Source organism: Maniola jurtina, chromosome 10 (genome assembly GCF_905333055.1).
Source record: "Maniola jurtina chromosome 10, ilManJurt1.1, whole genome shotgun sequence".
Lineage (NCBI taxonomy): Eukaryota > Metazoa > Arthropoda > Insecta > Lepidoptera > Nymphalidae > Maniola > Maniola jurtina.
This window is the reverse complement of record NC_060038.1, coordinates 1,628,770-1,909,611: the sequence shown is the minus strand read 5'-3', so window position 1 is coordinate 1,909,611 and position 280,842 is coordinate 1,628,770. Positions and strand designations below refer to the sequence as shown.

General features: G+C 36.7%; 6 protein-coding genes and 2 long non-coding RNA genes across 12 annotated transcripts; 5 read left to right on the top strand and 3 right to left on the bottom strand.

Moving 5' to 3' along the window:
• Positions 1–8,086: 8,086 nt before the first annotated feature.
• LOC123868697 (ras-related protein Rap1) lies at positions 8,087–10,359 on the bottom strand. Its single transcript, XM_045911250.1, has one exon. It carries the CDS (start codon positions 10,186–10,188, stop codon positions 9,631–9,633), a length of 558 nt encoding a protein of 185 aa, XP_045767206.1. The 5' UTR covers positions 10,189–10,359; the 3' UTR covers positions 8,087–9,630.
• A 13,797-nt stretch (positions 10,360–24,156) lies between these two features.
• LOC123868691 (putative cysteine proteinase CG12163) lies at positions 24,157–29,506 on the bottom strand. Its single transcript, XM_045911242.1, has 5 exons — positions 29,286–29,506; positions 28,308–28,431; positions 27,091–27,275; positions 26,674–26,790; positions 24,157–25,502 (listed from the first exon to the last, which is right to left on the bottom strand). Exons 1-5 carry the CDS (start codon positions 29,482–29,484, stop codon positions 25,357–25,359), a joined length of 771 nt encoding a protein of 256 aa, XP_045767198.1. The 5' UTR covers positions 29,485–29,506; the 3' UTR covers positions 24,157–25,356.
• A 49,930-nt stretch (positions 29,507–79,436) lies between these two features.
• On the top strand, positions 79,437–93,764 carry LOC123869133. Its single transcript, XR_006796817.1, has 3 exons — positions 79,437–79,446; positions 79,769–79,773; positions 93,682–93,764. It is a non-coding gene; the product is annotated as an uncharacterized LOC123869133 (long non-coding RNA).
• Positions 93,765–93,884: 120 nt separating this feature from the next.
• Positions 93,885–104,684, top strand: LOC123869125. Of its 2 annotated transcripts, XM_045911873.1 has the most exons (9): positions 93,885–94,136; positions 94,464–94,555; positions 94,743–94,856; positions 95,224–95,285; positions 95,589–95,691; positions 95,964–96,033; positions 96,603–96,818; positions 98,651–98,655; positions 104,577–104,684. In XM_045911873.1, the coding sequence occupies exons 1-8, from the start codon at positions 94,046–94,048 to the stop codon at positions 98,653–98,655; spliced, it is 753 nt and encodes a 250-aa protein (XP_045767829.1). In that variant the 5' UTR covers positions 93,885–94,045; the 3' UTR covers positions 104,577–104,684. The 2 variants fall into 2 exon arrangements, with proteins under 2 accessions (XP_045767829.1, XP_045767828.1); XM_045911872.1 differs by lacking the exons at positions 98,651–98,655; positions 104,577–104,684 and having other exon boundaries at positions 96,603–97,190.
• Positions 104,685–107,465: 2,781 nt separating this feature from the next.
• On the top strand, positions 107,466–227,038 carry LOC123869126. 2 transcript variants are annotated; one of them, XM_045911876.1, is made up of 6 exons: positions 107,466–107,490; positions 204,782–204,990; positions 207,133–207,268; positions 221,686–221,819; positions 225,080–225,281; positions 226,613–227,038. In XM_045911876.1, the coding sequence occupies exons 1-6, from the start codon at positions 107,487–107,489 to the stop codon at positions 226,798–226,800; spliced, it is 873 nt and encodes a 290-aa protein (XP_045767832.1). In that variant the 5' UTR covers positions 107,466–107,486; the 3' UTR covers positions 226,801–227,038. The 2 variants fall into 2 exon arrangements, with proteins under 2 accessions (XP_045767832.1, XP_045767831.1); XM_045911875.1 differs by lacking the exon at positions 107,466–107,490 and adding an exon at positions 125,126–125,517.
• An 11,738-nt stretch (positions 227,039–238,776) lies between these two features.
• LOC123869134 lies at positions 238,777–248,165 on the top strand. Its single transcript, XR_006796818.1, has 3 exons — positions 238,777–238,787; positions 239,205–239,366; positions 248,155–248,165. It is a non-coding gene; the product is annotated as an uncharacterized LOC123869134 (long non-coding RNA).
• Positions 240,406–243,491, top strand: LOC123869127 (boophilin-H2-like). Its single transcript, XM_045911877.1, has 5 exons — positions 240,406–240,600; positions 241,239–241,427; positions 242,118–242,272; positions 242,943–243,116; positions 243,375–243,491. The coding sequence occupies exons 1-5, from the start codon at positions 240,471–240,473 to the stop codon at positions 243,381–243,383; spliced, it is 657 nt and encodes a 218-aa protein (XP_045767833.1). The 5' UTR covers positions 240,406–240,470; the 3' UTR covers positions 243,384–243,491.
• LOC123869123 (transmembrane protein 135-like) lies at positions 244,813–278,428 on the bottom strand. Of its 3 annotated transcripts, none has more exons than XM_045911870.1 (10): positions 278,307–278,428; positions 252,037–252,217; positions 250,741–250,874; positions 250,210–250,336; positions 249,519–249,670; positions 248,825–248,915; positions 247,970–248,122; positions 247,122–247,262; positions 246,066–246,232; positions 244,813–244,881 (listed from the first exon to the last, which is right to left on the bottom strand). In XM_045911870.1, the coding sequence occupies exons 2-10, from the start codon at positions 252,193–252,195 to the stop codon at positions 244,830–244,832; spliced, it is 1,176 nt and encodes a 391-aa protein (XP_045767826.1). In that variant the 5' UTR covers positions 252,196–252,217; positions 278,307–278,428; the 3' UTR covers positions 244,813–244,829. The 3 variants fall into 3 exon arrangements, with proteins under 3 accessions (XP_045767826.1, XP_045767825.1, XP_045767824.1); XM_045911869.1 differs by lacking the exon at positions 278,307–278,428 and adding an exon at positions 276,336–276,415; XM_045911868.1 differs by lacking the exon at positions 278,307–278,428 and adding an exon at positions 276,332–276,414.
• Positions 278,429–280,842: the final 2,414 nt, after the last annotated feature.

Sequence of the window (280,842 nt, the reverse complement as noted above, 5' to 3'; positions counted from 1 at the left end):
CGATGACGTTTCAATCTCTTCTCTTGCTCGCACCCACGCGAAATGATCGTCCCTGAAAAAAGACAATGTCGAAAATCACTTTTTTTTTGATTAATTCCAGTGTTGCCAGTCTCCGGCGTCAAAAATACCCAAATGTCATTTGTACGAGCAAAACACGTAATCACTCATACTCGGATTTTGCTAAAAGTGCGTATTTCGATTTTTTACAATTTCCCGAAAATCTTGAAATTTCCCTAAAAATGGGGTAATTTTTTCCCACCGATCTATACCTCGAGCCTATACGTACAATCGCTTGATAGAAGCCGAATCGCTCCGATGTTGCCAACTTTGAGATATTTAACTTTTAAAATTGCGTTTTTTCATGCCTCTAACATAACGGCCGCCATGACAGCCGCCATCTTGAATTTTTAAAAATCACTCCCATTCTGTCAAAATACAGGATAATTGTGGGCGAAACACGAAAAAAATAATTATCCTCGACTACCCCGTCTCGGATCTGTGGCGCCGCGGTTTGGGGTCGAAAAATCAAAATTTTCAAAACGCTGCGGCTCGGCCGCCATCTTGTTTTTCCAATTTTTTCAACATTTTCTATTAACCGTTTACTACTTTCTTCAAAGTTTGCAAAATTCAACGAAATCGGTTGGAAAACAACGGAGGTGCAAAAATCACATCGGCCGCCATCTTGTTTTTCTGAAATGTCATAATTTTTCCCCAGAGGGTTCCCGAATCCAAACACAACTCCCCTACATCATTATATCATTTTCCGTCTCTTTCTAGGAGAACAATTATGTCAATGAGTCAGTCAGTGAGTGGTAATCGAGCTATATATAGTATAACTAGTGTTTTGCTCGGTGCGCGAGCTGCTAAAGCAGCTCGCGTGACGTGGTTAGGTTGATAAGTATTAAAACGAATTTATTTATTAAGATTCAAAATTCACCCCAAAAACACCATAAAACGACACCCATATCGATTTTTTTCTTAAAAAATGCATGACCGCCATCTTTGATTTCAAAATAAATGTCGTTATCAAAATCAGCACCCTGGGAAACTCTGAAAACGACATCCATATCATTTTTTATAAAAACGGGGTAGTTGAGGTTAATAAAGTAGGGTGCGTGGGTGCGCGGACCACTAAAGTGGTCCGCGAGCATGCAGAGTTTGTTCCATTGAGTAGACCTCCGGACCCTGATCATCTTTTGCGAAGAAACCACTCTTCCATCTTTTATAGCCTCCGAGATAGACAACGACGAAATTTGTACGGCGGCCATCTTGTTTATCCAAAATTTTCCACTTTTTTTATTAATCGTTTACTACTTTCTTCATAGGTTGCGAGTTTCAACGAAATCGGTTGGAAAACAAAAGAGTTGCAAAAATCACGTCGGTCGCCATCTTGTTTTTCTGAAATGTCATAATTTTTCCCTACTCGCCTCCCCCACCCGAACACATCTCCCCTACATTATCGTATCGTTTTCCGTCTCTTTCTAGGAGAATGAGACATTCAATATTCGCCATACAAAATGTATGGGAAAATAAATTCCGCCATTTTGAATTTTTTTCTATTCATCGAGTAGACCTTTGGATCCTGATCCTCTTTTGCCAAGAAACCACACCTCCATCTTTTATACCCTCCGAGCTGGACGCCGGCGAAATTTGTATGGCGGCCATCTTTTCTTCGCCATTTTGAATTTTTTTTCAGCTTTTTGGCAATTGGATGATGTCATGAATGACATTTGGTCGAGCACCCCCCACCTATCTTCAATACCTTGAGCGGACCCTTCACCCGTCTCCGACATCCTCGATCATCAGCTATTTCCAAATTTTTCCTCGATTTTTTTTTTGTTTTCTATACGAAACCATCAGTGAAAAAAAAAAATTTCATACAAAATTTTACAGGAGGAGTTTTTGGGGAAAATCTCGAAAATCTCCCCAAATGTGGCAACACTGTTTACATATTTCGATACTGCTGGTTGAGTCACACAATCGATTCATACATGTCGACTTTCCAAAATGTTGCCAACTGCCTCAAAAACGTGATCAAAATTTCGGAAAATTTGAAGAAAATACAAAATGGCCACCAACTCTTTTTGCAGAAGCAAATTAGATAATTTTACAACTTTCCTATTAACTACAGGATATACCGCTCCCGATGACGTTTCAATCTCTCCTCTCGCTCGCACCCACGCGAAATGATCGTCCCTGAAAAAAGACAATGTCGAAAATCACTTTTTTTTTGATAAATTCCAGTGTTGCCAGTCTCCGGCGACAAAAATACCCAAATGTCATTTGTACAATCAAAACACATAATCGCTCATACTCGGATTTTGCGAAAAGTCCGTATTTCGATTTTTTACAATTTCGCAAAAATCTTGAAATTTCCCGAAAAATGGGGTAATTTTTCCCCACCAATCTATACCTCAATTTTATACGTACAATCGCTTTATAGAAGCCGAATCGCTCCGATGTTGTCAACCTTGGGATATTTAACTTTTAAAATTGCGTTTTTTCGTACCTCTAACATAATGGCCGCCACGACAGCCGCCATCTTGAATTTTTAAAAACTACCCCCATTCCGTCAAAATTACGGATAATCGTAGACGAAACCAGAAAAAAATTATTAGTTTCATCTTCCCGTTTCGGATCTGCGGCGCCGCGGTTCGGGGTCGAAAAATGAAAAATTTGAAAACGCTACGACTCGGCCGCCATCTTGTTTTTCTAATTTTTTCTACATTTTCCATTAATCATTTACTATTTTCTTCAAAGATTGCAAAATTCAACGAAATCGGTTGAAAAACAACGGAGCTGCAAAAATCACGTCGGCCGCCATCTTGTTTTTCCGAAATGTCATAATTTTTCCCCAGAGGGTTCCCGAAACCGAACACAACTCCCCCACATCATTATATCATTTTCCGTCTCCTTCTAGGAGAACAATTATGTCAATGAGTCAGTGAGTCAGTCAGTGGTAATTGAGCTATACTTCGCCATTTTGAATTTTTTTTCAGCTTTTTGGCAATTGGATGACGTCATGAATGACATTTGCTCGAGCACCCCCCGCCTATCTTCAATACCTTAAGCGGGCCCTCCACCCGTCTCCGAAACCCTCAATCATCAGCTCTCTCCATAATTTTGGCTTACTAACTTTTTGTTTTCTATACGACACCATCAGTGAAAAAAAAAATTTTCATACAAAATTTTACAGGAGTTTCTTAGTTGAAAATCTCGAAAATCTCCCCAAAACTGGCAACACCGACTGCATATCTCTATACTGCCAGCCGAGATACACAATCGATTCATACATATTGACTTTCCAAAATGTTGCCAACTGCCTCAAAAACTTGATCAAAATTTCGAAAAGTTAAAAAAAATACAAAATGGCCGCCAGCTCGTTTCACAGAAAGATTTTACACGGTTTCATAATTTTCCTATTAACTACAGGATATGCCGCTCCCGATGACGTTTCAATCTTGCCTCTCGCTCGCACCCACGCGAAAGGGGATACCGTGAAAAAGACCGTGTCGAAAATCACTTTTACTTTGATAAATTCCAGTGTTGCCAGTCTCCGGTGACAAAAATACCCAAATGTCATTTGTACGAGCAAAACACGTAATCACTCATACTCGGATTTTGCTAAAAGTGCGTATTTCGATTTTTTACAATTTCCCGAAAATCTTGAAATTTCCCTAAAAATGGGGTAATTTTTTCCCACCGATCTATACCTCGAGCCTATACGTACAACCGCTTCATAGAAGCCGAATCGCTCCGATGTTGCCAACTTTGAGATATTTAACTTTTAAAATTGCGTTTTTTCGTACCTCGAACAAAACGGCCGCCATGACAGCCGCCATCTTGAATTTTTAAAAACCACTCCCGTTCTGTCAAAATACAGGATAATCGTGGGAGAAACCAAGAAAAATAATTATTCTCGATTACCCCGTTTCGGATCTGTGGCGCCGCGGTTCGGGGTCGAAAAATGAAAATTTTGAAAACGCTACGGCTCGGCCGCCATCTTGTTTTTCCAATTTTTTCCACATTTTCTGTTAATCATTTACTACTTTCTACAAAGTTTGCAAAATTCAACAAAATCGATTGGAAAACAACGGAGCTGCAAAAATCACATCGGCCGCCATCTTGTTTTTCTGAAATGTCATAATTTTTCCCCAGTCGAATCTCCCATCCGAACACAACTCCCCTTCATCACTATATCATTTTCCGTCTCTTTCTAGGAGAACAATTATGTCAATGAGTCAGTGAGTGAGTGGTAATTGAGCTATATATAGTATAATAAAAATCTTTACTTGAAAGGGTCCAGTTTAAGAAATTAGTTATATACGAGGAACCAAAAGCTTAATTTGCTATAATCCGCCAAACCAACGAAACATGTATGGTACGCAACTGCACCACTCGACGCGCGTTTCGCCCCGACACCGGAGCATCCTCAGGAGATGTAGACCTTACATTATAATTATAATTTGTATTTGTATTAATAATATTAGTATGGATAGTCCGTTGACAGACCATTGGCACCCTCGGGTACGGAACCCTAATAAAATCGTTGTCATTTAATTAAATTCCATTAAAATTCCCGAGTCAATTGTGCGAGTAGTTATGTCGTTTGACGGCAGGGCTTTGCGCCGTGCGGGCTGCGTGACTCATTGGCCATTGCGATGTACTTTGAACGTTGATACCTAGGTACACTTTTTATATTTAAATACAAGTTAACCCTTGACGGCAATCTCACCTGATGGTAAGTGATCATGCAGTCGGATAAAAGCAGCCTAAACTGGCACACCCCTTGGTGTGGCAGTTTTTATTAAACCCATACCCCTCTGGTTTCCACAAGCAATCGTACTGAAACGCTAGCCAGGACCGAAGCCGCCCACCAGACCAGATGAGAGAAAATTTAGAGATTCCAAATTTCCCCTGCCAGGAACCCGGCGCTTCCACTAAGTACAGTCGGACACAGATCACTATTTACCTATATACCTACCAATAAATGTGAAAGTGCGTTTGTTGGTTACTTTGTCCTTTAATCACGAAGCAACGGCGTTACAAATTTTTTGGACACTAAAAACCTGGAGTCATAGACTACATTTTACCCTGAAAAATCAAAGAATTCCCACGAGATTTTTTAAACTGAAATGGACGCAGTCGCGAGCATTAACTAGTAAAAACATGTTAAATACAAGGTCGTTCGGAAAGGGGCTCTTTTTACTCACCGTTATTAAACGAGTTTTATGCGATCAAAAAAAAAACTGGTTCATACAAATTGTCAATATCACTATAAAGTGCACATTATGGACTACAAAGTTTTTTTCACGATCTGACTCAATATTAATAAGTGGAAAGATTTGTTTATTTTTAATGGATAAGCTCTGTAACTATTGAACCGATTTTAATGTGTAAGTTATTCACTGGGAAGCTATTTTATCCGGAAGTAAGCTAATTATATGTATAATTATGTAAGTATAGTAAATAGGTATACCTCTCCGTCTGTATATACAACACCTATTCTGATTGACCTACTTATTAAAAAAAGTCAAGTTATTAAGATTTTGACAAGGTGCTAATTCAACTGTACACAAATCTCTAACAAAGACAGATCTTATAAGTAATATGAGACCTGAATATTATTTTTAAGTGGAAAAGGAAAAATCTATCAAAATACATTGTGGTTTGTGTACAACTTTGTCCTAGCGAGCAGGCTGGCTGGTTCTTGATGTAAACTGATTTCTGCCACCCATAAACACTTGTAGCACTTGTCATTTGCCTTTTGGATGACCATAGATACTTTACCCTATATTGTGAAATTAATATACTTAAGATTAAAAATTTCAAAAAATGGAAGACAATTTTTTATTTTTAATGTTTACTTTAAATTCCTATTCAAATATAAAAATGTCACTATCTCAAAAAAATTCATTAATTAATTCACTATAATTACAAAATTATTTTAACATCTGCAAACTCATATCAATAAAAAGAATAGCCTATAGGGCTATCCCTAAATAGTTAAATACCTATCTTGCTTATTCAAGAAAAAAATATTAAAAGTAAAGTTTTAAAATATTTGACATTATTAAACCAATATGTTTAAACACTGCTGATTCTGTTGTACACTGTCTCTAAAGTAAATTGACAGGTCTAAATCTAGTGCTATCCTTCTCCACAAGGAGCCTTATAAAAGGGATAGCAATACATTAAGGCTCAGATCTATAGAGCGCACTTTGACTTTGCTCAAACACTGTTAAAAACGAGAGTGTTATACCGCTGGCATAAATCTGATTGTTTTAACTGAAACTTAGGTCTAAGCAATAGATTAGATCTATGTATAGATTAGTTTAATTAAAATAAACTTGGTTGTATACAAGCTAAACTAAATTAACCGGTCTAGTGTAGTTTCAGCCTTTTCAAAATGTACCTGCTAGAAAAAGATAGCACTGTGTTTAGACCTGTAATTTTTTTAAAGGTTTGTTTTATGTACAACAGAAAAAATATAGGCACCAGTATTTCTCTGGCACGTTCCATGCTATACTGCATTATCACTTTCCAGTCAGGCATTTGGTCAAGCACTAGCAATCACATAAATAAAATATGAAAAATGTTATGCATTAGAGGCATATGATGATCATGACAGTTTTGCTGTCATAACATCAACTTAAAATTTTCAACTAACTTTGCATTCCACTAAAATCTGGTGCCAACTGTACTACACATACCATACAAGCAAGCAAAGAATACACAATCAAAGTGTCAATATTTAAAATTGGTTTTATTGATAAATTTGCAAAAAAGAGAAATTAAATTATTGTACATGTCGATTATTGATTGAAAAGATAAAAAATATACAAGTTCTCAATTTCCATGATAATAATATATAAAAATATAATTCAACTCAGATCATGTTATTTACCAATATCCTTGTGCAGTTAATCTTACATAATATTTTAATGAACAGAAATGACAAAATGGGGGAGAAACATCTAAACTGTAACAATATTTGAACACCTATTTATATAATTATTACTTCAACAAAGTTTTTTTTATAGTATAGCAACACAGACTGGTAATTCACATTCAATGAGCCGGTAATCATAAGGGGCTGGGCACACTTGTGGCTTGCCACCCCACCACTCCACTTCACATACATGTTGAGTCACCCTGAATCGTACTATCATGGCTAGAAACACATTATAAACACCCTACTCTATGTGTTTCTTGTATTTGCTATCATGAATCATCATTGTCATATTGTGAATCATCACTGTCAAATCATCTTCTTTGAATCATCAGAGAAATCATCTCTGAACTCTTCTCAGAATGAGAAGGGTTCAGTCTAAGTCTACCACACTGGCCAAGGGCAGATTGGCAGAAAAACATTATGATGAACACAAGTTTCCTCACAATGTTTTTAAAACAAGTGATATTTAATTAGTGGACATAACTCTATAACATAGGAAATACAACTTTTTAATTTTATTTGATAATTAATGAGCTTGCCTTTGCTGGTGTAAGTGATGATGCAGTCTTAGATGGAAGCAGCCTAACCTAAGAGTATGGCACTGTTTTCTTTTAAGCCCATACCCTTAATCAGTTTAAATGGCAATGGCATCATAAACACTCAATCATTTGACAGCAAGTTTTTGTTAGTAACTAGCCAAAGGCTCACTCCACAAGACTAGACCAAAGTCAATTCACTAATAAATCTATTTTCATATTGACTCTGCTTGGAATTAACACTAGGACCTCCTACTATTAAGACCATAAGTGTCCCTGGGAAGTCACAATTGTAAAACAATTTGATTTGACTCAACACATATGATAATATCGATTAGGGTGGGGTAGCATGTTGCTAGTGTGCTTCCAGCATTAAACTTTATCCCATTTATAATAACGATATTTTTAGACTTTTTAATTTTAAGGTTTCATATTAAGGATGTCTTTGCTATGTCCACTTGCACTGGACGCTGCATTGTTGGTACACTCACCAACGGCTCAATAAGATTCGCTCAAAAGTTATAAAGAGTCCCATACAGTGTTGCTTTCATCAACTTTCCCTTCCATACATCTGTATTATATAACAAGACAATAATATATCTGAAAAAATTTAATGTATTCTTAATTATTAAACATTATACACTGGTTAAGGCCTGCTGGCACATTCTCCACGGCTCCACGGAGCCCGCAATAACTCGCATTCTGCCCTATCAGAAGTTTTGTAAATCAAATTGTAATAAATGCTTTTCATAACATGTCTTTAGACCTATTCTCCATTACAGTGCCTGTATTATTTAGTCCTACACTATGAAAAGTACCAAACAGTTAAACCTGTGAGGTCAAATCAGATAGAACACATTTGGACTGCAAGTCAACTGCAAATTGCAGTTGGGAAGCAGTTTTATTGCAGTTGTGCACACCAACTGTAGATCACACGGAATGCTGTGCAACTAGCAGAACTGCACACAGACTGCACAATCTATCAACAGTTAAAATGCAGTTTAGTTAATGGCAATCTGACTGCATTCCAACTGCAATTTTGCAATCAGCTTGCAGTCCATCTGTCTAGACTCTAGACTAATTTGAAATTGATTGAAAACTAAGCTAGTTTAATTCGCAGTATGGCATATGTTATATTGGTGGTAGGTTCAAAGTCGTTTGTTGGACATATGATCACTGTGATACAGAATAAGTCTGCTCGGCTGCCCTCTCAGAAGTTTTAAATAAAATAGTAATAAATGCTATACATAACATGTTTGTTCAGTTTAGACAGTGGAACTATAAATGAGCATATAATATCTCTCACAGGAACATGCCCTTTCAACGCATATCAAATTTATGATAAAATGTTGATACATTCCTGTCTAAGATAACCCACAAACAATGTACCAACATCCACAATTTGTTTACACACTATAACACATATACTTTAAAAACAACCCAATATAACACCATTGTTATATCACTAACTAAACTTCAACTAAATCAAAATTGTGCATAACTTTTAAAGCTTCGAACCCCAGTCATTCCTACTTAGAATTAAACAAACAACTCGTTTAATCATTACTTATCCTGTTCATTATAATTACTCATTGTCTGAACTGAACAGCAAGAATTTTAACAATACTATTATACAATGTTATCTTTAGAACACGTTAATTCATTTTTGCTAAGTAAAAAAAGGGGCAAAGTCTCTAGGCAGTTATGTTTATACACTATTTATATCATTATAGTACTATGTAAAGTGGAATCACAAGGTCGTTAGGACAATAATGTTAGAAACTTCTGAATGGCATCACTCACACTATACAAAATGGAATATCGAGGGCCCAACACACACAGAATCTTCGAGGGCATCCTCAAATAAAACACTAATAAATACACAGACCGGGAGTAGTAAACTACTTTATACACAGGTCAGGGGACACCTACGACGCGAGATCTGTGATGCATTCTCCACTCGCATACAGCACTGGACCACGTTAACTCAACAAATGCACATTCGCAAGGTATTCAGTAACCGAGCACGCTCGCCCGACCTAGTAAACTTTTGGAACCATCAAGAGCCAAATCCGGGTACGAGAAGTCTTTCAAATTATTAAATATTTAATACCTAGGTGCGGTGGAAGCGCCGCTCTCTTACAGCAGTTGACATATGGACTTTTTGTTCTTCCGTATCTTCTCCTCCTTGGGGGACTTTTTGTTGATTTGTCGCACTAGGTCGTAGAACACTTCGTTGACGCTGATCTTAGCTTTGGCCGACGTTTCCATGAACACGCAGTTGAAGTGGTTCGCGAGGTTGGCTCCCTGTTGCTTGCCCACCACGCGCTCGGCCTCCAGGTCACACTTATTGCCCACCAGTACCATAGGTACGTCGTCCTTGTCTTTGACGCGCAGGATCTGCTCGCGGAGGTCCTGCAGGTCGTTGAACGTGGATTGTGCCGTAATAGAGTACACCAGCACAAAGCCCTGGCCGTTCTTCATATAGAGGTCGCGCATAGCCGTAAACTGCTCCGTACCCGCCGTGTCGAGGATCTCCAACATACACTGCTGCCCGTCCACCTCCACCTGCTTCCGGTAGCTGTCCTCGATCGTAGGGTCATATTTCTCCACGAAGATGCCTTGCACGAACTGCACTGTCAGGGCGGATTTTCCCACGCCTCCGCTACCTAGCACGACTATTTTGTATTCGCGCATTATTAACTATTTTGAATTAAGTGATTTTATACACTCAAATTAAAGATCACACTGCTAAAAAGCACATTAACTATGGTAAGTTATTGCAAAAAAACCTTCAACAAGTCAAACCGCCATGACACCGTTAACAGGGCGATGGCTCACTTTGACGGTGTTGCTATGGTTTTCTTTAATATGATGAATAATGAATACAGATAGAGATGGCACTTTTTACCGTGGAGTTTACACAACTCGTTCAATTTTTTCACAAATAAAATTTTGAGCTAGAAAACAGAAAGCACCATAGGAAAACACACTAAATATAAATTATGTTCATATCAAACTTAGATCACAAGAAATGTTGATGTTATTCCTTTATTATTTTTAACATTTTGTATCTGTACTAATAATAACAAATAACAGTCAAAATATAATAGGTATAAATTAAAGTAAAATTTGAAACTTAGGTACTAACACAAACACATTTTTGATAACTCTTATGTGCTAACCTTGTTTACAATACTTTAAACAAACCTTTGTGCACATTTGATAAATGACTAAAACCTAGCAACATTGCTGTAAGTTTCCTACTTAGTTTCTGTACGTGTGTTAAGATGGCGCTGTGATACATAGTTTTACAAAAAAAAAACTTTGAAACAAACCCTTTCTTCTGACCAATTATTTTTCTTTCAATTGATTTTTCAATTTATTAAAAAAATATACTTAATAATACTGTATTATATTACTGCTTTTGTACTTTAAAGCATAAAATGTAAAGGTTCTGAAAACACGTAGGTACCATACCTATCTAGATAGTCAACAAATTAATTAGCCCAACCCATTCTTTTGCAAATATTAACTTTCACCTTGAGGCGAGCTTTCTTCGAGTGCGAGGCATCCCTCAGAGTATACCTACCCACTTGATGCAGGTTGCATTTCAAACGTATTTTCAGATTCAGTAAAAATAAATAAAGGCAAAGTGGAATGAAGTCTTTAATTAAAAAGATAAGAGTCATGGCAAAATACATTGTACTTGTTACTACTTGTTTTTTTAAATATAATACTGTACCATGGATTTAGCAAATAATAATTCTTAGGTAAATACTTACTACAATGCCTCCTTATAAAAATATGATGCCTGCGACTTCGTTCGCATGGATTTAGGTTTTTTTTAGATTTCTTAAAAATCTCTTTAGAGCTCATTAATCTCGTCCGCGTGGTTCCGGAAAATTCCGGGATAAAAACTAAGCACCTACCAAGTCTATAATATATGTACCTACGCCTCCTGGATGGAAGCTCTTTCTTTTTAGTACCTAAATAAATAATGACCGAGACTTCGTCCATGTCGATTCAGGTTCTATCCTCTATGGGTTATTCAAACTATGCGCCCTGCCCATTGCCATTTCAGCTTCGCTTCGTTATATTATTATACTAATAGAATATTAGTACCTACCTATGGATTAATATAGCAAACGTGCAGTCGGGTCACCGGATGTTAAGTGATTACATTCGCCTACATAAGTAGGTGGTCCAGCCATGCACATTTGCAGCACCGGCAGATGAATTTACTGCCAATATGTTGTCGGCTTTTTATCCGACCGCGGCGAAATCCAAAGAAGGGTTTGTGTTTGACCTGTATGTGTATATGTAGATGTGTATGTTATTGGTTGACCCACCATTACCCATCATAGTAGTAGCTGGTATGTACCTACCTACAGACATAAAACTTTCAAGTTATAACCATGTACGCAAAACCTCTTTGCCCAATCAAAAAAATATTTTTATCGACAAAAACGTGGAATGAAATATTTCGTAGCGACACTCAACGGCCATTGCGTTTTATTGTAAATGATTTTCACCCTGTGTCGTGTATTGTATTGCGCTCAATCCGTGGATTTATTGTTATTTAAAAAAAAAACCTATGTAGAGGAGGCGCTACGGTTCTTTATCAATAAGTAAACCAGACCACTAGGTCAAAAAATATGACTAGCTGATGCCACTTCGTCCGCGTGGATTTAGGTTTTTAAAAAGCCTGTGGAAACTCTTTGATTTTCCGGGATAAAAGTAGCTTATGTCACTATCCAATATCCATGCATAAAATCACATTAATTTGTTGCGACGTAATTAAAGGATACAACAAGAAATAAACAAAACCAATAAACCAACAAACCATCAAACAAACGCTGTTTAGCACTTATATTATTACTAGCTGATGCCCGCAGCTTCGCCCGCGTGGATTGGTCAGATCCCCTGCAGCATCAGGATTGAGGAGTTGGACTCCAAATTTTTTATGAAACAATGTCGCAAAGTTCCTCATCGATTAAAAAAGAAATGACGCAAATCGGTTCAGAAATCTCGGAGATTTCGGTGTACATAGGTAGAAAAACACAACTCCCTTTTTAAAAGTCGGTTAAAAAAGTAGCCTATTTTACGCCCTGGTCAATCCTCTACTTGCCTGTGAAAGTCCCGTCAAAATCGGTTCAGCCGTTCCAAAGATTAGCCTTTTCAAACAGACAGACAGACAGACAGACAGACAGACAGACAGACAGACAGACAGACAAAAATTTTAAAAACGTGTGATTCAGTTATGGTATCGTTCAAATAACCATATGAGCTTAATATGAGGTAGTTATTTCGAAATTACAGACAGACACTCCAATTTTATTTATTAGTATAGATAGGCAACTTGATTTTTTGAAAGGGTGGGACCAAAGGTTTTTCCCAGAATGAAAAAACTAAAATTAAGTATTTACCAATACCGGGAGAGAGTGTTATATTATGTAGTCTTGCAGGCGAGTCGCTCGTTGGTTAAACCAAGCATAATTCACATTTTCACACTCTTTTAAATATTTTCTCTATTTTGTTTATTGATCTTATAGTTTTTATTTTATTGTGTTCAGAATTTTAAGCGACCATTTAAAGGTTAATCCCGATAAAACCGTTTGAGCTGTGTCAATCCACCTGCGTGCTGAAAATACTCAACCTGTTTAAACCTAGCGCAGACGATCGGTTTCTATCTAACAACTGATTTCTATCCAACAAGGGCTAAGTATACAATATGTTGAGAACGGCTATACATGGATGCTGAGCTTCAGCGTACGTCATTATTTTTATCCTAGTTTATAATAAAGTAATAACATTTATCAAACTCAAAAGTAAGAAAATACCCAATTAATATGGATGAATAAATTAAAAAAAAGCACGCTATCATCTGCATTAGATCTACTTAGTTACTCCAATTTTTTGGGACAGTGTTTTTCGGACGTCTGCGGTTCAAAATATTATTTTTAGTAGTTTAATAAAATTCTATTGGGCATCTGCATAAACGTACCTAAATGTTGAGTAGGTATTTCGAATTTTTGTGAACCTACTTAGGTACCTACTTATATTTTCACTTATTAAAATATCACGATTTTTTAGTATTATTTCGTAATGAAAGAAAGACATCGCGTGCAAGTATGTGCGAATAAAAGTCATAATAATTCATGAAGTAATACGTAACCTACTTTATAACAATTATTTTTTAGGTTTATGGTAAAATTTCACACCATAGTCAGAGATTTATTACGCCGTAACTTCATGTCCGTCGTACTTATTAAAAATATAATTTAATTAGTTCCCCACTCGTCCTGCAAACGCTACCTGGATTGTGCACGCGATGCAGAATATGGGTAGGTTAAGCGAATAAAAACTTTGATAAATTAATAAAGGACAGAACGCGAGTAAAAACTTAGCGTTATTATTATACTTACTACCTTAAACACAAATCCAATGCCAATGACCATTTGCCTTATCTAGTAGTTTTGACCCGAGTTTTACTAAATCACTATTTAGTAAAACTCGGGTCAATACCGCACCTACGACGCGGCATTGACTTCGAGTGACCTATTCCCGTTCGTTGACCTGTAGCGTTAGTCAGATGTTTTATTTGCAATATATTATTGGGCATAGCATGTTCATAGCAACTTCGCTTTACTAATTTTATTTTTGAGCTGTCACTTTTGTCCTAAGAATTTCCTCGTTCCGGATTTTCGTACGGTATCTATTTTATATTTATACAAATCTAATGTATCGTGGAGTGTGGTATAGAGTTTTAAGTCGCAAGTTGGTCGCGAGTCTTCAAAGTAAAACTTTTAATTACAAAGTTTGATTCAATTTGCCGTAGGGTGACCATAATATCAGCTCTATGAAAAACTGATGTTCTAGTCTATTTTCTTTTTATTTACTGCTTTCTCCAAGCTCTCGTTAAAGCCAAGTTTTGTATTCGTATCTGCTCATTGAATTGTATGCAATTGAATCTGGGAAGATTATTAATCTCATTGACAAAAGAGGTCTTTCAAAAAAGAGTTTGTTTTCTGGCCCTTTGTAAACATTTTGGATGCTTACTTCCTATCTATTCTGAAAAATGATTATGAAGTAAAGCTCTTAACTAAGCAAAAAGAAATATATTCAAATCTGGCGCTGAAATTTCCTTCGCAGACTGGGCAGCGCTTTGCTCTGAATATGAATCAGCAAGGGAGAATAAGAAGGAGAAGATTTTTATCTCACATTTGCTCATAATATTATGAGTGACCAGGACAGATTATGGCTAAGCTCTTTTGTCCGGTGTTCCACGACACTTCACAGCTTTTTTTCGGATAGAGAACCTAAAAAGCTCTTGATAATATCTTTTTGATCTAGTCTATTGGCCACCCTACTCGGAGAGCATATCTTTCGCTCGACACAATACACGCCGTGAATACTGGCAAGTTGCTCGGCAAGAAATAGAGTTAGCCTTTTAAATTTAATGGCGCTTGTTCGTGGAAGTAGGAAGTGGATTTTCTTTTAATGGAAAAATAATATTTCGCTCTCTCGAGATACGTACTGTGCGTTCGCAGTACGAAAATTGTCTAGAAAATTGCTGTTTTGTCAAAAGTAAACTACAATCTCTACTATTGTAAGGGTTTCATAGTAGTTTTAAATGTTTATTTTTCTTTGTGCCTAAAAAGTACTAAGTAGAGTTTGTCCGTCGTGTATGATCTGTAAACAGTCGATAAGACTATAAGCAGATTTATATTGACTGTAGGTATGACTTTTTGGGAGTCTTAGGTTCGGCGTCATGAGATCTGCACACTATTTGAGCACATTTGCCTGATCATAATCTATATACTAATAAATAAAATTGGAGTGTCTGTCTGTAATTTCGAAATAACTACCGCATATTAAGGTCATATGGTTATTTGAGCGATACTATAACTGAATCACACGTTTTTAAAATTTTTGTCTGTCTGTCTGTCTGTCTGTCTGTCTGTCTGTCTGTCTGTCTGTCTGTTTGAAAAGGCTAATCTTGGGAACGGCTGAACCGATTTTGACGGGATTTTCACAGACAAGTAGAGAATTGACCAGGGAGTAACATAGGCTACTTTTTTAACCGACTTTCAAAAAGGGAGTTGTGTTTTTCTACCTATGTACACTGAAATCTCCGAGATTTCTGAACCGATTTGCGTCATTTCTTTTTTAATCGATAGAGGAACTTTGCGACATTGTTTCATAAAAAATTTGGAGTCCAACTCCTCAATCCTGATGCTGCAGGGGATCTGACCAATCCACGCGGGCGAAGCTGCGGGCATCAGCTAGTCCATACTAATATTATAAATGCGAAAGTGTGTCTGTCTGTCTGTCTGTCTGCTACCTTTTCACGGCCCAACAGTTTAACCGATTTTGACGAAATTTGCTACAGAGTTAGCTTATATTCCGGGGATGGACATAGGCTACTTTTTATCCCGAAAAATCAAAGAGTTCCCACGGGATTCCTAAATACCCGTTTAACCGATTTGCGTGAAAGGAACCGAGGTAGCTTGCGTCCCTGCAATTGACGTAGACAATTTTTTATCCGGAAAATCGACGAAGTCGCGGGCATCCTCTAGTGATTAAATAAATAGATTGATCGAAAGGGATTTCGTCATCGGTAGTGACATGACCGTGGTCTAAATGGGCTAAAGGCGCCTAGCACTCCAAGGCCGTGATAGTCAGAAAGGTGCAGGTTCCGCAAAGTTTGATAGGTAAGTATTGTAGCGGTTGCCACATTCGCAAGAAGATGTCGCTTCTAAACTCAATCAATCAACAACGCTCGAAACACGAACCCCAGCCTGATAACTCACGACCTACGCCTAGATGGCAGCACGGGTAGCTTAATTGGCATACAAGGAGAAACACGCAACTTTCAATCGCATCGACAGAGCGTTTACCAAATTGGACTATATATAGAAGTTTCAACAAACTACCGTCGGCCCAGCTGGCGCCACCGAGCACAACACCGCTCGGTTGGGAAATTTCCCTATGGGTACGGTTGAGCACACAGCTACGCTCCCGTACAGTATGTATTATAATTTTACTTCACAATTTCTTCAAGTATAGTTACAACAAAATTATCCATACCTAATATTATAAATGCAAAAGTGTTCTTCTATCTGTCTGCTAGCTTTTCACGGTCCAACAGTTTAACCGATTTTGATGGGTACAGAGTTAGTTTACATCCCGGGGACGGACATAGGCTACTTTTATCCCGGAAAATCAAAGATTTCCCACCGGATTCTTAAAGGTCCATCCGTTTAACCGATTTACATAAATGAATCGGTTGAACGTGGAGAGTTAGTATAGTCAACTTTTTATCCTGGAAAATCAAAGAGTTCATACGGGATTTAAAAAACCTAAATCCACGCGGACGAAGTCGTGGGCTTCATCTAGTAAAAATATATTTATTATCGAAAGGAAATTTTCAGAAATATAAAGCATAACATAATAATAAAGTAGTGCTCCAACAATCGTGTATAAGACCCAAATTTTGCGATGTAGGATGTAGGTATTGTCTGGAATTGATATTGCCTTTTTACTTTCTCGCAATTATCTTTACGAAATATCAATACGAGAAAAAGAAAATCTTTTTCTTGAGTTGGATGACCTCCCTGGCGCGTGTGGAGCGGTAGCGCTGGGGTCTTATAAGTGGGAGGTCTCGGTTTTTTGGGTTCGATTTGGGAATTCATGAGGAGGTACCTAAATTCCAAATTAGCTCTGGTCTGGTTAGTTGGAACGACTCGGCCGCGGTTAATGACCACCCTACCAAAAAATCTGGACCGACTAACGATTTAGCGTTCTGTTCCGATGACACGTAGAAATCGAGTAATGGTAATTAATATATACTATGTATTTAAACTGAAAAAAAAAACTAAAAAATATTTTTTGACGAGTATGACTACGAACCCATATATTTCGTGACCTTAACGCTGAGTCTGACATGGCGTACTGGACCAGTAATTTTATTTGAATTACCGAATTTGCCAGGATAAGACCCTAGTGAAAATACTTTATTATTGAGGGCACCTGCTTACGTTAAATAAAAAAATCAAGTTTATAGACTCAGTGGCTTGAACTCTATGTTATGTATTATGTTAGTCAGCCAGTTTCTATTGAATAAATAGATTTATTTAGTCCAGATTTGTTGAGGTATCATAGGGAGGGTCCCTTTTGTTGGGCCCATGTAGCTACTGTTAAGGTAAAGGTAAATGTAAGTAGGCTACATTATGATCCAAATGAAAACAAGTTTATTTGCATTTAAAGGCACTGTGACCTTAGATAGGAATAGGGTTGTCTCATTGTGAGGAAATTCGAGAAAATTCCAAAACTACACGTGCGTGGAAAAATCTAGGCATTACTTACCACCCGTCACCATCCATACATACATGTCCATTAATCAGTTCGTACTTCGTAGCGGCTTCGTCTTTCGGAGAACACGCCATCACTCCCACTCACGGTCCTTCACCTTTCTCATTCACCCATTTCCCTCATCTTATTAAGATCGTCCCACATTGCGCTTACCTGTAGGTACCTAGGTACACGGTTTACACAACAGAACGCGTCTGACTCAACAGCCATCGGCATCGGTCCTATGACCTGCCCTCTGCCCTGCCCTCTACTGGGTTATGTCGGTTACTTTGTTTTTACTTATACTACAACTGGTTATCATTTTGAAAACATAGAAATGATGCTGTACAAAATAACTGGGCACTATTTTCTGTGACAAACTGTATTTAGTTTAATTTACTACTATTATAATTAATTAGAGTAAGAACAATTTTTTTTGTGACAACACCGTCGAAGGGAGTAAGTTAATTCCACAATTTTTCAACTACCTAGGTACGTGGGAGAAAAATGATCTGCCTCAACGGGTGGCTAAACAAATATTTTACTAAGCACTGAGGTGCTTGCAGGTACCTATTATTACGAGGCTTTGACAACCCTAGAGGTCTTAGATAACGGGCACATACGAGAAGGTAGAATTTTTAAGAGCCTCTTTTGCAAAGTAACGCTTTTCCGTTTGTTTAGGATGGGGCTGAGTGCCGGGAGCCGGGAGGGAAATCTACCAGATTTCTGATCTCACAAGAACCGATGTATGTAAAAATAGTCGTGATTGAATTTGAAAATCCGATTTTGGTTTCGAGTTATTGAATTTGAATTCGACGTTTTATTTAAAACTTTTGGGATGAAAATCTTTTCGGATAGAGACCGTAGGTCCGGTTTCCATTTTTTTATAATAAGAAATAGCGAACAAATGTGTAGGCGGGTCACGTGATGTTAAGTGATTACCGCAGCACCAGAGGTACCACCGACATGGTTGCCGGCTTTCCATCCCTTGCCAAAAAGTGAAACGAATGAACGCAATGACAGAATGCATCCATGCATTGGCTGGGTAGTGTATTGTTGATCATGAGTGCATGGGAAAGAAGATTTTAAAGATTTCACCGGTGGTACCTGCGACGCCATATTGTAAATATGAATCACAAGAAGCTGCATGGACACAAGCCGAAGCCTTTCGGTAGACAATGTACCTATTTCAGCGAGAAATAAAAATTCCGTACTTTCGCAACGAAGGAAATTTGTCATCACCATACCACACAGTTTCATCAAAAGAATAATAATTATACTATAATTAAATAATAATATTAAACAATACTATTTTTAAAAAGCTCTAAAAATTAAAATCATTTCTTATTTGCCCGGACAGAATAAACTTAAGGTATGACTTACGAGTAAAGTCAAAGAAATAACAGCATATCCAGTTATAACACACATGCACAATGTACAATATAAAGTCGTAAATTAGTTTTCATAGCAATTATTCAAGGAAACATAAACACACACTAGCGACATATATTATCAGAAGACAAAAAATTGCCACGTACCCCTTCACCCTATATTATATTAAAGTTTGAAAAACATACAGCAGCAACAATTTATGAACTACGCATCTCTTAAGCGCAACGCACACTGGCAAAGCTAAGGCGCGACTTCTTTCTTAAAAACGACTCAAAATAAGCTTCATTTAAGTACTTGTTAAACCGGCTCTACACTCGCGGCGCGAACAGCCGCGTAAGCCCGCGACAACTGCGAATCACGAGTGTAGATGTTGTTTCCTTTCCCCGACCAGTATCGGTTTTTGGTCCGCGACAAAGGGTTTGCGGCGCGAACGTGAACGCATCGTCAACGTCACGAACAAAACTTGCGAGTGTGGAGGGACACAGTTCACGCGTGGATCACGGCATACATTCACGGCGCGAAATAACGGTGCGAGTTCGCGCCGCGAGTGTAGAGACCACTTTAGAATAGCTTCCAAGTGAATGACAGCATGTATGTTGGGTTGTCCTTAATTATTATTAACGATACAACGGAGCAACGGAGAACTTTTTTTATATAGATATAGTTAAGATTCGGAAAGTGATGAAGGCTAGATTCGGGAAAATGAAAGTTTCACACGGGATTTTTAGAAACCTGAATCCCCGTGAATGAAGTCAAGAGTTATGATCTATGTTTAATAATTCGAATAACTTTATTATTTACGCTGATACCTGTTATGTTAACCTGACTGAGGAGCAACTGAACAAACTTGAGCGGCTTCAAAATCTGTGTATAAGGTTCATATTTGGGCTACGAAAGTATGACCACGTTTCCGAGTTCCGCCGAAAGCTCAAGTGGCTCCCGATACGACTTCGCAGGAATACTCACATTCTTCATCTTCTTTACTGTATACTCTTCTATCCTTCCACTCCTCTTTATCTTAAAGAACGATTTGAGTACCTATGTAACACACACTCCTTATCTCTCCGTTCTCAAAATAATCTACGGCTGAAAATACCTACACACTCCTCCTCCTATTATGCTAAATTTTTTACTGTTACCGCTATACTGCTCTGGAACTCTCTCCCCTTGGATATCAAACAGTCTAAATCATTGTCTATTTTCAAAACGAAACTGAAACTATTCTATTTATCCTCAATCTGATGTGTTTATTTATTTATTTCTACTTTTTATTCCTCGTATCTGTCGTCTATTCCTATCCTTATTCCGTTCTTATTTACTGTAATATCATTATTATTATTTACTTAATTATTTATTTTAAATTTTATATATACATTATGTTTATTTACTTTATTTTATTAGTACACCCCTTCCACTTTCTTTAATTTTTGTTATCTCCTCACCCTAAGGTTGCCTGGAAGAGATCGCTATTTTAGCGATAAGACCGCCTCTTGTACATAAATCTATATTGTTATTTATATATTACTGTCTTGTTGGTGTACAATAAAGAATATTTTACTTTTACTTTACTTACTCATCTGTTATACACATGATTGCCAGAGCAAGAAGCATCGGTCACTGCGGTTTGACGTCTTGTGAGAGTATTCTTGGTACAGAAAATAACTGTCTCAGTAAGTATTATCAAGTGTGTTCAGAAGGCGACTTGACAAAATGTCTTGCGACAAAAAATCGCTCATGTGTCCATATATTTACGCGGTTTCTAATTAAACTTGTGTCACAGTGTAGCGAATACGACTGCATCAAAGGGAATGAACATTTGAAATCTAGATTGCAATCGAATTCTATTCTGTGGTCAGCCTGTGATAGGATTTGTGGAATGGATTGATAAAATTGAAGTTTTTTCAGTTTTTAACCCCCGACCCAAAAAGAGGGGTGTTATAAGTTTGACGTGTGTATCTGTGTGTCTGTGTATCTGTGTATCTGTGTATCTGTGTGTCTGTGTATCTGTGTATCTGTCTGTGGCATCGTAGCGCCTAAACGAATGAACCGATTTTAATTTAGTTTTTTTTGTTTGAAAGGTGGCTTGATCGAGAGTGTTCTTAGCTATAATCCAAAAAAATTGGTTCAGCCGTTTAAAAGTTATCAGCTATTTTCTAGTTTTCTTGTAGAAAAGAAGGTTAGATAACCCTTAGGTTCATAATATTCAAGTGTCAATTGACAAATGTCATGCTGTCAAGATGGACGTTGCCTAGATATACATAATTATTTATTTGAAAATGATTTGTCGGGGGTGTTGAAAATTTTTAATTTACACTTGTTGAGTACCTTTACTATGAAGCTAAATATGGGTATATTTTGTATGGCGACTCAGTCGAAGGCGACTGTTAGAATTTATATGGAAGTCGCCGGGCGACTAGCCGTCCGTACGTAATGGATCTAAATGTAGGCGAAGTATGAAAAATAGTAAATGTATTTTTTTAGAAAAATAAAGCTGTATCTATCGTTTTTGATTTGCATATTAACAGTGGTTGGTGTTTGAAAGGGACTGATTGGATTCAGTCTGGCTATGAATATATTTCGTTGTTTATATTGGTTAGTTTTATAGATATTAAATACCAACAAGTGGACACAAGACTACGTTAGGGTCCCAAGGACTTGCACTTAAAGGTAGCCATTACTGTTGGTAGACCTCCCCCACATCAAACGAGTCGAAGGGAGCCGCTGGATTCAGGCGGCGCTAGACCGTGGCGTGGAAATCCTTACACGAGAACTGTGTTCAGCAGTGGAAGTCTATAGGTTGACGATGATGATCATGAGGTAGGTATAAGGCAAGGGACACACTTATCCAAAGTCGTACTGAAAATCTAAATGTTAGGAGAGCGCCATATCATACTCCAGCAGAGAAGAGATGCGCCATCTTTTTTGATTAGTTACAATGCCAACCATTACTACAAAACATTTCTTAACGCGATGTAACCAGGGCTTGCACATTTTTTGCGCAAAGATTCAGCCTGGCTGTCCAGCGTGGAAATGCAGCTAAAGTACTCTTGGCACCAATCCACACGTGCAATGATTTGTACAGTAATTGGATAAAAATGGGTCAAGTGCGAGTCTTACTCGCACACCAAGGGTTTCGTAGGTACCATCGTACAAGAAATAGCACTTTAAATTTTTTTTGTGATGCTACCATAAATTCACGGTTTCCGGATTTTTCCAACATTGTTCCCTGCCAAGTTTCACGACTCAAGGTCAACGGGAATTACGTACCCTATAGTTTTTGATTCGTTTTCTGGGTCTTGACAAGACATATAGACAACGAAGTGATCATGGGTTCCTTTTTCTCTGGACATCTTGAATAAAATAAAATAAATAAAATAAAAAGAATGGATAAAAAAAAAGGTTCGGAACCCTAAAAATGGAAATATCTACTGAGCAAAGTAAAGAAATAAAATAAGGGTATAACAATATAATGTAACCCACTTTAATCTAGTAAGCTGGCTACAATTGGAGCAGTTGAAAAGAGTGCAGATCTTCTAAGACCGGTTATTATAGGAGTCTCCTAACAATACTCGTACAAGTGTATTGTACGTAGTTATCTTCGGTTCCGGACGCAGTGTAAGGACATTTTGTGGCTAAGCTTTTCGTTCAGGAAGCTATAATAGTAGTTTTATTACTTCATAGTTCATAGACGGGACAATTTTCACTAGAAAATACTTAGGACTGACAACCATTTTGGTATAAGTAGATAAAACTGGATAAAAGTAGGCGTTACTTTGCGGAAGTCTTTATAATAATAGGAAATATACTGAGCAACGGATTGACGAGATTTTTTGCATATATATAGTTAAGAATTTGGAGAGTGACATAAGCTAGTTTATATCCTGGAAAATCAAAAAGTTATCATGGGATTCTAAAAATAGTAAATCTACGCGGATGAAGTTGTTGGCATTGGCTAGTTTTGGTATAGTGTTGAATAGAATGTTACTTTGCAGAAGTCCATGATAATTATAAAAGAAACTACAAGTTTAATTAGCTTTAATCTACTAGAATATGTTAACTGAGAAATAAATCCAAAATCATTTCGAAACCATCATTTATTATCCTTGGTATCATGTTGAATAGAAACAGGCGTTACGTTGCAGAAGTCCATGATATGAAATGAATTACAAGCTTTATTCGTTTAAGTTCACTAGAATAATATGTTAACTGAGAAATAAATGCAAAACCATTTCGAATCCATCATATCCAGACCAGATACAATTAAATTTAATTCGATTCGTTTCCAAAGATCATAAAAATAATAGATACACATAAACTGAGCTCAACTGGGTCCGCAATAAAAATTCCGCGTCAGCATCTCGTAGTTTGGGCATAAAATCCATAAACTTCCTCAAGAGAACTGGACCCTTCCTATGTATTATATTATACAGGTACCTACGCATTATACGCGGCAAGAAACACAATCTCTATAAAGGAGATCATACACAATATTATAGCCGCAAGATTTGCAGGAGACAAAGAGAGCCGCAAAAGACGCAAAATTCGTATTTTTCACTATAATATTAGGATAAATGTAGAAGAAAAGTGTGAGTTTGTCATCGTACCGATGGACAATGACCCATCATTGTGCATTATTCTAAAAGTAGACTTATTCGCATAGCGTTAAAATTTAATTTATTTTGTACTAGACCACCGCGATTTCACCCGCGTGGATATAGGTTTTTGAGAAGTCCTGTGGCAACTCTTTAATTTTCCGGGGTAAAAATAGCCTATGTATTAATTTAGGGTAGAAGCTATATTATCTGCAGTCCCTGCCAAATCGGTTGACTCATTGTTGCAGTACGTAAGTATAGGAGTAACAAACATCCAAACATTCACAATTATATAATAACATTATTAGGATGATACACATTATGTACTTTGGATACTACAAATAGGTTTAAATTGATTAGGCTTTTGAATTATTTTGTAAATTTTTGTATAAGTGAGTATTAAAGAAGCCATAAATTTTCTATTATCTTATTCAAAGTACCTTTTATATTACGCCGAAGTTTTGCACCAGACTAGACTAGAGATAATTTAGAAATAAGTAGTACTTAGTAAAATCTAAATTGCCCATTTTTATTTAAATACGAGTTAGCCCTGGATTGGAATCTCACCTAAAGGTAAGTGATGATGCCGTGTAAGATGGTAGTAGGCTAACCGGGAAGGGGTATGGCAGTTTTTATTAAACCCATACCATTATCAGGAATCGAACACGGTACTTCCTACTTATGGCCATAGCATTCACCATTGCGCCAGGGAAGTTGTCTTTTGCGGCTTTTGAGGTTCCTGCATGGGTCATCTCGATCGCCAATAAAATAAGCAATAAAAACCCATCAGATTCCGGTGTTTAGATTTACTATTTTATTACTTTCGGATAACTGTCATCTTGATATAAGCTGAATTGGTATTGAGTATTTCCTCAATACAATAAAAATAAAATGATAAAGCGCAATATATTTCTTCAGTTGGGATGATTTTCTCTTATTTTTAAAATTGTGGATAAAGTATGATAATTTACTATATACCTACTTTCGTTTTCAGTTTATTGGTCAAAATTAACTAAGAACTACCTAAGTTTGAGACTAGTTACTAAAAGAAAAACTGACTGATCGCTTTTTAAGCCAGCTTAAGAAACTTGAAATTTTGGATGTAGGTTGTAGGGTCTCACCACAACGTAGACACACTTAGACTATGCTTAGACCCTTACTAAGAAATGATTTAGCACGCAGGTTGGAGGTTCTCTCTATGACGTAGGCACACGTAGACCCCTACCAAGAGATACATTTGCACGTAGCTTTTAGGTTCTCTCTACGACGTAGACACACGTAGACCACCACTAAGAAATGATTTTGCATGTAGGTTGCAGGTTCTCTCTACGAACGTAGGCACACGTAAACTGCCACTAAAAAGTTTTTGATTTATCGTGCAAAATGTCGGAAAAAATACCCAAGTACAGAACCCTCGGTGCGCGAGTCTGACTCATACTTGGTCGGTTTTTTAATGTTCATGAGCTTAGTATTCACATAGTTTAGTTCGTGGTTAAACTTCGGCGTTTTGTTCGACATACTCGCTTCAGTTAACCGTGGCAAAAGACACGTCATTGGCGATACCGCAGGCGTTCCGGCCTCTGACCAAATAGTAGAACCCGTCAGACCCCCAGTCCACCCCCCAAGAGTTCTTGATAATCCAGTAGGGTACTCTTTTACCTGTTTTATCCACTGAAAAAGAAAATCCGAACATAATAATATTTATACGAAACTTTTATTCATACTAAATAATTTATCTATACCTACCCACTAGGTAGGTAGGTACCTAATAATTTTGATCCGAATAAAACAATGAGTTCCTATGGGAGAAAAAATTATTCTTTGAAGAGGACCAAGTTGTGGGCCTGAGAGTTTTCTTTAATATTTTCAAAGGTGTGTGGAGTCTGCCAATCCGCACTTGGCCAGCGTTGTGGACTATGACCTTTAACCTTTCCCATTACGAGAGACCTGTGCTCAAAAGTGGGATTATGATAATGATGATGAATATTGTTTCTCGCGATTGCGTTTCCATATCGTTATTTAATAGGACATTTTTCCGTGGTTAAAAGAAGTCTTTTTCCGTCCAGAATTTTTCATCATAAAAGGTAACAGACAGCTTGTTAAAGAGGGTTTAAGCTCATTATCAGAACTGGGCTAGAAAAATTGGGTGCAAGGAGATTTAAAACCACTATAGACGTGGTAAAGGAATGTGAGTTTACCGCGTCGCAGATCTGGAGAACTATCAGTGGTTGTTATTGTAAAAAAAAAACGTTGATGGACGTACTTTGGCCAAAACCCTTTTCATCATAACCGAAAATTGGCATTAGGGTAGCGCCAACCTAATTCTATATTGTTCTCATGGGAGTTTGAGCTTTCTCTCTTCTGATTGGAAGCTCATTATCAGAACTTGGCTAGAAATATTGGGAGCAAGATTTAAAATCACTATAAACGTGGTAAAGGAATGTGAGTTTACCGCAACGCAGATCTGTCGTTGTTATTGTAAAAAAAAAGATTCAAACGAATTGAGAACCTCCTCCTTTTTTGGAAGTCGGTTAAAAACAAACGTTGACGGCCAAAACCCTTTTCATCAAACCTATTCGAAAACCGACAATTGGCATTAGGGTAGCGGTAACCAAATTCTAGATTGTTCTCATAGGAGTTTGAGCTTTCTCTCTTCTGATTGGTCGGCGTATGTGTGTTTCTTTGGCCAAAATATTTTGTTCTCGGTTGGTGTATATTGTATTTCTTGCTGTGCTCAGGATTCTACTATAGAAACTTTCGCTTCGCTCTGAAGTCAAAATAATGCCCCCGAGAAACAAAAAATCACTTATCGACTGGGCATTTCCCTTTACGTTCTACTTACGGTAAACACTATAGCCAACGATTAGAATTGCGTGATTTAATTGCTCAGGAGAGCAAAATTCGTTGGTAGGTTCGTCAATCCCACCTTTGTACTTTGCCATTGAAGCCGAGTTGATTCCTGAAAAGAGATTTTTTTAAAGTTCAAAACATGAAGAACAAAGAAGAAGAATAGACTTTTTTTGTAAAACAAAAATGGGTACAATCAGGAACACACTGGAGACCGGATGTGTGGGAAGAAATCAGATTAGATTCGATTTTTCTGACAATCCGCCAATCCACACTGGCAGGGCAGATTCTGAAAGGAGAGTAGACCCATTCTCAGTAGTGGGCCGGCGATGGGTTTGGCCATGATGATGATGATGATTGGTTATTGAAAATTTAATGAAAAGACCAAAAGCAAACGTGGAATATTCCTCACCAGCTGAAAGTGGTCCGTATTTATAGACGGCTTTAGCCATATCTTCTTCATTAGATCGTACGCGTCGGAAACCAGTGACGGGTATGGGCTTCGGATGTCCGTCCCAGAAACAGGGCAGCTGCTTGTTCGAATAAGGTATGTAATCCGAATTCCGCAGCACCCCGCCGAGGTTTGCGACTATCCGCCTAAGAAAGAAAGGACGAAAAAAAAACGTTTATTCTTTGAAAGTTGTACCACACATCACCAGTTGTACCTACCGGCACAACTTTTACAGAGGCAGAACTTTTTTAACCCCCGACCCAAAAAGAGGGGCGTTATAAGTTTGACGTGTGTCTGTCTGTGGCATCGTAGCTCCTAAACTAATGAATCGATTTTAATTTAGTTTTTTTTTGTTTGAAAGGTGGCTTGATCGAGCGTTCTTAGCTATAATCCAAAAAAATCGGTTCAGCCGTTTGAAAGTTATCAGCTCTTTTCTAATTACTGTAACCTTCACTTGTCGGGGGTGTTATAAATTAATTTATACTTGTTACAGGGTTTGGTTATTCCGGCACTTGTAAATTAAAGCCAAAAGGCCTCAAGCAGAAGACGCGAAAGAATAAACTATATCATGTGTCAACCCGAAAAAAAAGGTCCCAACTCAGCATGATGGTGTACGCCTTGCACATAAACAAAAACATACAGCGCTGGTTTTCAGCTGGAAGCACGATTGGTGCCTAAGGGTGCAGACATGCTGAACACTCACTGCGATATCTTGCGGTAGAGGTTTAGCTTAATCTTCTCCATCAAAAAAATAAGGAGCAAGCACGAAAATGATAGCCTTCTTCTTCTTCCAGCCCTTATCCCATGCTACGTGGGGTCGGCATAACATGTCTTCCTCTTCCACTCTCTTCTGTCATCCATCAACTTATCATCTACCCCTTTTATACGCATATCCTTTTATAGGACGAAATAAAATTTTAAGCACAAAAAACTGAATGAAAGCTGCTGAAACTTTAGCCAATTGCGAGTATATTGTGTACCGAAGTCACAAGCTTTGTACTTAATCTTAGCACAGTTTTAAGCCGTTTTGCTTGGAAATGAGTTAATGTTTGTATTCAATGATAGAAATTATTTCAGTAAAGTTTTAAGCCGTCTATCTTCTTCTTCTAATTTCTTATATCAGGTACAAATGTTCAAATGACTTAACCACTAGGCTATCACGGCTCCTATAGACTTACGCAAAGGTCTTTAACACGCTCGCACTTCCACAGCCCGCACCGCCACCGTCACAGTCTATCAGAAACTGCTCAGACAACATTTCCTCTTGACCCAAGTATATCTTCAAGTGGCTTTCGATGTTCGCTTCAAGAAAGACAATAAATGTAAGTTTAAGAAAAAAAGAAAGAAAACTTTTTTATTTGATCACTACATCACATTGCAATACAATATATCTTAAAACTAATTGAATGAACATCTGCATAATAATATTATACTTATAAGTTAATATATATATACTAAAATTACAAGTGTAAATTAAAAATTTATAACACCCCCGACAAGTGAAGGTTACTGTAACTAGAAAAGAGCTGATAACTTTCAAACGGCTGAACCGATTTTCTTGGATTATAGCTAAGAACACTCTCGATCAAGCCACCTTTCAAACAAAAAAAAACTAAATTAAAATCGGTTCATTAGTTTAGGCGCTACGGTGCCACAGACAGATACACAGACACACAGATACACACGTCAAACTCATAACACCCCTCTTTTTGGGTCGGGGGTTAAAAATGTCACATGTGACCAAATATAGGTCTCCCACTCAGCATAATGCTACAGCAAGCTGCAGCGCCGGTTTTCAGTGGGAGCCTTAAAGAGTGTGGTCACGATTTTGAGGATTCCGTAACCAATGAGTAATAAAAAACCGGCCAAGTGCGAGTTGGGCTTCGGTCTTTTTGGGGTCTATAGGTACATACTTGTGAACATCATGTGTATGAAATATTTCTTTTCCGAAAAATCAATATATATTTCATCGCAATAAACCGTGAAAGAAAAACCCAAAAAATGTTCGTTTGTTTTGGTCACAGCTTACAAACCACTTTATAAATGGAAGATGTACCTATTGATGATATTGATTGATGTTTCAGTAGCTATTTGTTGTTCAAATGCAGTAGGTATATAGTACATAGCACACCGAAATTTAATTATTTTCTAATTACCAACAGCACTAAATGCCCAACAAGCATTGCATGTTTCTTGATTCTTTACTGGAGAAACCATCTTCAAAAGCCTCCAGTCCCAGCTTACAGGAATATTTCCACTATTTATAGGTTTCAATGCACTGAAATTACTTTGAATAGTGTAAAAGTTTAAACAGTTGATGCCCGAAAAAAAATAGAATAGAAGTAGATAGTACATAATGAACTACTAGACTACTAGAAGTTAGACCACACTTAACTTTTGCGTCGTTGAATTTCCGCGTTTAAAAATGAAAACTTTATAACCGTTTGGCATCCCAGCCATGTTGATGTTTTACGATCTTGTTTTTAGGGTCCCGTTACTCGAAAGGTGCCAATGGGACTCTGTTACAAAGCCTCCGCCGACCGTCTGTTCATCCATCTGTCCGTCTGTCTGTTCGTCCGTCTCTCCATCCGTCTCCTGTTCGTCAGTCTATCCGTCTGTCTGATAGGCCGTCTTTTCGTCCGTCTGTACATCCGTATGTTCATCCGTCTGTCAGCGGGCTGTACCTATCTAATAAACCGTTATAGGTAGAGAGTTGAAATTTTTACATATAGTACGCGACTGGTCGAGATGGCAATCGGAGCGGGGACGCCCCGCATATCCGCACAGCCCCCGCGCTAACCCGGTGCGGGATAACACGGGTTACGTACGGGTGTCCGGGAGGTCCCGTACATATTTAGTACGCTGGTACGGAATCCTTCGCGTGTAGTCCAACTCGAACTTGACCGGTTTTTTATTGGTATTTTTATTTAACTGCCGTTGTCGTGTTTGACATAGCTCCAGAATTTACGGAATTTTTGTAGTCTAAAGTAATTTATTGCTAAGGTTGAAAACGTTTATGTCGCATTATGCTTATTCTGATTATGGATTTGCGATAAATATAATAAATTGTTATCGCCATTTATAACATAAAAAAAATCGATCAATTGCTAGTCAGACTCGCATATACTAAAGGTTTCATATCATCATCATAAAAAAATAACACTTTATAGTTTTCATGGGGGTCATTTCAAAATTTTTATTATTTGTTATTATAGTGGCAATAGAAATACATATTCTGTGAAAAATTCAACTCTGTGACTATTACGGTTCTTGAGATACAGCCCGCTGACAGACTGATGGACAGACGGACAGCGAAGGCTTAATAATAGGGTACCGTTGGCAGCCTTTGGGCACGGAACTGTAGAAATGTTGGTGAGTACATACTTCAAGACTTCATCTGTATGGATTTAGATTTTCAATTATCTCATTGGAGTCTCAAAACCTTTATTTAGAAGTGGTCTAAGAAGAAAGGGAATCGTCCTTAGCTACAGCCGTGTATAACTAACATCGTCAAACGTATTACCTTAATTCAAGAACGTTTATAAGTTACACATAACACGTGGAAAGGGATGAGCATAACAATTAGTGCTGATTGTAACCTGTGAGAGTTTTAGTCTCCATGGCTATCTGGAACGTTAAGTTTTAATTGATCAATTTAAGCTCAACCGCACTATTTGCAGGGTTGCCGCGCACCGCAATCTTGCGGCTGTGCTATAATCGTCTTATTTATATGTTATTATAGGAACCAGTTTAGGTTTGCTTGCGTAGTTTCAATGAAGTCAGCTTACACCTAGTGTAGTGCGCGCAAAATAAATAGTTAAAACCAGGGACATGTACGAAGCGATTTACTTCCTCGTTTCTAATCCAGACTAGGATATGGAACGCCCTTCCAGCATCAGTTTTCTCCTCCACTTTTAACAGGTGTATCTTTAAGTCAAGAGTGAATAGGCATTTTCTACGTAAGCGCGCTCCAAAATACCTCAAGTAGTAAAAGAAACGCTGGAATAAACTGTGTCATATGTGGCACGACCCAAAAAAAGGTTACAACTCAGCATATATGCTGTATGCCTTGTGTTGCACAAACAAACAGTGCTGGCTGGCTGAAATTAAAACTAAAATACCTCAAGTTGTAGAAGAAACGCCGAAATAAACTGTGTCATGTGTGGCACAACCCAAAAAACGTCTCAGCTCAGCATAAATGCTGTATGCCTTGCCTTACACAAACATACAACGCTGGCTTGCTGAAATTTAAACTAAAATACCTCAAGTAGTAGAAGAAACGCCGGAATAAACTGTGCCATGTGTGGCACAACCCAAAAAAAACGTCTCAGCTCAGCATAAATGCTGTATGCCTTGCCTTACACAAACATATAACGCTTACTGGCTGAAGTCTTTTAACCACTTGCTGTTACCGGATAATAAACGTGGAATATTATAGATACTAAATAGTTAACAACCCTAACCAAGATCTTTTAACAGTTTAAACGTTCAAATACAACTCCTCGGGGATCCTCCGTTCCTGCGAAGTTAATATTTACAGCGATGTTCGCTCATTATCTGCTACGTGGTTCCAATGATTTCGCTCTCCGAGATAATACGATTTTAGTGCTATGTTATTATCCCTTATAAGTGTTTGACGTACAGTTTATTACATTAGCAAATGATTAGCAATGAAATTATTCTATGACTTCAACTTAACTGAGGTTCAACATATACCCACGGAGTGAAGTTGAACGAAGACTGCGTTTTTTTTTGAATTTTGATACAGAAAGAAAGACGTTATTGAGCCTTAAAACTAATTACATTAATACAGTGGACACCCGGTAATCCGACAAACGTTTTGCAGGACATTGTCGAACTATCGGATTTGTCGGATTATAGAGTACTGCCTAAGACCCCCTATAGTCCGGATTTTTTTACAAAAGAGTACCTTGTAATCCGACAAATTATAGATCCAATGATAAAATTCTATATGTTATACATACTCTGAAGTACAAATCATACTTCACTATGTAGGTCTTTAGTAAATTCAATAATTAGACATGTCGGATTACTGGAGGTGCCGGATTAGACAGGGGCCGGATTACCGGGAGTCTACTGTATATCCATAAGAGTAACAATATAATATTATGAATTATAAAAAGCTCATGTGTGACCACATATTGTATGTCTCCCACACAGCATCTTTCTGCAAAATAACAACTTTTAAGTAATTATTTATCTGCTATAACCTTGGATGAATTAACTACTAATTCATCCAAGGCTGTAACATATTGAAAATCGTATAATTCTAATTCAACACTCAGTAAGCTTATAAAATACGAACATGAGTGCGGTTCATTTTTAAGCGATTTCAAAAAACCAGGAGGTTCTCAATTGAGATGATCTTTTTTTTCTGAGGAGTTTCTTGCCAGTTCTACTTGGTAGAGTCTGCTTTCAGAACCGATGGTATTGACGTAGCGTGACCGGCTCGACTTCTTCCGTATGGATTTAGGATATTGGAAATCCTGTGCAAACTCTTTGATTTTCCGGGACAAAAAGTAACCTATGTTACTTTTCAGGTCTTTAACTATATCTATGCATAAAATCAAATCGATCGTTTGCATCGTTGCGTTCTGATTGCAGGACAAACCGACAAACCAATAAACCAATCAACAAACACAACATTCAAAATTCAAAATATTTTTATTCAATTAAACTTTTATAAGTTCTTTCGAATCATCGAGTGCATCGATGGTTCAGAGTGCTCTCCCCACCACACCGAGAAGAACTAGCAAGAAACTCGGCGGTTGCTCTCTCGTACACTTTCGCATCTATAACAAGGATAAATTAATTCTCTATTAGAGAAAATTCAACTTGAATTTGAAAAATATTATATTTTTACTACCTACTACCTACTTATAGATATCTACTTTATCATTGAGCGAACAATACATTTAGCGAAGGGAAATTATTCAACCGCAAGTGCACAATCGATAACGCGGCATGATGGATTCATCCCCGGCCTCACCTCGTCTGTTTAACTTATAATATACTCTATGAAAATGTCTTGGAAATTCTTGAGGGAAATATTTTTAAGGTTAGTAACGGTTGGTGATTAAAAGACGTTCATTTTCGTAGTAGTAACTGCATCGTGAAATAAATCACTCGTAAGTGTAGTTAAAGAATTTATTCTCCAAAATAAATAAATCTTTAGTCTATTCTAATATTATAAAGAGGTAAAGTTAGTAAGTTTGACTGTAGCGGGGATTTTGAAAATTCTTTCACCAGTAAAAAGCTGCATTATCCCTGAGTAACATAGGCCATATTTTGTATTCAAAAAAATTAGAGATCCCTGTGAAAATTGTAATGAGCTAACCGCGCATCCATTATATATGTTATAAATGGGAAAGTGTGTCTGTCTGTCTGTCTGTCTGCTACATATTCACGGCCCAACAGTTTAACCGATTCTGACGAAAGGTACAGAGTTAGCTTATGTCCCGAGGACTGACAGGAGTCCCGGCTTTTTATTCCGGAAAATCAAAAAGTTCCCACGGGATTCCTAAAGACCCATTTGCTTAATCAATTTGTTAGAAATTTGGTACCGAGGTAGCTTGCGTCGTTGTCATTGACATAGCAAATTTTGACCCAGAAAATCAAACAGTTCCCACGGGATCTTTAAAAACCTAAATCTACGCGGACGAATTTGCGGGCATCAGCTTCTACCGACTACGATCAGTAAAGTCACAGTGTAGCCGTGTGATATCACTCTAGATTAAAACTACATATTAAGTTATATTGATTGATTTGGCTGGAGGTCCGCAAAAGTACCTACTGAAAAATCACTGATATATTGTGTGAATTGAAATTACTGTGGTATCACTGATATAGAACTTTGAGTATATTATGTCGTTTACTCCAGTTCATTCTCAGTAAAAATTCGTGTGCTACTGTATATTTTGTGGACATAGCTATGTAAAATTTTAGATTGTCGCTTCTATTTGTTCCAGTTCCGTGTCAGTGATTCGATTCTAAGTAGGTAGTAATAAGGTACTCTAAACTGGCGATGTATTTCTTTATAATGCTAATGTAGTCCCTCTGAAATTACATCGGCGAAAGAAGCACTCAAACGGAATTATTCACCCGAGACTGAAATAATTACGCAGAAGGTGTGCAAAACATAATAAGTACCTATTACACGGAATAAAATTTGGTAATTTTCCATATAATTATAGGTACGGGTCTGTAAAGGGACCTTGTATTATATAAAAGAGCATTTTTTATTCAAACAAACTTTTACAACGTGCTTTTACTAAAAAACTTTTTATTAGAAAAGTGCTGCAATGACGTTAATCAATTTCTCAATGATTCCAATAGAAATAAATAAAAATATGGGTCTCCCTACTACGGTCTACTGCACAGACCAAATTGCGACACCCAAAACTGGGTATCCATCCATACTACCTTGTATAATCATAGTATTTACTCCGAATGTTATATTTAAGGAATGTATTTATGAAATATTGCAATTGAAAATTGAAATTGAATCGTTTAGTAAATATATCTCTAGTTTAACAGGGCTCTCTCCGTCACTCGTTTCATACAATCGTAGTTCCAATTTCATTTGAATATTAAGCAACCAAAGTCCATGAAATTTTGCAGAAATATTCTAGAAATTAATATCTATGTCTGTGGTGTTTTAGATTTTTCTAAAAATATGTAGTTTTAAAATTACAGGGGCTCAAAGATTTGTATGTAAATTTTTAAGACCGCGTAACTTTGAAACCGAATATTTTAACAGAAATCTGGAAAACCACAGACATAGATATTAGTTTCTAGAATATGTCTGCAAAATTTCATGGACTTTGGTTGCTTAATATTCAAATGAAATTGGAACTACGATTGTATGAAGCGAGTGACGGAGGGAGCCCTGTTAAATGAGAAGATGACGCGATGCAAAGAGGAGGAAAATAGCAAGTGATTCTAAACAGTATCTGGAAACAACGGGATGCAAAATAGCATGTACTTTACCATGACGTAGCCATGAATCTGCCTGTTACCCCATTTCTAGGATCGTACCATTTTTTCAAAGTTAAAGCTTGCAGCAACGCGTTTCACTCTTTACGTAGCCATTACGCTTTTACGACACCATTATGCAAAGTCGATGGTACACCTAACCCGAGGGCTACGGCTTTAGCGGGTGACCAAAGGCGCGGGGCGACTACTTACCTTAGTAAGTGCGCAGTGAGTTGTCGCTCAGGCTTATTCTACGGAACGGAGACGTCTTGTTCAACAGACCAATCAGATTATGGATAGATGAAGTGAAGAAATTCTTCATTCCCATGAAAACTTTGATTTTCTAGGATAAAAGTAGCTTATGCTTGCTCTGGGATGCAAGCTATCGTTGTATCATGGCTGTATCTTAGTCAGGTTAGCCCGCTTCCATCTTAGACTCTATCATCACTTACCACCAGATAGCTAACTACCAGAAGATAGCTAACTTGTATCTGAATAAAATAAAATAAATCTTTTTTAAATTACTTGAACAAATGTGTAGTGAAAAGGTAACCAACAAACAGACACACACTTTCGCTAAGAGGCCGTCGCAGTAGCGACAAAGTTATGGCCCTGGGGTTACGCGAAAAACTGACTACTAAGCACGAAAATGTTATAGTTTTACACGCAGCTTTCGTTCTACTGTTAATAGAATCGAGAACATAAAGAGAAGGTATATACCAAAGCTTTCATGCTAAGCTCTACGATGTTATGGACTAATATTGTTCAAACTTGAAACTGACCGAATTTTCATCACAACAGTTATTACGAAGGCTATTCTATTCAATTGATCAAAGTTCGAATACCCAAACTCGCAGCACAGTGATCTAGTAACACGACCCCCAGACTACCCCCAGACCACCAGACTACCCCTATGTAACGCAAGTATCTCAGTTATCACGTCGTGTCACGAACAGTGCTGTGTGGGTGGCGAAGTGAACATTACACAAACATGCTGACTGTCGTGTTGACGTGAAACATTACCATTGACTTCCTCTAGGGACTATCTCTATCTACCAAGTTTAAGCTATTCAATAATTTTGTAACGCAATGTTCAAAACGCGGCTATAGTCTATCAGGTTCAACAAATATAGCAGTTAACAGGGCTCTCTCCGTATTTTAGACATATTCTAGAAACTAATATCTATACCTGTAGTGTCTTAGATTTTTCTAAAAACATGCAGTTTTAAAATTATAGGGGCTCAAAGATTTGTATGTAAATTTTTAAGACCGTGTAACTGAAACCGAATATTTTAACAGAAATCTGGAAAACCACAGACATAGATATAATTAGTTTCTAGAATATGTCTGCAAAATTTCATGGACTTTGGTTGCTTAGTATTCAAATGAAATTGGAACAACGTTTCTATGGAGCGAGTGACGGAGAGACCCCTCCCGAACTATCGAAAACTAGTACTGAACTTGCGTCATTTGACTATATTTAGAATAATAAACAGTTTTTGTTTAATCTCTCGAACCAGAAGGAAAAAGAAACAAAAAATATCATTCTGAATACACTCAAAAGTAAATTACATACATCTCTGTAAATAAGTTTCAACTTTCAAGTCGGCAATAACCTCAAAATGTTCATCATGGTTTCACTTTTCACCGAAACAATTTAAGGAGATCTGTATGGAGGAGTGAAAAATTGAACGCAATAAGTTTCAGCTGACAAAGATATTAAAATAAAGTGGTGAGTCCGTGGCCACACATTTGTCTTCTGTCATAGTATTGTTAAGGATAGTATGCTTGTGTCATTTGCCAGTTAAATATTGTGTTTAGAACACAAACAGTTCTTGGTTCATAATTAACACCTCGAACCAGAAAAAAACTTACTATTATTCTGAAATCTCTTATAGGTACGGTCAAAGGCCTTAAGTCGTTTAGCACGAATTTAATGATCATATGCACATGCGAGGTGTGTGTGGCGTGTTTATAGAAAATGCGTGGTCATAAGTGGACAGGTTTTTGATTAAATGGTTTCGCGGAATTGCTACTCGAATTCTGAGACCGACCGTACATGATGTGTGACATCCCTGTAGAGTAAGCTTTTCAAGTCCGCAATAACCTCTGAATATTCATCATGGTTTCACTTTTCAAGGAGTGAAAAATCGAGCGCAATAAATTTCCTCTGACAAAGATATTAAGAGGGGTCTCTCCGTCACTGGCTCCATACAAACGTAATTCGTCTGTCATTGGAATACTAACCAATCATACTCAATGGAATTTTGTAGAAACGTTCCGGGAACTAATATCTATGCCTGTGGTTATCCAGATTTCCGTTAAAATATTCTGTTTCAAAGTTACGCGGTCTTAAAAATTCACATACAAATCTTTGAGCCCCTGTAATTTTAAAACTACATATTTTTAGAAAAATCTAAAGTACCACAGGCACAGATATTAGTTTCTAGAATATGTCTGCAAAATTTCATGGACTTTGGTTGCTTAATATTCAAATGAAATTGGGACTACGATTGTATGGAGTAAGTGATGGAGAGAGCCCTGTTAAATAAGGCGGTGAGCCGGTTGGTCACACATCATTCTCCTGCCACGGTATCATAGTACTGACGCGGTTAGTATGCGACGTTGAATCATCCCGAAGTTTTGCTGTTTCCATGCCCATGTAGAAAGTTTCGAACGAATAACTTTTACCATTTCTCTTATGTAAATTTAACTTTTTGTGAACATTGGTACTGATTCTGATCGTTACTAAATTTAGAGAGCTCGCAAGTTTTTCTTACACCTGTAATAAGAAAGTAACAGATAAACTTAATTGAATTTAAAACTGACAAACCTCGTGGCTTTAAATAACAGTTGAGTAGTGTTTAAATATGAGAGGGTCTATAATTGGAAATTCATTTTCTGTCCTTTTTTAGAAATATTAAAAAGTAAAAGATGCATATACCTATTATGTCTACTCTAAAAATTACTTTAGAGAAAACATTAGAATCGACGCCAGTCGCATTTATCACTAGGGAGTTCTAGTTACAATACAATAGCATGCATACCTAACAAAATTGATTCTTCATCGTACTACTTTCCACATTGTACCTACTCGAAAGATAATATAATGCGGTCTATGGTAAACAAGTTGTATAAAAGCTAACTTTGTCGCCAAAGGTAAAGTTTCTAGCAAACAATATTACGCGCATTGAAGACTTACTTCCGGAACCTTGTTTCTTAATCCGGTGCTCGATGAAGTAGTGAAAGAAAACCTATACGGCATTTTTTATAGCACATGGATTAGAGTAATGAAATAACCGTAGGCATAATAATGATCGTAGCACCCGCTACGCTCGTAGTACATGCTACGATAGAACGTCGATGACATAAAGGTGCGTGTCCACTGAAGTACAGACAGCGACAAAGCCGTCACAAGCCAGGCTTGTACATTTTGCAGTACAAAACACAACTTTGTTCTTTACCTTTGTCGAAACACTTTACATATCAAGCCACTATCAAACCTCAAACCAATGAAGCCTAGTGTTGCTAAATGCAGGGACTAAATATGCTCCAAGCTTTGTCGTGTGGATTAATACAGGCAATTGGCCGATGAAATTGGAGACTAGGAATTATTGCTCGATTTGCTTTGATTTGATAAAACAGAGCTTTTGAGTGTGGTTTGGTTGTGCTGCGCAAAATATGGAGGCGACTATTGGGAGTAGGTATGAATGACACTCTTACTAATATTAGGAATATTTTTTTTTAATATTAGGTAATATGCGTGACTTCGCCCGCGTATATTTCAGTTTTTTATAAATCCCGTAAAAACTCTTTGATTTTTCTGGATAAAAAGTAGCCTATAGTAGTCTTCTCGGTAGGAAAGACATTCCGAACCAGGGGTAGATGCTTTTGACGATTCAAAAGAACTTGTAAAAGTCTAATTGAATAAAAATATTTTGAATTTTCAATTTTATACTTATCCGTCTCTGGGATACAAGCTATCTCTATATATTTTTTCTTTGTCATTTGTACGGGATTATGTAACAGAGAGTCCTATACTAACTTATCTCCGTGGACTGGGTACAGTATACCTATTGGTATTAGGTATCTTGTTACGTAAGACCACTATATAATATAGGACCAGGGACGCATTCGAAAAGTTCAGGATTATATAATAATCAAACACATTTAATCAAAACAATAGTTTACAAGCTTCAAACTATATCGGCGACGTAGTCCAAGGGTCCTTTGTGCAAAGTTTGTTTGATATTAAACTGTAAGTAGCCCTCTGCAGACAAGTTCTGAAGGGTCGATGGCTAACAATCCACTATGGCTTTGTCTGAAGTGAGGGCTCACTCGTGTAGCTAATTAACAACAGATACCTACATAATAATATGATAATGTCCTACGGACCTAATTTCGGCTACGGCGGTCATTTTTAACTAGGCCAGGCTCTTTTGATCATGTGACCCGAGAAATATAGGTACATACAACGGCGCGGCGCTTATCTTTTATGAGAGCAAAGGAGAGAGAGAAAGAGAGCGAAGGAGAGAGAGAAAGATAGCGAAGGAGAGAGAGAAAACGAGAGAGACAGTGAGAAAGCGAGAGAGAGAGAGAGAAGAGTTTAATTAAATTTTAGGCCTAATTTTATTGCTGTTTTTTTAATAAATATTAATAATATTATTTAATATATTTTGTTCATTCATACTATTATAATACGTATAATAATATAACGCATTGGAAAGACGAAAGGGTAGGTACTTTAAAACACCACGATAAAAGATGGCAACTTCAAAACAGTGATTCTGTTTGGCGGAAATTTTAAAATGGACGGAAACAACGCGAATATTACATCCTCCCGGATGATCAGCTGAATTACACTCCGGTCACATACTAAATAAGTTCTCAAAAATACAATCGTAAAACTTTAGTGAGGAGCAATAAACAATACAGGAGCAAAACAAAGTTGAGAAACTCGTTTTTATTTCAGGTGTATTTCATATACAAGTAGTTCGCGAACGTAAAAAAACTAAGTTTTATTATATCTCATCAATGATTTGATAAACTTGGTTCAGGAAGCAAAATAAAACTATAAAACAACTTCCAAAGATATTCGCTCTTGGTTCCAATAGTGATGGGAAAAGTTATTGGTTTCGAGTTCGTTTTATAAGTTGAAGTTTTTGAACAATACAATACAAATACAAAAAATACAAAGATAATATTTATTTCGGTAAAACAATTTTACATAGAACTTATAAATTGGGACCATCCCAAGTAAGTGACTAGTATTACTACTAGTACTTGTGGCAGGTGGCCCTGCTCTTCCATAACATCTATTACAATTGAAATAAATAAGTAGTTTCTAGAATAGTAAAGTTTATAGCCAATAGTTAGGTTTCTTTTCAATTAGAATACTAATACTCATAAACATAGTCTCTATTTGCTGATTATAATAAGCCTTTTAAAAATAAAATATGGCTTATTCTGCTGTAGCTACACAATATTTGAACTTAACTAAATTGACGGAAAATCTGATGCTGCCCTTTTCAGCAGGGAGCATTATAAAAAGGCTAACAATACAATTAGATCAATCATATTAGTTTAGTTAATAAATTGTGTATAACAAAATTAGCCACAATTTGGTTTTTTATTCACATTCATAAGCATCAGCATATTTAGTTACAATAGTTTCAATACAAAAAGAATAGCAATTGACACTTGGAATTAATAAAGTGAGAAATAGATACAAAAAGGCAATACCTACCAACGGTAGAATTATCAGTATCAATTGTGTATAAAATTAATAAGATACCAATTGAAATTCTTAAGATTGCACTTCAATCTAATATCCTGAATTCGTTTTTTGATGTTCCGAAAGAAAACACTACGGGACCATGATGGACATTGAAAAGAAAATTCCCTAAAAACAAGGAATTATTTGTGACGTTATTTATATTATCGTAACAGGCACATCACTATTGTTGCCAACTCGGTGAGAACTGATAGAGGCGATAAACAACGGAAGTAGGCATCTCGAATGTCGAGTCATTCAATATTTTTATCGGGAAATGCTTACACCGACACTTTTAGCTTTTTCCTTATAGGTATGGTATATACACACTTTTTTAATATTATAATCACGAAAATGTGTCTGTCTGTCTGCTACTTTTTCACGGCCCTACAGTTTAATCGATTTTGATGGGTAGGTATAGAGTTAGCTTTGGTATATCCCGGGCACGACATAGGCTACTTTTTATCCTGGAAAATTAAAGAGTTCCCACGGGATTTAAAAAAAACCTAAATCCACGCGGACGAAGTCACGGGCATCTCGAATCCCCAAATTTTCGGGATAGAGTCAAAATCAAAAATCAAAAACAAAATATTTTTCAAAATCAAAATCTTAATTTTTTTTTCAATTAAAATTTTACAAATACTTTTGAATCGTCAAATGCATGTACTCCTCGTTCAGAATGCCTTTCCTACTGAGAAGAACCAGCAAGAAACTCGGCGGTTGCTCTTTTCAAAGATTTGATATACAATACTATGCCATAAGGCTATAACGACTAGATACTCACTTAAAATAAATAAATTTCAACCTAAAGTAAATGAACTATAGCTACCTACTGGATTCCCGAACAAAAAAGAAGAAAAAAAGTGCTCTAGATTAAAGATAAAATCCCCCGAAAAGGCGTGACAGTGAACGAGGCACGAGCTGGCACCGATATAGGCGCAAAAACTAGGGACTTGGACCACTTCCAAGTTAAGGTCAGATCTGAACCGTGTAAAAAGTTGGCATGTGTAATGGAACTGATAGACATTGTCTTTTAGAAAAGAAAGATAATAAGTAAATGGGAAAATCACTACCTACCCATGTTATAAATGGGAAAATGTGTTGTTTGTTGGTTTATTATCCCAACCTAAATCCACGTGGACGAAGTAGCGGCCATAATTATAAACAGATAGACATGACGAATCTATAAGGGTTCCATTTTTTGTTATTTGGCTACGAAACCCTAAAAAAGACTTGTTCTGACTGACTGATTCATGAGCGACGAACGTACAGTCTAGAAACGCTGGGGTTAGAAACTCGAAATTTTGACAGTAGGTTTATGATATAAGCGTTTGAGAAGCTGAAATAACAATGGGCAGGGTACATAGTTCGGAAAATCCATAGACGTTGAGGCCCGAAGGTGATAGAACGGCGATTTCTCACCGAAAAGAGCAGCGTTGAAAGACCCCCACTAGGTGAACAGACGATATCAAACGCAAGGAGCCGATAGATTCAGGCGGTGCAAGTGCATGGCGTGTGAAAGTCCCTACAAAAGACATATGTATGATCTGTCGGTTAATAATAATGATGATGATGATGTAAGCGCTCCCTAAGAAATATTTTTTAGATATTCTATCCCTGAGGTTGTTAAATAGGGAATTAAATCCTCTTAAATGCATTTCAGGTTCCAAGGGCTGATTGTAGATGAGTGAGTTAGGACTTTTTAACCGACTTTCAAAAAAGGAGGAGGTTCTTAATTCGTCGGAATCTTTTTTTTTTTAAAACAAAATTAGAAATCCAAGAGTGAAGCTCGCCCGACTTCATACCTAGGTACATTACAAGTGTAGCGAAACAAAAGTTATTTTTTACTTTTTAGTGTTTTGTGGGTTTTGAAGTCGGTATTTTTTTATTTTGATTTTTTTTTATTCATATACCTATAGTTAAAACTGTCACAATAATATTATTCCTTTCATAAATTTCCTTCAAACTACTGCAATGTCTTACCTAAGCTTATCATTAGAATATGTCACAGTCAAGTTCTAATTGTCTCCCGAAAAAAAAAGTTATAACTTATATTGATTTTGTGGTTGTAAGCTTCAGCTTTGGTGTGGAGCCAATTTACTCAGCGCAGCGGTGCGGGGCAATACCACACGAGAGCGGGCATTGGCTGTGCTTTCCGATAAAGGGACCCTGACTTAATACTGTATTGTTCCAGAACACAGTAACTAAAGAGCAAAGAAAAAAGTTTTTTTTATATAATGGGTAGGTACTAGGTAGGTTTGGTCTTTATAATTTATGGTCATTTTTAGGGTTCCGTACCTCAAAAGGAAAAACGGAACCCTTACAGGATCACTTTGTTGTCCGTCTGTCTGTCTTTCAAGAAACCTATAGGGTACTTCCCGTTGACCTAGAATCATGAAATTTGGCAGGTAGGTAGGTCTTATAGCACAAGTACAGGAATAAATCTGAAAACCCTGAATTTGTGGTTGAAAAAAAAAAATTAAAATGTGTTTTAACTTTTAATTTTCAAAGTAAGATAACTATACCAAGTGGGGTATCATATGAAAGGGCTTTACCTGTACATTTGGTCGGTTTTTTTATGATGGGTAGATAGACGTAGGTTAGGTCTTTACAATTTGTATAATTTTCGGAGAAGAATATTATTGTGTTTTCATAGTTTAGACAATTAATAATAGGTCTGGTAAAAAAAGGTTTAACGAGTTTAAATCTTTTATACCAGAGCTAAAACCACAGACCTCTACTAATTAAGTAGGTTACGCTGGACCTTCTATTGCCGAACTGTATTTGAAGCAACTAGATTTTTGCTGCTGATAGTAGCAGTAAGCATCATGTGCTATGCTATGTATAGTGCTCCATAGAGAAAATTTCGTTAGCGCGATTGAGGATCTATGCGGGTTGAAAAATAGTAAATCACTAAAACTACGAGATAAGACAAATGGTTATTGGCATTGGATTATGCTGAGGTAGTATAATAATAAAGCTGAGTTTTTGCTAGTATTATGGTTACATATTGTAACCTGTATTTACCATACAACATTTATAATGCCATTATTTTGCATAAATTTATTTAAGTAAGGAGTCTGTAATCTCGTCGTCTAGTTTCAGGGAATTCTCAGAGAATTATTTCCTTACTCCGTAGAAACGCAGCGCAAAGGCGAGGTGTTGATGAGAGAGAAATCAAGTTATAATTTGCCTTTGCCTTTGCTGCCTTCCTGCCTGCTTGAAAGCTTGTAAAATGCTTATCTCTTTAAAATGCAGAGTTAAAATACCCACAACTGTGTCTTTACCAAACAGAAAGTATAATTTTTAGGGTTCCGTAGTCCGTACCTCAAAAGAAAGAACGGAACCCTTATAGGATCACTTTGTTGTCTGTCCGTCTGCCTGTCTCTCCGTCTGTCCGTCTATCCGGTATAGTATAGTAGTTTCATAAAAAAGAGAATAGTGAAATCCACACAAAACTGATGAAATAATGTTTTTACATTATTGTGAATGTAAAAGTTTTTTTGGAAGATAAATACATTTTTATCTATACTTACTTAAATCCAATAAATTTTGAACGAACATTAGGCGTGCTCGTATTCTTGTTCAAATAATTTGATAAGAACTCTTCAAGTTTTTCTTCTTTTCTTAGAACCCGTCGTTTCCATCAGTAGCTCTGTATTATTTTCCTTTTCGAAACTTAATATTTTTCTTTGAACAAGTACCTACGCATTCAGTTCAACTGCTAATTTTCTGCAGTTAAAGGAATTGAATTATGTTTTTTTTTTATATTAAAATTTAATCATCTTTAAATCACACTTCACACAAATCACACTAATATTATAAAGGAGAAAGTTTGTATGTGTGTGTGTGTGTGTGTGTGTGTGTGTGTGTGTGTGTGTGTGTGTGTGTGTGTGTGTGTGTGTGTGTGTGTATGTTTGTTACTCCTTCACGCAAAAACTACTGGACGGATTGGGCTGAAATTTAGAATGGAGATAGTTTATACCCTGGATTAGCACATAGGCTACTTTTTATCCCGGAAAATCAAAGAGTTCCCACGGGAATTTATTAAAAAATCTACATCCACGCGAACGAAGTCGCGGGTATCAGCTAGTATTATATAAATGAAAGTTTGTGTGTATGTTTGTTACTCTTTCACGCAAAAACTACTCGATGGATTTGACTGAAATTCGGAATGGAGATAGAGTACACCATGGATTAACACATAGGCTACTTTCCATCCCGGAAAAACAAAGAGTTCCCACGGGATTTTATAAACCTTTATCCACGGGAACGAAGTCGTGGGCATCAGCTAGTCTATACTAATATTATAAAGAGGAAACCTTTGTATTTTTGTATGTTTGTATTGAATAGGCTCAAAAACTACTGGACCGATTTCAAAATTTCTTTTACCATTACTTAGAGGGATTCTTCCGAATCCGTATAGGCTATATTTTATCCCGGAAAATAGAAAAAATAAATGTCCACCCGTGCGAAGCCGGGGCGGGTCGCTAGAATTATATAAAAGGAAAAGGTGACTGACTGACTGGGCACAGCTCAAACTACTGGTCGGATCGGGCTGAAAGGCACGCAGATAGCTATTATGATGTAGCGGACGAAGTCAGGGCAATAAGCTAGTCTTGCAATAAAAAAAGGTAGTTGGTATATTTACAGGCACCAGGTGGAATACATGGTGCCTATAAATACTTACCATACGAGTTATATATACGGCTTATTTTCAAATAAGTTAATACGAAAAGGCAAGCTTAACCTACAAGTACCTTGATCACAGTTAATTTATATGTATTAATGCTACCTTGGGGGGTGTACAGCACCTTAACGGCCATAAAATGAGTCTGGTTAATGGAGCTGAGTAAAATAGATGCCTATTATACTAAGGCATATTCTATTAATGGAATTAGTTAAGAGCTTCTAGATAATACCGAACACTGTAATCTTATACGATCTCTTCGAGTTACTTCCTACGCACTCACGATGGCCTAGTATCGGTTCCATATTAAGCTCAATAATTTGGGTCCAAATAATACCTAATTTTGAGAGCTAGGGTACGTATAGTACTATTATATTATTCTGTGGCCTGTGGCCCTGTGAAACTTATACTTTTACAAATAAAGAAATATTACTTAGAACGTCAAAGAGAAAATGAAATGCAAAAAGGGCTTTTGTTTATAGGAGTTATTTTAGTTCACTGTAAAAAGTTTCTTTTTGTAAGAAACTCTGATTGTGCAAGATTAACTTGCTCTTCTCTGGTTTTTACTGAAAGCAAGACACCTAAATATTACTGTCCAAATAAAAACAGATGTTTTTCCGAGATAATTAGTGTGATAGAAACTTTTTCTTAACGCTGGGAAATGCGTTTACTCATTACCCCCCCCCCCCCCCCGGAAACGGTGAGGTATGTGGAACTCGCCGGTCCTGAGGCGTTCCTGTGCGTCGCTTGGCGACTAGATTACGGGAACACCGAAGCCATCAACCGCGACTCAGCCAGCGACGTCTACCGAGGCGGACCCTCCACCGGGGTCCCACTCGCAAGGTCTTGCGTAGTGCGCTTCCGACCCGGGAACCCAACGGGCGACAACTGCAGACCGACTGCCCGGAGCGGCGTTCCCGCGGCCCGTTGTCCGCGTCCCATCCTTCGCTTCGTCCACTGTGCCCTCTGCTAGTCAGAGGGACACGTGAAGAAACCTCCCTCCCTGCTTTTGGTCAGTAGCCATAGCTAACAACATCCCCGAAGAGAATTTATTGGCCATATTACCGGAGCATACCGGCCCGAATACTGCTCTTCCCCTCGGACGACTCCAAAAGGGACCAGCAGCACCCAGGCACAAATATGCCTGGGAGGTTACCTGGCTGGCACCCCAGTCTTATAAAAACTGGCGATTTCTTAAATTAATAATTTGCAGAAATAGAAGCTTTAAGTTCTCAGATTCCTTGGCTGATCGAAACTGGCGATTTCTTGAAACGGCGGAAATATTATAATAATTCGTTCCGTCGTGGAACTTTTTACATATTTTAGAGGTTTTCCACTAAGTTAGATCGGAAGGAGGTAAATCGGTACTGTGGGATTGTTCTTCTAAGAAGAAGTAAATGGTTTTTATATTATTCTTAAACTTCTGATATTGCAATATTGCTAATAAATTAAAGGTATTTTAAAATACTAAGGGAGTATTTTATGTTTTAGAAATTCGAGTTTGGTTCTATCCAACTTCTAACAGCTACTCTTACTGGCTCAGTAACCATTACATTAAACTTTAGAGTTTTCTTACCCGCCTGCGGAAGAGGATTATGTGTTTGACCTGTATGTATGTACGCCCGTTCCTATGTCTGCTCGTAGCTACTCAACGGCTTAACCAATTTTGATAAATGATACGTAATTTTTTTGATGGTGCGAGTTTCATGGGTAACGTACTTACTAACGCGATTTTTGTGCATATAGACTTTCAATCCTTTGAGAAAAACTTTTCTAAACAGAAACCATTCATATTCATTTTTTATGAAACAACACAATGTACAAAAGGCTTTGGTGGGTGATATAGAGCGGTATTCTCTGCGTAGTTTACAGCGGTAAAACCTTAATTGTGAATAAAATATGCTGGATTCAGACAAGTTGTTCTCCGTAAAGGTTATTACGACTTGAGGGGACTTATTCTGAGGTACAATTTTGCTAATTTGAAAGTGCTAAGTTTCTATACACACGACAATATTGCATTTAGTGCCTTTCTACACGTTAAAAAATACCGTCACACTGCAGAGTACAGATAAACAGAGGCAAAGATTGGGCGCGGTCACTGCATCGCCGTTCTACGTACTCACACTCTATTTCCTTTATATTTCCTTGTCTAACATAAGAAGCCACCTTGGACATAATATAAATCCGTCTAATATAATCTAATATAGTCTAATATAAGTCCGTCGCGCTGGTAAAGGTAGCGTAGAAAAAAAGTTTCACTATCATCCTTTAGAAATCTGAATAAGCCAGCACAATTAATATTTTTTTTTAATTTTTTTTAATCAGATTACTGTGAAGAGGGGACAAGTTAGCGCCGAGATTGCTCCACGGAGCTAAACTTACAAAGTGCAGAATAAATGAGCGAATTAGGACCAATTCGGAGATGTAAATTACAATTCTTTGCGTGATTAACTCTGTATAACTATAATTAACGTTATCTTTTTAAAGTAACGTAACAATGAATTTTTTTGGTAGTTTTAAAGTTAAAAATGTCAATAAACAGTCATCGTCTCTGTTCAGAATAAGACGGCGCAATTAAACCGAATTAGCGCGAAGTGGGGACAAGGTAGCGCCGAGATTACTCCGCGGGCCCAAACTTACAAAGTGCGGAATAAATGAGCGAATTAGTACCAACTCGGAGATGTAAATCACAATTCTTTGCGTTATTAACACCAGACCGCGGGAACCAAGAAACTTATTTTATAAGTCGTGGCGTGAGGGAGCCCTGATTTATGCACTCCCTTTGGGAAATGAGACGTTTTGTTTTTGGTTCTCTCTTAAATGATTAAGAAAGTTTCTTTAAATGGATTTAGTTACTCTGGGAGAAGTGTTTAAAGTAATAAGTATCGCACCGCAATATGCTTTTTCCAGTAATTAAAAATGTTATAGACTAAGAGCCAGCGAGTGCCAGACTTTTGTTATTTCATAAAAGCTGAAAGTTTCTCTGCGTATTGTTCCCACCACAGGGAGGGACGGATCATGGTGGCTTTGGGAGATAACAGCTAATAAAGACGTAAAAAATATATTAAGTGTAATTTAAAAATATATTTTCTTCAGAATAGTATTAGAAATCACGAATACATCGAAAGTTTCATTGATGTTGATTGACCAGTATTCGATTGTGAGCCAACTAACTGCCTTTAGTTTGCGTTCAACAGGCTTAATTTAGGCAACAGACGTTCACTAATTTTCATGGGAAGCTGGTAAGTACATTTTGTTTAAAAGAAATATAAAAAACTTGGAAGGAAATCCATTTGATTAGAAAATGCCGTTTCCCATAAAATGGACAGTAAAAGTCGCCTTTTGAATTTTATTATTGGCATTAACGAGCATACCGACGACGGAGCAATAACTAAATTGAAATGATTCAGTGTTTAACCGCTGTAGATTTTGTTTTACACACGTTGTGCCCCCCATTGTGTGTTGTTGATAACGATGATAATCACACTTTACACTTCACACTAATATTATAAAGGCGAAAGTGTTTGTATGTGTGTGTGTGTGTGTGCGTGTGTGAATGTTTGTTACTCCTTCACGCAAAAACTACTGGACGGATTTGGCTGAAATTTGGAATAGAGATAGATAATATCCAGGATTAGCACATAGGCTACTTTTTATCCCGGAAAATCAAAGAGTTCCCACGTGATTTGAAAAAACCTAAATCCACGCGGACGAAGTCGCGGGCATCATATAATGGCTGATAAAGATGATGAGGTAGTGGAGCAAAAAAATGCTGTTTTAGTTTAAAAGTTTTTGCTCTTGATTTTCTCGTTTTACTATGAACTTCCAAAGGGGCCAAGTTGGTGTGGGGGTTACAGGCCTTATGACACCTTTATTAGTTTTAAGGACCATAGACGATCAATTAAAAAAAGTTTTCTTTCTTCAGTAATTTTTTTCCAAATCTTTAAAAAAAACTGTTGTAAGTACTAGTTTCCTGTTTATTTTAGCGACAATAATGTTTCTATTTGATTTCCTACAACACTACTTTTACTCTATTGCTTACCACATAAAACCACTATATACCTACATTTATTTTTTAAGAAAATGGCGGTACTGAGCATACGTATGTTATTATTGTTTGAAAATCAATTTTATTCCTACAGATTTCAATTCTTTTGAAATAAGCGCCATGGTTCTTTCGACATTTCTCTGTCACTAATATTATGAGTCCATTTGAATGATTGCTCCCAAAAAAACAAAGACCCTTTATTCATAACAATATACTAGCTGTACTATTTTAATTAATTAGTATTGAAAATACTAAACATTAGCACATGCAACGAATTTGTATGGTTTTGTTAACACCAAAACAATCAGATTTAAACACGGCTGGATATGGATACTCGTATATAATGTGGTATGAGCTTTGAATCTCAATCAGATTTGTAATGGAACTATATTCCACGATCCAATATTCATAGGAACTACATCGCTGTAATACAGCGAGGGTGCTAATTGACCCGCGTAATTGTAATTAATGCGCACTATCTCCGGTGCTCACGATCTGTAATTATGTAGGTACACGTGGAGATATTTAGGCTTTACATTAGCGACAGACGGGATAAACGTTACTTAGTTCCTCGTTTCTCACACTTGTCAGTAATGTTTGTCACAATATTTTTTTTAGCTGACTACGACAAAGTCAAAACGAAATGATGAGCAGTCTATGTATGTATGCTTTACATTAGCGACAAACGGGACCAAGGTTCCTTTTTTCCTCTTTCCTTGCACTTGTTTGCCTCACAACAATTTTTTTTGCATACTTATACTATTTTTTGTTAGACTAAAATTATGTCCTAACAGTCCGTAGCCGAAATGCCGGCACATTGTGATTGGCCTAGGCAATCTTCAAAAATGCCCAGAGCCTTCAATTACTATATCTACTCATGTACTTCAATAAAAAGTTCGGTTTTTGCCTTAAGTGTGAGTTTTCAGGCCAGTCTCCCATTCGTCGTCCCCAGGTTTCAAAAATACAAAAAAAAAAACTAAAAAATTTACAATAATAATACTTATTTAAGATCTCTTTCTCACTCATGTATCTCTTTTCTCTTTTATTTTGTCTCTTTTATCCCTGTCCCTTTCTCTCTCTCGTAAGAGATAAGTAGTAGGTACGGTGCAATAGCCGCTCTTCTCGTGTAAATCTCTTTGATGCCGCATTGATCAGTTCGTTTACGTATCAGGGTTTAAGATTATCTTGTTTAAGATCTGCGGGTACATATTATTCTAGAGCATCTCAAAGTAAACACAGAATAGGTTTGGTTCATATTATTTGTAGATTATTTTAAGAGGGTCTTAAATAACGAAGACGCACTCCCTTTCTATGAGGATCTCTCTTCGACTCTTTCACAATCGAAGATTATGTAAATGACAAAAGAGCGTGGATTTGACCTGCAGCTCGCTCAAGCAATACCACCAGAAAGAGCAATTTGCTGGTTCTTCTCGGTAAGCAAGGCATTCCGAACCAGCAATGGTAGATGCATTTGACAATTCAAAAGTACCCTGGCCCTCCCTGAAGAAGTTTCTATAGGTTACCTTGCTTTAGAACTATCCTCATAAACACAGTACTATAACAAAAACTACTACCTTAGTTTAGAGTTTTTTTGTTTTCCTAATAAACTAAAATGTTGTGTTAGGAGAACGAAAACATAACAACAAGTTCGATATTTATATTAGTTCTGTACATAAATATTTATGTTATATTTTATTTATGAAGCGATTCATGCAAAATGGCCTACTTTCTTCCATTAAACTTCCCAACTTCATTATGACCATGGCATTATATTCCTCGGTGTCCTATTTCTATGCTCTCAAGTACTCCTTTCGAGGCACAGGGCCTGTGCGGGTGTATGGGGCGTCGTCCGATTGCCATCTCGGCCTGTCGCGTATTATAGATATGTTTTAGGAACTATTATTATGTTTATGGTTTGACAGATTACCGTTAAAATATTTAGTTTAAAAGTTACGCGGGCTCAAAGGCTTACATTACTTTAAACTTTTACGTGTGCCTACCTGATTTTTTGATGTTTGTATGGAAATCTGGAAAAAAACGTATCTTATCTTAGTTTGTAGAACATTTTTACACAGTTTTGTTGGGTAGTTTTTCCTAGTTTTAATTCTGTATACCTTCCACATTATTATTTCTGTACTTTTTTGTAGCGAAACTTATTATCAGCACAATATATTCCTAGCGTTCCGGGTGAGTTCACTTCTCTGTATAATACACACACGGTCAATTGCTTTTCTTGTTATTTTGCTACTGTTTCAAACCTACTTTTATTTTAATAAAATGGTATTTTTTCTCGTTTAGTTTTGAAATACTGATGCAAAATTCATAACTTTCAAACGGCTGAACCGATTTTCTTGGATTATAGCTAAGAACACTCTCGATCAAGCCACCTTTCAAATTAAAAAAAAAACTAAATTAAAATCGGATAATTAGTTAAGGAGCTACGATGCTACAGACAGATACACAGATACATACGTCAAACTTATAACACCCCTCTTTTTCGGTCGGGGGTTAAAAAAATTCGTCAAAATGATTCACGTGAAAAGTTGACAGACAGGCATACTTTCGCATTATAATATTTGTATGATTTGGCGTGATTTGATTAAATTTGTTTATTGTAATCATATAATTTCAACAATGTCTTTCTTCGTGAGCAGTAATTTAATTATTATTTTAGAACTACCAATAGCTAGGACGTACGATATCTATGACTGTGTTACCGATTCGATGAATGCGGTAGAGATAATTAAAGCTCATAACTAGCTCATAAATAATACGCAGAGATGGCATGCATTATTGAGGAGCACAATTACATTGAACAATTAGCATGCGAGTGTAATATGTAAGTAGCTATGAATATTTGATCTTTAACCTCGATTGAATTGTTTATAATATGAGTGTACAGTGTACACATTTAAGCATAGGTATGCAATGAAGAGGTAGGTACTCGTATGTGAGTGACGATGCAGGTTAATTTTGCCCCTACTTTGTAGACGAACGATCAAAAGTGAAATGCTGAGATTGGCTAAACCCAAGCAGCGCAAGTATTATTTACGTCAACTTAATACTACAAGTGTAAATTAAAACTTTATAACACCCCCGACAAGTGAAGGTTACAGTAACTAGAAAAGAGCTGATAACTTTCAAACGGCTGAACCAATTTTCTCGGATTATAGCTAAGAACACTCTCGATCAAACCACCTTTCAAACAAAAAACTAAATTAAAATCGGTTCATTAGTTTAGGAGCTACGATGCCACAGACAGATACACAGATACACAGATACACAGATACACAGATACACAGATACGCAGATACACAGATACACAGGTCAAACTTATAACACCCCTCTTTGTGGGTCGGGGGTTAAAAACTATGAAGGTTCCAAACGCACCGTCGACGAAATCCACGTTAAACTCAGTCGGGTATTCTGTGGTGTACCTGTATCTTCAAATTAGAATTTTACGTGACCTTTATTTAAAGAATTTCCCTAGCAAAAGAGTTTAATTTAGAATAACAGTACGAACTAATCAACGTTTCTAAAACGGATCCCTATACCAGAAAATAGTTTGTTTTGAAACAATCAGTGCGATACATTGTGAGAATTTCCAGTTCACTTCATTTTCTCCCGTGCACAGTCAATTGCTTCCAGTTCTTGTGCTACTTTTCCGATATCAACTGATATTGTTTGTTTTAGTTGAGTTGAGTATGTACCGTACCCTACTTAGCTGTGGAACTGTTATTTATTGCTCTTTGAAAATTCTCATGGAAATTAAATTATTATTTGAATTTCACTGCACTTTGAAACGGACTAGTGGTTAAGACGTAAGCCTCCTTACTGGGGGGGGGGGGGGGGGGGGGGAAGAGAGGGGGGGGGGGGAGAGGGAGGGAGAGGGGGAGGGGGGGAGGGGGGTGTTCAATCCCGGGCACGCATCTCTATGCGTATGAGGAATAATGACGCAAGACGTTTCGTGCGTGTAGATGGAATGTCGACGACATAAGGATGGAAACTCGCCCGACTATAAGTAGTAGAATAGTATATTAAATGAAGCCTTTAGTAGGTCTAATATACATAAGCCTTTTGACATACTCTCGGCTAATTGACCAGTGTATGTGTTCCTAATTAATGCATGCATCTTCCCGTAATATTCATAAGCTATCTGTGGTGAATTGATCGAATCATATTTTATGGACTAGAAGATAATAATGGATTAATTGGTTTAACGTTTGATTAGTGTACTGAACTGCCCCGTTGGTCTAGTGGTTAGCATGCTCGACTGTAAGTGTCAAAATGCTGGGTTTGATTCCCGGGTCTAGTCAAAAAAAATTGTTAGGTACTCATTATTAAACCTGGAGTTAGGAAGTAGGCGGTGTTTCACACCCATCCTTCGGAGAGCGCGTAAAGCCGTCGCTCGGTTCTGCACTTGATCGCTCTCCGGTCGTGTCGGATTTCTGTCCCATTGGGCTATGAGAGTGAGGGAATAGAGAGTGCAGTTGTGTTTGCGCATGCACTTGTCCACTATAATATTTCCGCACAGTTGGTTAATTTTCATGGAGATTGGATGGAACTAGATCGTGTGGGACCGAACACCTAACCTCCCGAATCGGATCCGGCCGTCTTAACCACTTTCACGGCTCAGCAAAGTTAATAACTTCGTCAAAAGTATAAGCCGTTTTACAAACTGGAATTAGAGTTACAGTTTAAATACAGCTGTTGCCCTTAATTTAATTTTTCCGTTACTTAATTACGGAAAGGACGCTTTACATTTATTTTGTTTGTAGGTTTAGAGGACTCCGTACCCGAAAAATTACTATTACTAAGCCTTCGCTGTCCGTCCGTCTGCTCGTCCATCTGTCTGTCAGCGGGCTGTATCTTATGAACCGTAATAGTTAGAGAGAAGAGAAATTTTCACGAAATTTGTAGTACTGTTGTTAAGTTTAAAAATGGCTGCCATGAAATTTTCAAAAAATTTAAAAAGTGTTATTTCTTATTTAGTGTTAACTAAATTAACTTCGTTTGCGAGTCCAACTTGTGAGTTGGACGCACACTGGACGAATTTTTTTCGTATGTTCCGACTTAGCGGTCCGATACAATATTTCCGTTTCCGCTTTTGATTAAATATGGCGTCGCGACTCGCTACTACTCACCAACTGTTTCTAGTTTTTAGCTCTATCAGCACAAGCATATTCTTTGGACATTTACAGAGAGGAGACAATTCTAATTCTCAAGGTTAGTGTTGTAAGGGAGAATTGCAGGCAAAAGAGCTCAAGGTCGCCAAAGACGCAAATGGTTGGACGATATAAGGGGGTAGACAGGGCTGTTATACCCGAAGTTAAAAGAGGCGGCTTTAAATAGAAAAGCCTTTTGGAAGATGATCGCCAAACTTCGCTTCGAAGAAGACGCGATGATGATGATGATCAGCACTAGTGCCTTTACTATGTTTGAACATAGAGTGATTTACATGATACACGATAGCAAGTAAATCAAGCGAGCTCTCTGGACATCGACAATTAGTGATTTGATCAGACCCATAATTACACCTCATGAATAGGTACAGCCGACCGAGGTGGTATGCATCAAAAGCCCTATTACACCAGTTAATTAACACGAAAGTTACTATACTAAGCGGCGATAGTCTAATGAGAAGAATATCTCGTTTTGGGACTTCGAGCTAAGCAAAAATTCAAATTCAAATTCGAAATATTTTTAATCAATTAGTTTTATTTTTATTCAAAATGACTTTGGTTGCTTATAATTCAAATGAAATTGGAACTACGTTTGTATGAAGCGAGTGACGAAGAGACCCCTCTTAAGTTTGCCTGAGTTCTCCATAATGACGTTCTGAAAGCTGTGTGAAGTGTGCCAATCCGCACTTGGCCAGCCTTCTATGCGTAGTTCATCTCTAATCTTTATTTAACTCCCTTAGAGGTGGAATTTCCAATAATAGGAAAATATGTATTTCTTTACTTTAACTGCTAGCCTAAATACCAATTTTTATGGATGGATTATTTTAACATGACAAATGACTTTCATACAAATTTTCATCCCCTATTTAACCCACTTAGGACTGGAATATATAACAATATAAAATTATATAAATATATATAAAACAAAACCTTCAAATTTCTAACCCCAACAACGGTGTAAAATTTACCACAGACTATACACTCGGTGTCACAAAAATCGTGCCTGTCTGAAAATGAGGGTTTGACAGCTTTACGTTGATAGTCAGTCAGTCAAGACAAGTATTTTATATGGACCTCCTACCTATAGATGAAACAAGAAAAAATATATAAAGCAATTGTAAATCGTGAACTAAAGTTAAATGAAATAGCGAAAATTGATAATAAACCACTTCGTTCAAGTTTCCTCGGTTTTCAGAGCCCAGTTGAAAGTTTGCGTTCCCAAGAAGATGGTAACAAATTAATGGACGTTTGCGCGTACCGGTATTAAGTTTGAAAGTAACTCAACAAAGAGTGAGTGAGTGGCAAAGAGTTTTGAGAATTGCTAAAATGAGTGACAAGAATTTTATTTCTCGTCTTAGTAAAATTAAATTATTTAAATTCAAAACTGCGACCAAAATACGCCATTGCGTTAGCTTAGAATTGCAGGGGAATGGTTGTAGCCGCTCGAGTCTTATCACCTTTTCTACTAAAATGACAAGGACCTGTTGTTCATCATGATCAATCCATCCCGACTTACTACGGAGCGCAAGTCTCAAACTTATTAACTCAACGAAAATATTTATTCTACAAGTGTAAATTAAAAATTTATAACACCCCTGACAAGTGAAGGTTACAGTAACTAGAAAAGAGCTGGTAACTTTCAAACGGCTGAACCGATTTTCTTGGATTATAGCTAAGAACACTCTCGATCAAACAACCTTTCAAGAAAAAACAAACTAAATTAAAATCGGTTCATTAGTTTAGGAGCTACGATGCCACAGACAGATACACAGATACACACGTCAAACTTATAACAATCCTCTTTTTGGGTCGGGGTTTAAAAATAACATTAATACCCAAGCAATAAGTCTACAAGTGTAAATTAAAAATTTATAACACCCCCGACGATCCAAAGTATTTGAGTTTTCCAAAACATCATTTTCAAATAAATAATTATGTATTTAGGCAACGTCCATCTTGACAGCTTGACATTTGTCAAATGACATAATATTATGAACCTAACGATTATCTAACCTTCTTTTCTACAAGAAAACTAGAAAAGAGCTGATAACTCTTAAACGGCTGAACCATTTTTTTTAGATTATAGCTAAGAACACTCTCGATCAAGCCACCTTTCAAACAAAAAAAACTAAATTAAAATCGGTTCATTCGTTTAGGCGCTACGATGCCACAGACAGATACACAGATACACAGACACACAGATACACAGATACACACGTCAAACTTATAACACCCCTCTTTTTGGGTCGGGGGTTAAAAATGACAAGGAAACATTGAGATTGAGACATTGTCTCCATTTCTTTCAACATTTGAAGCAGTTATTTCAAATCTTGTAGATACTCAAATCGCTGACAAAAACGGTCCTCGTATTCGTCGTCGGCCTACACTCAAAATTGATTGTAAAATGGCGCCCGAACTCGGACTGTAAATGTCTACCATTTTTGTGTATTGTTGTAACCGACGCCCATTATCTCCTTTCTGCTGAATAATGTATGGACTTCGAATAAAAGCAGCCGATAATTTCTCTTGTCAAGAGTGACTTATTGTTCGAAGCATTTTCATTTCTGATCATTGGTATATGAATTCCAAGATATCTACATTATTAAGTCTAGTATTGTGTAAAAACTCATTCGTAAAAATAATAATTATAGATTATAAAAATTACTTTAAATTTTAATAATAAATAATCACTTGTCACTACCCATTTAATATAATAATGGGAAAGTGTATATTTAGTTTTTTATGATTATGATAATATTTTTACCTACACTTCAAGGAAATTTCTAAATATTTTTAACCGACTTCCAAAAAAGGAGGAGGTTCTCAATTTGTCGAATCTTTAAAAAAAAATACAAATGAAAAATTATTTGTCTCTCATCACGTCGCAACAGAGGCACGAGATTATGTGATTTTTGGCATGGTTTTAGTTTAAGACCTGGAAAGGGTCATGGGTTACCAGTTTTCACCCCAGAAAATCATAGAATTTCCACGGGATTTTTTCGGGCATCGGCTAGTTAAAAATATAACAAGATTATTTAAACTAAGTCCAGTTAAAATAAATAAACATGTTAAAAATAATAATATATTTAAGTGCCGTATGCACATCGAATACAACATAATTGCAATCTTCTCAAACACATTCAACATAATTATTAATTTATGTTTCACTCCGACATCGGAGCATTCTCAGGAGCCTAGTCACCTCACAATATGAAGTATAGAGAATAATGGAACTTGTATACTCTTTTTAATGTAAATGACACTATTATGAATAATATTTCCAAGGAATTATTATACACTTTATCCGTACCACCACGTCCTCGGCAACCTGGGCGGTCTACTTGGCTTCTGGAGCGAGCTTGGATGGCTGGAGTGAAGACTTCGGCGGGGAGGGGCAACACACGCACAACAGACGGAAACGTTTAAGTGCGGAAACCAGCCCAGAGAGAGAAGAAGAAGAAGAAGATCCGTACCACCACAAGAAGAAAAATAACTATAAATAAAAGTACAGAAAACACAGACATAAACTAGGATACAAAAGGCGGCCCCATCGCTTATTAGCGATCTCTACCAGGCAACCTTAGGTAAGGAATTATTGTGTATCTTTGGTATTTATAATATCCCTCTTTCTGGTACGAGCAAAAGTCTACATTTTTTTCATTTAAAACGTCGCTCGTCCGAACTCAAAATGAATTATTTTCGCATTACAAGCGATTAACTCATGTAATTAATTTACGAAATGAAACAAAATGATATTTAAAATATTCAAGCGTTATTGTTGATCTGTTTTCATTAATAAGTAAATTTTGTATGTTCATTTCCACTATATTATAATTATTTATTATTTATTAAATTACGTTGAAAACGAATACATTAATGATTTAAAATGACACTGTTATTTGATATTGTTTTGTTTAATTGTAACTTTGCTCTTTTATCTTATTTATTATTATGAAAATTTTAATGTAGGTAATCCGCCACCATAAGCTTTAAAAACGCCAAATCGATTTTATTAATCAAAGTATTATTTACAACTAGCCGATGCCCGCGACTTCGCCCGCGTGGATTTAGGTTTTTCGAAATCCCGTGGGAACTCTTTGATTTTCCGGGATAAAAAGTAGCCTATGTGCTAATCCAGGATATTATCTATCTCCATTCTAAATTTCAGCCAAATCCGTCCAGTAGTTTTTGCGTGAAGGAGTAACAAACATACACACACACACACACACACACACACACACACACACACACATACAAACTTTCGCCTTTATAATATTAGTGTGACTAGACGATGCCCGCGACTTCGTATGCGTATGTACTTATTGGTTTCTAAAAATCCCGTGGAGTTAGTTCCCTTTGATTCTCCGGGGCAAAAGTAATCTATGTTCTTGGCTGCAAGCTACTTCTGAACCGAAATTCGTTGAAACGGAGGCCTCACCAAAATCTAACAGACAGAGAGACAGACACTCTTTCAGTCACTTGAAGTCTCCATCACTCTGGGCCAGTATCATTATCATATCAGCATTCGAACGTCTATAGGTGATAGGCCTTTCCTAGTGAGCGCCATCACACCCTGTCCTCAGCCTTCCTCACGCAGCCTTCATCCAGCAGCTTGCTTTGGTTGGTTTGGTTGGCTTGGTTAGTTTTTTTTTGGCATTTTTTTTTAAAGAGTATTAGTAGTGCTGCTAATCATGACTAATATTCCCCTTTCCTCTCCAATTAAGCGAAAAGCTTGTGCTAGGAGTGGGTACGACAATAGTGCAACGGGTGGGGTTTGAACCGCCGATCTTTCGGAATTCAGTCCGCTCCTCAACCGAGGAGCTATCGAGGCTAATTACGGGAACATCTCCCAATTGAGTAGCAGCAACGAAGATCCTGAAGGAGAAAATCCGCAAAAGAACAGCTAAATTCATCCCTAATTCTATCGACCAAAGATAATAATGTATGCTCTTATAGCATACGTTCTAGAAATCTCTACTTCCAATTCAATTAGCTTCGGTCAGTAAAAAGGAGCCTTTGTGTAGAATGACAAATAAAAGTGCTAAAATATAGATATATGCAAGCGTAGAGCGCGACAATTTAACATAGGAAAATTTTATTTTTCATACACCTATGTCCACAACATGTGAATTCGTCCAGTCGTTCGCTACTCGACATGTGTCCGACAAAGGAAAGTTTAACAATTTGTGAAAAATATGAATAGGTTTTCTGCAAGGTTCGCGTTTGACTACACTAAAACAGTACTTAAAGGATGGTAGCTCGTTCGAGGCCCCTGAAATATAAATCTAATATATAAAATTCTCGCATCGCGATGTTTGTTACCAAACTCCTTCGAAACGGCTGGACCGATTTGTATGAAATTTTGTGTGCATATCGGGTAGGTCTGAGAATCGGCCAATATGACCCCCTAAATGATAAGGATGGACCCACCCCTAAATATATTTTTTTTTGGCTATGTTTGGCATATGGCAAAACAACGTTTGCCAGGTCATCTTGTATCATAATAATTTATCTCGGCATCTTAGCCACACTAATGGCGTGGGATTTTCAGCAAATCTTCTCGACCGCCACACTCTACTGGTGCCGTATTCCCGCTACATAAATAAAGCTAAACCAGTGATACCCATTGTTCTTATAACTGCTGACCTGGTTTATATTGTTAAACGTGTACAATTATTTTAATAGCACCGAGATAATTAGAATGTTAGACTCTCCTGAGGCAATGGTAAGCAATGAAGTCTTATACATAGGTTCCGGAATTGATATTTTGCTATATAAAAAAGATTCCGATGAAATGAGAACCTTCTCCTTTTTCGAAGTCGGTTAAAAATAGCGAACTAACGCTACAGCTACTAGCGAGCAGGTGGGTACGTGATATTTGGTGATATGCGCCGCCCAATGAACATTTACAACACCAGATGAACTGCCAATGCGTTGCCGGCTTTCAAGAATTTGTGGATCCGCCCCTTGAATATAGTATAATAAAGTTACACAGTTGATTTAATGGAAAAATGAACTTTCCTAAAACCTTGTGACAAAAATGTTATCTGGATCTTGTACTGCAATAAAATAACTCAGAAAATACAGGACTCAAAATGAGGAGAAAAACCAATTAAAAAAGTGTTACTATTTAAACAAAATATTTGAAATGTGGTAGTCACTTTAAATAAAACTGGTCGAGGCCCGGTACTATGAGCCAGATGATAGTGAAGAAAAAATGTTTATAAAGTTGTTTGATTAAGTTATTCGCCTTGCTCAAAAATAAATCCCTATTATACTATAATGGACCTCAAAAATAGCATAATTAAATTAGTATCATATTAGTATCACAATATTTTGTGTCCATAAAATGAAGTAGGTATTAATAGTAGGTACCCACTTAGAAAGAACTTTACAATCTCTGTCTAAGAATCTCTTTCAATACAGCTCTTTATAGAACAGGTCTTCGGAGAATTCTTGGAAAGTTCGTTCCAAAGTTAGTTTCTTACACCATAATGCCATTAGGGGTCAGACTAGCTCGACTTAGTTTTAATAGTGTTAGGTACATGTATCTATCTGTTTAAAAAAAAAGAATAACTGGTCAAGTGCGAGATGGACTCGAACACGATGGGTTCCGCACCATCGCACAAGAAATACCATTTTTTTTACGGCGGCTATTTTGAAAATTTTATTATTCGTTCTTTTAAGTTGTGTACTGGTAAATCACTTTAGTACTCTTTGAGTTTGCGCTTTCCAATATGCTTCTTTATGCTTTTGAAAACATTAATCGTTATTCTTTATTGGCATTAATTTGGTAAATTAATAATTAACTTTGTTTTTCGGTTCACCTGTTAGGCCTTTAAAAAAGGGTAGCAGACAGATAGATAGAAACACCTTCGTGTTTGTATGTATTAATATAAGCATGGATATGGACCCGTCTTATAAATTTTATTTACTGACTATCTCTCCAAGTTACTAGTTCACTTCCATCACCAAATACTGGAATGGTTAATGTAGATAACTCAACCTGCATGCAGCGAGCCGGGTATCACGCATCTTGCATATGCATGAGGCATTGTCACGTGCACGGGTTAATTGCTCGGATGTATTGCTATGATCCGACTATGAACAGCCTTTGAGCAACGCTTTGTTGACTACGTACTAATTTCGAGTGGAACTATAAATTCGGAAGATTCAGTCTCTACCCACTATTCATTGTGTTGATTGAAGAGAGCATCACTAACTTGTTATGGTGTTTTAAAATGTAAAATCTATCATCATCATTATCACAATAAACACATAATCAACTCACTACTGAGCACGGGTCTCCTTTTAAATGGGTTTAGCCATAGCTCACAAGCAAGCAAGTATAGGTATTCTGAGTATTATTCAACTGGTATTTGACGCCTATTTCAATACTAGCTGATACCCGCGACTTCGTTCGCGTGGATGTAGGTTTTTTAAATTCCCGTGGAAACTCTTTGATTTTCCGGGATAAAAAGTAGCCTATGTGCTATTCCAGGGTATAATCTATCTCCATTCTAAATTTCATCCCAATCCGTCCAGTAGTTTTTGCGTGAAGGAGTAACAAACATACACACACACACACACACACACACACATACAAACTTTCTCCTTTATAATATTAGTGTGATTAGGATGAATCAACTTGATTTGTAATCTCTTGAGAGTTAATAGGAACATTGTGAGCTTGATAGTTGGTAGATCGTACGCGTGTAACTCTGCAAGTGTCCGACTATCTTGAGCGCCAAGTTTTAATTGATCAATTTAACTTCAAGCACCGCGTTTGCAGCGGCAGGGCTACCGCAGCGGTTGTGGTTATACAATGTACGAGTATATCTTTGTCTTATGATATTGGTGATTATGTTGCAACCCTAAAATTGGTGACGTATAAACTTTACCGCGGTTTTGGTAGTTCGCTGGTGGATCATCGCAAAACTACGGTTTTGTGAGCCGACAGCCAGACATCAGCATTGTTTCTGGTTAGGTATATTCTAAAGAACATTCTTGACATTGAGTTTTATACGGGTTTTTAGTTTTGTAAGCTATCTAGTCTTTGGAATTTGGCTAAATTCAAAAGACCGTCATCGAAATGCAAGCCCAGCCGTAGTTTTATTGGGCACTTTGGCTTTTAGTGGCACTCGGAATGATGTTAGGACTCTAACGATCACACTAATATTATAAAGGCGAAAGTTTGTATGTGTGTGTGTGTGTGTGTGTGTGTGTGTGTGTGTGTGTGTGTGTGTGTGTGTGTGTATGTTTGTTACTCCTTCACGCAAAAACTACTGGACGGATTGGGCTGAAATTTAGAATGGAGATAGATTATACCCTGGATTAGCACATAGGCTACTTTTTATCCCGGAAAATTAAAGAGTTCCCACGGGAATTTTAAAAAACCTACATCCACGCGAACGAAGTCGCGGGTATCAGCTAGTCTGTTCTGAAAAGAAGTTATGGTGGAAAAAAAAACTCACGTACACACACCTTGAAAATATTACACTCCTTTTATGGGCCATGTAATAACTTCAAAGGCAATTAGAATCACAGACTTCATGACTAGTTTGAAGTTGATTAACAAAAATAGTAGCTGTACCAACAACGAATCAAGTGGTACTACAATTGGAACATAAGTTTTCCGTTCCGAAAAATCGCGTTCAGAAGCGAAAATTTTGCAGTTTACAACCTTTTTGGCAGAAGAGCTGTGTGGATATTTTACGATTTTTGTCCAGCTATTTTTATTACAGCTGCATTCGAACTTCGAAGTAGGTACTTGTACAGTCCGCTCAGTGCATAGATATAATAAAAATACTATAAACGGATAGGGGATTTAAAAAAATTGATTTGGATAGTGAGAAATGATAAGAGAATTATTGAAGATATTTTTATAAAAACGGTGTTTGACTCATTCAATGTCATTCGATTTGTTGCCCTAGTTGAGTGCTAGTTACGCAAAAACACGAATTTATATACATCGCTGTAGTTACGTAGGTAAATAGGTCACACGTAGTCGCTTCATAGACGGGGCATTGACCCGAGTTTTGCACGTTATACATTGCGGGTTTGAAAAATACTAAATCACTATAACTACAAGATAAAGCAAATGGTTATTGGCATTGGATTATGTTAAGATAGTATAATAATAACGCTTTTATTTATGCTAGCGTTCTGGTTACATAGTCAGCTAGATATGGTGTGCGCTGTCATTTAGTATGCCACACTTTCTCCAGCATACTTGTAATAATGTGCATTTCAGTGCTCTGAATGTACTATACGTGTAGCTTTTAAATCTGAGTGTAATTTTTTTGAAGTTCAAAGTCATTTATAACGATATTTATGAGTGCTGGTTTCTGTTATGGATGTGACACCAATAAATATTTGCTGTTGTATCGATTTATTACTCGAAAAACATAACGTATTGCGATGTAGATCCGATAAAAGTTTATCCTTTTATGATGGTTTATGAAATATATTTTAAGCATATTTTACAAACAAGAATTAAGTTCTCCTCGGTAGGAAGGCATTCCGAACCAGTGGTAGATACTTTTGACGATTCAAAAGAACTTGTAAAAGTCTAATTGAATAAAAATATTTTGAATTTGAATTTGAGAAAACCTGCATGCCTGAGAGTTTTTTATGAACATAATTATGTTTGCAAAGGTATATTTGTAGGCGTCACATAGTGCGGAATGATTTTTAACCGCCTTAAAAAAAAAAGGCTCTCAATTCGACTGTAAATATGTTTTTTTATATATTGGTTACGCGATTACTCCGCCAAATATGAACCGATTTTGAAATTTTTTTTTTGTTTGGTAGATCATACTTCAGAGATGGCCCCATTTTTGTTTGGTGAAGATTTGATAAATATCTTTGGAGATGGAGACCAGAACTCTTCAACGGATACGAGTAAATTGCGAACGTTTTTCTTACTAAATATCTATCTTAAAGATATTGGTATAAAATGTTAGTCTGAAACTCCTTTAAGCGTCACATAGTGTAGATTGTAGAGTGATTTTCCAGTAATGTATTTCTAGGAGTGGACGAAACCACCGTGTGTCGGACAGCGACTGTGACGGGAGACCATCTCATTACGCGCGACAGCGCACTGCCGGGCTAATGCGGAATACGTGAGGAACGGTTTAATGTTAGAACATTTTGATACTATGATACTTAAACTAAATGTATCTATCATTTAAAATTGTATAGACATAAAAATGTCTATACGCGCACACCAAACAGTAAGTGATGATCACTTATTGTTTGGTGTGATTCCAGCTAAGCGCAGGCCTATATACTTTAAAAGAAATTGTCCTGAATAATTGCCTGGCATGAGATGAACTGAATAACATAGGTGCTTCTTTAGGGAACCTTTCAGAAGACGTATCATATTCAACCTTAATGCATTGTATAGAGTACTATAGAGGTGGCTTGACTATGATTTCCAGTGGTAAGAGGGCTCCCTCCGTCACTCGTTTCATACAATCGTAGTTCCAATTTCATTTGAATATTAAGCAACCAAAGTCCATGAAATGCAGACAAATTCTAGAAACTAATATCTATGTCTGTGGTTTTCCAGATTTCTGTTAAAATATTCGGTTTCAAAGTTACGCGGTCTTAAAAATTTTCATACAAATCTTTGAGCCCCTGTAATTTTAAAACTACATATTTTTAGAAAAATCTAAAACACCACAGACACAGCTATTAGTTTCTAGAATATGTCTGTAAAATTTCATGGACTTTGGTTGCTTAATATTCAAATGAAATTGGAACTACAATTGTATGAAGCGACTGACGGAGAGAGCCCTGTTAATAACAGCATCATAAACTAGTGTAAATACCCATTATAAATATAAATTTAAATTCGAGATTTTGATTTATTTATTTAGGATAGCAAACAAACAGAATAGTACCTATAACTTATATTTATTTTCATATATTATTATTTCATTTTGTTTTACTGAAAAACTTTAGCCTATTTTCAGGTCTTATTTAGAGCTGTCTTCAATGAAAATTCGGATATCGTGGATAATATCGTAGAAATGGTAGAGGGAACGGTATATAAATCGATTTGTACGTAACATCTACCTACTCGTAATTAGAACCTTACATGAGAGCAATGTTAATTAAACCGTCAATTAATTATCATACTAATGAAGTGGCGGTGGCGACTGAGTATATCAAATGATTGCGCTGATTAAACGACGTGAAATTGGGTTATGCTAAGGTTTACTTTGCGCATACTTACACCTCGCATAGTCGAATAAGATCTGCTTTCAAAACCATGGTAAAATTGTATCAAAACTGGCACTTGAAATCAGAGTTCGTGAAAATACGAATATAAAAACCTATAATAACCTAATATTGTATCTAGCATTATCAGGTTGTTTCTCTAGGCACAAACAACCTGATAATGCTAGACACAATCCGATCTCTGATCCAAATCCTAAGCTACTCAGTGGACATCTTTGACATATCTACGTCATATATCCGATTTGAATCCGAGGCACATCCGAGATATTCTCTCACGGATGACGCGGACGGAGAGAACTCGGATAACGGAAGTCGGATTTAGTGCGTAAGCTGCCATACAAATAGTTCTTAGACTACTTGGGAACATATTTTCACGGATTCGGATCGGACACCATGATTGGATGATTTTACCACCGAACCGCAAGACGTCGGGCGAGTTTCCATCCTTATGTCGTCGACATTCCATCTACACGCACGAAACGTTTTGCGTCTTCATTCCTCATACGCATGGCTAAGGTTTGGAATACTCTTCCGCGATCAGTGTTTCCTACCAATTACAATCCGGGTATCTTTAAAACAAGAGTGAATAGGCACCTTCTAGGTAAACGCGTCCCATCTTAGACCACATCATCACTTTCCATCAGGTGTGATTGTGGTCAAGCGCTTACCTATAGTGAATAAAAAAAAATGCAGTGCGTAATCGCCCTTAGCGTGGGGGCATCTCGACCTGTCGCGTACTGTAGATGTAATATATAGAGTTTTACAACTTCGGTACATCGGTGATTAGGAGTTGGGAGTAGGACATATCCTAACTTCTCCTATGTTAGCTGTAGAACAATGCAATCTCTAACAAGTAGTATGCCCGGGTGCAAACGGCAGCTCAGCGCAGTTGAGCTGATATTACCCGATACTGTTTAGTGATGTGATGCGCTGCACTTTGAATTGGACTGTACTGATAACACTTTTGATGGTTTTATAAAATGTTTTAATGTAATCAATTATAAATCGAATACAAATAATATTAACGCTGGTAATTTGGAGGCGGTCGCGCCGCGAATGCATCGTGCCGCGCGCCGGCGCCGCACCGCGAGACCCCCGCTCCCGCAGGCGGCCGCCGCGCACGCCTTGTTTAGTGCTATAGCACTAGACAGATACTTTACGCTGTAAGAACAGAAACGAGACTGCTCTCCCGTCTCTGTAGCGTGCACTATGTTAAAAGCATTAGCAATAAAGATTTTTAAGTTTACGGTCTTATAAAAAAAACAAGTGTAAATTAAGAAATAACACCCCCGACAAGTAAAGGTTACAGTAATAACTTGAAAAGAGCTGATAACTTTCAAACGGCTGAACCGATTTTCTTGGATTATAGCTAAGAACACTCTCGATCAAGCAACCTTTCAAACAAAAAAAAAAAACTTTTAAATCGGTTCATTAGTTTAGGAGCCACAGACAGATACACAGATAAAACACAGATACACACGTCAAACTCTTTTTGGGTCGGGGGTTAAAAATATATTCAAGCGATAAACTAAATGCTCATTTTAGACGTGGGAGTTTTCTCATTCAAAAACTACCAATTTAATTCCTATCAGTAGTTTAATTTTTTGAGATGAGGCTATAATGTGTCCAAGCATCCAATAAGTTTAGCACCACAGCACTGTGACGATCACAATCAACTTTGATTCACTGACACTGTAGAATGCAAAGCTGCAGCAAGAACAGCACAATCCCAGCTTACAATAATTGCAATTGTCGCAATGTGACAATTAATACAATTTCCGTTGTATAGCTTCCTAATATTGATGGACCTGATTGTTACTTGAATAGATTTAGAGCCTCGATAGCTCAACGGTTGAGGAGCGGACTGAATTCCGAAAGGTCGGGGGTTCATACCCCACCCGTTGCACTATTGTCGTACCACTCCTGGCACAAGCTTAACGCTTAATTGGAGGAAGGGTAAGGGGAGTATTAGTCATGATTAGCATGGCTCATATTCTTTGTAAAAAAAAAAGATATCACATATTGGGAAATGTAGAAAAGCAAGTCAATTATCCTGTGGTTTTACAAATATGAGTTAGTATAGTGTACTAAAGTCAGTTTGGACATTTATTATTTCTAAATTGGCATAATTGTGATCTGGTGGAAAGCTTTGGTCGTGACTTTTTACCACGCTCATTTTATGTAGCACTAGACTTAGAGGATGCCCGCGACTAGGTCCGCGTGGATTTAGGTTTTTAGAGATCCCGTGGGAACTGTTTGATTATCCGGGATAAAAAGTTTAAAATTTTAAAATTACAGGGACGCAAGCTACCTCGGTACCAAACATACAAATCGCTTAAGCGGATGGGTTTTTGGGAATCCCGTGAGAACTCTTCGATTTTCCGGGATAAAAAGTAGCCTATGTCCATCCCCGAGATATAAGCTAACTCTGCACCAAACGTCAAAATCGGTTAAACTGCTGGGCCGTGAATAGGTAGCAGACAGACAGACACACTTTCGCATTTATAATATTAGTATGGAAGTATGGATTTAGAAGCTGCCTACGCAGATATGAAAGGACAAACTACTTACCGCTTCCTTTTATAACATAGACCGCGAGGGAAAGTTCCACGCTACGCCGCCCAGGTGTGGCAGCGGCATCGTATCATCAGGATGGTGCTATGTTATTTTATATATTATAAGCTTTGATAATATTAGTTATTATTGATTAACTTATATGTTAAAGGTGCTGTTCAACAGCTGCGATAGTCTAGTAGCTACATTATTTTGGCTGCGGCTCATGAAACCTTTGGTTGGAATCTTGAGGACTAAAAATATTGGGTTTGAATTTCAACGGTGGAAGAGTCGCAGAGTAACAACAAATTTACATTTACAGTCCGTACAAAATGATTTCTCACAGGCCATTTTAATATCAGGTCAAATATTATGTCAAAAATATGGTTCACCTTTAAAAAATATAATACTACAACGTCTACCAATCACAGCAATTGAGATTGTACCAATGATTGATGTAGCTTTTCCGTAATCGACCTGTTGGTGTATAGCGGCCCTTAGTTCTGTCATAAGGTGTAAAATAAAAATTTATAACCCCCGACAAGTGAAGGTTACAGTAACTAGAAAAGAGCTGATAACTTTCAAACGGCTGAACCGATTTTCATGGATTATAGCTAATAACACTCTCGATCAAGCCACCTTTCAAACAAAAAAAAAATACTAAATTAAAATCGGTTCATTAGTTTAGGAGCTACGATGCCACAGACAGATACACAGATACACACGTGAAACTTATAACACCCCTCTTTTTGGGTCGGGGGTTAAAAAGAGTGGATTTCTTCAAGAAATGCACAAAATAAACAAAACAAGTCGAAATGATTGAATGGGTACCATTGAGTGCAGGAGTCGGTGTTACTAAACTTTGCAACATTGCGCGATAAGAAGGAAGTAACTTTGAAACATGGCGGTGCGTTTAAAACCTTGAGTTAGTAGCGGAATTACATAAAGATAAGATTGTATGAAGCTTTTACTACTTCCTTCTCGTACTACTTTTTAACCCCCGACCCAAAAAGAGGGGTGTTATAAGTTTGACGTGTGTATCTGTGTATCTGTGTGTCTGTGTATCTGTGTATCTGTGTATCTGTGTATCTGTCTGTGGCATCGTAGCGCCTAAACGAATGAACCGATTTTAATTTAGTTTTTTTTGTTTGAAAGGTGGCTTGATTGAGAGTGTTCTTAGCTATAATCTAAAAAAATTGGTTCAGCCGTTTAAGAGTTATCAGCTCTTTTCTAGTTTTCTTGTAGAAAAGAAGGTTAGATAACCGTAAGGTTCATAATATCAATAGACAAATGTCAAGCTGTCAAGATGGACGTTGCCTAAATACATAATTATTTATTTGAAAATGATGTTTTGGAAAACTCAGATACTTTGGATCGTCGGGGGTGTTATAAATTTTTAATTTACACTTGTATAACAAGAGTTGAAGCATGAACGTAATTTAAAATACTACTTAGGTACTGCATGTCTAATTTATACTGGAATTATATCTAAGGTTTTATGATTTGGATAATTTTTTAAATATTTTGGAGTAATATTAATCTCGCTCAAAACTTTTTTTTAAATTTTAAATAAAAATAAGTTTTAGAGGTAGGCGTTTATAAATACCTGAGTACTTTAGAAATGGAAATATCAATTGAAAGGTTTCCATTCAAATGAAGTTGTACAAGACTTTTGAATCGTTTAGAGAACCTACCTCTAGTTTGCCATTCCTCTCGAGAAAAACTAGCAAGAAACTCAGCGATTGCTTTTTTCAAATATTCTTATTAACTAATAATCGGTAGAGTGCTAGGGATGACTTCAGCTGCTGCAGTTGAAGCTTGTGGCAGTGAGCGATCACCTTTATGCCTTATGAATAAAAAAATTCAACTCTAATTCCAGATCCGGGGATCAAACGAGCAAAGTCCAATCAAACACCAATTTCTCAAAAGAAAGAAGAACAAAGGTATTTCATTGCTCAAATTAATTTTGAAATTTTACCGTCCCTACACTAATGCCTTTAATAAGGCAAAATGGAAATACGGGCGAATATTTTGTCGAGCTATAGGTGCATAATAATAATTTTTATCTTTTCAGTAGATCCGATGCATAATGGAACTCAGGCGCGTCTTTTTTTGAGAACATCATAATATCAGCTTTATTTTTCAACATAATGTGTATAATGAAAACAAAACAGGAGAGACTCAAATCTGAGTACTTTTTAAGAGATAGCTGATTTTAGCTGAAAAATAATGATATTTATTTATTCAATGATATTTTGTGAAAAAAGTTACATATTATAATATGTTACTTTTCTCACAAAATATAGCTAAAAATAAAGCTATAAATAAGCTATCATAGGAAACGCATTTTTTAGGTATGCTATGAAATATAAACTTAATATGGTATAATAACGCACAACAAACAGAAACATAATCAGCCCAGAGTGAAGAAAGAAAGATGGTATAATATCATTGGTTCAGCTGATTTAGGCCAACCAGTTGCATATTATCTGGTTTATCAGGAGAATCATTGGACTCTTGAAAGCTATGCAGTGATGAATGTTTTGTTTGGCGTTTTTAGTAAGTCTGTATGTTTCCAAGCCGGTAAACTGAGCTTCAAATTGTGAATTCCGGAATTTAGGCCGTAACACGCCATCGGCTATTAAACTGTGCTTAGGCTGAAGCCAGGCGAGATTACGGCGTACGGCAACAATTCCAGATTGAATACTGAATCACATTGAAAGGTAACGAAGGTGAATTTTTGCTCGGCGTATTTAGTGAGTGTATGTTTCCAAACCGGTAAACCGAGCTTTAACAGGACTCTCTCCGTCACTTACTCCATACAATCGTAGTTCCCATTTCATTTGAATATTAAGCAACCAAAGTCCATGAAATTTTGCAGACATAGTCTAGAAACTAATATCTGTGTCTGTGGTGTTTTAGATTTTTCTAATAATATGTAGTTTTAAAATTACAGGGGCTCAAAGATTTGTATTTTTCTTTAAAAAAAGGCCCAACTTTGTGCTCGTTTTTCTAGACAATGGAGCAATTTAATGAAATTTGGAAAAACCACAGACCTAGAAAATTTAATGAATATTATGTAGTAAAAAAATTATCGTTGTATATTTTATATTGTTATAATTGTGTGGGAACTACGAAAACCAGAAATTACACCCAGAAATCTTGAAAATTTCGTGCTGTCTCGATTTGTGCAAGCGGGGTGGTGAAGTGCGGGGGACGACACGTGAAACTGACAGAAACTGACAGTCTAAACACACGGGCCACATTTAGACTGCACCCAACTCCAAACTTGTCGATAGGTCTAACTAAATACACTGGTACATTTCAACTTGCGTTAGACGTATGCGTTACCTACTCAGACGTTGCCTGTAGATAAAAATATGTCTCATGTTTGCTGGCAATAGCGCATGCATCAAACCCTGCAAGTTGCAACTCTCTTGCAACCTATTCCTCACGCAATACGCACAGCTTTAATATTATAATTTTTGACAATGTATACTATATGTAATGCCATATCACAGGTCACTCTCTGATTTATTGCTAACAATTTACTTCCAAATGCAAAGAAATCTAAGTGTGTTGAATTCACACTGCCCAATACCAGGACCTTAAATGACATAAGTTCATTGATAAATAATCATATGTTGAAAATAAAGGAGAACCCCGTGTTTCTCGGTATAATGTTAGATGCAAAGCTTCTATGGAACACCCACATATCAACACTTGATGGTAAACTCAGCTCTGCTGCTTACACTGTTAGAAAAATTCGACAGGTACTGACGTGGAAACTGCAAAAAATGTATATTTTGCCTATTTTCACTGTATTATGTCTTACGGACTCTTGCTATGAGATAAAGCGGTAGATATTGAAAAAAAAATGTATTACAGAAAAGGACAGGACGTGCAATTTATAATTTAAAACCGCGCGCTGCCATACAATAAAAATATAAGGAAATAAGTACCTTATCTATTATCTTATAGTAGCTTTTAAATATATTTACAACTAGCTAATGCCCACAGCTTCGCTCGCGTGGATTTAGGTTTTTAAAAATCCCGATCCTTTCATTTCCCAGAACAAAAGTTGCCTCTCCGTAATAGCCCGTCCCCGGGATGCAACTTGTTTCTGTATCACGTAAGAATATTTAAACGGATGATCCTTTTCAAATCCCGAGGGATCACCAGGATTTAGGAATGCAATTTCTTACAGCATCCTATACCTTCAATATCAATTAATAATCGACACTTTTTAAATCCCATTAGCTTTAGTAGTCAGGTCCCCTGCAACATCAGGATTGAGGAGTTGGAATCCAAATTTTTTATTGAACAATGTCGCAAACTTTCTTTATCGATTAAAAAAACTACCCAAAATTACGCAGTTAGGTTACCTGCCAAATTTCATGGTTTTGAGTCAACGGGTACCCTAGAGGTTTTCTTGACACACACGACAGACAGACAGATAGACAACAAAGTGATCCTATAAGAGTTCCGTTTTTCATTTTGAGGTACGAAACCCTAGAAAACGTAGGAACGGCATTCCGAACCAGTGGTAAATTTGTCTGACCATCCAAAAACACTTTGAAGTTTACCTAAAAGTTTACAGGAATAAAAATTTATCATTGTATTCCATTCCATTTCATTCTATTCCATTCTGTTCAAAGATAAATAGATAATAAAAATATTTGTCACCGAAACAATAATTTACGATACATCAACCAATATCAATTTTACTGATGACAATCTGACTATTACCAAAGTGAACGACTACTATAATATCTATTATATACGACTAACATAATATGTATTGTAAATTGTGTGCCGTTTGCATTCTCACTAGGTTCTCATTAAGTTTGTTTTATTTGGTTAAACTTTCTGGCATTTATATTGTTATGACGTTTAATTGGCAAACAGTCTGTTTATTGGCTCAAACTCAAAAATTCAGCCAATCACAACAAAGAAAATATTGTAATAATGATTGATGCAGCTTTCTGTAATTGAAAACAAAATATTTGACATTAACTTGAATGTGACAGTGTTTTCCGAATAGGGTTGCCAGAGGCCCCGTATTTTACTGGTTACCCCGTATTTCGGGATACAGAAACCTGGCTGGCGAAATCAAACACTGACGTTATGTCCAGTAGAAAGAATATTTTCCTTTTGCGGCAATGCGTAGCCGAAACCCACTCGATATTGATCATGGTCGTAGCCAAGGCGGCGGGGCTTGGTTTGAGGATGTAAGCCTTTTTTTATACAAGTTAGCCCGTGACTTTAATCTTTTCTAGTGGTAAGTGATGATGCAGTCTAATTTCTTGGCCGTTAGGGCCATACTAACCATATAACTAGCCATGACCGAAGCCTCCCACCAGACCAGAAATGTTGAAATGGCGACTGCGCCTGGGAAGCCGTCAAAAACCTAAGCCTAAAATAATACTTACACTATTTCTTGCATTTGCTTACCAATTTTTTTTGGAAATATATCAAACATTTCGCGCTCACTTCACTCGCGCTTTGAATTTGTATTACTTGGTGTAAACTCCGCAATTTCGTTTGCATGAATTTAGATTTTTAAAAATTCCGTGGGGGATTTTCCGGGCTAAAAAGCCGCCTAAAAAAAAATGTCTGGGATGCAAGTTACCTCTGAATAGTAAGTACCAAAATTTTGGTAAAGAAGATGGGCCGTGAAAGGGTAGATAGGCAAATAGATATACTGTCGTATTCGTAATATTAGTATGGATAGGAAGCTTTAAAAATATAATCTTGCTATGGCTAAACTCGTTTCCCTTTCACTTTAATTTTTTCTGTATTGAACCAAAAACACTTACGCTCACTGCGCTCGCGCTTTTTTATTGTTGTATTTTATCTCACTGACAAATTGAAAGGCGAAATTCCACTAACCAGGTAATTAGCCCATAAAGTTGAGCGAATGTTTTTTTCCTCATGACAGGATTCAGTTCCGGCCCTGATAAAACCTCTCCCGCAATCGATTCCTGGCTACGGCCATAGTATTGATACTGTGAAGGTGGAATTACAAATTAAATGTAATTTTAAGTTAAAATGAAAAGATTGTATGCATGAAATGTATAACATTTTGCTTTACAAAACTTAAGAGTTTTTAAAAGCTATTTAAATAAATAAATCTTTTATTTAAAACCACATTGCAAACACAGTTCACCAATCAAGACACGGCAACATACGGAGAAAAAATACAAAACTTACAAATAAACTAAAATATCTAAATAGGCTTTCCATGCATTTCAGAGAGAACCACCGCCTATTTCTTTAAGTACTTCAAATTTTCAAATTTCTTCAAATCTAAACCCCGTATTTTTGATGGTGGTAGCCTGTAAATCAAAAAGAGGCAGGTGGCAACCCTACTACTTCCTAGACAGAATTAAAAAATTGTTTTCATTACTCGGTATGCCTACTGCCATAGTGTGACAGAAAGTGTGACGGTAGTTGTGACCTCTGATTGGCCGACTCTCTTTCACTATTTGCTAAAATTGATGATTGCAACAACAATTTTTTCTTTTTTGTAATCGAAAACAGAACACGGACGTCAAACAGGTTGACTAATTGCAATCATTTCTGACCGGCTAACATTGTTCCGCTAGTGGCTCAAACTCACTGTCGCAGCAAGAACATTGTAAATTCAGCCAATCACAGCAATTTCAATTGGTTATCACAAATGTACCGATCTAGGAACCGAGAATGCACGAACCAGGGCAGATAGAGATAAGAACAATAATATCATACGTAGGAAATCGACGGGGGATCGTTGACAACGATAGCCTTAAGTTGTGAAATCCGGAATTTCGGCCGTAACACGCCGTCGGCTATTAAACTGTGTTTAGGCTGAAGACAGGTGGAATTACGGCGAACGGCAACAACTCCGGATTGAAAGCTGAAACGAATTGAAAGGTAACGATCGCAAATGAAATTTTCGTTTCTCGTTATCGCCGTTACATTGCGGAATTTACATTGCAATGCATTGCCAGACACTTTAAAAGTTTTAAAGTTTAAGGGTGTCTGACAGGGGGTTGCCACGATACTAAGTGTGTGGTGATGCATGACGTGATTTCTAATACTATTCCGAAGACAATATAAATAACTCGAAATTTAAAGAACCCCCGACTCAAAAACCTCTATAAGAAAACTAGAAAAGAGCTGATAACTTTCCAACGGCTGAACCGATGTTCTTCGATTATAGCTAAAAACACTCTCGATCAAGCCACCTTTCAAACAAAAAAAAAAAATTAAATTGAAACTGGTTCATTCGTTTAGGAGCTACGATGCCACAGACAGATACACAGATACACATGTCAAACTTATAACACCCCTCTTTTTGGGTCGGGGGTTAAAAATTACATTTTATACTTGGACGTAATTTTTTTACACCTATTTTACCTGTTATCTCTCAAAGCCACTATCATCCAAACTTCATAGTTACTGATTGTTCTTCTCTGCATTGGGCACAATAAGCAGAGAAACTTTCAGCTTTTACAAAATAACGAAGGTCTGGCACGCGCTAGCTCTTTGTCCATAATAATGGGAAAAATCGAATCGCCAATCCATTTCATTTAAAAGTGCTTGTACGATGTAATTATAAAACAGCTGTGTCTTATTAATTAATTATTATTATTACTAAATGATGCCCTCGACTTTGTTCGTGTGGATTTAAGTTTTACAAATCCCATGGGCACACTTTGATTTTCCGGGATGAAAATTTACCTATGTCCGTCTCTGCGATCACCAACCCACTACGTACCTAAGTGTACAAAACCAAGTATACCAAACTTCAAAATGGTTAAACGGATGCGCCTGTCTATAACATGCTTATTCACTCTTCTTTGGAAGGCACCAATATTGTAGCTGGCGGGAAAACCGGAAGCCAAGATTATTTGTTCAATAATTCCGCTCTCTCAGCAATACAATTTTCTCTTTCACATTCCACGCAAAACTTAAAGTTCTTCGACTTAAGTTAGTCTCGAAGTTGACCCTTACAACGTTTTGCCATTAGAAGGTTGTGAAGTTTGCTCCAAATTACTTCTAAAGGTTTACAGTACCAGTATCTCTACTAATATTATAAATGCGAAAGTGTATTGGATTGTTCTTTAATCACGTGGCAACGGAGTAACGGATAGCCACGTAATTTTTTGCACTGATATACATAGTAGTTAAAAACCTGGAGAATGACATAGAATACTTTTTATTTCGGGAAACAGGATCTGCAGGATAGCACGAAATGTTTCAAAGAATGAAAGAAAGAGAAAACGTTTATTTTTTACCCCCGACCCAAAAAGAGGAGTGTTATAAGTTTGACGTGTGTATCTGTGTATCGGTGTATCTGTCTGTGGCATCGTAGCTCCTAAACTAATGAACCGTTTTGAATTTAGTTTTTTTTTGTTTGAAAGTTGGCTTGATCGAGAGTGTTCTTAGCTAATCCAAGAAAATCGGTTCGGCCGTTTGAAAGTTATCAGCTCTTTTCTAGTGACTGTAACCTTCACTTGTCGGGGGTGTTATAAATTTTTAATTTACACTTGTTGAAAGCTGTGCCACACATTACCAGTTATATCTACGGGTTAGGTTATCCCGGTGCCTCTAATACTTAAGCATTAAAGTCAAAAGACCTCAAGCAGAAGAAGCGCCGGAATAAACTGTGACATGTATGGCACAACCCGAAAAAAAAAACTCCAACTCAGCATACATGCTGTATGCCTTGCCCATACTCAAATACATACAGCTTTTTTCACGACTTCCTTATATCACTCAACCACAGATCACTGATCTACCTGATTTTTTGCGCAACGGATCAGCCTGGCTGTCCAGCGCGGAAATGCAGCCAGTATTCTTGGCACCATTCCACGCGGGCATGATTTGTATAGTAATTAGATAAGGCTAGCTTTAAGTTTTATTGTAATATTTTTTTTGCATGGTTTAAGACCTGGAGAGGCTACTTTTATCCGTGACGTCATAATTGACTAAATTGTCTGGAATTGCGGAATTTCATTTGCCCGTGTAAGCCTACCTTTAGCGTACCTTTAGACGCATTAGAAGTTGCGAAATAAATTGCCCTATTTATTACCAACAATTTATTCGAGCAATCAAACGATGTCTGCAGCAAGTTTGAACAGGGATTTCTATTTTCATATTCTTTGAACAGGGATTTACATTTTCCTTCCTTTCCTTACTGAAATATAACAATGCAACTGAATTTGAACTATGTCAGTACCGTAGAGGAATAGGTATTCAAAACAGGAGGAAGTCTTGAGCTCTATATCAAGTTATTGAATAAATATTGATAGCCTGAGATATTTTGATGCTGCTTTTCTATAATAATAATAAATAATAAATACACTTTATTTGCACAACCACAAGAAGGATTACATTAAAGAATAAAAAACACAGACAGAGGGAAGATACAAAAGGCGGCCTTATCGCAAATTAGCGATCTCTACCAGGCAACCTTAAAGATTGGAAAGTATAAGGAAAATTAAACTGCAGGTGGTGTGTAATATACTAATAAACATACATTCAAATACCTGATACATACTAATATATAAACCACTACATGTATTAAATAATATGTATAATCCCAATATACTAAATACAAGTGTAAATTAAAAATTTATAACACCCCCGACGATCCAAAGTATCTGAGTTTTCCAAAACATCATTTTCAAATAAATAATTATGTATTTAGGCAACGTCCATCTTGACAGCTTGACATTTGTCTATTGACATACCTAATTTATTATGAACCTAACGGTTATCTAACCTTCTTTTCTACAAGAAAACTAGAAAAGAGCTGATAACTCTTAAACGGCTGAACCAATTTTTTTAGATTATAGCTAAGAACACTCTCGATCAAGCCACCTTTCAAACAAAAAAAACTAAATTAAAATCGGTTCATTCGTTTAGGCGCTACGATGCCACAGACAGATACACAGATACACAGATACACAGACACACAGATACACAGATACACACGTCAAACTTATAACACCCCTCTTTTTGGGTCGGGGGTTAAAAATAGACTAATATATACTCTATAATTGATGATTAAACGAACTTACCTGAAGTGAAGTTCTATCCCAATTATACGAGTTGCTTCGTCCGAAGAGATTAGGTATACATTGTAGTAATACGTCTAAGTATTGCCTTTCTAACCACTTATTTGAAAGCAGAAAATCTGCAGTTCTATTTTTTGTATTTTTTGTTGGTATCACTGGAGCGTTCCCATCTCATTTAGTTGAAAGCCTGCCTGGAACATTAATATTTCACTTATCAGGGGTCCTAGGGCTGGGAGGGACCTAATCTCTTCGGACGAAGCAACTCGTATAATTGGGATAGAACTTCACTTCAGGTAAGTTCGTTTAATCATCAATTATACCTCATTGCTTCGTCCTTTGAGATTAGGTATACATTGTAGATTTTGAAAGATAGTGAAATATTAAAACACTTCTAGGTGTAATAATATTGTATTTATATTATCAATTTTGACAAGCAAAATAAAGCCAAAAATAAATAAAAGATATTATCATAATTACGGTTACTTCATCCGTATTTAAGTAGATACTTAGTGATTTTTATAATCACTGTATTATAAGTAAAAATAAAATACTTTTAAAGCTGCTGATTCAAATTTATTTTACTTAAAATAAATTTTAATCAGCTGCTCAGTGTTCCAGATTGATTTATGAATAATAAATAATAATAAATAATAGGAGTGATAGAGCAATCTGATTAGATTGATCACATTGAATACCTCTACGATAAACTCTGGCACACAGCATAGAGTTGCCCACGCTAAGGCCGCTGTATTTCGTATTAGGTATATCAATATTGATACCTTTACTGTGAGCTGCGGAGGTAGCTGCATGCCTGACGGAATAAGCGAAAAAAAAATATATAGAAGTATTATATTTTTATCCACTGACTGATACTGTTCGTAGATACCGATTTATGCGGACTCTTAAATCTTACTATTGTAATGGGGCATTTTTTTTTTTTTTTTTTTTTATTTCGTAGGGGTTACATTCTATCGATGTATTCTAACAATTTTTTTGCTGGATAAAGTTATCTTCGGTGAATGTTTATTAGAAAGGAACATTTAGGCAAGGTTGAGCTGAATCTGGGTATGACGATCTTGTTAGGTCATGTATTTCGACTGATGTTTGTTAAATTAATATTATTATTAACAATTACACTACGTATCTAAATTAATTTTCAAAATATGGTTTGCACCTTATGTGTAATTATACCAGCATGAGTAATGTGACGTTAATCAAATATTCTAAATTCAAATTGTTATTTGGATTCCAATTAACAAAAATTCTAAAACTATGGACAGATCTCATGGTGTAACAACATCAAATCTTGGGACTGGAGGACGATGAAAAAACAGACGTTACTCTCGAACCTAGGATCAACGATAGAGCTGAGCCATGGCTGTGTTTTATGAACCCATCAAGCTTATAGCCTGACCGGCTAATTCAGATAGACATTTTCATCGGAGTTGACGCTTCATAATATACAATATACCTTTATTTCAGGACACAGAGTTCGTTCTGTCGTGTGCGCCTATTTTTTTTTTTTTTTTTTACAAAAAACTAACCCAACACCATCTTGCGAAGTTGATCATAATATATACAAAGATGACGGTGCTACGCTCCTCTCTACCTAGTAGTACCGTCTTGATAACTTCCATGCAACCAACATAATATGCAATCAACAGGGTGGCTGAAACAGATAATGCATTATCATTATGTCTAAATTGAATTTAGAACCGAACAGAGAAGGCTCTGAAATGGTGGAAACCAGGGGTTTTTTTTTTTTTTTTTTTATGCAAAAAAAAAAACCAACATGTGGTTGCCCTAAGGCTGGTACTATTTATTTAAATACATGTTCTTCTAGTTCCCGTTTCCCGTTGTTTTTTAAACTAATGTATGAAGCGAACACAAATCTCCTGTGAGCTTCACAGCATAATTATAGATTTTGATATTCTCGTAAGAAGTGGACATCTAACTCCATCTATATAGTTAAATAGGAAAGAGAGCACTTTATTGTCGTACGCAATAAAATGCCTTTTTTTTTTTTTTATAGATTCCATTTTCTGAAAACCTGAAAGTCCAAAAAAAACAGTCAGTAATTTTAGCTACTTCATATGTTTGACAGATTCAAAACTAAACTCAGAATCCACTGGCCATCGGTGGTCTTCTCACAGCGTGTCGCCCCTACCCTATATCGTTAGGATCCGAAAAAAAATAAAATAATTCTAGACAGTCTATTTTGTCAAATAGGATTGACTGTCACTTCGATAGATTTTTACCATTATGTAAATAATCCTGCAAAGACTGTGCTGAATGCTGATGTGTCAATGCTGAGCTATCTTAGTGATTTGCATTACACAACAAGATATTTAAAACATCTTTCTGTCCGTTTTTGTAGGTGTACCGTATCTACTTACTAAATCGCGGGCAAGTCGCAGTAAGTCATTAACAACGAGTTTTGTATGTAAATTTAGCTCTTGATTGATTAAATATCATTTTTCTTCAGACGGGTCAACGTTTTTTTTTTTTTTTTTAATCAGGTAATTGCAATATTTGCGCACAGTAGGTACTCGGGCTGTACAGCTCTTTTTTACATTGATGATAAATCTTAAGAACTCTAAAGTATTTATTGTTTGTAAAATAATTTTAGATAACCCTGATAAATTTTAAAAATCAACTATATCTTGTAAATATATGTTATGTATATACCTAGTTGACAAGTAACCCAAAAATCTGAGTAAATACATAAATCACCGGCTTTAGTACTCGTAGTTTTGTAAAGACGAGAGGCGGAAAGTATATTCAGACCAAAATAGTAAACCATTAAATTGGAATAATTCTCGTTCATTTTAAATCGTAGATACTTTCTATAGATAGGTAGTAAAATCTTTTATAACTCCTAAGAAATAAATCTAACGTGGCCATCCAACTATTCATTGATGTAGTTGTAATTGACCTTAATGTTGTTATGTAAGCACCCACTCGTTTAAGAATTTTAGACTTATTATAAGTCTGTTATTTCCATTGGATTTATAATAAAAAATGAAAAGAAGGAAACGATCCTTCACACGAATCACATTGTGATAAGTATAACTTCACTAAACATAAAGTCTATGATATTATATTCAGATGATAGGAGGCATGCTGGGTCGTGAGATTAAGATACTGGTTTTAGAAATGGAATCCCGTATCCTCTTACCCACAATAGTATGACTGGGTCATTAATTAATTGCCATTAGTCCTAAAAGTAGAATGAACGTTCCTGCGGAACGTACCGGGTGCAGCGACGAGGGTCCCCGGTGACACTGCCAGCGGCGACTGTCACAGCTGCCGTGAGCGCGGTGACTTCATGGGTTCGTACTTCGTATATAATCGTTGCTCTCGCTTGTTGTATTGCCGGGAGCGGATGCTCCTGGTTTAAAGTCTGGATAGGAGCCGGTGTCGGCTTCTGCGTTGCAGGAGGTTTTCTTGCGGGTGGGATTATTCATATCTTGGCACCGGATCATAATATTACAAGCCCGAATGTATCGGCTAGCTTCACGCTGTATAAGACACAGTCTATTTCTGTATGAGCTGATCTTTAATATTTTTCTTTATTAAAAAAGAATATGAAGTTTTTTCTTGTCATAGATTCGTTGTGCTGGGTATCGCACATCAGTCTGGCTGGATCTTTAATAATAATTAATTTACGGACTGATCACTTTATTCTAAAGAGAAAAAATGAGTGAGAGCTTCCTCATGAGCATATCCGATAAAGCGAAGCGAAGACTAGTTTTTTCTTGACGATGGCTTAATTTTATGGTTGACGTGCTTGGCTGCGTTTCGACAACAATCATTGGCACTAACTCGGGTTCGAGTTGTAATCCGTCTGTACAATGGTATTATAATAATTTATAAACAAAAAAGTGTAGGTATTTTAAACCATCTACCCTTAACTTTTCTATCAGTAGCGAAAGGGTACATCCTTATTAGAAGACCGCAACATAAATGTATAAACTATATGAAGGTATGAAGAAGGTATTTAATATGCGTAAATCTCAAATGATCTCATTTTTACTCGATAATAGCACTTGATATCTCATGATTCATGTAGACACATTTCATTCACAAATAATAATCAAAGTAAAGGTAATAATATTCCTTTTTAAATGTATTCCATCACGATAATATTTTCAAAGCTTTCGGAATTCCAAATGATGTGAAGGTAACATCCCCATGAGATGTACACAACACCGATTGGAAATTGATATCATTCCATTAGTCTGATAGGTAACGTTTTACTGTAAATACCTTCGTGGTCTGGGCTTCCAAATGACGTGAAGGTTACATCCCCATGAGATGTACACAGCACTATTGGAAAGTGATGTCATATCATCACCAGTGTGATACGGAAATAGTTCTAGCAACTATTCACAATATCAGCATTTCACTGTTAAATACCTTCATGTTCCGGGATTCCAATTAACGTGAAGGTCACATCCCCACAAGATGTACACAACACAATAGGAAAGTGATGTCATATTCTCAGTGTGATACGGAAATAGTCCTTGCAACTATTCACAATATCCCAAGAAATAAATAACATTTCACTGTAAACACCTTCATGTTCCGGGATTCTAATTGATGTGAAGGTCACATCCCCACAAGATGTACACAACACAATAGGAAAGTAATGTCGTATTTTATTAGTGTGATATGGAAATAATCCTAGCAAATTTTCACAATATCCTTAGAAGTAGGCAACATTTCACTGTAAATACCTTTTTATTTCGGGATTCCAAGTGACGTATCATATATATCATATCACTAGTTTGATTCGTAAACAGTCCCAGAAGCTATTCATAATATGTTTAGAATTAGGTAACACGTCTTCACTGAAATACCTTATGGTCCGGAATTCCAAATCACGTGAAAGTAACATCGCCATGTTGTCATATGTCAAGGTAACATCGCAATGTACAAAACATTAATTGCATAGTGATATCATATCACCAGACACTATTATAATAAAACCTTATAACATAAAAATATGTAACAAATAAATAAATAAATAAATCACTATCGTTTTGGTGACTACGCTTTTGTAACGTTTTTTAAAACTTGAATAACGTGGTGATCGGCGAGGCACTAAAACGCGAATGGGATGGGAACGCTCCAGTGATACCAACAAAAAATACAAAAAATAGAACTGCAGATTTTCTGCTTTCAAATAAGTGGTTAGAAAGGCAATACTTAGACGTATTACTACAATGTATACCTAATCTCAAAGGACGAAGCAATGAGGTATAATCGTACTTATGGAGAAACTTCTATAACTGTAAGGGCGGTTACGCACTCATCCAATCCGGATCCGTGAACTATTTGTTTGGTAACTTGTAGTCTTGCAAATAAAAGTGTTACATCTTGTACTTACAATGGTACGGAACCGTTCGTGTGCGAGTTCGACTTGCACTTGGCTGATTTTTTCCGTGATTATTCCCTATATTTAACCCCCGACCCAAAAAAAACCCAAACAAACCCCGACCCAAAAAAGAGGGGTGTTATAAGGTTGACGTGTGTATCTGTGTATCTATCTGTGGCATCGTAGCTCCTAAACTAATGAACCAATTTTAATTTAGTTTTTTTTGTTTCAAAGGTGGTTTGATCGAGAGTGTTCTTAGCTATAATCCAAGAAAATCGGTTCAGTCGTTTGAAAGTTATCAGCTCTTTTCTAGTTACTGTAACCTTCACTTGTCGGGGGTGTTATAAATTTTTAATTTACACTTGTAATAGTTATTCTGCTATTCGGGGCGGGGACGAATCCAACAAAAAAGAGATTATTAAAGTCAGTGCCTACAGCCGTACTTGAGTTATAAATGGTGTAGATTACTGGTGTAACTAACCGACTATGTTATTACTCGAATAAGTTATTATCAAGTTATAAACCCCATTGTGTTCGTATTAGTTCAAGCCGTGTAGTGTAAATTGAATTTCCTGTAAAATCCATATAACCAGGTCACATATTACGCGCTATTATAAATTTCAAAGCTGCATTCGATGTTTATCAAAACGACGAACGTTTGTTATTGGCCATAAATGTGGCCTCTGGCGGCATTTCACGTGGTTTTGGCAATTTTGGCAAAGCTGGCAATGTTGGCAAAGTTATATCGACTCGATGCAAGTTATGTTTGGCGGCGCGAGTTATTTTAGACCGCATCAAAGGCCTTTTTGAATCGCCCAAAAAGCCCTTCGTATTTACTGGATTTTCCGATATTTTTGAGAGCATTAATTGTTGTGGTGAATAAGTAATAGGTACATTAGTGACCGCGAAATTGGCACTGGTATAGTATAATACAAAAGTTATTAATATTTTGAGGTCTTTCCTGCACACTGAGATAACATAGTGAATCGCTACGAGGCATCATTATAGAGAACTAAATGTCCATCATGTCCTCATTCGCGTAAGTTTTAGTTTTTTTAAACTCAAAAATTAATTATTTTAATTTTTTTCTTTTGGGGTGCGGAGCCCTAAAACACACCTTTATTTATATCCAAATATAATTGATTTATTTTAACATTGGTATAAGATACTGATTAATATATTTGAAGATTTTAATAAATGCCTGCTGTCTTTAAAAAATAACTAGGTAGGTACCTAATCCGATCCTTCTCGGAGGCGGAGACATCAGGGCGGCGCTGATCAACGCCCTGATCGTTCCATTCAGTAGTCCCAGGCGCCGGGACCGGGCCGCTAGTAGCTGGAGCGGAGCTCTGGCTGGCGACCCTGGAAGGACGACCGCTTGCTGTGGCGCAAGCTGTCGTGCCTACATGCAAAGTGCACGAGGCCAGGGGAGTGCATCTTTCAGGATGAGCCCACTGGGCGTCGCACAGGGGAGGCACCGGCGCACGTTCGTAAGAGTTCCCGGAGCCTCTTAATATGCGCTGAGGATGGCCATCGAGGGGGTTTTAGTGGGTACAAATCCCACATAACCCGATCTCTCCTCAAAGAGGTAGGGTATCTTGTGAAGATTTCCCCCCCGTCAACAAAAAAAAAAAAAAGGTAGGTACCTAATAAGTAGTTCATAAAATGTTTAATCTTGTTTAAGCAGTGTTTGAATTTTCCCCATAAAATATTGATACAGGAGTGCCAGCATACCAAACTGCTAAGTTTGCTAAACCCAGGTAGATAATATTTTATTCGGTGTTGGGACACATTTATGAGCAATAACATTGGCGGTGCGCTAAGCATCGATTATGATATTGAAATTTATAATACCGCATAACATTTTGCTTAGCGGTTGCTTACACTAATATTATTATAAGTTTGTAAGTTTTGGATGTAGGACGTAATCTCCGAAACTTCACATCCGATTTCAAAAATTCTTTCACTGTTAGACGACTACATTTTTTTTTACAAATAGTTACTAGCATTCGGAGTTATGTGCGTTGTAAGTACTTACCTAATTAAATATCACTTGCTATAACGGCGAAGGGAAACATAGTGAGGAAATCTGCATACCTGAGAGTTCTCCATAATGGTCTCAAAGGTGTGTAAAGTCCGCCAATCCGTACGTTGCCAGCGTGGTAGACTATGGCCCAAACCCTTCTCATTTTGAGAGCAGGCCTGTGCGCAGAAGTGGATCGGTGGGAGATTGAGAAATGAGATTATTTTGCTTAGTGAGTGAGTTAAATGACAATCACATCTATACTAATATTATAAAGAGGAAACCTTTGTATTTTTGTATGTTTGTATTGAATAGGCTCAAAAACTACTGGACCGATTTCAAAATTTCTTTTACCATTACTTAGAGGGATTCTTCCGAATCCGTATAGGCTATATTTTATCCCGGAAAATAGAAAAAATAAATGTCCACCCGTGCGAAGCCGGGGCGGGTCGCTAGTAATATTATAATGTATGTGGGTATATTTATTACTCCTTCACGCAAAAAACTACTGGACCGATTTGGCGGACATTTGGAGTGGAGATAGATAATTCCCTGGATTAGTACATAGGCTACCTTTTATCCCGGAAACTCAATGAGCTACCACGGGATTCTTTAAAAACCTATAACCACGCGAACGAAGTCGCGAGCATCAGCTAGTGTATAATAACTGCACCCATTTACCGGCGGTCTCTGAAAAGCTATATTTTATTGATCAAATCAGCGAATCGGCCAGATAATCGTTGATCAATTCCAAATTGGGTTACAAATTACAGTACGGATGTGTCGTCATTCCAAAAATAGACTGATTACTTTCAGTAATTTAATATCAAAATCATTTGGTTTTTTTTAAAGAATATTAGTCATTTTAATCATGACTAACATTCCCCTTTCCCCTCCAACTAAGCGTTAAGCTTGTGCTAGGAGTGGGTACGACAATAGTGCAACGGGTGGGGTTTGAACCGCCGACCTTTCGCATTTCAGTCCGCTCCTATAACCGTTGAGCTATTGAGGCTTAAATAGTTTAATCCATCATCATTATGAACCATTCGCCAACTACTGAGCAAAATTCTTCTATCAGACTAAAAACCACCACGCTGATCGACTGGCATAAAAACAGTCGGAGAATTATTCCACCTAGCCATGGAGAAATTTAAATAACTGACTGTTGACCTTCAGTAAGGGAGAGCCACATAAAGAAGCCGCGTATAAGCTAAGTACGTAGTGTGGGACGCCCTCAAGCACGATGGACTGACGATATAAAGCGGCTGGGAAGGGTTGAGGATGGCTGAGGACCGGGTGTAGTAGCGCTCTTCAAGGAAGGCCTATGCCCAACAGTGGACGTCCACAGGCTGGTGATGATTAGGATGATTGATGATAAAGAGGAGGCCACCACGCTAGCTAAGCGTGGATTAGCAGACTTCACCACCTTTGAGAACATTATGGAGAACTCTCAGGCATGTATGACATGGTTAGATACTCCAGGCTTCCAGGCCGTGTAAAGGTAAGGATTCGCATTAATAATAATTAATTAGTATGGATGTTTACTATGTAGAAAATATTATAATATGTAATAAATGAGCGTACTTTAATATATATTTTTTATTGTAAGAGATAATACAATACCCTCACGTATTTTAGGTATAATATCAGTTTTCCTGTTCTGATGTGTGCGGGGCTATAGAAAAAGAGATTTAAGACAGTATATTTGTCGTTTAAAACATCCTAATTTATTGTAGAAGAGCTTTAAGTTTACAGTCACATGATATCTAGTATGCATACCTATATTATTATTAGTCATGAGTGGATTTAGATTTTCAAAAATCCCGTTGGAACTCTTTGATCATCCGGAATAAATAGTAACCTGTGTCACTCTCCAGACCTTTGAATAAGTTGTTAAAGTTGTGAAAAATTTGCTTTTCGCAATAAAGAAGATTGAATTGAATTGAACTGAACTATACCCATGAAAAATTACGTTCATCCGATGCTGTGTTCCCGTGAAGTGATTGAAGAACAAACCAACAAGAAACACACTTTCGCATTTATACATAATATGGGCAGTTATGGCGACCTCGTACCGGAAAAGCACAGCATTTGAAGACCCCCACTAGGTGGACAGATGACATCAAAGAGTCGCAGGGGGCCGCTGGATTCAGGCGGCGCTAGTCCGTGTGGAAGTCCCTACAAGAGACCTACGATATACCATCCAGCAGTAGACGTCTATCGGTTGATAATGATGATGATAATGAGTGATGGGAATAGTGATGAAATATTACTTACCAACATTGCTTCCACTTTTGCAAGGGTTTTAACACTTTAAAACAAAGCCCCGGATGACTGTTAGTATAATAATTCACAAGCCTTTAATTTAAGCAGAGGCGTGATTGTAATTAAAAGATTTTAATGAAAAAACCAAAAACGCTTTCTTTTTTGACAAGATCTGTGTCAAATTATCAAGCCTCAGGAAGTCGGTTCATTTTCGTTGAATTATTTTCTTTGAGTTTCCTACAAAGATGACCTAGAAACGTTTTCCGCTGGAATGTGCTTTTAATAACTTATTGTCCTCAAGTTTAAAAGTAGAAGTAAAGAGCTTTTATTGGTTTTGAAAGGGTAAAATTTTTATCTCTCTCAGATATACCAGATACCTACTAGAGTAGTTGCCGTTTCCGAATGATATACTCATGTTTTTAACGCTACTTGCTATTGTATAACGAGACGGTAAGGTAAGGCATTGGCGCTGCCTTTGGTGCTGCAAATGTGCATCTTTATTTCTAACGCTATGCTCTAGAGTCTAGACAGAGGGATTGTGCACATAACTGTAGTGTTGGGGGCACTTAGGTGTGTGGTCTGGTGGGAGGCTTCGGCCGTGGCTAGTTACCACCCTACCGGCAAAACCGGCAAGCGATTTATCGTTCCGGTACGATGCTGTGTAGAAACCAAAGGAGTATGGGTTTAATGAAAGCTGCTATACTTCCTTAGCTTTATTAGTTACTGAAATAATCGACAGTCACAGACGGACGGACGGAGAAAGTCGCACCATAAGAGTTCTATTTTTTCATTTTGGTACAGAACCCTAAACGATACGCTGTGTTAGTGGGCAAACACTTAGCTGGAGCGAGTTGTAACCTTACACGACGGGTAGGCTGCCACGTCTGCATTAATTTTCACTACACCCGCTTACGTTGTCTATGGCACGATCTCTACAAGGGGAGATCGTTATAAGATACGATAGAGATTTACTGAATGTACAGAGAGGATATTGTAAACGATATTTTTCTTTTTATACCGTGCTTTTTTTGTCAGATACAAGTTTGCCCTTGACTGCAATCTCACCTTGTGTTAAGTGGTGATGCAGTTTAAGATGGAAGCGGGCTAACCTGGAAGGGGTATGGCAGTTTTCATTACACCGTACTCCTTTGGTTTCTACACGGCATCGTACCGGAACGCTAAATTGAACGAACGAATAATTTGAGAATTCTCCACAATGTTTTCAAAGACGTGTGAAGCCCGCCAATCTACTTGTTAGCGTTGTGGACTGTGGCCTAAGCCCTTCTCATTCTGAGAGGAGACCCAAGTTTAGTAGGTACTGGACTTGGCCAGCGTGGTAGGCTATGACCAAATCCTTCTCATTCTCAGAATGGACCCGTACTCAGTAGTGAGCCGGCAATGGATTGAAATTTTAATGACAGTGATAAATAATGCCGCTGAGTTTCTTGCTGCTTCTATTGGAAAGAAGAGCATTCAGAACGAATAGTGATTTATTTGACCATTTGCAATTACATTGTGACAGTTTATTCCAATGAGAATCGTTGTTATTTTATTGACAAAAGACGAGCAAATAAAAGCTAATAATTGTGTCCTCTCTATTTGCTTACGATTTTTAATTGATATCTTTGCTATAAGGGGGCAGTTACAGAGTTGACTCACTATGTACGAGTGTCGGCAGATCTGTGAGTTTGAGTTTTCAGATAGCTTAGGTGTTAGTTTCGAGTATGTTTGAGGTCAAGCTAACAGCAGACTATTGTTAGCATATTCTCTCGGTTAGTAAACTGTAATCAAAGTCTTCAAATTAGGATGTTTTATTTGACTGGATGGACTGAGCTAGCGGAGTTTCTCTACGTGACCAAATCAGAAATGAGGAGATCCGTAGAAGAATCAAACTGACCTGCATAGCCCAACAGGTTGCGAAAGCACGTAGTGGACGATTGCGGGGCACATAGATAGATAGATAGAACACTTTATTGCACACAAAAAATACATGTAGGATCAAAACACAGAAAGAAGAAAACAGAAGAAATAAATGTGTGCAAAGGCGGCCTTATTGCTTGGAGCAATCTCTACCAGGCAACCTTTGCTGAAAGGAGGAGCTAGTGTTGGATAGTACCAAGTCGCAAGGAATTTTTAAAAGACTTATATATACCTATATTTAATATTATATTAATAAACATCACATCACACTTCACACTAATATTATAAAGGAGAAAGTTTGTATGTGTGTGTGTGTGTGTGTGTGTGTGTGTGTGTGTGTGTGTGTGTGTGTGTGTGTGTGTGTGTGTGTGTATGTGTGTGTGTGTGTGTGTGTGTGTGTGTGTGTTTGTTACTCCTTCACGTAAAAACTACTAGACGGATTGGGCTGAAATTTAGAATGGAGATAGATTATACCCTGGATTAGCACATAGGCTACTTTTTATCCCGGAAAATCAAAGAGTTCCCACGGGAATTTTAAAAAACCTACATCCACGCGAACGAAGTCGCGGGTATCAGCTAGTAGTAAATATACCTATATACAATAAAGATAAATAAAATTCGTTCTTAAATAGTTAGATAGTTAGGGTTCTAAGGTAGAATAGCGACCTTGTAATGGAAAGCGCAGCGTCACCAGATCCTCGATTAGTGGGCAGTTGACATCAAACGCGTCGCAGGCAGCACTAGATCATGGTGTATGGAAGTCTCTACAAGATACCTACTAAGTATGTCCAACAGTGGACATAGTAGATCTCTTCTATTAGTTTACGATGACGCCAAAGACGTGTTGACTTCTACTACCTACGTATTTCCGGGTTCCCTTTCTCAGATTTTCACCCTTCGCCACTGCTGTCTAGTAAAAGTTTAGTAGGTACCTACTATGCGTTTCAAATGTAAAGACCATCGCCAATTAGGTAGGTAATTACTTCATAGATTTTGTACTTAAATATATTTTTTTTCGCCTGTTTTCATTTTTAAACAAAACCTACAAAAATGTAAAAATTAAGTAACTTCTTTAAAACGGACAATAAAGGAATCTCAATAATTGTACTGACTTGAACAGGTTTTAAATATATTCGTATAGATTTAGAAATCCACCCTGTGATTTCTATTAAGCCAGGTATTGGAAACCATGAACGCGTAGCTATCAATATCACTCTTAATTGAAATACAGCGCGGCGACAGGGGTAACAAACATTTCAACGCGGATTGATTTGCAAACTGTTGTATATCTCTCCGACTATAAATTATTCGAATTTCAGAATTTGGTCGGATATCAACTAGATGCCAGTTTGAAAGGACATCCAAAATGATATTATAATACTTCTAGTGAATTTTGGCTGTAGCTTTAACATCCTGTTGTGAAATTTCTGTCATGGCAAACTACTGTCGCGCATTTACAGTCTGTAATTCATTGATACAACGAGCAGGCGGGTCACCTGATTATAAGCAATTACCGTCACCCATGAACAGTTGCAGACCAGAGGAACCGCCAAAGCGTTGCCGGTTTTTCAGGAATTTGTTGGTCTGCCCCTTGAATAACCGCAGCACCATTTAATTGGAGCACCGCAGAAGGGAATTGATTCCACAGTTTGCATGTGCGTGGAAAAAAGGATCTGGAACAACGATACTCGTAGGTCAAAGTGCACCAGGCACCCAGGTGGTGAGGGTGAAATTGCTTGCGGTGGCGTGCGGTGCGGCTATAGAAAAAGGAGGGTGGAATGAGGTCAAACAGCTCTTCACAGCATTCCCCATTATAAAGGTGCATACGATATACTTATAGAACACGGCAAGAGAACTTACGTCTCTGCGGTGCTCTAGGCTTTCCACTGAGCCGGTTAGTTTGGAATCGTCCGGAAGTCGAGCCCGAGCCAGAACAGAGCCCGCCTTTGGATCCAATCAAATGGAAGGAGTTGGTAATGGGGTGCTCCGGCCCATAGTGAGAGCAGTACTCCATATGTGGCAACTATCTTCACTATACTCTTTGAAAGTTCGACAACAAGAACCTCAGATTTAGAAATCCGAGACATGTAAAAATTCCTTTCAAAAATAGAAATCCAATATCCCGTCTTTTCCATATATCAGGTGTTCGAAACCATGAACGCGTAGCTATCAATATCACTCTTAATTGAAATACAGCGCGGCGACAGGGGTAACAAACATTTCAACGCGGATTGATTTGCAAACTGTAGTTTATCTCTTTGTCTAAATTTGAATGCAGTATACAGTAAGGATATTGGAAATGTTTGTATTGTGAATTCGGCTCTAGTTTCGGTGCCAGGTATTCTTGTTTCAACTGGTAGGTAGACGTCTCTTGAAGGTCTCTTGAATGATGAATATGGAGGTCTCTTGAAGGGATTTCCATACTTCACGGTCTTACATCGTTTTTGACCAGCTCTTTTCATATTATGGTTAGCGTCCACCAGGCGGGCCGGGTCAAACGCAAAAATCCGCCTCCTACCTATACGTTTTACGTGAACCTGCGTCAACTAGAGGCATGTCGGGACGGATACCTAATACTTACCTACCTACATACACACGCAATGCTCACCGCAAACATACAAAACACACAAACACACTGTGGTTGCGTTATGGTCCCAATAAAACAATATTTATTTATTGCTGGGTGCTATCTGGACTAAATTACTTTTTATTGCGTTATATTCGTTGCGTTAGAGTCGCTATTTATTTAGACGTATTTGAGGAGTGATGTCTTTGTACTTAGAAGGGACTATTAACGCTTAACGATTAAAAGTATGCAGTGCTTTAGTAGAGGGAATTTACCATGGAACTAGGAATCAGTGTTGCCAACACTTTTCACCCTCTGCATCATTAAAAACAGTTCTTAACAATGCTCAATTGAATAAGTAAGCCCACACATGTCAAGCCTCACCCAATAGTAGGCTAGTATAATATAATAAGCAAATGATAAAAAATTCGTAATGGCTGCCATAAAAAATAAGAAAAAATAACAAGTGTTATTTCTCTTGCAATGGTACAGAACCCTACGTGTGTGCATCCGACTCGTGCTTGACCGTTAAAAAAATAGCCAGCCAGTTACATACCCCCTCGCGGCCGGTGCAATGTGAAATTCTGTACGAAGCCAGATAACGTGTACCCAATCAAAGTTCATTGTATCCGTAATGGTTATGCGACTATGCGACTACATGGCAAGATACTGTTATAATAATATACAGTTCTGAACATTTATTTAATGAAATTTATATTGATTTCTAATAATATTCTGAAGGAAATATAAAAAATTAGCCTTTACACTTTGACGCAAGATTTTTTACATATTTATTACCTGTTACCTCCCAAAGCCACCATGATCCAAACTTCATAGTCCAGCGTTCCTCCCTGTGCTAGGGATAAAACACAGAGAAACTTTCAGCTTTTATAAAATAACGAAGTCTGGCACGCGCTGGCTCTCTCTCTAGTATATTTTTTTTATACTACGGCCTACGAGTACTACGATGACCATAGTTCCTTAATCTATAAGACGATGACAAATTAATGACAAACGTCTAAAATTACAGTCTTAACGTATTAACATATATATCGTGTATTAATTATCGTGTAGCGTGTAATTGATAATGGTTTCTACTTTGTAAGCACGCAGTACTTTCATTTTCTTTATTAAAAGCACAACAAACAAGTGCAAGCTGTTCGCGATCGAGAACTTATAATATTAGTATTATAAAAATCCATCGCAATGTCTCATTCACCACGGAAGTTTATTTCTCATTTAACAGCTAACAGAGGAGTCGAAGCTCGAGAATTTCAAACCGAAAATCCTCGCTTAGGTTTGTACAGTATCGTATTACATTTAACCAAGCATTTAACTTGATTGTTCAACAAGTGTAAATTAATAATTTATAACACCCCCGACAAGTGAAGGTTATTACAATAACTAGAAAAGAACTGATAACTTTCAAACGGTTGAACCGATTTTCTTGGATTGTATCTAAGAACACTCTCGATCAAGCTACCTTTCAAACTAAATTAAAATCGGTTCATTAGTTTAGGAGCTACGATGCCACAGACAGATACACAGTACACACCTCTCTTTTTGGGTCGGGGGTTAAAAAAGGAGTGCAATGTTTTTAGGATTCACACATGTATCCTTCCAGAGGCTGATATATCTAGCGGCGACAGCGAGCGCCGCGCGTACGCCGCGGGGGACGCGCGCGCCGCGAGCGACAACTCTGCATCATTCGTTCAGGTCAGTTAGTCAGTTGCGATTCACCTGTGATGCAGTGCACATATAAATCGGCCAAGTGCGAGTTAGACTCGTGCACCAAGGGTTCCGTACTCGGGTTTTTTCCATCATTTTGCGAGATAAGTTAAAAAGTTTTCTTCCTTTTAAAGTTAAAAAGTTCCTTGTATACCATATATAGTATTTTATGCAGGTGGTGGTACACAAGCAGCGCCTGGCCGCAGCGTCGAGCCCCTCAGCAGCGCCTCAGCGCGCGCGCACCACGCACAAGCCGAACCCCCCACAAACACCACCCACCCCTCTTACGGTATCACGTTCATTCTCAAATACCTAGGTATTGGGTTTACTGTCAAGAAATTCTCAGTAATAGCCTAGATAGTACAAATGTATAATTTTTAATAACTGCAATAATAAGTCATGTTCGTTTGCATTTTTTGTGCGCACGTACACACACACACTTTCACAACCACTCACTTTTTTTTCACATGCACAACTGCACATGCATGAATCGCGCACATGCGCACAAACAGCAAACGAATACGTCTATTGAACAATAAGTCCATTGTGCAAGCGCACAACGAACTTACTGTTCAAACAATGAAGTATTGTTGTCATGTTTGTTGCGCGAAAGATCATTGATAATAATTGATGATATTGATCATTGATTGTGACAGGTGGGCGGCGACGCAGCGGCTGCGCTGCTCGCGCCTGCGCTCGCTGCGCTGCAGCGTCAACTGTGAGTGCACACAGCTTATCAAACCCGCAATGTATAACGTGTAAAACACGGGTCAATGTCCAACCTACGACACGGCATTGACTTCGAGTGGCCTATTTACGGATAGTTCGTTGACCTCTAGCGTCAATCAAATTTTTTATTTGTGATCTATTTTTTGAATGTGAACTTTTAAAATGACAGGATTTTTTTCGTAGTTTTGTTATGGTATCATATCATTAATCATCAGCACTTGTCTTCGTTTTTGCTAGCGTTCTGGTGACACCCTGTATATTGTATTAACATTACATGACGTACTGGTTTTAGATGGGATAAAGTCCAGTCACTTAATAATGCGCCTGCGCAAGCGGCGGGGCTCTACACGGCAGCGATGCCAGATGTTAATGACAAGGGCTACACTGGCAGCCAGGTGATCGCTTCTTACCAGCTTCTTACCAATTCACACGTCCAGTTTAACTTTTAGAGGCATGCAATATAGCGTGTGGATATATCTATTTATTTATTTAATAAGTTCTTAGACTATTTTAGCACGAATACTTTAGAAACATTATTTTTATAATATTTTAGTAATTTATTATTTGTCAATTGGTGTTCCCTTAACAGTATAAAATATTACTAGTTAACACTACATTTCAGTGGGTTGACTTCTTACTTATAATACGTTTTTATTTTTGCTTATAGAAAACCATGAAAAATACTATATGGAATAAAGTCAGCCGATTAAAAGCGCAAGATTTGGATTCTGGAAAAGGTGCGTGAACAATATATGTACCCACGTTCCAATGCCCTGAGGTGCCAAAAGTGTAATAGCCATCTTATGAATATATTGACTGACTAAGAATAAGAGAATATTGAAAGACTGGTTGGCTGTCATATTATACCTATTGAAGCATAGGTACAGCGTTAAAGCTAGGTTTACACCCGCCAGTATAAGCGACTGTAGACGGGTGGATTGCTTTCTAACTGACCCTACGTGTTCGTAGCCCGTAGATATACTTAGGTGTGTGTCATTTTACCCCAAGATGCGTAAACATCGCGCCAGTATCCATGTAGTCTGTACAGTTACAGAATTACGTGTCAAAAATACAAGTGTACAGTTAACCCGAGAGGAAATATTGCACATCGACCTTTAGAAAGAGACAGCGGTTTCGTAGAGCAACGTCTCTATCGTTGAGATCGACAAAACGTCACATAGGTATGAGTGACAGAGACAACGCTCTACGAAGCCAAAATCCCTTTCTAACGGTCGATTTACAATATTTACTCCGCTATACGTGATTTTGTCTTCACTTATTAAAATTTGTAATTTCTTTGATGCAGACATGGCCCGCATAGAGGTGTATCAGTTCGAACGCGGCGCGGCACTGGTGTGCACACGGCGCGATGTGCGCGTGTCGCACGTGGAGCGCGTGGCGCGACGACTGGGACAACCCGGCGCCGTGCTGCTGCGTGAACTGCTGGGCGCGATACGCGTGCTGATTGCTGCACCATTGCACGTGGCCCTGCAGCTAGTACACTGCACAGCAGACAGCGCGCGTGATTTTCTAGGCGGCGTGTCCGATGCGTTACTCAAGCCCCTGTTGGTACTGGCCTTCAACGCGTTGTTGCGTCCACCACTGCTGCTGGTGGGTGCAACGTGCACAGCGCTGCGTGAGGCGGTGCATCCCGCCGTGTTACTGCTGGGTGACGCGCTGGAAGCTGCAGCACGCCCGATTGCTGCGTTACGCCTCGTGCATGTGGAGCGTGGCTGTGCGTGCGCTTGCCGTGCCGCTCAGCACGTTTAGCGCCACTCAGCGCGTCTATCGCTGCCATGATGAATATCGTCCCGTTTCACCTTGTTTTATTTAAGGTGCATAAGACGGGTCTGCCCGCGAAATTCAAATTTAATTTGGTTTTTCGCAATTTATAAACTAATACGACAAAGCAGGCTCATGGCACTTTAATTGCGCCAATGGCAGTATCCTAACAGGTTTATATAAAAATCTTTACTTGAAAGTGTCCAGTTTAAGAAATTATTTTGATATAGGTAATGATGGTAAGTTTATTTTCATAAATTTCTTAAACTGAACACTTTCAAGTAAAGATTTTTATGTAATCCTGTGAAAGATGATACTGCCATTGTTGGTATTAGAATACCATAAGCCTACTTTGTCTTATTAATTTACAAATTGCGTAAAACCAAATTAAATTTGTATTTCGTGGGCAGACCCGTCTCATGCACCTTAAGAAACGTTAATAGTTTGATTTACTCGTGTAAAAATTAAACCTTACAATATTATCTACTTTGTTTTATTTACTCAATTTAATTAGGACAGTCAATAAGTTACAATAATTATGATTTTCAATTAAAATTAAAAGCTTAAAATTATTATAGGTAGTATTCTGCACAACAATAATAAAATTGTAGACCCACTTAGAGCTTGTCCAGAAGGAGCGTATTCGCCGCGATTCTCTCGTGCGTATCACGCGCGACCGTTTTACCCAGAAAGAGCGTACCTACGCGCGAGCATTTGGGGACGGATTACCCTGGATACGTGCATTCGCTCTGGAGTCTGGAGTTCGCGCGTTAACTGGGCGCAACAAGGCGTCCCTAGTATCTCGACTCGCGCGCATTACGCGCGAATCACGCGAAAGTCGAGAGTCTGGCGTAGTACGAGCGTATTTTGAATTCGCGCGTTGCTTGTTGGCGCGATGTATTGGCGCTTAGTATCTCGGTAACGCGCGTAAGAATTCGCGCGAAACGTTTCGCAGCGAATTCGCTCCTTCTGGACAAGGTCTTACAGATTGCCAAAGCTTGCGATAAAATAAAATAAATGTAAACGAGACAAAAAAAATGCGAAAAACTGGTCAAGCGTGAAGCGGTCTCACATTCATAGAATTCGAAATTCGAGATGGACATAGACTAAGTAGTACCTACTTCTATCCCGGACAACCAACGAGTTCCCACGAAATTAAAAAAAAACCACTCGACCGTAGCCGCGGGCATTATCTAGTTAATACTATGTAGTTAACGGAAGTGGCAAAATGTTTGCTAATGAAATAATAATATTATAAGCAAGTTACATCCAAGTCACACAATTAGATTACTAACTCGATCTTAACTCCTGACAGTCCCCGGAATCAACTTAGCGCGCTCCCGGGGAACTTTTCCTTTATTGTAAGGACATTTTTATTCAAAGAAAAGTGCATATTGTAGGGTATTTCATTCGCTTCCTTGCAAGGAATAAATAATTTTGTGCAGTTTGTTAGTAGGTACCTACATAATATCTAACCAGCTTAGAAAATTTTGACCAGTACTTAATATCTGGTCATGGAAAGCGGTATGAAAAGTGCATATCGTAGGGTATTTCATTCGCTTCCATGCAAAGAATAGGTAAGTAAATAATTTTGTGATGTTTTAAAGTAGGAAACAGCTTGGTACAATGTAACCAGAAATATCTAGGTATGGAAAGTGATAGTGGTATGGTATACCGACTATTATTTAGTTTTGATAATTTGTCTGTTTATTTAGTTTTTATCCTAGCATTGTTTGATAAACCGATAGAGTCACATTGAAATCCCAAGTGCTAATGTCCGCCTCAAACCGGAACCTTCTACTAGGTGGGCAGATCACATCAAATGAATCGTAGGGAGCCGCTGGATTTAGGCGGCGCAAGACCATGGAGTGTAAATACCCTAAGAGACCTATGCCCTACAGTGGATGTCTATAGGTCGAGAATGATGACGATGACAATATTAAATGTATAGTATACCTAAATGTGAAGTGTGTATATGTCTTACAGGGATAGCTTGCATCCCGGGGACGGACATAGGTTATTTTTTGTCGCGGAAAAATCAAACAGTTCCCACGGGATTCTTAAAGGACCATCCGTTTAACCTATTTGTATGAAATTTAGTATAGAGGTATCTTGCAGTTGCATCCTAGAAATTAACATTGGCAACTCTTTATCCCAAAAATCAAAGTTCCCACGGGATTTAAAAAAAAGCCTGAATCCACGCGGATGAAGACCGGGCATCATCTAGTAAATCATAAAAATAATAATCTGTTTTAATGTATCGATAAAATAAAGTTTTATAACTAGCGAGCAAAGTATCCGGGTCACAATAGTTTTTGTTTCAATAACCGACCCAGTTGCTGAGCCCAGTTTTTGATCGCGAGTTTATTACGTTTATCGGTACGAACTTTAGATTTAAGTCATATTGGAGCTTTTGTAAGCCCTTGAAAGTTAGAACACATAAAAACGATACGTGTTTCATACAAGTTCTTGTAAAGCCCGCTCTTCACACGCCAGAAGTCAGCGCGACAAAAATTGAAGAGCTGACGAGCACAAAATGGAGGAGGAAGAGCAGAAAACTGAATGAAAGAAAGGTGTTGACCCTTTACTGCGTTTGTGTTGAACTTTGGGCTCAATTTTAGCATAGTTTTAGGTCTTTTTGCTTGGAAGTGAGTTTAGATTTGTACTCAGTGGGCCAAAACGTCCAGTTCAAGAAAAAAGGAATGATGTAGATCAGAAGTGACTAATTATAGTATAGGTTGTTACGGCTATACTCACGTATTTAGTTGATGTAAGCAAGACTAGTTTCGAGCCCATCCGGGCTTCTATTTTCATAGGAACTCGCTGCGCGTCGCGGTTGAGTGAAGAGCAGGCTTAACACGGTGGCAAAGGAGATAACTTTACGAGTAGGTATAATATGGAGCTCCAAGACTTTGACAAAACTTTAACGGTGTTATTTGAACAAAAATAAAACCGACTTTAATGAAAATGCTAATCAGGAGCTCTTGAAATTTGTGTTTTCGGTTCGGGACTGCTGTACTTACTTGTGAACTGGCTCAATGTAGTTAAAATGTGAGTTTCAGTTAGCTTGCATAAGTGACTTTTGCCAATCTATACTCTCTCTGCGGAAACAAGATAGTGTAACTTCACAATATAATATTATAAAGGAGAAAGTGTGTATGTATGTGTGTGTGTGTGTGTGTATGTGTGTGTGTGTGTGTATGTTTGTTACTCCTTCACGCAAAAACTACTGGACGGATTGGGCTGAAATTTAGAATGGAGATAGATTATACCCTGGATTAGCACATAGGCTACTTTTTATCCCGGAAAATCAAATAGTTCCCACGGGAATTTTAAAAAACCTACATTCACGCGAACGAAGTCGCGGGTATCAGCTAGTAATACATACAAATTATAGAGACAAAATTCTCAGTAGGTGTTAACTATTTTAAGTCAGCAACTAATACGGGTTTAACTATCAAAAATACTGTAAACGTATCAGAACCATTTATTTATTATCCTTCAAACCTTTCAGTACGTTACCACCACAGATTCGTCCGACATCAATGGTTTCCACTTAATTTAAACTCTGTGACTGACCCATTTTAGTTTAACATTTAGTTAGCACATAGTGCACTTAGGTGTACGAAATACATCAGCTGAACCAGTAACCCTGCTTTATGAGATATATCCGACATGATATACAGCAGGACTGGGGGGGAGAGGGGGTGTAATGTGCTAGTATATTATTCATGGAATGAAAACTTCGCACATTATCCTTCGCGCCGCGTGGATAAATTAAGATAGGACCACATAATATTTAATAGTACCTTCCAGATAGGATGGTGGAGTTACCCTGAAAGCCATTTTACTGGAAGTCTAACAAGTGATTTCTGAATTAAGATCTATCCTTATAACTTTTTGAAGGAAGCGAGGAAAATTATTCAGGCTCTGTCGTACACGGGGTAGGTAAATCAGTAGGTATTTTGTTTTGTGCTTGGATTGCATTGCGTGAATTAGTTATATTACGCTACATATACCATGGAAAAGTACTCTAATTGGCAGATCCCTCATTTGGTGGACAGACGACAACAAACGAGTCACAGGGAGCCGCTGAATTCAGGCGGCGCAAGACTGTGGCGTGTGGAAGTCTCTTCAATAGTCTAATACTATGTCTATATCCTGTAGTAAAGACTATATACTAAACTACATTATTTAAATAGGTAGATTAAAAAAACATATAGTATGTGTATGGTCTAAGATAAATCCACACTAAGCCTATCCACGTGTGAAGATTAAAAACAAAAAAAAATTGGTTGTCTGTAAAGTCGGTTTACTGACGATAGTTGAACGTGACAACAAAGGCCGATTGTGCTTCTTTTTCGCTCGTTCCGCGCTTTCGCTTGCACTTCAAGCCTTACATGGAACGCCAGCGAGGTAACGCCGCGCATGAGTCATGTTTTTTCGTGCGTGCAGCCGGCTCTATCGAATTATTAGACGTTGTCACGTCAAAAACGGAACGGATGTACAGCGCAGGCTTATGCTTTACATAATTAACTATATGACGCGAAAAAATCGCATACAAAATAATAAAATACACGGAAACCTAATGAGATTATGTGCAAAAACTTTCTATCAGAACCACTGCAGTGAACCGCAATACGCCAGCCAGCACTCAAATTATAAACAAATTATTTAATACCATAAATTACTTACTGAGCGCATGCTACAAGTACGCGAAGTACCAGAATTAGATTATACCGAGCCCATTCTAACAGCCGTCAACTCGCTGAATTAGGTTACCGAGCGCAGGGTCGGCGGATTTTTCCCGTTTTGGGACATTATTGAGCCTACGAGGCGAGAACGAGACGATTTTGGAAATGAAACCTCTTCGTCAGTTTTGACAGAACGAAAAATGGCATTTGACATCAAAAATGGTTAGTAAAACGCAAACACGAAATGAAAATGATGTCATAACGCTTTTTGGTTTGCGAAGGAATTGTTCGAAGAAACTTTTCTCAGATTGACTGGGCTTTGAATCCGTTAGTGTGACCATAAAGGCTTGCAGGGTGACATCATTTCACAAAAGTGAACCAGTTAATGTTTAACCGAATAAAGTTTAATTGACGAGCCCTTATTAAAATGTGCTTAACTGAATATCAAATTGTTTATTATATATTATCAAACAGTATGCTTTTATAGAAAAACAGTCGAATCTCTGAATTAGGTTGGCTAGGCAGGCCGATTTGTTTTTGAAGCAATTTAATTTTCGCCACTTTAACGCTACAATTAACTAATCCTATATTTGACTTTTTTACTGTATCCCTCCATCAAGACTATACACTTCTATCATTTACAACTCAAGGCTTGACATAATATAAGTGGCACAAGCTCTACTACGCGAAGAAAAAAAATCGGGTCGTTGTCGTATCGTTATAAAGGAAGCATCAGTGATTATTATTTCCGCGCGCCTGTCGCATTACACCCTTCTATCTTGATTTACGTTAAACGTGGCGCACGCACGTTACACGATTTCAATTAAACCCTTTCAATGTAAAAAGGTTTTTTTTCGGAATCTGTCGAAGCAACAATTTGTGTGGTAAATTGATTATTTTGAAAATATTAGGTTAATATCGTTAGGTATTTAGGCTCTTTTCCTACTCCTTGCAGTAGAATCTGCTATTCAATTGTATGTATGCTATAACAGTGGCGTGTAAAAGATTTGATTTCAGGGTCAGCATTATTTACCCCGAGAAAGTGTTTTCTCCATAGTGTTTTCAAAGCTGTGTGAAGTCTGCCAATCTGCACTTAGCCAGTGTGGTGGACAGTGGTCAAAACCTTTCTCCCCTCTGGAAGGTAGTTCTGTACCAAATAGATGATGCCCGAGACTTCATTGGCGTGGATTTAGATTTTTGAAAATCCTGTGGGAACTCTAACTGGTATGAAAAGAAGCCTTTTTACTTCTCCAGGATGCAAGATATCTCTGTACTAGATCATCATCATCATCGTATGCCTTCTTCGAAACAAAGTTTGGCGATCATCATCCGAAAAGCTTCTCTATTTAAAGCCGCCTCTTTCAACTACGGGTAACTAAACCCTGTCCACCCCCTTATATCGTCCAACCATTTGCGTCTTTGGCAACCTTGAGCTCTTTTGCCTGCAATTCTCCCTTCCGACACTAATCTCGGGAATGACAATTGTCCTCCTCTCTGTAAATGCCCAAAGAAAGCGAGCTTCCTTCGCATGATAGTGGACATGAGTTCTCTCTCTTTTTGGACCAATTCCAGTACCTCCACATCCACCTGTACCACATCAAAAACGATTAAATAGATGGGCCGTGAAAAACTAGCGGACAGACAGACACACTATCGCATTTTTAATATTAGTGTGGATGAGCACCACTCACGATAGTTTAAACGCTAAAATAAATCGCAGTTCAAAAAAGTCGTGGAAATACGTAACTCATAATGTAGGTCATGATATAGGGCAATTATATGAAAAGTTTCGGAGAATCCCGCCAGCCCCGGGGTATAAAAACGATACGTGATCCCCGGAACTTGGGCCGAGCTCGCACAATGGTGGAAACTTTTATAGATTGCACTCGATTAAAGTGTATTACTTTCGCCCGTTTATTTGCTTTTTTATATTTTATTCGATATTGATAGCTCGCCGCTTAATGATCAGGCCTGATGGATAGCGGGAGTTCAAAATTGGACCCATCTAAGTTCAGAATATCTGCTAAAACGCATGTTGGTTTAGTTGGGGTTAGGTGTTGAAGTTGAAAGAAAGAAAGAAAAACCGTTTATTTTTTGAAAGCTGTGCCACACATCGCCAGTTATCGGGTTAGGTTATTCCATACGCTGTTACGTAATAATTCCATATAAATGACAAAGACAAAATATAAGTAGGCGTTAACAATTTTGTGTGATCAAGCAATCACAAACGAGCCTATCTTTTCCATACTCTTTCCATGGAAAGAAGTAGGTAAGTAAAAGTAGGAAAAAGTAGCCTAATGTCACACTCCAGGGTTTTAACTATATGACATAATATCACGCCGATCCGTTGGTCTGTCGCAGCGTGATTGAAAGACAAATCAACAAACCAATAAACAGACAAGCTAACAAACAAACACACTTTCACATTTATAAAATGGGTAACTTATAAAGTGATGGTATAGAAAACGGCTCCCCTTGCGATGCTGGGGCCGGTCAATAGTTGGATTAATATAGTCAGTTGCAAACTCGCTATTCAAAACTCGCTTCAAGGTTCAAGTATTTCAAAACACGTTACACCGTATTCCTGTTTATCCTTCACACATGGGAACATGTTCTAAAACGAACAAGTTTCAGACACCTACGCTACACTCTTCCGCTCCGTTACTCTTTATAATATAGCGTCTTATGAATTTCAATACAGTTCGTGTATTGTAAAAGACTGTCATCTGTACTAGTACCTATAACATTTTTTTTTTGACGATAATAATTGAAGACAAGCCTCCTGTTCAGGAGGTCAGGGGTAGGGCTTCCAAATACCGGTTTTTTTCAATACCGGTATTAATACCGGATTTTTTTTTTCAATACCGGGATCCCGGGGTTGGTTTGTAAAGAAAAATTGGTTTTTGAAGAAATGTTTCAATTAAATTTCACTAGCTATAATGGAAAAAATTACAAAAGAAAAATAAAACCGACTTCAAAAACCACAAACACTAAAAAGTAAAAAATAACTTTTGTTTAGCTACACGTGTAATTTACCTAGGTATGAAGTCGAGCGAGCATATTAAAACAAAATTAGAAGTCCAGGAGTGAAGCGCGCCCGACTTCATACCTAGGTACATTACACGTGTAGCTAAACAAAAGTTTTTTTTAGTGTTTGTGGTTTTTGAAGTCGGTTTTATTTTTCTTTTGAAAATTTTTTATTTCACACTTTTTAGTGGCCCCACTGTACTATAATATGCTATGCCCAGTTAAAACCCTACTGTTAACTAAGATATTACACTGATCGCGAGCAATTTGCTCTTATCCATTGAGGAGTTCTGTTCTCCATCTCCGAAGATATTCATCAGATCTTCACCAAATTTATATGAGACTACCTGCACAGTATACCCTTTCAAACAAAAAAAAAATCCAAATCGGTCCAGGGGTCTTTGAGTAATCGGGGAACATACATAAAAAATAAAAAAAAAAAAATAAAAAGATTCCGACGAATTGAGAACCTCCTCCTTTTTTGGAAGTCGGTTAAAAAGAGGTTTCATCTGTACTAGACATTTTTTATTTGACGATAATATAATTGAAGACATAAGCCTCCTGTTCAGGAGGTCCTTAGGTAGGGCTTCCAAATACCGGTTTTTTTCAATACCGGTATTAATACTGGTTTTTTTTTCAATACCTGGATAGCGGGATTGCAAAGGAAGCGGGATAGCTGGGTTTGTAAAGAAATTGAAATTTGAAAAAAATGGTTTTTGAAGAAATGTTTTCACTTGCTATAATGGAAAAGAAAAAATTGAAAGGAAACCTGCACGCGTGAGAGTTCTCCATAATGTTTTCAAAGATGTGTGAAGTCTGCCAATCCACACTAATTCACCAGCGTGGTGGACTATGACTAAACCCTTCTGATTTAGGAGAAACTCAGTGAAACATGGTGCTCAGTAGTGAGCCGGTTATGGGTTGATCATGATGATGATAACTGGATCATCCAGCAGGGGATGTTGTTTCTACAAAACAATGTCCTTGCAACTGTGTAATAATTATAAAGTCATCAACATCACCTTTTATTCTGGTTTAACACTAAAATTATTTAACTTAAAATGAAACCATAGCTAGATTAAAATAATTGTAGTAAACATAGCAATAGTGTTTTCAATATAGCATCATGACATAATATTATTTAATGTGATGTTGCCAGTTGCCACACCCAGTTACCAAGAAAATTATTTTATTTTTGCAACAGTACAAGTTAGTAGCGTAAATCGATTGCAGTATTTGGTACCAAGAAAAGTTACGTACCTTTATTATTACCCATGTTATAAATGCAAAAGTATGTATACTCGTTGGTTTGTTCGTCAATCACGCTGAAACGTAGCAACGGATTGACCTGATATTTTTGTACAAAAATAGTCAAACACTTAGAGAAAAACATTCAGTTTTTTTTATAAATATACTACTTCATCTCACATCTGATAAATAAAATTATTTAAAGTTTTTATTTTTATATTTTTATTCTTAAGTCATAGAAGAGCCAAGTGGCATAATATTACGTAAAGAAAGTAAAATAAATAATTGAAAACAAAAATTGTTCCTCAGGAAATAAGTAAGGTCTGGAGATACTGGAATCTTGGACCATATGCACTTAATTTATCGACAGATGGCACATATTCCTGCTCCCAGTACTTTTCAGAAGTATAGTCCGTACAAAATGACTTCTCACGCGCCATTCTAACTCTGTGGGTCACTGTCATGTCAAACGTTCGGTTCACCTTTAAAATAAGGATTGAATCGTCCTTTTGGCATGAACACATGAAGTTAAAATGGCACGTTAGATCTCATTTCTTACGCATTATGCATTGAGATATTTTTGCATTTTTAAATCAGTTGTTAGTTATTATTAAAAACGCTTAAGTCGCACACTTGGACCAAGTGTTGGCATTATAGCGTTTATCTAATTAAAAACATAAATTAGCGGGTAGCCATAAAATATTTTGAATTTGATTTTTAATTTTTACCTACTTCACATAATAGAGTAAGGAAGGTGACTATCGCCCTCGGAATATTAAGCTTTTTCTATCACAACGAGATTCTTGTTTTCTTATGACTACAATATTATGTACTTTACCGTATAATAGGTCTATGTTTACCCAAAGACTTATAATATAATCTATTTATTTCTCCAAGACTACCTACTATGTTCTTTAGAAAGTCTTTCATAAAAAAACCATTCAAAGGTGTGTCAGACTCGTGCACCGAGGGTTCCGTACTTGGAAAAAGATTTTTAACCCCCGACACAAAAAGAGGGGTGCTATAAATTTGCCGTGTGTATCTGTGTATCTGTCTGTGGCATCGTAGCTCCTAAACTAATAACCGATTTTAATTTAGTTTTTTTGTTTGAAAGGTGGCTTGATTGAAAGTGTTCTTAGCTATATTCAAGAAAATCGATTCAGCCGTTTGAAAGTTATCAGCTCTTTTCTAGTTACTGTAACCTTCACTTGTCGGGGGTGTTATAAATTTTTAATATACACTTGTTTATCAACATATTTTTTACTCAAAATGAACACTTTTGTAATCATTCAGTGTCCCGAACACATCAACATCGTAATTGTAACCTACTGGGACGCTTACCACATTCGATTACGCCCCACCCGGTTTTAATTACTCGATTTGTCCATTACCAAGTACAGTATCGGTCGAGTCCTGGACAGTGGACTGACGCTCCTATAATGGGTAAGTACAACTTCATATGGTTACACCGTCCAAATCAAATTAAGCACTTTAAATTGAAACGTAGAATTTTTATTTCTTTTTTATCTGAATTCAAAGAGGTTTTACATTTCGAATACAGGAATACCTGGAATGCCTGCAGGTAAGTGCATGTATTTAATTTTCACGCATTTTTACTGTATTTAATTTAATTTATCATAATAATATGTACCTATTGTGTGATCAACATATACGACATAAACTCTAGAGACAAAAAAGGGTAGGTATTCAGTAGACACAAGGGTACGAAAATCAGTGTTTTTCTTGGTCTTCTACAGGTTATTACCATACTTAGTAATAGAATTTCTTAGAACAAATAACAAAATAAAAAAATCAGTTATAATATATACCATCATCTAGAATCTACGTGATGGCATTGCTCACCGATTGTAAAGGCAAAAGTTTGTGTGTGTGTATGTTTGTTACTCTTTTACGCAAAAAGTACTGAACGGATTGGGCTGAAATTCGGAATGAAGATAGATTATACCCTGGATTAATACATAGACCGTGGGAACTCTTGATTTTCCGGGATAAAAAGTAGCTAATCCAGGATGCTATTCTATCTCCATTTCAAATTTAAGCCAAATCCGTCAAGTTAGTTTTTGCGTGATGGATTTACAAACATACACACATACACACACCTTTATAATATTAGTGTGATGAGTCACGACAGCAACTACAACTCAATTATAATAAAAGTGAGTCAAAAGGTTTTTTTTAATCTACATAAACTCATACGGATATACCGGTATAATCAACAGAATTGGACGGCGAAGTAATTTGGTTGCATGATACGCGCTTATGAATGGCGGTTCACGTGATTTTCGTATGAAAATAAATCTAGAAACGCCACCAACGGGTGCGGTTGAGGTGTGTACCACGGTATGTTATGATGTAATTATGCTTCAGCTACACTGGTTAAATGAAAAAATCTGACTTGACTACTTACTATTTTTTATTTTTTCAGATACAAGTTAGCCTGCAATCTTACCTGGTGGTAAGTGAGGATGCAGTCTAAGTTTTTTTTTTTTTTTTTAGATAAGGAATTGGAAGCGGGCTTACTTGGAAGAGTTATGGCAGTTTTAATAATTAAACCCATGTGGACTATGGCCTAAACCCTGTGCTCATTAGGTTAATCTGGGTTTAAGGTACGATAGGACTGATATATTATACACATTGTATAAAAGTTCTAAAAAATAAATAAAGTTTTAAACAAAAACCACTAAACTAGCAACTATCAACTATCAACTCGTATGTGACCCAACCTTTACTATACGCATGTTGTTGTTTATAAACTACTGGCTATTATTTTGCAGTCTTTCATAAATTTAATGAATGCAGAGATTACGCGTGAAGCTAAATCGTGTACCTACATCGTCGCTACTAGGGCACGCGGTGTCGGTTTCATTTGACACTCCCCTTTCAACCGCTCACATGTGGGTGAAGCTTTATGTCACGCATTTCGTATAATATTATGATAAGCTTTATAAACGGACTTACGTGGGCGGTCCCAAAATGAATTGGCCTGATATAGTTCTAAGCAACATATCGATACATGTTATGTTATATCGGACAGTACGTTTATCGTGTTACTTTATATACTAACATGCATCGGCATGAAAAGCGTAGTCTCAGCTCAGCAGTGGTTTGAACATCAAGATTCGCGTGATTTTTGGAAATGTCGAAAACCGAATATCGAAACGTCACAAGTTTCTGTTTAAAGAAGACTTATCTCCCGCCCAAATAAAAAAACGATTAGATGATGTGTACAAGGAGTCTTTCCCCTCGTATAGCACAGTAAGAAACTGGGTGAAAGAGTTTCGCTTCGGGAGAGAAACGGCCGAAGACTTCGGCCATGACGGTCGACCGGTGGAAGTGCTCTCTCCTGAAACTATTGCTGTAATCGAAGAGGAGGTTTTGAGTGACCGACGTTTGAAGATTAGAGTAATTGCAGCTAGACTTAGGCTCTCTAAAAGTACCATCCATCGTACAATCCATGACCATCTTCGTATGAAAAAAGTTAGTGCAAGATGAGTTCCGAAACTTCTTTCAGCTGTCCAAAGACAGGAGCGAGTGCGCTGTGCAACCGAGTTTTTAGGTCTTTGGGACGAAAACCCAAAGAATGTAATCGAGCGGCTACTTACTGGTGATGAAACTATGGTCTTATATCATGATCCAAAAAGCAAGCGCGAGTCAATGGAATGGTGTTACAAGGGTGAAAAGCCATCTAGAAAGGCAAAGGTGCAAAAATCCAACAAAAATGTCTTGTGTACAATCTATTGGGATTCTCAAGGGATTTTGATGATAGAATTTAAAAAACGTAATATAATCGTAAACGGCGAATATTGTGCTTTATTACTATATAAACTGCGAGACACGATTAAGGAGAAGCCCAGAGGCAAGTTGTCTTAAAGCGTCCTGTTGCTCCACGACAACGCACCCGTTCACACTGCCGGTGTTCCGAAGGCTGCAGTTTGTGAATGCGGATTCACGGAACTGGAACATCCACCGTATAGTCCAGGCCTGGCCCCGTCAGACTATTATTTGTTCCCAAATTTAAAGCGGGGCTTAAGAGGAAGGAAATTTTCAAACGATGAAGAGTTGCAGGCGGCCGTCTTTAGTCATTTTGAAGACAAAGATTGAAGTCACTTTTATGAAGGTTTAGAGATGTTAGTTCTCAGATGTCAAAAGTGTGTTTATATTAGTGGAGATTACATAGAAAAATAAAATTGGTTTCATCTCATTTAGTTGACTATTTCATAGCTAGGCCAATTCATTATGGGACCGCCTAGGTATTACATCTTTTTTTTGTACGAAACACTTAAAAACTTAAACATTGAAAAGACATCTACTTCTTACTACTTATACAGGGACAAGCTATCTGACTGACATATTAACGCTTTAGAATCGAATAGTTCGTTCACACAGGCTGCGTAAGCGTAGACGTAGCGCGTACCATTGCGTTGTAATGTATGAAACTGTATGAGACATGGCATACCGTTTGCGTGGCGTGGCGTGAACGTTCGCGTAGACGTAAGGCGTGCAGTTATTTCACGCGCGTCACAAGCAAGTGTCACGTGTACGTGCTTGGTGTGAACCGGCCTTTAGTAAGCTCTTCTATAACATAAGCCCTGACTAAGTAAGGATTTTCAGAATTTCCTCCCATACAAACTATTGTTATAACTCTATAGGTACTGTCTACGGCTGGATTAATTTAAATAATAAATTCAGGTCTATATCGCCTATGAGCGAGGTGTTTGAACGCATGATATATTCAGATTTGAGACCTCAAGTCAAACACTACGGTATCTAAGACGCTATAAATTTGTCCCCGAGGGGACGTCGATGTTTACCTATGTTGTTATTTCGTCACAACTCACAGCCTGTGGGCAGGTTTGGCCTAGATTACCTCCATCAATATTCTATATCATCCTGTTTTGGATATTGTATGATATACCTCAATTACAAAGGCTCTAGTGTTTGTACTTAGATGCAATGCACACCTGTCGAGTGGAAAGGACTGAAACGGAGTATATTTAAAAAAATAGAATGTACAGATAAAGCACATTCATATTATATGATACCCCACTACGATACAATACGGGAGTTTAAACATTACAAAAAAGTTACCCTCTTTTTAACCCCCGACCCAAAAAGAGGGGTGTTATAAGTTTGACGTGTGTATCTGTGTGTCTGTGTATCTGTGTATCTGTGTATCTGTCTGTGGCATCGTAGCGCCTAAACGAATGAACCGATTTTAATTTAGTTTTTTTTGTTTGAAAGGTGGCTTGATCGAGAGTGTTCTTAGCTATAATCCAAAAAAATTGGTTCTGCCTTTTAAAAGTTATCAGCTATTTTCTAGTTTTCTTGTAGAAAAGAAGGTTAGATAACCCTTAGGTTCATAATATTCAAGTGTCAATTGACAAATGTCAAGCTGTCAAGATGGACGTTGCCTAGATATACATAATTATTTATTTGAAAATGATTTGTCGGGGGTGTTGAAAATTTTTAATTTACACTTGTCAACTGGTACAGTTGGGTAAAAAGTTCTGAGTTATCGTATTTAAAGTTACGCCAACTCCGATTGTGTCCTTAAAAACTTACACTACATTTTATTAAGAAACTAGGTGATGCCCGAGACTTCGCCCGCGTGGATTTAGATCACACTTATTAAGTTTGTGTGTATGTTTGTTACTCCTTCACGCAAAAACTACTGAACGGATTGGGCTGAAATTTAGAATAGAGATAGATTATACCCTGGATTAGCACTAGGCTACTTTTTATCCCGGAAAATTAAAGAGTTCTTCAAAGAGTCCTTTCAACTGTCTCTATGCCAAAAATCAAGTCGATTGGTTGCTTGGCTAACCAAGCCAAGGTGAAAGAAGGACAAAAAAACAAACAAAAACACTTTACCATTCATATTAGCATAGATGTGAATTCGTACTAAGTATATCCTATAATCCTTTGGTTTGGAATTATGCAATAATAAATTGTCAAAACGCTCTATGAGTGACTACAATAATCTAATTATCATGTCAAGAAACGCACTCGACTCTCACCACATCAGGTACTTTGTTATAAGTCTCCTTTCAAATACTATTTGATTCACTCAAGTATCATCCCTCGACTGATCTTCATACCGCGTTGTATTCTACATAAAACCCTTCAACATTTTGCTATTCATACAAAGAGCTAGGTTCCACAACGAAGAAATTTAATGGGCGTTCGTTACAAAGCGAAATACACTCTATTGTTATAGTTTTAAAGTAAAATTTTGGTAGTCTTTGTGATTATAGAAGTCTGGGAAACGTTCGCTTGCTCTCCATGACAATGACGTGTCGTGCAGATTTTATCGCTAAAGGTTTGCAGTCATTAGTGACGACTGTGACGTTTAGTGATGTGATAACATCGAGCTACTAAAGTATCGATACATTATTAAATCATCACATACAGATTGGTAAATAAAGATCTAAGGCTGCCTTTGCATACAATTGTCTTTAGTTTTTTTTTCTTTTTCTTCCTTTTGTGTTGATTATTTCATGCTTAGTGTGCAAAAGTTTTTATCTATCTTTTCTTTTAGGGTACCTCCGGAACGTGAGAGTCGATAAAAAGTTTTGGTTTACCCCTTCGAGTGTTAACTAGATAAATAGGTAGGAAAAAAGAAAGGTTAAAATTATTATTAGGTTTCTATACGGATATTGAAAAATTGATCATTTAATGCCTCGTCAGGACACTAGTTAAACACTTAACTCATCATTGCTTAAAATATGTAATAGACATTTCTCGATACGTACCTACCTTTATATGAAAGGTCATTCGTTTACAGGTCGCCTACGAACTAAAAAAGGGAATCTACGTTAAAGACAGTTTTTTATACTTGAGGTAAAATAAACTGGTGCTAAACGCAATCAAATTGGATGTGACAAACCACCGAAAATGTGTTTCGACAGTGTACTGTAGTGCACTTTTATGAACCAGCTTAATTTGCTCCTTGGTTCAAGTTTTTTACATGTTTCGTAGAATATTTGGTTTATTCGAAATCAAAAATTATTTTAATCACTCCTTGCATCTACGAACCTGTAAAAATTTCTTCGAAATCAATAAACGTTTCATTGATTAGCTAGAGACCAGAACTCTAGATTTCTGACAGTAAGGTTTACATTCTAAAGGTAGAACTCAAAATACTTTTTCAGCTAAAAATATCGTTAAGTTTGTTTCACTTCACTAAAATATTCCTATTTTTAAATTACTAAGCCTTTGAATTTTTAGCTTTGTCGGTGGAAGTGTGAGTACGAAAGCTTTTATTTCGTGAGCAAAATGGTTTTAATTTTGTGCTCAAACAAAGTACCAATGGTGCCTCAGTCTGCTGTGAGTTGCCATCGTACTGGGCGTATAATTGTTTCAACTTTGAGGTCTATCCACTGCCCACTGATGTCTCTCGGCGCTGTATATTCATCAATGCTGATAATCAGAAGCCCAGTTAATCACACTAATATTATAAAGGGGAAAGCTTGTGTGTATGTGTGTATGTGTGTGTGTATGTTTGTTACTCCTTCACGCAAAAAGTACTGGACAGATTTGACTGAAAGGCATGGAGATAGATTATACCCTGGATTAACACATAGGCTACTTTTTATCCCGGAAAATCAAATAGTTCCCGCGGGATTTTGAAAAACGTAAATCCACGCGGAGTTGCAGGCATCAGCTAGTCAATAATAAGAATTATTTTCGGATAATAATGTGGTTGATAGGTTAAAGTATTAGAAAGCTGAAATGGCAGTGTCTGTCGCAGAACCAACAGCCAATAGGGCAGACGTGTTCTGGAGTGAAGACCGGTAAGTGAAGTGTAGGACGACCTCAAACCCGCTGGACCTGAAATAATCTGAAAAAGGTGGCGGGGAGCGGGTGGATGAAGAAGGCGGAGGATTATGTTTAGTACCCAGGATCGAACACTTAACCTCCGAACAGAAGGCTGACATCTCAACAGCTAGGCCACCGTGTAGAGTAGATAGGTAAATTTATTGCTCTACTTATGCTCCACTTGGTTATTTGTACCGTTTCTCTCAAAATCATAACCGAAATAATAATTTATTACTTTGAAAACAACGTCATAACAAGGGGCAATTCCGATCGAAGCATCAAAATAACAAATATAAGCGAGAAAAGAACGATGTTGTTTATTTAGGTTTAGCAAACAAACTAGCTTGATGGAAGGGGTCGCAAACGGGCGTTTGTTTAAGAGGATACTTGTCAACGAGCCCCCGTCGATTTCCTACGTATGATATTATTGTTCTTATCTCTATTTGCCCTGGTTCGTGCATTCTCGGTTCCTAGATCGGTACATTTGTGATAACCAATTCAAATTGCTGTGATTGACTGAATTTACCATGTTCTTGCTGCGACAGTGAGTTTGAGCCACTAGCGGAACAATGTTAGCCGGTCAGAAATGATTGCAATTAGTCAACCTGTTTGACGTCCGTGTTCTGTTTTCGATTACAAAAAAGCAAAAATTGTTGTTGCAATCATCAATTTTAGCAAATAGTGAAAGAGAGTCGGCCAATCAGAGGTCACAACTACCGCCACACTTTCTGTCAAACTTTGGCAGTAGGCCTGCCGAGTAATGAAAACAAATTTTTCATTCTGTCTAGGTGTAGGGTAGGTGTAGGGTTGCCACCTGCCTCTTTTAGATTTACAGGCTACCACCATCAAAAATACGGGGTTTAGATTTGTTTACGGGAGACATTGTTTCTTATATATTGTTGTATTATTGTATTGTTTATTATTGTATTTGAAGAAATAGGCGGTGGTTCTCTCTGAAAGCTTATTTAGGTATTTCAGTTTATTTGTATGTTTTGTATTTTTTCTCTGTATGTTGCCGGGTCTTGATCGATGAACTGTGTTTGCAATGTGGTTTTAAATAAAAGATTATTTATTTATTTCAATAGTTTTTAAAAACTCTTCATTTTGTAAAATAAAATGTTATACATTTCATGCATACAATCTTTGCATGTTAACTTAAAATTACATTTAACTTGTAATTCCACCTTCAAAGTATCAATACCATGGCCGTAGCCAGGAATTGATTTCGGGAGAGGTTTTATCAGGGCCGGAACTGAATCCTGTCATGAGGAAAAATACGTTCGCTCAACTTTATGGGCTAATTACCTGGTTAGTTGAATTTCGCCTTTCAATTTGATAGTGGAATAAAATACAACAATGAAAAAGCGCAGCGCAGTGAGCGTAAGTGTTTTTGGTTCAATACAGAAAAAAATAAGTGAAAGGGAAACGAGTTTAGCCATAGCAAGATACTTCTTTACCAAAATTTTGATACTTACTATTCAGAGGTAACTTGCACCCCAGAAACGAACATAAGCTTTTTATCCCGGAAAATCCCCCACGGAATTTTTTAAAACCTAAATTCATGCAGACGAAATTGCGGGGCATACACCAAGTAATACAAATTCAAAACGCGAGTGAAGCGAGCGCGAAATGTTTGATATATTTCCAAAAAAAATTGGTAAGCAAATGCAAGAAATAGTGTAAGTATTATTTTAGGTTTAGGTTTTTGACGGTCTCCCAGACGCAGTGGCCATTTCTAAATTTCTGGTCTGGTGGGAGGCTTGGGTCATGGCTAGTTATATGGTTAGTATGGCCCTACCGGCCAAGAAATTAGACTGCACTATTACCACTAGGAGAGATTAAAGTCAAGGGCTAACTTGTATAAAAAAAGGCTTAGATCCTAAAACCAACCTCCGCCTCTTTGGCTACGGCCATGATCAAAATCGAGTGGGTTTCGGCTACGCAGGTATTATTCTACGCATTGTCGCACAAGGAAAATATGTATTCTTTCTACTGGACATAACGTCAGCGTTTGGTTTCGCAAGCCAGCCCGGCTGAATTTGTAAAAAACCGGCCAAGTGCGAGTTAGACTCACGCACCGAGGGTTCCGTATTCGGGTATTTTTTTTCGACATTTTACACAAGAAATCAAAACTGTTATGCATTAAAAAAAATATGCATAAAAATAAATAAAAATCTGTCTTAGAATGTACTGGTAAAGTCCTTTCATATAATAACCCACTTGATTTAATATTTAGTTACTTTGAAAATTGAAAATACTAATATTTGTTCATGAACACATGACAGACGAAGAGACGGACAGACGGACAGATGGACAGACAGACAGACGGACAGACGGAAAGACAGACAGACGGACAGACAGACAGACAGCGAATTGATCCTATTTCCTTTTTGCTTTTGAGGTACGGAACCCTAAAAATATTTAGTTTTATTTGCCCCATATTTTATTTTCATAATTACGGGTTTCTGTATCCTGAAATACCAACCAGTAACCAGTAAAATACGGGGCCTCTGGCAACCCTACTCGGAAATCACTGTCACATTCAAGTTAATGTCAAATATTTTGTTTTCGATTACAGAAAGCTGCATCAATCATTATTAAAATATTTTATTTGTTGTGATTGGCTGAATTTTTGAGTTTCAGCCAATAAACAGACTGTTTGCCAATTAAACGTCATAACAATATAAATGCCAGAAAGTTTAACCAAATAAAACAAACTTAATGAGAACTTAGTGAGAATGCAAACGGCACACAATTTATAATACATATTATGTTAGTCGTATATAATAGATATTATAGTAGTCGTTCACTTTGGTAATAGTCAGATTGTCATCAGTAAAATTGATATTGGTTGATGTATCGTAAATTATTGTTTCGGTGACAAATATTTTTATAATCTATTTATCTTTGAACAGAATGGAATAGAATGAAATGGAATGGAGTACAATGATAAATTTTTATTCCTGTAAACTTTTAGGTAAACTTCAAAGTGTTTTTTGGTCAGAAAAATTTACCACTGGTTCGGAATGCCGTTCCTACGTTTCTAGGGTTTCGTACCTCAAAACGAAAAACAGAACTCTTATAGGATCACTTTGTTGTCTATCTCTCTGTCTGTCGAGTGTGTCAAGAAAACCTCTAGGGTACTTCCCGTTGACTCAAAACCATGAAATTTGGCAGGTAACCTAACTGCGTAATTTTGGCTAGTTTTTTTAATCGATAAAGAAAGTTTGCGACATTGTTCAATAAAAAATTTGGATTCCAACTCCTCAATCCTGATGTTGCAGGGGACCTGACTACTAAAGCTAATGGGATTTAAAAAGTGTCGATTATTAATTGATATTGAAGGTATCTATACCAAGTAAATACTTTGTCGTTGACCTCAACCCTGATGCTGTAAGAAATTGCATTCCTAAATCCTGGTGATCCCTCGGAATTTGAAAAGGATCATCCGTTTAAATGTTCTTACGTGATACAGAAACAAGTTGCATCCCGGGGACGGGCTATTACGGAGAGGCAACTTTTGTTCTGGGAAATGAAAGGATCGGGATTTTCAAAAACCTAAATCCACGCAAGCAAAGCTGTGGGCATTAGCTAGTTGTAAATATATTTAAAAGCTACTATAAGATAATAAATAAGGTACTTATTTCCTTATATTTTTATTGTATGGCAGCGCGCGGTTTTAAATTATAAATTGCACGTCCTGTCCTTTTCTGTAATACATTTTTTTCTCAATATCTATCGCTTTATCTCATAGCAAGAGTCCGTAAGACATAATACAGTGAATATAGGCAAAATATACATTTTTTGCAGTTTCCACGTCAGTACCTGTCAAATTTTTCTAACAGTGTAAGCAGCAGAGTTGAGTTTACCATCAAGTGTTGATATGTGGGTGTTCCATAGAAGCTTTGCATCTAACGTTATACCGAGAAACACGGGGTTCTCCTTTATTTTCAACATATGATTATTAATCAATGAATTTATGTCATTTAAGGTCCTGGTATTGGGCAGTGTGAATTGAACACACTTAGATTTCTTTGCATTTGGAATTGATTTGGAAGTAAATTGTTAGCAATAAATCAGAGAGTGACCTGTGATATGGCATTACATATAGTATACATTGTCAAAAATTATAATATTAAAGCTGTGCGTATTGCGTGAGGAATTGCGTATTGCGTGAGGAATAGGTGCAACTTGCAGGGTTTGATGCATGCGCTATTGCCAGCAAACATGAGACATATTTTTATCTACAGGCAACGTCTGAGTAGGTAACGCATACGTCTAACGCAAGTTGAAATGTACCAGTGTATTTAGTTAGACCTATCGACAAGTTTAGAGTCGGGTGTAGTTTAAATGTGGCCCGTGTGCTTAGACCAGTTTAGACTGTCAGTTTCCGCCCCCCGTCACCGTCGGGGGTTGGTCGTCCCCCGCACCTCACCACCCCTCTTGCAGAAATCGAGACAGCACGAAATTTTCAAGATTTCTGGGTGTAATTTCTGGTTTTCGTAGTTCCAACATAATTATAACAATATAAAATATATAACGATAATTTTTTTACTGCATGATATTCATTAAATTTTCTAGGTCTGTGGTTTTTCCAAATTTCATTAAATTGCTTCGTTGTCTAGAAAAACGAGCACAAAGTTGGGCCTTTTTTTAAAGAAAAATGCAAATCTTTGAACCCCTGTAATTTTAAAACTACATATTTTTAGAAAAATCTAAAACATCACAGACACAGATATTAGTTTCTAGACTATGTCTGCAAAATTTCATGGACTTTGGTTGCTTAATATTCAAATGAAATGGGAACTACGATTGTATGGAGTAAGTGACGGAGAGAGCTCTGTTAAGACCTATCTTAACGATTGCGACAGTAAATAATTTTGTCAAACTTCCAAAGACACGAACAGGGTTAACAAATTAATTGGTTACAGATTACAGAATCACGATATACCAATACTCTATCCGCGGAAAGAAGTTAGAATAGCGCTCTCTTTGTTACGTAATCCCTTATAAATGACTAGCTGATGCCCGGGACTTCGTACGCGTGGATTTAGGTTTTTCGAAATCCCGTGGGAACTCTTTGGTTTGGATAAAAAGCAGCCTATGTGCTAATCCAGGATATTATCTATCTCCATTCCGAATTTCAGCCAAATCCGGCAAGTGGTTTTTGCGTGAAGGAGTAACAAACATACACACACATACACACAATGTGATAGAGCCTAAAATCTCTGTAGGCGTTAACCATTTTGTGTCACCAACCAATCACAGACATGTTTTCAAAAAACATTCGAAATTCAATTCGATTTTTTTTCAAAATCCATTCGAACACATACACGTGGTTTCGTTGGTAATTATTGGTTCGTGCTTCAAAATGATTAGCGCCTACTGAGATTTTGCCTCTATCATTTTGTATGGGATAACCACTCATTTTAAGTTTGCTTTTACTTTGTGCACAAGATGAATAAATTAGTTTTATTTCTTTCTTCTTTCTTTCTTTCCGCGGATATAGTATGTAGCTACATTTAAAAAAAAATTATTAAATGTTCTGAGTTATAAGCAACTAGCCGATGCCCGCGACTTCGCCCGCGTAGATTTAGGTTTTTGAAATCCCGTGGGAACTCTTTGATTTTCCGGGATAAAAAGTAGCCTATGTGCTAATCCAGGATATTATCTATCTTCATTCCAAATTTCAGCCAAATCCGTCCAGTAGTTTTAGCGTGAAGGAGTAACAAACATACACACACACACACACACACACACATACAAACTTTCGCCTTTATAATATTAGTGTGATTAAAATATGGGGAGTCCTATCTGAAAATTTATGCATTATACATACATAGCATAATATATCTACGTCAATGACAGTAAATCATTATTATGACACTAAAAAGTAAAGAAGAAAATATACCTAATAACCTTGTTACTACAACTAGCTTATCAAAGTAACAAATAATAAATCTTAGTTCAATATTACCGGCTATTTTTAAAAACTAAATTGCATACACCACCGCTAGCAACCATTCATCCATTTAAAATAAAACAAAAAAAACTCGTTGCACGTTGGAAGTTACACATTTTGTGCTCTTTTTGCGTTGTTCACGTAGTGATTGTTGTCTCTCTCGTTGAACTCTTGTCTATGACACAAGAATAAAATTGTACAGGAAATTCACCTACAATCTATAAATTATTACGTTTTATTTATCAAGCAAAACATTTATTAATTAATATTCTTAATTATTACAGTATAGGTTAATTATTACACCAATAGTGATTCAATAGCACTTTGCGAAAGATTCTTATGACAAAAAATATTTTTTGTACTAGCTACTAGAACTACTAGGTATATGTATAATATTAAAGTAAAGTAGTAGTACGGGCATAGTACGGGAGTTTTAAAGGTACCATTCCATGGGATATCTTTTTCCAGGTCTTTATCTATATCCATGCAAAAAATTAAGTTGATCCGTCGCTAAGTTGAGGCGTGATTGAAAGACAAACAAACCAAGCCACTTTTAGTACGATTGTGGCCCAACTTGCCTTTTGTTTCTTGTATTTGTAGAGGACAATAAATTATATGATACGGGATATTGAAGATTATTGAGAACTAGCTGATGCCCGCAGCTTCGCCCGCGTGGGTTGGTCAGATCCTCTGCAGCATTAGGATTGAGGAGTTGGAATCCAATTTTTTTATGAAAAAATGTCACAAAGTTCCTCTATCGATTAAAAAAGAAATGACGCAAATCGGTTCAGAAATCTCGGAGATTTCGGTGTACATAGGTAGAAAAACACAATTCCCTTTTTGAAAGTCGGTTAAAAAAGTAGCCTATGTTACTCCCTGGCCAATTCTCTACTTGTCTGTGAAAATCCCGTCAAAATCGGTTCAGCCATTCCGAAGATTAGCCTTTTCAAACAGACAGACAGACAGACAAAAATTTTAAAAACGTGTGATTCAGTGTTGGTATCGTTCATATAACCATATGAGCTTAATATGAGGTAGTTATTTCGAAATTACAGACAGACACTCCAATTTTATTTATTAGTATAGATTCTACGCAGACTGTGAGCTACCCTGGGCTACCCTTCGTCGTCTTTCGTCTTTACCATTCTGCGAACTTCGCTCGTCGCATCCATACAATCTGAAGTATTCAATATAGCAAGTTTGAAGGCGGACAGAAATGGCGGTCAATAACGAAGTTTCACGTTAGGAACTTCCATGAATATTGTTAGAAGTTTTATTTCACGCGCTACTTAACTTCTTGAGCGTAACTTGATGAGTTTCTCTCTTTTCTAACATATTCGATATTATATTATTAAGCAAATGTTATCCATACTTCCATACTAATATTATAAATGCGAAAGTGTGTCTGTCTGTCTATCTGTCTGTCTGTCTGTCTGCTACCGTTTCACGGCCCAACGTTTAACCAATTCGGACGAAAGGTAAAGAGTTAGCTTATATCCCGGGGATGGACATAGGCTACTATTTATCCCGGAAAATCAAAGAGTTCTAATTCCTAAAGAACCATCCATTTAACCGATTTGTATGTTTGATACCTTACCTAGGTATCAAATTTCATACAAATCGGTTTCGTTCGATCGGCTTGCGTTTCTGTAATTATAACATAGACAACTTTTATCCCAAAAAATCAAGCAGTTCTCACGGGATCTTTCCTCACTCTCTTCTCTTTATCCTCTAGTAATATAATATTCAACAATGTGATTCTTTCTTTATGTGAAAAGGTCTTGACAGACAGGCAGACATACAGACAGGCGGAGAACAAAGTGATCTTATAAGGTTTTTTTTTTTCTGTTGGGGTACGGAACCCTATAAACATCAAATATCAGAATAGCTGATACTCTAAATTATAAATGGTTTTGTACCGAAACAAACAAGTGTGATGTTATCGATATGGCACACTTCCAATCGTCATTTACTATCCCTAGGTAATAAATAACCTTTTTATCTTTTTATTGCTGCCTACCAGTTATATCGGCTTTTTAACCCTCGAAGAAAAATGTAGCTGTAAAAATAAATTAATCCTTGTAAAGTTATTTGAGCATAATACAAAAAAAAACCCCAAAGTAGTTTAAAATTACATAAATGCGAAAAATGTGTCTCTTTGTCAGTTTGTCAGCTAAAAATTGACGAAAGAGATAGATAACTTGCAGCCCGGAAATGGGGAAGAACAGACAGATTATAGATATTTGATATTTGGTCATAGTTAGATCATAGATAGATAGATATTTGGTCTAGATTTTTAAAAATCTAGACCGAAGAAGTAACAGGGATCATCTATTAAGTACAAAGACGAGAGAGTGTTCAGGCGCAGGACCGAGGCTTTAATGCACGACGCTGCAATGCCGCCAACTTTTCAACTCCAACCTAGTATTGACAATTTTTCTACAGAAAAATCAAATATTTGGTTCAACCTTGTAGTAAGTAATTAAATAGCACTAGCTTTAAATAGCGGTGAAGGAAAACATCGTGAGGAAACCTGCATGCCTGAGAGTTCTCCATAACGTTTTTAAAAGTGTGTGAAATCTGCCAATTCACATATGGACCGCGTCGTGGACTATGCAATAACGTGGGCATAAACCCTTTGTATGCTGAGAGGAAACCGGTGCTCAGTAGTAAGCCAGCGATGAGTGGATATAAAAGCAAAAAGGCAGTTACGCGATATGCGTAGGTATTTTTCAAGTGGAATGATTGGTTTGTTTTCATAATATAAATATTATTTTCCCACATTTTTCAATTCCATACACAATGTTTATTGTTTTCCCAAGTGCTATTCAAACCCACATTTCATTATAATGGTCACGAAAAATGAAGAAAAATGTTTTATTTTATTTAATTAGACAAAATTGGAAACACTACTACCTATAAATAAATAATTTTCAGTCCATGATTCATCCATCAACCGCATGCTTGATGTAACAAGTATAAATTAAAAATTTATAACAACCTGCAACAAACAGATGAACCGATTTTTTTGGATTATAGCTAAGAACACTATCGATCATCTGTAACTGTGGCATGGTAGTTCTAAACTAATGAACCGATTTTAATTTAGTTTTATTTATTTATTTGAAAGGTGGCTGGCTTGATCGAGAGTGTTCTTTGCTATAATCCTAGAAAATTGGTTCAGCCGTTTCAAAGTCATCAGCTCTTTTCTACTTACTTTGACCTTCACTTGACGGGGGTGTTATGAATTTTTAATTTACACTTGTGTTCAAAATAAACTCCAACTTGATTCAAATATCAAGCGTCAGAACCTGACGGCAAAAGCTAGCTAATTTTGAAGTCTTTTCATCAACTACGGAACAATCACATTTTTGTCTTTGTAGAAGCTAATATTAATACTACAAAGTTGCTTAAAAAGTAGAAAAAACAAGCGCCTTTCAGCGTTGCACTCCCAAACAAAAGCTTCTTTCTTGGTAATGAGAAGCTATGTTACAGTACAGTAACTGTGTACCGAGAAGTTGTCTGGTAGAAATGATTATGTTTTTACAAAATATAACTTCTTACTTTGTGGATGCATGGGATAACATAGTTTTGTGATAACACTTATCGAGATATAGAGAGAGAGCGTGGGCTAGACCTTTGTCATTTTATAAAAGCTAAAAGTTTTTCTGCATATTGCCCCCAACACAGGGAGGAACGATCAGCAACTATAAAGTTCGGATCGTGATGGCTTTGAGAGATAGCAGGTAAAAAAGGTGTACAAAATCTAATGTCAAAGGATAAAGTGTAATTTTTTTGTATTTTCTTCGGTATATTATTAGAAATCACGTCATGCTAGAGTCGTGGCAACCCCTTGCGTTCAAAAGTTTAAAGGTGCCTGGCAGGCAAAAATGTACTTGGACGAAGTCGCGGGCAACCACTAGTATTATTTTAAATGAAAAAAAATGGACCTTTGGATGTTTATTCTCCTTCACGCCATTATGACTAAATCGATTTGGAATTATCTATAAGTTTTGTGCTCTGTGAGCACTGAGCACTAATTTTTGAAAATTCATCCCCTAAGGCGGTTGGTTAAGGGGGTGAAAGTTTGCGCGGAAGTTCTTCATTAGGTCTAGTAGGTATAATCTAATAGAATTTAATTAAGTAGGTCTCTATCAATTTCAATTATTTTTTATTGAACTACGAAATCCACTGCTACCTTACTTCGAAACGGTTAAACCCGGAAGAGATATAGGACAAGCCATAACTCTTTAGATAGCACTACAAAAGCTTAAAAAAAGCTGCTTCTACTAGCAAATCTACTTCCGAATTCGGATTACCGAACGACTCGACGTTCTTTGTTCTTATAACTTTTTTTTAATATTTTTTAAATATTTACTTTGTCCTTACTTACTTTCAAACTTATTTACTTTATACTGGCTCAGTGACCCAAACATATTTAAGCTCATATGCCATCAAAAGCTGTCAGTCGTGCTTGGTTCGCCCTCCCCGTAAGCCCTGGCCTCCAAGAGGACCTGGGGATGATGGTCCGTCACTCTCAATATGGTCCTCGCTCCTCGAGTTAACCTCTAACAGTGTTCAGGGGAACATAGTGTCCCAGTGGTGGTTTTGGTAGATACCCGTTGGTGAAGTAACGAGGAGTTGACGATCCCTTGTGCTCTGTCGTCAGCGGTGAGATGGAACTTCGTCAGGTTTTTAGTCGGTAGGAGTCCGGCGTAACCACTGTGCTCCCCCATGACCGGTGGTATCCATGATGGATTTTCCTTATGAAAAAAGTTTAACGTGCAACGCACTATACAAAAGTTATTTTTTGTATGGCATGTCCTTACAATTTTAATTAGGTTCAAATAAATATTATGTCACACAACTGAATATAAGAATTTATAAAAATGAATTTGTATTCATTTTTAAAATGTTAAATTCTTATCATCATGATCAACCCATTTCCGCCCCACTACTGAGTACGGGTCTCCTCTCAGAATGAGAAGGGTTTAGGCCATAGTCTGCCACGCTGGCCCAATGCGGATTGGCAGACTTCACACACCTTTGAGAACATGGAGAACTCTCAGGCATGCAGGTTTCCTCGCGATGTTTTCCTTCACCGTTAAAGCAAGTGATATTTAATTGCTTAAAACGCACGTATAAATTCTTATAATACGTACTAAATTGCGAATTCAGTTCACCAGGGACGCAAACATTTATGCTTATCTATTTACTAGGACATGGCTGCATTTAAATGTACACAATCAGTGCTAGAGGCTATTTAAACGGTTTCAAACGATCCGTCCCGAATGGAACAAAATGCCACAGCCAATAAAAATTACCATTACCCAGTATTGGAATTAGGCAGTATTCCTGTTATTGCTATTGTAGCCGGATTGCCGGTAAAATTTGACACTAGCGAAATCCTTCAGGCTTCAGGCCTCAGGCTGTTCAGTGCTCTATCACCCATCGTAGAGGAAGGACGTGTATGTGAAATACGAACTTGGTTCCCGTAACACGCGATCTTACGATGTTTTGAATGCACTGTTGATTGTTTAATTTTTTCAATACATTGGACATTTTTATTTTAAACGTATTTTTTTTAATTAGTGTTGTGCTGTGTGGTGGCAAAATGGTGTTCAATGGAATTATAACGTTTTCATCCGTATTTTTGTTCCTGTTCCAAGGTAAGTGGGAGAAAAATGGTGCCAGCAATTTCACACTACGTTCTCGGAATATGGAATTATTATTATTTGTGGCGATTAATTTTATTCCAAGTACGTGTTAAATAGACTATATTGGGAATGATTTAAAAGGTTATTCTGAGCGTTTATCTATGCTTTTACATTTATTCTAATTGAAATAAAAAATGTGGGCACAGCTAATTTATTAATTATTACATACAAGAACAAAACGTTCCTGTATGTAATAATTAATTAAGGGTGTATGTTGGTTTAGGTCTATATTCTTTTTATGTTTTAATTAATACCGAAAAAAAATCTAAGCAAGATTTGAATCTTTCTCTCTTTGGCAACAGATGCGATCTGCTTTGGCCGCGATAGCGTAGGGATATAGGTTCAAATTCCACCTAGATTAAATTTTTGGGCCGTTTACTTAATTAATATAGCGTAGATAATTATTCAATATCTGAATTAATATTCTTCCCTAAACGGATACAAGGTTTAATCAAAATTTATCCGGAAATATTCTAAGGAAAAATGAATACAGCTCCGATAAATTTTCTTATTTTCCGTAGAACAGTGGAATTTCTCCAGAGAGCAATTATGAGTCTGTTAACTATTATATTTTGTTCGTATTTTTATAAGCTTTTTAATTGATTATCTATATCTACCTTGTTTTACCAATGAATTAACTTATTATCACCGCAACGCCGCCGAGTCGTGGTGATGACCTAGTGGCTCCTAATCGGGAGGTCCCCGGTTCGATCCCGGGCACACACCTCTAACTTTTCGGAGTTATGTGCGTTTCAACCAATTAAATATCATTTGCTGTAACGTTGAAGGAAAACATCGTGAGGAAACCTGCATGCTTGAGAGTTCTTCATCATGTTCTCAAAAGGTGGGAAGGCTGCCTATACGCCAGCGTGGTAGGTTATGACCAAATACCTACCTCAATCTGAGAGGAGACCTAATACTCAGTAGTGATTCTTATCACACTATCACACTAGTATTATAAAGGAGAAAGTTTGTATGTGTGTGTGTCTCTGTGTGTGTGTCTCTGTGTGTGTGTGTGTGTGTGTGTGTGTGTGTGTGTGTGTGTGTGTGCGTGTGTGTGTGCGTGTGCGTGTGTGTGTGTGTGTGTGTGTGTGTGTGTGTGTGTGTGTGTGTGTGTGTGTGTGTGTGTGTGTGTGTGTGTGTGTGTGTGTGTGTGTGTGTGTGTGTGTGTGTGTGTGTGTGTGTGTGTGTGTGTGTGTGTGTGTGTGTGTGTGTGTGTGTGTGTGTGTGTGTGTGTGTGTGTGTGTGTGTGTGTGTGTGTGTGTGTGTGTGTGTGTGTGTGTGTGTGTGTGTGTGTGTGTGTGTGTGTGTGTGTATGTTTGTGACTCCTTCACGCAAAAACTACTGGACGGCTTTAGCTGAAATTTGGAATGGAGATAGATAATATCTCGTATTAGCATATAGGCCACTTTTCATCCCGGAAAATCAAAGAGTTTCCACGGGATTTCGATAAACCTAACTCCAAGCGGGCGAAGTCGCGGGCGTCAGCTAGTAATAACTAAAAGGGTGATAGGTTGATCATAACAATGATGATGCTGGCTTCATAGGAAATATTACAAATATTCACATTAAGTATAAGTATAGATTGTTACGGCTTCACGTATTTAGTCTAATGGAAATCACTCACGATATTTTAACATCTTCGATTTCGCAAGCACATAGGTACGTCAATTTTTAACCCCCGACCCAAAAAAAGGGGTGTTATAAGTTTGACGTGTGTATCTGTGTATCCGTGTGTCTGTGTATCTGTGTATCTGTGTATCTGTCTGTGGCATCGTAGCGCCTAAACGAATGAACCGATTTTAATTTAGTTTTTTTTTGTTTGAAAGGTGGCTTGATCGAGAGTGTTCTTAGCTATAATTTAAAAAAATTGGTTCAGCCGTTTAAGAGTTATCAGCTCTTGTCTAGTTTTCTTGTAGAAAAAAAGGTTAGATAACCGTTAGGTTCATAATATTATGTCAATAGACAAATGTCAAGCTGTCAAGATGGACGTTGCCTAAATACATAATTATTTATTTGAAAATGATGTTTTGGAAAACTCAAATACTTTGGATCGTCGGGGGTGTTATAAATTTTTAATTTACACTTGTTGTTTCTTTATTATTTGCAGTTTCGTAGTTCACGGATTGAAATTCTGTCAGCTTATAAGAGGCATTGTATATTAGCACGCCATACCGGAAAGGGGCGTTTATTAGAGGAAAATGTAAAGCAAATTCGCGAACCTTGTATGAAGGTTTTTACACAGTACGACTAAAAAGCGAAGCATACTACCACGACCTAGACCAATCAATGGCCATCATGATCAACCCATTGCCGGCCCACTATTGAGCACGGGTCTCTTCTCAGACTGAGAAGGGTTTAGGCCATAGTCTGCCACGCTGGCCCAATGCGGATTGGCAGACTTCACACACCTTTGAGAACATGGAGAGCTCTCAGGCATGCAGGTTTCCTCACGATGTTTTCCTTCACCGTTAAAGCAAGTGATATTTAATTGCTTAAAACGCACATAACTGAAAAGTTAGTGGTGCGTGCCCGGGATCGAACCCCCGACCTCCGATTAGGAGGCGGACGTTCTAACCACTAGGCTATCACAGCTTACAATGGCCATATTGCAGGGAAAATGAAGAAAAAAAAAGAAGAAAATACGACTCTCTAGGATCGAAGTTGGCTTCCGATTTCTCTAATTTAAGAACTTATAAGCAAAGCGTTCCCAAAAATGTATGATAAATTCATACGTTCTATATTCTCTGAACATTATGAAAATAAACAAAAAGTTTTTAGGGATTAGCTTTAGATAACTGTGTTACATACTCGAATTTTTGTACCATGGTTGATATACTTTTTTGCGAAGATAAATATCATTATAACTTATGCATTTTTCTTTTTAAATTTTACCAATCCTCAATTTTTAATTTTGTAGCCCTTTAGAAACTCAAACATCAGTTGTTTGAAGCCAACTCAACTATCAAGTATTTAAAATATGGAGTTTTTAGATGATAATGGAAAACAAAAACATAAAAATCACTCATTAAAAAATTTCGAAGATGAAGCAAACCCAAAATTCATAACCCGCTGTCTACAAATACGCTCAAATCCTTTGAGGCATAGACGCCTACGATTGTCTACGCCTCAACGGCTTTGAGCATAATATCCGTAGCAGTCCGACACGACTTTCAACTTATGCTAATCTTATCGTAGTCGTGTAGTCTAAACACGATTTATTCCGTGCATGCCTTTGGCGTTTATATGAAATAGTGGACCAACTAAGGAGATTTCAAAATTCTCTCTCTATGCTCCCTTTATTTTTCGAAGCTATCCCCAGTTTTATGTGCAACCCGGGATTTTAAAAGAAAAAAGTAAAAGACTTAGTTTGGCGTGCGCTCCTAGCCTGCTCTTCAATTAATACTAAAGAGGATTTTTTGGAAATTATCGGACTTTAATGCTTAATGCTTGGTTAGTGGCTTTTATTTTGTTTAATTGCCGATAGTTTGGCGTTCAGTTCGAGTTCGATTACGAATTTTACGATTTCAATTATTTATTGTAAAGCCTAAGGTATATAAAACGCGTGTCGGCAATATGATGCATTTGCAACTACATATATGGTAGGTTGTAACACTAAACATGCACGAACAGTTTGAGAACATCAAACGGTACCTAACGCATGCTCGTTTTACAGTTTGAATGCTATCATTTCCTTGTCTTATTATACTTAGTCTTTCATTTGTATCTCAATTCTCAAAGTCAAGAGTGGCTGGAGTGGGGGCACCAGTTGGTCCATCTCGTATACAATCTTAGGAAGATGGGCTAACTTTCTTACAAGAAGCCATACCTTATAGCGGAGCATGTAGTTAGAGGACAATTTACTCCAGGACGAGCTAAGCGGGCGTCGCTCAAAACAGACCCCGATGCGTTTTTAAGAGATCTTGAAGAAGATTAGAAACCTCTTAATCTACACTGAAAGTGAACATCGAGGGGGGTTTGAGGTCGTAAGATTCTTACATAACCCGATTTCTTCCCCTGAAATTCAAATATTTTGAAGAGAACTACCACATAAACAAAAAATCGTCCAAGTGCGAGTCAGACTCGCGCACTGAGGGTTCCGTACTCGGGTATTTTTCCCGATAAATCAAAAACTATTATACATGAAAATAAATAAAAATCTGTTTTAGAATGTACAGGTAAAGCCCTTTCATATGATACCCCACTTGGTATAGTTATCTTACTTTGAAAATTGAAACACATTTTAATTTTTTTTTACTGATGTTATCACAAATTCGTGGTTTTCAGATTTATTCCTGTATTTGTGCTATAAGACCTACCTACCTGCTAAATTTCATGATTCTAGGTCAACGGGGAGTACCCTATAGGTTTTCTTGACAGACACGACGGACGGACGGACGGACGGACGGACGGACGGATGGACGGACAGACAGACAGACAGACAGACAGACAGAAAACATAGTGATCCTATAAGGGTCCGTTTTTCCTTTTGAGGTACGGAACCCTAAAAAAGGAGATGCATGGAGCACGTTGCAGTTTCACCGCGATCTGTTTATTTCAATCTTAAAACCGGGAAGCTATGAAGGCTTGAATTAAAAAGTAATTAACTCATTACACGGCCAGGCATTATCATTCGGCGCTCTTTAATGGAAATCTCGACAATGGGACGCAATTAGAAGACTCAATTATCGCGTCCGGTATAAAGCGGAATGTTCTGCTATGAAAACCTACATTGCAGCTGGTTACTGGTTAACTTATTATTTTAACTATGTCTATTAATTAAACTACAAAGGTTAAAAGTAATGTAACTATGAGTGTTAAATATATCCAAACGTTGAGCACAGCTTTCCTGTATCATAAATCAATGAGGGAGTCAAAGATATATAGCTGGGACAAATTCTATTACAATGCAGGTTAGGGAGTTGCATATTCTAGAATCTATTCCGATAGGTACATAAAAGTTACCTGGCTATATATTACTTCAACATAAAACATGTCACATGTAACTGAATTGAAATCATGATACTTAATATGAAGTGTTCACAAATAAACAAAGAATTGACTGACTGCAATGCAATAAAGAAAACCGTTGTTGCTAATTCTTGAATTACGATTATTTATTAAACACTCAGCCATCACAGACTTTCTATTTTGAGTAGCGAAATTTAAAAGTAATTAACTCACTACACGGCCAGGCATTATCATTCGGCGCTCTTTAATGGAAATCTCGACAATAGCACGCAATTAGAAGACTCAATTATCGCGTCCGGTATAAAGCGGAATGTTCTGCAATGGAAACGTACCTACATTGCGGCTGGTTACTGGTTAACTCATTACTTTACTAATGTTATCTATTAATTAAACTATGGTGGTTAAGGGTTAACTATAGTCTAAATGTTTGCCTTTTACATATTTCGATAACATCAAAATGTTGACCCTGTATTTCAGATAGAGCCAACGATGTAGAACTAAGAAACATTGTACTTTATTAAAAGTCTTATCCAGGCGGACGAAGTCGCGGCCATCAGCTAGTTATACCTACCCACCTAGTGATAGTTATAACTTAGAGGGCAAATGTTTAAAATTACTTAATTATTTAAAAATACAGAGATACTTGGTCCAGAAATTTTTTGAATTACGATTATTTACTGAACACTTCACAGAATTCGTATTTAAAGTTCCTAAATTAAAAACAAATGAACTCATTTCCTGTGGAAACTCTTTGATTTTCCGGGATGAAAAATTGTCTGTACCTATCCGTCTCGCATTGTACGCTATCTATGTACCTAATTTCGTCAAAATTAGCTAATTGGATGGGCCGTAAAAAAGTGACTCGATTTAAAATAATTTTTAACTAGTGGTTCACCCCGAACTAATTAATAATGCAAGAAGTTAACTTCACTATTATTTATCGTGAAGTTTTGTTAAAAATACTGATGCCCATTAAAAATGAAATGATTTCGTTTCTTTATAATGTTTATCAAATTTTAGTATTTATTGTTCAATTGTGGGTTATTACTGCAATTAATTATACACAAGTTTCAGTTTCTAATATAAAGTCATTTTTGATATAATATAGTGTCGACTTCAATTATTTATTTATTTATTTATATAATTTAAAAGAAAAGTGAGGTCTATTTTTAACCCCCGACCCAAAAAGAGGGATGTTATAAGTTTGACGTGTATCTGTGTATCTGTCTGTGGCATCGTAGCTCCTGAACTAATGAACCGATTTTAATTTAGTTTTTTTTTGTTTGAAGGGTGGCTTCATCGAGAGTGTTCTTAGCTGTAATCCAAGAAAATCGGTTCAACCGTTTGAAAGTTATCAGCTCTTTTCTAGTTACTGTAACCTTCACTTGTCGGGGGTGTTATAAATTTTTAATTTACTGGTTTTCAGTTACACTATCTGTTGTGGAAGAGAGAAATTATTTTATTTAAGTAATTCCTACCACAGCGCCGTGTTTAAATATGTATTTTTTCCACGTACGCACAACATTGTGCACAAATTGTACGTATTATTTTCATTATTCAAATTTTTCAACGGCATAATTTGAGCGCTTCTATATTTAGAACAATAATAAATTCGCTGAGTACATAAACATTTTTTCTACAGAAAAACTTTTTTTATTGTTACACCGAGAATTTGCATGATTTTCTCCTTTCAGTAGCGTTTTTTAAAAGAGAGATCTTTTGCTTTATCGATCGCTTATTAAATCAGAAAACTGCAAAATTCCAACTGAAATCGGAAAAGGAAGAGTTTTTCCTTCTGAAAAAAGAAAATTTCGGAAGGAGAAAATCAGAAGGAAATTTAGGTTTATGTCAGTATTTGAGAAAAATTCCACATACACACAACACAACCATTTAAGAGAAGTTTCCTTGCGCGCCCCGCAGAGCTATCCATACAAACGTAGTTTTGCTCTCATTAGAATATTAATATATCAAATTCTATGAAATTCTGTAAACACGTTCTAGAAACAAATATTTGTACAGTCGCATCCATGTTTTTCCAGGTTTCTGTAAAAGCGTGTGTTCTGGTCTCAAAGATTTAAATATTTAGCCAAATGAGAATCAAACTACGTTTATATCGAGCGCGCTACGAATAAACTCCTCTTAAAGTTAGTTAAAAAATAAGTTGTATTTAATTAATAAAACTAAAAACATGACTGCTCTACCAGAAACGAACTAAAAATACCACCATATTGTTTTTTTTTTAATTACTTATAGCCGTTATGGGAGCCGGGATGATGTAAGGATTTTAACAACATACCTACCATACCTACATACAAATCAGTAAAAATTTGACGCGTTGAGGTGGAATAAAGAAACTCACATACATAAATAAACATTACATTCTTTTCGTGTGCAGTCGTTATAATTACGACAGTAACTCAGCTTTTAGGGTTTCGTGTCCGAAGGGTGCCAACGGGACACTTTTACTAAGTCTCCGCTGTCAGTGTCCGTCCGTCTGTCCGTCTGTCAACGGGCTGTATCATAATAACCGTAATAGGTAGAGTAGAAATTTTCACTAAGTGCGTGGTTATTACAACAAATAGTAAAAATTTCAAAATGGCAAATGGAAGATATAAAATAATTAAAATACCGGCCAAGTGCGAGTCGGACTCGCGCATCGAGGGTTTCGTACTCGGGTATTTTTTCGACATTTTGCACGATAAATCAAAAACGATTATGCATAAAAATAAATAAAAATCTGTTATAATATAATGTACAGGTTAAGCCCTTTCATATGATACGTATTTATCTTAATTTGAAAATTGAAACACATTTTAATTTTTTTTAATGATGTCACCACAAATTCACGGTTTTCGGATTTATTCCTTTTTTGTGCTATAAGACCTACCTACCTGCCAAATTTCATGATTCTGGGTCAACGGGAAGTACTCTATAGGTTTCTTGACAGACACGACGGACGGACAGACAACAAAGTGACCCTATAAAGGTTCCGTTTTTACTTTTGAGGTACGGAACCCTTTATGTGTGAGTCCGATTCGCACTTGACTGGTTTTTTTTTAAATTATGAATGTCCTGTTTTTGCTTTGAATCGCGTACTTAGGAAGTGGTTTTGGATTTACGGCAGCGTACTTATCCCTATTTAATGAAGCCAGCGAGCACGCTAGGTATATTAATTAATTCTCACACTAGGTAAGTACCTTAATTAATTCCAATACCAAAATAACTTGATTACCTACGTGTCCTTAATTACTAACATAATACCTTTGAAATATTCCGCGACGTATATTTACACAAGACTTTACTTTGCATCAAAGGAGCCTTTTTATAAGTGCCTCGTGTACGACTCTTGCGTAAGAAACTTGAGTGTATGTAGAAATGGAATAGAAATACAAATAAATTAGTTATTTGTATTGCCATACCATTTCTATCTATGTCGAAACTTATCTGATTTGAATTTTAATATTTACTATTTACTTTTAAATGTGCTTAGGTACCTTTATTTTGAAGCATATCACTTGACAGTAAGTTTATATAAGTAGTATAGAAGCAGGCGTTATTTTGCGGAAGTCCATGATATACAAGGAACCAAAAGTTTAACTTGCCATAATCCGCTACACCAAAGAAATCCGTATGATGCATCATGCAGCATGCGACGTGCACGCCCGCCCTCCCACTGATAAACATGCAGGAAAAGCCAGCCACCAAGCAAGCCACACGCAGCACCACCACGCAGCACCACACACGTTTCGCCCCGACACCGGAGCATCCTGAGGAGATGTAGACCTTACAATGCCTAATTGCAATTAGGTATTGTAAGGTAATTGTTTATACAAGTACTTATTTGTAAATAAAATGATGCAGCTTTTTCACTATTATTACCTTATATTAAGTACCTAAAGTGTATGGATTATGAAATCTTTTAATGTATCTATGTTTTCTCTTCTCTCAAATCGACACTTAGCTACTTTAGGATAAGTTCTTTATAATATCAAATATTCATATTCAATTTATTTTCATTGATCACTAATTCCTGACCTCACTGACCGTTCGCTCTTATTTTGCTCTGACTTAAGTCATTTAAAACGAGACAGCATTATACCGCTGGCATAAATCTGTCTCATTTTATTTTTAACTTAACAGGGCTGTCTCCGTCACTTACTCCATCATACAATCGTAGTCCCAATTTCATTTGAATATTAAGCAACCAAAGTCCATGAAATTTTGCAGACATATTCTAGAAACTAATAGCTGTGCCTGTGGTGTTTCAGATTTTTCTAAAAATAAGTAGTTTTAAAATTACAGGGGTTTAAAGGTTTGTATGTGAATTTTTAAAACCGCGTAACTTTGAAACTGAACATTTTAACGGAAATCTGGAAAACCACAGGCATAGATATTAGTTCCCGGAACTCACAACTGTTTCTACAAAATTCCACTGAGTAAGATTGGTTAGTATTCCAATGAGAGACGAACTACGTTTGTATGGAGCGAGTAACGGAGAGACCCCTCTTAAGTCTAAGCAAAGTCAAAGTGCGCTCTATAGATTTAAACCTTAGAATATCGCAACCCCCGCGCTAACCTGGTGCGGGGTAGCACGTGTGCTTTCGAGTGTGCAGGGCACCTCCCTGCCTCATACCCCGATTGCCATCTTGACCTGTCGCGTACTATCAATATCTTTCTAAATAGAAATATTATCTAGTATTGTTGGCAAAAAGTGTTCAAAGAAGATGTCAGCGATTATTTTCCAACAAAAGCTTTTCTTTTTTTTACGAAAATGTTCACCTTTCAGAAGTAGGGTCTTCCTTTTAGCACATTTCACCTCTTTTTTGCTTACGTTTGAGTGAAGGAGATACCTACTTATTAAGAGATAATAATATCTTTTTCATAATATTTCTACCTACTTGATTACTAGGTTATCTGAGGTTATCAATGTGACGCGTTTAGTTAGTTGGATTTTTTTGATTTTGTAATCGGAAACGGTATTTAATTTTTCTGTAGTTTTTTATGAAGTGGACAAAAACAACTCCCAAAAAATCTTTATTACCATTTCTTTCTCGGTACATTACAATGAATAAATCTATCCTTCTCATATTTTTGGCTTGGTTCTGACTTCTGCCCTCTATAAAACATTGTTACTTACCTATTAGTTTCGTTTAGAAAAACATTTTCTTTCCTTGTCAGTTGTCAGTAAATATTAAATTCAGTACCTATACAACATTAAATCATCCAGTAATAATATCAAATACAAAATAATGATGTTGGCGTAAATTAATATCGTTGAGACGAAAGCGCTACTCGGAATTGTATTATTTATTTATGAGAGTGAACGATGGTATTATTTTTAGACAAAGGGATTCAGATTTTTAATCTCTAAGACAGTTTTCAATTAACAAAGTATAGTAAAATAGCCAAATATTTCAAAAGGTAGGCAGCGCCTTGGTGTCTACATGGAGTGCACTATACAGTGAGCGAGCTTCGATTTTATTTGCCTGTACTCTCAATAATGTGTTTCGAGTAGCGAGGGTCTCTTTTATGCAGTGAGTACTGATACTACCTATCATTGAGTTGTAGAATAATAGAGTAGCAGACCTCATACATTAACTGACTGAAAGGGCCCTAATAATTACAAAGTCTGGTAGAAATAAACATTTTTAAAACTTATTGCCCTCTAGTGATAAAACTAGCAGAAGTCAGCTATCATTGCCATTATGTCAGTCTAAATGTTTTAAAATTAACAATCTTTGTACCAACCAAAACTTGCAAAAATCTACTTGCTGCTAATTTAAATGACTTATCAGACTGACTTCGGCAAGTTTTAATGTAGCTGGTGAGCCATTGTTTTGGGAAACGTAATATTTTAACACTAGCTGACGCCCGCGATGTTGTCCGCGTGAATTTAGGTTTTTGGGAACTCTTTGATTTTCCAGATAAAAAGTAGCCTATGTGCTAATTTAGGATATTATCTATCTCCATTCCGAATTTCAGCTAAATCCATCCAGTGGTTTTTGCGTGAAGGAGTAACAAACATACACACACTCAAACTTTCGTCTTTATAATATTATAGTGTGAAGTGTGATTGTTATAATATTGTCATAGGGATTGCGTCATACCATTGATGCTGGAAGAGCCAGCCTTACGGTCATATGATAAAGTAGAGATATTACTGAAAGGCAGAGAAGAAGATACAAGGTCAATTTACTGATTGATGAAAGTCTAGTTTTCTTGAAATGTTGACCACACTGGCAATCGAGGACGTAGCTATTCGACATATTAGCGTTATTCAAAGACCACTTCACAGTAATTCTTAAGGCGTTGACCAGCGTAATTCGGTGAATCTTCATAATAATGCATACTTACATAACCAACCAGTTATCACCGATAAAATCATCGTAAGAAGCAAGTCAGTCTAAAATACGACTAGTCTAATTGTTTATGGATCGGCGAGGCCGTTTTGTGGAACATCACTGCCTCTAGAATACGCGATATCTCTCAGCTACCTATGTCAAGTCATTATTTTGTACATACTTTAAGCTCACTGAAATATCTGTTGACCTAAAAACTTGCTGACACATAATCGCTTTATGTTTTTTCGAAGACTCCTACATTAAAAGGTGAACGCATTATTGAATATGTATATCTCATCTCTCCTTAGTAGTTTTCGATCGATTTTTAGGGATCCGTACCTCAAAAGGAAAAACGGAACCCGTCTGTCTGTCTGTCTGTCTGTCTGTTCGTCCGCCCGTCCGTCCGTCCGTCCGTCCGTCGTGTCTATCAAGAAACCTATAGGGTACTTCCCGTTGACCTAGAATCATGAAATTTGGTAGGTAGATAGGTCTTATAGCACAAGTGCAGGAATAAATCTGAAAACTGCGAATTTTTGGTTACATCATTTAAAAAATAAATTAAAATATGTTTCAATTTTCAAAATAAGATAACTATACCAAGTGGGGTATTATATGAAAGGGCTTTACCTGTATATCCTAAAACAGATTTTTATTTATTTTTTGTATACTTAATAGTTTTTGATTTATCGTGCAAAATATTGGAAAAAATACCCGAGTACGGAACCCTTAGTGCGCGAGTCTGACTCGTACTTGGCCGGTTTTTTACTGGTACGGAATCCTAAGAATATCACTATGACCAATTTACGTTACGCAAAACAGTTTACGTAGGTACGACTTTCATACAATTTTCCAACCCTCATTCTACCCTCTTAGGAGTGAGACTTTTGAGATGAATAAGCTCTAGAAGTAATCTACCTTCTAAATATTCTAAACTTCTAAATAGTTTATAATCACGAGGTGAAGCACGCTTGCTTTATGCCTAGTAGACCTATAATAGAAGATGCCTATTAACTATTGACTTGAAGATACGGTATATAAAAGTGGAGGGAAAAATTTAAGCCTTTCTTTATATCCTGCCAGGACTGTCGTAGTTGAAAATAGATAAAAAATTACAAAATTCCTACCCAGCATTATCATTTAGCGGTTTTAATGCAAAATTCCACAATGGAATGCAATTAGAAAATCCAATTATCCAGTAAAACTTAACGCAGTGCCATGAAAATGCACATTGTGGTCGGTTAAAATGTAATAAAATTCTAGAAAAGCCATTATTTATATAGGCTCATTTAACTATGATTTCAACAGTCAGTAAATAATGATCGTTTATATTACATATTATAAATGTAAAAGTGTTCTTTGTTCCTTCAATTACGCCACAATGGACCAACAACGGATTGTTGATTTTTTGCACGAAGGAGCTAAAGACCTGAAGGGTGATAGGGGTTACTTTTTACAGATATTTTCTGTTAGGTGCCTACTGCTTGCTTACTTATTTTACTAACCCAAAAAGAGGGGTGTTATAAATTTTACGTGTGTATCTGTGTATCTGTTTGTGGCATCGTAGCTCCTAAACAAATGAACCGATTTTAATTAAGTTTTTTTTGTTTGAAAGGTGGCTTGATTGAGAGTGTTCTTAAATACAATCCAAGAAAATCGGTTTAGCCGTTTGAAAGTTATCAGCTCTTTTCTAGTTACTGTAACCTTCACTTGTCGGGGGTGTTACAAATTTTAAATTTACACTTGCTTAGAGTGCTGTTATGCTCATCTGAAAACTCTGTAATTGGATGGGTTATCAACTTGGACGAATTAACCACTCGTCCCAGGTTATCAATCTTTAATGGTCGAAAATTAGAATTTACCTTTTTTCGTTTCGAACCCGTCCGAGGTTCTTTTACAAAGGTCTTTTCGATAGTTGAAACGCTAAAACGTTTCAAGTCGTCTGTTCCGTCATTGCTACTAACTTGATATGAAATTACGTCAACCCTAGGGCTAAAAAAAATATGCTCGTAGATTTTAATTCAAAGATTAAAAAAAGAAAATATGAAATTCCTACATCTCTTTAATAACACATAATATCATATTTTATTTAGTGCAGTGCCTTATTAGTGGTTTCAGTAATTTCACGTTTCTATTAACACATTTAATGAGCTCTTACTCATCAAATTTTTTATCTTATTCCACGTGTTTTTTTTTTATAATAATGGGGTTTTGTGTTGAAAATAATGTGGAGCATTTTTTTAGTAGTAATATTATAAGGTAATAGACGTTACTGCGTGATTAATGGACGAACCAACAAACAAAATTTTGCAATGTTATGTTATTTGATTTGCATTCTATTTAATTATAACAGTGATTTTTTTATAAAAATGTAATTAATATAGCTAATATTTATTTTTTTAAAGAGATTTCATTTACAAGTTATGTTTTTCATATATTTTATATTTTTTAACCCCCGACCCAAAAAGAGGGGTGTTATAAGTTTGACGTGTGTATCTGTGTATCTGCCTGTGGCATCGTAGCTCCTAAACTAATGAACCGATTTTAATTTAGTTTTTTTTTTTGTTTTAAAGGTAGCTCGATCGGGATGTTCTTAGCTATAATCCAAGAAAATCGGTTCAGCCGTTTGAAAGTTATCAGCTCTTTTCTAGTTACTGTAACCTTTACTTGTAAGGGGTGTTATAAATTTTTAATTTACACTTGTTTATGTATAGATCCTAAAGGATTCCTTTTTGGCTGCAGATTCGATATCCTAAAAAGTAAGTAGCGATCGTTTGTAAAATAGAGTAGGTTAAATCTGGACAATTATAAGTAGGTACTAGAACAATTATTTGAACCACATTTTATTAGAACCTATTTTAGAGCTCTGAAGAAAGTAAATACTCTATTTTCATGAGATATTTCTGGGCTGAGTATGAAAGTAGTATGAAATTCTTTTCAATGTTTTATATTTCATATTATATACTGGCCAGGGTTGTGTTGTTCCCACGGGATTAGAATTGAAAATGACGTGTAATAGCGTCCTTAGTTTTATTTCAGTCCATTCTTTGTATTGTGTGGTAACATAACCAAATAGGTTTGTATGACAACGGTAAAAGTCTAGTGGTTATTCGGAGCTTCTCGGTCACAAGTGATTTGTCATCAGGATGCAATGTTGGTTAAATCCAATTTGAACGAAACATAGCCAGAAAGGATGCCATGTAATCAGTTTTGAGGCCAAAAAATACTGCAAGGCTACATAATATACAATGCTGAAACCACGATAGCCAAACGGTTAGGATGTCCGCCTCCTATTCTGGAGGTCGGGGGTTCGATCCTGGGTACATTAACTTTTTACCCGACTACGGCAAAGCCAAAAGGAAGGGTTATGATTTTAGCAGTCTATGTATGTATGTTTGTATCCAGATTCTGTGAGTTCCACCATAGTGCCTAAGCTACTGGGCGGATTTTTATGAATGAGATGTCAATTGATTCGTTGTAAAGGTCCGGGTGACATAGGCTATATTTTATACGAAGAAATTGACCTAACGGATGTTACAACAAAAAACCAAGGAGGTCTCCAAAAATTTTTTTTGGTTTTTGTGTCGAGTGGGATGTCAAATAAAAGAGGAAAAAATTCTGAGCTTATGAATATAAATGTAAACCAACATTAGAATATACCAAGCGAAAGAAAAACAATTTTACTCTAATATTTCAGCGTTTATTAAGACGATCGCAGTCGGGTTTTAGTATTCAACTTTTTTTATTTTATCAGAGTTATATGTGTTTCAGGCAAATAAAATATCACTTGCTTCAACGGCCAAAACTTTCTCATTCTGAGAGGAGACCAGTGCCCACAAGTGAATCGGCGATGGATTAATGTCCTGTCTATGCCTAGCCTATGTCCTTCCCCGGGATGTAAGCTAACTCTGTACCAATTTTCATCCAAATTGGTTAGGTACACTGTTGGGTCGTGAATAGCTGGTAGACATACAGACAGACACACTTTCGCATTTATAATATTAGTATGGATAAAGACCGATAGGATGATAATTTATAAAATAGGATAGCTGTTTGAAGGTATTTCAATCAGAGTAGATTTATACACGACAATGCTACGTTTCTATTAAAACAGCAATTTAGTCATACCTACTGGTACAAACGGAAACTCTGATTCCATTAAATATGTTAGCAGGAACGCGAAATACCGAAGCGACTATGTTGTTTCTATCTCCTCTAAGCAAATATGTGCTAACTGGGACTATAATATCATAGATGTTACTTCCGTATGTAAGATTAGACATCACTTTGGTTGAATTACCTACTTTTTATTTATTAGTCTGATTAATCCATCACTATAATTATTATAACTGCAACTCATATCTTTTGAAAGGCTTTCGAGGTCGACTGCAGCTGTACGTATAGTACGCGACAGGTTCAATCGGGGTGGGGACACAGAGGTGTGGACCCCTCCCCCCCCGATCACCCGCACAGCCCTCGTGCCAACCCGGTGCGGGATAGCGAAGTGACGTGCGGGTGTGCGGAGCGTCGCCCCGGCTTATGCCGCGATTGCCATCTCGACCTGTCGCGAACTGAACCTACTATAATAATAATTTCCGCCTTATTGCGTCGTCATAGCTGAAATAATAGGTACCTACATTTGTATTCTGCGTACCTTTTTTCTATAGATTTTGTAGACTTAGTTTAGACGGTGAAGGAAAATATCGTGAGGTAACATGCGTTTCGGAGAGTTCTTAAGGGTGTGTGAAGTCTCCCAATCCACACTTGGCCAGCGTGGTCGACTTCACATTGTGATAGGATTTTTCAATAAACTTATTTCACTCAGAAGAGAGCCGGCAAGAAACTCAGCAATAATTACTCCTGAATTTAATTTTCTTACAACGAAATCTCCAAAACCCAGTCGTATAATAAAAAGCTCAATAACGCAGGAACTTTGAAAGTGTTTTGTTTAAACTTTGTAACGGGGTTCCTAACTTTGAACACATTTAAACATGACATTAAGAGACTTGGTAAACAGTACTAAACATCCAAGTCGGGTTGTATTCGTACTTTCAGAGGGTTCTTACGTTCTTACGCACTGCATACACTGACCTCTACTAATACAAGTATGCTCGCTGGAGCTGCTGGTCCTGATGAAGTGATGACTGACAATCTTGATGATGTTATTAATGTATGTACCTATACCGCGTAATTTATCCACTGTGCCCTCTTAACCCGACTGACTCTATGGTTAATGCTAACCGTGAACAATGTTCCGAACTGCAGCTATCCCGGCTTCGGAAAATGAAATTCGTATCTAGTTCAAAGCCCTCGTACAAATAACTCAATGGCTATTCGAATCGAGAATTCTCGGATTCGGATCGAATGCAGTGCGTAAAGATCCTTAAGTACATTTGAATTCTTTGTACTGTTATTTTCAAACTTAAATCAGCTTGAGTTGTCTCTAATAAAAGCTAAAAGTTTTGTCATTAGAAAGTTTTAATAAAACATAATGTATTCAAAGATTTCTAAGTTTTGAGCTATTAAAATTGTTTACAAATGCAGAAATATTTACAAATTATGGATTTCCAAAATTCCGGGAATTGAACCCGCGATCTCACATAATTTGAGACCACACCACAGTACTTACATCTGCGCTAGGGAAGTCTTCAAAACTTGAGTAGCTATAACTATAGTTAGATACACACAATTTGAATTCATACGGAGTTGTAATAGCGCGTATTTACTTAGCAAAGAGCATAATGACGCTCCAGCAATTTCACGTTCCTACTGACACAGTTAATGGACGAGGTAGGTACTGAGATTACAACACTTTCTAATAAAAATAATAAGGGTTCCGTTTTTTGCCATTTGGCTACGGAATCCTAATAAAAATGGGACTTTTTCATATATATACCTTATTACTCCCTTTTTCAAAGTAACTAAAACTAGATAATAATGCGTGTACAGTAAATATTTCTACAAAAAAAAAATAGATATTTCATTTATTTACAAAATTTATTTCATTAATAACCACCCATAGAGATATTATATAAACAATAGAGGTAGTCATAGGTTGTTGCCGCTCTTGTACATCCATTTGTCAACTAGATATTGTTATCTCGGTCTATTTCAGGGAACCTCCGTTCGGGTAAAAGCGATAGATCATATAAGTCTGGCAACAACGCACTGTATGTGTAACTGGTGACAGTAGTTGTCAGCATTTGGAGACAAAACATTGGGATTTGATGCAGCGTTTTTATAAAATTTTAAAAATCACAAAATTCTGGGTTAAAATTAAGATAAAAACTAAAAACCAAATGTGTGACGCTGTGTTTTGTGCCTCCAGATATAAGAAAGAAGGCGTCCAAGTTCCTGAATTGCCTTTTCATAGGTAAGTCTTTAATAACTATTTCATCGATACCAACCGCGACTTTTATTCCGAAAATCGCTAAAAATTAAAGATTTACATGTTATAAGTGTAATTATCTCGTGTAATACTGACAGGAATCACGTTTTACAGCGCAATTTAATTTTAATTTATGAATTATTTTAGGCATCATTTGTAGTGATTTGTACACACTTTATCGATAAAATCAAATTTGTCTTTTATCGTATAAATAACATTTGCTTACTTTTGTAGATTTCCAAATTGTCCTGAAATTAGAACTGCGTGGATTTGGACAATAAAACGAAAATCTGGAAGTGAAAGGTATATTCTCGTCTATGCTCCAAACATTTGGAAGAGTCTTGTTATGTTTCTGGTTTAAAAATAAATAAATTGAAATCAGATGCAATACCAACTATATTTGAAAGATATCCTCAATAGTCAATACCATCAACCAGTAAGCACTAAGCTCTTTCAAATTGTATGGAGGTACTTATCTACAAATAAATATGTAGTAATGTTACACTTTTCTTTATTTGACAATAGTTAAACAAAAAAGACACCAACAATTAATTAATTTATTAATTTTTTTATTTGTACAAGTATATTTGTACAAAGTGGACAGGGAAGCACTTATCTCTATAAGAGATCTCTACCAGTGACCCTTGGCAGTGCGAGAGGTTGTAAAGGGAGTAGAATAGGTACAGCAAAGAGAGAAGTAATTATTATGGAAAAAAAAACTTAGTAGATATTATGTTATAATATATACTTAATTTTAAGGTTTGAGGTACAAGTGAGTTTAAATAATTTCTAAAATTAAAAATTACCTAATTGTTTTACTGATATTTATTTAAATTTTATTATCATCATAAAGAATTATGCATTTTTGACTAGGTAACAAACAGCAAGTCATACATTAATTCATTTAATTTCAGGTTATAAAGGACGCGAACGAAACAAACTTCGAGAGCTGGCTAATAATGAAACAAAAACGAAGGTTTTGAGCATTTTCCTCAGTCAGTTTTCTACCTCCAGCTCTCTATAATTTTGTTGACCTAGAATTCTTGACTTTTACTTGGCTTTTTATTTTATAATAGAGCAAGATCCCGAAAGCGCCAGACTGTATTTATGTACTTATTTTCTGAGAAACGGCCAATTTATAAGTATCAGCTGCTGCCTGCTAAAGGTACATATGTATAACATTACTCACTTTTCTTAAAGTCTGAGTGTAGATATAATATAAGTAAGTATGTTTTACAGAAGATTGTGAATAATTAATATTCAATACTGTCAGAAACTTTCCGCCACAAAAAGCAACATAATATAAAATATGCCTTTTATTGCCTACGTTATTAATTATAGTAATAATACTAATAAATTGATTTGAACTATTTGAAAAGTGTTTCATTTTACTCTTGTTTTTACTGAATATATAATAACCGTCCGCAGGAATTTATAGGTTTTTAAAAATCCCATGGGAAATCTTTAATTTTCTGGGGTAAAAAGTTGCTTACGTCAATTTCCAGGACGTAAGCTACCTATGTATCAAATTTCATATAAATCGGTATAACGGATGGGCCTTAAGAATCCCATGGGAACTCTTTGATTTTTCGGCGATAAAAGTAGCCTATGTCCGCTTCCAAGGTAACTCTGTACCTTTCATTAAAATCGGTTAAGCTGCTGGGCCGTGAAAAGCTAACAGACAGACTGAGATACACTTTCGTATTTATAATATTAGTATGGATAAGTATATATTGCACGTAGTCCGTCGTAGTAACATAGAAAATTAATTTTGATGTGGTATCGATATACCCAAATTCGCCGTCCCAGCCCTAGATGGTGCACACAGTGACAAAATGACTTACGCACACAAAAATAATTGACACGCATTTTCAGTTTATTATCGGTCCATAGTTATAATACGTCCATGTAACCACCAGATATTATGATGTAGTTCAAACCACAGTGAAGTTTTATGAAAGCCTTATAAATTACTTGTTCCCTTTTTAAGTAAGGAACCCTCAATTAATGACCTATTTATTACTTGGGTACATAGTGATTTAAGCAGTGCAGTTATTTTTACAACCAGAATTTTTTTACCCATGCTAATCATGACTAATACTCCCCTTTCTCCTCCGATTAGGCGTAAAGCTTGTGCCAGGAGTGGGTACGACAATAGTGCAACGGGTGGGATTTGAACCGCCGACCTTTCGGAATTCAGTCCGCTCCTCAACCGTTGAGCTATCGAGGCTTCAAATTGCTTTCATCTATAGGATAGGGTAACATAGCAACAGCAACAGTTCAAATTAAAACCATATGTGATTTCAACGTGGCTACTTCACAAAAATATATTATTGAACGAAAAAAAAAAAAAACTCTTTTTTTTAAACCAAACCTATTGCGTCCTATCGAGTGTGAAGTTCATTGCAAATACAATTTCACGCGGAACTTTACCGGAATAATTGAACCTTCAAATTTATTTACTAGCTAGCTTTTGCACGCGGATTTACAAACATCAATCTAGTTGAATATATTTCCATAAATATTTGTTGAATGTTCAGGATTATTTCAAAAGCAGACACATCAATTAATTATATTATGGAATCAATAATCAATTTTACATAATACTGGATTGGTTTCCGTTTCCATCATTGCGTAAGGTGAAACTCGCGACGTTGTTCCTTCGTTCTTGATCCTTCTGGATTTGGGTTTCTGAATATCCAGTGGGAACTCTTGGATTTTCCATTGGAAAATAATTTCATATTTTTGTCTTTTGGGGTGAAAACCGTGCTTTCACGGCGGGCGGGGAGGCTTAGAGATCCTTTTTCAAGGACCTGTTATCCCGTCATTTTCCAGGATAAAAATTAGCCTATGTCCGTCCCCAGGATATGTAAGCTAACTCCATACCAAATTTCCTTGGAATCGGTTAAACTGTCGTGCCGTGAAAAGCTAGCAGACAGACAGACAGACACACTTGGGCATTTATTTATAACTAGACGATGCCCGCGACTTCGTCCGCGTGGATTTCGGTTTTTAAAGATCCCATGGGAACTATTTGATTTTCCGAGATAAAAAGTTGCCTTCGTCAATTGCAGGGACGCGAGCTACCTCGGTTCCTTTCATGCAAATCAGTTAAGCGGATGGGTGTTTAGGAATCCCGTGGGAATTCGTTGATTTTCTGGGTTAAAATATGTCCATCCCCGGGATATAGGCTAACTCTGTACCAAATTATGTCAAAATCGGTTAAACTTTTGGGCCGTGAAAAGGTAGCAGACAGACATACAGACAGACTGACAGACAGATACACTTTCGCATTTATAATATTAGTATGGACATTAGTATGGATAGTATGGATGGATAGTGATTTAGTTCATGTAAAAAATTTAATGAAATAAATACTTTAGGATATTTGTAATTCGTACCCACCAATTTTCTCAAATAATTCGGAAATACATCATTTCTGTGGGGAGTTTAATGGATTATGGTTTCACGTCAACGAAACGGGAGTCGGACAAAGGACGCGACTTGTCGTGAATACAAACTGCCGTATTCCACTTTGTGGAATTAAATCCTGCAATTATTGTAATGACAGCGTTTATGTTACGGTCATTTTGTTTATTGAAACTACGCACGCTATTACAAACTTCTAATCCAAACTAATATTATAAACGCGGAAGTGTGTCTGTCTGTTTGCTAGCCTGCCACGACCCATCTGTTTGATCGATTTTTACATAAGGATAGCTTACATCCCGGTGACGGATATAAGCTACTTTTTATCCCGGAACCAAGTATCAAGTAGATGATGATACGCACAACTTTGTCCATGTGGATTTAGGTTTTTAAAACCCCATGGAAATTGGAAACTGATTTCACGAGATCATTATAAATGCGAAAGTGTGTCTGTCTGTTTGTCAGCTTGTCACGATCCGTCTGTTTGATCGATTTTGATGAAATATAGCACATAGATAGCTTATATCCCGGAGAGGGATATAGGCTACGTTTTATCCCGAAAAATAACTTATCTGTATTCCAAGTAGATGATATCACAACTTCGGCCATGTGGATTTAGGTTTTTAAAACCTAGTGGAAACTGATTTTATGGGATCAAAGTGTAGTAAGTAGCCTGTGTCCTTCCCCGGGATACAACCTATAAGTATATACTAACTGTCGAAGAATAGAAGGATTTAATAGACAATATAATGAAATTTATCAAATATGACTATGTTTGATATTTACGACATAATAATATTATTATAGCATCGATACGCAACAGTAAAACATTGATAACAGTCCAATGTTTGAACTATTCCGTGGTTGGTAATCATTAAAATTTACGACTAATTTAATTGAATTAATTACTGTACCGATTTATTATTATCATTGGAAATTAGCAAATGACGTCATGCACGTAAAATAAGATTATTAATTTAACTAGAAATTTCGTTATGAGCATTTCTGATGAAAAGATGAGCTTAATTAAATTTTCTTCTTTTTCTTGTGTTGATCACAATCATGCAGACTACAATAACTAGTTATTCTAATTATATGTAGAAAAACTAAACGTGAAGTGTCTTTGCTTATTAGTTTAGGTTGTTCTTCAATCACACCGCAACGGCGCAATGGATTGACTTGATTTTTTCATAGATAAGGTAAAGACCTGGAAAGTGACATAGGCTACTTTTTAACCCGGAAAATCAAACCGTCCGCACGGATTTTCAAAACCGATGTCGCGGGAATCAGCTAGTAAGCAATACATAAATTCTATAATCAAAAGTATAAGTTCTATATAAAAAAAAAATTCACCAATTACTCGGGAACTCAATATAATTTGGCAATTTCTAATTACGTAAAGACTGTCAGTCAAGCGTAAAAAGGTAGCTAACGAACCAACAACTTATTACTCTTGGAAAGAACTCCGACTCAAAGGATTCTGAGACGTGATTTAAAGAAAACGACCTAATTAAAATGTAACTTTCAACGTCCGTTGTCCAATTACCCGGATAAGGAATCATTGATTTTGCTGTTTGCAAGTTTTTCTTTTGGTGCAAACGTCTTCAAGACTTAAAACAAACGGATCAGCGTTTTTCTTTTTATGTCATTACAACTTTAGATATATTAATCATCATGATGAAACCATCGCCGGCCCACTACTGAGAACGGGTATCATCCAAAAATGAGAGGGATTTGGCCTTACGCTACACGCTAGCCAATTACAGATTGGCAGACTCACCTTTGAGAACATTATGGAGAGCTCTCAGGCATGTAGGTTTCCTTGTGGGCTCCTTTCCTTCCTGTGTTTTCCTTCACCGTTGACACTTGGCCAGCATATTGGACTATGACCAAACCTTGCTCATTTTGAGAAAAGACAAGTGCTCAGTAGTTAGCTGACGATGGGTTTACATAAATAAGTAAATAGGTATTTCAAAGTTTATAGAAACATTTAATAAAATAGTGTTACCCTCAGATATCCTCCACACTCCAGGAATGTAATTATTCAGTGAGAAAAGAGAACACTAATATTATGCACTGAGCGAAGCAAGCAAAAATGGGTTATTAAATTCCTCGCGTAGCTCAGAAGCGGAAAATAAAATGTTTCTAAATATTGCACTGCGATAGTGACTGATCTATTCAGATTTTTAAAAAGATATAAAAGGCATCTCTAGTATTATAAAATTGAAAGAAGTGAAGAAGAAGAGAAGGTCTTTTTTTTCTTTATTTATTTAGGGGCTTTTATATATTATTACTAGTGACCCGACCTGGCTTCGCACGGGTAGCTTATCACAATTTCGGTAGGGATCTCTAATTTTTTGAAAATAAAATATATAGCCTTATCCATATCGTAGCTCCGCGTTCGCCGCTGTTCATCACACTAATATTATAAAGGCGAAAGTTTGTATGTGTGTGTGTGTGTGTGTGTGTGTATGTTTGTTACTCCTTCACGCAAAAACTACTCGACGGATTTGGCTGAAATTTAGAATGGAGATAGATAATATCCTGGATTAGCACATAGGCTACTTTTTATCCCGGAAAATCAAAGAGTTCCCACGGGATTTTGAAAAACCTAAATCCACGCGGGCGAAGTCGCGGGCATCGGCTAGTCTAAAATATGCTTTAATGTGGTCCGCGAAGCCTTAGGTGCTTGTGCCCATCTGTACTCTCCTGCAGATCAAAGTTAGTGCATTAGTGTATGAGCCCTTTAAATCCTTCACCTGCGGAAAAACAAAAATGAACATAAAATGTACCTTCTCATAATTATCACCACAAACGATTGAACAACATATTAAACTTTCAATTTGTACCTGATAAAATTGACGGGAAAATAAATGCATGTCAAAGTCAGATTGCTATTTTCGCCACACGGTGAAAAATAGGAATCTCGACTTCGATCAACGGCAGAGCGGCGGGATATTTTTTATTGATGATTAAAGAGGGTAAGGTTATGCGACAATGAGTGTGTGTGTGTGTGTTGTGTGTGTATGTGTATGTGTGTGTGTGTCTAAGTGTGTGTGTGTGTGTGTGTGTGTGAAAGAGAGAAAGAGAGAGAGAATAACACTAACGTCGCCTTTTTCTTTCTATTCTTTTGGCTATCCAACAATTGTTTAGGAGAATGCTCGACTATTTCGGTCAAATCGCTAGGAATAACGGGAGTAGCATAGAGGAACTGTTGATCACTGGCAATATTGGAGGAAAGAGACTCCGTGGACAAAGCTAGAGATATCGTTCCAACCAGATAAGAGGAGCGGTCGACACACCCTTCTGCAATGCCTTGCTCCAACAGGGAAAAATAGCGCAACATCGTGAAGAAGGTAATGTTTCGAGGAAGCTACAAGATCGGCGCGAGAAGAAGACATTAGTGATTAAACTTTCGCGAGTGATATGTGTCCATGATACCGGCCGTGTACTCATGTAGTTAGTTATTCGAAGTAAGCTCAGTTTGGAACTCATCCAGGGTCCTTTTTCACAGGGACTCTGCTCGCAACACGCCGCGGTTGAGACTGCGTGAAAAACGACCCGAATGGGTTCGAAATTACTCGGCTTACTTCGAATAACCACGTGAATACAGCAAGTATCCGCTATATTTATCATAGCGACTCGCCCCGGCTTCGCACGGGTGTTCTATGGAAAAGTGGTTATAATGGCTAAAATATAAATGTTTGGTTTATACTATCGCGGACTTTTTTGTAGGCATTATTGAGTTCTACAACTTTTCTATAGAAGTCAACCATACATCTCTAACCATTTAGGCAGCGTTCGCGAGAATCGTTAACGTACGGCAGTTTTTTCGGCGCCTTACTCCACAATTTTCACTACCACGAAAAATCCTATCTATTTTCCGGGATAAAATATAGCCTATACGGATTCGGAAGAATCCCTCTAAGTAATGGTAAAAGAAATTTTGAAATCGGTCCAGTAGTTTTTGAGCCTATTCAATACAAACATACAAAAATACAAAAATACAAAGGTTTCCTCTTTATAATATTAGTATAGACTAGCGGATACCTGGCGTGTGCTACTACGCTAAATTAAAAATGTGCCTAATGCATTATTTTAGTGCTCTAAACAATCTTCGAATTGTTGCCTTTCTAATAAAACCGGTTTGAATAACATCAGTTGGATGGTCTCAAAGTCTATAACAGACATAGGCAGTTTTTTTTTTGTTTTACATTAAGAGATAGAGATTTTGGTCTGTTTTGAAACAGCTTTAATGCTACACAGTAAGTATATGGTGTAACCTTTATTTAACCACAGCAGCATCAGTGCTGTTTTAAATGGTTCGCTGATGAGTGATTGGTATAACGTGTTTTGTAAACAAAGTGTTTTGTGCTGACGTTAACGTCAACTGACGGCCGCCATTATGCGGTCACTGCTATTTGATCTCTGATTTTGAAATCAAATTTAGATAAAAGCATTTAAATAACTTTATTTTAGTGGAAAGTTGGGATGTAATAAAGTTCTTAAACTGAAACGTGACTATAATAACTTGATCGTAACTTACATATAGCCTTAAATGACTACGATCAGACGAGAAGTTTAAATCTACAAAGTATTATGACATAGTACATTTTAATAATATTTTCGGAATATTATTTTAATCATAACCATTCATTTTGGCTTTGCTGTTACAGTCGGGTAAAAATGGACACTAAACTTCAAACATTGATATTTTTTTCTTTATGCATTTTGAATTTATCATGAGACGTTGTTATAGCTAACCATTAACCAATCTATCTCTTTATTCATACTAATGTCATAAATGTGAATCTGTCTGTCTATTACCTTTTCACAGCCCATCCTCTAATTTTCACCTTTTGGTACAGAAATAGCTTGCGTCCCGGAGAAGGTCATAGGCTACTTTTTATGCCGGACAATCAAGAATTCGTACGAGATTTTCAAACAATCTAAATCGACGAGGTCGAATTTTTGATAAAAAAAATAACGATGTATGGATGAACGCTGTATAACTACTTATTTAATTTTTAGGGTCCCGTACCTCAAAAGGAAAAACGGAAACCCTATTATAGGATCACTTAGTTGTTTGTCTGTCCTATAGGGTAAAACCTACAGGGTAGGTACCTACTTCCCGTTGACCTAGAATCACGAAATTGGACAGTTAGGGTAGGTCTTATAGCACAAGTAAAGGAAAAAATTACTTCTTTGTAATACGGAACTCTTAGAGCGCGAGTTCGACTCGCTTTTGGCCGTTTTATTTTTATTTTTTGTATAGATTTTGTGTAGGTATCGTACATTGTTACTCAACTACAGCATTTTCCACAGGATCCCTCCATCCCTATGAAAAATGAACATTCGGCTTAGTACGAAAAGACAAAGAAAACCTATTATCCCTAAGGCTAGCTTTTCTCATAAACTCTCCGCAGAAACCGATGTTATTGGATTATGTTATTGTAACGTTTTCTGTGTTATTATTGCTTTACAAATAGGTACTTATACTTACATAGTTTGATCCTAAAAAGAGAAACATAATTGTATAGAATTTCTCTTTATTCGTTACATCTATAATCCACACTAATCCATATTAATATTAAAAATGCAAAAGTGTGTCTGTTAGCTAGTTTTTACGGCCCATGCGTTGAACCGATTTTAATGAAATCCTATATCGCATTTATCGGCTTGATTATCAGGGACCGCTGCTGTTGGTCCCGCAAAATCAGAAAGTTTCCACGGGTTTTACCAAATCTTTTATTTGCAGGCTTTAATATTTCTGTATGTAACCCTCATCGAACCCAATTCTATATTTACAATTCTATCTTACCTTACAAACTTATCCTATCATACCACAACAATGTTACTTAGGTAGGTACTCTGTAACAATCTGAGCAGATTGCAAGCTCTGTCAGAATTTGGATTAGCTAATAAGCTATTAAAGACACCAGCTTGCAATCGGTCTCTCCCTGATTGGAATGGGACACGTTCCACCAACAAATGAAGAGTAGGTACATCATCTGACGGGATTTTTAAAAACCTAAATCCACATAGACCAATTTGCGGGCATCATCTCCTACTTATTAAACACAATTTCAGCGAAAGTTGTGACATAAAGCTTCATCTACACCAGAGCAACAACATGGCTGTGACGGCTCTAAGAGTCTAGTGTTTTACGCCGAAATAACATTGTGCTTTAGAACTGGAATTTGGAATATTTCTATACTATATAAATTAATTATTTTGAAAAAATATGCTTTATTTTAGGTCTAAATCACATACCTATATACCTATATACCTTGAACACACATGAGAGACACACAATATGTCAGAGAACAATTTTCTACATGTACACACACCTTTTAAAAATACTATCTCTATGTTTTAAAACCAAACAAAATGACATCAAAACGAAAATTGAAAACGGTCTATATATAATAAGTACCTACTTACCCACTTTGAATAAATGATTTTGATTTTAAATTTTGATTTATACCTATTTATCGAAGAAATAGACCCTAATAAAGCTAGGTTTAATGTAAAATTAAAAGAAATTGAGAGTCGGCGACTTATTGATTTTATATAAAGCAGTTCATATTATTATTAAAAGATCTTATTAAAATACTCAGATTGAAATGAGAATTTTTCTAGATTGTATGCCTTATTAAAAGTATGTCACTTCTTCGGAAATAGCTATTCACAGAATTTTCATGGAAATGTCTATGAATTATTTATGGCAGGTATACGAATTATTACGAATCCTATCCGTGCGCCTCTACCTCGTCTGAAAAAATATTAATTTAGTATATTTATATACGAAATGCGTTTAAGCGTATACTTCAGTAGAACTACAATATAGCCGTACAACATTAATTCATAAATAATTTCCAGCTTTAAACGAGAAACATCTGATTATACACTATTACCTTTTATTATTTGCATAGCGGCCATTTTAAAATTCCTCAACTTTCGAAAAAAAGATCCGTCCGCTGACGAAAGGACGGTATGACAGACGGACAGTGGAAGCTTAGTAATAATTATGGCCCGTTGGCACTTTCTCTTAAGGAACCCTAAAAAAGGGAGGAATATTAGTCATGTTGTCGGGGAAAACTTTTCTCTCCCATAGGTGTGGTTACACAACCACATAATTTCTCTAGAGATATTAGTAGGTGAATTTTGAAATTCTGATCCTTTCGTCATGAGCTACGTTTCTTCAACCGAAAACCGTACGATGAATAGTAAAATGTTGTGAATTCGCACGTTACGGAACCCCTAAACTTATTCCAACCTTACATCAAATATTTTTAACGCCCGACCCAAAAAGAGGGGTGTTATAAGTTTGACGTGTGTACCTGTGTGTCTGTGTATCTGTGTATCTGTGTATCTGTTTATCTGTGTATCTGTGTATCTGTCTGTGGCATTGGTTCATCCGTTTAGGAGCTACACTCCTAAACGGATGAACCTTTGCTTTCCATCTCATATTACCAAATTACTGGACTATAACTGAGACGTTTATTACACAAATCTCAGGTATAACTTATGATTTTTTTAATTTAAATAATTTATTCAGAACTTTATTCGAGCAATTTAGCCATATCATAAATTGGAGCTGGGAATGAAATTGAAACACCACCTGGCCTTAGAAGTTAGAACGGTGACAATAAATGAAAAGCATATTAAATCTTGGTGCCTAAATCAAATAAGACACCTTTTATTTGATCATGCGTCGTGAATGTGGTTCATATTTCGTTTGATTTACTTAACTTACTTATAGGAAACGTCGTGAGTGAACCTGTATATCTGAGAGATATTTTTTTTAAGATTTATGTAGTCTGCCAATTCGAATTTCGTCAGCGTGGTGGACAGTGGCCAAAACCCTTCTCATTTTAGGAAGATATCCGTGCTTAGTAATGGGTTAGTGATGGGTTGATGATGATGGTAACTTAGCTTACCATAAGGCAGAATTCACAGTTTTTGTAGAGTTATTTTCTTGTAGAAATCAGGTTTTTGAGGCGTCAAGAAATAACATAATAACAATATTGTAACAAGTGTAAATTAAAAATTTATAACACCCGCGACAAGTGAAGGTATACTATATAACTTTCAAACGGCTGAACCGATTTTCTTGGATTATAGCTAAGAACACTCTCGATCAAGCCACCTTTCAAAAAAAGACTAAATTAAAATCGGTTCATTAGCTTAGGAGCTACGATGCCACAGACAGATACACAGATACACACGTCAAACTTATAACACCCCTCTTTTTGGGTCGGGGGTTAAAAAGAACAAACACACTTGCGGATTTACTTATTCATTTATTGAAAATTTTACAGTAAAACTTAAAGCTAACCTTACATAAATACTAAATAAATCATGCCCGCAGGGAATGGTGGCAAGAATATTATTAACTAGCTGATACCCGTGACTTCGTTCGCGTGGATGTAGGTTTTTTAAAATTCCCGCGGGAACTCTTTGATTTTCCGGGATAAAAAGTAGCCTATGTGCTAATCCAGAGTACAATCTATCTACATTTTAAATTTCAGCCCAATCCGTCCAGTAGTTTTTGCGTGAAGGAGTAACAAACATACACACACACACACACACACACACACACACACACACACACACACACACACACACACACACACATACAAACTTTCTCCTTTATAATATTAGTGTGATTAATTAATTAATTAATTAATTTTATACCAATTAAACACAAACACTGAAAGCACATACCCAAGGATAAACAATACTTAAACACAAACATTCAAAGGACATACCGTAGGATAAATTTTTACTAATCACCTCTACCAGAAGCCGTAGTATGTGAGAACAAAAAACTTAGAAAAAGTAGAGTAGGTATAGGAAAGTGGATAGGTAGTTTATATTGTGCTAGAATAATGTGTATGAACTATGAATATCAGGTTCCGTTTTCTCTCTTCAAGCACGAAACTCTAAAAATACAAAGTAAAACAAAATAAGGCATCTTTCTCGGTAGTTTATCGATAACGAAGGAAACTTCTTGAGGCTTTTCGGTAACGATTTCGTTACGTATGCCACAGGTACGACTACAGCATAATAATGCTCATCAGCCTCCTAATACATCTATTGTGGAAACAATGTGGTTTGTTAGGTATAGGGGAACGAAACACGTAATTTGTCTTAAACTCTATTATCTCAAAAGAAAAGAAGAAAGAAAGAAATGCTTAATGATCTCCCTGGCACAGTGGTGAACGCTTATAAGTGGGAGGTCTGGTATTCGATTCCTAGCCGGTTTAATTTGGAAAATTATAATTTCCTAATTTAAATCGATAAGGTTAGTTTTTATTCTGGAAATAAAGGAGTTCCCTTGGGATTAAAAAAATCTAAACCCACGAGGACGAAATATCAACGTTGGTGCGAAGTAAATTCTTATACTGAGGGTACAGTTCTGAATGCACATTGTCGTTGCCTAATTTTCGTAGGACATTTCGGAGCCAACTACGAAATTGAGGTTTTTTAACCCCCGACCCAAAGAGAGCGGTGTTATAAGTTTGACGTGTGTATCTGTGTATCTGTCTGTGGCATCGTAGCTCCTAAACTAAAGAACCGATTTTAATTTAGCTTTTTTTTTTTTGTTTGAATGGTGGCTTGATCAAGAGCTATAATCCAAGAAAATCGGCTCAGCCGTTTGAAAGTTATCAGCTCTTTTGTAGTTACGGTAAACTTCACTTGTCACAAGCGCTTCAACCAAATTTTAATAAATTCATTGATGATTTAAGTTTGGTTACTATCCAAACTTAATTTCAATAATATGAGTATCCGTTATAATATTATCCATCTGTCTGCCCGCCCACACTTCTTTGGATATTGTTTATGTATAACTCCAGTCTATTGCTTATCATAATAATACCCGGGAACTTCATCTGCGTGGGTGTCGGTTTTTGAATTCCGTAGGAAGACTAGGAATAGGACTAATAATTAATTATAATTTCGTCTTGTTCGTCCTTATTTCCGTGTGTCTATCCATCCGTCTAAAACCCAATCATTAGATCCTTACGGCTCTTTTCTGGAGACGCGGTGCTTTGCGCGTCGTTCGGTGTGTTGTGTTGCGTGGTGCGTCGCGTCGTGTGGTACGTTGCGTCGCGTGGTGCGATAATTATGGCCAAGTGTGAGAGCGTTTATGCATTTGTTGCTTCATATGGTGTATTACGCCTCATAATTTACCGCCCACGTGTCCCCCGTCTCCAGAAAAGAGCCCTTAGGCCGACCGCACGGATGCATTTTCGTACGAATTTGACACGTGCGAATCATTGCGAACACGTACGAACACACACGAACAATCCCAACTAGTTTAAAGAAAGATTATGTAGAGCAGAATAAGCATCGCAATTTGCTTAGCTTAGCTAGATTTGTTGGATAGAGCTAACCTCGTACGGTTCAGTAAGCTCGCATATTTTAGTCAATCCTTGACTGCAATCTCACCTGGTGGTAAGTGATGACGGAGTCTAACATAAAGCGAGCTAACCTGGAAGGGGTTTGGCAGTTTTTATTAAATCCACACCACTTTGGTTTCTACACTTCTTTCTTTCTTCCGGAGTCCGGAACGCTAAATTGCTTGGTGGCACGGTTTTGCCGGTAGGGTAGTAACTAGGCACGGCCGAAGCCTCCCACCAGACCAGACCAGAAATTTAGAAATTATAAAATTCTAAACCCGTGCCGGGAATCGAACCCGAGATCCCCCACTAATAAGACCACAGCGCTTACCACTGCGCCAGGGAGGTCTTAGCCTAGCTTTGTAATTGTCACACTTCACACTAATATTATAAAGGCGAAAGTTTGTATGTGTGTGTGTGTGTGTGTGTGTGTGTGTGTGTGTGTGTGTGTATGTTTGTTACTCCTTCACGCAATAACCACTGGACGGATTTGGTTGAAATTCGGAATGGAGATAGATAGTATCCTGGATTAGCACATAGGCTACTTTTTATCCCGGAAAATCAAAGAGTTCCCACGGGATTTCGAAAAACCTAAATCCACGCGGACAAAGTCGCGGGCATCATCTAATTGGAATATAAAAATATGTGTTAGCTTAGCTTACGGTATGTCTTGTGCTTTATATCTGTTCAGGCCATTAACCTTTTAATATAAGCTCTCGGAACAAGGCCACATCATCCTAATTCACTCGAGTCCATCGTCACGAAATTCTCGAACAAAAATGTCTATAACGTCCTAATATTATGTGAGGAAATTGAATCTCTAACGTTCTCTTCGTGATCTTGTGCCATTTTTCTCAATGTTTCGATATTATAACAGATTTTATGGTGGCTATACTGTATATCATTGTATTCTATAGCCGCATTAGGTTGAGTTTATGTAATCGAGCCAGGATAGCTTAGTGGTTAACGCGTCCGCCTCCTCCCGGGAGGTCGGAGGTTCAACTCCGGGCACGACCTCTAACTTTTATTTATTAAACTCCGACCCAAAAAGAGGGGTGTTATAAGTTTGACGTGTGTATATGTGTATCTGTTTGTGGCATCGTAGCTACTAAACTAATGAACCGATTTTAATTTTGTTTTTTTTTTGTTTGAAAGCTGACTTGATCGAGAGTGTTAAAAAATCGGTTCAGCCGTTTGAAAGTTATCAGCTCTTTTCTAGTTACTGTAACCTTCACTTGTCGGGGGTGTTATAAATTTTTAATTTACAATTGTCGTTTCACAAACGGTCGTTTTATCGATACATAGACAGACAGATAAAACCTTGTTCACACGGCATTATCACTGCACGTCTTTTAAAAGATAAATCTTATCGAATACCTGCTATGTAGTGCCGTATATACTATTGCGACAAAAAAAACGTGCAGTGTAATGTCATGTGCACTGACTACCTGAGTCAGGGTTCCCTGTTTTACTACGGAACCTTAAAAATAAACAAGATGGACCAAATAGCTAACGCAGAAAAGGTTTGAACTGAAGACGTATACAAGATAGTGTAGTAAAAACAGAATTGTTTGCGGACCTCGTTCCGAGCTCGAGAGTCGTTGGGATACATAATAAACATCCAACGGGATCCTTTATCTTTCGCGTGTCTTGGTGTCAAATAGCTCCGGATGTTTACTTGAGTACGTGAAGGGTTATTTCATGTCTTCATGAGTGATGAAAAGGAATGTTTTATGAATTTGTGTTGTTGTGAAGTATTATTTTCTGAGGTCTCATGGACCTCCCTAGCGCAACGTTGAGCGTTGTGCTCGACACACTAACTAGAACTGCTAGACTTTGAAACTAGAAAATAGTAAGTATATCTATCTATTAAGTAGGTATAGATACCTATTCTACTAACAAATTACGGCAACTCCCTTCTAGCTCGTTCACACAGGCTGCGTAAGCGTTGCGTTAACGTAGACGTAGCGCGTACCGTTGCGTTGTAATATATGGAACTGTATGAAACATGGCACACCGCTTGCGTAAAGCGTGGACGTATGCGTAACCCGGTGTGTTAGTGGTTTACGCGCGTCACTCCGCACGTCTCACGTATAAGTAATTGGTGTAAATCTGCCTTTGGCGGCCGTGCCGGTATGATACGTTTAGTTCGCGACAGGTCAACATGGCAATCGGGATAGGTGACGCCCCGCACGCTACATAGTGTATATGTACCAAATGTAGCAAATTTCGCCAAATTTTGATAAACATATGAAAAGGTAACAGACAGACAGGTAAAAAATATCACATAGTTTTACAAAGCAGAGCGCCCTAAAAATGCACAATAAAAAAAGTAGCGATGCCAAAAGTAGCAGTAGTAACGAATTAAGCGGTTAGAACTTTACTCGGAATTCGGGCAATCGGAGTGTAATACAAAAAAGTCTTAATTTCCTCGTTGGCTTCCAACGGACCATGAATATTCGGCCGCAATCCAGAAACTAAAAGAATGTAGACATTTTAAAGCGGCCAGAATATTTAACTAGAGATACCTTGTCCCATAGACTTCGTACACCCGACGCGATCCTTCTATTGAAAAGAGCAACCGCCGAGTTTCTTGCTGGTTCTTCTCGGTAGGAATGGCATTCCGAACCAGTGGTAAAATATTTGACGATTCAAAAGCACTTGTAAAAGTCTATTTGAATAAAAATCTATTCTATTATATTCTATTCTAGTGGTCTGTGGTCTAGTCTATGACCGCTTACTGTGACGATTTTATCATGATTTGAAAAGAGCAACTGTTGAGTTTCTTGCCAGCTCTTCTCATTATTAGAGATTGCATTCCGAACCGGGCAGTACTAGTCACAAACATAGGATTAGAGACACTAGCTGTTGGCTTACTTGAAATTAAAAAATGTTTTCATCCATATCCATTCCAATATTATAAATGCGAAAGTGTGTCTGTCCGTCTGTCTGCCTGCTACGTTTTCACGGTCCAACCGCTGAACCTATTTTAGGTACAGACTTGGGATATATCCCGGGGAAGGACATAGGCTACTCCCGGAAAATCAACGAGTTCCTGCGGGATTTTAAAAAACCGAAATCCATGCGGGCGAAACCGCGGGCATCCTCTAGTTCTGAATAATGTGCACCGGCCATAAAGAAACTCGAAGGGATTTAAATAAGTTTCCATCCAAACTTCGAGGGTAACCTAAGATTTATTTCTTTGCTAACTTTAAATAGGCTCAGGAAGGTTTTGACATTGGGATCCGAATTTATTTGCAGATTTTAATTACCTAATCTCAACTAACAGATGCTCACGTTGATATTGATTAAGTATTACATTTTCTCTTCTTTTTCTTTTGATACTAAATCTACACCAACTCTTGTATAAAGTAAAGTTATACTCTGTAATAAAGTAAATTATTATTTTATTAGTGAATTTTGTACACCTATTTTCATGTCTTGTCCATATTCTATAACCATTGGATGCTCAGCTTTTGCCTGAGTAGCAAGACGTTCTAGAAAGTAGACCTAACCTAATTAATTATACCTTCTTTAAGACCGGTTGTATCCTACCTTTCCACACTTTCCTTTGTTATGTAATATTTTTTTTTTAAGTTGTCTACTTGTATATTTCTTCACTAGCTGTGCCCGCAACTTCGTTCGCGTGGAATATAGTGACTTTTCGCGCTTTATATAGCCACGGACGCTCAGGCGCGAGGCGCCGTGATTCTTTAAATTGACATAACTTTTTTATTTATGAACCGATTGACATGAAATAAACACTAAATGCTAAGTGAAGCTTACTACAATATATTAGTGAAAACCGTATTTAAATCGAATAAGCCGTTTCTAATATTAGCGTGCACAAACACACAGACAAACAGACAAACAGACAAAAAAAAAAATTACAATTTCGGGTTCGGCAGCGATATAATAACAACCCCTGCTACTTTTTTTATATATTTCCATTGTACAGACATCACTTTTCTACAATTTTATTATATGTATAGATTAGTTATTTTTTTTTTTTTTTATTTTTTTTTTTTATAATTTTTATTTCAGGCAATATAAGTCACAAGACAACCCATAACAAACAAAAAGAAAAAGAAAAAACACAAAATAATATACAGCTTAATGTAGATATACATAGTGTAAACTAATCTAAATAAAGCTGTTGTTGTCGCACCGATGCAGGTTTGACCAATTTTTAGAAAAAGGATTACTCAGATCTTCGTTAACAGCACACAAGATGGAGTTAGTACTGTGTCTTAGTCTTTCCCAGAAGGAAGCCGTCCTTGCTCTAAGTATGGCGAAGAAGTCAGGGACCCTCGCTGCAGCAAACATGGCTTTAGCACTGCAGAAACGCGGATGCTTCATTAGGATGCGGAAGGCGTTGTTATATTGTATCCTAAGCGCATTATAGCTGCGCTTGGTAAACTTTGTCCACAGTTGACATGTGTAAAAACATTGACAAAAAGCTTTAAATAACGTCACCTTCACGTCATCGGAGCAACGCGCGAATCTGCGCGCTATCATGTTAGCCCGCACCGAGAGAGCCCTGCGCTCGTTATGGATTAGTTAGTATTTTACTAATGTTAGTTTGCATGATTTAGCAATAAATAATCAACGTATGCACAACAGTGTTACGTAAATAATGAACCTTTAAATTGATTTTCAACAATAAAAACAGGTAGCTTGGACCAGATTCGGTAGAATTGTTATTTTTTTATAATTGTTGTTATCTATTCGCTAAATCTACAATACTGTTGCTGCAAATGCGAAAAATGAGGCAATTTTTTTTTTAATACGGAACAAGATCATGTTTAAAAAAATAAAAACATTACTGCACTGCCAACAAAACAAAATTTAAACAAAATTATAGCCAGAGTCATTCGGGATGATACAAGTATTCTATAGATACCCTATACATCCAAATCTGTTCAGGCATTTAGAAGTTATAGTGGAATGCAGAAACTCACATACATACATAATCCCTGAAAATATCGCACTCCTTTTTTGCACACTCGTGTAAAAAATAAGCTCAAGGAATTATGTGTGTAGCTGAAGTGGCAATGGACAGGGCATGTAGTTCGAACAAATATTATGACCCCAAAGTGCTACAGCTGTGGCCACCTCGTACGCAAAAAAGGTAATTTGGGGAGACCCTAAGGGGCAATTGGGGCACAGACATCAAACAGGTCACATGGAGCTGGATTCAGGAGGCGCAATACCGTGGCTTGTGGAAGTCTCTACATGAGATCTATCTATGTCCAGCAGTTTGCGTCTAGGTGTCTATCGTTTGACAATGATGAGGAAGGTAGGTAGCTACGTATTTTCGTGCTATTGTAGACTAGCTGACGCCCGCGACTTCGTCCGCGTGGATTTAGGTTTTTCGAAATCCCGTGGGAACTCTTTGGTTTTCCGGGATAAAAAGTAGCCTATGTGCTAATCCAGAATATTATCTATCTCCATTCTGAATTTCAGCCAAATCCGTCCAGTAGTTTTTGCGTGAAGGAGTAACAAACACACACACACACACACATACAAACTTTCGCCTTTATAATATTAGTGTGAAGTGTGATGACATAATTAATTATTGTGACATGACGAGCTTGCGGGCGTGACAAACATGGCCATTGTGCTTAGTTCATTGAATGAATGGCTCAAAGTCAAACAACCGTGAAACTCTACAGACATCGCGGTGTAGTGCCAAGTTACTTATTTCCGTTGTTGGTAATACTTGTGTTCTAAGTACCCTTAGTATAAGATTTCACTTCTTACCAACGTTGATAGTATTTGAAAGTCGAAACACTTTATCGTTAAAGTAAAATGACCCTTAACTACGTTGTTTGAATGCTCAAGTTTGAATATATATTTACGGGCAGCGCTTCAAGTGGGTGAATTTATAATTAATGGTACTGAATTTCTTACTTTAAACCGCGCATCTTTAGGTTCATTTTACTTTGACGTAATTTTGTTTCAATTCTCGAATACATTTAAAATTGGTGAGAAGTAAAATCTCATACTAAGGGTATAGTATTGTTTGAAAACTTTCTGAAAGCTTCTTTTCTTGATATTGTGATACTTATTATGAAGTTGATGAATGATTCGTTGCGCTGTATTCTTTTTAAGAGAAATAGCTACCCTAGCGCGTGCCCCAGTGCTTTCCACATAGAAGTAGTTTGTTTAGTTTGTTTTAGAGGAGTCTCTCCGTCATTCGCTCCATACAAACGTAGTTCCAATTTCATTTGAATATTTAGCAACCAAAGTCCATGAAATTTTTCAGACATATTCTAGAAACTAATGTCCATGCCTGTGGTTTTCCAGGTTTCTGTTAAAATATTTGGTTTCAAAGTTACGCGGTCTTAAAAATTCACATACAAATATGTCCCTGTAATTTTAAAACTACATATTTTTAGAAAATTCTAAAACACCACTGGCACAGATATTAGTTTCTAGAATATGTCTGCAAAATTTCATGGATTTTGGTGGCTTAATTTTCAAATGAAATTGGAACTACGATTGCATGGAGTAAGTGACGGAGAGAGCCCTGTTAAAGTTACGCGGGTTCAACGAGTAGGTATATTGCGTGTAATTCCTTGAGCCCGTGTTACTTTGAAACCAAATATTTTAATGGAATCTAGCAATCTACAGATACAGATTTCCTCGAACGTATCTACAAAATTTGATTGACTTTGATTGGTCAATATTTAAATGAAAACCAAACTACGTTTGTATGAAAAGCGCTGGCGGGCGCGATAGAGTTACTTGCTTCTATTAAATATTTGAATAACCATGAGCTTTTGGCAGGAGTTGGCATCCTTATTATACTTACTATAAAAACACGTTTCTGTTCACTTTTAATTTGTTGTGGTAAAGTTGTTTGATCATTAAATTAATGAAATTAGGAATAACTTAAATTAATTTTGTTTAATTAACTTGATTATCCTGTCATTCGCATACGTATAATTTGTTTACCGACTTTGTTCAGTAGGGTCTAAATTACCCCATCACTTCCCCACTTCCCGGCGACGCGACATTACAAAGGTCTTTGTTTACGAACAAATTCCAGCATCCATCTTTAATCTCATTAATCAGTGCGGCTGGCGCTGACACTTTAGTCGATCCAGTGCGTAAAAGTTACACGGGTTTAAAGATTTGTATGAAAATCCTTGAGCCCGTGTTACTTTGAAACTAAGTAATATTTCAACGAATAAATTTTATTCTATTTTATTCTATTCTATTTTTACGGAAATTTGGCAAACTACAGATACAGTTCCTAGAACGTATCTACAGAATATAATTTTATGAGAATACAACTACTTTAGTTAGAAGCGCTCTACGATAACTTATAACACTTACCTATTTATTGAAAAAAAAAAATTAAAATATTTTGACGTTGTTAATGAAATGAAAATGGGGTAATTACATACCTTTCTCATACGTATTTGTTAACCGCTTTTGTTCAACAGGGTCTAAGTTACCCCATCACTTCCCCACTTCCCGGCGAGGGCGACATTACAAAGGTCTTTGTTTACGAACAAATTCCAGCATCCATCTTTAATCTCATTAATCAGTGCGGCTGGCGCTGACACTTTAGTCGATCCAGTGCGTAAAAGTTACACGGGTTTAAAGATTTGTATGAAAATCCTTGAGCCCGTGTTACTTTGAAACTAAGTAATATTTCAACGAATAAATTTTATTCTATTCTATTCTATTCTATTTTTACGGAAATTTGGCAAACTACAGATACAGTTCCTAGAACGTATCTACAGAATATAATTTTATGAGAATACAACTACTTTAGTTAGAAGCGCTCTACGATAACTTATAACACTTACCTATTTATTGAAAAAAAAAATTTAAAATATTTTGACGTTGTTAATGAAATGAAAATGGGGTAATTACATACCTTTCTCATACGTATTTGTTAACCGCTTTTGTTCAACAGGGTCTAAGTTACCCCATCACTTCCCCACTTCCCGGCGAGGGCGACATTACAAAGGTCTTTGTTTACGAACAAATTCCAGCATCCATCTTTAATCTCATTAATCAGTGCGGCTGGCGCTGACAGCTTAGTCGATCTGGTACGTAAAACATCTTAAAAAGTTTTTGTGGTACATAAACTTTAGGGTGAGGCCGACCCAAATATATTTTTTTTTGTTAAAGGTAAAAACTGATGTTAAAGTTTTTTACTTTGCTTAATGGAAAACAAAATTAGGTGTTTGTTTTATGTAACGGTGATAGTTTGGTGGTTAAAACGTCAGCCTCCTTTTCTTTGGGCTCTAAATCAATAAAAACCAGCCAAGTGCGAGTCAGACTCGCGCACCGAGGGTTCCTTGCGTGACAGGCAACGAAGTAATCTTATGACGGTTACTTTTTCCTTTTGAGGTACGGAACCCTAAAAATCACGTCGATACGTTGCTAAGTTGTGACGTGATTGAAGGTCAAACAAACAAACTTTCGAATTTATAATATGCGTAGTGACAAAATATGAATAAACAGTATTCACAAAGGAATTAAAAATTCAAGGACGACCAAAACCAAAGCTTTTTTATAAACACGAAAAGTACAAAAGTGTCAAAAATACTAAAGGAAAATGAAGGTTATTTAGTATTAAGAAACGTCCTTGTCACGAAATAAACAATAAGTTTTCGGAGGCTGAGGGAAGATCTCTTTATCTCTGAATTCTCTGACACGTCACCTTGGTGTCAAATTGTACCACGTTTCGCTGAAAGGGTTAAGGTCGTAGCTGACTTACACGACTCCGTTCCCACCCAATCAAAGCATGAGCATTCAAATATGGACTTATCATCGTGCTCTGAGAATGCACTTTACGGTAAAGCGGAATTCACATTATGCAATTACTTTCATGCATGTTGAGATTAATGTCACACCACTTATTTCAATACGCACGAAAGTAGTTTCGCATGAAATTAAGTTTCGCGCAACCTTCAGTTCACTGAGATCATGGCCCCATGAGCATCAAAGCTTTTTAATGCAATGCACAATGTTGTCGTATGGATGGTAACATAATGTTATGTCACTGGCTATCTGTATATTCTGGTATTTCATAGAATACCTAGGCATTCTATAGAATTCTTAACACATTCAGGCAATGTATAAAATATTTTTTATTTCATACTTTGCCGTTCTATATAACTCCTAAACAGCTATAGGAAATGTATAAAATTCGGGATAAAAATGTCTCTAAGTATAAATATCCGTATACAATGTTTGTCTTGTCTGTTATTTAATCATACATAAGGGTCAAATGTGGCCCAGAACGAAATCTGAGCACCTTGCTTTCACGCAGTCTTTCTGTCTTACCCCTAGAGAGTTTTTATAAAGCGTAAAGCCAGAAGCTTCCAAACGAGGTCCTGAATAAAGCGAAGCTGAATGAAGGAGCGACGAAGCGAGTCTTCTGGAGTAGCCCATTTGAAAACCCTGATCTGAACCTGTCACTAAATCATCATCACCATAGATAGAGCTAGAAAATGTCCGGCTTTCGTATTTTAACAGGGCTCTCTCCGTCACTCGTTTCATACAATCGTAGTTCCAATTTCATTTGAATATTAAGCAACCAAAGTCCATGAAATTTTGCAGACATATTCTAGAAACTAATATCTGTGTCTGTGGTGTTTTAGATTTTTATAAAAATATGTAGTTTTAAAATTACAGGGGTTCAAAGATTTGTATGAAATTTTTTAAGACCGCGTAACTTTGAAACCGAATATTTTAACAGAAATCTGGAAAACCACAGACATAAATATTAGTTTCTAGAATATGTCTGCAAAATTTCATGGACTTTGGTGGCTTAATATTCAAATGAAATTGGAACTACGATTGTATGAAACGAGTGACGAATAGAGCCCTCTTAAAGCCTGGAATCTGTACTACAAGAAGATCTCTTTATCTCCGACATGTCAACTTCATCTGGCAGTGTCAAATTATACCACACGTTTTGCTGAAAGTAAAGGATTATTGTGAAGTAGGTAACAAGGCCGGGTAATTGTATCCTTTATTATATAATTGAAGATGATGTGTTTAGTTTTGACGAAAATTGTAATTACTTTGTTATTAGATATTATTTTCTTGAGGTTTCTGTCTGAGAATTTCAGAACTAATTAGCTACTACTTAATAGAGGAAAATTCGCGTTTAGTAATTATTAAATTGATAGGTCCTATTGTAGTAGACCAGAGAGCCCAAATGTTGGTAGGTTTAGTATAATGAAGAAAGGAAAATTTTGATTGAAATTAAGTTTTAAAAACCAAGTTTCCTATCGGTAAAAACCAACAAAAAACTCTGTGGTTTTGTAAATTTTTGTAGTAGTATGTGTGTGTCAAAATCACACTAATAATATAAAGGCGAAAATTTGTATTTGTGTCTGTGTGTGTGTGTGTATGTTTATTACTCTTTCACGCAAAAAATATTGAACGGATTGGGCTAAAAGGAATGCAGATATTATATTTTTACCCTGGATAAACCTCAATAGTCTAACGGTTATAGGAGCGGACTGAAATCCGAAAGGTTGGCGGTTCAAACTCCACCCGTTGCACTAATTGTCGTACCCACTCCTAGCACCAGCTTAAGGCTTAGTTGGAGGGGAAAGGGGAATGTTAGTCATGATTAAAATGACTAACATTATTTTTTCAAAAAAACACATAGGTAGCCTGTTTTTATTCCCGGAAAACCAACGAAAGAAAAAAACGTTTATTTTTGAAAGCTGTGTCACACATTACCAGTTATACCTACGGGTTAGGTTATATCCACATGAACGGAGTCGCTGGCATCAGCTAGTCTGCCAATATATCTTACTTGTAAGATAAAGTAATTAATTGACGGTAGAGAAATTCCAGCCTTAAGGCAGTAATAAAAACCAGAGGGAGGTATGAAAATACATTTTCGCTTAAACGCTCGCAATTCAATAAATCGATCAAGTCACCTCAAAAAGTTAGTTTAATACAAGGGATTTTCTTCCTTATTAAAAAAAGTTGGCCACATCCTATAACTTCCGTCGGGGATAACTTTTTAAATTAATTTTGCATTTATTGGAAATTCTTAAAGCCCTACAACATTACGGCTGAGCTCCCGAAGGCCAGCATATTAAATATTTATGAAGTATGTAATTGAACCAATTTTCAAAATCAATCAGGTCGCAGATTCAATTTCCTTTTTTTGATGTATTAAAATTTACCTACAAATCCCCAGCCACCGTAATGAGACAGATTTAGGATATAATAATACTAGCGACCCGCCCCGGCTTCGCACGGGTGGACATTTATTTTTTATATTTTCCGGGATAAAATATAGCCTATACGGATTCGGAAGAATCCCTCTAAGTAATGGTAAAAGAAATTTTGAAATCGGTCCAGTAGTTTTTGAGCCTATTCAATACAAACATACAAAAATACAAAAATACAAAGGTTTCCTCTTTATAATATTAGTATAGATGTATATCGTTTGTTAAATCAATCTATACCTACCATAGTCCTGGACCGAAACAGTGATTTTGTTTACGAGCGTGGGACTCTTGTTGTTTTTTTTATAGGGGTTACCCATCAAAAATCAGATTTATTACGTTAAATACAGACCTACGTTTGGAATGACTTTCAGCCTGCTGGACTTCTGACCTTATGGAAAATTTTGGGATGATTAAAAACACCTAATTTAAAAACTATAAATACAATAGTTTCATACTAGAATGTGCTTTTTGGGTCTTTAATCTCATTGAAAAACGATTGAATACTATAATTTCTTTGATAGAAAAAAATTCGGAAACGGCTCCAAATATCCCAATTTTTTAAGTTTTGATCAGAAACTGTAATTAATTTTTCTGAGATTTTTTCTATTATAGTAGATAAGTAAGTTATTATATTTCTAAATTATTTCTTAGAATGTATTCAAATAATTGTGTGCTTATTAACGTAATCATTATTATTTATTTTTAAAAGAGATCTAAATGAATCTATAGATTTAAAATTGAGAGGGAATATTCCTTGAGTTCCTGTAGACATAACCCAAGAAGGAATTTTTGAAAATACAAAGAGATGTTTAAAAAATATGATGTCCCGGAAAAAAGGTACTGTTAAGGTATGAAATGTATTGCCTGGTGATCTCCTGGAATATTGAGAAAACCCGTGTTCTGTAGTTGAGATGCTGATGGGTTGTTGAGGAGTAGGAGGATTTAATATAAATGCCTCTCTTGCTCACATAACATTGAATAATTAATCTCAAATGTAACAGACACCTCAAAGCTTTTACATAAAATGTTAAGTAAACCATCATGCATAGGCTTTGTCGGTATAATATACAAATAGTCCAAAAGCTTGCGGAAAATTTGGAGAAGGTACTTGACAGAAGCCAACAGTTTCAATATAGAATTCCTACCTAACCTGATTATAATAGCAGGCCAGACTCACTTGGTCATGTGACTCGAGAAATATACCTACCTACGGTGATGTGCCCTCTCGATTTTATTAACAACTCTTTTCGTCTCTGCTGATAGAGAAATAAAGAAAGAGAGAGTAAGAGAGACAGAAAAAAGAGAGAGAGAGAGAGAGAGTGAGAGATACAACGATAAGAGACAAAGTCATGTGGTTGACAGGAAGGCGTTTATTAAAATGTAGGTGCTGCGCTATGCGAAGTGATGCTGTGAATCACCTACTGCTATTACTTTACTGATAAACTGATAAGCTGTATTGTTGTAATTATTATTAATTACTTCTAACTAATCTGTAATCAAAGTCAAAGTCAAGTCAAAGTCAAATATTTTGTATGTAATCCTGTATTGTAATCCCATTAGGGCATATTTTTGTAGTCTCAATGTAATATCGGTCTAACTAGAGCTGTTGATTACAAATAAATGAATAAAATAAACTTACCTCCTAAAAATTTCGACCAGCTCTTGAAATAATTACTATTCAGTAGTAGGTGCGTATATTATGGCTTCTGTTTTCGCACAATATTCACGCCTTTGTAAGCGCAAACGCTCGGCTTTAAAGCGCTAGATCGCTTAAATGCGTACATAAGACTAAAACCGCGGCGTGATATTATTAATTCATCTGAAGAAACGGTGTCAGGTGTTGATGCTTTTCTTACGTACGACCACAAAATCACATCACACTAATATTATAAAGGTGAAAGTTTGTATGAGTGTGTGTGTGTATGTGTGTGTGTGTGTGTATGTTTGTTATTCCATCACGCAAAAACTACCTGACGGATTGGGCTGAAATTTAGAATGGAGATAGATTATACCCTGGATTAGCACAAAGGCTACTTTTTATCCCGGAAAATCAAAGAGTTCCCACGGGATTTTAAAAAAACCTAAATCCACGCGGACAAAGTCGCGGGCATTTTTTTTTTTTTTTTTAATTTATTTAATCAAAAAAAAATTCACAAGAAACTATAATATTATCGCTCGCCAAACTGGTGTGCCAGTTTGTTGGCGAGGTGGCGCTCTTATTTTAACTTATATAACTAACTTACACATTACATTACACCTTAATCTATACTTATAATAAACTATACTACGACTAAATATTTATTTAAACCTACCTACTCCGGCATCATCTAGTCTAAAATAATGCTATTATATACTATTCCATTTTTTATGACTTTCCATTTTTAACTATATTATATCATCATCAACGTCAACCGATAGTCGTCCACTGCGTGCGATAGGTCTCTTGTAAGGACTTTCACACCCTACGGTTTTTACCACCTGAATCCAGCGGTTTCCTGCGACTCGTTTGATGTCGTCCGTCCACCTGTTCGGCCTTCCAACGCTGCGCTTTCCGGTTCGCCATTCTAGCACCTTGGCAATATAATCTTAATAGTTATTATATATCAGATTCTATTAATCTAGAGATTTTCACGTTGCCAGAAAATCTGTCAAGGTCTGCCCTTTTATACATCATAAGCTAAAATATCCTTAAACATTTTAAAAATATAATTAAGTTATCACTTAAAAGGTGAACCTTATACTTAAACTTTTCCTCCTCTCACTCAGTCATCGCCCACGGTAATTTTCTATTGAATTTTCCATTCCTCAACACTACTAATAAAAGTTTTGCTTCTTTGTCATCACTCTTACGTTCACGTTTAAATAGGTACTAAAAATAGTTAAAAAAATATTCCAAGCAGCTAGGGCTCAATTTGTTAGTAGACAGACTCACTTAAAAACTAATGTTAGTACCTACTAAACTAATGTTAGTAAAGTACGTATATCGTATCTATTACATATTATTTTTTACGTCTTTCCGTTACCACTAATCGTGTCGTGTGGTTTGAAAAAGGCTTGAGGTCTACTCTCAAACAATGTCGTATGTTGACTTTTCGGCTTAGGCAAGGCTTGAATTATTTTGTGTCAAGACAATATTGGTTTGGCGAAAAAATATTTAATGCCTGCTTTATTCAAGGAGGCCAACAATTTATTGTGTGTGTCGTCCCATCACACTATAAAGGCGAAAGTTTGTGTGTATGTGTGAATGTTTGTTACTCTTTTACGCAAAAACTACTAAAAGGATTCGGCTGAAATTGGCTCGATTAACACATATTAGGTTACTTTTCTCCCGGAAAAACTACGGGATTTTGAAAAACCTTAATCCGCGCGGACGAAGTCGCGGGCGTCAGCTAGTTATGTATATGACAAGTACTTTCAAAAGAAAAAGAACCATCATCAACCACTGCCGACACTACTGAGTACTGATCTCCTCTGAGAAGAGAAGGGTTTAGGCCATAGTCCACCACGGTGCATGGCCAAGTGCAGACTGGCAGACTTCACACACCTTCGAGAACATCACGGAAAACTCTCTGGCATGCCGGTTTCCCCAATCTCCACGGGTGAAGAAAAAGAATAGTAAAATAGAACGTTTGAAACACTTTCATATGCTAACATAGCGTTCCCTAAGTAATTTAATATCACTGCACCCTTTGTGAGACCACTCAACGTATTTTTTTCACATTTTTAAAAAGAAAGTAAACAATGCGGACCGGCATTCAGCAAGCGCGAGCCCGTGACAATCACTCGTTTTAGGTTCCTCTGGACAATGGCAGTCCGTGGAAATAATACAGCCTGATGTACACCTCCTTGCAAATAAAAATTAAACTCTGTTTCATAAAAATACCTCGGAAAAACTTTGTTGGTTCTTAACGCGGCGGTCTCTCGATCACTCGCTCCATAAAAACGTAGTTTAGTTCTTATTTCAATACTAACCGATCAAACTCAATGTGATTTTGCAGATGCGTTCTAGAAACTAAATATCTGTGTCTGTGGTTTGCCAGATTTCCTTAAAAATAACTAGTTTTAAAGTTACACGGGCTTAAAGATTTGTATGTGTATACTTGAGACCGTCTAACTTTGAGCCTGATTATTTTAAGGGGCCTCTAGAAAATTCACCACCACCGCAGACATGGATATTAGTTCTTAGAACGTGTCTGCAAAATTTCATTAAGTTTGATTGGTTAGTATTCAAATGAGAGCGAAACTACGTTTGTAAGGAACGAGTGACTCGTAAGGTGTGGTTTTTGTTAACAGAGATGATTTATTCTATGCCGTTATTTATTTATTATTAATACTATAGGAGTAGAATATACAAGACTGGTCACGGTCATCACAAAGTTCACCTCACGAGCATACACCACTTCTACGCATATAAATCCGTACCTTCCTACTGTAAATACGTAGGTACGTGCATCATACAATACCAAAGATTCTTATTATTTAAAAAAAACCTCTGGGTAGATATAGATGTAAAAAAAAAGGAATTTACAATAACAATACAATACCTTTATAAAGTTAAACAATTTCACAAAACTCCTAAGTAAATTTACTCAATTTCAATACGAAGTGTAGATTAGGTACGCACTTTTCGTGGCCTCAATTGTACAGTATGATGAGGTGTCGAGTTCCCTTTGTGCGAAACATTTGTACTGTAACTTTGTAGTTTCCATTATATTTTTACACAAAAGACTACTATAAAGTGTACACAGTCAGAATACAATGGCAGCGCAGACGAAATGTATTAAAACAACTAGCTGAGGCCGATGACTTGTCCTGTGTACCAAAAAGATCGCATAATTAAACCCCCAGAGATGTAGATTGTGACAAAGGGCTTGTTCTACCAATTTAAAGTTGCTCAGCGAGCTACGGAGGGGGTTTTGTAAGGAGTTTCTTAGAAAGATGAGATTTGGAATGAAGAAATTCGGTTTGAGCACTCCCTGGCACAGTGGTTACCTCTGTGGCCTTATTAGTGGGAGGCCCAGGGTTTGATTCCCGGCAGAGGTTTGGAATTTCATAATTTCTTAATGGATCTGGTCTGGTGGGAGGTCTTAGGTCGTGGCTAGTTACCACCCTACCGACAAAGCCGTGCCGCCAAGTGATTTAGCGTTCCGGTACGATGCCGTGTACAAACCAGAGGAGTATGGGTTTAATGAAAATTGCCACACCCCTTCCAGGTTAGCCCGCTTCATCTTAGACTGCATTGTCACTTACCACCAGGTGGGATTGCAGTCAAGGACTTACGTTGTGTCAAATTTAAAAAAAAGGTAGAAAGTTGAAATTTTTAGAGTGTGTAGGTATTTCTAATGCCGCTATAACAACAAAAAATAAAAAAACCAAACAAATTTTAAAGGCTAATAAAATTAGCATGTTAGTGACGCGACCTTGAAGTTTTTAGTTTTTTACCCATCTCAGAATTGCCCAATGCGCCTAACAATTAAGTTTTGACTGCAATAAATAATTTTATTCTGTAAAACGACTTGGTACTTCTTAGATAGGTGGGTATAAATTAAAAAAAAAATGTTTTAGTCGTCCTTAAGGTATAATTAAATTATATGTCACTTCATTTTAATCTTAAAATCAGAGCAAGTGAATTATTATTAAATATCTGGGTACTTATTAAACGTTAAGTAAAAAATATTTATATCCACCCTAATGACGGCGTTTTTTCGGGACAGATCAAAGGAATTCCGTCCCGATCAAAGAAATGGAGAAATGTCTCGAATGAATTGAAAGATGTTTTGATATTTCATCGAAAAATGTCGAAGAAAATTGTGAGTATTTTTAAAACAAGTTCTACAAAAATGAAGTGGCGTGAAAATTCTATGATGCGCAATCTAAAATAGGGATCTAATATTGACCATCGAAAGGACATTCCTCTTTGTATTTAGGGACAATATTAAATGAGAAAAAAGCTGTGATAGCCTAGTGGTTAAGACGTCCGCTTCCTAATCCGAGGTCGGGGGTTCGATCCCAGGCACGCACCACTAACGTTTCGTAATGTGTGTTTTAAGTCGTTGAATATCACTTGCTTTACTCTGAGAGGAGTCCGTACTCTGTAGTGAGCCGGCGATGAATTGATCATGATTTTAAATGCGAAAGTGTGTATGTTTGTTGGAGTTGTCGATAAGTTAGTTAGCAATGTCGTTAATTTGCCAAAACTTTGTATGTTTATGCTATTATTGACAAATAGCTTATCAATACTTATATTGATTTATTAATTCTGTTGTTGTTGTTGTTGTAATGTCACATTGAAGAAGTTTTGGCCTTTGATGAAAATCCAAGCACTTTAACTACGAAGCCATCACATTTCTTTTAACGCGCCATAACTTTCAAAAAAGACATGGTAAGCAAAAGAGCTTACAAACACAAGCAAAGAATTTTATTCCACCAGCTACAAGAAATACGAGAAACTCGGAAAAGTCGTAAAGAAAATCTCGAGTAAAATGTTTATTGAAAACACGTTATCATGCTGGCAAGTTTAATTTCCTAGCAAGATAACATCGCATTGGCACACAAACTCTTGAAATGTATGAAAAGTAAACATAAAGCTGGGTATCCACTATCTTTAAGAATGCAGCGCGATATCTCTGCACTTTCTCGCGACTTTTGCAACGCGTAATCGATTTTTAGGGTTCCGTACCTCAAAAGGAAAAACGAAACCCTTATAGGATCAATTTGTTGTCTGTCTGTCTGTCCGTCGTATCTGTCAAGAAACTTATAGGGTACTTCCCGTTGACCTAGAATCATGTGGCAGGTAGGTAGGTCTTATATCACAAGTACAGGAATAAATCTGAAAACCGCGAATTTGTGGTTACATTATTAAAAAAAAATTAATTAAAATGTGTTTCAATTTTCAAAGTAAGATAACTATACCAAGTGCGGTATCATATGAAGGGCTTTACGTATACCTACATTCTAAAACAGATTTTTTTTATGCTTAATAAGTAGTTTTTGATTTATCGTGCAAAATGTTGGAAAAATACCCGAGTACAGAACCCTCAGTGCGCGATTCTGACTCGCACTTGGCCGGTTTTTTTAATGCTATTGCAAGTTAGCCCTTGGCTACGATCTCACCTGGTGATAAATCTTAATTCCGTCTAAGATGGTAGCGGGCTAATTTGAAGGGGTATGTCAGTTTAATTACACCCATATCCCTTATCAGTTTCTACACTGCATCGCATTGTAACCCTAAATCGCTTGGCGGTACGGCTTTACTTCTAGGGTGGTAACTAGCCACGGCCGTAGCCTCCCACCGAACCAGACCAGAAAGATTCTAGATAAAAGAGACAAAGCGATATTAAACTTTTTGTGCTCGGACTTTTGTAGCATTTGATCCTGCGTAGTGTGAATTATAAATCTCACCAAACTCTGTTACTTACATAGATATAAAAGACTAGTATTATTTGGATTTCTGTGGTTACTTACTATTCAAGCATAAAATACAATAATATTAGAAGAAAATGGTTCCAAAGTTCATTGACCAAAGATTTTAAGAACATGAATGTAAAAAGGGAAAGTGTCTTGGTAGACACTTCTTTTCATACTCATGCGATTGCTAATCATCGACTAATATCAAAGAAAATAATATTAGCTAACCGAAACCCTCAGTGTGAACATACTTGTTACAATGAACTATCGCGTACGCTATAGATTTTCAAAACGCGAATGTATACTTGATAGATATTCGGCTTTATATGTACCTCTCATCGGAGATAATATTATATCGCTGTTTCAGCTGTTTTATGAGCTCTTAGAAAGTTTTCCTTTTGGTCTGATAAAATACTTTCTACTGCTTCTCCGTGCATCGTCACCCTCAATGGCGATGGAGCCGTGATCATCATCGTCAGGGAACAACTTCTTCACAATGTTACGCCATCTTTTTCCACAAAATTTGTTCCTCCGACTTGGTGATCGGATCGGACTGATTCATCCTTTCCCAGCTCAAATCCTTGGACTCAAAAGATGAAAAAAAACTAAAAGGACTTAGAAAAATGAAAAATTACACAGAGGTTCCCTTTGTAACGTAGGCATGGAATAAGGCCAGATTTTACGAAATTCCCTCTGATGCCACGGGTTGTCGCCTTAACTTTCGCCTTGGGTCGTTAGTTACAAGTATATTACAAGCAGCTATACCTCGCGCCTATTGCCACTTCAACTACGCAAAGACTAGATGTAGGTACACACCAGCATTTACAATTTAATCTCATAAGAACGCGCTAAGAGTTCATTAAGGAAAACTTCTGAATTCTGAGTGTAGATTGAATTATTAAAGTGGGGCGTGAAGAGCACCAGTTTAGGAACGCTGAAATGTTAAACGTTTCAACAAGAAGTTAGTGCTACAATTTGGATACTTTTGGTAAAGTTAGTAATGGAGAAATACGTATTAAGAGGGGTCTCTCCGTCACTCGCTCCATACAAACGTAGTTCGTCTCTCATTGGAATACTAACCAATCATACTCAATGGAATTTTGTAGAAATGTTCCGGGAACTAATAAAGTGCCTGTAGTTTTCCAAATTTCCGTTAAAATATTCGGTTTCAAAGTTACGCGGTCTTAAAAATTCACATGCAAATCTTTGAGCCCCTGTAATTTTAAAACTACATATTTTTAGAAAAATCTAAAACACCACAGGCACAGTTTCTAGAATAAAAGAAGAAATTTTTTACTTTTTAGTTTATTATTTGGCATTTGTTTTTTAACGTCTTCCAGTTATATTATATTTATAATTTGCGAAGGAATTTAGACAATAATTACCTACTCATTGCATCTAAAAAGGAAGTTGGTCCTTCTTGGATTGAAGTAACTGCATCATCACTATCACCAGGTGAGATCTTGTTTACGAAAAAAATCACGCAAAATATATATTTTTTACCGATCCGCAAAATTTCAATGGGATTTCAGGGCTAGTATTAATCAATATACGGGATCCCCATTTGTATAAGGGTTTTTATTTATTGCCCCAATTTTGGGCGTCCATATAAAATATGCGGTAGGTATTCCTCGATTGAAGAATTTCCCACAGAAATCAGAATAAGTATAAAAATGTTAAAGCTGCCTGATCTATTATTGCGCGTTCGTGTAAAAGCAACTTATTTGCACAATGCTAAAGTTCAGTTCAATGGTACATGTGGCCTAGTTGTTATTACAATAATGCATCTCAATCGATCGTGATTGTTGAACAACTTGGACCAGTAAAAGTTGAAGTCAGTAAATGGATGGGTGACCGACTTTGGAGGTCCGATTCTGGCCTTTCCGTTTGCTCGATGAGTACGGCAAGCCCGGTTATTATTACTAACATCTAAATATATAAAAGGAAAAGCTGGCTGACTGACTGACTGATCTATCAATGCGCAGCTTAAACTACCGGACGGATTGGAACGAAATTCAGCATGCAGATAACCTATTATAATGTGGACGTCCGCTAGGAAAGGATTTTTGAAAATTCAACCCCTAAAGAGTTAAAATAGGGGCAAAGTGTAGTCCACACGGACGAAGTCGCGGGCTTAAACTAGTATCTAGTATAATATAATAACTGACCTAAGAGTTGAATTCTTGTTCTCTTAGACGAATTAAGTTGTATGCGAAAGAATCTGGAAAATCACTTCATTTATCATTCCAAGGAAACATTTATACTCGTACCATTACAGATTAATAGAAAAGGGACCCTCATCAGCGAGAAATGCAATGTACAATGTAGAGAGAGAAATAGTTTAATTTACGATTCTTTGGATGCTAAAAATATGATGTTCTTTTGAATTATTTCAGTGTATTATTTGTATGAGTGAGTAGCTCAAAATTGCCGACACGTGCCTTACACGTGGTAATATTGCTGACACGTGCCGTATAGTATTAATTACAAAAGATACCATTTCTATTACTTTATGTATAGTTCTGTGACTGACCCTGGCACACTTGTTGGGAAAATAACATTTTTTTATTTTTATTATAATTAATTAGAATATTCAAGTGGATAATATTATAGACACGGAAATGAGGTTTTTAACCCAATTCAGAAGATTTTAAGTAGTTCATGTGGAGTTATTTTTTTCAAAGTATTTTTTTTTTGGATACATGAGAAAATAATTAAGTAGAGTTGTTAAATAGCAATTGCTTTAACGGCGAAGAAAAATATCTTGAGGATACCTGTGATTCTTCAACGGATATCCTCATCTCTGAGGGAAACTCCAAGCACTCAAGCTCTCTCTTCATTGCTGGCTGAGTGATTCTGAGATTTCTTGTGGAAGATAATAAGAAAAAGCAATCCCGGATATGCGATTGCTCATAACAAGTTCTGAGGAAGCAATATTACTCGTATATTAATAAGTCATGCGAACTAGGGTTTCCACGCTTTGACATAAAAATGCAGGATATGATAAAATGATAATCTTTAAAAACTTAACTTTTAAAGAATGAAACGGGACTTCGTCTGTGTTGGTGTTGGCTGGCGGGCGTGCTCTGCCTTTTTGGTGTGTTTTTTTTGTTAAAACTGACTGGAAAGTTCTCTAAGGGGGTGCCGTGCGTGTGTCGGCGAGCACCGGCACAGACGGGGTCCATACTTGATACTTGTATAGTTTAATTCACTTGTTACAAATTACTACAAACTTGACATTGGCTAATCTTTGTAAAGCCAGACGAGAGAGAAAAAAAAGAATGAAACGAATGCACAGTATCAAATGTAGGATAGTAATTATTTTAGGGTTTATATATTTTGACTATAATATTGTTACCTATGGAGCCTCCAACACTGATCTGATTTCGTGGCCCAGGGCAGACCTTTCCCTCGCTCTACCTTTATTCCACCACAGGTCAGTTTCCTCTTTATATATCTACACGTATGAAGGACTTTAAAACTACCGACTCAATTCCAACCTTACTATTTTAGCGTACACCTAACCTATGCCCGCAACTTCATCCGCGTAGACTACACAAGTTTGAAGCCCCTATTTTACCCCTCTATGGGTTGATTTTTTTAAAATCCTTTCTTAGGAGTTGTTTACGTTATGATAGCTATCTGCATGCTGAATTTCATTCCAATCTGTCCAGTAGTTTGAGCTGTGCGTTGGTAGATCATTCAGTCATCTTTTCCTTTTATGAATTTCAATAACCACGCTAAAAAAATTCGCAAAACATGTCTTTATGGTAACTCTACACTAACAGACTTCCGAAGCAATAACGCACTCTCTTGATGTCACTCACAGGGGTCGTGTTTCAATAAGAAGCGTGTACCCAAGGCATTAACACACTAGGAGTGTAAACAGGCTCGCGAATTCTACGATCCACCTCGAGAAAGCCAGTAAGCAATTTGTGGGACTCACTCCCACGTAAAACGCAAAAATAAAGAATAAAGAATAATATGTTATAACAGAATTCCTAAGTCAAAATGTATAAAAAGTAAAAGCTCCAAAAACATACTATATAATCTAAGATTATGTGAACGATGAAAAAGCGTAGACTTAAGAAATATAAACCTGCAGAGTGTCATAGGCGTTTATCTCGGAAAATCAAAGAATTTCCACGGGATTTTAAAAATTTATATCTACGCAGATTAAGTTGCGGGCATTTACTATTGAAAATGACATTTTGAAATTGGATTAATTAAATCTATACTAATATTATAAAGAGGAAACCTTTGTATTTTTGTATGTTTGTATTTAATAGGCTCAAAAACTACGGGACCGATTTCAAAATTTCTTTTACCATTACTTAGAGGGATTCTTCCGAATCCGTATAGGCTATATTTTATCCCGGAAAATAGAAAAAATAATTGTCCACCCGTGCGAAGCCGGGGCGGGTCGCTAGTTATTATTAAAGTAATATGGTGGTATGATGTGGCAGTACCTTAACCGAATAACATTATTAGTCCTTTCATTTACTTCCCTAGTGTTGTTATGATGTCATCTCATTTCATAAATGAAGCACATTAGACCTCGTAATTCTTAGCATTGTTTGCTTATATGTCCCTTTATGACGTAAGTTTGGGCACCTTAGCGACATGTTACACGACTAAATGTCGCTTTGCCTTTGAATAGAAAAAGTAGAAAAAGTCTTTTCTTCTGTATTGTATTCTCATTGCCAAGGGTCGTACCTTTTAAAATGGTAGGGGTTTCATTGGGATAGTAATGTGGTGGCCTCTCAGAACTTTACGCACTGAAGCACGCAACTCAACTTAGAATACATTTCTGTTTTTGACATAAAGTAAAAAAACTCACAAATTAAGAAATCAAATATGCAAAGTATGTCTTGTCTTGGTTATTCTAGGTAAGAAAGGAATTACGAACCAGTTGTTTCACTTTTTTTTTTTTTTTAAGAATATTAGGCATGCTAGTTATGAGTAATACTCCCTTTTCCTCTCCAATTAAAGCTTGTGCCAGGAGTGGGTACGACAAATAGTGCAATGGGTGCGGTTTGAACCGCCGACCTTTCGGAATTCAGTCCGCTCCTCAACCGTTGAGCTATCGAGGCTAACTTGACGATTCAAAAGCATTTGTACAAATTGTTTGTATAAAAAAATGCATTTTTCAAAAAGTGTAGTGTGCTCATACGCTCTGATATTGTAATAAACTTCTGATGTAAAAATATGTACGCTACTCTACTTCAGTAGGCTAGGAGTACCCATTATGTGACACGTAGACGAAAGCTCTCATAATCTGTAGACGTTTAATGTACAGGAAATGTAATTTCGTAGGTACGTAATATATAAGTAAGTATATTTTTAACCCCCGACCCAAAAAGAGGGGTGTTATAAGTTTGACGTGTGTATCTGTGTGTCTGTGTATCTGTCTGTGGCATCGTAGCGCCGAAACGAATGAACCGATTTTAATTTAGTTTTTTTTGTTTGAAAGGTGGCTTGATCGAGAGTGTTCTTAGCTATAATCCAAAAAAATTGGTTCAGCCGTTTAAGAGTTATCAGCTCTTTTCTAGTTTTCTTGTAGAAAAGAAGGTTAGATAACCGTTAGGTTCTTAATATTATGTCAATTGACAAATGTCAAGCTGTCAAGATGGACGTTGCCTAGATATATTATTTATTTGAAAATGATGTTTTGGAAAACTCAGATACTTTGGATCCAAGTCCAAGTTAGTTAGTCCAAGAAAATCGGTTCAGCCGTTTGAAAGTTATCAGCTCTTTTCTAGTTACTGTAACCTTCACTGGTCGGGGGTGTTGAAAATTTTTAATTTACACTTGTATTACTAGCTGTGCCCGCGACTTTGTTCGCGTGGAATCAGCGCGCTTTATATAGCCACGGACGCTCAGGCGCGAGGCGTGATAGTACGTACCTACTCTGTATGTTAAAAATGTTCGCCGTGATTCTTTAAATTGACATAACTTTTTTATTTATGAACCGATTGACATGAAATAAACATTAAATGTTAAGTGAAGCTTATTACAATATATTAGTGATAACCGTATCTAAATCGAATAAGCCGTTTCTGATATTAGCGTGCACAAACACACAGACAAACAGACAAAAAAAAATTAATTACAATTTCGGGTTCGGCATTGATATAATAACAACCCCTGCTACTTTTTTTTATATATTTCCATTGTACAGACACCACTTTTCTACAATTTTGAGTGCTTACTAACCCGCTTCTAAAATCAATGTATTAACCGACGAAGCCGTAATCATATCACAAGCACCGTGTGTTACACATACCAACTTTCGTCGTAACAATGTTTTAATTATATGATACTAAAAACCGAATGAGAATCCGCTTACTAAGTAAAAACTTAGAAAGTTATTTGGCAAATTATCATACTTTTTAACCCCCGACCCAAAAAGAGGGGTGTTATAAGTTTGACGTGTGTATCTGTGTATCGGTCTGTGGCATCGTAGCTCCTAAACTAATGAACCGATTTTAATTTAGTTTTTTTTTGTTTGAAAGGTGGCTTGATCGAGAGTGTTCTGAGCTATAATCCAAGAAAATCAACCGTTTGAAAGTTATTAGCTCTTTTCTAGTTACTGTAACCTTCACTTGTCAGGCGTGTTATACATTTTTAATTTACACTTGTTGTATTGACAGTGTAGGAATGAAAACTTGGGAATGAGATTACGTCTTTGTATACTATGTATTTAGTTAGCGATTCAGTTCAACACGGACGAAGTTGTGGGTAGCTGTTAGTCTTTGATAAAAGTTAAAATAAGCGCAGTGCAGTCGTTGGTTTAACCTGACGCTGCAACCACACGTTTTAATATGATTTATTTTGTAATATGATTTATTTCCGTGCTGCAACCATTTCCGTTTTAAATTGTGTCCTTTGAGCTATAAGTTATCATATCTCTCGTAAATTGTGTTTTTCTATTATGCTGGCTAAATGAAAATTGTATTGGAGCGTACCTATTAATAGAAATATTACCTATACCTATACATGTTTATAAAATAAAGATTAGTGAATTACAGATAACTACGTAAAATTGTAAAAAGTACTAGTAGGTTATATTCTTTTGATTTTGTACTGCGGAATACCTATACATAAAAGATTTTAAATTAAAGTTCTTTAGTTTAGAAGCTAAGTACTATGAGGAAACGAGAAAGCAAAGATCTTCAACGGGATTTTTAAAAAACTAAATCAACGCGAACGAAGTCGCAGGCTAGTGTCTAATATTTCGTTGTGAAGAAATGTGTAAGTGAAAAATTTCCGCAAAGTGATTCTCACTTTCCTTATATAAGAAAAACTTTAAAAGTTCTTATTGAATCTATATCATGAGAAGTTTGACTCATATTAATTGGTTTCGAACTGATTTTCGTTTTCCAATTTTCTTCATAATTTATTACTCCAATGCGATTCAGAAATTCGGATAATTTATTGGATGTAAGCAAATGAGCTTCATTGTAGTCTAGTGGTTAAGACGTCCACCTTTTAATCGGGATGTCGGGGGTTCGATCCCGGGCACGCACTTCTAACTTTTCCGAACGTATATAACGTGTCAAGCAATCAAATATAACTTGCTATAATGGTGAAGGGAAAATCGTGAGAAAACCTACGTGCCTGAGAGTTCTGCATAATGTTCTCAAAGCTGTGTTAAGTCTGTCAATCAGCCCTTGGCCAGGCTGAGTGACTGAGTGACAAAACCATTCAAATTATCCTATACCTATTAAAAATTTCTCGTATGAAGTTGCCTTCAAACTACGGAAATATAATATACTTTTAAATGTCACTGTTCACACCTAGATGTAATATTATTACATCTAACAGTGTGAACAGTGACATTTAAAAGTAGGGTGAGCGATATTTATAAATTTATTATATTCTGTAGTTTGAAATGAACTTTAGGAGAACAATATAGAATATACTATGACATCTAACTCAAATACAAGACCATATTTTATGTCAAACAGTTCCTACGGGATATAAATATTCACAGACGAAGGCGCGAGCATTGTCTAATCTATACTAATATTATAAAGAGGAAACCTTTGTATTTTTGTATATTTGTATCGAATAGGCTCAAAAACTACTGGACCGATTTCAAAATTTCTTTTACCATTACTTAGAGGGATTCTTCCGAATCCGTATAGGCTATATTTTATCCCGGAAAATAGAATAAATAAATGTCCACCCGTGCGAAGCCGGGGCGGGTCGCTAGTTCAAAATAATTGAGGTAAATATCAATTAAGCGCCATCCTCTCCTATCCTTGGAACGTTGCACACGTACAATAGCCTCGCACCTAAACCGCACTATTCTTTATTTTTGTCAGCGCTAAAATGGCGACTCAGCACCCACAAGAACGAAACCAGCTTCCGCAAAATTTAATTAAAAACTGCACTAGCAAAGAATGCGGCAGCGTTATTTTTCTATCTACTTAACTTGATGGCAAGGCGACTCGTTTTATTTGGTAACAACTGAATCTTAATTCTAAAGAAAATAAAATAATTCTAAAATTATTCTAAAAATCAAATGGTTGAATTCAACTTGTGGTACCTACACTTTTATAATTTATAATGTATCTGTACAGTATATATAGTACACTGAACAAGTTACAAGGTAAAATTCTAGCAACCAGGTGCTTACCACATCAAGTTAAGCAAAAGTTTTTCCTCATGAAAGGACTCGGTTGAGGCCCTGATAAAATCCCGCTATATTAATTCCTGGCTACATGAACCCATTTCCGCCCCACTACTGAGTACGGGTCTCCTCTCAGAATAAGAAGGGTTTAGGCCATAGTTTGCCACGCTGGCCCAATGCGGAGTGGCAGACTTCACACACCTTTGAAAACCTGAAGAACTCTCAGGCATGCAGGTTTCCTCACGATGTTTTCCTTCACCGTTAAAGCAAGTGATATTTAATTGCTTAAAACGCACTTAACTGAAAAGTTAGTCGTGCGTGCCCGGGATCGAACCCCCGACCTCCGATTAGGAGGCGGACGTTTTAACCACTAGGCTATCACAGCTTGGTTGTGGTGTACGGACGCGTCCCATAGTTTGTTTCATGCGTTAGACTTTAGAGTATGAACTTAAAAACTAAAATTATAGGTGTAAAACATTAGTATCCCCATTCATTATGTATCCATGCGGAAAAAGATTGCAGTATATTTAGACCTGTCTATTTAGCTTAGAGATTGTTTGTAACAAAATTGCTAGTCCTTGTCCTACTAATATTATAAACGCAAAAGTTTTAAGTATGTAAAGATGGATGTTTGTTACTCTTTCATGAAAAAATTGGACAGATTTGGCTGAAATTTGGAATGGAGATAGATATACCCTGAATTAACACATAGGCTCCTTTTTATCCCGGAAAATCAATGAGTTCCCCCGGGATTTTTAAAAACCTATATCCACGGGAATGAAGTCGCGGGCATTAGCTAGTTAGCCATAATATTATATTATATATAGCCATTTTAGTTGTAATTAACGAAGTAGACGACTGAAGCTTACAAACATCACGTACTATGCACATGCAATTTAAACTACACAAGCAGCAAATTAACATTAATGAACTTAAGATAGCAGTCACGAGCGCGATACGGAATCGACTTGAACCGACCGAAATTACTAAAATTACAGCTAAAAGCGTTCGTGAGCTGCCTAATGCAGGGGCGCAAGACATAAGCGGGAAGCGTTCCGTTTCCGCGCAGCCTTTGTAGGTTCTATTGTAATAATATTATGTAGGTTGCAAACGCATCGAATTAGAAGAAAGGTTAATGCAAAATTATCTAGGTAAGATCAAGAAATATTATTTAAACAATAACATGTAAGATTTCGTTATAATTTCTGTTAGCCCAATAAGTTAGTCGATCATAAAGTAAAGTAAAAATCCAAAAACTGTGAATTTGTGGCATGCAAAAAATTAAAACTTATTATTTCTTGTACGATGGGGCGGAACCCTTCGTGTGCGAGTTCAACTCACACTTGACCGATTTTTTTTGAGATTTGACGCTCTCTTTAATAACTTGTACCATACAAATAGGAAACCTCTCGGGCGCGGAAGCGACGTTTAAACCTAGCGAGCGCCAACTCGGGCCAGTTTTCAAAACTTAAATTGCGAAGTTAGTTTGCAAAAGGCGAACTATTTTTAGTCTTCATTTGATACCTGACGGTTCGCTGATGGCTTTTGTGGTGCATCCATTATGTTTCGGGAAGTTCCTGTTAGGTTTAACCATCCATACTAATATTATACCCATATAATATAATAGGACGACCTCCAGCCCGCTGGACCGATGACCTTGAAGAAGGTGGCGGGGAGCGGGTGGACGAGGAAGGCAGAGGACCGTGTTTGGTGGCGCGCTCTTGGAAAGGCCTATGTCCAGCAGTGGACGCTTACAGGCTGATGGATGGATGACTAATATTATAAATGCGAAAATGTCTGCCTGTCTGCTAGCTTTTTACGATCCATCTGCTTAATCGTTTTTGATGGAATTTTGTATAGGATAGTTAGAATCCCAGGGAATAACAAATGCTACTTTTCCCCCGAAAATCACGGAGTTCCCGCGAATTTTTTTTAATCCTATCCTAGCAGACGAAGTTGCGGACATCACTTAGTGTTTTTATCACACTAATATTATAAAAGCGAAAGTTTGTATGTGTGTGTGTGTGTGTGTGTGTGTGTGTGTGTGTGTATGTTTGTTACTCTTTCACACAAAAACTACTGGACGGATTTGGCTGAAATTTGGAATGGAGATAGATAATATCCTGGATTAGCACATAGGCTACTTTTTATCCCGGAAAATCAAAGAGTTCCCACGGGATTTCGAAAAACCTAAATCCACGCGGGCGTAGTCGCGGGCATCGGCTAGTAAATCTATGATTTTGTAATTTGAATGTGTGAAATTTGAGTGTGTGCTTTGTGACTGGTTTGAAATCAACCTACGATTTCCGTCTTCCATCTTTTCCTTCGTTTGTAGTAAATTCAATTAAAAGTTTAATTAAAATCTTAAATATTGACAGTTTATTTTGATTGTCAAAGCACTTAGTAATTAACGAGCTGTTATTTATTTATGTAAAATACCTAGTTTAGGTACCAGTCTTGTTGGTTTAGGCCAAATCTTGCTAATTGAATTTAGCCGAGGACTCTCGGTCACTCGCTCCGATCTCGCTCCATACAAACGTAATTTCATTGTTAGGGTTCCGTACCCGATGGTAGCCAATGGGACAATATTATTGAGACTCCGCTAATTAATTAGACACAATAAAATAACAGGTGGGTTGGGCTTAGGTAAAAAGGGGAGTGGTATGTTGAACACGGTTTTTATTTAGAGCAGCGGCTAATTTTTATCTTAGTTTTTCTAAAACATAAAATAAATGTAAGAAGCAAGAAGTTCTGCCAGAAGGCAATAATAGTAAACAATGAGTTCGTAGTGCGAAACAATAAGAAAATATTACCCCTATCCAACATGCCATATGAGTTGTACCAGAGAGTTGACATGTTCTAGAGATTATCCTTCATATCCTAGCCATAGCCTAGTTGCAAAGATATTTAAAACGTCAAATTTATTATTAAACTAGCTGATGCCCGTGACTTCGTTCGCGTTGATGTAGATTTTTAAAAATCCCGTGGGAACTCTTTGATTTTCCGGGATAAAAAGTAGCTTCTGTGTATTCTTATCCAGAGTATAATCTATTTCCATTCTAGCTCAATCCGTCCAGTAGTTTTTGCGTGAAGGAGTAACAAACATACACACACACACATACACATACACACAAACTTTTTAAAGTTAAATCGATATGCTCATTCGGATCCATTGCTCATTTGGATGACCAAACTAATTCTTTGTCCAAGGAAGGTGCAAGCTCTTGGGGTCTCGTTCACTCGATAACCCTTTTTGACCTCAAAATAGCTAGAGCCTCTAGGCTCCAGGCAATTAATCATTATTTTTGTGGTTCTTTTATAACGTTTAATAAATAACTAAATACTAAAATTAAAAATAATTTAAATCGGTTAATGTAAAAACAACATATTCTAGAAATTCCGTGTATTTTTATTGAATAACGTGTAAAATAGTCTCAAATCACTGTTTACCGCAGGCAGCGTTTTGCTCGGGGAAGCGACTTGGAGTATGAAGATTGAACGTCTAAGCTCGTAACTCAATGCGCAGTCCCAATGCCGACATGTTTTCTGAATTGCAAAATTTTCTTAGAAGGCAGTAAAAGAAAAATAATGTGAGACTCTGTGAAAAGAGGGTAAAATTAGTTGTGCGGAGTTTCCTTTTCACTGTAGGCTTTTATGAGGCTCTTTAGAAATGCAGAAAGAGGCCGTTAGTGTGCTTAGTGCTGTTTCTCCCTTGGATTAATTAGCCAGGCCTTTTAGCTTTTGAGACGATAATATCGAAGCTAAGAGAAATGAGTAAGGAAGAATGTGTTAACCAATGGGTAAGAGATATCCTTGATTGTGAACAGTGTTAACTTAGTAGTTAAGAAGTCAGCTTCCTACCCGACGGGTCCAGAGTTCAATCCCGGGCATGCACTTCTAATTTACGGAGCTATGTTTGTTTTTTAAAAGGTGTGCCAAGTCTGCCGAAACCTTCTCATGGACTTCTGAAAAGCAAAACTGCCATGAAAACCAAGTATGCCAATGATATTTTAAATATTAGCTTAGGCATGCAGGTTTCCTCACGATGTTTTCTTTACCCTTGAACCAAGTGATATTTAATTGCATAAAAACAGACAATATAACTCCGAAAAGTTAGAGGTGCGTACCTGGGATCGAACCCCCGACCTCTGATTAGGAGGCGGATGTCCTAACCACTAAGCTATCACAGCTTACATTACATTTTCAAAGTACAATTACTCGTATATATGAGTTTTGCATATCTGGAGTTTTACATCTTTGTATGAGCGTAACATGTCGTAGGCACAAATTAAAGCTCCTTAATTCCACACAAGTCTTTCAATTAAGAGTTTCCTTTCCGCAAACTCACTCGCAACTGCTGAGTAAACAGAAACAACTTACACTGATACGGAACGACTCTAAGTTCTTCTCGTTAGGCGGGCGTTGCAAATTTGACGCTTAGAGTGTGTTTTCATCGAGTAGACACTAAAATAGGACCTAGTTGTATTAATAATTAAAAAAATAAACCTCCCAAAAAGACAAATAAGTGACTGTCAAACAACTGAAATGAAAAACTTGTAACAAAACGTCTAGGCTTCACTTACTCACTAGGTAGGTGTTAAAAGTAAGTTATGAAACGACTAGGTATGTGACATGGTCGTCGTGGCAGAAGAATTCAAATATTCTCAGACGTAGTAAGTGCAAATGAAAGCTTTTTATTTTCTACAAGTCTTTTAATTAAGAGTTTCCTTTCCCCAACTCACTCGGAACTGCTGAGTAAACAGAAACAACTTAGACTGATACGGAACGACTTCAAGTTCTTCTCGTTAGGCGGGCGTTGCAAATTTGACGCTTAGAGTGAGTTTTCATCGAGCAGACACTAAAATGAGACCTTGTTACATTCATAATTAAAAAAATACATAAACTGCCTAAAAATGACTGACAAATAAGTGATTGTCAAACAACTGAAATGAAAAACTTGTAACAAAACTTCTAGGCTTTACTTACACTAGTAGGTGTTAAAAGTAAGTTATGAAACGACCAGGTATGTGACATGGTCGTCGTGGCAGAAGAATTTTAAATATTCTCAGACGTAGTAAGTGCAAATGAAAGCTTTTTATTTTCTACAAGTCTTTTAATTAAGAGTTTCCTTTCCCCAACTCACTCGGAACTGCTGAGTAAACAGAAACAACTTAGACTGATACGGAACGACTCCAAGTTCTTCTCCTTAGGCGGGCGTCGCGAATTTTAGGCTTAGGGTGTGTTTTCACTGAGCAGACACTAAAATACAGGTGCCGGCAGTAAATATTGCTCATTGAACTTTAGAAAGAGATTTCTTATTCGTAAAGCGTCGTCTCTATCTCAATCACTCTAGTCGGTCTCAACGACAGAGACAATGCTCTATGAAACCGTTACTTACCTCTTTCTAAAGTTCGATATGCATTATTTTTTGTCGTGTACCTGTAGCTAACGTCACACTAATATTATAAAGAAGAAAGTTTGTATGTGTGTGTGTGTGTGTGTGTGTATGTTTGTTACTCCTTCACGCAAAAACTACTGGACGGATTGGGCTAAAATTTAAAATGGAGGTAGATTATACCCTGGATTAACCCATAGGCTACTTTTTATCCTGGAAAATCAAAGAGTTCCCACGGGAATTTTAAAAAACCTACATCCACGCGAACGAAGTCGCGGGCATCAACTAGTATTTAATAAAAGCTAGTGAAATGCGAGTTGGACTCACACACGAAGTGCTCTGTATCACAAAAAAAATAACAGTTTTAATTTTTTTTTTTGTGTGAATTAACTGCACAAATTCACAGTTTTACGATTTTTCCCTAGGTACTAACATGTGTTATAAGAAATTGCGTTCATGATTTTAGATCAACGGGAAGTACCCTATAGGTTGTAATTCCATTGGCGAGTTTTGATAGACACGACAACAGCACAGTTTTACGCAAAACTGTGACAACGGGCAGGCAACGAAGTGATCCTAGGGTTTCTTTTTCCTTTGGTTTTTGCGACTGTTAATGCTGAGTCATCAAAAACGTTCAATGGAAATGCACCTTTATATTCTCATTTATCGCTCTTAATATCAATTTCAGAAGTCATGTGGTTGTTATATGTCTATATATGTCTTGCTTAAGATGGTTATAACTTTTCAGTTTTCAAAGAAAGACAATTTTTTTTATTTTATTTGTAACTTATATAAGCTTAAAGCGCCTTAATTAAAATTAATTGAGTACATAACAAGAATTTTTAATGACCGATTATTTTTAACAAAACTTTCCTTTAAGCTCCACGGGGCATATTTTATTCCACTGTTTTCTTCTACCTTTCTTACTTATTCACCTAGTTCCTTAGTTAATTAACGTTTAGATCTTGTTTTATGTTTACACAAATCCATTTAAGTACCTATTTTATCTCCTTCGATTCATTATTGTTTGTTACTGTTTTAATAAGGCTTAGTACTTGTATAAATAATTTTAATGTCATTTAAGAAAAAATTGAAATCCGAAAATGAAAAGAAATGAAAATAAAAAAATCCTCCACCCCTTATTACCAAAACTATAGTACGCGATGTACGAGGTACGAGGCGGATGATGCCCCGCATACCTGCACGTCACTCGCTCTCACCCGCAGCGGGTTAGCGCGGGGGCTGTAGCCTGTAGGGTTGTGCGGGGCGTCCCTACCCCGGTTGCCATCTCAACCTGTCGCGCACTATACTTAGAATAACATTTTCAAACAGACAGACAGACAGACAACAAAGTGATCCTATAAGGGTTCCGTTTTCCTTTTTAGGTACGGAACCCTAAAAATACAGAAAGTGGGTGTATAATGCGTGAATGCAATGGTAACAAACAGACAGACAAGCATTAATTTTATATACTAGAAGATCTCAAGTTCGCCCCTGGTGGTAAATGATGATGCAGTGTAAGATGGTAGCGGGCTAACTTGGAAGGGGTATGTCAGTTTTTTACGGAGTTATGAATGTTATGGTGCAGTCTAAGGTGGAGCGTGGCTGCCTAGAAGATACTTGTACCTATTTATTCTTTTTTTGACGGCACCAAAATTGTAAATGGGGATAATGGAAGCCGGAAAAGAATTTCTTGTACAATTTTAAAATGAACTAATTAACTAACTTTTGTAACTAAAAATTTTTTTTGAAAAATCCATCTTTCGGGTTTAGCACAGTTAGTTGTGATGAATTTCCTGTCGCAGTGGTACACGCTGTGGTCTTATTAGTGGAAGACCCCGGGTTCGATTCTCGGCAGGGGTTTGGAATTTTAAAATTCATAAATTTCTGGTCTGATCTGGTGGGAGGCTTCGGTCGTGGCTAGTTACTACCCTACCAGTACAGCCGTGCTGCCAAGCGATTGAGCGTTTCGGTACGATAATGTGTAGAAACCAAAGGGTTTAATAAAAACTGCCATACCATTTCCAGGTTAGACCGCTTCCATATTCGACTGCATCATCACTTACCACCAGGTGAGATTGCAGCTAAGGGCTAACTTTTATCTGAATAAAAAATGCTGGTTCAAATTCAACATTTTCCAGTATTTTAGTAGACAAACGACGGTATGAAAGAGCCTGTAGATTGTAGAAAAACCTTTTCCGAATCGACTAAGGTTAGTTAGCGCTGTGCAACTTATATGCGGGCCAAACTCGTCTGAAAGGTTTTATTTCGATATTTCCTCCGGGCTATTCGAATGGATTGCTATTTTTAGTGTTCTGAACTTGAAAGAAAAACGAACACGCTTTATGGAAACACCTCCCTTTTTTTCACGGACCTTTTATTTAGAGTTTAGCGCTAGAGTTACAGAAAATGGTGAATATTTTGTTATCATTATTGTTTTAAGAGGGAGAGATATTAGTTTCTAGAATATGTCTACAAAATTTCATGGACTTTGGTTGCTTGATATTCAAATGAAATTGGAACTACGATTGTATGAAACGAGTGACGGAGAGAGCCCTGTTAAATTCGATTCAAATCGCTTCGTAGGTACGTTTCGTTTCATAGTCATAATATTATGTGTTTAAGCAATATCAGAGTCAAATAAAATTTATTCTAACTAGGTTCTAATGTAGGTACACTTTTTGATTACCATTTACTGGATTTACTGGATACCATGTACATGATGTATCTAATAGTGATAATAAAATATCACTTGTTTTAAAGGTGAAGGAAAACGTGATTACAATGCAACAAAAGTGCATTATAAAGAATTCTTACTCCGTATCCGAGGCATTCATTTTATTTTAAAAAGGATTTATTAAAAAAGGATTCCAGAGGTCTACTTGCGAGACGCATAATATGAAAAAAGGTTACAGTGAGGTTCATGTAAAATGCACAAACCCCTATTTTTCAGTCAAGCCCACCCCTATTGTTTGCACTTTGCTGTACTTTTAATTAAGAACATCGGATGAGTTGTACCATAGTCTTTTCAAATTGGAAAAAGAGTTTCTGTAATGAGCTGGTGTAATACACTGTCACGAATATTTTACGCATATTAAAACGCTGTAAATTACTACAGAGATGTTAACTAAACGGAAAATTGCCATACGGAACGCGCGCGTACCAGTGTATGATTTGTAATACAAGGAACTATTGTATTACATGAAAAGAAAAATCGAAAAAAAAATTAAGTACATAATATATTTTAATCCTGGAGTGATGTAGATAATCATCTAGTAACAATATGCCAGAAGTGCACTGATTTTCGGACAGACACACTCTCACATTTATAATATTAGTATGGAGTACAAATTGAGTACACGAGACAACTGACAGTTTACTAAAGTTTAAATTGTTACCTAAATTGATCCCAAGACATGTATGTAAAACCCTTTCAAAGTAGAGCAGGAGCGCCAGAGATTCGCTCGGGTAATGTACCAGAAAATGGAATTCCCTTGGCATGTTCACGATAATATTGAGCATTACCCAAATCGGAGGCTAAGGCGCCATCTCCACGGGCGATAATCTCGCCGTGCTACAAAATCCGATACAAACTCTATGGGGCTATCTCCACAGGGCGATACGAGTATAACGTCACGGACTCGTCGCGTCTCGCGGCGATACCATTGAGTCTCGAAGTCAAAGTCAAAGTCAAAATCATTTATTCAAAATAGGTGCTATTGTACATCTTTTGTTTGTATCGTTGCGAGTTGCAACGACACGCTGGCGGTATTATCGCTGTGTGGAGATTATCCGACGTTAGTAGAACGGACTCTCACCCGTGAAGATGGCGCCTAAATAACGCGTGTATTTAGAGGATATGGTAGGGCCGGGTGATTTTGGGATAAAGCTTTTGGGCTCATAATCATAAGTCTAAAGTATTTGAAAGGTACATATTTTGGAATAATTCTTCTTGAAATTCGCTGTATTGCGTTTGTATTTTTAACCCCCACCCAAAAAGAGGGGTGTTATAAGTTTGACGTGTGTATCTGTCTATCTGTCTGTGGCATCGTAGCTCCGAAACTAATGAACCGATTTTAATTTATTTTTTTTTTCGTTTGAAAGGAGGCTTGATCGAGAGTGTTAGCTGTAATCCAAGAAAATCGGTTCAGCCGTTTGAAACTTATCAGCTCTTTTCTAGTCGCTGTAATTTTCACTTGTTGGGGGTGTTATAAATTTTTAATTTACACTTGTTTATTATGAGGCATACAACATTATACTGAGCTGGAACTTCACACACGACAGAGAGTGTTATTTGGGTACCTTGGATGAATAATAAAATTATTCTTCGATGCCTAGCACTTTTATTACTGTGAGCAAATGCTTGAATGCGCGAACGCATTCTTTTAAAATATTGTATTGTGTGGCACAATTATGTAAATAAATATTTTCTCTTTCTTTCTTTCAAAAATTATTAATCGTTTTCTTAATTAACGAATCGAATTATAATGTATGTATGTACAATGTACATAATATAAAAATAAACTGACTCACATGTCAAAGAACATGTAGGTTTTACGAAAAAAACCCCTATATAAATATCTGATTGACACTAGAGGTCAACGAACGTTGCGTAGATAAGTGCTAAGAGATCATGCCGCGTCGTGGCTTCATCAAGTTTTGCACGCTATACATTGCGGGCCTAAACAATACGTCACTAAAACTACAAGTATAAGACTAACGGTTTTTGGTATTGGATTGTGTTTGGTAAGTATAATAATAGTGCTAAGTTTTTATTTGCGTTCTAATTATATTCTGCATAATAATTTCGTACTTTTTATACCTACATTAAATAAATCTTTTTTACTTTAAACTTATTTCTATTGTAAAGGAATTTCCACACATCGATAGCATGAGATTGTCTCGACTAATGTACCAGAAAATGGAATTTCCCTTGTGTTTACGATAATATCGAGTTTACCAATAATGCGTCTGTTTAGTTTCATACAAAGTTGCGGTCGTGTGACCTTAGGATCAACCGGTCTTAAGAGCTTAAGTGGCCTTTTCAAAAGGTATTATTATGATCAGAAGGGTTTTTTTGTTTTTATTAGTATTTGTGACTTAGGAGATTCTTGAATGGAGGATAAATAGCGGTCTGGGTCTGGCCAAATCATGGGTCTGGAAGCATGGTCACTAGAGTTTTTCTAAAATACCGTATAGAATGCGTCAGGTCGAGATGGCAATTGGGGTATGAGGCCAAGGGACGCCCCGCGCTATCCCGCAACAGGTAAGCGCGGGTGATGTGCGGATGTGGGGGACGTCCCCACCCCGATTGCCATCTCGATCTGTCGCGTATAGGTAAGCACTAATAAATATTTTTATTTATTTCACCCCTAAGGAGGTTAAATAAGGGATGGTAGAAAATACCATCAGGCACACGGAGAAATTAGTAGGTAATTTGAAAGATTTGAAGACTTATATAGCACAAGTAGATAAAGGAAAAATCTGAAAACCGAGAATTTGTTGTTCACTTTTCAAAATAAGATTACTTATACCAAGAGGGGTATCATATGAAAGGACCTTTACCTGTACATCCTAAAACAGATTTTTACTTATTTTGTTGTATAATAGTTTTTGATTTATCGTGCAAAATGTCGGAAAAAATACCCGAGTACCGAACCTTCAGTGCGCGAGTCTGACTCGCACTTGGCCGGTTTTTTAGTCATTCTTAATTCAATTAATTCTTATTTCAATAACTTTTATCCAAAAAACAATTTCTATGACGCTTTTTGAAACTATTAGCTTATTTCTCATAAGTATGTGTTTTTTAGAAAATTCAGACCGGTAAAAATATTATTGGGAGCTTTTGAGCACCTACAAGCATCGACAAACAAGTCTAGTTGGTATTATTTACGTACCTCTGGATTCAGTCGTCAAAGGGGCATACGCTATCTTTGAACAGCGGTCGAATATAAATTACCTACTCAAAATATTTCCGACGGACTATCTCCATTGAATTTGAATGCCTTATTTTGTGAACGCCACAGAGCAATATTTTCAAGGCACCAACCGTTCCCCAAAGGTCCAACTGCAAATCTCGTTATAGATAACTTTGTGTTCTGGAGATAATATCTTGTTTTCAGGGTTAAGTTTAGAGTAACCGTAACATTGTGTTCTTCCAACCAGCGAGTAGGTATACACTTAGTAAATCAATAATTTAATCAATAATCAGGTACTAACTAGTATTATTTAGATCCTACGTCATATTTGAGCTGTGCGTTGATAGACCTATCAGTCAGTCACCCTTTCCTTCTATATACTTATATATTTTACTGGCTGATCCCCGCGACTTCGTTCGCGTGGATGTAGGTTTTTAAAATTCCCGTGGGAACTCTTTGATTTTCCGGGATAAAAAGTAGCCTATGTGCTAATCCAGGGTATAATCTATCTTCATTCTAAATTTCAGCCCAATCCGTCCAGTAGTTTTAGCGTGAAGGAGTAACAAACATACACATACACACACACACACACACATACAAACTTTCGCCTTTATAATATTAGTGTGATAGTGTGATTAAAGAAGGGATAAGTTATAATATTATCACCTACACCTAAGTTACTCCCCATTTTGCATATCATAATAATATGTCATCGGCTAAGTTAAGTAGTGACATAATACGGCTTGTGATTTTTGTGCTCTAGTAACTTACTAGAATATGAAAATAGGATAAAACGGCACGAGGGTGGGTACCCGGCGTGCCATGTAATCCGGTGCCCCGTAATTCATGCCTTAGGAATTTATCTCACGGCATCTACATACATTATGCTCCCAACTTTGAAATATAACTTTGTTTGTGTATGAATACTTATTTTTAGGGGTTCTTACCTCTTTTTAGGGTTCCGTACTTCAAAGGGAGAAAAGGAATCCTAATAGGGTCACTTAGTTGTTTGTCTGTATGTCAAGGTATTTTTTGTTAGGAATGCGTGGAAGTATCAATTTAATGAATATCAAATAATTCGTCAAGGGGGTCCTAACCACTGAAGGTCACGTCTTAATGTTTTGGAAACTTTTACTAGAAGACCTTTGAGGAATTTGTAAATACTAATAATTAAATGTAGAACTTATTATATCATAAAAATCTTCGAGAACATTATGGTCAACTCAGGTGAGGTTTCCTCATGATGTTGTCGTTATTAAGGCAGATGTTTTTCCTCATAATGTTTCCCTTTATCGTTAAAGCAAGTGTTTAAAGTTAGTAGGACAGTGTAATTTTAGTTAGGTACCAAGTACCAACCTATTAACAGTGTTCCTATTAGGACGCTAAATTGATATTTGCAAGATTAATGAGACCGACGCATTAATATGTAATTACTGAATTATCTGCTTTAGTAGTTCTCCAAATAATCAACCATAAATCTACAGCTTTATTTACTTTATGTGTGACTAGCTTATTCCCACGACTTCGTTTGCGTAGACTACATGAATTTCAAACCCTTATTTTACCACCGTAGGGGCTGAATTGCCAAACAGCCCGATCTGTCCCGCAGTTTGGGCTGTTTGATAGATCAGTCAGTCAGTCAGCTTTTCCTTTCATTATAATACTAGCCGATGCCCGCGACTTCGCCCGCGTGAATATAGGTTTTTTGAAATCCCGTGGGAACTCTTTGATTTTCCGGGATAAAAAGTAGCCTATGTACTAATCCAGGATATTATCTATCTCCATTCTGAATTTCAGCCAAATCCGTCCAGTGGTTTTTGCGTGACGGAGTAACAAACACACACACATACAAACTTTCGCCTTTATAATATTAGTGTGATAGATAAGTAGATATTTTGAATATCTAAAAGAAGAAACTAGTTGTCTGATATAATGTTAACGCACCTTAGCGTAAACCGTTGAGTCCCGTGACTTTGTTTGGATATAATTTTTTGAAAAATCCCGGAGGAACTTTTTGATGTTGTTTGATGAATGTGATGATTTTGATTTTTTTATTATTTGTTGTTATAGCGGTATAGGGAAAATTAGGTTCATGAGATAGGTACAGCCCGCTGACAGACGGACGGACGGACAGCGGAGGCTTAGTAATACGGTCCTGTAGGCACCCTTCGGGTCCGGAACCCTAAAAATAGTACCTATTTCACTAATAAGTACCTTTTCTTAGTCCTACTGCCTGAACACAAACCCAAAACTGCCAGTCTACTATTTTTGTAGAGAAACCTATTTGGAATTCTCAAGCGTTTCTCTGCCCTTCAAATACTGATACATCAGAATCGGAGCTGAGTTCCTCGTAAGTAAGACTATTTCGACAGACTCTCATGTGATTCGCCGAAGTCAAGTACTATTAACTACAACTATGGTAACCATTACTCCTGCTTCGCCAATTATCAGGATCGCTACTGAGAAAGTTGGATTGAACTAGAAAAAGTGACAGCAAGTGAAAAAAACCGGCCAAGCGCGAGTCAGATCCGCGCACCGAGGGTTAGAAAAATACCCTAGTAGGGCTAGGGTATTTTTCTGACATTTTGCACGATAAATCAAAATCTGAGGAGCCACTCTATATTAAGGCTATCGTTGTCAACGATCCCCCGTCGATTTCCTACGTATGATATTATTGTTCTTATCTCTATCTGCCCTGGTTCGTGCATTCTCGGTTCCTAGATCGGTACATTTGTGATAACCAAATTTCAAATTGCTGTGATTGGCTGAATTTACCATGTTCTTGCTGCGACAGTGAGTTTGAGCCACTAGCGGAACAATGTTAGCCGGTCAGAAATGATTGCAATTAGTCAACCTGTTTGACGTCCGTGTTCTGTTTTCGATTACAAAAAAGAAAAAATTGTTGTTGCAATCATCAATTTTAGCAAATAGTGAAAGAGAGTCGGCCAATCAGAGGTCACAACTACCGTCACACTTTCTGTCACACTATGGCAGTAGGCATACCGAGTAATGAAAACAATTTTTCATTCTGTCTAGGTCGAAGTAGGGTTGCCACCTGGCTCTTTTTGATTTACAGGCTACCACCATCAAAAATACGGGGTTTAGATTTGAAGAAATTTGAAATTTTGAAGTATTTGAAGAATATATATATAGGCGGTGGTTCTCTCTGAAATGCATGGAAAGCCTATTTAGATATTTCAGTTTATTTAAAAGTTTTGTATTTTTTCTCTGTATGTTGCCGTATCTTGATTGGTGAACTGTGTTTGCAATGTGGTTTTAAATAAAAGATTTATTTATTTAAATAGCTTTTAAAAACTCTTAGTGTTGTAAAGCAAAATGTTATACATTTCATGCATACAATCTTCTCATTTCAACTTAAAATTACATTTAATTTGTAATTCCACCTTCACAGTATCAATACTATGGCCGTAGCCAGGAATCGATTGCGGGAGAGGTTTTATTAGGGCCGGAACTGAATCCTGTCATGAGGAAAAAAACATTCGCTCAACTTTATGGGCTAATTACCTGGTTAGTGGAATTTCGCCTTTCAATTTGACAGTGAGATAAAATACAACAATAAAAAAGCGCGAGCGCAGTGAGCGTAAGTGTTTTTGGTTCAATACAGAAAAAATTAAAATGAAAGGGAAACGAGTGCAGCCATAGCAAGATTTTATTTTTAAAGCTTCCTATCCATACTAATATTACGAATACGACAGTATATCTATTTGCCTATCTATTTGTTACCCTTTCACGGCCCATCTTCTTTACCAAAATTTTGGTACTTACTATTCAGAGGTAACTTGCATCCCAGACATTTTTTTTTAGGCGGCTTTTTAGCCCGGAAAATCCCCCACGGAATTTTTAAAAATCTAAATTCATGCAAACGAAATTGCGGGGTTTACACCAAGTAATAGAAATTCAAAGCGCGAGTGAAGTGAGCGCGAAATGTTTGATATATTTCCAAAAAAAAATTGGTAAGCAAATGCAAGAAATAGTGTAAGTATTATTTTAGGCTTAGGTTTTTGACGGCTTCCCAGGCGCAGTCACCATTTCGAAATTTCTGGTCTGGTGGGAGGCTTCGGTCATGGCTAGTTATATGGTTAGTATGGCCCTAACGGCCAAGAAATTAGACTGCATCATCACTTACCACTAGAAAAGATTAAAGTCACGGGCTAACTTGTATAAAAAAAGGCTTACATCCTCAAACCAAGCCCCGCCGCCTTGGCTACGACCATGATCAATATCGAGTGGGTTTCGGCTACGCATTGCCGCAAAAGGAAAATATTCTTTCTACTGGACATAACGTCAGTGTTTGATTTCGCCAGCCAGCTCCTGCTGAATTTGTAAAAAACCGGCCAAGTGCGAGTCAGACCCACGCACCGAGGGTTCTTTTTCCGACATTTTACTCGAGAAATCAAAAACTGTTATGCATTAAAAAAATATGCATAAAAATAAATAAAAATCTGTTTTAGAATGAACAGGTAAAGCCCTTTCATATGATAACCCACTTGATATATGTAGTTATCTTACTTTGAAAATTAAAAATACTAATATTTGTTCATGAACACATGACAGACGGATAGAAGGACAAATGGACAGACGGACAGACGGAAAGACTGACAGACTGACAGACAACGAAGTGATCCTATAAGAGTTCTTTTTTGCTTTTGAGTTACGGAACCCTAAAAATATTTAGTTTTATTTGCCCCGTATTTTATTTTCATAATTACAGGTTTCTGTATCCTGAAATACGGGGTAACCAGTAAAATACGGGGCCTCTGGCAACCCTATTCGGAAAACACTGTCACATTCAAGTTAATGTCAAATATTTTGTTTTCAATTACAGAAAGCTGCATCAATCATTATTAGAATATTTTCTTTGTTGTGATTGGCTGAATTTTTGAGTTTCAGCCAATAAACAGACTATTTGCCAATTAAACGTCATAACAATATAAATGCCAGAAAGTTTAACCAAATAAAACAAACTTAATGAGAACCTAGTGAGAATGCAAACGGCACACAATTTATAATACATAATAATAATAATAATAATAATAATAAATAGGCTTTATTGCTTACTTATTGCTAGTGACAAACATACATATGTTATAAGTAAATTAAATCTATAAAAAAAAAAACTAACAATAGCAATAGGCCGCAAACTCAGCATGGCCGAGCATTGATGACAATGCTCAGCGCTGGTTTTCAGTTTGCTCCAAAAAATATTGATTAATAAAATAAAAACGCACCGCGCCCGTTGCGTTCCCTGCTTATTGATCAATATTAAAATGAATACAGTACAACCCAAAAAGAACCTTAAAAACCGTACAGTAGAAAGAAAAATGAAAAGGAGAAAAAAGCACACACATACACATAACAAGCAAAAAAAAAAAATGAAAATAAAAACTAAACAAGATAAGATCTAAACAAGATGTCCCTTCCCAGCTAGGCCTAACGAATAATATTATTAATAACTTAAATAGTAGTATTACTTATAGACAACAATAATAATAGTATGGTTCCAATATTATGTTAGTCATATTATGTTAGTCGTAAGAAATGCTGTAAGAAATTGCATTCCTAAATCCTGGTGATCCCTCGGGATTAGAAAAGGATCATCCGTTTAAATATTCTTACGTGATACAGAAACAAGTTGCATCCCGGGGACGGGCTATTACGGAGAGGCAACTTTTGTTCTGGGAAATGAAAGGATCGGGATTTTTAAAAACCTAAATCCACGCGAGCGAAGCTGCGGGCCTTAGCTAGTTTGTAAATATATTTAGAAGCTACTATAAGATAATAGATAAGGTACTTATTTCCTTATATTTTTATTGTATGGCAGCGCGCGGTTTTAAATTATAAATTGCACGTCCTGTCCTTTTCTGTAATACATTTTTTTCTCAATATCTACCGCTTTATCTCATAGCAAGAGTCCGTAAGACATAATACAGTGAAAATAAGCAAAATATACAATTTTTGCAGTTTCCACGTCAGTACCTGTCGAATTTTTCTAACAGTGTAAGCAGCAGAGCTGAGTTTACCATCAAGTGTTGATATGTGGGTGTTCCATAGAAGCTTTGCATCTAACATTATACCGAGAAACACGGGGTTCTCCTTTATTTTCAACATATGATTATTTATCAATGAATTTATGTCATTTAAGGTCCTGGTATTGGGCAGTGTGAATTCAACACACTTAGATTTCTTTGCGTTTGGAAGTAAATTGTTAGCAATAAATCAGAGAGTGACCTGTGATATGGCATTACATATAGTATACATTGTCAAAAATTATAATATTAAAGCTGTGCGTATTGCGTGAGGAATAGGTTGCAAGAGAGTTGCAACTTGCAGGGTTTGATGCATGCGCTATTGCCAGCAAACATGAGACATATTTTTATCTACAGGCAATGTCTGAGTAGGTAACGCATACGTCTAACGCAAGTTGAAATGTACCAGTGTATTTAGTTAGACCTATCGACAAGTTTGGAGTTGGGTGCAGTCTAAATGTGGCCCGTGTGTTTAGACTGTCAGTTTCTGTCAGTTTCACGTGTCGTCCCCCGCACTTCACCACCCCGCTTGCACAAATCGAGACAGCACGAAATTTTCAAGATTTCTGGGTGTAATTTCTGGTTTTCGTAGTTCCCACATAATTATAACAATATAAAATATATAACGATAATTTTTTTACTACATAATATTCATTAAATTTTCTAGGTCTGTGGTTTTTCCAAATTTCATTAAATTGCTTCGTTGTCTAGAAAAACGAGCACAAAGTTGGGCCTTTTTTTAAAGAAAAATACAAATCTTTGAGCCCCTGTAATTTTAAAACTACATATTTTTAGAAAAATCTAAAACACCACAGACACAGATATTAGTTTCTAGACTATGTCTGCTAAATTTCATGGACTTTGGTTGCTTAATATTCAAATGAAATGGGAACTACGATTGTATGGAGTAAGTGACGGAGAGAGCTCTGTTAACAAACCTTCGATAATATTTATCGAACTGACAAATGAAAAATCATACAAGTGTACATTAAAAATTTATAACACCCCCGATAAGCGAAGGTTACAGTAACTAGAAAAGAGCTGATTACTTTCAAACGGCTGAACCGATTTTCTTTGATTATAGCTAAGAACATTCTCGATCAAGCCACCTTTCGAACAAAAAAAACTAAATTAAAATCGGTTCATTAGTTTAGGTGCTACGATTCCACAGACAGATACACATGTCAAACTTATAGCACTTCTCTTTTTGGGTCGGGGGTTAAAAGTAATATGTCTCACAAAAATCTAAATATTTGGTAGCACTACACAAAACCTCTCTATCGAATTCGGATATCAATTACTCAACTATACCGTACTCTTGGGACACCTCTCTAAATGGTAACAATTTAGGTTACGACGGTAATTTATGTACATAGGGAATAGCAGTAGATTACCCAGGTCATAATACTTTACTGTATCATAAAACATTCCATCAGCGAGCCATGGAGAGGGATATGTAAGGAGTTTCCCTGTGGAATACGATCAGAAATAAGAAGATTTGAAGGAGAATTGGGGTCACTGACATAACCCAAATCATTATCAAGCTGAAGTGGCAGTGGGCAGGCCATGCATGTCGTTGAGGCCAATGGAGCCAGAAAATCTTTGAGCGGAGACCGCGTATAAGCAAGCGTATTATAGGACACTCACTAGTACAACGTACGATGGACTGATGATATAAAGAGGCTGGCGGGAAGTGGCTGGATGAAGAAGGCTGAAGGACGAGTGTGATGGCGCTCTTTAGAGAAAGCTTAAGTTGAACAGTGGGCGGTAATAATCAGTGACCATGATGATAATAATAAACCATTGACTGGTTGGTCTAGCTATTAGCGTATTGGACTAGGTTCTATCCCCAGGTCGGGTCAAAAACATCTCAATAGCAGCCCGAAGCGAGCACGTAAAACTGAGATATTTTTGAATAATATCAATTGTTATATAACTCATTAATACTGACTTAATAGACTTTGAGATTCCAAAACTTGAACAATTGTTTGTTTGGTATTATTTCTATTCACAATTTTATGATTAAAATGTTCACTGAAACATTTCACAACTTCAGTTCAGTCAGTTTTAGTAATAATTACTCAGCTTAAGTAATTAAATACAAATACTCCAACTTAAATTAATAGCAAAAGTCTATATTATGTCTGTTACCTTAGCAGGGCCCACTCGCTTAACCGATTTCGATGATATTTGGAACAAAGATAGCTTGCATCAGGAGATTGGCTAATTTTTTATCTCGGAAACGTGTTCCCACGGGCTTTTCTATACTAGATACCTACGGAATTCTAGAAAATCAAATAGGTCCCACAGAATTATTACAAAAGCTAAATCCACGTGGAAGAAGTTCGCGGACATCACAAGTAGCGAAGTAGGGAATAATATTTTAGCCCTTATAGATATAATACATGCGTGACATACCTAAATGTGATATTCAATTAAAGTTGTTTGAATTTTCTCTACTCGTATCTTTTAACCTCCATGACAACTTGACTTTAGTAGTTGAAAAGTCTGACTAATTTTATTATTGTTATCTTAGAAATTGAAGTCGTGAAGTAAAGTTTTATGACTCGAAGAAGTGTTCAGACGGCACCTTATTCAGACAGCGATATCCTTTGTCTAAAACGAGTTAGGTTATAGGTAGTTTAACTTTTCTTGAACTCTAAAGCTTACTGCACACCTAATAGTGCCGTACGCGCCAAATAACCTACTTACATTTTAAAAACCGGCCAAGTGCGAGTCGGACTCGCATACGAAGGGTTCCGTACCATTGTACAAGATAATATACTTACCTAACACTTTGTCTGTAGAACTTTAGACATTTTTTTTCGGACAGGCGGACGGACAGACGCACACACAGACAGACTGCCAGACATATAGGCAGACAGACTGCTAGACAAAATATTTACAGACAGACAGGCAGACATACAGACAATAAAGTGATTATTTAAGGGTTCCTTTTTCCCCTTTGAGGTACGAAACCCTAAAAATGTAGTGTTGAAACCTAGTAACAAACTAGGTCTAGTAACAAATGTATATTTTCTTTTCCAGGTGTAACAAGCTTACGCGACGTGAAACTCCTCGTGGAGCCCTCGACGGTCATCAAAGGAGGAACAGCAGCTCTCATCTGCTCGAGAGACATGCAGGGCGCTCCACTGTACTCTGTGAAGTGGTACCGCGGCAACCATGAGTTCTTCAGATACACGCCCAATGAGACACCTGACCTCAAAGTGTTTGGGCTGCCTGGTATCTATGTTGATGTGAGTTGATTTTTTTTCTTTACTAATCACTGTAATCAAAGTCAAAGTCAACTCAAAACTACCTGATCCGGTCGACTTGACCCGGGTAGAATTTCACACATGATAATATAACCTATGTTACTTTTTGATGGTTTGATCTTGACTTTGGCTTTGACCTTGACTTTGATTTTGATAATAACATTCTAATGGTGACAGAATTATTAAAATCGGTTCAGAGGAAGCGTTTTGTAGTTAGGGATGAGAATGAATAATCGTCATTTTTCATCATCGTTATATCTATAAAAGTCGGTATTTGAGCTTTTGGGCAAAAATTGAAAAGTCACAACTCAGGATTTTTGACAATTCCAAAACTTAAGTGATTTCCCCTCCGCATTTCGTCGCACCGCGTGCTGTGTGTCTCAGCCCTTATAGCTAACTGTGTTAATTATAATTTACAAAGGGATTCTAACTTATACAAAGAAAAGAAATATTCTTGTAAATTATATGTCTGAGCCGATTATAAACTTTCCGTATTGCTTATACAGGTATATGAATGTCGTTTGAATATTGTACTTCTGAAAAATAATTCGGACTGGATCGGTCTTACAAAGAAATTTCTTAATAATACCTTCAGTCGTTGAACTTTAGGGAATAAAATGTCGTTTCTTATGAATATATTCAATTTTATTCCAATAAGTGTTATTTCTGGAATGAAAGTTCTTTGACCTGATAATTTACGACATCAAACAAAATTCAGATTTTGGGATTTTGTCTGAATTTCGTAATTAGCTTCATCCGTGTATATTAGATATGAATGCAAAAGTCTGTCTGTCTGTTTGTTACCTTTTCTTGGCTTGACCGTAGAATGACGATCTTTACGCAATCCAGTATAGATGTAATAACTTGGGGCATGAATTCCGTTAAAATATTATGTTAAAACTGAATATTTTAACGGAAAACTACAGACATAGATATTAGTTCCTAGAATGTTCCTACAAAATTTCATTGAGTTTGATTGGTTAGTATTCAAATGAGAGCCAGACTACATTTGCTTGGATCACATTAAGCGGAACTTACATTATGATATTAGTGGCACGACATTAACTGCACGACATTAATTCATTATCAATTGCAAGTGTAAACGTTTAATTTCGTAATGCATGCATGCATTCATTTATGCATGCATTCATTAATGCATGCATTACGAAATAACGCTTTACGAATAAGGATCTCGGCGTGTAGAAGTCCCTACAAGAGACCTATGTCCAGCAGTGGACTAGATGAAGACTACGATAGTGTCTAAATCGGATCGGAGTCGTGTCGCACCATTCTATCTGCAGGATAGAAACATTCTTCGAATAAAATTCTCGTAGATTCAGATCGGGATATATCGAATATGGCCACGTTTTGTCTAAGGTTGCAGATTGAATCAATAGCAAACCGATTGGCACTAGAATACGCTGAGGCATTTCTTTTGAAGACTGTTTTATTTACTTGGAATTCATTTTTACCTGAATTTCGAAATCCAGTGTCTGTCTAAAGTATCAAGAAGTGACTTTGTATCTGTTTTTTTTTTCATGAAACGGCTGTTCATAGCTTATTTTTAATAACTCTTTTATACTATTACTAATAATCATTTAGTTAAATATTAGTATAAAACCATTATACTCACATAAAAATAAATAAAAAACTGTTTTAGAATATACAGGTAATTTCATATGATACCCCACTTGGTATAATTATCTTACTTTGAAAATTGAAACATATATTAATTTTTTTTAAATGATATAACTACAAATTCACGGTTTTCAGATTTATTCCTGTACTTGTGCTATAAGACCTACCTACCTACCAAATTTTATGATTCTAGGTTTTATAGGTTTTCTTGACAGACACGACGACGGACGGACGGACGGACAGACGGACAGACATACAGACAGACAGACAGACAACAAAGTGATCCTATAAGGGTCCGTGTTAGTCGATGCTCTGACTAATTTCAACTAAAGATTTTTGTATAAACCTGTGGAGAGGATACTGCCATTGGCGCTATTAGAATGCCATAGGCCTACTTTGTCGTATTAGTTTACAAATTTTGAAAAACCAAATTAAAGAATTTCGCGGACAGACCCGTTTAGTGCACCTTAATATTATAATTTTCAGATGAACCGTTCGAACGGGACGCAGGTTCTACTCCGGCGGTTAGAGCTGGGCCTGTCGGGCAACTTCAGCTGCGAAGTTACTGCGGACGCGCCCTACTTCGCCACGCAAATCACCACCAAGTTCATCGATGTTATAGGTAAGGACTCAGGCGCAGAGTAAAGGTGCCCACGCACTTGAACTGCCGCGCGGCGCGGCTGGAGAGAATATCGTGCGGGGCGCTGACGCGACGCGCAATTCAGCTGCAGTTCAGTTCGAGTGTGTGGGCACCTTTAGGGTGCCTTTCCACCAGAGATGTGCTATGCAGCTTGTGCTACGAAGATGTGAAATCTACGCTACGAAAATATGTGACCGTTTCCACCAATACTAAGCTATGTAGATGTGCGAGGAGGATGCGCTATGAAGATGCGCCGCCGCAAAGTAGCTGCGCGAGAAAGATGCGCAGTATCGAAAGTAGGCAAGCGGTGAGGAGAGAGGCGCTCACGCGTCCTGCCGTGCCTGTACATAGCTACACCACTCGCGACGGCCCATAGCAGGCATCCTTCCATATAAAAACATATCTCAGTTGAATGCGTTTCCACCAGTGCTAAGTTATGTGCACCAATGAATATGATTGGCGGATATCAAACGCATCCATAGCAACGTAGCATAGCACATCTCTGGTCGAAAAGCAGCCTAATAATAATAATGTAATACAAGTACACACTAGTGCCGGTACTCGAGCGCGACGTAGTCCAGCTCTATTGGGACCGGTCCATCATCACGGACAGGACTATTCTAGAGAATAAGTCTGACATCGTGGTGGTGGATCGGGCATAGTCGGGCAACATTCATATGTTTTCCTTCCGTTTTTTTGTCACATCCATCAATTCAATAAATTATTCGTCAAGTGCGAGTTGGACTCGTTGGGTTCCGTACCATCATACAAAAAAAACTTTTGGAAGGAAACTAACCCTAAAAAAAATATACGGACGGACGGACGGCAGAGGCTTAGTAACCCTAAAAAGCTTTTTAAAAAGTAATAGGACTTTTTTCCTCTATGGCATAGACTCATTAGATTAAATTTCCATTCCTAGGAATTTTAATTAACTTTCTTGTTCGAACAGTTAATATAAAATCCCTTTTCTTTGTACCTACTTGCTCGGTGTTTATTTTCATCGGAAGAAATTCTTTCTGTCGAGAAGTCTTCTTTAAAAGCGTAGATATTAGGATTTTAATGAAAGTACTATTTTTGTGAAAGAGGCTTTTTTAATCAGTTTTATTATAGACACAAAATCCGTGCGTGAAGGCGTCCATGTTGGGAAGGAAGAAGGACCATAGATTAAAAATGTGTAGACATAGTGACTGTTCCACAGAGTAGGCATTGTCTATTGATACAATATATTCTAACACCCCCCTTCAATGCTTACTTTATTATTAAAAATTTAGATACCTCCCAACATTTACACATTAATTAACAAAAATATACTTTACACACATACCTTAACAAAAATCGAAAAGCTAAGTTACATTTTAAAACAGACCAAAAAAATTCCAAATGATTAAAACCTTTAAAATTATATTATCAGGTGGACCATACATGAAAACTTATGCAACACATTTTTAGACAAAGCTTTTGTAAACATATCAGCCACCTGATGTTCAGTTTTTACATATTTCAAACAAATTCTACCTTTATTGACAAGTTCCCTTATATAATGATACCTTATATCTATATGTTTAAGCCTTTTTATACATGTGGTGCTTGCAACTGTAATAGCAGACTGATTATCACAATACATTATTATCTTATCAGTATGAATATCAAAATCTTGACAAGTTTTGCAACCAGCATGCTTCGCTTGCTGCCATGCTTAATGCTATGTACTCTGATTCCGTAGAAGAGAGACTCACTGAACTTTGTTTCTTAGAACACCATGAAATTAAGCAATTGGAATACATAAAACAATAGCCGGTGGTGGATTTTCTATCTTGCAAGTCTCCTCCCCAGTCAGCATCACAGTAGCCTATCAATGACGCATCATTACATTTGTATACTAACTTATAATTTAAAGAATATTTTACATATCTCAAAACACGCTTTAAAGAGCTTAACAAAGCAGTATTTGCTCTGTTTTGGAACCTAGAAAGTATAGAAATTGACACACATAGGTCTGGTCTTGTTCCTAAGACTGCATACATTAGACTACCTATTATCTGTCTACACTGATTTTCAATATTTTTATCACAACACTCTTTATTTTCCAATATTTTTGTATTAAAGTTTTGATCAATAGGGGTAGATATCGGTTTACAATCTTGCATGTTAAATTTTCTTAATACACTTTCTAAATAACGTTTTTGATTTAATTCAGTAATACCAGAATCTAAATTTTGCTTGACATTGATACCTAGAAAGTCTGACACTAAACCTAAGTCTTTCATGCTAAATTCTTTATTTAATAATAACTTAAAATCTGATATTTGTTTTTCATTACTTCCAAAAATCAACAAATCATCTACATATAGAAGAACATACATTTTATCTTTACTATCACACTTTGTATATAAACATGAGTCACATTGTGACCTTTTAAACCCAATTTTAGAAATTGTAGAGTTGAATTTTTGGTTCCAGCTTTTAGGTGACTTTTTGAGACCGTATAACGACTTATTTAGCTTAACTATATTTTTATCCCCACTATAAGCCCCATCAGGTAACTTTACAAACACCTTTTCATCAATTTCCCCATACAGAAAAGCCCCAGTAACATCCATTTGATATATAGGTAATTTACACTGAGTTGCTACTGCGGTAAATAACCTGAAAGTTGACAGCTTTGCCACGGGTGCATAAATATCATTTAAATCCATTAAATCAGTTTGCTCAAAGCCTCTAGCCACAAGCCTCGCTTTATATTGGATAGTATTACCTGATTTCTTCGTTCTGAAAACCCATTTACTGCTTATAGCGTTAGCATTTTGAGGTAAATCACAAAATTCCCAAGTATTGTTATTTTTTAATGTCTCTAACTCCCTATCAATAGCTTTTTGCCAACTACTAGCATCCTGCCTACACATAGCCTCTTTGTATGTAGTAGGTATTTCATCTACAGAAGAAACATTATTACACCTGAAAAAAGAGGTTTTCTTACGGATACGCTTAGGTTTATCTTGTGTATAGACCACAGTGTCATTTTCACTACTCCCACTTTGACTTTCAACCTCATACATACTTTCTTGTTCATCACGCAAGTTTTCTTCACACACAGTACTAGACTTTGATTCTAAGTTATCACTATGAGTGCTTTCTACATACACAGTTTCTTCATGTACTTGTGAAGACTGTTTTTCTTCAGAAAATGAACTTTTCATGAACACTACATCACGCCTAATGTCAACCGTGTTTTTGAATGAGAAATATATTCTATAACCCTTAACATTCTCACTGTAACCCACTAATATACCTTTTTCGCCTTTTGAGTCCCACTTCTTTCTTTTTTCTTTAGGAATATGGGCATAAACAGGTGTGCCGAAGATTTTTAAAGAATTTATATCAAACTTTTTGTTAGACCACAACTCATAAGGAGTTTCATCTTTTATAGTACTTTTACCTGTTCTATTTAAAACATATGCAGCTGTATTAACTGCCTCTGCCCACAAATATTTAGGTAACTTCTTAGCGCACAGCATAGTTCTAGCCGCTTCAATTAAAGTTCTATTTTCCCGTTCTGCCTTACCATTTTGCTCAGGACTATATGGCACTGTTTGTTGATGAATAATACCACGTTTATGAAACAATTGAGCTACATCTTTGTTCAAAAACTCTAACCCGTTGTCACTTCTAAAATATTTAACTTTATTTCCCGTTTCATTTTCAGATTTATTTAAAAAATTCTCTATACAGATCTTAACTTCATCCTTCCCTTTCAAAAAATACACACTCCTATAGTTAGAATAATCATCCTTGAAAACAACAAAATACCTTGCACCTCCAAGCGACGTTTGTTCCATAGGGCCACAAACATCAGCATGAATTAACTCACAAGTTTTGGTTGTTTTTATCTCACTACTTGGAAAGGGTAAACGATGGATTTTGCCCTCTAAGCAACTTTCACACTGTTCTTGCACACTACTTGCACCCTCAATGCAAATGTTATTATTTTTTAACACCTCTTTGACATAGGTCATGTTTTGGTGAGCAAGTTTTTGATGCCACTCATTTAAGTCTGTATTATTTTGCACCATATTTATTTCACTACATTTATAACGAAAATCTAAATAATAAAGGTTATCAATCCTCTTTGCAATAGCAGACACTTGGTTTTTCTTGTAAAATTTACATGAATTTTCATCTGTCACCATGACATAACCTTTAGACGTAACACATTTTACAGAAAACAAATTAGTTTTTAAGTCGGGGACATACAAAACATTATCTATGGTCGAGTCGACCCATACTTTACCATTATATACTTGTGCCATTAAACTGCCTGACCCTAACACTTTAATAGGTGTGCCATCTCCTAGCATTACAAATTTATTTGTCATATCAGTAAAAGAAGTGAACAATTCTTTATCTTTGCACATATGATCACTCGAGCCTGTGTCGACCAAAAAAGTAGATTGGTTATAATCTTTCAAAGAGTTTGAGACTACAAATGCATTGCTAGAGCTAGTACCTTGTTTATTTAGTCTAAATTTACACTGACTCTTCTTGTGACCTAATTTCCTGCAAAAATAACAGCGGAGTTCTGGCTTATTGTTACCGTAGGCATAATTTTGATTTTTCACTGGACTGTCCGTCTTCACTTTACACTCAGATTGAGAATGATTATAATTTTTAGACCGAAAACACTGAAACTTTTTACCACTATTCCTGTTAGCTGCAAAAGCTGATGCAGGCGTTGAACTCGAAGCCTCCTTCATCCTCTCCTCTTCCACGAGCAGTCGAGCAACCAAATTATCATACGTTTGTTTGTCATCCGGAGCAGACTCCCATGCTGACACAAAATGTTTGTATTTCTCTGGTAATGACATAAGCACCTTTGTGATTACAAATTTTTCTGAAATATCCTCTCCCATCTGCTTGAGATTGTTCTTAATTTCCTGGATTTTGGATAGAAAAAACGACATTTCCATACCTTCGTCGAATTTAAATTGGAAGAACCGTTGTTGGATTATGTGTATATTTGTCTCACTTTTCTGTTCATACACACTTTGAAGCTTTCTCCACATCTCAGCTGCAGAACTACAGGTTATAATATGCAACATGACGTCCTCAGTCATCCTTGTAACTAACAATGATTGAGCCTTTGCATCCTTGCTTTCCCATGAAGTTTTTTGTGTTGGATCATCGGGCTTGACGCTCTTACCCTCTACGATGTCAAACAAACCTTGCCCTCTCAGTAAAACTGATGTTTGAAATTTCCAAATGTTCCAATTTTTTGGACCCTCCAGTTTACATACCGTGCCTTGAGCCACTGGTATAATAGTTGTGTTTTCCATCTTACAGCTTGCTCCAACCAACTTGATTGTAATAATTGACTTCCTACCTTGAACAGGCAGTATTTGCAGAGATAATTCCGTACCTCGCCGACCGCGCCGCAATGGCCGCCACGCGTTTTTTCAAGTTGTAATATTTCACAATAAATAGTAATCAATGCAAAATCAAAATAGATTACGTGGCTGGGCCGCATAACCTATTAGGATTTTAATGAAAGTACTATTTTTGTGAAAGAGGCTTTTTTAATCAGTTTTATTATAGACACAAAATCCGTGCGTGAAGGCGTCCATGTTGGGAAGGAAGAAGGACCATAGATTAAAAATGTGTAGACATAGTGACTGTTCCACAGAGTAGGCATTGTCTATTGATACAATATATTCTAACAGTAGATAATTAAAATAAACATCTGTAAAACTTGGAAACTTTATGTTAGAAATATTGAAGTTTCAGAGAAGTTTTTAATTTTTTTTTTCTTTTACTTATTGTTAAATATGTATCCACACTAATAAGTAAATGCGAAAGTGTGTCTGTCTGTTTGTCTATCCGTCTGCTAGCTTTTTACGGTCCATCCTTTTTTGACGAAATTTGATAAATTTGACAAGCTATCTCAGCTTGTCTAGATCCGATTTTTTAGAAACTTGTATCCAGTTCACGAAAGATATCGTCTGAGTATTTGAAATATAGATAGCCACCCTGGAAAAGGTATAATGTACTTTTTATCCCAGAAAATCAAATAGCTGCCACGGAGACGGCGAATCATCTAGATTTCAGTATTTATGTATGGTATTTTGGGAAGATACTAAGATAAAGGAAAGTTTCAAAAAATTACGCATAGCTTTACAAGAAGTAGATAAATAAGTACAACAATACTACAATGATATTCTACTTATTACAAAAATAAAATAAAAATATGGCAAACCAATAAAACAACCTAATGGAAGGCAATGAAAATTCAATACACCTATTACTATAAGGGGCAATAGCATGGCGAGCAACTTGTTACCAATTCGCTGGAAATAATACAAAAGCGATACGAGAAATAGCTACCTACTTCTTATTACATGACTAGCCGATGCCCGCGACTTTGCCCGCGTGGATTTAGGTTTTTCGAAATCCTGTGGGAACTCCGTCCAGTAGTTTTTGCGTGAAGGAGTAACAAACATACACACACACACACACACTAGGTAACTAGATGACGCCTACGACTTCGTCCGCATGGATTTAGATTTTTATAATCCCGGGGAACTATTTAATTTTCCAGGATTAAAGTTGCGCGAATTTCCGGGATGCAAGCTAGATACCTTTGCACCAAGTTTCGTATAAGAATCCCACGGGAACTCTTTAATTTTTAAAAGTTAGGCTAAGTAAGATAACTATACCAAGTGGGGTATCATATTATTATGAAAGGGCTTTTTCTAAAACAGATTTGCATTTATTTTTATGTATTATAAGTTTTTGATTTATCGTGCAAAATGTCGGAAAAATATCCCGAGTAGGTACGGAACCCTCGGTGCGCGAGTCTGACTTGCACTTTGCCGGTTTTTTTTTTCATCAAAGAAGAATATGAAGATAACTAATTAGCTGTCGATATTGGATCTTCTTGAATCCAATGTTGCGGCTACATAACTATCGCAATAATCAACGCGTTAAACTGAGTGGCCTACCTAGTATTATTATATTAAATACAATATTATATAGCCCTTACGGGCTGTATAATATTGTATAATATAGTGGTTGTATATTTCTATGCCACCGTCATATTATTTATACAATTTTCTCGTTTTATCGCAAAATGAAACGAATTGCTCACAACATTATTGCCTTTCCTATATTACTATGATATTGAATTCACGTAAGATTTCTGTTTGGATGTTTTATTCGCTCGCCGTTTTATTGTATTATATTATATTTTATTATAAGAAAATCTTGTTATTTACAAACTCCAGAATTGTGTTTACGTATGTTTTTATTTCCGCGAAAAATGTCGTTCTATATTAGGGTTCCGTACTGAAGGGTGCCAACGAGACCCTATCACTAAGTCTGCGCTGTCTGTCCGTCAGTTTGTCTTTCTGTCAGATGGCTGTATCTCGTGAACGGTGAACCACAACATCTGCGTTCCGTTGTAGTGAAATATGAAGTCGCTTTCCAAGGCCACTGTAGACAATTTCAGGGAAAATATCCATCGCCATCTATCTCCACTCTCATCCCGCACAGTTTCGCCGTCAGCAGAAGATTTAGTGTCACTCGATACAGTATTGAGCCGCTATAAATCGTCGGCCGCAGCCGCAACGGTGGCAGTTACAAGTCTACGCCATTGTGAGATCTGATTTATAGCGGGTAGTTTCTTAGACAGAGTTTTGACTGTAAGAATAAATGATTAATGTCTAATGTTTTATGGTGTACCAGACGTCAATCATTACGTCATATCTACATTTCTGTGAGTTGTGATCCCTGCCATCCACATTCCATCTCTTTTTCATTGTGGTAAAATATATAGACCCTTTCCAAGGAGACTATAGACAATTTTAAGGAAAATATCCATCGCCATCTATCTCCACTCTCATCCCGCACAGTTTCGCCGTCAGCAAAAGATTTAGTGTCGCTCGATACAGTATTGAGCCGCTATAAATCGTCGGCCGCAGCCGCAACGGCGGCAGTTACAAGTCTACGCCATTGTGAGATCTGATTTATAGCGGGTAGTTTCCTAGACAGAGTTTTGACTGTAAGAATGAATGATTAATGTGTATAAGTGATTCGTGGACTACCAGGTGTAGTTTATGTTAATGTATTATATTAAGTTTCAATGCCAGAACAAACTCACCCTATCTTTATTCTATCCTAGCTGATGCCCGTGACTTCGTCCGGATCGGGGCTCCATGGTTTTATGAAATCTCCCATATCCCTTCTAGGTTAACCTGTTTCATTTACCATAAGGTAACATCACAGCCATTGGCTAACTAGTCGTCGAATAAAAAAACCTCTTCCCTCTGTTTAGATTAATGAAACTTTTCTAAATATAGATCGCTTTTAATTTGAAATCCTGGGAATGATCTAATTAAAGCTGAACAAGGCAAATTGTACAATGTATTTCTTGAGGGAACTTAATCCAACCAGCTTATCCTGGCCAAAGGAAATAGCTTGCGCCAAGAAATAACAGATTAGGGTCAAGCCATATTGACGCAACGTCGAAGCAACGAGTTCTCGAAGAAGTCGAGTTCGACGAAGTTTGCACTAAAATGTTACATAGCATCGTAAACCTTTTCTCCACTCTCTAAATAAAAACAGTTTCATATTATCCGCAATGTTTCTTCTTAACTCCATTCATTGCTGGAGATAAAATTCAGTAAGTGGGTACTATGTTTTCCTCAGTAGTCTCGCTCTTGACAAAGCGGTTGTAGTCATAACTTAAGTGTTGTGGCACGCTAGACTATTATGCGTCTCAAATGCACTCGTATAACCTTTCTCGTGCACTTATGTACCTTCATAAGGAAACATCCACCGCAGCCGTCACTTTGTCTGTTCATCTCATGGGCGATCTACCACGTGCTCTTATGCCATCTATTGCCTTGAACCATTAAACGTTCAATCAAAACATCGTCACATCTTGATACCTGAATAAAGAAAGCGAGAATGACTTGTTCGTCCTAAATTCTTTCCAATACACTTTAAATAATAAAATTAAGTAGTAAAATTTTAGAGTAGCAGGACGACACCTATGCTTCGAGTCTATGTGAGTGTGCTTTGACCTTAAGACTTCAGACAAATAGAGCATCGTAGAAAATAAACAGAGACAAGCGCTTGCACTTAGTATTACATGAATAAACAGATGTCGTATAGTGAACTTCATCTAGAAATAGTGCTCGATATTTCAAAACGTACAAATTGAAATAGGTACGTATACCTATTATTTCAAAGTAAACTATGCCATGCCACAGCGGCGGAGCTAAAAATTAAATTCTAAACTAGAATTCAAGTTCTTCTGAAATAAGTATATTAAATTTAAATGAAAATCAAACATAATTATGTAAAATGAAAACCTAGAAATTTAATACTGGAAATTCACATCAAATTTTCAGGTACAAAAAATCTTTTTAGTACCTGAAATTTTACTTGTGTAGTTAAAACTCTAAATTGAAATTCCTGAAACAATATTTGATTTTTTCCATTATTTCGCTATAACAAAGGGCTTTCGCAATAACATATTATATTTTATAAATAATATTCTCAGAGAACCAAATATTTTGCGCTAGGTGTAATATTCGACTTTTGAATTGGGACTAATTTTCAACTGATAGTTTTTTTTTCATTTTCATTTCATATCTTATATTAATTGTCTACCTAACGGCCTATAAATAAAGGGCCCAACCCAACTGATAGATAACCTACTTTATTTACCTAGTAAGGTCCAGTTGCATGACAGGCGATTAAAGTTACTTAACGGTTACTGATAAACTTAACCTTCAATAAGAGCAAAGTTGCACGAGTCGTGGTATGTACCCCTCATCTACAATATTAAATGAATAAGCTTATAATCAACATATAAAGCCTTTGTCACCTGGATCATAACAACAAAGCGATTGAGCGATTCATCATAATCGGCTCTGTAGTCTAGGCGCTACGGTGGAACACATACATACATACATACATACACACATACATACATACATACATACATACATACATACATACTTACGTACATACATACGTAGACTGCCAAAATCATAACCTTTCCTTTTGGTTTTTTCGTAGTCGGGGTAAAAAGTATTTTCATTTTTCTCTAAACGTATCTAAGAATAAGAACAAATACTCCCTAACTTAAATTTCCACAGCAATCCTTTAGGCAAATACCTAGGTCTCAACTCAGTTGAAATCGAATCCCAGTAGATTGTAAATAACATGTTCTGGATCGCTGCGCTACACTAGTAAACTGTAAGGCTCTTTACGCACTGCATCCGATCCGAATAGTAGATGCGCCGGCCACACAGGCCGCGTATGCGTCGCGTAGCATTGCGTTGTAATGTATGGAACTGTATGAGACATAGCATACCGCTTGTGTGGTGTAAACGTTCACGTAGACGTAATGCGTACAGTTATGTCTACGAATTCACGCGCGTCACAAGCAAGTGTCACGTGTACGTGCGCGCGTGTGAATCGGCTTTAAAATGCTGGTGGAAAATGAAAGTCGGATCTAGTATGCTACACGGTTACTTTGGATCGAAAATTCTCGGATTCGAATCGGATACAGTGCGTTGTGCATAAAGAGTCTGAAAATATTCTGGCTCGTCACATTGAGATTTCATTAGAAAAGGTAGAGAACAGGATGGCAAGGCACACTCCTTCCACACGGAAATCAAGCGGTGTTATGGAATATTATAAATACGAAAGTGTCTGTCTGTCCGTTTATCTGCTACTGTTTCACGACCCATTCGTTTAGCCGATTTTAACAAAACTTGACCCAGACAACACATAACTGCAGATAGGTAGTAAAATTATAACAACCCTTATTATATATACCTATCCGTTTCATGAACTACTATTAAATATACCTATAAATCATGAATGAATGGTATTTACCTAGTGTTCCTAACACTGTTTCTCCTTCGGAGTATATTCAAGACGAAATATTACCCTGTTAGCACTAACCAGTTTCTTGTCTTGTTATGTCGAAATACACGTTTGTTTCCGACTTACTACTCCGCCTGTAGTTAGTTCCTCTGTAAATCATTCGTATCTTCCAAACTGCTTCGAAACACTATTATAGTTTACTAGATGATGCCCCCGACTACGTCCGCGTGGATTTAGGTTTTTTTAAAAATCCCATGGGAACTCATTGATTTTCCGGGATATAAAGTTGCCTATGTCCGTCCCTGGGATGTAAGCTAACTCTGTATCAAGTTTCATCAAAACCGGTTAAACTATTGGGTCGTGAAGAGCTAGCAGACAGACAGACAGGCACTTTAGCATTATACTATATATTTTATAATATTATATTAGTATATTAGTATAATTAGTATATTAGTATTAATATATTCGTATAGTATGGATATGGATGCTTTGGATAGATGTTGCTTAAACACGGGACAGGATACGGAACTTTAAAACTTGCTCGGGGCATGGGTTCAACTGGTAGAAGCTTCTTGAGAATTTATCTAAATTCCGTGTTTTCGGTTCTCTAGTGAAATGAGGACCCCTAAAAGTTTTGTCCACCAGTCCATCTGACCGTCTGTTTTTCTCGGCTATTTTATTCAAAAGCTATTAATGTGTGCTAATGCTAAAAATTGTAATCAATGTAAAGTGGAAATACAATCATATTATTTGTAAACGATGTCTGTTAACTTCTACACTACAACTAATGCAGATGCAAAGTACTGGAACGCAAGTAAACTACCTGATTGATCTAGAATACCTATGTTATTTAGATACGTTCATTCAGGTTTCACTGCGTAAGGGTGGTTCCAGACTATAGTTTTTCCTGCCCGTTATTACGCTGATTTTGACATACACTACGCGTTTACATACGCGCTACATTTCCCGCTTCAATTTACATGTTGCAGCGAAATGGCATAAACCGCGAGTTAGCTAACTCCCTTAGGGATATGGCTAACGCCATAACCCCTACCATAGTTATACAACCTTTAACGGTATATTCGTTTTATAAACCGATTTATATGAAATGTGGTAGGCGCAAAGGTAGCTTACGCCCCGGAAACTGAATTCGGAAAATTATTATCCCGGAAAAGCAAAGAGTTCCTACGGGATTTTTCAAAAACCTAAATCCATGCGGACGGAGTCACGGGCATCGTCTAGTATGATAAAATAAATCCTTTAGAGATGCAAAGGACAGCTCAAGGTAATTTCAACTGTTGAAACCCAGGTGGTTTCAACAGTTGTACCTGTAAATGCGGAATTGCAATGGACGTATTGCTATTTGCCAATATATTGCAGTAGCTCTGTAACTAAGACTGAGGGAAAGTTCGCCCGAGTTCAGTTAAATAGTTCGATGCAATACTGAACCTGCTATTTACAATCTACCCACTGAGATTCGATTTCAACTCAGATGAAAATCATTCATGGGGTAGAAACATTGATGTAAAATAGTTGGTATAGCTGACGGATTACGAACAAAATGTCGTTAGCCAATTATACACACCTATGTTTCTTATTACGAAATGTAGAAAAAAGTTATATAATACTAGAGGATGCCCGCGACTTCGCGTGGATTAAGATCTTTATAGATCCCGTGGGAACTATTTGATTTTCCGGGAAAAAAATTGCCTATTTTGATTACAGGGACGCCAGCTACTTCGGTACCTAATTTCATACAAATCGGTTAAGTGGATGGGTCTTTAGGAATCCCGCGGGAACTCTTTCATTTTCCGGGATAAAAAGTAGCCTATGTCCGTCCCTGGGATTTAAGCTAACCCTGTACGTCAGAATCGGTTACACTGTTGGGCCATGAAAAGGTAGCAGACAGACAGACAGACAGAGAGCCAGATAGACAGACAAACAGACAGACATACTTTCGCATGTATAATATTGGTATGAAGGTATGGACTAACAACATCAGTTTATTATAAACCTTAACACTTGAACATAAAGTTTAATAACGATTGCAAATATTTTATATTTAAGACCTCTTGTCAACGACAGTAAATTTATCGCAATTACTACATCTAAGTACTTATCCGATTCACGATCTAAACACGGAAGGTAATTCAATAAATCGTATTGAGCCTCCGTAATCCAACAAATAGGTTTCGCCGGTGTTAAGATTAAAATAAGAAGTAAGCTAAGATGGATCCCGAACGAACTTAATGCAAGAGAAATGACCCTTTTAAAACGACTAGACATCCAGTTAGTTGGAGTGAGGTTAGGTAATAGTGCTGTATTTCAGTCGGAGACCTCTAATCTTGAGGATGTAACTGTTGCCTTTATATTAGCTCCACGATGCATCTTCTTAATTGCATCCTATATATTTTGTTTAAAGAGCGTATAAATATACTAATATGAGTACGTGACTTGGTCAAATAACAATTGATTTAATCCACTTTGAAGGGATTTGAAATCCGTTAATAGTTGTTTACTCATTTACTATAGTTTTCTTAATCATCCATACTACACACACATTTTAGAGCTGTAGCCGGCAGGAAATATTGTGCATCGACCTTTAGAAAGGGATTTCGGCTTCATAGAGCATTGCCTCTGCCACTCATGCCTATGTGACGTTTGTCAGTCTCAGCGACAGAGACAACGCTCTACAAAACCGCTATCTCTTTTCAAAGGTCTTACAATATTTCCTGCCGGGTATTATGTACCAGCTTTTCTCCACGACTTCGTTTGCGTAATTTATAGCCTTGAGACGCATTTGGGGATAATGTAGCTATATATCAGTGAAAAGATCTTCAGAAACGCGTCTTTAGTTCCTCTGGAGAGGGCCGACATCCAAACTCATAAACTTACAAAACCTATTCATAATATTACTACCTACATGATGCTCTTGACTACATCCGCGTAAGTCTCAATTTCTTTACCCCGTGGGAACTTAGATTTTTCGGTATAAAAATAAGTAGCCTATAGAATAGAATATAATAGGATTTTTATTCAAATAAACTTTTACAAGTGCTTTTGAATCGTCAAAAACAAAATAATTTACCACTGGTTCGGAATGCCGTTCCTACTGAGAAGAACCAGCAAGAAACTTAGCGGTTGCTCTATATTCGTCTTCTGGATGCAAACTAGGTATTTCTGTAGATACATGTTGCCCGCTATTTGTTTGATGAGACTTAAGTTTTTTCAAAAATTCCGTGGGAACTTTTTGATTTTCCGGGGACGAAAAGTGGCCAAATCCTTCCCCGGGATGCAAGTTATCTCCGTACCAAATTACGTCAAACAAGGATGGGCTGTGATGAAAAACTAATAGACAGACAGACACACTTTCGAGTTTTTAATATTATTATGCGAAAGTGTGTAGGTATGTCTGCCTGTCTTCTTAGACTGCGTCTCTCCTTGCCAGGGAAGACCACAGTCAGTGCCAATAAATAAATAAAACAATAATTTTTTCTGGTTTCCAGCGCTACCAACATTACTGCCGGTGCTCGTGACAGACAAAGACCGCTACCAACCTGAAGAAATGCTACGCGCTAACTGCACCTCCCCGCCTGCAAGACCTGCCGCCAACCTTACTGTTTTTATCAACGAAGAACCGGTAAAATGGCTTATCATTTTCAATGATTTTAACCTTATTTCGTGGTTTAACGAAATTTTGTATTGTAGACAAATTCCTTCTAGATGGCCTGGCCTGCTTGCAACAAATCCTATATGACATTAAATGAGGCTAATATCGATTTTATTAAATTACCATAAATGTTATATCACTTCTAACAATTCAAACCATTTTTAAAAATAGCATAACAATAACCAGTAAGTAAATGAGTTCAAATCTGAAATTACATACAATACGGCGAAAGTTTGCTATTTCTTGTTCAATTCTCCATCACATAAGTATACCCGTAGAACCAATTTCACAATAAAACACGAAAGCAATAATATTATCAAGTTGGCTTCTTCAAGAGTTTAAAGTTGAAACTTCATCGTCGTCTCAGTAAGGCAGAAAAATTCCACTCTTTAGACGCACGACTGCGCTCAGTTTGAGTTTTCAACACTCCAGGAACTCAGTAAAAAGTTTCGAGAAAGTTCTTTATGTTTGTGAGTCCACCATATTTTATCATCTCTCATGTGGATACGTGCTTGCTTTAGTAGATGCCGTATAAATCATTGGACAAAACTTAAGAAAAAGACAAGAAATCATGGAGAAAAAATCGGTCAAGTGCGAAACGGGCTCACAAGGGTTCCGTAATATTGTTTTTTACAGATAAAGTCCTTTTATTTAACATCCCACTTGGTATATTAATCTAACTTCGTAAGTTGAAAATACTAATTATTTTGCTCACGAGCACATTTTAATTCGTGACCACAAATTCACGGTTTTCGGATTTTCCCCCTTACGTGTGCTATAAGACCTACCTATTTGCCAAAATTCATCATTCTAGGTCAACGAGAAGCACCCTATAGGTTTTCTTGACAGACACGACAGGCGGAGAGACTGACGGACAGACAGACAACGAAATGATCCTATAAGAGTTCCTTTTCTTTTTGAGGTACAGAATCCTAAAATCGCAATCTGCTTTTGTCTGTGTGTTACTATTTTTAACCCCCGACCCAAAAAGAGGGATGTTATAAGTTTGACGTGTGTATCTGTCTGTGGCATCGTAGCGCCTAAACGAGTGAACCGATTTTAATTTAGTTTTTTTTCGTTTGACAATTACGCTACTATTCATTTTATACGTTAAATAGAACATTATTAAAAGTTTTACTGGCTATAATATTTATTTCATACTCTCTTTATTTTGCTGTCTATTTTACATGCTCGTTGAGCTCCCAAAATTTTTAGTTTGTTTAATTTCACAAAGAGTTTCGAGGCAGTTTCGTTTGTAATATTTTTTTTCGTGAATAAAATGGTTGAATTTAGTTCGAGTCCTGTTCCATGTTATATCGAAAGCTTTTTCGCATCAACTCGAAAAGCAATCGAGCCCGATCCTTCAAACTTTGTTCTAGTTTTATATTTCAGTCAACTGGTTTTTGATTTTGCAGGACGTTTAGGTATTATTTTTTGTTTAAATCTCTACATTAATTGTTTTTTTTTAGCGAAAAGTTTTTAAGCCCAATTTTGAATTATTCCGATACAAGTTAGCACTTGACTGAAATCTTACCTAATGGTAAGTGATGATGAGTGTATGGTATACTGGTATTTATAAAATTCTAAATTGTATTCTATTATGAATTGTATTGAGTGTAAATGTTTTCTACACTAACCTATTGAATTTTTTGTAAAAACACAAAAAAATACTCCGGATTATCTAGCGCACTTATAATATATATGTCAATATCTGTGTATTTTTCATATCTACTGCCATTGTACTGAGGCAATTTCTTTTCGAGATAAGAGTGCTCTTCCGCTTAGTGTCTAATCACACGGACCACAAGCAGAGCACACGGCTGTATCGCCAGGTAGTGGTCGTATTGCAGCCGTATAAATTTGAGTCCTTCGCAGAACTCATACTTCGCAAAAGCGATTGACTTGTGGTTCTAAAGGGGCTGGAATGGAGACTTCGCACCAAGACACCCCACTAAGAAGGTCGATATAAAAGGAATCGCAGGGAGACAATGAATCCAAGTGCCGCATGAGCGCGACGCGACGTGTGAAAGTCCCTACAAGAGACCTATGTCCAGTTGTGAACATGACGTATCCGTTGATAACGAAGATAACGAAGAAGAAGATAATGAAGTTGCATTGTTTCAGTCACGAATCACTAAATCTGATCGGTCACTAGCATGCGTATGCTGCAAGAAGTTGCATCTCTTTCTACGATATTGATGGTGTTTACTATTTTATATGCTAGTCACAGTCAGTGAACGCAATTTTAAACTGCAGTACATTATTATCATCATCGTCATCCCGTCCACAATAAGATATAGGCCTCCCTTAATGAGTGGAGTGACAGCCAGTCCTCAGCTTTCCTCATTTTGCCACTTCCCACAATATGTTACGTGTAATTGGTACTAAGCCTTTATGTACAATTTTGTGCTCGGCGACATTTGCCGCTATAGTTATAATTTTTTTTTTAATTTTCAAAGATAAACATTGAAGATTTAGCGTAATGTTGGGCACCTTTACTGAGAATATGCCTATTCATTTTTGTTTTAATCTTGGTTATATTTGTGGCACGTCTAAAAGTACCCTTACACTTGAAGAGCAATTATTCAGTTTGGTCCTTAAAACTTCGTCCTAGTTCAAACGTAAGATCCCGGTTTGATTTCCTTTGCCGAGATATTATTTGTATTTTCAATAATAGTTCTTTCTATTCTTGAGTACTTCTTCAGTGACGATAGAACTTTTTCCAATATTGTTTTTTTTTGTACGAGTAAATATAGCTCGGTTTTCTAGAAAATACAGTTAAAAAATTGACCCTCGTCTAAAGTTTGGGTCTTACATTTACGTTACTCAGAGTAAAATATCTGTAAATTATAAGAAGTAGTCGTAGGCAAAAGCGGTGATAGGCCCTGTGGTTAAGACATCAGACTTCTTTTCGGGGGGGTTCGATCCTGGGTACGCACTTCTCAGGCATGTAGATTTCTTGACGATGTTTTCCTTCACCGTTTCAGCAAGTGATATTTAATTGCTCAAAATACACATAGCTCCGAAATATTAGAAGTGTGTGCATGGGTTTGAATCCCCGTCCTTTCAAATAGGAAGCGGGCGTCTTAGCCACAAGCCTATCACGGCTCTTACAATATACCCATGCAATACCCATTATCCACGCAAAAAATTACGCCGATCTGTTGCTCCGTTGTGACGTGATTGAAGGACCAACCAACAAACAAACACACTTTCACATTACATTTCAGATCAGAGCATCAGAGACAAGTCTTCAGCCATTTGACAACGGTCTCCTAACAGCCAAAGTCAACGTGGAAGTGAAGGTGACACCAGAACTCTTCCCCGGCGGAAGACTGAGGGTCGCCTGCTATGCCACATTGTACGACGTTTACAACCAGTCTGCTAAGCTGGACTTCCTCACACCGGAGACGGATCCCAGACCTGAAAGAAGTAATTAATATGTTATATAGTAAGTAACGTTTTATAGTTAACCGTGAAGGAAGATATCGTGAGGAAACCTGCATGCGTGAGAGTTCTCTAAGGTGTGTGAAGATTGCCAATCCGCACTTGCCCAGCGTGTTAGACTATGGTCAATATTCTTCTCATTCTGAGAGACCCGTGCTCTGTAGTGAGCCGGCGATAGGTATATCATGGTGACAGTAACAATGCCCGGTTTGCACAGTGCAAGCTGGCCTGCCTACTAATTCGCTTGCTCAGTGTTTAACACTGAATGATAGCTACCGATCTCGCTTGATATTTATTTTCAACTAGCCGATGCCCGCGACTTCGCCCGCGTGGATTTAGGTTTTTTGAAATCCCGTGGGAACTCTTTGATTTTCCGGGATAAAAAATAGCTTATGTGTTAATCCAGGATATTATCTATCTCCATTCCAAATTTCAGCCAAATCCGTCCAGTAGTTTTTGCGTGAAGGAGTAACAAACATACACACACACACATACAAACTTTCGCCTTTATAAAATTAGTGTGATCGTGTGATTAGTGTGATTAGTGTGATAAATAGTGTGTGTAAGTTTTCTATGAAAAAAATATTATAATGTCATTCAATGAAGCAGCAATGTAGAACTAATCGTTAAATGCGCTCGGAGGCTATCATTTATAGGAATTACCATAAGAGTTGGACAGAAACATTTTTTGTTTTCACTTACCTGCCCGCATTCTCGCCTTATTTGTAAAAAGCAACACTCACATTTTGACATACAAATGAAAAAGTTATCTGATAAGCAGATGACAGATAGATAGACAGATAGAAAACTTTATTGCACACAAAACATGAAATAACCGAGACAAAACAAATAAACTAAAACAGGGTAAAAACTAGAAAGGGTGCAAACCCTTAACTAAGTCTGTCCGTCTGTCTGTCAGCGCACTGTATATTATGAACCGTAATACTTATGGAGTTCAAATGTTTCCTTTGGCCAGTTTTTACGAATGAAATGATCTGGTATATATCGAAAGATGCCTATTAATATAAAATCTTGCTTTTTTGACTAACTTCCCATAGCACATGGAATCCTAGTTTGGGGGCCAGGAATTTTGAGTGTTTCTACCTAGGTTTACCTTGTAAATGCCATATAGGTAGCTCAACGGTTATAGGAGCGGACTGAAAACCGAAAGGTCGACGGTTCAAACCCTACCCGTTGCACTATTGTCGTATACACTCCTAGCACAAGCTTTACGCTTAATTGGAGGGGAAAGGGGAATGTTGGTCATTAAAATGGCTAATATTCTTTATTTAAAAAAATGTTGTTTTTTTTTTCAGTAACACTCGGAGGTGGAACATCGAAGTGCGTCCTCAATTGGCTTCTCCTGCTGCTTCTCTTCTTCTTACCAATGATGGTAATGGGAGAAGACTACGGCCTTCTCAGTGGGGACTTCCTAGATATACCCTACACGTACTATGACGAAGAGAGTGAAGACAAAGCGATCATCTCTCTAGTGGGAGGGTGAATTTAGAATATACCAGACTAGTTAGTAAATACCAAATACGAATCTTGTCCGTGCAGAGGCGTAAACGTGAATTTTCAAGTTAATTAAACGTGCATAAATTAATTCAACTCAAATTCTTTATTAATTAAGTTCATTACTAATTTAGATTTAACGAAAACAAAATGTGGTTTACAGTCCGTACAAAATGACTTCACACGTGCCATTTTAACTCTATGCGTCAGAGGGGTCTCTCCGTCATTCGCTCCATACAAACGTAGTTCCAATTTCATTTGAATATTAAGCAACCAAATTGCATGAAATTTTGCAGACATATTTTAGAAACTAATATCTATGCCTGTGGTTTTCCAGATTTCTGTTAAAATATTCGGTTTCAAAGTTACGAGGTTTTAAAAATTCACATACAAATATTTGAGCGCCTGTAATTTTAAAACTACATATTTCTAGAAAAATCTAAAACACCACAGGCACAGATATTAGTTTCTAGAATATGTCTGCAAAATTTTAATGGACTTTGGTTGCTTAATATTCAAATGAAATTGGAACTACGATTTTATGGAGTAAGTGACGGAGAGAACCCTGTTAAAATAGGACTAAAATGTACTGTTGACATGATATTTGACACATAAAGTTAAAATGGCGCGTGAGAACTCATTTTTTACGCATTATACAGCATCTTTAGCATCTTCTAGCGCGGGGGCTGTGTGGGTGTGTGGGGCGTCCCCACCCCTATTGCCATCTTGACCTGTCGCAAACTAGAGGTACCTAAGCACTATTTAAATTAACGGTTAACTTGAAAATTTCGACAAGAGCCTCAGAAGTGAATTCAATCTGTTGATATTATTAAATGTATTTAAGATAAGATAGATCGAAACAAATAGTAGGTAACTACATACGCTCAGAAGTCAAGATTAATTTCTCGCATCGGAGAAATAAATCATTGCTTCTGCAATCTAACTTTACCTACCCATATCTCAAAATCTATGCGTTTTAAGTTTTAACATAGACAAACATGGCAATATTATTTAAAGGCCGATTTTTTAATCGTCAAATACTTTTATCTGAGGAATAAAGACGTTCAGACAGATTTGCTACACAAAAACTGTCGAACTCTCAGAATTCCTCAGATAAAAGTTATTTGACGATTGAGAAACTGGCCCTATGTGTCAATACAGCTGCAGGGCCTCTTAATTCCATACCACATTTGAGTTGGGTTTATGCTATTCCTTTCGTACACGAAACCTAACCCATCGAGCGTCCAGCCTCCCGCAAATTGTAATACCGTTGAGTCCAAGCATATTTCACATTTTTTTCTGCACGCCCTCATAATATGTAAAAACATTACGGTTTTGTTTCTAAAAATTAGGGTATAAACTATAAGAGCATTAGTAGTGCAAAGATTGCAAAACGCGAAAACAGTGTGTGAACGCGTAACCGCAACACCTCAAATGTTACCATTACCAAAGATACGATTATCTCTGCGTTTTTCACCTCGTAGAAATAAAGTTAAAGTCTGACGGCAGATGGCGGGTCTTAAGGCTTTTCCGTTTTTCTGTTGGAAATTTTAACGCCATCTATCCTAGGGTAAAGTAACAACTACCTTCATCAATTTAGTGACATTCCACCGCTAGAAATGTAGCACTACTAAATCTTTAGTAACTCACGCTGCAATGGATCAACTACCAGGATATAATTAAATACCCATATAGTAACATAGACTAGGCTTTTTATCCTAGAATTAGACCTACAGAGTTCCCACGGGATTTTTAAAAAAGCCTAAAACGCGAACAAAGACATAATCTCAGACCTTATTTCTATTCTCTTCGTATGGGCATTATAGGGGAAATTTTTATATAAAATCTTTAATCTCTTGAGTCTTCAATCATTGTCGGTTTGATTACATGTACATAATATTAACTAACTGACTGCCATGTTAATATTATCTTTTCTATGTACAGATACAAGCACATTAGGTAAGTACTAGGGACACATTTGGTAAAATGCGATTTTTTTTTTTAGTAGCCACTTGTGATTCACTTCGTTGTTATAAATTTTTTACCTATACCGTAAGATTTATGTCAATTATTTTCAATTTATGAAAAATCTAATCTTTAAATAATTTTTATTCTACCTAGGTACTCTCATATTTTTATGTAGTAGGGTACGGTCTACCCTAATATTTGTTTTAAGTACTAAATATTTGATAGTAAACTCTGTCACTTGATTAATAAAGTTGTATGTTTTTGTATTTGCAATGGTCAATAATTTAATAAAATTAATTATTTATCATTAAGTACGAAATTCTAAATGAGATCGAAAAATGCTTTTTATTATAATTTTCTGCCATACCTCGTTATATGCTTATTCTAAACTACTGCAAATAAGTACTTCTGTAATTAACACCAAAGTGTTTAATATTTTTAATTTGCTAGAATATTAACTTTATATTTTTAAAATTTTATTAATATTATAACTATTATAAATATTACTTATTAAGTTTTTTATTCTCTTGTTTTAACAATTTTCCAAAGATTTTAAGCTACTATTAAGCAAAACGTTATTGTAAGCAAAGATGTAAATATTTAATGTTAATACAGCAAAATTCGATACAATATTCCTTTGTTTTATTCAATAAGCACTAATTCAATAAGGCTGCATTTAAATTACGTACGCTCGTATACCTTACTTTGAAGGCACAAGGGGCAACGCGCACCTGCAGAGCTGAGGCGCGTTGTCTTTCTTGATAACAACCTGAACTAAGCTTTATTTATTATAGAAATAGAAAGATTTTTTATACAAATAAATTTTTACAAGTACTTATGGACTTTTGAATCGTAAAAGTACTGGTTCGGAATGCCTTTCCTACCGAGAAGAAACAGCAAGAAAATCGGTGGTGGACAAACCCAGGTGTGCCATACGCGGCGACTGTTCTCCATATTATTTTGATTAGCTTTAAAAGCCCTTGTAAAAGTCTGTTTGAATAAAAAATCTTTTCACTTCTATTTGTTGTCAGCTCTATGCACTTTGAAATACCGATGGAATTGGTTTCAAAGTATTTACATAAAACTCAGTGCTCAGTAAAAGCGACTATGGTTTTTGTGGCACTGAAGGTAAAAAAAAATCATTTACTCAAATTACTTAATATTATGTAAATAAATAGTAAAAGTTTTGTTTAGGAAGTTACTGTATAGGCTTTGCTTGCTTGATAATAAACAGGTGCTTGCCTTTCTACTTAGAAAAATAACACATTCAGAATGAACAAAAGTTTTCCAAAGAATTATTAAATGTTGATATGTTAGTAAAATTTCGTTTACTTATTGAAGTTACTGCATAGGCACGAATAGGTAAGCAAAGATCGCAAACAGGTGTCTGTTTGCTTTTTAACGTAGAAAAAAGACCATAAATTCAGAATAAACAAAAGCTTTGCAAAGAGTTAGTAAATGCAAATAAGAAATGGCACTAAGCAACTGAAAAACAAATAGCAAGAAGTAATTGTTGGCGCGCCGCTGCATAAATGAGAGGCGATTATAAAAGCAACGCAATTAGGGACGCGCTAGAAAAATCAAATTAAACCTCTAATGAACAAACATAGTCCATGAGTTGGTTCCCCGTAGGGCACACAGACTAACTCTCATTAGAGACTAAGTTAAAATCATTTTTTTTTAATAAAAAAAGCGAGCAAACGAGCAAGCGGGTCACCTAATGTTACGTGCTTACCGCCGCCCATGAACATTTGCAGTACCAAAGGAACGGCCAATGTGTTACCAGCCTTTCAGGGATTTGGTGGTTTGCCCCTTAAATAACCTCATAATGGGAACACCGCAGAAGAAATTGCGTGAAAGACTAGTGCTTGACGATGTGCAAAAGTAATGATAACCATTTTGAGTCACCAACCAATCACAAACATGTTTCCAAAACACATTCGATATTCAATTCGAAAATGTATTCAAAAACATTCGAAATTCAGTTAGAAAACACAGCCCCGTTTGTAATTGTTGGTGAATCAAAATGATTAGCGTCCACTGAGATTCTTGCCTCTATCATTTTTATGGGATAGCTTAACAGAGAGAGAGTGTTGTACTGTCTTCTTTCCACGGATAGGGTAAAAAAAGGAATTGATTTACCTGTCTTCACACTAATATTATAAAGGAGAAAGTTTGTATGTGTGTGTGTGTGTGTGTGTGTGTGTGTGTGTTGTTGTTACTCCTTCACGCTAAAACTATAGGACGGATTGGGCTGAAATTTAGAATGGAGATAGATTACCCTGGATTAGCACATAGGCTACTTTTTATCCCGGAAAATCAAAGAGTTCCCACGGGAATTTTAACAAACCTACATCCACGTGAACGAAGTCGCGGGTATCAGCTAGAATAAAATACGGTTTTAATTTTTTTTTATCTCTTTTCTCTTATGTTATTAATTTTTGTTATCTCTTTCTCTCCTCCTGCATAAAAATCATCTCTGTAGCTCAGTTAGTCTGTGTCAGTTATCTAGAGCTTCTTCCCGTCGCATAGTTTGTCTCCGCGGTTTCCGCTCAAGCGGGATTGCATTTTGTGCTTAGGGCTTTTATTCTAGGTTAATCGTAGGTCAATGGATGTGTGCTTTGAGGTCTATTTTATAGGAAACTATACAATACTAGAGGATGCCCGCGGCTTCACCCGCGTGGATTTAGGTTTTTTAAGATCCCGTGGGAACTGTTTGATTTTCCGGGATAAAAAGTTGCCTATGTCAATTACAAGGACGCAAGGTACCTCGGTACCAAATTTCATACAAATTGGTTAAGCGGATGGGTTTTTGGGAATCCCGTGGGAACTCTTTGATTTTCCGGGATAAAAAGTAGCCTATGTCCGTCCCCGGAATATAAGCTAACCCTGTACCAAACGTCAGAATCGGTTAAACTGTTGGGCCGTGAAAAGGTAGCAGACAGACAGACAGACACACTTTCGCATTTATAATATTAGTATGGATTACATTTTTATTTAATATAAGTACGGGATAGTGGTTTAACAGGAAGTACTATCAGTTCGAAATACCAACATTCTTCATAGTAATTGGTCTTCGCGGTTTTTGTGCTCATGGTTTTATTCTAGGGCAAGGGTAGTAATGGATGTGTGGTTTGAGCCCTAGGTATTTTAAACGGTCATTAGCTAGTGATTCTTACTAATATTATAAAATGCGAAAGTATATATAGTACCCCAGGGAAGGACATATGCTACTTTTGGTCCTGGAAAATCAGAGTTCCCACATGATTTTTGAAAAGCTAAACTAGGTTACGGGCCCTACCTATGTATCTACTTCGTACAGAAATAACTTGCACCCTGGAAAGGTCAGTCAAAGGACAGTCAACGGTTACTTTTGGTCCTGGAAAATCAAAGAGTTCCCACGGGATTTTAAAAACCGATTTTTAAAGGATTAGCATCAGTAATATTGTTATTCATACATTTAATTCCAGATATAATACCTACCTAAGAACTTGTATTTGAAACCCAAAAGTTATCTTTAATTTGATAGAGGTTCCAAATTTCAGACCCTAATTTCAATGTTATCACAAATTGTATTAGAATCAAAGAGTTCCCACGGGATTTTAAAAGCCGATTTTTAAAGGTTTAGCATCAGTAGTATTGTATTAATATATTTAATTCCAGATATAATACCTAAGAACTTGTATTTGAACCCCAAAAGTTATCTTTAATTTGATAGAGGTTCCAAATTTCAGACCCTAGTTTCAATGTTATCATAAATTGTATTAGATAGGTACTACGTATTTCAATACACAAAATAAACAGTTGAATTTTCGAATCTCCGAAAGTATATAAACTCAAAGTCTTGTCGCCAAAGTTATTCGTAGCCACAATTAACAATGCAAATTTTACCAACGCCATTCTGAATTTCATACGACGAATACATATGGAAATTGAGTTTTAGCGCTAGAAAAACAACTTGGACAGGGTGCCCGACCGTTTCAAGTCTGTTCATAGTTTCTTTCTTTCTTCTCTTGAGGCTGGTTTCCGTACCTAAACGTTTTCGTCTGTTGTGCGTGCATTGCCCCTCCCCGCTGAAGTCTTCATTCCAGCCATCCAAGCTCACTCCAGAAGCCGAGTAAATTCATAGTTTATCACTACTGCAAAAAAATTAGAACTATAGTGATCCAGGCGACATTTTTTAGACGATTTCGGCAATGCTAAAAGGAAGGGTTATGATTTTAGCAGTCTATGTATGTATGTATGTGTGTATTCAGATTCTGTGTGCTCCACTCTAGCGCCTAAACTACTGGGCCGATTTTGATGAATGAGGCGTCAATCGATTCGTCGTAAAGGTCCGGGTGACATAGGCTATATTTTATACGAAAAAATTGACCTAACAGATGTTACATGAAAAAAAATCTCTTTCCAAAATTTTTTTTTGCTATTGTATCGAGTGTGGTGTCAAATGAAAGAAGAGAAATTTTGAGTTATAAATATAAATGTACTACAACATTAAAATATACCAAGTGACAGAAAAACAATTTTACTATAATATTTTATTACGACGATCGCAGTCGGGTTTTAGTTTTCAACTTTATCTTGTAAATTATCTAGAAAACAAACACATTTGGACTTTGGCACGTCATTAAATCCATTATTATTCTATAGTCATAAGTTAGGATTTATCAAGCAAAATGGTACTAAATAGCTCTTAGATCAGGGTGGCAGGGGTGGGTTGGTTGGCGTGCTGTGGTTCCGGCATACCTCTAACGGTATTTGGGGGCACGTTAGTGCCCCAGTGATGGGTCTGCTGCGACTGGTCTCTTTGAAAATTGTAATAAACGAAGCCGGGGTGGGTTGCTAGTCACACTAATATTATAAAGGCGAAAGTTTGTGTGTATGTGTGGGTATGTGTGTGCGTGTGTATGTTTGTTATTCCTTCACGCAAAAACCACTAGACGGATTTGGCTGAAATTTGAAATCGAGATAGATAATGCTGGATTAGCACATAGGCTACTTTTTATCACGGAAAATCAAAGAGTTCCCACGGGATTTCGAAAAACCTAAATCCACGCGCGCAAAATCGCAGGCATCGGCTAGTATTAAATACGTTTTAAATAACTCTGAACTGTTCAAACCAAAATGAAAGTCAAATATTCGCCTACGGTGAAGAAGGTTGTGTTGGGGGTACTTTCAAGTAATTTAAAATAGTTAGCATTTTCATGTATGTCTATCTACGAACAATCGCGTAGAGAATTCTCTTCAGTGGAAGTTTCGAGAACTTCATTAGTATTTCGTCGCCGCGGCTAATTTATGGGTGTATTGTAAAGTTAAGACTCTTAGCTTTGAAAACGAAGGACTTTATTCCTAAGAATTAGAATAATTCCACAAAGCGTGTGTTTGCGCTACATCTCTTCTAGTATTTATAGAATTAATCTAAAGTGTAACCCTGTATTTACATATTCGCCATCGCGGCGCGCCATGCTTCTCGATGTTAAAGTATAGGGCTATGTGACCATGTTGCGGTCGCTCATCTCAAATGCTTACCATAAAAAAAGCAGTGTGATATGGTGTGTGAGTCTTTTCCGTTTGGCTGTTAGGCTGCGGGCCTCGAGTCTCAAAAATATCACCAGCGTGGATAGAATTGAAGCTTTGAAACACCTAGTAAAAGTCCTTCACAGTAAAATGGACCTAAACTTATTTTAATTGCAGTAGTGCTTGGCACATTGGCTATCACTGGCTGTCAATGACGTTGTTGAGATGTAAAATCTCACACTAAAAGCACACAGGCAGCTCATGTCCTGTTTCATTACTAGTCGTGCCTTTTTTTGCGAATGTGTAAATACTCCTTAAATTTTTCGATTATTTCATCTCTATCGCTTCCAATTTAGATTGCATCATCACTTACCACTAGATGAGACTGCAGTCATTGACTTGTATATGAATAAAATAACAAGTGTAAATTAAAAATTTATAACACCCCCGACGATCGAAAGTATCTGAGTTTTCCAAAACATCATTTTCAGATAAATAATTATGTATTTAGGCAACGTCCATCTTGACAGCTTGACATTTGTCAATTGACATAATATTATGAACCTAACGGGTATCTAACCTTCTTTTATACAAGAAAACTAGAAAAGAGCTGATAACTCTTAAACGGCTGAACCAATTTTTTTAAATTATAGCTAAGAACACTCTCGATCAAGCCACCTTTCAAACAAAAAAAACTAAATTAAAATCGGTTCATTCGTTTAGGCGCTACGATGCCACAGACAGATACACAGATACACAGATACACAGATACACAGATACACAGATACACAGATACACAGACACACAGATACACAGATACACACGTCAAACTTATAACACCCCTCTTTTTGGGTCGGGGGTTAAAAATAAAACGCATTGAAATAAATAGTTTGGAAGACTGACGAACGCAACGACGCTGACATTCAGATTTATGAAATTCAGAATTTGTACTCAAAATTCGAATAACTGCATCAGTAATTGCCAAAATTGTTAAAGAAATACACGAGCCGGTTAAAATGTGACATCAGCTTTATATGCACATCATACATTGAGCATATATTATTACATCACCATATAAATTGCACTGCAGGAACTTGCGAAACAAAATTATAAAGCAATTTTCTTCCTTGAATATTATAATTTGCCCTGGAACAGTTAAACTATTATACTATTCTCTGTATGCTTTTAATGTTTCTTATTACTAAGCACATAATGTTAGGAGTTTTCTTGGAATAATAATGCGGCTCCCAGATCCTTTCGCGTGCGACTCTACCAGGAATACTATTTCAACTCTTATAATGATCATAGTGATAATCAACGGCAGTATTTAGGTACTAAACTATTTAACTACTAACTTAATTGATAACTTTTTTCCATTCCATCAGCCTGTATGCGTCTACTGCTGGATATAGATAGGCCTTTCCAAGAGTGCGCCACCAGACACGGTCCTGCGTCTTCCTCATTTACCCGTTCCCCGCCACGTTCTTCGGGTCATCGGGTCCAGCGAGCTGGAGGTCAGCCTCCACTCCAGAACACGTCTGCCCCATCGGCCGTCGGTTCTACGACAGACATGACCTGTCTATTGCCACTTCAGTTTGCTAATCCTTTGAGCTAATTCGGTTGCTTTTGATGTATTTGTTAACTGGGAAGGATTAAAGACACTTTCCAGGTCAAACAACAGTGCAGCAGTTCCAGAAAAATTAAGCATTCTAAGGCAAGTCAATGCTGAAAACCTCTGCATTCTGGCCTGAATAGTTTGACGCGCTTCGCTGTGAGGACACGAGTGTACTGGGACGACGGATAAATCCCTAATCCCGGAATGCACTCACGGCCCCGGCAAAGCGGAATCCGTGCGCAGTCAGGTGACTGTGTAAACGGTTTACATGTTTTATTTCAAACGTATTCTCTCGATACCCTCTCTCTATATTGGAATTTGTTTGGTGCTCTAACAGAGATGTGCAGTTTACTTGTTGTTTTTTTATAACATTTACTATTTCGGCAATGAAAGTGTATGAATTTGTTAATGATTCTCTCAAATTTTGTAGTTTTAGGTTTAATTTTAATTTAGTTTGTGCCTATGGGGGCTGGCATGCCTAACTATTATAGGTCACCTATAAAAGGCCCTTAAAAATATTAAAAAAATAATTACATACGAGTACAATGGGCACACGAAATCCCATGAGCGGTTAAATGATTATAGGAGTCAGGTAGGTAATAGCTAATTGCCTCGTTGGGACCTGCCTGGCGCAGTAGCAAGTGCTGTGGTCTTATTAGTTTCATTCCCGGCAGGAGTTTGGAAATGGAACTAACTCCTTCTCATACTGAAATAAGACCTACGTTCAGTAGTGGGCCGACAATGGGTTGAGATGCTTGATGAATACTTTTTCTCTTAGCCAAGTTTTAAATTTAGCCTTACCAGCTGAAATTCATATTATGAGTCTTGATAATTACTACCTAATTATAATAGGTTCGTCGCTACAATTTGAATGATTGTACCTACTTAGCTTGATTTCCGTACTAACAAATGAACAGACAAAATATTACGATTTCAGAACAAAAGAGTTATTGAAGGCTCCAGAAAAATAGAACTATTCAAAGAATACCTCTATCCCAGTATTCAGAGCTAAATGGTTGGAAGCTCACTTTGTTATGCAGACGCGTGTCTACCCGGATAACTGTACAAATCCGGAATGCGCTATTACGGGTGCGGTAACGCGGAACTCTATGTGTAAAGCATAGGTAACTTGCCAGGCATTTTGTTACATAGTCCGTATTGTAACGTTTTGAAAATTGTGAAATCATTACAAACTGAAAAATCACACTTAATATTATAAAGGTGAAAGTTTGTATGTGTGTGTGTGTGTGTGTGTGTGTGTGTGTGTGTGTGTGTGTGTGTGTGTGTGTGTGTGTGTGTATGTTTGTTACTCCTTCACGCAAAAACTACTTGACGGATTTGGCTTAAATTTGGAATGGAGATAGATAATATCCTGGATTAGCACATAGGCTACTTTTTATCCCGGAAAATCAAAGAGTTCCCACGGGATTTCAAAAAACTTAAATCCACGCGGACGAAGTCGCGGGCATCATCTAGTCTTGAATATAAAAATGTATGGCACGGCCTTTGGTATTCAGAGCTAAATAGTTGGAAACTCACTTTGTTATGGATCTGGTGTGGTCCGGATAATTGCACAAATCCGGACTGTGCTACCATAGATGCGTTAATTTTATTTATAAGCTCAGGTAACTACAATGGACATTTTGTTACATAGTCCGTATTGTAACAAAATGAAAGATTTCGGAATCATTACAAACTCAAAAAATTTTAAAATAAACATATGCCTAGGCACTGCCTCTATACCGGGCATAGTGAAATGGTCGGAAGCCCACTTTGTTATGCAGACCCGTGTCTATTCGGATAACAGTACAAATCTGGAACGCGCTATCACAGGCGCGGTAACGGGGAACTCTATTTGTGAGCACAGGTAACTGGACAGGACATTTTGTTAAATTATCCGTATTGCAAAAAAATATAGTAGGTAGGTATGTGTTTCGTTTTCTTTCTTATAATATTATATAACTTTACTAGGTTTAGGATGTTTTGTTAGTTTATAAATCATAGGGTCTGTAGATATATGTTATGTTTATAAGGAGAAATCAGTCAATCAGGACTGAGAAATAAAATCTTGAAATAAATTAAAAGCATTGCCTCTGTCCTTAGTAAGTATTCAGAGCTAAATGGTCGGAAGCCCACTTTGTTATGCAGACCCGTGTCTACCCGGATAACTGTACAAATCCGGTATGCGCTATCACTTTATACAAACGGGTAACTACAGAGACATTTATTAGAAATGATATCCGCATTTGTCCATACTACCTATATCCATGTCTATCCGGATAGTTATACAAATCCGGAATGCGCTATCTATCACAGGTGTGGTAACACGTGACTTTATATAAAGCATTCGTCCATACTACCTACATCCATACAAAAAAATAAGTTGATCTGTAGCTCCGTTGGAAGCTCGAACGCTTGAGAGCTTGAGCGAGGTTTAAGGACCAACCAACAAACAAATAAACTAACACACTTTCGCATTTTATGGGTTGTATTTGCTACATATTCCAACGACTAGTAGGTGAAATCACTTTTATTTATTTATTTATTTATTTATTTAGTACTTAATAGACTTTTAATTTAAAGAGAAACATTTTTTACCAGTTGGTATAGACCAAAGCACTAGATAAAAAAACAGACTGGTGTTTGGAATTTTGCAGCCCAAATAGACCGTAGTCTGTGCTAGGGCTGACAAAAAAGAAAAAAAAAATTAATTTGTTTTAAGATTTTAAGATTAAAAAAAAAAACTTGCGCAGCGAATTAGCTTCGAAGGTTATGCCACTAGGTCATGAGTCCAGCGCACCGTCTGCAAGATATCACCTCGTCGTCACGCGTGAATTCTACCATTTGGGACTGATTTACATTTAATGTTAGTTAAGGTATAAAGGTGGACACTGACAGTTGGCCTCGTCCACAAACTAAAAGTCGCTCAGCGCGCTATGGAGGGAGCTAATGTTGGGTATTACTCTCAGGGATAAAATCCGGAACGAGGAAATTCGCAGGAGAACAAAAGCGAGCGACATAGCTCAAAGGATTAGCAAGCTGAAGTGGCAATGGGCAGGCCATGTCTGTCGCAGAACCGACGGCCGTTGGTGCAGACGTGTTCTGGAGTGGAGACCGCGTACCGGTAAGCGCAGTGTGGGACGACCTCCAGCCCGCTGGACCGATGACCTGAAGAAGGTGGCGGGGAGCGGGTGGATGAGGAAGGCGGAGGACCGTGTTTGGTGGCGCGCTCTTGGAAAGGCCTATGTCCAGCAGTGGACGCTTACAGGCTGATGGATGGATGAATGATGAAGGTATAAAAACTAGGTGAGACATGTGAAGGAGGCATTCTGTCGTCACACCTCGACGCAGTTTCTAGTTAGGTTAGATTAGATTAGCTTTAGGACATCATAATGTAAGAGTCTGTATCTAACATTGATGCAGACGTTAGGTTAGGTTAAAATGTAAGAATCTTAGTAACGTAATTAATTATTACCACTATATCGTACAAGTTTAACAATTTCGACCATCAAAAGGAGTACAATTGTACCTACTTCGAATAAATGATTTTGACTTTGACTTTAGAATAAATTTAGTTAAAACCCATCTTCGTTTCCTTCAAACATCCTTCTGGCTGCCGCTTAGGTACTTCAAAATTTCAGCGAAAGTTAAACTAAAACAGTAACTCTATCGCAAGTATTGTGAGGAAAACGTTCAGAATTCAGATGCTCAGTTGTCTATACAGGTACTCGTCTACAGGTACGAGTGTATTCCCAAATCCGCACTGCGCTACGACCGCGATAAATTGGAATTTGTGTACAAACGGTAACTGTGTAAACGTTTTATTTAAATGTACTCCCTTGATATATTATTCATGCGATCTATAAAATAGAAATACTATTGTGTTTCGTATTGTTATTGTTGTCTATGATATAAAAAAAGCGGCCAAGTGTGAGTCGGACTGGCGCACTGAGAGTTCCGTACTCGGGTATTTTTTCCAACATTTTGCAAGATAAATCAAAAACTATACATAAAAATAAATAAAAATCTGTTTTAGGATTTACAAGTAAAGCCCTTTCATATGATACCCCACTTGGTATAGTTATCCTATTTTGAAAATTGAAACACATTTTTTTTTTTTTTTAAATGATGTAGGTAACCACACATTCGCGGTTTTCAGATTTATTCCTGAATTTGTGCTATAAGACTTACCTACCAAATTTCATGATTCTAGGTCAACTGGAAGTACCCTACAGGTTTCTTGACAGACAGACAGACAGGCAGACAACAGAGTGATCCTATAGGGGTTCCGTTTTTCCTTTTGAGGTACGGAAACCTAAAAACGTGTCATGTCTAACTGACAAACTAATTGCTAGAAGCACGTAGCAGGTAACATGAAGTCAAACCGGTACCACCAAAGTGTGGTATCAAAATTATTGTGATCAAACTTTACGATACAATAAAAAATTGTAATAAACGATGAAAATAAAAATGTTTTTATGTTCGGTTTTCATATTTTGTACAGTGATTTTTACATGAAATGGTGCTAGAGGGTAACAAATATATTATTTGCTCGAGAAATGTTAACGGCCATAGTTTCCATTTGTGCAGTTTATTTTATGGTTCACAAAAACGTATTTGTTGAAGCAAAACTTACGTATGCTACTTATAGGGTTGATAAAACAAGAGCAACGCCTTACCAACCATACAGTATGTAGTACATTATAATGTTAAACAAGACAGCTTATTACAGAGCACGGGGTCTCCTCTCAGAGTGATCAGGGTTTTGATCTACCACGCTGGCCAAGTCCGGATTGGCAGACTTCAGACACCTTTGAGAACATTATGGAGAACTCTCAGGCATGCAGGTTTCGTCACGATGTTTTCCTTTATATTTAATTACTTAAAACGCACGTAACTCCGAAAAGTTAGTTATGTGCGTGTAGGCAAAATCTTAAGGAAAGAGTTTATAAATCTGCCAGCCAGCATCTATGAAACCTGAATTAGTATTCGATCATTGTGTTAATAATATAATGAACTAGAGGATGCCAGCGACTTCGTCCGCGTGGATTTAGGTTTTTAAAGATCCCGTGGGAACTGTTTGATTTTCATGTAAAATGCCAATGTCAATTACAGGAACGCAAGCTACCTCGGTACCTTTCATACAAATCGGTAAAGCGGGTGGGTTTTTAGGAATCCCGTGGGAACTCTGATTTTCTGGGATAAAAAGTAGAAATTATCTTAAATCGTGAATCGGTTAAACTGTTGGGCCGTGAAAAGGTAGCAGACAGACAGACAGACACACTTTCGCATTTATAATATTAGTATGGATTAATATTTTATTGCAGTCATCGCCAAAACCTGTATGCTGATACCAGACAAGGGCCCCTGCAGGGCGGAAATCCCGATGTACTACTTCGAACCCAAATACCAAAATTGCAGCACCTTTCATTGGGGAGGTTGCCAAGGAAATGGGAATAGGTTCGACACGAATGAGGAATGTATCACGAGCTGCTTGAGTCGCCCTAACCATCCTAGTAAGTCTTTAGTACTTCCGTACCCGAAGAATTCCTACGGGAGTCTATTACTAAGCCTTCGCTGTCCGTCCGTCCGTCCGTGCGAGTGGAAACTCGCACACCAAAGGTACCGTACCATTGTTAAGATTATATGCTTTTGATTTACATGGCAGCCATTTTGAAATTTTTATTTTTGTTGTTATACTGGCGATAGAAATGAAAGTTACGTTATGTTAAGAAAAAACGCTATGCTATTACGGTTCATGAGATACAATATGCTGACAGACAGACAGACGGATGGTAGAGGCAATTGGCATCCTTGGGGTACGGAGCCCTATAAACGATAAACTCATACTCACTGTACCTACTCTGTGCGCCACGCCTAACGCGGCAAGTGCATAAAGTCATGAGTACATACGATGAGGTTAGGTACCCTATGACCTTGCGTTTTATAAATTAGGATTATTTTGGGAATTATCCTTATCGATGTTTTTGAAATATAGGATTATTTTGGGAATTTTGCTAATCGATGTTTTTGAAAACTACCATAATTTAAGCAATAATAATAATTATTATTGCAGTAAGTATGGCAAGTAGAAATAACATTATCAACCTCCAAATCTTAATTTTTAGGTATTGCCGGTGGTGGAAAGTATAGTTCAGGGACTCATAAATATTTTATCTATCTTTCCTTATTAATTTCTCTAACAGAAACGCGGCCAAAGTGGTGCAGTTTGACTTTCGACTACGGGTTTTGCTTCGGTGCTATAAACAGGTGGTATTACGACCCGCTCTGGAAAGTTTGCAAGCAAAGGATCTATTCTGGATGTGGAGGGAACAAGAATAACTTTTATAATCAAGAACAGGTAATCAAGAGTTTATTTGAGACTAGCTGATGCCCGCGACTTTGTTCGCGTGGATGTAGGTTTTTTAAAAATCCCGTGGGAACTCTTTGATTTTCCGGGATAAAAAGTAGCCTATGTGCTAATCCAGGATATTATCTATCTCCATTCCAAATTTCAGCCAAATCCGTCCAGTAGTTTTTGCGTGAAGGAGTAACAAACATACACACACACACACACACACACACATACAAACTTTCGCCTTTATAATATTAGTGTGATTGACACCGGTTTAAACCGGTGATATTAGATCAGTAGATAACTTTTCTGAGACCCTATTTTCGGATATAATTAGTAGATTATTATTGAAGAACTCGGCATAAGGGCGCGTAAGCAATAAGTCGCAACTGTAAATTAATGGATTGGATAACAGCAGCTGTCGTCGCTAGTTGAATTCCATTCGTTTTTTTTTAAATTTTGAATTTTAATTTCGAATTTTTTTGAAAACATGTTTTGATTGGTTGTCAACTTAAAATGGTTAATCCTGAGTTTTTGTCTTTTGTATAGGATTACGTAACAAAGAGAACCCTATACTAACTTATCTCTAATATAGTAAATTTCCGTTCCGAGTATACACCTTAGATAGATTAACGGAATAGATACATTAACGGAATAAACTTATGTTTATTTTCAGTGTGATTCAATATGCAAATTTGGAAAAGGCGTTATTGATTATGCGAAAGAGAGTAAGGGTAGCCATATCAAAAGAATTCTTATCGTCAATCCATGGAATGCTACCACCAAGAGGAGTAAGGTTCAAGTTACCACGCAATCGACTTCAAATAAGTCTCCTTTCAGCTTCGCCGCAGTAGGATAAAAAAAAAGATTCTGACGAATTCAAATTCAAATTCAAATTCAAATTCAAAATATTTTTATTCAATTAGACTTTTACAAGTTCTTTTGAATCGTCAAAAGCATCTACCACTGGTTCGGAATGCCTTTCCTACCGAGAAGAACCAGCAAGAAACTCGGCGGTTGCTCTTTTCAAAGATTTGATATACAATATTATGCCACGTATAAAAGCAATTGAAGTCCTGCGCATTGAAAACCTCCTTCTTTTTTGGAAGTCGGTTAAAAAGAACTCAGATGTAGCAATTTATTTTATTTTTATTTTAGTTTTGGTCTATTTGTTATCCTGTTATTTTCAATCATAGGCAAAGATGTGAAGTTTAAATTTCAAAGTAAATAAAAATATTGTTAAACGAAAAAATGATTTATTTTCTTTATAATTATAAAAATACAAACAACTTATATACCTACTTATCTAAATCCTAAAAGTAATTCCTATTCGATGCATTCATTATAAACATTATAACTAATTGGGGACTGATCACAACTTAACACATCACAGATCATTTTATGACAATCACTAATTATTATTAACAAAAAGCTATTTGACCATATTATAACCATTTTCATCAAATCGCAGAATAAACCATCACCAAGTATTAGTCCTAGTTCCAGTTGATACCCGTACTAGTGATAAAAATACAATGGACAAGTTTTTTTTTTTAATTAACTATAAAAAAATTAACAAAATGTGTCAAAAATCAGTGAAACATCTCAAGAAATGAAAAAAATATGGAATTTTTTTCCGCTTACAAGAATAATTTCATTCCGCGCGGCACTCCGTCATAATAATTGTGATGTCCTAATATAAGGTAATGGTTGATATGGTAAGATTAAAAATAGCACTACTAATAGATAATAAAAAAAAAAACCGATCAAGTGCGAGTCATACTCGCACACGTAGGGTTCCGTACCATCGTATTAAATATACCTAACTCTTTTATGTAAAACACTGGACTGCACCATTTAAATTATGTGATTTGCACATTTTATATTTTGTAAACTAACAAGTGTAAATTAAAAATTTATAATACCCCCGACAAGTGAAGGTTACAGTAACTAGAAAAGAGCTGATCACTTTGAAACAGCTGAACCGATTTTCTTGGATTATAGCTAAGAACATTCTCGATCAAGCCACTTTTCAAAGAAAAAAACCTAAATTGAAATCGGTTCATTAGTATTTAGGACCTGCGATGCCACAGACAGATACACAGATACAAAGATACACACGTCAAACTTATAACACCCCTCTTTTTGGGTCGGGGGTTAAAAAACTATGTGCATTCATTTGTACATCAGAATCATTAAGCTCAGAGGAAGGACGAACGGAAAAAATGCAAATTCGTCCAAGTAGACTCGGAGACCTCGCTTTGTTCGGCCAATAAAATACGTTAACTTAATAATAACTATTTGGATACAAATAGGTACCTATATCTTTGGTGTTTTAAACTTTGGACTATTTTGTTCTGATGTATAAGTAATCTATTTAATTCTAGGCATATTCTAGGGCATCGATTAGAGTTTAGACGAGTGTTTAGTCAGTGTTGCACAGGCATGACGGATAACGTACCGTCTATAATTACGATGAGTAATTACTGATGCTTGCATGACAAATATGTATGTAAATCTCTGCTCCATATGATAAGTTTATTTTATAAATAATAATTATTCTTCAAAGTACCCCCTTCACGACTTCCATCAATCTTGCATGTATGATTTTATCCCTGGAAAAAAATGGTTTAATTTCATAAACGCCATTTCATAATACCTTAAGTATTTAATTTCGAAGAGCATAGACTAACGCACATACAAAATTTTCACCATCGCTGATTGGCGTTTTGATCGCTTTTGACACAAGTTAAGCTGATTTCGAGCTCCCTGGCTTTTCGGATGCTCAAAGCTGCTAAAGCTCTTCACTCACATTCGAATGGTATTTCAATGTAATGGTTTATGATTTTGCATCTCGCCAACGTTGATAGAATTCGAGCATGAAACAATTTAGCGCGAATGTATAATGGCAAATTCTGTCCAGACCTTCAGCATTGCTGATTGTTGACCTCGTACTGGAAAGCGCAGTATTAGCCATCACAGGATATATCAATAGACCTCCACGAGGTGGACAGACAACACAAACAAGTTGCCGGGGATTCAAGCGGTGCCAGAGTGCATAGTTAAAGTAAAGTACTGGAAACTGGAGTGTTGTGTCGAATCTCCTAGAGTCTCCTGTCATAGAGCCTCGATGGCTCAACGGTTGAGGAGCGGACTGAATACCGAAAGGTCGGCGGTTCAAACCGTACCCGTTGCACTATTGTCGTACCCACTCCTAGCACAAACTTAACGCTTAGTTGGGGAGGAAAGGGGAGTATTATTCATGATTAGCATGGCTAATACTCTTCTCTATCTCAGAGGTCTATCAGTTAACGCCGATGGGTTCGATCATCAGTATCACTATCCGTTTAATAAATGCGTAAGTGTGTTTGTTGGTTTGTTGCTTTATCCTTCAATTATGCCACAACGCGATGGAGCATCAGATCGACATGATTTTTAGCTACATTTTTAGTTAAAAACCTGGAGAGTGACATAGACTACTAAACTTTATATCCTGACAAATAAAAGAGCACTACGGGAGTTTTAAAGATAGCTGTCAAGTCGCGTGCTCGAACACGAAACGTTTTGTACCACTGTACAAGAAATAACACTTTTTAATTTTCAGGGTTCCGTAACTCAAAAGGAGAAATGGAACCCTTATAGGATCACTTTGTTGTCTGTCTGTTTTGGAGATTATTCAACTTTCTACCTAATAGGGTTCACGAGATACAGTAGGTAGGTATACAGCCGGATGACAGACAGACAGTGGAGGCTAAGTAGGCTTCCCTTCGGGTACGGAATTAAAAACAAAGCAACTTACATTCCATTAGTAACACTATTAGTAAGTTTCATGACATATGCGGGACAGTCTTGCTGATGCATGAACCGGGCGTGGAACAACACTCCCTGGCTGAAGCAGTACAGTAGTAGAGGTATTGGAATGTTCTCTGGTATGACTTTCTTTTCGTAGAGAATTGTTGAATATAGCTGGAAAAAACCAAATCAATAATTAGTATTCCAGGGAATAAAAACTTGAATTCATTATTTTCCAGCGTGTAAAGAAGTGGTACGTTCCAACATTTAGTTACTTAAGTGATAATTTGTTTCGACATCTAAATAGCTTATTTTATTAACCCCCGACCCAAAAAGAGGGGTGTTATAAGTTTGACGTGTGTATCTGTGTATCGGTGTATTTGTCTGTGACATCGTAGCTCCTAAACTAATGAATCGATTTTAATTTAGTTTTTTTTTTGTTTGAAAGATGACTTGATCGAGAGTGTTCTTAGCTATAATTTAAGTAAATCGGTTCAGCCGTTTCAAAATTATCAGCTCTTTTCTAGTTACTGTAACCTTCACTTGTCGGGGTGTTAAAAATTTCTAATTTACACTTGTTAGCTTCATAATATTATTATTAGACTGGGTGCTAATTATTATCGCCTAGCCTATCGGTTATTTTCAGCGGACGAACTTCTAGATGGGGAACTGTCAAGCATGCAGGTCTCCGCACTATATTTTCCTCCACCGTTAAAGCAAGTGATATTTAATTGCTTCAAACGCACATACCTATATAACTTCGAAAAGTTAAAGGCGCGTGCCCGGGATCGAACCTCTGACTCTCCAAATGGGAGGCTGACATCTTAACCACTATGCTATCATCGCTCTTATAATAGTAATTTCGGTACATGGGTTAATGTTGGCTGAGCGTGTAGGTATAATATATCTGAACTATCAATATAGGACCTGCTTCCAATATTGATAGTCTGTTTCAAACACAACATATTGAATCTCAGCAAGTAGGTAAGTCTTACATAAGATCGGATGCAACACACACACACATAGAAGAGTAAATACTAATGCTACTTTAACAAGATCTCACCTTAAAAGCTCCTGTCAATGACGCTATCGCAAACCCCAGGGAAGGTTTGAAGTAGAACGATAATCCTGCAAGGCAACCAGCTGGCAATGCATACATTGCTGAATCGTACCCATGTTTACGACACAAGTAACATATCACAGCCTGCAATGTACATTAAAAAGATTTTAGTACGTAGTAAGGTAGTTTAGAGGTTGATCTTAGTAAAGGTATTTGGAAATAAGTTTAGTTACTTAAGGAAGACGAAGTAGTGGGTTGAAACTACGGTATTACGTAAGAAAGAAAATTTCTACGTTTTCTAATAGTATGGTACTTACTAGGAGTTAAGTTTTAAATAAATGTCTATGAAATCTTTTTGTATTTGGATTCTGGTAGTTTCCCTTGTTTATCAGCATCCAATACTTAGTAATAACCTGATCCGCCATTCAAATACCCACTTTGCCTGAAATGCCATCTCGGGTTCTATTCTCGTTTGAAGAAATTTAGATAACTACTGAATCACAAAAAAAAAGTTGGATAGAAGCCTTCATTCGTGGTAGGGTGTTGTTGCTTTTAGGGCTGCCAACAAAACCCCATTATTAAGCCTCCGGTGTCCGTCTGTCCGTCCATTTGTTTGTGAGCGGGCTATATCTCGTGAACCGTAATAAAAAAATGTTGAAATTTTTACAAAACGTGTAAGTATTTCTTTTGGCGCTATAGCAACAAATAATAAAAATTCCAAAATGGGAACTATGAAAAATAAAAAATATATAAAAAGCATTCTTGTACGAGCATACTAGGTACGGAACCATTCGTGTGCGATTCCAACTCGCACTTGCCCGGTTTTTAAATAAAAATAAATAATGTCGTACTCTGTAAATACCGATATAACTAGCGAAGAACAGCCCCATATTCAAATGCTTCCACCTCAGCTTAGACAGAGCCTTCAAGGGTGTGGTCAGTCTTGGTCCCAACACTCGCAGCATGGTGAACCCGAAGCCGAATCCGAAGTATTTTAGGAAGCCCTGAAAAATATATTTGTTTTTTGGGGTTTAAGAGAAAATAAATAGAAACCCTGATTTACAAGTTACAAGTTAACTCTTGACTGCGATCTCGCCTGGTCAGTCTAAGGGGGCATATGCATAAGTGGCCTAACTTGGAAGTGAAGCCGAAATCCCTTATCTGTTTCATATTTTTGGTTATTGTAAGAGTTAGATTTAGTTATGTACACAATTTTTATAAAATCTAACAGTTCAAGTGGAGAATATTGAGGCTACATACATATCCGTGTCGTATGTAACTCTGTACCTCTAGTCTTCTATATCTATACATATAATAAAATTGTAGAAAAGTGGTGTCTGTACAATGGAAATATATAAAAAAAAGTAGCAGGGGTTGTTATTATATCGATGCCGAACCCGAAATTGTAATTAATTTTTTTTTTGTCTGTTTGTCTGTTTGTCTATGTGTTTGTGCACGCTAATATCAGAAACGGCTTATTCGATTTAGATACGTTTTCACTAATATATTGTAGTAAGCTTCACTTAACATTTAGTGTTTATTTCATGTCAATCTGTTGATAAATAAAAAAGTTATGTCAATTTAAAGAATCACGGCGAACATTTTTAACGTACAGAGTATATGCTGCCCGAAAAGTCACTATTCCACGCGAACGAAGTCGCGGGCACAGCTAGTTTATAATAATTGCAATAATTATTTAATTTTACCTTCAATATAAAAGGACGACATGGTCCTTCGTGAGGGCAAACATTATTTGATTCATCCGTTTTCCGCCTTACTTTTTCGGGAGTAAAAAGCCTGTAACAAAAAGTCATTAATATTCAATCCTAATCCTAATCCATACAGCTTACTATACGTTATTATAAATGTGTCATTTTTGTTATAAACCAACGGCGCTTATTTCCATTTTACTTCGAATTTGAAATAATCATTTGCATTAAGACAATACGTTTTATTAGTCATCGTTCTAGTGGATAATTAGTGATGTAAATATTTGAAGTTAGCTTAAGCAATAGTTCTATTTATTCAAAATTGTATTTAATTCTACTTAATATATATTTTTTATAATTTACCATATTTGTGATTTGAAACTTTGAAACTTTGAAACTCGGGATTAATGCCCCTACGACGAAGTGGTGATGACCCCGTGACACCTATCTACGCAACGTCCGTTGACCTCTAGCCTCAGTCAGATGTTCTATTTGCAATACATTGCGAACTTTTCAAGAATATTTTTTTTTTTATAGGTACATATATTTTGCGTTTAGGTAAATTTTAAATTAAATAAATATCACTCTAAGCGTAAAACTGGGTGCAATACGTCGAAAAGATTATGTAAAAACACTCAAAATCGATAACCTTCTCCTTTTTCATTTCGGCATACAACAATAGGTTACTTACCAAAGCATTGGTGTCCGTGCGTCTCTATCACCTTCTAACCGCATAAGATAGAAAAGGAGAGCGCTACCGATCATAAACAAAAATGTCTGCTTTGCACTTGTCATTGAAATGTAGCCTTTTCTTTCCAAAGCCTTCATCCAATATTCTATAAGCTGGAATAAAATAAGTAAGTATGTCATTTAGTCAGAATTATTAAAACTAGGGCGTAACGAAAGCTTAGAAACCCGGATACACTATTCACCCACGCTGCTTTAGTATATCTCTCAATATTAGGTATACCTAACCTACCTACAATCCTACTCATAAGATGCATCGTACGGAATCCTCTTCACACCAGCTCAACTCGCACTTTTCCGAATTTTTAAAATACGAATGTGTAATTATGTACTTTGCGTGGATTTAGGTTTTTACAAATCCCGCGGGATCTCTAATGTTTGACATTATAAGATGCAAAAATACAGTGTTTACTACATCTAATCATTGGTTACTTTGAATTAAATTGAATTATTTAAAAGATATTCAAAAATTAATTAATTAAAACAAAATCAAATACAATAATAAAAAAAACATCAGATACCACTTTCAGTCTTTAAAATGAGGCAGAGTAACTACCTAAGTATTTGAATCGAATTGAAGCGAATCGATTCGAATAAAAGACAATGACGAAAATTAAATTAAGTTTACAACTCACCAAGTTAGCGAACAAATTGATAACCAGCCCCCTTCTTGACGGTGGTTCGAGAAGAATGAATATTCCGTTTATCATGTTAGGTATGAGTATGTACGTGTAATAAGTCAATTTGTTGCCTAAAAGCCTCCTGAAAAAACATGAAAGATTATGAGTAAAGTGTTTATAAAGTACATTATAAATGCAAAGAATATTGTTGACAAAATGTAGCTGAAACATACATATTAAATTTTCCTAGCTGAACCACTTCGACTTCGCTCAAATAAAATTAAAAAATAAATAAATGGTAAAGTGTGAGTCGGAATCGCACACGAAGGGTTCCGTACCCTTGTACAAGAAAAATTACTTTCGATAACCCTAACCCTTAAGGGTCATGTAATGACCTTCCGCGGTCCGTGTTTTCTGCCAAGTACCTATAAATTGAATAAGTACCTTCAAGACAAGTGCGCTTTAAGCTAGACCTCATTATTGCTGTTTCTCAGGTATGATTGTCGTCAAGCGCAAGCCTATCTTACAATTAAAAAAAAATTGTACCTTACTGAGCAGCCGAACGTGCCACAAGTGCCGCTCACAAGTACCCCGAGGAGTGTAGACCTTGCATAATATTCGGCTGCCTTCATTAACTCTTCACGCTTGAGCATTTTCCTGCCTTTCATTAAGTTTTGGGCCTGAAATTCAGTAAGTTGTTACTAGACGTGGAGCTTTTTAAAGTTAATAAAGTTGTAATTCCATTTCGTATTAACTTTCTGTTAGTAAAATATCAACTGCTTACAGCCTACAAGATAACTTTAATCTTTAAACAAACTCACTCCTAATAAACCTAAGAAGTTTCAAATTAACTTGGTGGAAATGTGATCAAAACTGTTTTTATGGCATTTCAGGAATATTCTGCCATCTTCTTCCATCCTATGAACTCATAAGATTCAATGAATTCAAAAGAACTTGTAAAAGTCTAATTGAATAAAAATATTTTGAATTTGAATTTACTTATGTCTTTTTTTTTTAATATTTTTTTACAGCAACAACAAAACTGTATCTGGCTCATTGCTCGTTTCAATGAGAAGTTACCGTTTCAGCAACTTGCGAAGACGCCAACGCCTATCGATTCTCTAGATGATCTGTCCAACGGATTGCCATAGTTGAGTCTACACGAGATGATCCATTTTGGATCGGCGATCCGTAAACCTTGATCCAAAATCGTGGAGCGTAGATAGTTGATCGTACTCCTCCGATCCACACTGGATCAGTCAGCCATGGATGGGATTGGAGCGTGGTGGGTCGTCGGGTGTAGACGCCGCTATTCAATTTTGTAACTCATTAGCTGTGTCGGTTACTCTAGGGCCGTCTATGAACGCCGTCTACACCCTTGATAGCTTCCATGCGATAGACACGGGGAGTCTATCGTCAGAAAAGAAATCAGTCCTCAAATCGAGAGGCACCCCTTTGTATTCCTGGTGCGCCTCAGACAGTGTGTAGGGACTCTATTGGTCCCCAGAATAGCGTCCTTAGCAAGCGCCATTGGCCTCACCAGCCACCAGGTGATATGCGTGGAAACCATGGGGTTTTAGTCGGTAAGAGTCCGACATAACCTCCGGGCTCGATGGTATCCATGAAGATTTCTCTACCAAAATAGATCCTTTTCGCTTGACAGCTACAGTATGACGACCGTAATAACCTCTAACTTGCTGATGCTCGCTCACTATTGGCTATAATACATTGTTGGAACAAGAATACCATAAACTCAGCCAATCACAACAATTGAGATTTTAATAATTATGATTGATGCAGCTTTTCTGGAATTGACCTGCTGGTATTTCTAGGGACACTCACCATGTGTATAACGAAGTAAAACTTTGCGCTCCCCATAAGGGAGTTCGCATATGTCGTAACGTAAGACGGTATGCAGTGTTTGTCCCATGGGTGTAAAAGAACGTTGCAAGGGACATCTCTACACGTGCTGTCGAAGAGATGCTTGCTTACTTCCACCATCTCGCAGACTTATTCATGGGACCTGGAATAAAAGAAATCAAAGGTATTTTTAACGGACTTAAAAACGGAAGATTTCAATTTGACCCATAACGTAGTTTGCATTAATAGTTTCGTCAATATCTGCGTAATGCGCACTTGGCTGGTTTTTTAGAGTTCCGTAACCAAAAAGGAAAAACGGAACCCTTAAATCACTTACCACTTTACTGTCTGTCTGTCTGTCCGTCTGTCCGTCTGTAATACCCGAGTAAGGAATCCTTGGTGCGCGAGTCTGACTCGCACTTAGCCGGTTTTTAATCTAGTGCTTTAGTATCATAATAATATCATGCCTATTACAAATAGAATATTTGAAGCCGTGTTCTTTAAAAAAAGCTATAAAATAGTACCTACCTATAGTTTTTATAAAGTTAAATCAGAGATGGCAGAATAAACAGTATCGTATCTAATGATTGTAACAGATAGCTACTAATTCAGGAGTGGGCGCAAAGTGCAAACGTATTAAATTGCTGCGTAGGTTTATCAAATTGCTAGCGAGCAATTGAGCTCATTGTCTGAAATCCTAGGAAAATAGCAATGTTACGTATTTAAATATTAGTTATATATTTTTAGTGTATAAGGTTATATTTTCAAATAAATGAGTTAAGTATAAGTAGTAATTATTCCATAGAAGAATAAACCAATTTAATCACAAAACTAAGATATTATTGCGATTATTATTATTTTAAGCTTCACTTAAATTTTTGAGTTTGTTTCGAACAACTCAGCATTTAACATTTATTTATTTTTCGTTTGGTTTCTGATATCACACTTCACACTAATATTATAAAGGAGAAAGTTTGTATGTGTGTGTGTGTGTGTGTGTATGTTTGTTACTCCTTCACGCAAAAACTACTGGACGGATTGGGCTGAAATTTAAAACGGAGATAGATTATACCCTGGATTAGCACATAGGCTACTTTTTATCCCGGAAAATCAAAGAGTTCCCACGGGAATTTTAAAAACCTACATCCACGCGAACGAAGTCGCGGGTATCAGCTAGTGACTTATAATAATAGGTCACTGTTAAGCTACATCCATACCTGCGCGTCATGAATACGGGTGTCTACGACGCAAATCTCTGGTGAATTGGCGAATCTGGGGCGTGTATATTTATCTATGGAATACATCAATGTTGATCACATGCTTTGTTTTATTTAAAAATCTTTATTTCACATAAAAAAGGTTTTTAAAAATAAAATTTAACAAGCGAACACCCGAGTAGTTCAACCTTGTTTAATTTTACACTTTTTCGTTTATTCGTTTATGTAATGTTTTATTCATTTGCCCGTCCAATAATACGCATATTAATACAGTGGCAGAGGTAAAGGCTCAAAGGCCTCGTTCGGAGCTGGTTTAATCGAAGCAAGAGGGGTTACGTATTTGCAACCTCCCAAATATATCAGTATGCAAAGTTTGTTTGCCGTATCAGCGAACGGTTACGTGCCCCTATCTGAGTGAACAAGAGTGAGTGAATTTTCAGTTTGATCCTGAAAAATTAGGTTATGGTGATGTGAAATCAAGGTGAAGCACCCTATAGGGTTTCTTGACAGACAGGACAGACGGACAGACAGACGGACTACAGAGTGATCCTATAAAAGTTCCGTTTTTACCCGACTACGGCAAAGCCGAAAGGAAAGGTTATGATTTTAGCAGTCTATATATGTATGTGTGTATATATGTGTGTATGTGTATGTTTGTATCCAGGTTCTGTGTGTTCCACCGTAGCGCCTAAACTACTGGGCCGATTTTGATGAATCGATTCTTTGTAATGGCCCGGGTGACATAGGCTATACTTTATACCAAAAAAAATCGGCCTGACGGATGTCACATCAAAAAAAAGTGAGGGTCTCAAATATTTTTTTGAGGTACAGAACCCTAAAAAGGTTCTAAGTATTTATTAAGATGTAGAGCCATGAAACAAGGGTAGTCTAAGAATGAAATTTGCATCTTCAATTTCGTAAGGCATGTATAGTTAAAATTCTAAAGTGATCCAGCCAACTATACTACTTATAGTATGGGTATAGGATTTAAACTTGTTAAACTTGTCTAGGTAACTTGTCTAACATCAAGGCGCTGTTAGAGTTCTGAAAGTTTTCCTAGAGCAGGATATTGTATGAACTTTAGAACAACAAAGTATGAGAGGTAAGAAAGGAAAAGGTTTCTGCTAGTTCGTAATAATTGGATGGATTTTTCTTTACTAACCGACATCCAATAAAGGTTGTCAGTTCGGTATTATTTTTAACCCCCAACCCAAAAAGAGGGGTGTTATAAGTTTGACGTCTGTATCTGTGTATCTGTCTGTGGCATCGTGGCTCCTAAACTAATTAACCGATTTTAATTTAGTTTTTTTTTTGTTTGAAAGGTGGCTTGATCGTGAGTGTTATTAGCTATACCTAATCAAAAAAAATCGGTTCAGCCGTTTGAAAGTTATCAGCTCTTTTCTAGTTTCTTATAAATTTTAAGTTATTGTTTGTATATTGTATTTCTCATGACCTCATAAAATCTATGACACTCGGAATGTTAAAAAAAAATATTGCAGGTCAGGGGCCCATATAAACATGGTTGGTTAGGTACATATACTTAGTTAAAACATACATTAAAAAGATAAAGTTAAGACGGAGCCAACTATAAATACTTTTAAAACTATGACAGGAAGAATGGACCGACAAACAGTAAACAAGCACACTCTAAACCACCAATTATTTCAGTACAAAAATAATTAAATACAATCAAATTTATGGAAGAGATACACACATACCTATTTGTGTTAAGAAATAAGAACCTTTAACGAGAATCTCTTCTCACATAATACACACATAAAAGACTGTTTGCTATAGAAACGGAATTATACGGGCTAAAGACATTAAGTACCAACATGGTGGATCTACCCGCCTGCAGACTTTTGTTGAAAAATGCTAACTGGTCCGTTTGGGTGACTGCAAGTTTCCATTCACTCTGATAGGAAAATAATGTGTCGCTTCAAAGCAAAATACATTTAGGCCTTTACTGATAATGAAACCCGCAATATGACTTTTATGATGTATTACATATACGACGTATTTCAAGCAAGAATCAGAAAGTATAATGACGCAATAATGCGGCTAATTCTTTTGTACCTACATAACCTCTAAACTAAATTGACATGTTTTACTATAATCGTGATTATTCTCCTTACGTAAAAGTTTAGTTTTGTCTAACAGAATTAGTCACTATATCTGACTGACTGACACAAAACGAACAACTCAAACCATTCTATCTAGGAATCTAGACGCTTGAGATTTTGTTTTATAACATAAACCACCATAGATTTTTCAGATATTCTACCCAAGTGAAACCGTGGTAGGTTAGCTAGTTCAGACATACATTGATGTATTGTGGCATGCTCGAATTGATCATTTGATCAATTTGTTCAACACAATCGACTGTTACGCGTAAGGTCGGTTCCGTCCCATAGAACGATTGCGGTTTCAATTCAGGCCCATTCTACAGAACGATTGCGTCGGTCTAAAGCTTAAGACGTAGAAAGACGTCATTGTTACGAGAAAGATTATTTAGACGTCGGATTAGCGTTAATTAGAGCGGATTCAGTTGTGTTTACAAGGGACTGAGATGGCGGTTCCTTGAAGGTTTCATTAAGTGAGAAAGTTGGGTAAAGTGTGTGGGAAAAACGATTTCTTATTGAGTGTTATAGATAGATGCATGCCAATAATCTGTGTACAAAGCTACAATAGTCCAGTAAAAGCCTCCTGTACGAAGGGACTGTGGTTCGATCCTGGACATCTACTGGACGAAACATTGGAACTAATCTCTCATGTCCCAGCCAACGCGATGTTCAACTGCGTTTCCCGTTAAACGAAGATGTAGCCACGATCAACGTACAACGGCATTCGCAATGTCGTTTGGCGTTAGACGATTTTAACCCCAATTCAATTGGCATTAGACATTAACCGTTCAAGTGTGACCACTCAGTTTAACGCGTTGATTGTTATCGCGATAATTATGACGTTGTTGGGCATTGATGTTTAACCTTAATGTAGTAAGATAACAGAGCTATGTAAGAGCTCGTTCACACAGGCTGCGTAAGCGTAGACGTAGTGCGTACTATTGCGTTGTAATGTATGGAACTGTATGAAACATGACATACCGCTTGCGTGGCGTGAACGTTCACGTAGACGTAATGCGTGCAGTTACGGGTCTACGGGTCTACGGGTTCACGCGCGTCATTACGCACGTGTCACGTGTACGTGTTGCATACGCAATTGGTGTGAATCGGCCTTAAGTTTTAATTAAGTAAATAAATAGCTATCACTTGTTTTAATGGTGAAAGAAAAAAGTCGTGTATGCCTGAGAGTTTATAAGGTGATCTGTTTTCAAGGCAGTTACGTTTTCAAAAGTGTGTGCAGTCTGCCAATCCACACTTGGTCAACGCGATGGACTGTGACCTAATCCCTTTTCATTCTGAGAGGAAACCGGTGCTTAGTAGTGGGCCGGTGATGGTTTGTGATGATGATGGTTTACCTACTACCCCTGCACGCCATATTTAATTATAGGTAGTTTATAAGAAACTACGATAAGTAATAAGTATATTCTGATTTTCGTACGAAACCGCTAATAAATGTGACCATTGCTTTTAGCACAATAACTTCGGCATGTAATCACGAAGATCCGGAATGCATACGTACTTAAGTACCTACTTCTTCAAGACACCTAGGTGCTAGATTCTAAAATGTATTTAGAATCTTGTTTTTGGCTTAAAACGCTAATTTTTTTGATGTATTGGTCACCTATCGTTATAGGTGATGCCCGCAACTTCGTCCGCGTGAATTCAAGGTTTTAAAATCCCATGGAAACTTAGATTTTCTGGGATAAAAAATAGTCTATGTCCGTTTTCAGGATATAAGCTGTACAAAGTAGATGTTGCCTGCAAATACGTCCATGTGGATTTAGGATTTTTTTTTTAAACTTAGGTTTTCCGAGACTAAAAGAAGAGTGTGTGTGAGTCGGCCTCGCACTTGGGCAGTTTTTTTTTTTAAAGAATATTAGCCATGTTAAATGACTAATATTCCTCTTTCCTCTCCAACTAAGCGTCAGGCTTGTGCTAGGAGTAGGTACGACAATAGTGCAACGGGCGAGGTTTGAACCGTCGACCTTTCGTTTTTCAGTCCACTCCTTTACCGGTTGAGCTATTGAGGTTTATTTGAAGATTGTAGATGAATGACCATCAGTTTTCCCATTCACGTCAATTAGGCATATCACCATCAGTATCACAATATATCAATATCGTCCTCAATATAGCAACGTCCTTGCAATCTCTGCCTGGTGCTTGTTATTGTTTGTGTTCAATTGTGCGTGTATTTGCACGAACCAATGGGAACCAAGTCAAGCGAATTCCAAGCCGACCGTTCATAGAATCTGTGAAAGAGCCTGTGAGGGCCAGTCCTTCGTTATTTTGTACTAGTAATATTAGTGTGAAAAGCTAAGTTTCTCTGCGTATTTTCCCCAACAAGGGAAGAACGATCAGCGACTATCAAGTTTGGATCATGGTGGCCTTGGGAGATAATAGTTAAAAAAGGTTTAAAAAAATTACGTTTTTTTTTTGGAATAATATTAGAAATCACGTCATGCATGGTAATGCAATGTCTGGCAAGACACTTAGACGTGCCGAGACTATCCCCTACCAGACACACAGTTTAAAAGTTTAGTGTTATTCCATTATTTCATATCCACTTAGTCCATTATCTATTCTTGTTAAAAAAACCTTCACCCACGCAGATAAAGTCGGGGGCATCATCTAGATTTCTAAAAAGTAAATATCAGTTACAGAAAATACAACCGTACAAAATGCCAAAATATGAAAAATGTCAACAAAAACGACAGAAAACTAAACAGCAGTAAACTTTTCAGGGAACGCATTAATACGCGTCAGCTTGGACTTACAAAAGAAATATTAAATTTTATACACTAGAGTTAGAAAAATGACCTGTCAATACATCTGTGCGCTTAGGGTCCTTTAAGACGTACCACAGTCACAATGTGCCTAATCTCATAACTAAAATGACAGATCTAAATGTATTGCTATCTCTTTTACAATGCTTCCTGCAGAAAAGAATAGCTGTAAATTTGTAGCTGTCAATTCAGTTTAGTTAGGAGGTTATGTTTTAATTATATACATAGAATAACAGCACAGTGGCAAAAATGTTAGCGGCGATAAAACTTGAATGTAAAAATGTGTTACACAACAATCAATCAGCCTATTTTTGTCTATTGCCAGAAATGACCGAAATACTTTCTTCAAAATTTTTTTATCTGTCTTGAATTTTATAGGTCTTTTCAAGAGAACAAACACGGTTCTCCATCTTCCTCATTCACCCACCTCCGGCTAATTTCTTAACGTCAGCAGTCTGACAGGGTGGAGATCGTCAAACACTGCTTGCAGATAAGCGATTTCCACTCCTTATCTACCCCAGAGGCCATTGGTACTGTGACAGGCTTAGCTATCTACTGCTACTTCAATTTGTCAATATATGAGCGCAACACACAGTTAAATTTCCGTCGTATGTGGTCAATAAGTGACCAATAGTAACAACATCGCAGCCATGCAACCACTCTCAACAAACGTGCAAGCTACAGGACTAAATTGAAGTCATCGTAATTTTGTTGATACAACTACAGGCACCTGTAGACTTTTTTGCCGGCGTGTGTGGTCTGTCTGTATAAACTCTTAGTCTTCTGTATCGAGCGTTGAAAAATTATTTCTTTCTTTGGACTTTTTTAATTTGTCTTGAATTGTATAACATCGGTCTCGATATTATTTATGTCGCAGAACGTAATTTCTAAATCAAATCATTTTTATTATTTGTTTGTAAAGTCCCTACCGCCCGGTTTGGATTCACTAAAAAAAACTGGCAAGAACCAACTAGCAGAAACTCAAATAAAAAAAAACCTTAGCGCGATGCCGAGCGTTATCCACACAAACGTAGTTTGAACAATCAAACTCAGAGGTTACTTCTCTAAAGAAGTAATCGAAAAAACCGGTCCAGAGCGAGTCGGGCCTCACTCTTTTAGGGTTCCTTAGGTACATAATTATGAACATCATAATATTATTTTAGAAGTATGAAATATTGCACGTCCGAGTCGCAATGAACCGTGAACGGAACCCCTGAAAAATATTCATTTGTTTTGGGCACAGCTTACACATTATTCTTAACCTGAAACATATTCATACTCTACTCCATGAGCCTTACAATGATACCCCACAAACGAAAAAAAAAATCCGGCTACTTTTTCATGTATTAGGAAATCTAATTCAATATTTGATTTGAGGTCAACGTTCTACACCAAATAGCAAAATTTCAGGATTGTAACTTATTTCGTCTACGAGCTAGAGACCTGTGACACGTGGACAGACAGACGGACAGACAGACAGAAGAGTGACATTAATAGAGCTCCGTTTTTATCCTTCGGGCACGGAACCCTCTCAAGCACAAATAAAACGTTGTTTTTGTTTTTGGTGGTAGGAACATGTAAGCTTGGCCCATATTAATTATCTATAAAACGTGTAGAAGTTACTGATTAAATAGTTGGCGCCACTCAAATCATAACAAATCATAACATCATATTAGAAGGCGTCATTGATTGGCTGAAGTTGTTCAACATCTGATCGATAAACGTACTGTATATAAAATTCTTATAGTTTTTAGTTGATGAATTGTAGCATAATAAAGGATAATATTTGTAATCAATATATAAGATGAAAACATCTTTATTACTTAGATGATTTGTTAAACGAGCTTGATGATTTGTATATTAGTCACTAAGTTTATTCATTGTACAATTTGGATTGGCCGATAACGATAAGATAAAAAGGGGAGTGGCTAATAAACGTGGAGAGGTTACCTGTAAGAGTGGTTTTAAAACGACGACATTCGAAAATATACTAACGTAAGAGGAACAACATTTATTTGACACAAATGTAAAAGTTAATAAATTTAAATATGAAATAAAAGTGTAATAATTTATCATAAAGATTGTGTTTGTGATTTCGTCAGACCTTACCCAAAAGGTCAGAAGTGGGACATCAAGAAAATATAATATTTTCTTGTCACGCTCACGACTCAGAGAAACAAGTGGAAATATACAGAGGAACGAGAAAGAAGTGGAGGTCTAGTAGACCACAGACATTTTGGAGCACAAGGCCAATATTTGGGCCTCAATATATCAAAGTACCTAGTCATGGCATCAAAGGATTTCTGGATAAACGGGTAGGATCTTTCCATGATTTTATTTTTATTGATACCTATTAATGGTAATTTTTTTTTTTGTGTGGGTTTTCGTTTTGTTTGTTCTACATTTAGTTATCATTTTGTTAAAAAGCTTTGCTCCGAGTTGGAATGGAAATTATATAACGTTATGATACCTAGAATTACCCACATGTTTATAATTCATCTTGTATATTGGTTATACAAATGCGATCGACCTTCAAATTGTGGTTTAAATAACATTGAGGTATTTAGAAGGCTTATTTTACAATGAAAAATGAAAAATGTTTATTTACAAAATACAGTCTTGTACAATTTTCCTGTGTCTGTGTGGTGGTACCCGCACTAGGTTATCCTGTATCGTGGGTACAATGGAATAGATAGTGAACATAGTGTTAAACAATATAAAAAGTGTGGTTTACTTAATGATGGGCGTTATTGTTACTTTTAAATAGTTTTCAGGATGTATCTACTATGTCCTGCCGGGGTTTTATTTCTCATTAAATGATTTCACAGGTGAATATCTCACGGAACGTGGTATTTCAATCTTCACACTTGTAATCGTGTGCCGAATTAGTTTGGTTAAGAGTTACGATAGGGATTTATTTTCACATAGTGGTTTTGTTTTACGGAAGGTAGGTTCTGGATTTAGGTTCAATCGTTTGCTGCACTCATTGTATAGATAGATGTTTTCCTTTTTCTATCACACAGCACTCATTGGGCATCTTGAATGTTGTTTTGTGAAATTATTATTTTTTGTAAACCGCTTTGGGATAAGGTAGAAAAAGTTACATGAAATAGCTTTTCGTTTTACGCCTGCCAGTGAAATAATCCGTCTCTACTTGTAATGGTTACTAAGTGATTGGGGATATAAAATGTTAATTGATAAAAATGAAGGTGATCCGTTGTAATAAAGTAATAGTGACCAGGGTTAATAAATTGAGCATTTTGAGAAATATAAATCCTAAAATGGGTGTAAAAGTAGGTTTATCTTATCTGGTTATTCTTTAACTAAATTTAAAATTATGGTAGGTAGGTAGTCAGATAGTTTTAAATACGGGGTGCATAAATAAGTGTTTTTTTTTTACAAAAGTGAGGAGAAATGTTTTCATTTATCTATTTTTACCACTTGAAACGCGTAATGTTTGAGTTTCAAACATAACTTTGCTGATAACAGCTCACCATGAACAACCCATGGCCGGCCCACTACTGAGCAACAAGTGTCTCCTCACAGAATGAGAAGGGTTTAGGCCGTAGTCTACCACGCTAGATAACAGCTAATTTACTTTTAATACTGGCACAATAATTTGAGTACTACGAGTAGCAGGTAGGTATAGTATATGGGCAGCGGGGGGTTTTTTTTTTTGTTTACCTGTATTCACGCAATTAACTGTGTACTGCCGCATTTAAATACAATATGATTTTGTTTTTATTGGATTAACATCGCTTGGCGGGTCAAATTCCTGGCAAATGTTCTATTAAAATTAGAGTAAGTTTTTTTTTAATGGTAATATACCTACAGTACTGCCCTTAGGGCAGGGCGCGATAATAAGTACCTACTACCAAAATACTATTTTCTTTGTTGTACGAAAGAAATTTTAGGCAAATATCTTTGCACTACGCTCGCGTTTGTGGCATGACATTATCCCAGAAATATATTTAAAAAAATTTCACGCTCGACTCGCTTCGCGATAGTTCAGTTTCGATATGCATTTAGTTAACGAAACTCTCAGGAAACCACGTTTGTTGTGCTCTCGAAATTGATCAGTCTGTTTGATAAAATCGAAATGCGGTGCCTTATAAATTTCGCTTAGGAGCGCCGGTAGTATCTCATGATAATATGAATAGTGATCATAATTTTTTTTTTTAGGCTGATTAAGCATTGAAGGTTTTTCGGCTGGTCTGGCATTTCGCCTGATTTTATGTTTTTGCTTATTTAGCGCGTTCAGGAAAGCTTTGACAACGTTTTATAACATGAGTATATATATATTTTTTTGTTTTAGTTACCGAAACAGAAAAAAAAAGCATTAAAGATGTGGGACCGAGGGATAAATCTAGTGTGATTTTTGGTTGGATTATGAAGTTGTAGTTAGGGTATTTAAAATAGAAAGATTTCAATTGTAGGAAATGATGTAAAACATGTTGAGGATAAGTTGTGTAATAAAGTCGATAATTCACTTGTTGGATGTCACGCGATCTCATTGCGAGGAGGAATCTTTTTCTTGTCTCTGTTTTTATAAATACGGTGTTCTGACGGGTTTTTTATTTACGTCTCGGATTATTGAATACTTTCGGTGTTTGATTGGACGGTTAGAGGTTGCAAAAGCAATCGCCCTCTAATTATAACATTTATTTAGGCATTAGTTCAATTTGGATTAAATCTCGCGAAAAGCCACGGTGGCTGTCTCTCGCGCGTCTTGGAAAGACATTCCTAATGCCTGTTTTTCTGAGGGAGGGATGCATTATCAAGTGAGATGAGCTGCAATGTTTGCGGCTGATTATTTTGGAAAATTTGCAATCGTGGCAAGTGGAGTAAAGTTTGACTAAACTATTTAATGAACTAAGTATATAATGGATTTGGTGAATGGTTATATTATATAACATTTTGATAAATGGATGAATTTGAAGAGTGTATGTATGTGGTTGATGCACATTTGTTTCATATTTTTACTTAAGTTATAAAGTATTACATTTGGTGAGTAGTTATTTATATTTGGTAGGGTAGGTTTGATAAACAGGTAGTTATCTTGATTAATAAGTGAGTTATCATTTTATAAATGCGTACTTTAATGTTTGATGAACTGGTATACTTGATAAATGTGCATATTTTCATACTTCAAAGACAAGTTGTACCTATTAGTTTCTTCAAGCTTTTAGTTGCTGATAATTATATTAACATTCTTTAGAGCGCATGTCCTATGGACGAAATCGTTTATACATACTTTCACTGTTTGAAATGTTACAATCATAAAGATATAGTTATGACTAGAGGGGGTCATAGCTTGTTGCCGCTCTTGTACATCCATGTGTCAACTAGGTATTGTTATCTCAGTATATTTCAGGGAACCTCCGTTCGGGTGAAAGCGATAGCTGTTGGATAAATGCTTGTTGGGTTATCAGAAGACCGTGTAGTCTTCGATGAGGTTACTTGTAAATATTATAGCGAAATAGTAAGTTTAAAAATAGAATGAGGCTAAACTAAAAAAATGAGACAAAGATAAAAATAATAACTTAAAGCATTGAAACAGCATAAAGTGAAATAGTAACTTACAAACTATACATACATTTTGGGTAAGGTCTGACGAAATCACAAACACAATCTTTATGATAAATTATTACACTTTTATTTCATATTTAAATTTATTAACTTTTACATTTGTGTCAAATAAATGTTGTTCCTCTTACGTTAGTATATTTTTGAATCTCGTCGTTTTAAAACCACTCTTACAGGTAACCTCTCCACGTTTATTAGCCACTCCCCTTTTTATCTTATCGTTATCGGCCAATCCAAATTGTACAATGAATAAACTTAGTGACTAATATACAAATCATCAAGCTCGTTTCACAAATCATCTAAGTAATAAAGATGTTTTCATCTTATATATTGATTACAAATATTATCCTTTATTATGCTACAATTCATCAACTAAAAACTATAAGAATTTTATATACAGTACGTTTATCGATCAGATGTTGAACAACTTCAGCCAATCAATGACGCCTTCTAATATGATGTTATGATTTGAGTGGCGCCAACTATGTTTTATAGATAATTAATATGGGCCAAGCTTACAGCTCGGCCATCCTGTTTTAAGCGAGTCTCATCGCTTTTAAAAAAAAATTAAAACTTAAGTAACATGTAAACTTCACAACCAAAATGACAAAGACTTAGTTCAACAAAACAAAAAAAAAATTAAGATAGTAATTAGTTAAATTAATATTCTTGCTAACTTAACTAGAAGGAATATACAGTTTTATTGATACATTGGTATTGATTATGATTGCAACTTAATTTTAGAGCACTCGCAGCACCCCTTTCCATCCGATATAATTAGAAAATAGCAGATAAACTCAATTCAATTCCAAACTATTTACCCTCGCAACTTTACCTGCCAGTCTACAGTAGCACTCAAATTTAGCCTTTAATCTAAAATTCATTTTTCTGTTCTCTTCCGCTATTATTAAAATAAAAAGATGCAGACACTCTAAATTTATAAATAATTTTTCAAAAATCATAAAGATATCAAAAATTGCGAGACCAGTAGCAACTAAAGGAGGCCTCAATTTAATCAAAGAAGGTAGGTATATGCATAAAGTCCGAAGCATCAATTATAACTCACAAGCCAATATTTTACAGGAACACTCAATAGAGATTTGGGGATGAGCATGTAAAACTAATTACTAAAAACTACTTTAAAGGGTTTCAAGTATCTCAAAATAAATTGTTAAAAGTTCTGTTCCAACTAGACTCTCCTTCCCACTAAAGAATTATATAAGAAAACTGATGAACTATATTATATAAGTCAATTATACAAATTCAAAATATGTCTATTTGTTAGGAAAATACTATTAAAGTCCGTACATACACGCATCACTTTAAAGCTAAATCTCATAAATATGGTACACAAAACGAACATACCTATTATGCTACAATTACATAAAGCTAGGACTAATTATGGTATGTAAACTACCTAGCTCTACTACATAATGTACTTGCCGAAACTCATACTGGAGGAAAAATCTTTTACAAAGTTTAAAGTTTAATCAAACAGTGTCAAACACCATAGATATCTTAGCTAGATGTAGGTATAGTTTGTTAACGAATATAACGTGTTTTGACTTTTTATATTATTGTATAGTCACCATACCTTTAAAGATTATGTTTTCTTCTATATTTATATTTAGAATCGGGAGCGATTCTTAATATGAATATGTGTAAGTGAACTTCTTGTCCTTTTGATAAAATAAACTCTCTAAACTTAAAGTTAATCGCCGCCAGTTCTCGATTTAAATCACAAAACATTTTCATACACTTTCAACGCAATAGTTTTACGCACATATTTTCTTCTTCCCTTCTTATTGGAAAATCGCGGATTCCGAGCCTTGGCGCGTCTCTCTTCTACCGGGATACATATGTGATTGTCCTTATTTCCCTCCAGATCCAAATTTTTAATGACCCTTATCCTAGGGTTCTTTCCCTCCAGATCCAAATTTTTAATGACCCTTATCCTAGGGTCTACCTCCTTCCTCCTATAGGACTTTTTGTCCATAGCCCGTAACCTCGGGGCTTTCCTTCCTTGGGACTTTGTGTCCCTGACCCATACCTAGTTTTGGGTCTTTCTTTTCCTCATTTATTCATTTCCAACATCCTTGGATCCTGCAAACATAAAACACTTTGAGTAGACCGTTCATTTAATTTTGTTTCATAAGCATCCATCATAATACAATCCGACCTAAGAGAAGTAATTTTACTTGGTAACCTAGAAAACCTATTATCATTATTATAATTTAGTTTTCTCCAGTTCCGTACCCCTCGAAGGGTGCCTACGAGACCCTATTTTCTAAACCTCTGCTCTCCGTCCGTCTGTCCGTCTGCACGTGCGTCACGGCCTGAACCGTGAACGGCGTATCGTGAACCGTGATAGAGAGTTGAAAGGAACGTGATTACGGATGTATGAAAATCCTATGCCTGGTTGCTTCCAATTCAAACTTTTTCTTTTAATGCAGATTACGCTTCCCATATTTCTTACAATTACCTATTGTTTTTTTTTTTTTTTTTTTTTTTCTAGCAAAATCCACATTCTGAAGTACTAATGGACAATGTTAAACAAACGCCAGGGTACAGTAGTTGCGTCACTTGTGCCTCTTAACCATATAATATCTACATGCAAAAAGAATCTTTGATTTATAATTTCACATGATACTTATATATTTTATTTTAGCCATAATATGCACCATATGGCGTACTTTGTCGTTTCGAGTAACATAAGCAGAACTACCAAATTCGACCCTGGGAACGACACAGTCGCGACTCGCCGCCGAATGATACCTATTAGTTTATCATTAATTCCTTTTCATAGAGAAAAGCGATATCAACATAATAGCAGGAAAAAAATGAAATAAATATTCCGTTCGATACATCTCTATTCTCTACGACATCAAGATCTCTATCACAAGCTGATCGATCATAAAGATTAGAAGAAAGTAGGTACCTTATACATTATTTTATATGTTAACCGTAATGACCCGCATCTGTTCGATTTTCCTTTATTCGTTTCGTAAAAGATTCGTCCTCGTACGTCCATCATCATCATCATCGTCATCTACATCGTCATCATCATAAGGTCACTGTTGAACATAAACCTTCCCTAGTAAGCACCACACGTACTGTCCTCAGCCTTCCTCATTCAACCCCTGGTTCCTATTGATACAAACCACTAAACCCCCCCCCATCAAATGTGTACCTATCTACATCCATCCATCATACCCAAATGCCGTGCTGGTTGATGTGATGAGCGACAAAGTGTTAACCTCTTCAATACCTCATGGAACTGTAGGAATAGCCATGGAAGACCTCCAAACCGAACGTTGATATTTTGTGTAAGTGGTCCCACGAGTCAAAAAAAAATATTCTTGTCCATAAAGGAACAAGCCACGATATAGATTCTTCTATCGGAACTTAAATATTCCAATCACTGCATGTATTCCAACTAATCAGTTTGCTACTGTATATTTGAAGTTGATAATAAATAAAAATGTTAGCTTAATTAAATTCCTATGATAATTCGATTTTTGGTGCATCAACCAGCTTCACCTATTATGTAAAATTAAATATATATATTTTTTTTAAATTACCGGCTGTACATTTTAAACTAACCTAATCAAAATATACTTTCTTACTAATAACTTAATCTTAAAAATTTTCCAGAGGATCCTTCCGCCTCAAATTAACTCAATGATAAAAATGAACAGGAAACTTTAAATGTTGTAAAATCCAGCCAATGCTTCGTACCTTGCCTTATTAATCCAATAGGTACTTCTTTGGATTTTGTCAAAACAAAATACTTTTACTTGTTGAGTGTATAATAAATAAATAATGTAATAAATCAATTAACTGTTAAAGCTAATAACTTTTACAGAAAGCGAACCTCATGATATCTCTTATGAGTTTTAAGCGTAAAATTACCACGCCGAAAACAAAACATGAGCTGACAGTATTCTTATTTGATATACATAATCCAGTAATACTATATCTATCTACATAATTCGTAAATATGTATGTATAGTTTGTAAGTTACTATTTCACTTTATGCTGTTTCAATGCTTTAAGTTATTATTTTTATCTTTGTCTCATTTTTTTAGTTTAGCCTCATTCTATTTTTAAACTTACTATTTCGCTATAATATTTACAAGTAACCTCATCGAAGACTACACGGTCTTCTGATAACCCAACAAGCATTTATCCAACAGCTATCGCTTTCACCCGAACGGAGGTTCCCTGAAATATACTGAGATAACAATACCTAGTTGACACATGGATGTACAAGAGCGGCAACAAGCTATGACCCCCTCTAGTCATAACTATATCTTTATGATTGTAACATTTCAAACAGTGAAAGTATGTATAAACGATTTCGTCCATAGGACATGCGCTCTAAAGAATGTTAATATAATTATCAGCAACTAAAAGCTTGAAGAAACTAATAGGTACAACTTGTCTTTGAAGTATGAAAATATGCACATTTATCAAGTATACCAGTTCATCAAACATTAAAGTACGCATTTATAAAATGATAACTCACTTATTAATCAAGATAACTACCTGTTTATCAAACCTACCCTACCAAATATAAATAACTACTCACCAAATGTAATACTTTATAACTTAAGTAAAAATATGAAACAAATGTGCATCAACCACATACATACACTCTTCAAATTCATCCATTTATCAAAATGTTATATAATATAACCATTCACCAAATCCATTATATACTTTGTTCATTAAATAGCTTAGTCAAACTTTACTCCACTTGCCACGATTGCAAATTTTCCAAAATAGTCAGCCGCAAACATTGCAGCTCATCTCACTTGATAATGCATCCCTCCCTCAGAAAAACAGGCATTAGGAATGTCTTTCCAAGACGCGCGAGAGACAGCCACCGTGGCTTTTCGCGAGATTTAATCCAAATTGAACTAATGCCTAAATAAATGTTTTAATTAGAGGGCGATTGCTTTTGCAACCTCTAACCGTCCAATCAAACACCGAAAGTATTCAATAATCCGAGACGTAAATAAAAAACCCGTCAGAACACCGTATTTATAAAAACAGAGACAAGAAAAAGATTCCTCCTCGCAATGAGATCGCGTGACATCCAACAAGTGAATTATCGACTTTATTACACAACTTATCCTCAACATGTTTTACATCATTTCCTACAATTGAAATCTTTCTATTTTAAATACCCTAACTACAACTTCATAATCCAACCAAAAATCACACTAGATTTATCCCTCGGTCCCACATCTTTAATGCTTTTTTTTTCTGTTTCGGTAACTAAAACAAAAAAAATATATATATACTCATGTTATAAAACGTTGTCAAAGCTTTCCTGAACGCGCTAAATAAGCAAAAACATAAAATCAGGCGAAATGCCAGACCAGCCGAAAAACCTTCAATGCTTAATCAGCCTAAAAAAAAAATTATGATCACTATTCATATTATCATGAGATACTACCGGCGCTCCTAAGCGAAATTTATAAGGCACCGCATTTCGATTTTATCAAACAGACTGATCAATTTCGAGAGCACAACAAACGTGGTTTCCTGAGAGTTTCGTTAACTAAATGCATATCGAAACTGAACTATCGCGAAGCGAGTCAAGCGAGCGTGAAAATTTTTTTAAATATATTTCTGGGATAATGTCATGCCACAAACGCGAGCGTAGTGCAAAGATATTTGCCTAAAATTTCTTTCGTACAACAAAGAAAATAGTATTTTGGTAGTAGGTACTTATTATCGCGCCCTGCCCTAAGGGCAGTACTGTAGGTATATTACCATTAAAAAAAACTTACTCTAATTTTAATAGAACATTTGCCAGGAATTTAACCCGCCAAGCGATGTTAATCCAATAAAAACAAAATCATATTGCATTTAAATGCGGCAGTACACAGTTAATTGCGTGAATACAGGTAAACAAAAAAAAAACCCCGCTGCCCATATACTATACCTACCTGCTACTCGTAGTACTCAAATTATTGTGCCAGTATTAAAAGTAAATTAGCTGTTATCTAGCGTGGTAGACTACGGCCTAAACCCTTCTCATTCTGTGAGGAGACACTTGTTGCTCAGTAGTGGGCCGGCCATGGGTTGTTCATGGTGAGCTGTTATCAGCAAAGTTATGTTTGAAACTCAAACATTACGCGTTTCAAGTGGTAAAAATAGATAAATGAAAACATTTCTCCTCACTTTTGTAAAAAACAAAACACTTATTTATGCACCCCGTATTTTAAAACTATCTGACTACCTACCTACCATAATTTTAAATTTAGTTAAAGAATAACCAGATAAGATAAACCTACTTTTACACCCATTTTAGGATTTATATTTCTCAAAATGCTCAATTTATTAACCCTGGTCACTATTACTTTATTACAACGGATCACCTTCATTTTTATCAATTAACATTTTATATCCCCAATCACTTAGTAACCATTACAAGTAGAGACGGATTATTTCACTGGCAGGCGTAAAACGAAAAGCTATTTCATGTAACTTTTTCTACCTTATCCCAAAGCGGTTTACAAAAAATAATAATTTCACAAAACAACATTCAAGATGCCCAATGAGTGCTGTGTGATAATATCGCGTCACTGTGTGCTAGAAAAAGGAAAACATCTATCTATACAATGAGTGCAGCAAACGATTGAACCTAAATCCAGAACCTACCTTCCGTAAAACAAAACCACTATGTGAAAATAAATCCCTATCGTAACTCTTAACCAAACTAATTCGGCACACGATTACAAGTGTGAAGATTGAAATACCACGTTCCGTGAGATATTCACCTGTGAAATCATTTAATGAGAAATAAAACCCCGGCAGGACATAGTAGATACATCCTGAAAACTATTTAAAAGTAACAATAACGCCCATCATTAAGTAAACCACACTTTTTATATTGTTTAACACTATGTTCACTATCTATTCCATTGTACCCACGATACAGGATAACCTAGTGCGGGTACCACCACACAGACACAGGAAAATTGTACAAGACTGTATTTTGTAAATAAACATTTTTCATTTTTCATTGTAAAATAAGCCTTCTAAATACCTCAATGTTATTTAAACCACAATTTGAAGGTCGATCGCATTTGTATAACCAATATACAAGATGAATTATAAACATGTGGGTAATTCTAGGTATCATAACGTTATATAATTTCCATTCCAACTCGGAGCAAAGCTTTCTAACAAAATGATAACTAAATGTAGAACAAACAAAACGAAAACCCACACAAATAAAAAAAAAATTACCATTAATAGGTATCAATAAAAATAAAATCATGGAAAGATCCTACCCGTTTATCCAGAAATCCTTTGATGCCATGACTAGGTACTTTGATATATTGAGGCCCAAATATTGGCCTTGTGCTCCAAAATGTCTGTGGTCTACTAGACCTCCACTTCTTTCTCGTTCCTCTGTATATTTCCACTTGTTTCTCTGAGTCGTGAGCGTGACAAGAAAATATTATATTTTCTTGATGTCCCTCTTCTGACCTTTTGGGTAAGGTCTGACGAAATCACAAACACAATCTTTATGATAAATTATTACACTTTTATTTCATATTTAAATTTATTAACTTTTACATTTGTGTCAAATAAATGTTGTTCCTCTTACGTTAGTATATTTTTGAATCTCGTCGTTTTAAAACCACTCTTACAGGTAACCTCTCCACGTTTATTAGCCACTCCCCTTTTTATCTTATCGTTATCGGCCAATCCAAATTGTACAATGAATAAACTTAGTGACTAATATACAAATCATCAAGCTCGTTTCACAAATCATCTAAGTAATAAAGATGTTTTCATCTTATATATTGATTACAAATATTATCCTTTATTATGCTACAATTCATCAACTAAAAACTATAAGAATTTTATATACAGTACGTTTATCGATCAGATGTTGAACAACTTCAGCCAATCAATGACGCCTTCTAATATGATGTTATGATTTGAGTGGCGCCAACTATGTTTTATAGATAATTAATATGGGCCAAGCTTACATACATATTTACGAATTATGTAGATAGATATAGTATTACTGGATTACGTATATCAAATAAGAATACTGTCAGCTCATGTTTTGTTTTCGGCGTGGTAATTTTACGCTTAAAACTCATAAGAGATATCATGAGGTTCGCTTTCTGTAAAAGTTATTAGCTTTAACAGTTAATTGATTTACTACATTATTTATTTATTATACACTCAACAAGTAAAAATATTTTGTTTTGACAAAATCCAAAGAAGTACCTATTGGATTAATAAGGCAAGGTACGAAGCATTGGCTGGATTTTACAACATTTAAAGTTTCCTGTTCATTTTTATCATTGAGTTAATTTGAGGCGGAAGGATCCTCTGGAAAATTTTTAAGATTAAGTTATTAGTAAGAAAGTATATTTTGATTAGGTTAGTTTAAAATGTACAGCCGGTAATTTAAAAAAAAAATATATATTTAATTTTACATAATAGGTGAAGCTGGTTGATGCACCAAAAATCGAATTATCATAGGAATTTAATTAAGCTAACATTTTTATTTATTATCAACTTCAAATATACAGTAGCAAACTGATTAGTTGGAATACATGCAGTGATTGGAATATTTAAGTTCCGATAGAAGAATCTATATCGTGGCTTGTTCCTTTATGGACAAGAATATTTTTTTGACTCGTGGGACCACTTACACAAAATATCAACGTTCGGTTTGGAGGTCTTCCATGGCTATTCCTACAGTTCCATGACGTATTGAAGAGGTTAACACTTTGTCGCTCATCACATCAACCAGCACGGCATTTGGGTATGATGGATGGATGTAGATAGGTACACATTTGATGGGGGGGGGGGGGGGGGGGGGTTTAGTGGTTTGTATCAATAGGAACCAGGGGTTGAATGAGGAAGGCTGAGGACAGTACGTGTGGTGCTTACTAGGGAAGGTTTATGTTCAACAGTGACCTTATGATGATGACGATGTAGATGACGATGATGATGATGATGGACGTACGAGGATGAATCTTTTACGAAACGAATAAAGGAAAATCGAACAGATGCGGGTCATTACGGTTGACATATAAAATAATGTATAAGGTACCTACTTTTTTCTAATCTTTATGATCGATCAGCTTGTGATAGAGATCTTGATGTCGTAGAGAATAGAGATGTATCGAACGGAATATTTATTTCATTTTTTTTCCTGCTATTATGTTGATATCGCTTTTCTCTATGAAAAGGAATTAATGATAAACTAATAGGTATCGTTCGGCGGCGAGTCGCGACTGTGTCGTTCCCAGGGTCGAATTTGGTAGTTCTGCTTATGTTACTCGAAACGACAAAGTACGCCATATGGTGCATATTATGGCTAAAATAAAATATATAAGTATCATGTGAAATTATAAATCAAAGATTCTTTTTGCATGTAGATATTATATGGTTAAGAGGCACAAGTGACGCAACTACTGTACCCTGGCGTTTGTTTAACATTGTCCATTAGTACTTCAGAATGTGGATTTTGCTAGGAAAAAAAAAAAAAAAACAATAGGTAATTGTAAGAAATATGGGAAGCGTAATCTGCATTAAAAGAAAAAGTTTGAATTGGAAGCAACCAGGCATAGGATTTTCATACATCCGTAATCACGTTCCTTTCAACTCTCTAACTATCACGGTTCACGATACGCCGTTCACGGTTCAGGCCGTGACGCACGTGCAGACGGACAGACGGACGGAGAGCAGAGGTTTAGAAAATAGGGTCTCGTAGGCACCCTTCGAGGGGTACGGAACTGGAGAAAACTAAATTATAATAATGATAATAGGTTTTCTAGGTTACCAAGTAAAATTACTTCTCTTAGGTCGGATTGTATTATGATGGATGCTTATGAAACAAAAATTAAATGAACGGTCTACTCAAAGTGTTTTATGTTTGCAGGATCCAAGGATGTTGGAAATGAACAAATGAGGAAAAGGAAGACCCAAAACTAGGTATAGGTCAGGGACACAAAGTCCCAAGGAAGGAAAGCCCCGAGGTTACGGGCTATGGACAAAAAGTCCTATAGGAGGAAGGAGGTGGACCCTAGGATAAGGGTCATTAAAAATTTGGATCTGGAGGGAAAGGACCCTAGGATAAGGGTCATTAAAAATTTGGATCTGGAGGGAAATAAGGACAATCACATATGTATCCCGGTAGAAGAGAGACGCGCCAAGGCTCGGAATCCGCGATTTTCCAATAAGAAGGGAAGAAGAAAATATGTGCGTAAAACTATTGCGTTGAAAGTGTATGAAAATGTTTTGTGATTTAAATCGAGAACTGGCGGCGATTAACTTTAAGTTTAGAGAGTTTATTTTATCAAAAGGACAAGAAGTTCACTTACACATATTCATATTAAGAATCGCTCCCGATTCTAAATATAAATATAGAAGAAAACATAATCTTTAAAGGTATGGTGACTATACAATAATATAAAAAGTCAAAACACGTTATATTCGTTAACAAACTATACCTACATCTAGCTAAGATATCTATGGTGTTTGACACTGTCTGATTAAACTTTAAACTTTGTAAAAGATTTTTCCTCCAGTATGAGTTTCGGCAAGTACATTATGTAGTAGAGCTAGGTAGTTTACATACCATAATTAGTCCTAGCTTTATGTAATTGTAGCATAATAGGTATGTTCGTTTTGTGTACCATATTTATGAGATTTAGCTTTAAAGTGATGCGTGTATGTACGGACTTTAATAGTATTTTCCTAACAAATAGACATATTTTGAATTTGTATAATTGACTTATATAATGTAGTTCATCAGTTTTCTTATATAATTCTTTAGTGGGAAGGAGAGTCTAGTTGGAACAGAACTTTTAACAATTTATTTTGAGATACTTGAAACCCTTTAAAGTAGTTTTTAGTAATTAGTTTTACATGCTCATCCCCAAATCTCTATTGAGTGTTCCTGTAAAATATTGGCTTGTGAGTTATAATTGATACTTCGGACTTTATGCATATACCTACCTTCTTTGATTAAATTGAGGCCTCCTTTAGTTGCTACTGGTCTCGCAATTTTTGATATCTTTATGATTTTTGAAAAATTATTTATAAATTTAGAGTGTCTGCATCTTTTTATTTTAATATTAGCGGAAGAGAACAGAAAAATGAATTTTAGATTAAAGGCTAAATTTGAGTGCTACTGTAGACTGGCAGGTAAAGTTGCGAGGGTAAATAGTTTGGAATTGAATTGAGTTTATCTGCTATTTTCTAATTATATCGGATGGAAAGGGTTGCTGCGAGTGCTCTAAAATTAAGTTGCAATCATAATCAATACCAATGTATCAATAAAACTGTATATTCCTTCTAGTTAAGGTTAGCAAGAATATTAATTTAATTAATTACTATCTTAATTTTTTTTTGTTTTGTTGAACTAAGTCTTTGTCATTTTGGTTGTGAAGTTTACATGTTACTTAAGTTTTAATTTTTTTTTTAAAAGCGATGAGACTCGCTTAAAACAGGATGGCCGAGCTGTAAGCTTGGCCCATATTAATTATCTATAAAACGTGTAGAAGTTACTGATTAAATAGTTGGCGCCACTCAAATCATAACAAATCATAACATCATATTAGAAGGCGTCATTGATTGGCTGAAGTTGTTCAACATCTGATCGATAAACGTACTGTATATAAAATTCTTATAGTTTTTAGTTGATGAATTGTAGCATAATAAAGGATAATATTTGTAATCAATATATAAGATGAAAACATCTTTATTACTTAGATGATTTGTTAAACGAGCTTGATGATTTGTATATTAGTCACTAAGTTTATTCATTGTACAATTTGGATTGGCCGATAACGATAAGATAAAAAGGGGAGTGGCTAATAAACGTGGAGAGGTTACCTGTAAGAGTGGTTTTAAAACGACGACATTCGAAAATATACTAACGTAAGAGGAACAACATTTATTTGACACAAATGTAAAAGTTAATAAATTTAAATATGAAATAAAAGTGTAATAATTTATCATAAAGATTGTGTTTGTGATTTCGTCAGACCTTACCCAAAAAACATTATGCGACCATTATTTTTTCCTGTAAAGTCGCGCCTCATTTATTCTGTCGCGACAGTATTTATTTTTGTGTTTGTAGTTTTAGAGTCCTTTGAAGGGTTAAATGAGAGTATTATAATTTTATTGTGTTAAGAAATTATCTGTATTTATTTTGCAATTATTATATTACTTATCTTAAATTAATTTCATCATTAATTATAAAATAAAAACAGGGGATTTCAGATTTAACTCTCTATTTTTTAACTTTAGCCATTTCGGTATGCTTTCGCAGGCAAGAAAAAATATTACCAACGCATCCTTTAAAAGGTCAAGTACACCTTAATTTAGTTATTGTTCCAAAAGTGAAGATATTACTATTCATTTGAATTAAACTACCTTAGGTACTATAAAATTATATTCAATAGTATCTTCTCTTTTACTCTATTTCAACAAGTTTTTTCAAAGGTAAACTTCTTAACTATTATATCACATGTCCAAATAATATTTTTTTTAACAAAAAATATGTACATACCTACCAAATCATATAATTTTCGTATTCAAATTTTAAATCCCTATGAACACACATAATCAACTACACGGCAAAGGCGTCGATGCATCACTGAATTATTGAGCACACATTACTAACCACTATAAGTACTAGCACTACTAGCATTTAGGCTTTGTTACCACTACGACAGTTCCACAGTCCTAAGTTTAGAGTTCTGCGTTCAACGTGCACTGCAGTCTGCAAGTCTTGCAGTTTAGATCTCTACAGAAGTAGAAGGTCCATTGGGGACCCAATGGACCCCATTGTAATTAAAATCTATGACCCAAGCTATCTCTAGGTACCTTTCGTTAAGATTGGTTAAGCCAATGAGCAATGAATTACAATTTCATGTTTATATAATACAAGCTAGCCCCCCCCCCCCCCCCCCCCCCAGCTTCACTTGGGTGGGACAGAAAAATTCACTAGGAAAATATTTTTGAGCAGCGTTCCTGATACGAACCGCTAAAGAGTAAAATGCCCTTCCGGCGTCCGTATTTCCTGCCACGTACCTAAACTAAATACCCTCAAGGTTTACAGTGAATATACATCTTCTCTCGTACCTAAACTAATTACCTCAAGGTTTACAGTGAATATACATCTTATCTCATACCTAAACTAAATACCTCAAGGTTTACAGTGAATATACATCTTCTCTCGTACCTAAACAAATCACCTCAAGGTTTACAGTGAATATACATCTTCTCTCGTACCTAAACTAATTACCTCAAGGTTTACAGTGAATATACATCTTCTCTCGTACCTAAACTAATTACCTCAAGGTTTACAGTGAATATACATCTTCTCTCGTACCTAAACTAATTACCTCAAGGTTTACAGTGAATATACATCTTCTCTCGTACCTAAACTAATCACCTCAAGGTTTACAGTGAATATACATCTTCTCTCTTACCTAAACTAATTACCTCAAGGTTTACAGTGAATATACATCTTACCTCATACCTAAACTAAATACCCTCAAGGTTTACAGTGAATATACAATTTTAGTGCGAATAATACTCATAATAATATTTTTTTTAAAATTAGTGATTTAAGATTTAATATAAGTTGATTTGCTCATGGGGGCGACAAAGCCCCGTCATAAAATAAAGAATTTTAAAAAAAAACTTCTCTCGTACCTAAATTAAATACCTTCAAGGTCTACAGTGAATATGCGTCTCCTCTCTTGAACTCTTGACCGTTGTCAGTGAGATCGAGCCCTTATCCGTTTATCGGTGAACTGATAATCACTTTTCATTATCGACACGTGTGTTTATCTTTTGAAACACTCTAAACGAGAAGTGCATTGTATATTATGTACGCCTATTTACAGTGTATAATCGATAGCTCGTGTACAAGTAATTGAGGTGAAATTTGGATTGAGGCACAATAAGGGTACCAATGTTTCTTCAACTGCATTCTATTTCCCAGAATGAGAAGGATTTAAGAGGGTTCTCTCAGTCAGTCGTTTCATACAATCGTAGTTCCAATTTCATTTGAATATTAAGCAACCAAAGTCCATGAAATTTTGCAGACATATTCTAGAAACTAATATCTATGTCTGTGGTTTTCCAGATTTCTGTTAAAATATTCGGTTTCAAAGTTACGCGGTCTTAAAAATTTTCATACAAATCTTTGAGCCCCTGTAATTTTAAAACTACATATTTTTAGAAAAATCTAAAACACCACAGACACAGATATTAGTTTCTAGAATATGTCTGCAAAATTTCATGAACTTTGGTTACTTAATATTCAAATGAAATTGGAACTACGATTGTATGAAACGAGTGACGGAGAGAGCCCTGTTAAGTCACAGTCTACCACGCTGGCCAAGTGCAACAACATCATTATTCAGTTACTTTGTTTTTTACGAGAAAATTTGGGTTAGTCCTTAAAAAGGTACACTATTATAATTAATAACTATTATTATATTATTTAGATTTTAATTGTTGTTGTTACTTACCTTTAAAATTGAAATGAAAATGCACAAAAACACAAACTTTCAAAAATCCAATCAAAGTACCTAAATAACCTTATTAACTCATGCTAAACTATGCATATGCTCACTCAGTCACAACACTATTTAAATGAATGAATACGGTTTCAACAATTTCAGTATTTATATACTAGTACTAGTATTTTCACGTATTGAAAACGTACTTTTTTTTGCAAAATAACGTTTTATTTTCAATGACAAAGAGCTCATTATAGTTTGCTGAAATTATTACCTAAGTGTCATCTGAGTATTTTCCCCTTGTCAAAAAGGATATAGGAAGTTAGTAATAATAATATTATTATATAATATGCCTGCCTATATATTATACCTATATATTAGGTATTCCTGCGACTTGGGCCGCGTGGGCTACACAAATTTCAAACTAGGGATTTTATCCCCTTTAGGGTTGAATTTTCAAAATCCCTTCTTAGTGGAGGTATACGCCATATATAGCTACCTACATTCCTTTCAGCCCAACCCGTCCATAAGTTTGAGTTGTGCGTTGATAGGTCAGTCAGTCAGTCAGTGGATAGCCCTTTAATTTAATAGATGGGGTCTTTATAAATTCTGTGGGATCTTTTGAATTTTTTGGAATAAATAATATAACGTGTATCTATCCCCGAATTTTATGGGTATCGGTTAACAAAACTTAGTAAATTATATTCTTAAGTTTTTATCATTCTTAAAATAAATTCAAAAAGAGTTCTTGCAGCTGAGAAAAAAGGCACCGCGAGAACGCTTTAGAAAAAACCCGAATCATGCCCACATCCGATTTTAGGCAAATCTGAGTTATCATTGAGACTCGCATTTCTTCACTCCGCACACACTCCACCTACATACATACATACATACATACATCATATACATACTTCATACATGGTGGGTATTTTCTATGAAATCACAAGGTGAACAATTTTTTGAAATGGTTTTATTAAATGGTAACAGATGGACAAACTTATTTATTTATAATATTTGCATGGATAAGGTAAGTAATTAATTAAAATATGAATTCTAAAAACCCATGTGGTTTTAATATTTTGAACGATCTAAATTTATACCTACTTGTAAAACATCCTTTACTGTTTAATTACTGACGAATTAATAAAATGATAATTGGGATGGTGAGTTATTTTTAACCCCCGACCCAAAAAGAGGGGTGTTATAAGTTTGACGTGTGTATCTGTGTATCTGTGTGTCTGTGTATCTGTGTATCTGTGTATCTGTCTGTGGCATCGTAGCGCCTAAACGAATGAACCGATTTTAATTTAGTTTTTTTTGTTTGAAAGGTGGCTTGATCGAGAGTGTTCTTAGCTATAATCTAAAAAAATTGGTTCAGCCGCTTAAGAGTTATCAGCTCTTTTCTAGTTTTCTTGTAGAAAAGAAGGTTAGATAACCGTTAGGTTCATAATATTATGTCAATAGACAAATGTCAAGCTGTCAAGATGGACGTTGCCTAAATACATAATTATTTATTTGAAAATGATGTTTTGGAAAACTCAAATACTTTGGATCGTCGGGGGTGTTATAAATTTTTAATTTACACTTGTGTCAAAAAGAGTCTCTCAAAATTCTTTTTAAGTTTTGTGTTTTTTTTTAAAATAAAAATAGCGCCCAAACGTGTAGGTGGGTCACCTGGTGTTAAGTGATAACCACCGCCCATGAACATCCTGAAGCAACAGAGGAATCGCAAATGCGTTGCCAGCCTTTCAAAAATTTGACGATTGATGCAGCAACAGTTGTCTCCAGTTACGGACACTATGGCTACAGGAAAAATAAGGAAGGCCTGGCGGCAATGGGATCTTGGACCACTAGTGTTTTGGTGTTTGATAAAAAGTTGCTGATTTGACTACTAGGCACTAGGCATCACCTCTACTATGACATTGTGTAAACTTCATAAACTAGTGGGGACTTAATTTATTACCACTAAAATTAATAATAATTTATTACCGCTATAATAGTACCTATATACCCACCTAGTACATACCTATACAAACATTGTTTACATGGTGATCAGTTCATAGTGTTGTTTCTAATAAACTAACAATGCTATTTGCTCATTCGTGGTTTTGGCTATTCCCACCGCCAAAACCGAGATTAAAGTACCATATTTGTTCGCTATTCGATTGCATGAAATACATATGTGGTGTGTGGTTTTCATAGTAATTTTGAACCTAGTACCTACTAGGTCTCCTGCCCCTGCTTACTCACATAAGGGTTTCTTCTCACCTACGAACATTGAAAAGACGAAAACGGTCAATAACGGAGGTCTTCACCACTTTTTCCATTCCAAGAGTCAAGCCACGATCGATGACGGAGGTCTTCACCACTTTTTCCACTCCAAGAGTCAAGCCACGATCGGAGTCGGAGGTTTTCACCACTTTTTCCACTCCAAGAGTCAAGCCACGATCGGAGACGGAGGTCTTCACCACTTTTTCTACTCCAAAGAGTCAAGCCACGATCGATGACGGAGGTCTTCACCAATTTTTCCACTCCAAGAGTCAAG

Bases quoted from the DNA above. Each gene is read 5' to 3' on its own strand.
- LOC123868691 (XM_045911242.1), bottom strand. From the start codon at position 29,484: ATGTACTATCTACTTCTATTCTATTTTTTTTCGGGCATCAACTGTTTA. The intron at 28,432-29,285 runs GTAATTAGAAAA...TCTTTCTTGAAG, and splicing joins TTGGGCATTTAGTGCTGTTG to CGAACATCGAAAGCCACTTG. The intron at 27,276-28,307 runs GTAAGTCTATAG...TTTCTTTCTTAG, and splicing joins AGCGTGTTAAAGACCTTTGC to GCGGATAGTCGCAAACCTCG.
- LOC123869126 (XM_045911875.1), top strand. From the start codon at position 125,463: ATGGTGTTCAATGGAATTATAACGTTTTCATCCGTATTTTTGTTCCTG. The intron at 125,518-204,781 runs GTAAGTGGGAGA...TTTCTTTTCCAG, and splicing joins ATTTTTGTTCCTGTTCCAAG to GTGTAACAAGCTTACGCGAC. The intron at 221,820-225,079 runs GTAAAATGGCTT...ATTACATTTCAG, and splicing joins TTTTTATCAACGAAGAACCG to ATCAGAGCATCAGAGACAAG.
- LOC123869125 (XM_045911872.1), top strand. From the start codon at position 94,046: ATGTCTCATTCACCACGGAAGTTTATTTCTCATTTAACAGCTAACAGA. The intron at 95,692-95,963 runs GTGATCGCTTCT...TTTTGCTTATAG, and splicing joins AGGGCTACACTGGCAGCCAG to AAAACCATGAAAAATACTAT. The intron at 96,034-96,602 runs GTGCGTGAACAA...TCTTTGATGCAG, and splicing joins AGATTTGGATTCTGGAAAAG to ACATGGCCCGCATAGAGGTG.
- LOC123869123 (XM_045911870.1), bottom strand. From the start codon at position 252,195: ATGGTGGAAGTAAGCAAGCATCTCTTCGACAGCACGTGTAGAGATGTC. The intron at 248,916-249,518 runs GTAAGTAACCTA...TTTTTGTTACAG, and splicing joins GCACGGACACCAATGCTTTG to GCTTTTTACTCCCGAAAAAG. The intron at 248,123-248,824 runs GTAAAATTAAAT...TATATTTTTCAG, and splicing joins GTCGTCCTTTTATATTGAAG to GGCTTCCTAAAATACTTCGG.
- LOC123869127 (XM_045911877.1), top strand. From the start codon at position 240,471: ATGTTAACGGCCATAGTTTCCATTTGTGCAGTTTATTTTATGGTTCAC. The intron at 240,601-241,238 runs GTATGTAGTACA...ATTTTATTGCAG, and splicing joins AACGCCTTACCAACCATACA to TCATCGCCAAAACCTGTATG. The intron at 242,273-242,942 runs GTAATCAAGAGT...GTTTATTTTCAG, and splicing joins ACTTTTATAATCAAGAACAG to TGTGATTCAATATGCAAATT.
- LOC123868697 (XM_045911250.1), bottom strand. From the start codon at position 10,188: ATGCGCGAATACAAAATAGTCGTGCTAGGTAGCGGAGGCGTGGGAAAA.